Here is a 227,532-nt window from a genome sequence, read left to right on the forward strand (position 1 = left end):
GTCTTTAGCTACCGTGGACACCATTATAACGCTGGCTTTGTCCTCGATATAGCTGGCAGTATGTCAGCGGGAAGTACGTTATTGGCAATTATCACTCACCTTTCTACACTACCTGCTTTCCAGCAGTGGCTGGTAATCATCATGCATCTTAACTGTATTTCTGCTACAACCACTAGTGTTAATCTAATCTGGGAAATATAAGGAGGCTGACAAAATGCGACAGTTACAAAAAGACACATAAATAAAAGACATGCAAAAATGATGAAAGAAAGCATCAAAGATGTCATCTGTGCGCATATGAGGATATCATTAATCATGGATATTGCATAGCTTATTTTTACATATCGGAAATCATTTATGATGAAAGGTTTCATTAAAAGCGTGGTAGCACAATAAAGTATATGTCGTTTGTAAAACTCTGAAAAACAAAACAGCACGAAGAAAATATGGAAGAAAACCCAGAAAACACAAACAAGGAAACTGAGGATCAAAAGATTAAATATGATGAAACTCACAAATAAAGAAGCTAAAGACTAATTACTTAAGAGATTATAAGAGAACAATAAATAAGAAAGCAAATATGACATTTTTATGAATTAATTGGAAGTTAATTGGATTTTGTTAATTACAGATGCGACTATGTAGGTACGGAGTCGCTTGCCTTGATACGCTTAACCGGCACAGATTCATATACTTTCTATTTAGGATAAAGAAAGATTAATCAAGTTGCAAGTTAATAATTTATTTACGTGTGTTTTGCTGGTGTCTTTTGTTATTGTCATAGAGTGCTTACTCTATAGGGGATGAATAATAGAAGTATTTGTAAGGAATTTATCTTCGATCCCAAAGCTGTCATTAGCGATAGAATGTTGTATGCGCAAGTGCTTCGGTGTATTCAAATTTGAAACAACAGTTTGTTAGTTTGTGTATTATATATCGTGCAAAGCAATTAAATCTTAATAATTTATAAAATTGTAATGCTGATAGTTTCACATCACCATAGCTAACATACTTCCAAAGCTCCCAGACGTAAAAGTAAGGAATCCTATGAGGTTATTGTCAAGCGGATTAACTGAATCAGATGAAGGAACATATAGGCAAATTTTGACTTAGGAAATCAACGAATCCCGTCCCAGAGGACGGCGAGGTGCAAAAATAAGAGGTAGCATCGAGATCAACAAGTAAGAGAGTAAATAGGCTTTTGAGAAAATTAAACATATGGGTAAGAGCCGTGGGAATCTTTATATATATATATATATATATATATATATATATATATATATATATATATATATATATATATATATATATATATATATATAGAGAGAGAGAGAGAGAGAGAGAGAGAGAGAGAGAGAGAGACTAGAATGATATAGAGACATACACGTTTTACATTTGACATATCATCCTAAGTTCATAATAATAATGCAACATGATTTTCGTTTATAGCTAGAGGTTTAACATTCAATAGCTTATGTTGTCTCAAACTTTAAAAACATCAATGAATTTTTTAATATCTATGATTACGAATCTGTGGTCATAAAATAAGTGCTAGAAAAGAGTGAGAAGCAAGACGCTTGGTAACAATCAACAAACAATTTATTTCTTTAGAATACAAAGTAAAAATGTAAACAGAACATACGCTACTGCGAAATAAGTCCCAAATAATCATGTAACTACTAACAACGGTCCTAATGATTCTGAATAAACTTTAGCTGTATTCCAAACATTTTCCTACGCTAAGTGTTGATATGCCAGTAGTGACCGGTAGTCCCTAATGTACTAATGTAACAATGGCCTGAATTGTAATGATGTGCCAACAGCCTTTTGTTGAATCACAGTAGTATAATTCAAGGTTTCCTTGTTTGAATTCACTGTAATTCCCAGTTAATGTCTCTGCCCAAGAATATTATTGAGCACTTTGTGTTTCCAGTGAATAAATAATTTGAATAAAATCCAGCACAAATCCCATACTGGACAAAACAAACGATTCTGCCTTAAGATCTTATAGCACGAACGAATAAGTTCTAGATAAGCAAAGTTCATGTTTCCGTAAAGTTCATGCACCCAACCCCATCTAGTCATTAGATAAGTGTAAAACTTAACCTATGCAGGGAAAAGGTGAATTACAGGTCAAAGTGGCTTTCGTTTGCAGTAAAGGTATGGTACTAATAGAGATGCATACACTCATCTAGATTGATGTCTCTAGCATGAACAGAGCCTGAGAAATCAACCTAAAATCTAAGCAAAGTCTCTGAAGCATAAAATATGGGTCACAGTGAACTATCTTCATTATGAGGGTGTAGTATTACTCATCAAAATGCAACCCCTCATCAAGTTTATTTATTCTATGTATAATAGTATGTATACAGTGTGAAAAAAAATTATTTGGTCATAAGTTAAACATAAATATTTAACCTAATATGTAAATTGTGAAACTTACTTTTATTCATAAAGGCAAAATACTAAAAGAGAAGCATCCAATTATCTAGTTTGGTGATTTTGCATAAAGAAAGCTTGAGTAATAAACTTATTCCACAAAATTTAACCAAATTCACTGAAGCATGAAATAGGGGCCTATGTGACCCATTTTTGTGACAACAGGTAGTACTTATTAAAATGTTTCCCCTCACCAAGTGTCATGATTCTAGGTATAAAGGTATGTTTATAGAGTTATGAAAAAAAGCTTGCATGACATGAACTAAATACCAAAACTTATCTTCAGCCAGGAAAATGTGAAATGCAGGTCACCATGGCCTATTTTTTTATTAACGTGGTACTAACTGGTGCACATAATCAACTAGTTTGATGACAATATTTAACCGAAGTCATTGAGATTAAATATATGGGTCACGGTGGCATACTTATTATGAGATTGTAGTACTTGTCAAGATGCAACTCCCCTCAAAGTTTCATGCTTCTGGGTATAATTGTGTATACAGGGTGCGACAAATGTAACCTAAATTCATCATCTTAACCAAGAACTATTGTTGTGTGCATGTTAATAGTGTTCCCCTTAGCCCAGTTCCCAGACAGTCGGTGCTATGAAATCTACTCCAAACTGTTACCTAGGACCTATGCCAGTAGCTTCTGGAGGGTCGGTGGTTCTTTCCGGGGATTTCCCGGGTTCTTCCTCCACTATTAATACTGGCCGTCATGCATAGCCTATCGTGTGCTGAAAAATGGCGTTAAACCCTACTACAACAACAACAACAACCTAGGACCTAGAAAGTTTTTGTTGTTGCCATGGGGTTTAACGCTATTTTTCAGCACAATATAGACTATGCATGGCGGCCATTATAACTGGTGGAGGAAGAACCATCGACCCACGAGAAGCTACAGTTAAAGTATCGTGTTTTACGAAAAATGTAATTTTCACGGTTGACTTGAATCATTTTCACGCTGTGTCCGTAACATCTCTGCTAGCCAAGGTTCGGATATGACAACCCTGTAGATAGGGTTAACATATCAGAACCTCGTCTAGCGAAGATGAGTCCGTCTCGGACAGGACATAGTGGTCGACGTGGATTGTCTGCGTCGTAGCTTATAGTGGACGGATTAAGTTTGACTGCCTCAGTTAAAAGTCACAGCAATATAATGACCTAATCGTTGACGTCCACTACATCGAGTGGAACCTACCTGTCAGCTCAGATGCAGTACGGAGTGCAAAACGCTCTTTTTTAGTTGTACACAATGCCGTTTAATATTCAAAGGCTCGCCCACTAAAACACAATCATATAACTTTTTTTTCTTTCTGCGAGTGATTAACAATTTCGAGTAAAGAACGATACAAATATTTAAAAAAATACAAAGTTCAATTAATGTGATTTTATTATGAGAGAGAGATTCTGCTTTAAAAAAAAAGGAAAAAGAAATCACATGTTAGTATCAGCGGGTTTCATTCTGCCACTTTTAAATTGTTTGCTTAACATGTGTCCATGCAATGAAGTGTACACAGTGCTCTCCGGTATGCTACTTCTAGTCAGCTTGCTTAGTACTTGGGACCCAAATATAAAAGTCCGTGTGACTCATTTTCTGAGGAACAACACCTTCGTTTAGTTTTACCACTTACTTACTCTTTTTACACAGGCTCTACGAAACACGTGATTCCGCATTCTATAAAAAACAGCTTAATAAATATACTTAGGATTGCTGTTTTGATCATCTGATGAACTGACATGTATTATTACAAAATGGATAGGTGAAAGTGATGAAAAGGTGTGCACACTTAAATATTTTCTGTAGGAGATGAACTTGTATGTATTATTTTAAGTTAATGCAAATACAATTTTGCAGATAACGCAATAATGCAGATACAATTTTGCAGATAACGCAATGATGCAGATACAACTTTTGTACATCACATTATTTCACTCTTCATGACAATTACTGCAGTGGCAGTTAATTTCTCAATGATAACCATCATATTAGCATCATCTTGTGCAATTAAACAGAAATGCCTGCGATTATGCAAACTTAGTTGTGAAACTGATATCTGCATTAGCTACAACTGTATTTACCGTACAATAAATATCCTCCAGTTTTGAACGTGTTTTTTTTAAAAGATTTATCTAAATGGATTTTCTTCTTGTTCATACCTCTTTTTCCTCCTTGTTTAACTTCTACTCTGTTAAGCCTAAGCTGAAACACATTAGATTTATCAATAATACATTGTATATCACCCGAAATTGCTAAGCCACGTTTTTGCCAATTCTATATCTAATTGCACTGAATATTATTAATGTGGCTTCTCATTTTTCACGGCTTTAAACAGGTATCCATTGTAGAACTTCATTTACTCCAGACTGGCTGTGGAAGAGGTTTTAGGGATAGGATATAGTTTTAAACACACTTTTGCGATTTTCATAAATGAAATAGCAAAGTCTAGACGTGCATCAGGGTCGTTACACTGTTTTCTAAATTCAGGTTGAACGCTAGAAACCAGTTGTTCACGATACTACGAGAATTTAACATCAAATGCATTTCTCGGACCGAATTTGTTTTTCACCAATATCAGATTAGTTCTAAGGTGTGCGGTGTTGCGATATTTTCATTCAACAGTTAATGTACATTTTGAAACATCAAAGCGCGGCATTGAACTGTAACTGGTACATGCACGATCTGTCCTCACTGACTGTTGTTGACTCGAAACAGAAAGCTGCAGAAGTCGTGAAGAACCTCAAAATAAAGATGTCACTTCCCAGCTAGTGGATAGTGATGCGTGTAGATACAAAAAATCAGGAAAGGATTTTTTTAAAAAATGGTTTATAAAAAAATCAGGAAAGAAGTTTCTTAAAATTGAAATCACTTCGTACATGACATGAATGGCTACTGGTCGAGCACAACAGTCAATACAACGTACACAATTCGGTGTATTTAAAAGAAAGTGTTGTACTCTCTCATAAACAATGTTATTTTCAAAGTAAAAATACCAAAAAAAACCTTCTGTAGCATAGCTCGTGTATGTTTTTATTTTTTTATATACGATGCCACGTTATTCTTGGAGAACAAACGTAAGAACAATTACGATACGTACGTCATAATATTAATGACAATGATGTGTTTTTGATTGTACATGTCCAGTATAAATATTATGGCGTTCGTTTGTGTGTGTGATTTGGATTTTTAAAGTAGTTTTAACGATGTTTCAGTCATATCGCTACGATGCTGCAGTGTGGTCGTTTTTAGTCTCTTTTTAAGTTTCATAATGCTGCTTTTAATAATTTCTTTAAAGCGGGTCTTGGAAATAGTATGGAGATAAAACAGAAACTGTGACAAATACCACAAGAAATGATATCACTGTATTGTTTGTACAAGTAAATGTATGAAATTAACCCCTGCCAGGGTCGGAATTACGGTATAAAGGTTTCTCCCATGTTTGTTTAGTGTGTCGACTTGCAGAGTGAATAGAACAGGACACCCACGAATACTGCAATAAAATCCGCGATGGAGTTGCAGTAGACTGAGTCGATTTCCACTAGCCTTGGGGGGGGGGGAAAGAGAGAGAGAGAGAGAGAGAGAGAGAGAGAGAGAGAGAATCCACCAAATTGTCTGGACTTCCACTATTCAAAGTGATCAGTGTATTGTACTGTTCTAGCAAGCTTTCTCACATAGGCAAAGCCCGAGACTCAAACCCATGCAGACCTAGGTGAGATGGTAGTGATTTGGTACAGTGAGCGCTTTCGACCACTCGGCCAAGACCTAGAAAGGATGATTGGTTAAGATCCATTATGTATTAACATTTAATTGCTGTATGGTGCCAATTAAAAGTATACTTCTAGGTAACAATCAAGAATTGCACATAAAATTTTATGAAAAAAAGCCCTTCTAAATAAACGTAATCATACAGTACTGCAAAACACATGTAAATATAAAAGGTAAAGATGTTCAAATTCTCCTAGATGTATATAAAAGATAAAATAAAGATAAAAAAAATAAAAGTATCTTCAAAATATAGGGTCAAAATTTTTATAAAAATGGTACTCCGCAAGATTTTTCTCTGGTGGTGCATTTCAAATTATTTTGAAAGGAGTTCACATTAAAAAAAAAAAACGTTTCATACGGTGGAAGCCAATACACTTAATATGAATGTGTTTCACTGTCAGCGGACACTAAATAGGTATGCACAATTATCAAGGTTCAACCTTAAGGTGGCATGCATCATTCAGGCATGCATATCCTATATGCGATCTGCAAAATATCACAACTCAGTGATTTGTGCTACATAAGTGATTCCATATTTCGATGATGGTTGTTGTTGCTATGGCGTTAACACAATTTTTTTCTTCTTCAGCAAATGATAGGCTAGACATGGAGGCCAGTATATTTGGTGGAGGAAGAACTCAGGAAAACCCTGGAAAGAACCACTGACACACGGGAAGCTACTGGCAAATTTTCTCACATACCCACACTGGCCGAGCCCAAGACTCGAACCAAAGCGGACAGAGGTGAGATGTCGGTGATCTGTATAGATGAGTGCCTTAGACCACTCGGGCACCTTGCTCGCCACCCAATGAAGTTATAAAGTTTGACGAGTTTTTCATTCCACATATTTTGTCAAGTATATACACAACATGCCAAATTAAATATGTTAGGTCAGAATATGGAATTGAAATGGGTGACTACAGGACAGATTTAGCAGCCTTAACTGCCTTTTTTTTTTACCTTTAATACCAATGCAAGTAGGTCAGCACAGAACGTTTTCATAAGGTTTTCATGATGAAATAGGAATTTGAAAAGATGATAAAGTTGTTTTTTGAGACCTTTTAATGTTGTTCAAAGATCTGAGTATATGTAATTCATGCAGTGATTAAGATGCAATGAGACTATATGTATATACTCGCTTATAAGACGAGTCCAACTGCAAACTGCACAAACCCAGATCTGCCATTACATAATGCGCCAGTAGACCAGTAGACCTGGGTCTGTGCAGTTTGTATGGAGTAATCAGTAGAACAAACAACAAAGATCCAGATCTGCATGAACAATATGCTATGGCAGATCAGGGTCTGTGCTGTTTTTGCAGTTTGACTCGACGTATAAGCGAGTACAGACAGTATGTACAGTAAATGCTTTTATATATTAAGATGCAGACACCTACACCAATCTTAGGACAATAGATCTACTTTGGACAGGTGAGCTAAAATTAGATTCATATACTGCCCAGTAAGGAAATGCATTTAATAAAAATAAGGAGTTTGTGTTGTGAGCATTTATTTATTTATATTTTTAACATGGCATTGCGATGATCAGCTAGTCTGACATTCATCTAGTAATGGATTTACATCCACAGTGGTACCTATCAATTATATATATTTGCACCATTTATTAAAATCTTACCTAAATAATCAACCAAATTCATCAATGTATTGGTATCAACATGGGTCAACATGTTGTCAGACAAGAATGTAGATGAACGCCTTGACTCTATACAACCTCTAAGGTTTTAGTGATAAATCTTCACTGTTCTCATAGCATCATTTGTAAATTATGAATGTATTGGTAACTTAGTTAAGCAGGTTTTATTTCTCATAGAGATGACCAAAACTGCCAATTAACCCTTTGAGCACATGAATGAAACAACGCAAATTAGCATTTAAATTGTAAATTGCATTAGTTCAGCAACGTCAAGATTACTTCCAGTAATGTCTATGCAGAGATTAAAGATTTTTTAAAATTATAAACAATGAAGTCTTTCCCCTCCTCCATTACGGAAAGGATAACATGACATGTTTGACATGATGGGCTGATGATCTAAGATGAGTTATGTCCCTTGACAATAGTATTAGTTTAATTTGTCTTGGAGAAAATCAATCTATCATTCAACAAACAGTAATTAAGAATCCATACATTGAAAATGCTAATTTAGTCTTTTTTATTTACTAACAGTGTAAATCACCATGCTACAATCTTGTTTGTTGCTCAAATTGAATTTGCTAAAATTTTAATGTTCATAGAAATGAACAATAGCATAAGAACAAAAAAAAATGTACAGGACATATGAACCATAAAAATATCTTAGAAATTTTATGGATTAATGTTTCCGATTTACTAAATCTGAAACCTCTTGAAACAACTTGCTTTTTGCAAGCATAAGGTGCACTCAAACAAATAACTGTGAAATTTAGTTATCTATTTACACATTATCACAAAGTACTTTTCAGTTTCCCTGACCTACAATTACTAGAAGACTGGATGAACTATTACTAACATAGTTGTTCCTATTCTGCCTACTATAATAAAATATAAAAGTATAGGTTCACAACCTTTATTCTATTTATTGTTCTTTTGTTTAATCACTATTATTTACTTAGTTTACAAACATGCTGAACCAGGAGAAAAGAATATTCATTGAACGCTAGTACTAAGCCCCAAACCATAAGAAATTGTACTGGCCTACAAAGTCAGATCCTCTCGATTGTAAACTCATATACAGGAATAAGGAATATAAATTTCAGGTCATCATACGGAGGAAATAACACATTTACAGCATATGTTAATTGAAGAATGTTAAAATTTAATACGTAATGAACTGTACGACCTTTCCTTTGAACTTGTTTTTTGATAAGACTTCATTAAGTGAGTGGGTTTAAAATCATTAATTTAAACAATTTTGAAGAATTTTAAAAAAAACCCAGTGCAGTGGACCCTCACTACAACAATACTGATTATAAACTTCTTGGATAAAACCAACAGACTTCTGCCCCTACGATGAACATTGGAACTACTAATCAGAAATGTGCTGCAATTAATGATTCATATAAATCTAGAGCCATCTGTTAAAGTGAAAGACCACTATCTCCTCAATTATTGGGGTCAAATTAAGACTTTGCCAAATGTAAACAGAGTACCCAGTTTAATTAATACTAGATATACATAAATGTATGTCTCATAATTCCCAGTACCCATCGAGAATTTCATTAATAATAAATCTGACCAGACATAAAACAGTATGGATACTGCATTAATGGCCTATTGTTTTATTGCGACTAATGTTTAATGTTTTCTTACGACCGAGTGCTCTGACCAGCCAAAACAAGGATATACACAGGGCTGAGAAGCTTAAAAATATCAAACTGATAAATTCTTACATACATATTCTCATTAGTGATATGTGTAAGAAATAAACCTTTTTAATTATCAACCCACTCAGTGTACAAAACCAGGAGAGTGAAACCAATGCTTTCCATGGCTCATTTTCATACACTAGAACAACAGTAAAAACATGTCTGATTTTAGACAGCTTCTATGGACGGCAGTCAATTTTTTGAAGAATGAAATATAAAGGAAAAATACCAAATGAGGTTGATAATATGCCGGCTTGAACCCCTTTCCCATTAAACCCAATGAATTGATGATATACTGACTGAAACGCTGCCCCATTAAGCGTAATTCTGGAGGTGAAATTAATGCAACAAAGAGTAATTCACAATACTTAAAGACTTAGTTGGATTTTGTTTACTTGGATTTTGAAAACTTGAAAATCATTTCTAAAAATCAATATAGATTATGAATTTTCTGTTGCTCCCTAGGAATTAACAGAAGTTATGGACTAATATTTCAAATTAAAATATAGAACTAAAGACAATGGAAGGCATTTGCAAGGGCAATTATATTCTGTTGGCCATGGATTACCTCCTCGATTCAAAGCAACAATATCTGAATGGGGTGTGACATATTAATATGTCTAAACTTCATATTTACAATTTTCTTGAAAACTTGCCAGATGGGAGGGTATGAAATTCATTTCTAATTCTTCACTGGCATATAACTATGGTAGATTTTATGGTGGTACATTGTATATTCCACTTTTAGGTCGATACATTTGTAGATTTTTGAACAGTGAAAGAGATCAAGAGCAATATTTGATCTCTTCCTCACGAGTCTACACATCAATCAAAACATACTAAACTCACCTGACAAAAAATCTGACAATAATCTTTATTTTAAAATTAGAAAATTCCTCTGTAACTGTACCAGAAATATATCAGATGAGAAATAAACAATAATATACAGATAAGTGTATAAAAATTTGAGTTAATGAAAAATATATATGACAATTCATGATTTCTATGGTGGATTCTGTTATTTACAATATATTATGGACCAATTTCAATGATGCATTAAAGATGTCAGCCTCCATTAAGCATAAAAGTTGCACTATCAGCTGTTTTCTCAAACCTCTCTCATTTCACAATTGCCGAGTCAGCTGTTTTGTTCCTATGAAACATCCACTTATGCTAATTTACATCAAACAACTTTGGACAGAAAGCATAAAAAAGCAACATGTTGCCCCCAATAATCTGTAACATTGTCACTTTTCACCTCTTAGCATATTGTAAGCATAGGTATATCAAGCGAAAACTATTCCATGAAAATTTGCAACGAAAACAGATAACCTAGCCTACACAAATACTAAAGAAAAAGTACATGGCAAAAGTATATGTATTCAGACTGTGTGTCATTATTCTGAAAAGAGAGAGGCCTTTCTAACTTTAAATATATACCTTTTGATAATCTGTTAACTCATCCAATTAGCTGACAGTGTATGAGCAACAGTTCTCAGTTCAACAGGTCAAACATGACACCTTATCTACTTTGATTTTACTGTTCATTAATAAAATATTATAATATGAAAAACAAACCAGTAAAACCTATCCACTGAGGACGCTCCAAGCAGTATAAATGTGTCCATGATACTGAGGTTCAAAATAATCACAAATACATGTATAACAGAATAAATCAATAAGTGTCCTTGATAAATAAGTATCCTTTATTAGCTGGTACCCAAAAAACAAGTTTCAATGCAAGTCGAACTGCTCTAATTTTTTTTTTTCTGAATAAAAAAAGACTATTAATTACCTGAGACTGACATCTACTCTGTGTCATCACCATACCAAATGATGCTCTGAACTTGTATTAAGGAATATAGTCGAAATTGGGATAGGCGACAGCTATTTTTAAAACTTGCACTCCCTTTTTTGAAATAAATGTTATCATCTGACTAAGTAAGACAACCATAAAAAAAATGTTTTTTTTTTGTCCTTCAGTTTCAAACTTTACAACAATAACTGTAAGACTATATAACTTATACTGGGAAATTTTCACACAGTCACAACCTGAAGAGTTTTGCTATTCGGTAACAAATCATCAAAATTACTTACGAAAATGGAATTAAATTTTTTGAAGATCGAAAATTGTGAAAATTTACCATGCCAATTTTTCTAAAATTGAGAAATTGTTCACAGCATGAAAATTTCTCATGTAGTCCTGCTACAGCCTTACTGTACAAGATGAGCTTCTATTATGGACCATGTAAAAGACCTATACAATACTATCTTGTGTCTATAACACAATCTACATCCTCTGGAAATTCTAGAAACACATTATATAAAACAAAATCAACATTATGAAGATATGTACCTAGCAGCTACAATTAACAAGTAACACTTAGTATGCAGAGGAAAACAATGGAAAATGGAATAATGATCACAACCTTTCACTTTCAAATATCAACAACCAACAGCATTCCATTTACAGCACAAAAGCTTTGCATTGTTCTATTACCTTGCAAGTAAATGCCCAGCCTGGTTTTCATAATGGTTGTAAATAAGGAACTGCCACAGCAGTCATTTTTAACTTTAGGGCTTTTGTAACTTGCCCTGTTAATGTGATTACAACTTTTATAACCTGCCCCATTAATGTGATTACAGCTTGTACCTGTAAGCTCTGGATATTTAGCAAAGTGTATCTGTATATGACCTGACACTTTTCCTCAGTGATGGATCTACCGTCATCCTGTTTTTGGCTTCAAAGACTTAAAGACCAAGCTGGACCAACCAGAATAAAGGTAACTTTACCTTTAGCCATTTTTCTTAGCTCAACATATCATGATATTGTAGTAACGGAATTTCACATTGTGGTGATACATTTGGAGTTTTAAGTGCTGCTGGATGTGGAATAATTTTCATACAACACTTGAACTCAAGACCAGCAACAAGACATCTTGATTAGAGTATAATTTTACAAGCATGTGATGAAAGTCACTTGCATATATATTAAGCACATATTTGTTCAAAGTTTCCATTTATGGGAGTACATCTTGAATTGTTAGTTCTCAATCACCTCCTTAATGACATGACAGTGACATGACAATAAAAGTGATGGTCTTCACAGTGACATGTCAAGACAAATGTTGAGTCTTTGCCATGTCAATACAAGTGCTGACTCTACAGTGACATGTCAGTAAAATGACAGTGACATGTCACAAGGAAATGTCAATACAAATGCCAAGTCTTCACAATGTTAATATAAGTACTAAAATAACTGTTTTTGTCACATGTTTTTCTACATTATGGTAGATGCCTGTATAAGATTTGAACATTTACACAACTTAATTTTTCATCAACAAATGTACTCCAATATTAATTGGATGTTAATGTAGAAACAAATTTTGTTAATTAAAGGACATCTCATATGAACACATAACAAAAGTACTTGTAAATCTATCTGAAACAGTCTACTTCTGCATACAAATAAGCTCCAGGACTTATTGAATATAATCATGCAATAAAACATTCTCAGAAGTCTCACTGTCCATTCTGAAGCTGAGATTCTATGGCTCGTTGTGCTTTAGATGCTCTGGTCCGACCTTGAGGTGTTGTCTCACCAGCTTCAGCAGCGAAATACTTCATTTTATCACGAAACGACATTCGATCTGATCCCATGTTCTTTCCTTGATTGGCCATTTTGGCTTCTATCCGAGCACGTGGGTCACGATAAACTTCCTGGGCTCCTATGACACTTGGCGTATTTTCCGCTGTTTTATACTGCACATCATTCATGTTGTTCTTTATCGGTGATTGAGGAATGCTATTGTTATTAGCTAAGGAATTGTTTCCAGGCTGGTCAAAGTTTCTATGTAACCCTACCCCCCCTGGTTGTGAAGAACTATAAGGGGGATAGGTTGGGCTTCGTGGTTCGCTTTCTCTAGTTTGTACTTCTGTATTAAAAGACACTGATTTCTTTGTAGGAATATTTTCAAGGCTGCCTCGACCACTTGTTGCACTATTCAGACTTCTAAATTTTGAGTCTGTCTGAGCTTCAGGTCTTATATTTGATGTTGAAATTGACCGCTGGTTAGCAACACTGTAAGATGACCCCCTCTCAGGTGGAGGAGGTGCATATGAGTTCAAAGCTGACGTGTTTGGCATGTATCGTGAGTCGAGCATGGATACTGGCGCTGGTTGTGGTGGTAGATTTGCATATTGGTAATTATACTGACTATTCTGATTTTGGGCAGCCATGGCTTCCAATCGTTTTCTTTCTTCATTGACCCGAATTTCTCTCTGCTGTTCCCGGCGTTCTCTCTCCTGTCGTTCGAGCTGCTGTCTGGCATATTCTTCTTCTTGACGCCGTATCTCTTCACGAGCTTTGGCTTCTTCTGCTTCCTTTTGTGCTTGGATCTCCTCTAAACGCTTTTTTTCCTGCAAGAAAGTGAAACAATTGTTTACAAAATTTACAAAGAGTGAAGTCAACAGTATCGATGATGATGCAATTTCTACAAGCTAAGTATACAAAAGGCTCAGAGTCCCCTCTTGTGGGGCCACTATAGTAAGTATGACAGGCCAGTGAAGAACCATTATTTCATCCTCCACTAAAGTAAAATTCACACAGGTCATGTAGGGACATTTACCAGCTATCTGAACTATTGGTATAATTTCATACACATACATTTAAATGGCAATAATTTGCTTTACTTGTTCTTTTTCAAAATATTCCCAGAAACATGATTATTTAATACATACAACAAAATCAATAGTAAAGTAAGTCAACACTTTTATACAAGGCCGACTAAGAGACATGATCCAGTATAAACCAGACTGAATATCATGCAAAAATATCACAATGAAAGCACCACATTTTTTAAAATATTAATTCCCTGATTAGAACCAGATGCTCAGTTTTCTTCATCCAACTTAGTTCCAGTCTTTCACTGTAAATGTCCAAATGAGGAATACTTTTCATCAGTGATGTGTGATGTGATTTGGATTTTTAATGTAGCTTTAACAAATTTTCAGTCATACTGCTACAATGTCTGCAGTGTGGCAGTTTATAGTGATGCCTAGCACTGGGACATCATGCCGCAGACATGTGGCATAATGTCCCACCCAGTTACATTATCCTGACACCAGGCCGACCAGTCCTAACACTAACCTCTTAATGCCGAACGCCAAGCGAGGCAGCTGTTAGTACCATTTCTGTCTTTGGTATGACTTGGCCGGGGATCAAACCCACGACCTCCCGCATCCGAGGTGGATGCTCTAACCACTAGGCCACCGGAGCGGTCTTTTTCATCAGTAAGTTTTGTGATGACAACTAAGAACTCAACAACCAGGAATGAACAGACTTGGGTAACTTCTTTAGTATAAAAGTTATGAAGAACAATTGTTATTTTACTTAAAATCAGTAAACTTGTTTACGTTGACATACATGTTTAAAAGGTAAATTTTTACACTGCAGTGACAGACTGCTAATACAGATTCCATTTACTGGAAAGTGCCTGCAATGATACAACAATTTCTTATATTTCCATCATTATTCTTTAAAGTGATCAATTTATCTGAACTCCTGATGAATCTAAAGAAAGAAGTACCTAAATTAGGAGTATCACCATAGAAATATTCATATTTTCATGTGATACAATAGAAAAAGTTATGAAAAATGTTCTAGTGACAGTCCTGATACAGTGTATGAATAGCACTCATATCTCAATCATATTTTGTTTTTTGATGAAAGAATTCATAAACCTTTTATCTTTTGTTACAATCTGAGTTCTGCAGCCAGCTATGATATCCATTCCAAAGCCATTGATATGAAGTTTGCAAAATATGGTCTGCCATTTCCTCCCATTATATGTACAAAAAATCTGTACAACGGATTGCTAGTATGCCAAAAGACCTTAGGATGATATTCTCACTTTATTAATTTCTGCATAGCACATGTGTATGTACAGTTGTTTGTGTCTCTGTTTTCATGTGTGTGTACGTGTTGATCACACATGTGTACAGTTTGTAAATTACTGTATAATTGTTGAATTATTTTTATCTATTAGCATTCCTTAATTGGCTAGCAGAATGAAGGGAGAAGAGTAGTAAAGAATCAGAATTAATTTTTTTAACTAAATTTTAACAACTGTATTTTAATTCTGATTATGTCTTGCAAAAAGATGAACTTGGGTGAATTTACCAATATGGACCAGTAGCTTTAAATAATTCAGAACATAAATCTAATATTGGCAATTATATGTTAAAAAATGTTTCTTTCAAAGGAGGTCATCTCTGTTCCAAGCCTTTATTTTTCATTCATGGGAGGAATTAAGGTAACCATGTAAAATTGGAACCTTTAAACATAACGTGTGTGACCAATGAACCTTCCCATGATGTGTAAGTGGGATAGATCAATTTTCTCTTGAACGGTATTAAATATTTATCAGGGACAAATCTTTTATACCTGAAAAAGAGATATGGATAAAAGTTCTCATGCCTCTGTCTATGACACCTACCATTTCTTTTCTCTTCTGCATTTCCTCCATTTTCCTCTGGTTCAATTTCTCCTCCTCTTGCATCAGTAACCGCTTGTTCTCCTCAAATTGCTGGCGTTGCTTTTCTCGTGCCTCCTGATAAGACACACAAAGTATTTTAATACTTGGAATACGCTTGAAATTTACACACAAAAGTCTCTGACTGACTAGGAACATATTTACAGTACCTAAGTACTTTACCTCGGTCCAAGACGCACCTCAAGTGTCATGAATTATAACTGAAGCAAGCATATAACTCTGTACTGACATCATTTTGGCTTAATCAATGAGTTTAACTAAAGCCAAAAGGTCAGTTTAGTCTGGCTGAGATGCTGAAGAAGAGGATCTTTTCCATTATTTCACCCTTTCAAATTCATTAATTATGGTGATGCAGGCAAGGAGTGTGTATGGATACCAATTTCCGTGGTTTATTTCTAAAAAGTCAGGGGAAGTAGTCCTAATGTTGACAATGAAGGATCAATGCCTTATAGAAAGACACCTTATACTGAAGTAATCATACAGTATTCTTCTCTATATAATGATGTCAATAGGAGCCATAGTAGAGCACCTTATCATTAAGTATTGCCTTATTATAATGCCTTTAACGGGGCAGCAGAGCATCTTATAATGAACTAAATCAAAGACTATTCCTTCAATATAATGCTGTGAATAGGTCACAGTAGAGCACATTTAATAAAGTACATAATATGATACTCCCTCATTAGAATGATTTAAATGGAAGCAGAGCAATTTATAAGTACATCACACAGTGCTCCTCATTATGATTTAAATGGAAGCAGAGCAATTTATAATGAAGTACATCACACAGTACTCCCTCATTATAATGCTGTCATTGGGATCAAAAGTAGACTGCCTTAAAGAATGAAAGATGTTGAAGCACACAATACTTTATTCCCTCATTTCGATGCCATCAATAGCAGCCATGGAGTATGCAGCCATACTGTGAGACTGCATTATAATGAAAAACATGATACATTTGATTTTACTACTATAATACGAAATGAGATCTGTGACAATAACAGTCATATAACAGGAATCATGTTATAATGAGGGTGCTTATAATGAGAATGCCTTTTAACAAGAATCATGTTATAAGGAGGAGGCTTATAATGAGAATGCCTTTTAACAAGAATCATGTTATAAGGAGGAGGCTTATAATGAGAACGTATTATAACAGGAATCATGTTATAAGGAGGAGGCTTAAAATGAGAATGAATTATAACAGGAATTATATTATACCGAAGGACTTTATACAAAGGATCTCAAATGAGTAGTGATTCAATACTGATTTATTGCTGGACAATATTCAGATAGTTTTATATATTTAATATTAAACCATTACCCATTTGAGATTCTGTTTTAAATACATAGTTTTTACTGTAATGGAAATAGATGGAAAGAACAAATAAATTCATTCATTCTGACTCTGATGATGTACCTTTTATTTGTTATATGTAAAAAATAGTCCCAAACTCTTGTCAATTTTTTGGGCTGTTTTATAACCAATCAAATTTAAAAGCAGATTTTCTCTTACAAATTAGAATTAAATGAGCAACTGTCCTTCAGAATAAATGGAACAACTGACTCAGAGATCATTGTTGTTCAAACCAGAATGTGCATGGAAGTTCCAAGTGATGTCACAGTATGTGATTCATTTAGGTTAGATGATCAGTGTAACAATGTTGACACCTAAGGTATGTCACTTTCAGTACTGGAACTTGTTGGATATTCATGTGAAAGGATGATTACTTGATGAATAAATTCCATATTTACTGTAATATATTTGTGGCTGGATATAAGTATTAGTTGATTTGGAACAGGAGATAGTCATCATTGCATCACATAAGTAACATTTGATCATCTGAGCTATTTTACCGTGTAAAAATACTGTGGTTTGATAGGCCTAACTATTTGTCAGTTGGGAGACCGGTTATTGTCTACATTCTTCTATGAAATGAGGTGAGTTTATTTGCTCCTAGAAGTTACCATTTAAACCACTCTTACATACAGGGCAGATTCCATGTACATTACCACCCACCTCTCCCCTGACGCATGCTATCAACTGACCAATACCCTTAGTTTTATTTGTTGTTGTTTTGGGGGTTTTAATGCCATTTTTCAGTGCATGGTAGTCAATACATTGCGTAATGATCCCCAGTGGGGTAAATCTGCCATATTAAGAAAGACGTGACCTTTATTCCCCCAATTCTCTTTGGTAAGTCAATTCAAAAAATGGCCACCAAAATGTTGCTAGTATTAGTAAAAATAAAAAGGTGAGGTCAAGAAAATTTTCCCACAATTGCAGCCAATCAGTAATGAGAACAGAGCACATGAATTTCATGGTCTTATTTGGACCAATCATAGTCACATAAAGTGATATGTTAACATGTTATAAACTGATCCCCCTCTTGAATGGCCACCCTGACCAGCAGCCACCCAATATGTACGGCCAGAATTCCTTGGCTGCAACAAGTTTATTTTGTTCGAAAATCACTGTTACTATAGTAAAACCATACAGGTCTTGTGTGTGCATTTACCCATTTTATATTAAATATTAATTGTTTTTCTAATTTTTCTAATCCAAAGTCCATTCAATCCTGATTACTGAATGCTCTGCATCTTAACTGTCCCCAAGAACCATCCAGATGAACATTATTGATCGTTATGGATTTTTATGATGGTGGCCATGTACTACAGCCTGTCATATCAAAGATACGTGAGCCCAGTGCTCTATGAATTCGAGTGGATACCAGAGACCAGTGCTCTATGAATCTTGAGTGGATACCAGAGACCAGTGCTCTATGAATCTGAGTGGATACCAGAGACCAGTGCACTATGAATCTGAGTGGATACCAGTGCTCTATGAATATGAGTAGATACCAGAGACCAGTGCTCATTGAATTTGAATAGATACCAGAGACCAGTGCTCTATGAATTTGAGTAGATACCAGAGACCAGTGCTCTATGAATTTGAGTAGATACCAGAGACCAGTGCTCTATGAATTTGAGTGGATACCAGAGATTGTGTTCTCAGGAAAGGTGAATCAAATTAATATTAGCAAATATTACAAAGTAGACTGAACTGTATAATTTCCTTGCTGTATTATCGGAATGAGAAATTGTGGACTGTAATTTATCCACACCTCTAACTACTCAATATTGAGCATTTGCCTCATCAAAATGGTGGAGATAAAGTTACCCTTTGTTTTCTCAGATACTCTTCATTCTCTTTCTGCTGTCTTTCTTGGCGTTTCTGTAACCTTGCCTTCTGCTCCTCCCTTTCTTTTTCAAACATCTCAATTCTTCTTTCCAACCTGAAATAATTAGATGGTAAATTGCAACTTCTGTGTCAATCTGATGCTTATGAAGAAATGACACAAGATCTTGTCCATCTATGTATACCTCAGTAAAATACAAAATGCAACACTCATTGCAATGATGATCGATGACTATTATATTTTGCACCTGTATAACTTCTACACAGATGTGATGAGCACAGCTCTAGATTTACTGTCACACAACACACCAGAAGATCTAGGTAGAAGCTTTTTTTTTCCACTAATAATTTCAAGTAAAACAGTATACAGCTTACTTTACAGGTCAATATGCAATGACAGACAGGGTCTGTGCTGTTTTGCACATGGTTTCATGTCATACATTTACTGATATAGTATGTCATGTGTATGCAGGTACAGTATGTCATACATATTCAAGGACTGTATATCCTACATGTTCAGATACAGTATGTCATACATGTGCATGTACAGTATGTCATATATGTGCAGGTGGAGTATGTCATACATATACAAGGACTGTATATCCTACATGTTCAGATACAGTATATCATACATGTGCAGGTGGAGTATGTCATATATATGCAGGTGGAGTATGTCATAGTTGTACATGTACAGTGTCATACATGTGCAGGTACTGTATGTCATACATTTACAGATACAGTATGTCATACATGTACAGGTACAATATATTACAAACAGGGCACAATGAACAGTATATCGGAATAGTTATCCCTTTACCTCATGTAATTGCCTTTGAACACCTCTACTCCATTCTCATGGAAGTGCCTTTTGACACCTCTACACCATTCTCATGGAAGCGCCTTTCAACGCTGCCATAAACATCAGCCATTTTCAGTGGGTTTTCGCAGTGCCACCTTTGGGGAAAAAACCCTGTTAGATACTACATTCATTGGTGTGAATGACCATTCTGTCAGACTGTGTGGTTTCTGTTCAAGATCTGGTCATAATCTGCTATTTAAAGTAACTGGGTCATACTCTCCACTCTCCAAAATGGAGGCCACAGATTTCGTTCAGTACTTTCTCGAGTTTTCATGATTAGAATCACAACCATGAAAGATTCAATAACTTAGGTAAAGGCTCTGATATTGATGTAGGCAGCAATTAGTTTTTATAAATTATCAAATTCAGATGATTCTGTGACATAGATGCAACGAACTTGTAAATTTCGAGTATGAGAAATGGAGCTATGGTTGGTCAAGTGGTTTCACTGTCTTGATGATTAATGAGTTCTCTCAAGATTTTAAAACACATAAAAAATTCTTCCTTGAAAAATAATTATACAGCCATAACGATCACATTTTACTCTTAAATCTTTCTATACAATAATAGATGTGTACCAGAAATGTAAAATGGTCAAAACTGATGTTAAACTTAACATATACTACACTGCTTAACAGTTAACAGGCAGGCCTATGTGTATGGAGTCAAACAGGTAACAGGAGTTCTATTTATAGAGCACTGCACTGGGTAACTTTGGTACGTGTATATGAACTGGCTAAAATATTATACACTCTATGAGGTAAATCGACAAATGGATGTGCATACCAAGTTAACATACTAGTAATTGTAAGGCATATGAAGGTGTTTCAACAGGCAGCTTCTCAAATAAAGGAATTTTTAATGTAATCTTGTCATAAGCCTTCAACATAATGCTGTGTCTCACCTGTAGTTATATACTATTATGCATGTTACATGACTTTCATAAATTCTTTGACACAATTTTACAATGTCATTGCCATATTTTGTTGCTATAGGAAAAGCAACCGAGGTCTTGCTATCTGCTAGTGAAGGAATGAGAAAACCACCAAATTAAGATGTCCTGTCAAATATTGGAAATGGTATGAATCAGGATGTGATCTTGGATTTGCTTAAATATATTTGCAATAATAAAAATTCCAGGAACTGATTTTGTATGGAAAAGTAATCAACAGATGATCCATATTTGATCACGTTCAGATTTAAATTTATGGAGACACAGTGGAACTTCATATAATAAATTGATGGGAATACAGTGGATGTTCATATAATACATTTATAGGAACATGGTGGAAGTTCATTCAATAAATTATGGCACATTTATAGGGACAAAGTGGAAGATGTTCAATAAATTTATGGGGATATTGCGGAAGTTCATACAAGAAATTCATGGATACATAATGGAAGTTTCTACAATATAAACTTTATGGAGACATAGTGAAAGTCCATACAATAAATTTATGGGGACATAGTTAAGTTCATATCTGGTTTAAATCAGATACCAAGTGCCTGGTAATCAACAGTCTACTGTATCCTTTAATTAAATGTAGACATTATTGAGAACAGGTACAAATGTGTGTGGGTGGGTTGGGGGAGGAGCAGTTTACAGTCACCCAACCTATAAGCAAGTATATACATGACTTATTCATAAAGGCTAGGCAGGCTGGGCTCATTATAAAGGTCATATGATCATAATAAACTAGTTTTAATTAGTTTCACTGTAAAATGTATGTGTAACCTGTTTGTCCTTTCTTTCTCCCGTTCAAGTTCCTGATAGAGATGTTTTTCCTCCAATTCGTTCATTCGGAGTCGTGCCTTCACCAGGTCCTCTTGAAGGCTCTGCAGACTCCTGTCTCTGCTCTGAAATGGCAAGGAATAAAAATGCACCAAACAACAAAATATAAACTTGTTAAAAACTTCAATGTTTTAAAATGATTATAAAGAGTAAAGATTCATTTTGAACGTCATTTCAGTTGCTGACTGAAGGATTAAAACTTCTCTATTTTTCATCACTTTTTGTGAATCCTTTTGAAACATGAAATAAAAAGTGAGCAGGCATTTCTGGATGAAAGTGGCAAATTTCAACTTCTGGTGGCAGCAGCATTTTAAGAAAGTATAGTTGTTCTTATTTTTTGTGTGCTATAGAACACCAGTCATGTTGTGTGTGTGTGTGTGTGATTTGGATTTTTACGTAGCTTAAACAATTTTTCAGTCACATCACTACGATGTCTGCAGTGTGGCAGTTTTTACAACGTCTGGCACTGGGGCATCATGCCACAGACATGTTATCATCATGTCCCACCCAGTCACATTATCCTGACACCAGGCCAACCAGTCCTAACACTAACCTCTGAATGCTGAATGTCTAGCGAGGCAGCTGTTAGTACCATTTTTGTAAATCTTTGGTATAATTCGGCTAGGGTTCAAACCTGCAACCTTCTGCACCGGAGGCAGATCGTCTAACCACTAGGCCACCGGAGCAGTCCCAGTTATGTTGGTATTTTATGATTTTCACAACAGCATTCTGTATTTGGACATAACTCTTACAAGTATTTCTTTTGGTGACTTTAATGCATAAACCATAAACCAGTATTGTAGATATCCCTAATTCTGTATTGATTCTACTCTGATAACAATTTGCAATTTGAAATTTATAAGTCAGGCCATACCATCATATTGCACTCATCTTATGATACACTGTGATATAACATCTAACTGGTCACACAGCGGTATCAGAGAGTCTCAATTTAACATTCACCTGATCTTTATGAAACTTCTTTAACTGTACAAAGACTCCTTTTTTTTCAATCAAACTCATCTTTCATTAGCTACAAAGTAAAAACACCTTAATCTAAACACTTTAATACCTTAATTGTAACAGTGCAAAATTTTGTAGAACAGTTTTTGTAGTATAATTTCACAGTGCATTCTGTTGGGGTCAGCGTGGCATGTAAACATTAAGTTTGATGTATGGATTAGACTTGCCATAAACTGCGAGAGACGGAATCTGTTCTGAATGGGGCATGAATTGGATTTTTATTTGGACTCACTTGGTTAACAGATATGAACAATACTATGTTAATGCAAGGTCAATAGTAGTAAAATGACAAGAGCTGAGACGAACCTGACAATTTTTAAGACATCTGGGGGCATTTGAAACAGGTGTCATAAAATGGTATTTTCCAGAAAAGTTATCAATAAAGGCAGCCTAGAAAGGATTATTCTGACAAGTATGGGAGTGAAAAATAATTCTGGCAGTTAAAGTATTATTCCTGTTTGGCTAAGCTAAATGATGGGGTGTGTGTTCCCAGATGGAATTCAGGAACTTACAATAATCCCCTTGCAAAATTAGGCAGTCCAAGTGTTTCTGCCAAAGGGGAAAATTTTAAGGGTTCTGAGATCAGTAGAGAGTATTCTTCTCATTAAATAAATCATCCAATGGACAGGGAGTGTATGGATATTTGTGAGACCTGAAACCAGAGAAGGGCAGAGGGAACTCTTTGAAGATAAGCAAGCAAGGGCTCAGAGAGACAAAGGAAAACCTGAAGAGCTAGTGTGTGTGTGTATATATATATATATATATATATATATATATATATATATATATATATATATATATATATATATATATATATAGAAAGAGAGAGAGAGAGAGATGGAAACACCAATCTATCATGAGCAGTGATTTGGAAAAGACCAGAAACACCAGGTGATCGTGTTATGCCGGCAATCTGAGTTCTATAAGTCACTCAATCATAAGATTAAATCTGTTCTATCAGTATAACATAACGGCTAATTGAATTTTGCTGAAAATTTCATTCAAACGTGTTGTTCGTTTCATTTAAGTAATTGATTAAATTGTTTTACATATGGGGGCTCATTTTCTTATCTATATCTCTGTTAATCCATCCTTTAATTTCATATTTTATTTATTGTTTACTCGATCCAGGCAATAACACTGTGGTTGATCACTTCCTAGACAACAATAACCAAAAACCATAAAAGGTGGGGAATATCACATATCTTTACCACCTCCTGACATTAATCTAACAACTTTTACACCTTACTCTAAAAACTTTAACACCTTAATCCATAAACTTTTACACTGATCTTAATCTAGGGTGTGGTCAGATGGATGGATCTACAAACACATACAAATGTGCTAACTAATGGCAATGCCGAGCTTTTCTATCAATGGGATAATAATTATCAATGTGTCTGATTTTCATAAATCCACCCAATATCAAATCCCGCGATATTTCCATTAATGGTCATTATGGAAATTTCATATATACCCACTTATATTGGGTGTCCAACACCAAACAGCACAGAACAGAATCTGCCATAAAAGAATGAACCAATGGCAATTACCACGATCTAACTGAACATTCTGTAGAAATACATATGGGTATGAACTTCACACAACTGGCAGGCTTTATATATAAAAATGCATGGGACTATCTTTCTAGACATTTTCAAGAAATTTCCTAATACACAGGTATCTCATGATAACTGTTCAGTGGAACCATGAAAATGTTTGTCATTATAACCAAGGTCATCTTTTAAGGAGGCATATTCAGTACCAAAACTACATATATTACCAAAATTGGGATCAATTACCATCCCTGTGTTGTATGAGGGACTGTGCTATATTGCGCCATATAACAAGCGAACATGCCATTCTGAGGTGCTTTATTGTGAAGGACATTTGTATTAATAACAGATAAACATTTTAATCTGCCTTTTGTATCCATAAAGGAATTTATTTTTACTAAACTATACTCTTCTGATATGAGGGTTCAATGATCCGAGAAATTCACAGCGATTTCTCAAGAGATCAGAAACCTTCTCTTGTAAAAAAGAATTTTTAAAATTTAACAAAATAAAATAAAAATTAGTTTGAAAATAATTAATTTTTGCACTTACAATAAATCTATCATCATCTGAGTCCTCATCTTCATCATCTTTTGCAGAAACTTCCTGGACTCGTTTTTGGAACTCCTGCTCTATTTTTAGCTTCCTCAGTCTCTCCTGTTCCTGTGGCGTTAAATATGGCTTTGATTCCAGATCCGAAATTTCACTCTGCCGCATCCTCGCTATGGTGTCTTCCTGATCTTTCTGTGCTTTTTCCTTAGCATCCCGATCCCAAGGCGACACAACCACTTCTCGCTGGTCTTTTATAGCTTTGTGAAGGGATGGCCTGTCTATTGGTTTCTGTGGCTGAGGCTGTTGTTGTGGCTGGACACGAGGATCATAAGTCTCGTACAAATTCTGTTGATTATGGCCTGTTGAGAGTTGCTTCTGTGTTTCAAATGATCTGTTGGCAGATCGTGGATATTCAATATTTTGATAATCATGGCTGGGGTTGAGAGGGATCTGTGTTTGTGGTGGTTGTATGGATGGTTGCCTTAAGGAGTCATGATAATTGGGGGGATATGTGTTTCTGTCGGCATAATCTGCATGGTTGTTGGGTATGGAATGTGGGGATATTTGGTTAGGGAACTTATTATAGGGGTCATATCCCTGGGGTGGGAGATTGCTATAACTATGATCAGGCTGGTGCATACTGTAGTCTGGATCCATCTGCTGCATCATTCGATTTTGTTCATTTCTTATCTGCTGTTCTAGTCTGTAGTCCATAACAGGAGGTGGGGGCAAGGGAGGTAACTCTTCATCATGAAGATCTTCCATCTTAGGTGGGGGAGGTAATTCAGGAGGAACCTCAGATGGTGGGGGAGGTATGCCTGGACCCTGGAATTGGTTGTACTTTTCATGCCCTGGTGAAAATTTTCCACGGGCAGCCATTCTAGGATCCTGGAACCCAGTATTTTGGTAGTGGCTCTGTTGAGGTGGGGCCTGTTGGGGTGGAGCCTGCTGATGTGGTGAAAATCCCTGGGATGCAGGTGCCTGCACTAAACGCTCCTGGGCAATCCGTACATCATAGAAATGAGGCTGAGTCTGCCGATGGTCAACTTCTGTTCTCGGAATTTCAGCTGGCTGAATTACTGGCTGATTGGGTTTGGGTTTAGGAGCGAGATAAGGGCGGGGCTTCTCCTCACTTGGTGGACGCCTTAATTGATGGAATGGAGGTGTCGAACTCTGTTGACGAGGAACAGTGTTTTCATAGAAATTAAGTTGCCTTTCCTGATTATTAATGTCCAGTTTCTGAATTTCTCCCTGATTGGCATAATTCGGTTGAGGTCGTATATTACTGTAGTTTGGCCCATTTCTGTTCTCGAAACTTCTATCCAAGCCAGGAGCTTGTTGGCCAGGGAATCCACCCTGTCCAAATCTATCTTGCCAGTCTGAATTGATTTCTGCAGATTTTGGTCTGGAACCTAATGAATCTGGTCGATCTTGTTGCCCAAAGTAGGCTGACTGAGGTCGTTCATCACGGAAATTTCCAGAAGTACGAGACATTTGTGGAATCCTATCAGTAGGCTGCAGTTGTTGTTGGGCAGGTTTAGGAACCTGAACAGATGGAGTGAACTGAGGTGGCATGGTTTGACCTGTGGTGGGTTGACTACGATTATCCCTTAAAGGTTCTGGCTGTCTAAACCGTGGATCTACACTTGGATGATTCTCATAGTCATGTGACTTATCAATCATGTCACGTTTGTCCATTGTCTGTGGCACCTGGTTGTAATAATCATGGTTGGGATTTCCTTGCTGCTGAAGAGCCCCAACTGACATGGCAGGGCGCATTTGCTGAAAACCTTCTACTGGACCATCGTAAGATATGTCCATTCTCAGATTTGGAATTGATTTCGCTTTGTCAAGTTCATGATTTTCCCTACGGTTGCCTTGCTGTGGTCTGTTAGAAATTGGTTGATTCTGCATCCCTGATGGTTCACGCAAGTTGCCATTAGGTGGAGCTCTAAAACCTTGTGCCATATGAGGAGCTATAAAAGAAATCAAAAACTGAAATTAAACTACTTAGTAGTTTTATATATGCATGGTACTAGAAGTCTTATGTATGGGTGGTACTAAAACTCCTATGTATGCATGGTACTAGAAGTCCTATGTATGCATGGCACTAGAAGTCCTATGTATGCATGGCACTAGAAGTCCTATGTATGCATGGTACTAGAAGTCTTATGTATGGGTGGTACTAGAAGTTATATGTATACATGGTACTAGAAGTCCTATGTATGCATGGCACTAGAAGTCCTATGTATGCATGGTACTATAAGTCTTATGTATGGGTGGTACTAGAAGTCTTATGTATGGGTGGTACTAGAAGTCCTATGTATGCATGGCACTAGAAGTCATTTGTATGCAAGGTACTAGAATTCCTATGTATGCATGGCACTAGAAGTCCTATGTATGCATGGTACTATGCATGGCACTAGAAGTCCTATGTATGCATGGCACTAGAAGTCCTATGTATGCATGGTACTAGAAGTCCTATGTATGCATGGTACTAGAAGTCCTATATATGCATGGTACTAGAAGTCCTATGTATGCATGGCACTAAAAGTCCTATGTATGCATGGTACCATATGGGATATAATTTACTTTGTATCTTGTTTGTTCTAGCAAACTGATTTAACCATTCAGACACGAAATATAATTCAGATCATGAGCTTCCAAGAAATGTAATCACAGTAAGTTTTATATATTTCATATAAGATTAAAAATATTAACAGAAAATTTAATGACAAATTCACAATAAGAAGGCTGGAATCAAGGGAACTAGAATGCTTATGTCTTCAAAGTTTGAAGTGATTTTAATCTACACAAGATCAAATTAATACAATTCCAGATATATTGATAAAGGTGATCCCTATTATTATTGTACATAAACTCTTTCAAATATTCTAAACAATATTTTTCTAAATTTTTCTTCCTTTTTTTTTACGTCACATCTGTTGTTTCATTTTACCATCAGTGGAACAATGTACAAGAGCGATTACCATCAGGTCTAATAATCTACCTAAACACGAGGTTACCTATCTTGACATAAAGCTGACATGTAGAAATTTATGGTGTTCCTAATTTTAATAAGACCGTTAAGTTTGCTACTACTTTTAGAATACAAACTATCTTGATAATAAAGAGCAATACCTCCAAGTTAAAAATACAAGAAGTTTGAAATTCACTAGAATAAGGATGGTCAAACTTGTCCATAGCAGCCACATATGGAAAATGGTTAAAACTGCCTTTACACACAGGTAACCTCTGTACTGAAGTTCATGTTTAAAAATAGGTTTTTGAACAAATACCATGCAGAGAAGATCATCGTTATTATTATTATCATTGTTATTATTATTAAGTATCACTGTTATTTTAGGTGCACTATCTTACATAATCATAAATGCATATATATATATATATATATATATATATATATATATATATATATATATATATATATATATATATATATGTGGTCTAAGGTTGACATTGCCCGGGGTGGGAGTGGGAGACAAGCGCCCCAATCCTCCAAAATGCCCCATACGGCCTGCGTCTCCTACTGCCTCTGTCAACTAAAATCCAGCTCCTGGCCTTCGCGAGTGGCTTAGATTTGAAGCCCGGCAGACCATGTTTTCTACTAACAGGAGAAGGGGTGAAGGCGGCCCACTGGCGCCTTAAAACCAGTTGCTTCGGGTAGATGGGACTCATAAACCTTGGATGGTAGCTCATCTAGGAGAAGGAAAACTCCGATTCCAAACCTCTGCTGCCTTGTGGCTATACCCACTCATGGGAAAGGCTAAGGGAGTAAACCCCGACAGAAAATCCGGAGATGGAGTCCCTAAGGCGGTATGACATTGACTTCAACGTCATTCCGGCAACTCCTGCGACGCCGTTGGTGCCAAGCTGTATCGGCATTCGTCGTTCCCTTGGGCACACCAGCTGCGTGGAGAGGGAGGATCTGCTGCATGGGCAACAGCTGATTCTCCATACCACCCTGCCCAGGCTTCATAGCTCCACTGGAGAGGACACTCCAGCGTCGTCGTACGGCGTCGGCACAACACGAGAAGTAGCAGTTTACCGGTTCTAAGTCAAAGCTCGATTGGCGTAGAGCTTGGCGCCAGGGGTTACTTCTGACGGTGGGAGAGATCATCAGGTCTCACTGGACAGCTACCGCCCGCCTCAAGCTGGGCAGCCCCCAGTCAGTAAGGTGCTGCCCGCCATGGCCTGCCTGCTTCACTGGGTGCGTGGAGCTTAGAGAACCATCTCGACAAGTGGGCCACAAAACTCTGCACCAGGAAAGACTAAAAGAAGAAATAAACAGACTCCAACTCTTCGTTTTGCAACCTGGAACATCAGGACCATGTGTCCTGGATTGACCACTGACCTACAGCAGATCGACGATGCACGGAAGACTGCCGTCATTGACAGAGAACTCTCCCGACTGAACATCGACATTGCCTGCCTCCAGGAGACCCGACTGGCTGACAGCGGCACCATCAGGGAAGCCAATTACACATTCTTTTGGCAGGGGAAGCCCTTGGATGAACCTAGGCAGCATGGTGTAGGCTTTGCCGTCAAGAACACGCTAATCGCCTTCATTGAACCTCCATCATCAGGTACTGAGAGAATCCTTGCCCTCCGGCTGTCAACATCCTTAGGCCCGGTCAACATCTTCAGTGTGTACGCCCCAACCCTCTACTCCACCTACGAGGAGAAAGACAAGTTTTATGAGGCTCTGGATCAGGCAATATCCAGTATCCCCAACAATGAAAGCCTTTACTTACTAGGAGACTTCAATGCTAGAGTGGGAGCTGACCATGAGGCCTGGTCCACCTGTCTCGGTTTTTACGGAAGGGGCAAGATCAACGAGAATGGTCAGCGACTGCTGGAGATGTGCTGCTCCCACAGCCTATGTGTGACAAACACTTTCTTCAAATGCAAGGAGATCCACCAGGTGTCGTGGAGACACCCACGTTCACGCCACTGGCACCAGCTAGACCTCGTCATCACCAGGCGTGCAGAACTGGCCAGTGTCCTCCTTACCCGCAGCTACCACAGTGCCGATTGTGACACAGACCATTCCCTGGTGGCCAGCAAGGTGCGAATATTACCCAAGAAGCTGCACCACGCCAAGAAGAAGGGTCACCCACGTATCAACACCTACTGTGCAAGCAACCCAGAGAAAACACAGCAGTTCATCAGCAAACTGAAGGAAGCCCTCACCAAAGTGACACCTGATGACACCATTGATTCCATGTGGTCCCATATCCGTGACTCTGTGTACAAATCAGCCATCACAGCTTACGGGAAGAGGGAGCGAAAGAATGTCGACTGGTATGAGGCAAACTGGGAGGAGATGGAGCCCGTGACTGAGGCAAAGAGGAAAGCCCTTCTGGCATACAAGGCTGCACCTAGCCCCAGAACACTACAAGCCCTCAGGATTGCAAGGAATAACGCCCAGAAGACCGCCCGCCGCTGTGCCAACACCTACTGGCTGAACCTTTGCAACAGTATACAGACAGCTGCTGACACCGGGGATACAAGAGGAATGTATGAGGGTATCAAAAAAGCGACAGGCCCCCCCCAGCTACAAGACCGCCCCCCTCAAGTCCAAGACGGGCGAAGTCATCACAGACCAGGGGAAACAACTGCAGCGATGGGTTGAGCACTATCTTGAGCTATATGCAACCCAAAACAATGTCACTGGAACTGCCCTGGACGCCATTCCAGACCTGCCTGTCATGGAGGAGCTAGACACACAGCCCACCCTGGAAGAGCTCGGAAAAGCCATCGATTGCCTTGCCTGTGGGAAGGCTCCTGGAAGTGACGGCATTCCGCCTGAAGTCCTCAAGAGCGGAAAACCAGCACTGCTCCAGCCCCTACACACACTCCTCTGCCTTTGCTGGGAACAGGGATACATCCCACAGGACATGCGTGATGCCAACATCGTCACTTTGTACAAAAACAAAGGAGACCGTAGCGACTGCAACAACTATCGGGGCATCTCCCTCCTCAGCATCGTCGGAAAGGCCTTCGCCCGTGTTGCCTTGGCACGCTTGCAGATCCTAGCCTCCCGCGTCTACCCAGAATCCCAGTGTGGATTTCGAGCCGGCAGGTCAACTGTAGACATGATCTTCTCACTACGTCAGCTGCAGGAGAAGTGTCGCGAGCAGCGGATGCCCCTCTACATTGCCTTCATAGACCTGACGAAGGCGTTTGACATGGTTAGTCGGAGTGGACTCTTCAGACTCCTGCAGAAGATCGGCTGCCCCCCACGTCTGCTTGCTGTCATTATGTCGTTCCACGAGAACATGCACAGCACAGTGTGCTTCAATGGCGCAACATCTGAAGCATTCCCAGTCGTTAGCGGAGTCAAACAAGGCTGTGTCCTTGCACCGACGCTCTTTGCCATCTTCTTCTCCATGCTTCTCCAGTACGCATTCAAGGACTGCAGCGAGGGAGTGTACATCCATACCAGGGCTGACGGCAAGCTGTTCAACATCGCCCGTCTCCGTGCTAAGACTAAAGTCACAGAGGTACTCATCCGTGAATTGCTCTTTGCCGACGATGCAGCCTTGACATCACACACGGAAGATGGACTCCAGCAGCTGGTATGCTGCCTCTCCCATGCATGTAAGGAATTTGGACTGACCATCAGTTTGAAGAAAACAAATGTCATGGCACAGGACACAGACTCCCCTCCCTCTGTCTCCATCGATGGGTACAATTTGGAAGTTGTCGAGAACTTCACATACCTCGGGTCTAACATCTCCAGCTCACTCTCCATTGATTCTGAGGTGGGCGGCAGGATTGCCAAGGCAGCAGCAGTGATGGCCAGACTTAACCAGAGGGTCTGGAACAACCCCAACCTCACAGAGAAGACCAAACTGCGTGTCTACCAAGCATGCGTGCTCAGCTCACTTCTCTACAGCAGCGAAACATGGACCACCTATGCAAGACACGAGAGGAAACTCAACAGCTTCCACCTGAGATGTCTGCGGCGCATTCTGCACATCCAGTGGCAGGACAAAGTACCCAACACAGAGGTTCTAGAACGCGCCAACATGAACAGCATGTTCTCCATACTCAGCGAGAGGCGCCTTCGCTGGCTCGGCCATGTCAAGAGAATGGACCCAGGTCGCATTCCCAAAGACCTGTTATATGGGGAGTTAGCAGAAGGTGCACGACCAACTGGACGACCACATCTGCGCTACAAAGATGTTTGCAAGAAGGATATGAAGACAGCAAACATCAATGTCAATGACTGGGAGAGCTGTGCAAACAACCGTTCCAGCTGGCGTCTAGCTGTCAGGCAGGGAGTTCAAAATGCAGAGGAAAAGAGAAGAATAAAGCAAGCTGAAAAGAGAGCTAAAAAGAAGGATAAGCAAAAGCGTACTTTGGAGCTATGCCATCGTCTCTCGTAGACGGACGGATGCCAAGATATATATATATATATATATATATATATATATATATATATATATATATATATATATATATATATATATATAAAGTCGTCCCCTCTCGTACAGCCCCCCCTCACCAGTGGCCACCTCCTTTACAAGACCAGTTTTCTCTGCAATGACGAGTTTGCATACACAAGTAAACCTTGTGGGCTGCCACTCACCTGATGTAGCATGCACCCAGCACTGTAGGCCAAACATATCAAATTCACCCCTTACAAGTGGCCACATTTATCTAACGTGTGTTCAAACCAATATTTAATTCATACGGTAAGGTAAATAATCTGATTATCTTTTCTGATGTCTGTTTCCAGATGTTAGGTTTACATCAATGAGAAAAAGTGTTGTCTAAGTACATTATAAGATGTACAACTACAGTTAATATTATATCATTATTTACCAAGGCCAACAGGAAAAGAGCTTAATAAGCTCTATAATATTGTGATGGGCTTCACACAGCTCCTCTTTGATGATTATGACTGGAGCCAATTCGGAAAATCATAACATGGTCAACATAGGCAAAATTTAATTTCTGTGAATGCACACAGAATGAGACATGAACCATGCACAAAACTACCAAGCAAAGACTGAAAAATCATGTAGGTATCACTTTTTATAAACAAGGCATTTTGTCTACTCAGCAAATGTTTCATCTGCATGGTTAAATTGCAATACAATTAACAACATATGAATAAATCATCACCAAACTTGAACATATCAGGTAAACAGAATACTTTTGTTTCAGAAGAAAAAATAAAAGTTATTCATCTCAACAGCAATGGGGAGAGTTCAACAGTTCTATGTGAAAAATTTGATGTTGGAAAGACTGAAATAAACAACATCAAAGTAGATAAGGAGACTATTCTGAAGAAGTGGGAAAATGTAGTAAATGGAAAGAGAATGATTCTGCCCCAGGATTTAAATCATGTTTTTGAATGGGTTTGTAATGTGCATGCCAACAATACCCTACTCATATTTCATGCCTTTAGAAACAAGGGCCATTAATGTGTTCACTTGAAATAAGTCTACTGTTAACCCTTTACCTCATGCAAGCGCCTTTGGACGCCTCTACTCCATTCACATGGAAGCGCCTTTTGACACCTCTACTCCATTCGCATGGAAGCACCTTTTGACACCTGCTGTAAACATCAGCCATTTTAAGCAGGTTTTCGTATCGCCACCTTTGGGGAAATTCCCCTATTAGATACTACATTCAATGCTGCGAATGAAAATTACGTCAGATCATGTGGTCACTGTTTATGTTCTGGTCGAAATCTGCTATTTAAAGTAACTGGGTTGTATTCTCCACTCTCCAAAATGGAGGTTGCGGATTTCATTCAGTACTTACGAAGTTTTCATGATTAGAATCACAACTATGAAAACTTGAATAACTTAGGTAAAGGTTACTTACGAAGTCTTCATGATTAGAATCACAACTATGAAAACTTAAATAACTTTGGTAAAGGCTCTGATATTGATGTAGGCAGTAATTAGTTTCTATAAATTATCAAATTCAGATGACTTAGTGATGTAGACGTGGAAAAAAACTTGTAAATTTCGAGTATGAGAAATGGCAGCTACGGTTGGTCATGTGGCTTCACTGACTTGATGGTGAACAAATTCTCTAAGATTTTAAAGCACATAAAAAATTCTCCCATGAAAAATAATTACACAACTATAACGATCGGACTTTACTCTTAAATTTTTCCATACATAATAGATGTGTACCAAAAAAGTAAAATGGTTAAAATTGCTGTTAAACGTAACATACACTACATTGCTTAACAGTTAACAGGCAGGCCTATGTGTATGGAGTCGAAGAGGTAACAGGTGTTCTATTTATAGCACACTGCACTGGGTAACTTTGCTCTGAGGTAAAGGGTTAAGAGAAGAAGAACCTTTAATAATTAATGTTACTTTTAAATGAAGATATTAAATGCTTTTAATTTACATGTAGTTTTATTACTACATATACATACATATATTTCTCACAAATATAGCCCCCCCACCCCCACTGTCACTCCTCTTTAAAGGCCCCTTTCTGGTACAGAAGGAGTGGCTGTATACCAGGGGGGAACACTGTACGTAGTTTTCTCATGAGTGGCTGTATACAAGGGGGAAACACTGTAATAGTTTTCTCATGAGTGGCTGTATACGAGGAGGAACACTGTATGTAGTTTTCTCATAAATCTATGTTACACACATGATCACTGTATCCTGCTCCCTTAATCCATCCTCTAAATGAAATCAACACAGACTTAAAATAATCAGATTTTAGTTGGATTTATGCATCATAACAAAATGCTAATTTAACTACTGACCGACAGCTTACATATCACTCAAAAACATGATTTTACTCTTTTTTGTTCGCAAACTTTAATAAATCAGGCAAAGAAACAACTGTTCATGCTTCAAAAACAGTCCTGGATTGAATAGTTGCTAAATTTGCCAAGATTAAATAAATGAAATAGTTGGCTTATGTGTGAAGCCTGTCACAAAAAGGAAATCAAACGAAATTGTATACGGCTATTCATTGTGACTGATGAACATAAATTTTCCCTTCCTTTACAGATATTAAATACAGAATGACCCTTGAAACTTATAAAAAGGGATGTAAGTTGCACGACTTCTCAAAAATGAACTATGTTCTCAAAATTTGCCATAATATCTGTCGTGTGCTTATTAATCCATTGAATCTGAGTTTGCCCAACTCCCATTTCTGCTGCAACTAAGTGAATTACTTTGACCCTCTCCTGTAAGGATAAATACCAACTTACCTTTGAATCCAACATAATGACACTTTTGAGCTACAATGAATATGACTGGAGCATGGTGAGTACAAGCAAGGTGTGAAATATTCACACATTTCTTTATCTAAACAATATCTTGCTAAACAAACAAAAGTTTTAATTTGGATACTTTAAGCGGTCACTGCTGATATGCTCCAGTCACTGATTAAGGCACAGAAAAACCACTGCTTATTAGGAAACACCTGGCCACTGCCCGCAGAAGGCAGGTAATTGTTACACACAGGACATTTATATAGGGAATCTGCCAAAGAGAAACTAATTACAGGTGATTGTTAGGAAGAATGTACAGGTGATTGTTAGGAAGAACCACTGACCAATGGGAATCATGGGAATCTGCTGGCACAACCACATTTGACTGAGACTGAGACTCGAACCCATGTGGCCAGATATGAGATGTTAGTGAAATGTACAGGTGAGGACCTTAGAAAACTGGTACCCAATGAAAAATAAGTAATTCATAGAATTAAAAAAAAATCTATTGTGTGAGTTCATGTACATACTCAAACTACATTTAATCAATCAAATTATAAGTTACTTTTATAATTAAACAGTGCACATGTACATAAAAGACTTACCTTTAAAAACGAATACAGTACATAAAAAATATCATTAAAGAGTGTACATGTTCAGAGCATGTTAATTAAAAGAACAACTGGTAATACAATTTCAAAGGGACTCTTTGCTTGATGAAAACTATTTTGATAGTGTTGTATCTGGATTAGAAAAGGTCCAACAGCCAGGCCAAATACTAGTATTCAAAACTCTAAAACTATTATTTACTACAAAACTGATAAATTAGTCTCCCAATGACTACTAGAATTCCACAGAATGATGCCTTGCTCTCCACTGAGGCATATTCTAAGCAGCAAGCAAAGTCAATGAAGCATGAAAAATTTCAATGGACCTCTATCTGAATATACCCATCCAGTTTGAGGACTATACATGTTGCTGTGTCAAACACGCCAAGCAAACACTTAACCCCTGTCAACAACATAAAAAAGTGATACCTCACCTGTCAACAACATAAAAAAGTGATACCTCAGCTTCAAGGCAAGTAAAAATTTTGCCATTATAAAACTGACACTAACTTCATATAAAAGTGTATTATGAACAGTAACAATCTGAGTTGTAATATTTCTTATATTTACTTTCGTGCCAATAATACAAAAATGATGGAGTCTGCCCTCTTTTTTCAGCTAATGAACTGCATTATTTCAGAATTCTGACTTGCTAATTTGTGAAAGAAACAATATATTGCTGGTTTTATTTTTCCCAAAATGATTGGATTAATTGGGCAGAATAATGTTTCTTTGTTCCTCTAGATCAATTTTCATGAATGTTTCAAACAAGTAAAATTTTTCATGTGATATTCTGAAATTGGTATCAAACCTTTTTCAGCACTGCTGATTTCCCCCAAAACAAAACTTGTACGGTGAATCATTCAATAACATTAAATATTCATTACAGTGAAACCTCTCAAGACCAAACTCACTCAGGAAAAAATTAAAATTTTTAGTTTTGATTTTTTTCTTTCTTTCAATCAAGTTCTCTATATTCCCTTAAGAATGGGACATAATCCCATATAGCACGAACCTTTCAACAGTTCTGGCAAGCAGTGAGCAACCTGAATCTACCCCCTTTTTCTACCCCTATTGTTAGTTGTCTCTGCAGAATTGTACTAGCACTACATTCCAATGCAGACACTGAAAGGACATTTTTTTATTCGGAAGAAAACTGTGGTTAATTCCAGAGGATAATGATAATAATCCCCCCAAGTGATGAAATCAACAATGATGAGAACTGCCAAATATTAATCCAGGCAATGATCTATCTAACAATGCCTGTGCTGCACATAACAACTGTATGAAGGCAACAAGTTCCTGTGAAAGGACAGATGTGATGAAATGATTTGCATGTTTTAATAAAAACCAAGGAAAATTTGTTCAGTAGTAATTTTTTGTACATTTGCATTTTAAAACTTGAATCAATCAAAATCTTGAAAATTCTGAACTAAAATTCCCTGACAAAATTTTGCAAATCTCCTCTTTGTTTTGTTACATGCATGAGGTATGGTAATGGACACACTATTATTGTTGGAATTAATATTTATCCATATTATATAAGCCAATAAAAAGCAATATCACCCATAACACAGCACACTTTATCTGATCAGCCATGCAATGAGGTACCATACATTTCATCTGCCTGCTTCCTCTGATGTATTAAAATACAATACAGTTCCTTACAATAATGAAAGAATTACTTTATCACTACGATCATCAAACAGACAGGTACCAATGATTTGCAAGGATACAAGGATAGAAGTGTTCAAATCACTGCAGGAAAAGCAACAACCACTTAACTCAGAAGATAAAAATTTTGTACCCAATTTTATTTAGAAACTATGTGAGGGTTGAGTCATTATTTCATTATGTAGTCAAATATTTAGTAAAAATATGGCCAACTGATATTAGATAGAACAGTAGTAGGCAATTTGGTGTTGAGAAAGATATTATGCTTACATTTTCATTATCGAGGAGATCCATAGTGGTTCAACTTTTATTAAATTAAAAAGAAAAATTCTTTTTACTATGAGGAAATACTCTGCTGATATTTTTCATGTAACAATTCCCTCCCTCCTCCCTCTCTCATCCCATCGCAAGATTGCAATGTAAGCTGAATCAATTTATCTCTGTAACAATAGTTTTGCTGATTTGTTAAATAGTTTAGCTAATGTAATCACTTCATTTCTCTTCAAGCAAACTTCAAAACTTCAATTTTGGCACACAGACAAACTTACATGCACTTGTGAAATTAGATGTACTTTTAATCCTTCTCAATGCTTCTGAATTCTCTTTGAAATCAAGAACCTCTTGTGCTTTTCTGGTTTTCATTTGATCTTCTTCATAAATTAATTCATACAGGGTTTTCACTTTGGGTTTCACTGGACGGTTGAGAATCTTGGGTGAAATTTGTTCACCCTCACTCACAAAGACATCGTCATCCCCATCTGGTGTACTCCATGTAGATTGCCTCCCCTGCTGAGGATTCTGGCCATTGCTATAACTCTGTGGGAGTAATTTGTTAAGGGGTAGACTGGTTGGTGGGATGGGTAGAGTGGTTGGTCTCCCTTTTCCGTCTGACATCTCTGATACTGTTCCAGAAAATCTATGCTGTACCACATTGTCCTTGGAAATTCTCTCATTTGATTGTAAAAATGGTTTGGATTGTGACCCTGCAAGCGAAACGCTGTGCAAGTACTGTTCAGTTTTAGTTTTGGAAGCACTAAGAGATTTGTATCTCTGTTCAGAGTAAGGTGTACTTTGGCTAAAATAGCTTTGATGTTTCACCCAATCTGGACTTGTATTTTGTTTTGGAACATAAGCAGTTCCTGATGTACTAATGGATACTGGCTTCCTTTGTTGTTTCTTCAGGGAACCACTTCTATACAGAGAACCTGAGGCTGACTGTCTAATATATTTGATTGCTTGATCTGAATGTGTCCCTTTATTTTCAGTAAAACCATAACCCACTGACTGATTTTGACTAAATGCAAAATTCTGACCACTGTAAGTTAAATTTCTCTGTTCATCCTTGCTTGAGTTACCGTTCATACTGGGCACAATATTCTCTTCATCTTTCGAAGCCCTAGATCCTTGTGTAAACCCATCTACATGATCACCGCTAGCATTCACTTCATAACTATCACTCCTCTTACCTTTCAGTCTGTCATCCTCTTTAATTAAATCAATAAGGGAAGTATCTTTATTTGAATCACTAAAATAGCCAGAAGAAAGACTACGATTTCTTGTCCAACCAAAGTATTCTCCCATGGGTGTGAGTTTTCCCGCCATGACACGGTAATCCCTCAATTCAGTGTCCCGTATTAACCAGTGTAACTCTTTTCGTGTGAGATTATACTCCAGGTTGTTTAACTGAGATACACTCTTTGCTCGGCGTCGCTTGTAAGGTAGAAACCTTACTTTACATTCAGATTTCTCCAACTGTGATCGCCAGTTTCGTAACTCTGCCTCAACTATAAGTCTGTGAACTGTGTCATCAAGGAAACCAGTGTCTTTTGAGCTCCAATCAATACGAGTTTTGAAATCTGTAGGAATAATCATAAATAAATAAAATACATAAACATATATTTATGTCCCTATAACTAAAAATTAACTGCAAATAAAAGGAAAATTAAAGACTTTTAGAGCTGACCCAAAAGGTTTCACAAAAATCAGCCAAGAAAATGAGAAGGCTCAATTCCTCGGCTGATATGGTAAAATCTTTGGTCTATAATTTCTAAAAGCTTCACATTGGACTGGCATTTAGATCCAAGCAAAAGCAATATCCAACAAAAATAAATTAGGGTACAACTTTTAAATGAGACATTACTGATAATCACAAAAATATATTTAGCATCGGGTAATGCAACTTCCTTTCTGGTCTTTTCTTAGTTTGAAATGTCAGGTGAAGAAATGCAGATTCATGAAAGATTCTGATGCCATGAATTAAAAAATTTTTCTTTCATTTTCCGGGGACCAGTTTTCATGGATTTTGTGGGTGTAAGATACATGCCATGTATACTTGCTCATAAGTCCAACTACAAACAGCACAGACCCAGATCTGATGGTACATTATACAATGACAGATCAGGGTCTGTGTTACTTGCATCTGGACTCAGCTTCTGAGTAATCCCTTAAAAAGCTATTACAACTGATACCCTGAAAATTTGTCGATTCAAAGCATTAAAATGAGAACCAGTCAATATGTATTGTTGGTGTGGCACTAAGCATGGATATAAATGCCATTGATGGAGACATAATGCAGTTGGTTTAAAATAAATAACACCCTGGGATGCGTCTAAGTACACTACATACTGTTCAATGCAGGAGAAGAGCGACTATCTGGGCCCCTAAGGGACTGTTTTGATTTATCAAGGCCTGGATGATCTCTGGGGAGGCTACGAACATCTTGCTTCTGCATTGGCATGTTGGGTCTAAGGCGGTCATTATCCAGATTTCCCCCTGTGTATGGTGGAGGGCCCTCTTCATTTGGCCGCTGTTTGTTAGGAGTTGTAGGTTGAATTCCAGGGCTGCCAGCCTTCTGATTAGCAGCTGTAATGAAGAGAAAAGAAAAACGAATGGAGTGTTAGAAAACTGAAATGATGTATGGAGAGTAAGGCCAATTACAATATTTGTTTCTAATTTCATACCCTCTAATTTTTTGTATGCATTTTAAGAAAATACTGTTGCAGAATGATATCTTTAACCTGCTATGATGGGGAGTAATTCAGTTCAATACCAAAGTCACTACAGCAGAAAAACAGGTCAATGTGACTATTTTTATTTCATAAAGTTATTTCTAAAAATGATACCCTGATTACATTTCATGACCGCAAGCAAATGTATCATAAGAAATGGAGTTAAAAAAACAAGAACCTGACATAATTGGTGGAACATAAATAGATCACTTTGACCTGCTTTTGCCAAGGATGTGTATTATCAATCAGTGGAATATAAAAAGGTCACTTTGACCTGCTTTTACCAATGATGTGTATTATCCCTTAACCATCAAGCTGCATGACTGTAGATACAATAGAGTTTAAAAAATAAACAAGTAAATACAAAAACATAACGTAATTACCAGCTGCGATATATAGGCCACTATGACGTGTAGTATCATTACTGCACATGTTATTGTCTGAGGAATGAAATGCAGTGCAAAAACGAAGTTGTTGCCTCTGCCAATAATGCCATTGTTACTCTGATTCCCATGTCTCATCTATCCTTTTCAGGCAAGACAAAAATTACAAAATATGTACTTTAATCTTTCATAAAGCAAATTTTCATTGTATAAAATTTTTTCAAAGTTCTTCTCTTCTTTAGAATAAGCAGAAAATTATAAATAATATTTTTTAATATGTATTTGTACTTTTCAAACAAAACTGGATAGATTTTGATGGAATTTCCAACACTTTATTTGGTTATATCATGCTAAGGAATTGAGAGTCAAGTGACTTTTCAAAATAATAACCAGACAGCTGACCTGGGATGGTCTGGGTAGGTATCAAATCTGTGACCCTATGTTTAGGAGTCTGACATTTTACCAACTGAGCTACCATAATTCCCAATTAAGACAAAATGTTTAGAACCAAACATAAGACAAAAATTACAGACCATATATGAAATTATGCTGATACAAATTTCAAATCATTGTTGTGAAACAAATAACCTTCACCCCACAGTCAAAAGGTTGAGCAAGCATGTTGCAGAATGAAATGTCCAGGCTTCATAATGATTCATTTAAGGAAAACAAAGCAGCCGTATAATGATTCAATCAAAGGATGAAGATAATGCATCAAGAGGTTTAGGAAATAAATGCAAATAAAAAAACTTGGAAAACCTCAATGCAAATTTTACATGACTGAGAGCCAGACCTCAAGATTAATGGGTCCAGTCAAGGTTAATTGGTCAAGTCAAGATTAATGGGTCAAGTCAGAATGAACTAATTTAGGTTCATACAGAGTCTACAAAAATAAAAATTAAATTCATCAAGGTGTTTAGGAATTATATGCACACAAAAAATACATCAACCAAAACCTTTATGCAAATTTCTCTGATCTTAATTTCAAGATGAAATGGACCAGCCATCATGTCACAGAATGAACTGTCTTAGCTTCATAGTGATTCATCATAAATATGGGAAACTCTATTTGGGGGTCTAAGAAATATGAACAAATGAAAAAGCTGTTACAAGAACTTTTTTTAAGACTGTGAACTTGACCCCTGGGTAAAAAGTAAAAGCCCACATTCTGTAGAATGAACTATCTCAGCTTCATAATGATTCATCCCAAGTAGGATGAGAATGAATCAAGGAGTTTTTGGAAATTTACGCAAATGAAACAACTTAAAACCGTAGCAAAATGTTGACTATGCCACTGCCGTCAGAAAAGTGACTGCTATGCCTCATTTACCACTAATGCGGGTTCAAGTAAATGGTGAACTGCTGACAAATACATCCCATACTCTGATGTAAAATCAAGACAGAATAACAGAATAACAATATCAATGGTAAAATCGTAGCATTTTGACATCCTTATTGCATTACGTGACAGCAGATCCGGGGCTGTGCAGACTAGTTGGATCTGACTTACAAGCAAGTACATATTTGCAAGGGACAGTGTTCTAATGTGCTTGTCTTTACCTATCACTACAATCTTTGTCCATGTGGGTTCGAGTCTGGAGTGGTTCTTATTGGGGTTTTCTTACTGCATAACCTCTAGTGCTATAGTGTGCTAAAAGATGGTATTAAACCCACAAACACAGCAACACCACATCTGCACTGCTGGGAATATTAATTTCTTGAAAATATACTTTAAATCAGGAATTTTACATTAGGAAAATGAAGTCTTCTCTACTTTTGAAGTTTACTATACTGACATTTGCACTTTCCTCTGATTCACCCATTGTGCAAATCTGGAGAAATCAGAAAATGACAAGAGACATAACTTGAATGTTTCAGCTAGATCATTATTCAAGAAGACATAGTAAGAGCTTGATTGGTATTGCCACAGCTACACTTGTTAATCTAATACAGCCTTTAATTCTTGTGTTTGGAAGGTTAACTTGTCATGGACTGGTACTACATGCACAGAGGGTCATCCTTTCAAAGACCAGTAAGATCCAGTTATAGCCAGATGTATTTAAGTGTTTTTTTTTGTGGGTTTAACAACATTTTTTCAGCATATGATAGGATTTATATGGCAGCCAATATATTTGGTGGAGACTTCCACCCACTGCCAACCCACAGGAAGCTATTGGCAAGGTTTCTCACATACTCATTATGGCCAAGCCAAGACTCAAACCCAGGTGGACATAGGCGAGATGGGTGAGTGATTTCTAAATGAGAGTGAATTAGACTACTCAGATGCCAGGGTCCCCAGATGTATTTAAGACTAATAATACAAGAATGCAATGGTACATACAAGCATGTGCACACCTGCTGATTGGTTTATGACCTAAAGGTATGACTGGTGAGCACTGACCAAGAAAAATGGCTAGGGACATGTGTGCATGATTGGTGAGGGTTGACCAAGGAGAGATGATAGGCCAAAGTAGATGTCTCTCTGTTCTATTAGAGAGACAAATGGACAAGCATAAAAATGAACTCTATGCATGACTGGTGATGGGTGGCTGTGCATAGTGGCTAGATCATTAACAGTCAGGTGACTGACAGAAAGACAAACATGCACCTTGACAGACACAATACAAACCTCTTGGCATGACTGGTGAGGGTTGGCTGAGAAGGGTGGCCAGGCCGTGGTATATGGCTCCCTGTTTGGCAACCTTCAGTGTAACTGTTTGACCAGTCTTCGTCATCAGCTCAGCAGCTCTGAAATCACACATGGAGAAATAAATTAACAAATAATCATTAAAATAAAATCGTATCAAAGAATTATTTTAATTTTAAAAAAGCCCATACATGAATTTTAAAACATTTATGCAAGCCTAATGTCATTTGGGGTAGTACTATGCGAGATAAAAAGCCTGGCTGAGGAGGACTAACACATATGATGTTTAAAGTAAATCCTTTATATACCACTCAAGGATTCTCACATGTGATAAAAAAATACAAATTCCCTGAATTTTCTCTGAGCACACATTTCATATCAAACATAAAGACATAACTTTTATCCTCTGTTGAACATAAAGAACAAAGGATTTTACCCGCATCATTAAAGCTGACCACAGCCATACTTACAGCCACCCTCATACCACCTTTTACTTAACTATTTTTTTTAAACAAAAGTCCACAGTAGTGCCCATATTTGATCCCCTAGCTGCCATTTAGGACCAATTAGACAATGGGATTAATTTGTGTATAAAATTTCAAGGCAATCCTCCAAGTAATGTAGAAGGAATAGCAATAAGAAATTTGTGCTGTTGGACAACAGATGATGGATGTGGGAACAACAAATAGTCCATCCCATAAACTTTTTTGAACCAAGAAAAATTACTTGAAAATGGTTTTTAAAATCCAAATAGCTACCTGTCAGCCAACCTGTCTCTAAGCACATGTACCATAATTTTCTAATTCAGTCCAGGTGAACTAGCACCTGAACTATGCTACATATTTGCTTATAAGTTGGGTCATACTGCAAAGAACAAAGATCCTGATCTGCCATAACATAATGCACCTTCAGATCAGGGTTTATGTTGTTTGTTCAAGTGATTACTCCTAACAAACTGCACAGACCCAGATCTGCCAGTGCATTATACAATGGCAGATCTGGGTCTGTGCAGTTTGCAGTTGGACTTTACATAATAAGCAGCTATATACAGTACACAAAACAATATCCCAACCAGTACCTTAACATACTTCCATTTCATTCTGAGAAAGTCCCCATATAAATCACAAACTCTGACAAAGCCAACTCACCTAAACTGAATTTAAATATCACTTCAAGACAGAGGTTTAATGGGTGTGTGTGTGTATGTGTGTGTGATTTGGATTTTAACGTAGCTTTAACAATTTTCCACTCATATCGCTATGATGTCTGCAGTGTGGCAGTTTATAGTGATATCTAGCACTGGGGCATCATGCCGCAGACATGTAGCATGATGTCCCACCCAGTCACATCCTGACACCAGGCTGACCAGTCCTAACACTAACCTCTTAATGCCAAGTACCAAGTGAGGCAGCTGTTAGTACCAATTTTGTAAGTCTTTGGTATGATTCAGCCGGGGATCAAACCCATGATCTCCCACATCCGAGGCAGACGCTCTAACCACTAGGCCACCAGAGCAGTCGGGGGAGTAAGGGGGAGTACTCTATATGATAACCCTTATATAGTAAAGATAAGGACAGACAAAAACCATTATTACTTCCCTATGGTAGAGTCATAAATGTAGAAGATTCTCAAAGTACTGATTTCACATTTTTCTGGGATAAAACCAAGGAGACTGCTTAACTGTGATAATTTGTCCAATGCATTGAACAATATCATCAGCTTTAATTGCATAATGTCACCATGGAAACAATGCATCATGTGAGAACAGAGATACGAGACAGGCAACTTAAATTTGCATTTGATCCCCTACACTCACTGTACCATATATACACATACTCATTAAGTCAGGTCCAATTGCAAACTGCAGAGAGCTTGATTTGTCATCACATAGTACACCATCAGGTCTGGGTCTATGCCATTTTCAAGGAGTAATCAGTAAAACAAACAATGCAGACCCTGATATGCTGACATTTGTCATGGCAGATCAGGGTCTATGTTGTTTGCAGTTGGACCTGACTTGTTTCTGAGTACATAATGTACCTAAAAAATAGAGACTGAAAATGCCAAATGATTTTGACCAATGCAAGAAATCATTTGGTGCAATCAAGGTCAATTTTTCCCCCTTTTCTATTCTCAAATGATGCTTTGTTTTCATGGTAGCATTTTGCAAAAGAAAACCCCAACAAAACAATGAAATTTGTCAATTAGGTGCCAATATACTGTTTGGAAGCAAAGATGGCAGCAGTCCATTCTTATCTTTATTATGTATGGAGTATGTATGTATGGAGTATGTTCTCATATTAAGTTTCTGTATGAGTACTATACTACCTGAGCCTTCTACATTACCCGAGAACACCTGTTCAAGCTGTGAGATAAATATCATATATTTCTTCCCACAACACAAGTGGACATGGGAGGGAGAAAATCTGAGGGTTCTAGCACTTACTTTTCTTGTGTGAGTCCCACCAGGCTTTTACCATCTACCTCAAGCAGTTGGTCTCCAGCCTGCAAACGCCCATCCTGAAACCAGACATTGTATAGATGTGGTTATTTCTACCTTGCAGTTTATCTCCACATTTGATAACATTTCATTAACTATCAAGTGTTCTTCCATTAATCTACCTTTGGAAAAATCAAAAGACTGAAATTAACATCCATTCTACTACCGGTACTACATTTATTTCTTACTTCAAGTTGCTTTAAATTTAATTTTGGGGGGAAAAATATCTACCAGCACTTCACTAACTACTTCTAACAGATTTGGCTTTTTCAGAACATGTCCAACTAAATCTACTTCCATCAAACTGAACAATGTCCAAAATAAACCAATCACTCTGATGCAATCAGAACTGACAGAGTTCAAGTGCCAATATTTTCTTCAAATAACTTTCATCAAAACAATGTGCATGGGAAGAAAAAAAAACAACAAAGCTGAAATGCTAAGAATTGCCCATGATATGTGTGCAAACAGTTTTATAAGATTGCAAGTAATTATGTTTACTTTTCTGAAGTTAAAATTGTACAGAAGCCAAAGACTTTTTAAAATCTCCAAATGAATTGCTAATGGACAATTTCTGTTTGCTGTTAGGTAGTCCAAATGCAAACCGTACAGATCCAGAGCTGCAGGTGCACAGTACACTGCAGCTCTGACTCTATGCAGTTTGTTATGAATATTTAACAGAGCAAACATACACACTGATCTGCTGGCATATTAATGTGAAAGCAGATCAGGGTCTATGTTGTTTGTAATGGAACTCAACCTGTAAGCAAGTACATAGAGGAACGATATGTGTATTATAAAACCAAATTATACAGTGTGTAACATGCAAAAATATTATTAGTTTAGATGAAAGAAAAAAATTCAGAAAGAAATTATGTCTGTAAAGCTTTCAATATACCATGCTATAAATTCCTCTGTCATAAAGACAGGACAATAATTGAACAACAGATACAAAATAACAATGTTTTAACAAAACAGTATTTACACTGTGAACAATTCTAATAATGTACCAAGACTATATAATGAACCATGCTAAGAATGTATACAGACTGTATACAATGAAAAAAGCTAATAATATACCAACCAGACTATATCTTATTAACTATTCTAATAATGTAACCAGACTTTATCTGATGAACCATTCTAATAATGTAGCCAGACTGTGTCTGACTTGTAAATGTCAAAATGGTGGTAGGCAATGGCCTGCATCTCTAGCTTACCCATGATCTATATTCCAAATCCAAAAAGTGTAGGATATAATGACATTGAAATAAAAGGAAAGTAAAAACATTTGAACACCAATGTTAATTTTGGGTGTGGATGGATGTACATACAGGCAAATGAACTGATATACAGACAGGCACACAGACACATATGGATTCTGAATATCAATGTTGATAACTGTAACATCACCATCAGAAAGGGATGAATATACATCTCTATTTTCTGATGCTAGTGTGACAATCAAGGATCTACATCAAGTAAAATGAACCTATAGTCATTTATTCAATAGCTCATAGTCCAAAAGACCATATACATGAACTATAAATTTTTAAAAACCATAACAAGGCAAAATTTATCAAATTTAGCACAAAAAGACAAAGTATGAAAATAGTCATTTAACAGTAATGCGACAAAAACACCTCAACTTCTTACTTCATTTGTGGAAATTACAGGTAACAAATTTATTGTGATTCACAAAATGGTAACACAAATTATTGTTCCTGAAGACCAGTGGCTACCATACATTAAATTCATCTTCCAAGTGACTATTATACATTGAATTTATGTTGCTAAATGACTACGATATATTGAATTCATGTTGCTAAGTGGCTAGCATATATTGAATTCATGGCACCATGTGACTACTGTATAATGAATTCATGTTGCCATGTGGCTACTGTATACTGATTTCATATTGCCAAGTAGCTACCATATACAGATTTCATGTTGTCAAGTGGCTACCATATACTGAATTCATGTTGCCAAGTGGCTAACACAGATTGAATTCATATTACCAAGTAGCAACCATATACTGAATTCATGGTGCTAAATGACTACCATATATTTAATTCATGTTGCCAAGTGGCTAACATATATTGAATTCATGAAACTAAGTGGCTACCATATAATGAAATCATGGTGCCAAGTGGCTACCACACACTGAATTCATATTACCAAGTAGCAACCATATACTGAATTCATGGTGCTAAATGACTACCATATACATGTATTTAATTCATGGTGCAAAGTGGCTACCATATACTGAATTCATTTTGCCAATGTGAGCTCTACTACACAATATCCTTTATTTTTGTTAAGATTTTCTTCAAAATACTAAAAATATTTCACAGAAAAGGAAAAAAAGGAAATCTTAGCTAACTGTTAAATATTTATGTATGTTTCTTAGATTATCCCATTCTTTTTCAGTTGGCCCACTAGGCTACTGATATAAAAATTCTTTTTACTTTTAGCCCCATAGCCTACTATCTGATATGTACTAACATGCAATGGCACCTCAGCATAATGGCTATAAAGCATAAATTAAAGACAAAGTTCTAAAAATGTGACAATGAAGAATTGTGCAAGAACTTGAAGATAAACCCTTCAAAATAAATGTAATCATGCAGTACACATCAAAATACTTCTGTCTCACAGGGAAGAAGTAAATACACCCAAAAAGAATGTGCTCCATTGTCAGTGCATTCTGGTGGAGGTTCACTTTTCACAAGGAACATGTACGAGCCCCTTTCTGATAAAAAATCTGCCAGGCCTTGCATAAAGAATCTAAATTTTAAATACTTGAATGACATGCCTTATAATATGACAGGATATTTTCAACCAAGACAGAATGAACTTCAAAAACTTCAAAAACCAAGAGACCTCTAGATACAGAAGATTTACTTACAAGAGCTGCTGCCCCTCCTGGCACTACAGACTTGATGTAGATTCCACGTTCTCTCTGCCCGTCACCCTTGAAACAAACAGCATATATGTTTAGATTGCAGGAACAAAATAGTTTTTTTTCTGTATATCGACATGCAAGGTAGCAATATTGTATTTACACAAGTATATAAAAGCAACTCTGAACTGTGATGAATAATGACCCAGGTAAGCTGCTGTGTTACGTTCTGCCAATCAATCAATTTTCTATTTGCATGTTGTTGTACATTATATTTCAGTAAATACTATATACAGCGCTACCTCACTATAAGACCATTCGTTAAAACATTTCCTGTTGAAGGTCAATATTGTCAAGAATTCCATTTCATTAAGTGGTAGTAAAATTACATGTATTGTGTACTTCATTATAAGGTGGTCTACTATAAGGCAGTATAATGTGTGGCCAACATGGAGAGTGTTAAAATGAGGGTGTACATTTGTTTTAGATGGGGAATAAGTATGCTGCTTTGGACTGTACTACCCAAAACAACTTCATCTTCATACCTTCAGAACAAATACAAAATTTTATTAAAACATATCATCATCTGATCGTTAAAAATATTACATTCAAATTAAAAATATTTTCAAGTGACATTTGGGGTGGGGAATAATTATGAAAATATTTACTAGAAGAATGACTCAAGTTTATCATGCCAAAATTGCATACCACTACAGATCTGAAGGAAATAAAATTTTCACAGAACTAGGAATGCACACCTGTGACACCTCTCTGACTGAGGAAAAACCTCACAGAATCCTGAACCATCACACTCTCTATCCATGAGATCAGACTTACAGATCTCATACTGTCTATCATTGAGATCAGAATAACAGATTTGTTATGTTCAGGGCTTTTCCTTGTGGTATTTTTAACCAAAGAATTATACCTGGCATATTAAAAAAAACATATTAGAGTTAAAACATGAAGCTGGAATATAAAAATGTAACACGTGAATCATGACTGTATGTGCATACTCCATTGCAATCTGCAGTTTACTCATATAGGGTAAAAGTGAACCCACAGGAAACTTTGTTTGCATTTTGCAGTGAAGCACAGTGGATGACTTAACCAAAAAAACACATCAGATCTCACATAATTTAGTCAAGTCTCACAGAATAGTTTCTCTAATCTCACAGACTGGTAGTGAGAGTATTACAGGTAATGAAATGTGTCCATACAGGGACTCACACTACCTGTATGATACAACTCAGTGAAAAATTAAGCTGACCTAGAATTTCATAAGGTAAAGCCTCAAACCAAACATGATTGTAAACTATTAAAGTTATATTTCATGACTGATGTGACAGGATGGTTTGACATGGTTAAACACTATATGACAGGAGAAATAGACATGGTTAAACACTATATGATATTAAAGGATGGATTGACATCATGGTTAAACACTAAATGATATAACAAGAAAGACAGACGTGGTTAAACACTATATGATGTGACAAGATAGACAGACATCGTTAAACACTATATATATGAAGTGACAGGATGGATAGACATGGTTAAACACCATATATGATATGACAGGAAGGAGAGACATTGTTAAACACTATATGATGTAACAGGATAGACAGACATCGTTAAACACTATATGATGTGACAGGATGGATAGATATGATGTGTAAACGTAATGAAAAATGTACCAAGGACAAATCAGTTTGCATTTATTTGATATCAGGGATGTCTGTTTTGTATTACAAAACATTGTAACTGTTAAAAACTATTGCTCAGAATATACTGTGAATTGTCAGCTAAACAAAAGGCATAATGTAAAGAGTCCCCATTTAAAAATCATTCATCCCCCATTGCAAACAGTTCCCATTTAAAAATCACTTATCACCTATTGTCAACAGTCCCCATTTAAAAATCACTCATCACCTATTGTCAAAAGTCTCCATTTAAAAATCACTCATTGCCTATTGTCAATAGTCCCCATTTAAAAATCACTCATCACCTACTGTCAATAGTCCCCATTTAAAAATCACTCACCACCTACTGTCAATAGTCCCCATTTAAAAATCACTCATCATCTATTATCAATAGTCCCCATTTAGAAATCACTCATCACCTATTGTCAACAGTCCCCTTTTAAAAATCACTCATCACCTATTGTCAATAGTCCCCATTTAAAAATCACTCGTCACCTACTGTCAACAGTCCCCTTTTAAAAATCACTCATCACCTATTGTCAATAGTCCCCATTTAAAAATCACTCATCACCTACTGTCAATAGTCCCCATTTAAAAATCACTCATCACCTACTGTCAATAGTCCCCATTTAAAAATCACTCATCACCTACTGTCAATAGTCCCCATTTAAAAATCACTCATCACCTATTGTCAATAGTCCCCATTTAAAAATCATTAATCACCTATTGTCAATAGTCCCCATTTAAAAATCACTCATCACCTACTGTCAATAGTCCCATTTAAAAATCACTCATCACCTACTGTTAATAGTCCCCATTTAAAAATCACTCATCACCTATTGTCAATAGTCCCCATTTAAAAATCACTCATCACCTACTGTCAAGAGTCCCCATTTAAAAATCACTCATCACCTATTGTCAATAGTCCCCATTTAAAAATTACTCATCACCTACTGTCAATAGTCCCCATTTAAAAATTACTCATCGCCTACTGTCAATAGTCCCCATTTAAAAATCACTCATCACCTACTGTCAATAGTCCCCATTTAAAAATCACTCATCACCCACGGCAAGATTGAACATTTTACTTCTCTAGCTTCACAACCATGTTAAGCACTTAGTTTACTACATTTTAAACAACTTAAGAACAAAGACAATCCAATCGATTTCTTTCTAACCATAAAATGTACCAGGGTAAACATAGCAACCAAGTCTAGCATGCATTCCATGTATAAACCCATGTGTGTGTCAACACTACATGAACTTATTCAGCCATTCTCCACACAACCATCAAATGACAAAATACAATAAAACTTGCCACAAGGACTATCCATGAAGGAATTCTGTCATAAGGGATACATTTGGAAATCAAAATGAAAGTTCTTACACAAAGGACTTCTGACTGATGTGGATATAGAAAACAGAATAAAATCCAAACTGAAAGTTTCCATTACATGCTTTCATATAAAGAACTTGTGTTCACCTAAGGCAACATCTATGATCACTTCTCTTTTACCTGCCATAATTTCTAAACACGAGGGGTGGGGGTCACATTCCTGCCATATTTCTAGACAGTGGGGGTGCTAGGTGGATGGGTGGGGAGGGGCTGCTCGTGATCTGTCATATACAGTGAAACCTCTCAAAACCCAAAATCTGGTACCAAATTAAATAATGGTTCAAGGGTTTTCAGTTTACTGCAATAACATGTTAGGTAAAACTACTTTTGTTTCAAGGTGTGTGTGTGTGTGTGTGTGTGTGTGCATGTGATTTGGATTTTAAAAGTAGCCTTAACAATTTTTCAGTCATTGCTACAATGTCTGCAGTGTGGCAGTTTATAGTGATGTCTAGCAATAGGGCATAATGCCACAGACATGTAGCATCATGTCCCATCCAGTCATATTATCATGATACCAGGCTGACCAGTCCTGACACTAACGTATTAATGCCAAGCGTGTAGCGAGGCAGCAGTTAGTACCTTTTTTTATAAGTGTTTGGTATGACTTGGCCAGGGTTCGAACATGTGTCCTCCTGCATCCGAGGCAGACCTTCTAACCACTAGGCCACCAAAGTAGTTTTGTTTCAACTATATACTACTATATATATATATATATATATATATATATATATATATATATATATATATATATATATATACTAACTTATAAGTTGAATCAGCATAGACACTGATCCGCAATTGCATAATGCATGGGCAGATGGGGGTTATATGTTGTTTGTTCTACTTATTACTCCACGGGCATATCTGTGTCTGTAAAGTTTCAATTTGGACTCGACTAATAAGTGAGTACATACCATAAGTGTGGTTTAGTGAAGTTTCGCCTTAAATGATGTAGCTGTAACTATAATACACTATAATGTCTGGCTGTTATATGTGAATACAGGCAATCAACTATGATGAAAATATTAACATACATAATAAATTCCAACACCTTGTATAGGGGACCTGGACAGAATATCAGAAACAAACTTGCCTTGCATCTGTTTCAATCTAGGTTTATTCCCTTAGTCGCTGCATGTGCAATATTTCATCTACATTTCAGATTTTCTGCCATCATATACACAAATATGAGCTGTTAAAAGTAAATTACCCACGTCATTTGTGAAAGGGTGTTGTAAAATTGACACAGAATGAATAAAATTGAAAAGCCTTGCCCTCCAAAAGGGCATGTAGAGTTCTGCACTAATAAAAAGGATTAATGTACGATGAGAATTCAAATCCGCAAGCACTATTCATGCTTTGAAGCCGATTGAAATGTTAATCACAATCATTCTGAACTTCAGTCCATGAGGCCAGATAATGAATATACAAAAAAGAAGGATCCAAGTGCAGACCCAGATCTACCATCGTATCATATACCAGCAGATCTGAGGGTATGTCTTGATGGTGGCTGGACCTGACCTAATACATATTTGCTTGTAAGTTGAATCTAGCTGCAATGTGCACAGAATAAGCTCTGCCGGTACATAATGCACCAGCAGATCTGGGTCTGTGCAGTTTGTTAGAAGTAGTCACTAGAACAAACAACACAGACACTGATCTGTAGGCACACTATGCTATGGCAGATGAAGATCTTTGCTGTTTGAAGTCTAACTCAACTTATAAGTGAGTACAGATGGTGTATGTGGGTATATACAGATCCTTTCCAGTTAAACAATGTAACCTAAATACTTACACGAAACTACTTCAAGCTATAAAGTAGTGTATCACCTTTATGACTCGGCATGGAGTGCATGGGTAATTACATTAACCTACTTGATTGAATTTGATTTAAATTAAGTGTAGAACATAAAACTGTCATATAATGCCATCTGCCTACATCCCAACTTTTCCATGTAATTGCTAATCCTTTTGCTATTTTTCTCTCTGTAAACAGGATGGGTCATTTTGGCTCATCCATTGGTCCACAGCGGCATATTGCATTTCAATCTTTTACTTTCCAGTCAAAAATCAACGATACTTTTGCAGTACTGCAACCATTATAATGCTAGTCACCAATGTAACATTTCAGAATCCTGTTGAATTATGCACAAAAGCAACTTCCATTGAAAATCTCGACATCTTGTAATATTACATTGCCCCTCATGCCACTCCCATATGCATATGTACTGTAAAAAGTCTGGTCACAAAATATTTTTAAAAAGTCACTGTGATTGCAATTTTTTTATGTTTTGCCTCTGTCCTCCCTCTCATGTAGCCAGGGTGAGGCCTGAAAACATACACCCTTAGTGACATGTGGTGAGAAAAATATAATCACAATTTACTACAAGCATACCATGTTCTCCTTTACTTTTGTCATTTTGTATTGTTAGAGTCTGCAAGTGCAACACCTACTGATACAACTGTATCCATGTGCAAATCCTATTGATACAACTGTATCATGTGAAAATCCTATTGATACAATTGTATCCATGTGCAAATCCTATTGATACAACTGTATCCATGTGCAAATCCTATTGATACAACTGTATCATGTGAAAATCCTATTGATACAATTGTATCCATGTGCAAATCCTATTGATACAACTGTATCCATGTGCAAATCCTATTGATACAACTGTATCCATGTGCAAATTTTATTCATACAACTGTATCCATGTGCAAATCCTATTGATACAACTGTATCCATGTGCAAATCCTATTGATACAACTGTATCCATGTGTAAATTTTATTCATACAACTGTATCCATGTGCAAATCCTATTGATACAAATGTATCCATGTGCAAATCCTATTGATACAACTGTATCCATGTGCAAATTTTATTCATACAACTGTATACATGTGCAAATTCTATTGATACAACTGTATCCATGTGCAAATCCTATTGATACAACTGTATCCATGTGCAAATTCTATTCATACAACTGTCTGCATCATCACAACTTCAACTGATACCAGACTTTGCTTTTGCAATTTCTAATGATATGCAACACAAACTGTTGCTATTGCAACTTAGCATCATATAACACTTTTTTATGACAGGTATGTGTGCGTGGTTTGGATTTTTTAATGAAGCTTTAACAATTTTTCAGTCATATCACTACAATGTCTGCAGTGTGGCAGTTTATAGTGATGTCTAGCACTGGGGCTCACGCCACAGACATTTAGCATCATGTCTCACCCTGTCACATTATCCTGACACCAGGCTGACCAGTCCTAACACTAACCTCTTATGCTGAGTGCCAAGCAAGGCAGCTGTTAGTACCATTTTTATAAGTCTTTGGTATGACTCAGCCGGAGATCGAACCCAAGACCCTCCCACATCCAAGGCGGAAGCTCTAACCACTAGGCCATCGGATCAGTTTTATGACTAGGTAATACATGTCATTACACAGTAAGCAGTATACAGTTTGAACAAATCTGTCATAAAGAAAGTAAATCTGAGTAGAAAACTCGGTAACATTCAGTATATACAGTATATGTATGTATATATATATATATAGTATATGTATGAATTCTCTTTGTAGTAAAACTAAAGACTTTATTCTCTTTTGTTTCCACTCTTCTTTCACCGATTACAAAATGAAGAAAAAAAAAACAGGGCAGTACTATTATAACAGAGTTTCTTGCAGATGTATAATCCACAAACCATTACCTACTTCTCATGTACATGCACTGAATAGAAGTTATTATGTACAGGTGTAAGCATAAATACAAATTACCTGTCTGCAAAGTAATACAGAAAGTAGAGGTTTCTCTTTTTGAATGTTTCAAGATTGTATTTAACTTAACAACTATAGAAATACACAACAGAGTAAGAATGTGTCCTGTATGTAATAAAAAAGTGTGTCTTATTTAAGACTGTGAAGAAAATGCAGGAATAAACTGATTGCAATTCCTCAAACTTTTTATAACTTAACTTCATTGTCAGCAGGTAACATCAAAGTCAGACCAAATTCAATTACTCTCAATAAAACCAGAAAAAAATAAAAGATTTTATCGACTTGTATGTAGCATCGTCAATCTTAAAAAGATTGGTTTTAATTCCTCTGTAGTTTACTGAGGGCCTTAAACAGAAAGTCTACATACCGACTGCCAAATTTGTTGTACCATGATGTAAAATCTACCAATAATTTGCCAATGGAAACTTTGGCAATATGTCCAAAAGGCAGCAACCATACTGACTCAAACACAATTTTTTTTAGTAATTATTCATTAGAGAAAAGAACAAAGTCAATGGCAACATGCGTGTTGGAATGAACTTTTCAGTGGGAGAATTTTGTCGTAGGCACATTAAATCCTGTACAAGTGAATGGGGCGAAAAGTTAATGTGGCCTATATCATACCAGTTTCCCTGGTTTCAAGGACCCTACCAAGGAATGGCAATAATAATAATAAGTTGAAACAACTGTTGTGGTTGTACAAGAGATAATATATTACTTAATAACAGGTTGGCTTATATCCCAAGTTTCTTTTATCCACACCTGTAAAGCCTTAACAACAGGTTGGCATGTACCCTCAAGTTTCTTTGATCCACACCTTTAAAACCCTAATTACAGGTTGACATATACCTCAAGTTTCTTTTATCCATGCCTATAAAGCATAACAAAAGGTTGACATATATTCTAAGTTTCTTTCACCTACACCTTAAAGCCTTGATAACAGGTTGGCATATACTTCAGGTTTCTTTGATCCACACCTGTAAAGCCTTAACAACAGGTTGGCATATATTCCAAGTTTCTTTCCCCTACACCTTAAAGCCTTGATAACAGGTTGGCATATACTTCAGGTTTCTTCGATCCACACCTGTAAAGCCTTAACAACAGGTTGGCATATATTCCAAGTTTCTTTGATCCACACCTGTAAAGCCTAACCAAACATCTTGAAACATGTTATTCTGACACCTAGCACACTAAAGATTAAAAAATTTCAACATTCTGTCCAGCAAATACATTATGCAATGGCAGAACAGGGTCTATATTGTTTGCAGTTTGAAGTGATTCCAAATGGTAACATTGTGGTATCAATCAATCTCAAAAACTGTGCTTGTGGTTCTTCCCAGGGTTTTCCTGAGTTCCAACTGCACCAAACAAACTGTCCACCATGCATAGCCTATCATGTGCTGAAAAATGGCATTAAACCCATTATGACAACATGATCAAATTTGCTTTCTTTTTATATTAGAAGAAATAATAAAACTCCAAGGTGAGGCTCTGAACATCAACAAATTTGTTCAAGTATGAATGAAGAAGCGACAAAAATTGGCATCATTCGTATTTATTATGATCATCTTTAACTTTATGAAATTTCTCTAATACTTTTTAAAGCGCACAGTGGAATATAGGTTGAATATGGTTTGCAAAGTCTGTACCATATGTACTCATGTATAAGTCAAATTCAGCTGCAAACTGCATAGATCCAGATCTCCCACGATGCACAAGTTTATAGATTAGGATTAATAAGTACAACAGACAAGACAGACTCTGATATGCTGGTGTATTATGTGAATGTACATCAGGGTCTATGTTGTTTGCATTTGGAGTCAATTTATAAACAAGTTCATGTGATAAATACTGGCAACATAAGCTGTTTGCCAGATGCACCCTTGTGCTTGTCATAAGTGGTGCATAATCTGAGGCAGGAGTTATAGTCGCACAGTGGTTAGTATGAAAGACTTGCAATCAAACAGGTAAAGGTTTAAATTTAACCTTCGGACCAGCCTGGATCAGCTACCATGGTGTTGCCTTGGGCATGGCATTAGCTGCCATTAGGCACTCAACAGCCTACTTTTGTTGCTGTGCCATAAAATGCTTGTCTTGTTCGGCCATGAAACACCATGGCAACCAATCAAACGCATGCCTGTAGGCAATGTTTCTTATGGTCTATATAATCAAGTTGATGCTAATGGGAATACAACTTATAAAAATTTAGTTTTTCTTGAAAACTTCATAATAATTGTATGCTTATTAAAATTTAATTACTTGACAATACTTACTATTAATAACTTCTTGTCAGGTGTTGTACATCAGGCTAGCCTGTATGATTGTATTCCAGTAATTGATTTATCAAATGAAATTCTATTTAAGAAAAAGCAAATATTTACATAAATATTAAAAGAATCCTGAGACTCAAATGTATTTTTGTACACCTAGTTAATGAACTTATTTCAAAATAAGCTAAATTCTCCAAATGTAATTTTTTTTACTTCAATTAAAGATTAAACTAAAGTGCCAATGAAAACATTAAATGTCATACATGAATGAACGAAATTCCAGGGTAAAATACCAACTGCCTTTGTCTCCATTTATACTGTACATGAATTATTCTGTGGGTATCAATTTTTGTGGTTTTGAACACACACCCCTGACTTCATCAGTACTTGATGAATTGGGGAAGTGGTCAAATTGTTTCCATAAAGGGGTCATTGTTTATTAGGTCATTACATTCATGGATTGTGAATTGTGTAATACTGTTTCTATAATGGCAGCATTGTTTGTTAAATTAAATTCATTAAATTCATGGCCTGCAATGACCATAAAACCAACAAAAACTTTTACACTGCAAAAAATAATTAATGCACAGTATGTCAAAATAATTCAATAAAAATTACATATTAAATGACTAAATAAAAAACTGAAACTACAGTAAACTCATTTTAAAGGTTTTCTACTAATCATCACAAACTGATCTATTTTTAGCAAATAAATATTTTAACTTGCTAATATGTAAAGATCCGGACTAAATTAAAGCTACACTCAATATACAGTTATTCAATGTAGAGTAGCATTAACTACATGTAACTTCAAAATATAAAAACTCTTAAGAAAAAACTGTCATTTACATTTTAACCAAAGATACACGTGTACATATATCTGCATTGTATATCACTGGGAAAAAATACAACTTCCTACACAGTGTTAAAATATGGATTATTGAAACTGATACATAATTTATAATTTTCTTTACATACAACTGACCTTGTTATGCATAAGACATTTTCTCCTGAATGCAGTTCTAATCACAACTTCATCTCTGGTTATCATTTTGCAGTTTATCAAATATCACCTATATTGGCCAGGTTTGAAAAAGCCTTGCCTACACCTAAATTTTATTCCTAGCCTTTGATAAGATCTCCATGAATTTGAATCCCCCAGCTTTCTTTTTAAATGGCTCTATTCAACACAGCAAATTCCCATAATATCCCTCATGTAGCCTGCACCTATGGAAATTGGTAGCGTTATTTATCGACAAACAATAAAAGCGGATGTGTAATGATAGCGTCACCCTTCAGTCAAACAGGAAACTGTGACTGTTTAAATAAGCTTTGAAATCTTGACACCACCAATAACTGGGTTTATTTGGAATATTGATAGGAAATAAGCTCTTTCGTCCTTGATTAAATAACACTTTCAAAGACTTGGCGTGTCATATAAAAAAAAAGACAGTGTGATACACTTATTGCAAAACAGAGTGACAATTTTTTGTCCACAACTGAATTTGCACTTTCCTTTTCAGAGTAAAATGAAGTATAAAAGACAACCTGATGGAAAATGTTTTCTGATGTACATTAACAAGTATTTCACCTTTTATGTCATATTAACGTTAGCTATTAAATGAATACTATCTTCTCTATTGAAATATATGAATATGCACTTCAGGCATATAAAAAGAACAAGCAGATAAATAATATAGGTGATTATTCAATGTGTTATGTGTGTGTGTGTGTGTGTGTGTGTGTGTGTGTGAATGTGTGAGTGTATGTGTGTGCAATCTTCTAATTAAACATCTTTTTCACACACGCTATGCTATCGGATACAACTAGAGCTCTATATCATTGATAAGTAGAAATTTAAAATCAATTTCCATTAAATACATGCCTGTCTTAACAATAAATGTCTTGTAAGCAGTCAAGAAAATTTTAACATCATGGGATTTAAGAAGTACTGTATGTATTCGCTTATAAGTTGGGTCCAACTGCAAGCAGCAAAGACCCCAATCAACCATTGCATAATGTGCTTGCCGATCATGGTCTATGCAATTTGAAGTTGGACCCAACCTGAAAGTGAGCATATATGGTATGACAAGTTCGTATGTTTGGAAATTCAACAATACTCTTATAATTCCAAATAAAAAGCAACAATTTTTCAGTCATATCGCTACAATGTCTGCAATGTGCCAGTTTATAGTGATGTCTAGCACTGAGGCATCATGCTGCAGACATGTAGCATGATGATTCACCCAGTCACATTATCCTCACACCAAGCCGACCAGTCCTAACACTAACCTCTTAATGCTGAATGCCAAGCAAGGCAGCTGTTAGTACCATTTTTGTAAGTCTCTGGTATGACTCGGCCGGGGATCAAACCCATGACCTCCCGCATCCGAGGCAGATGCTCTAACCCCTAGACCACCAGAGCAGTTCAACAATTAAAAATAAATTATTTTTTCACATGTAAATCTGTATGTCATCAAACAACGCAACTGCCTGAATTTGGTCTAAACTGTTCACTCTGCACACAACTTCACATGAACAGTGTATAGTATATTCAGATGGTGCATAATACAGTGACATGTCTACCATATATAATTGCTTACAAGATGAGTCCAACTGCAAACTGCACAGACCCAAATCTGCTGGCACATCACGTGTCAGCAGATCTGGGTCTCTGCAGTTTGTTAGGAGTAATCAGCAGAACAAACAAAACAGACCCTGATCTGCAGGTGCATTTTGCTATGGCAGATCAGGATCTTTGTTGTGTGCAGTTTGACTAGACTTATAAGTGAGTACATATGGTAGCTCTTGGCAGTGGGTATTAAAATGAAAATCATATTGTAACACACTGCAATACTCCATAAAATAGTGTGATATTATTGTGATATACCGATTTAAGAAGAAGCAATACACTGCTCTTATTTTGATGAAAACTGAGCAACTGCAATCACTAATAAAACAATTCAAAGTGATTGGTAACAAGAAACAAAAGATCACATAATGGCTGATTTGCTCTCTGGTACTTGGCTTTTGGCAAGTCTGACTTAATCTGATTTGCATCATTTCCCATCAGAAAATAACGTAATGCTAGCATAATATAGTCTGCAATCATCTTATTAATCTTTCTATCTGTTTTGTTCTTGCATTCATAATGCCAACCAAACTGAAGAATTTTTTGCTAGGTCATAAACACACAGGGCTTGAAGATATGTTCTTTAGTGTTGTTAAAATAGGATACTCAGTGATGCACCTAGGATCCCATGGTCAGGGAAATTGTGTCCCCCCACTCCAAAATTTGGGAGACACAGAATTTTAAAGAAATGAAGAATAATATTAGATAGTACTTAAAGCACCTGTAGTGGTGGGAAAAAAAGACGATTTTAATCGACAATTTTGCCACCTTAACTTTGGTCATTTTTACTAAACTATCCTATTTTCTTTGGTGACATGTATTACCGTTATGAATTTTTAATCAATTGCTCAAGCAATACTAGTGGCATAACAATATATCAATATATTGGTACATATCAGTACAATAACATATCACAATTCATATCAGTACAATTTTTTTTCCATATTTTAAACTTGACTGTCCCTTAATTAGACTTGTTATGGAACTATTCTGTTTACTGGTAATCTTCTTGCTATTCTAAAATAACACTAAAACCAGCTGACCACAGTAACGGCTGATGGTCAATCACAGTTTAACAAGCCTCAACCAGATTTATAACACTCAATAAGCAAACAAACAGCACAGTTTAAATAGACTTAAACACATGAAGGTGAAATGAATAAGTCATTAGCAGTATGAAATAGATGCTTTGGTATTATGAACTAGTCTGCATAGACTATTACTAATCTCACCATATGCGTGCATCAACATGCATCATCCATAAATGCTGGTTATTTCTTATCTTTAAGCCACAAACTCTCATCTTTTACCAAGCCATACACACAACCCTTATCATTTTCCCCGCAAAATAAGGAAAAACACAGCTGATGCAACATGTTATTTATTATTTTTACAATTACAATAAAAACTTGTAGCCTATCTTGGCAGATAATGTTAACAGTTTGTGGCAATAAACATTAATAAATATTTCAGTGCAATTTCAGCTATCAATACTCATCTGTACTGATTCGGAATACGTATTCACATGAAATGTGTCGCTCTACCAAATGTTTTATTCCTGATCTAGCTCTCATTCTGGACATTGTTTTAGTTGACATAGACATGGACAGACATGCACTAAGAAAAATAATAGTTTGTTCAATTTTCCCTTGATGAAAATTTGGACCTGGGGTAGACAGGAGCCAAGGTTCCGAAGAATGGGACAAAGAAAACGGGTAAATCCGTGATCCCATACTCAAGGTGCAACACTGATATATGTAAACCAAGACATACTCAGGACAATGTGGTCATACTTAACCATGATTAACAAAATTTGTATTGCCTTGTAGTTTAAAGCCAAGGTCAATCAGTGATCAATATCCACAAAGTGCTTATTCAATAACACTGAATCAATGTGCGTTTTGGTGATATGATTCACCATTATAACATTTCCATTACCTTCATAATTAAAATGAATCTGATGGAAAGTGTGTTAAGCAGAAAAATGTTGTTACTATTAATTTTGACCAAAATAATAAAGTTTCATTTAAAAACATTTTTTAGCTGTCATGTCAATATCATGTAACAAAGATGTAATAAAAATTCAATTTTTCTATTGCTAGGTTCATATCACGATATACTGATATTTTATAATACAGGAACCACTACTGACTTTATGCTGTGAGCAGTTCAGTCTATTAACTACAGTCAATACAGATTTAAATCGATATGTGAATGGTATCATATCCATTCAATCCTAAACACCAAGTACAACAAGTACCACAATTCAGCAATGACCTGTGGCTCCTAATATCCATTAGTATTGGAATAAATGTTCATGGAGTATTGACATTTTTAACAGGTCTTAAAACAAATGATTGGAAAAAAATTACAAGTATTATCTTACAGTATTACATTCAGCGATTTATTACTTATCAAACCAAAAGAATCAAATGGCCACAGTGGGACAATATGAATTAAATTTGGTCAGGCAATACTTTCTGGAATTTCTTTTTGAAGAAAGATTATTTTCAGCTAACATGCATTTGGCATATTTTCACTAGTCATTTTTCTGATATGTTAACAATATGTAATGTATATCAGGATCTTCCATTAGATTTCAAGTTGGAAGGGGAGTTGCCAAAGTAATTGGTGGAGCTGTGTGACCCCACCCCACCCTAACAAGGATACAGGTCATTTTTTTAAAAGTAGTCTGGAGTAAAGTTCAAGTAGCCAAGTAAATCACCTGCCCCCCTCCCCCATAAGGAAAGCCCTGGTATATACTTGCCAATAAGTCAAACTGCAAAAAACCAAGATCCTGATTTGCTGTAGCTCATAATTAGATATACGTCATTTGCTTTGATATCCATGCCATCAGATTAGTCTAGTTCTGATTACTCCTAACAAGCTGCACAGACCCAGATCTGCTGGTGCATTAGGCACCAGAAGATCTGGGTCTATGCAGTTTACGGATGGACTCGTCTTATAAGCAAGTATATATGGTAGATCTATGCAGATATGGCTAATATAATGTAACCCTGGCTTGTGATGGAGAATTTTCAACACTATGTAAAAATCTATTTTGGGTTAATCTGAAACACCTGAACACTACCATACTGGGACTTTCTTTAGCAGCAGGTGACATGTTCATAAATAATGCCAGTTCACAAACTTGATTATTGCTGCTTTTCAATAATGGGATAGATATGCTTACCTATCAATTCTAATCCAAGCTAATAAAGTTTCATCACTTATAAAGATGAACAATTTTAAACAGATGTTTAAATTTTCAAATTCACAAACCTACAATGAGATAAAATATACTGCAACCAAACAAAGGCACAGTAGAATAAACCTTTAAAATTGTATTACAATATATCATACAATGCATTTGCTTTGTCTGTACTGCCTAAACTACTATCAATAGAGTTTCATAAAAATCAACACATTCCTATTTCTATTATTTAACATGCTATTGAATTTGTTTACACTTCGGAAATGAACAAGGAAAAATGTAAACTATAATTGTCTGGCCTGCTGATCTACTGATATATATATATTTTAGAGTGAGTACATTTACAAGTGATCAATATATCCCTCTCACACAGCTTTTATCACCATTTCAGCTTCTGCCATGATTAATTAATCCCCCTCCCCTTTCTGTGTTGAAGTTTACTGTATTACCTCAATTACAAATCAGATCCCACTGACTAGACCCAGATCTACCATCACATAATGCACTGGCAGATTTGAATAAATGCATCTGTTATGAATAATCTATGGAACAAACACAGACCCGGATCTGTCAGTGTATTATGCACTGGAAGATCAGGGTCTATGTTGTTTGCAGCTAGACTTGACTCGTAAGTGAATGTAGATGGCAACCATAAGACTATTCTCTATAGGTGTTAATGAACAATGACTTGCAAACTTATCAAATACCATCGTCATTCATTTTGGCGCCAGAAGTACTTTGATATGTATCTTCCCAATCCCAGTTTTAATTTTCTAATAGACCATTGTTTCACAGAAGTACATTTGTATTGAGGTATATATACATTTTATATCACAGTATATAAAATATATCACAATGGTCGTTACAATCTTGTAAAATATCTTACCACAATAATTAATTAAAGCATTTATTCATAAATTCCTAAGTTATCAATTAATCACATTGTATGAAATGCTAGAAATTAGTATCAACCTCTTGTAAGCTAGAAATTTTTGTGATCTGTATCAAAGGTATGGATGTATGCCTAATTACTTGAAAATTAATACCAGTGATTGATCTTGAAAAATTCCATAGTGCAAAATGTTTCTTCATCAGGGGCTATTCTAAGAACTGAAGATTACTGGATGAAATTCCCTCTTCATTTGAAAAAAGAGTGAGTTTTCTGAATACAAAGGAATTTAATGAACACATAGTAATAGTATGACTTGAAAATATGATGCATCATTTTCACACATTGAGTTTTGTCATGATTGTGCACATTCAAGAATGGACCTTGCTGCATAACTCTAAAAAGAAATATCGCAGACTGATTTTTAAAAATAATAACTCAGTATTCATATGTATTCTCTAAATATTTTATACCTGAAACTCAAGCTTAAAACCAAATATCAGATCATACCATTTGGACTGGTTTGGTTTTGTGGGGTTTAATGCCATTTTTCAGAATATGATAAGCTTTACGTGGCAGCCAGTTTATACGGTGAAAAAAGCATCCTGTCCTGGAAGAACCAGTGACCCATGGGTTGCTTCTGGCACATACCCTAATTGGTCGAGAAGAGACTTAAACTCACGTGGACAGGTGATATGTGTGAGTGATATGTAACGGTGAGTGCCTTAGACCACTTAACTACTTGGAGTAAGTCTGCTTTAGTGAAAGTCTTCTGCAAAGAGGACCCGACTAAGAAACTCTAAGAAAGTTCTGTAATTCTAATTTTATCATCTAATTACAATCACAGATTTTCAAATTGTCAGATTTTTTGTTTGAGCTGGAGTTTTGTGCTAAAAATGTATGGCCAGGTCTAAATTTCACTAACAGAACATAATGTCGGACTTAAATTCAAGTTTTGATTCAAGCAACCTGATTGGCTGGAATTTAAGACTGGCTTAAAACTGACCAATCAAATGTCTTAAGAGTTAAAACTTAATATTTAGGTTGGTGAAATTGAGTTCAAGACATATATTTTATGCTTCATGGAAGATTTTTGATGGTAAAATTAATTTTACTTCATGTATTACAGCCTAACTGACAATTATATATCAATTGACCAAGTTTATCTTGTACATACAATCTACCTAATCCGCTGTAAAATGCAATAACAAAATGAAAACTTGAATAAATAAAAAGGATGAATAAGTCCAAGAAGAACATAAACCCCTTATAACAACATAAATTTCTCCTAAGAGAAGGATGAAGTTGTGGCTTGTTTCTGAGAACCGGGTGATAAAATTTGGTAGTAGAAATCTGGTTTTCCACCTCAACAAATTTCCCATGATGTCATCAGACATGGTGTCTGCAACCTCAAGTAGGACTGTCCTTGTATTTGCACTATCCTTCACATTTAACTTCATCTGTCAGAAGAAAATCCACCCATTTTAAAAAGAACACCTATGTTGCTGGTACAAAGGTCAAGATGTGGGAGTTGTCTAGCTGGAAGAAATGTACTTCCCTAGGAATGCTAAACAACTATTTTGTTTATGAAAGATTTGGCTGAAACCTCTCAAGGTGTTCTTCACATAAACAGTTTATACTGTTAGCTTCTAACAAGAATTAACAGCCCTACATGAAAGTTCTTCATACCATATTTCTCTGATAATAAGCCCTGGGTGCTCACCTTACAATGCTTCAAAGGAGGCATGGTACATAAGGTAATAGTCCAGATCAAGAGTAAAAACTTGCACTTTACATAATGTTTTGAAAAAAATCAGACATACAACACCTTAAGTTCACTATCCACAAAATCAACACTTCTATGCAACCTCTGCAACTGCAGGGTGGGTGGGTGGGAGGAGAGATTTCTAGCTATGCTACCACTTCAAAGTGTTGTAGAAAAAAGTACTCTTATGAAACTTCCTTAACGACCTCATTCTGCTAAGATAAAATTTCCTGTCCATCAGAATGCAAATATAATGCAAAAATTCAAAATTTCCAGGTGTTTTATCTGAAACGTGCACCAATGTGAAACTTCAATAATTACCTGGTACTGCTAAAATACATGCAAATTTAATACATGAATCGATTACAGTTCAGAGGTAGGTGCAACAGAGAGAGAGAGAGAGAGAGAGAGAGAGAGAGAGAGAGAGAGAAAGAGAGAGAGAGAGAGAGGAGAGAGAGAGAGAGAGAGAGGAAGAGAGGGAGGGAGAGTGAGAGAGAGAGAAATTAAGAGAGAGAGAAAGAGAGATTATGTGTGCGTGTGCAAACAAAACAAGTCTGAAACCTACATGTGTGTTCTAAACAAAACAAGTTTGAAACCTAGCCATTCTAACTTGTCAGTTTTCTTATTCCTGTTGAGCTATTAATACACAACTGAGATTAGATCTTATCAACACTTCTACTTGCAGACCTTATTAATTATAAGTTGATGGTTTTGCTCTACAGTTGAATCAATTAATCATTAGATTTTACTCTGGTACATATGCAGGGTGCAGGCAAATAAATTTTCTCCCAGTGACTTTAAGCCTTCAATGAAACCACATAAATTTGAGGATTCTGAAGTAGATGCAGATATATGTACACACCTATTTTTTTAGGGTAGTATCATTTTGTTAGCAGCTAATTAGCATCTATGAAAGTTTTACATAAAAATTAGGAGTATAAATTGCAAATAAATAACAATCATCTTACTAATTACACATGCACACAAATATATAGATATATATATATATATATATATATATATATATATATATATATATATATATATATATATATATATATACATGTATATATATATATACACACACACACACACACACACACACAGAAATATCAAAATCTTTTGTGAAGTTTCAATCTGAAATGAAATTATTTCCAGATTAAGAACTGACTGTAATGCATGGCATTGTTTTTAAATGAAATATTTTAAATATTACAAATCCAACTTAAAAGATATCAACCACTTTCCATGGTCACACTTTATGCTAAGGATTTTGCTGAGAAACGATGTTGAAGTGTGAAAGACCAAAATCAAAAGCTGTGCATCCACAATTTCTCCTGCATACACTGCTGTCTACAACTTGATTTAGTTTGATTTTTTTTTCCAGCAACAGATGTAGAATTAAATTGAAGTAGCAAATTTGAATTTTTACTAGACCAATTTATCTCCACTGTATTTCTGAAGAACCAAAATCTGATTAACATTAGATTTTTAAAGGTAACGGTGCTCTTGCAGTTTCTTTTTAGACTGCAATGTAATTACTAATATCACCACCTTTCCAATAATTGCCTCATGGAGCTTTCACACAATGCTTTCACTGGCAAAGGAAATTTGCAAAACTTACGTGAAACAAGAATTTTCACCAATTTTCACTATTTAGCTTTAATCCAGAAGAACTTGTTTGAATGTCAAACAGAATTCCATAATGAATATATGCACTAAAAAGACATCCTGTATTCATGACAACACAGCCACTTAATGGCTTTCAAATCCTACAAACACCTCTTTGAATGAAAAAGTAACAACATTCCTGGCATTACACCTTCTTATCTGTGATATTTTGTGCATCATGAAAACACAGGCTTGTTATTCCAATTTAGGATGATGAAAGATAAGAGACATTTCAATGAATCTTCCTTTCAGTGGAGAAATAAATCAATGCCAGGGCTTGAAAAATTTCACTTGGCTTCAAATCCTGAGAAGTATGAGAGAGGGAATGGGTAAGTGGCTCTTTCCTCAACGGTAAGACATTCAAGTCATGTTAGCCTTGTCCATTTTTGTATGAACAGCAATCACAAAACTTTTAAACGTCTGAACTCTTTCCTTCCTTGTAACATCCTGTACTTAACAATAGATGCAATACTTAGTTCCGGAATGAAAATCAAAGCAAATGACACATATCTAATTATGAGCTACAGTAACAATGCACAACATTTATCTCTGGCAATCAATTTGGATTTAATTCCAACAAATTCAGCCCCGTATGATTTCCAGCCAGAAAATGTTTTCTGAGAATCAAGACATTTGTAAAATATCAATGAAAATTCATTTCTGAATTCTTCTCGTTGAAAAATCCCTACCTAAGAACTGCCCCACAAAAATTCCTAGCTTATCCTCACAAATGAATAAAGGATCAACAAAAAAATATCTGTATTAACTTTACCAACACTGACGTTGTGGGTGACAGTAATGTACTACTGTTAGTTAGTCTCCAAGTGGTAGTCTGTGGTATAGTTGAAATTGCATGCTTCCTCAAAGATTACACTAACTGTAATTGCCTAACACCTGGATGGAAAAGAGTGGGCGCATTGGGTCACGTTATAGATTATTTGTGAACAGACTGTGAGCAGAGCAATTTGTACCTGAATTGATTTGTGGTCAATCTGCCAAACTGCTGGGTAGAACTGAAGATCCAGGTGACAATCAGTCGTGTAATTACAGTAATTACTCTACAGGCAATGTGTAATAAATATAAATTCAAACTATATGCTATTCACCATACTGTCCACATCAGGTCGATTCCAGCAGTTGTGTTTTTACATCCGACAATGACAGCTTTATCCAAACAGAAATGCACTTTAATTCATCCACATGATCCTGACGTAACTGCCTATATGGTAATTCTCTCTGAGTTCTAAACACCATGCACATAAAATGGAAATTTTAGTATTCCATGTACCTATTTCAAGCAAGATGAGGCCTTTATGATTTAATTAATTAATCAATTTTTAAAGATCTTTGATAACGAAAGAACATTTGATATACCGATCACGTATTCAAAACATTTCAGCTGAAAAATGTAATGATGATAACAGATCTATTAAGTAAATGTAGATGTAAATGTAATGATGAAAACAGATCTATAAGTAAATGTAGATGTAAATGTAATGATGAAAACAGATCTATATGATCTTAGTGAACACTTCTCACAAAATGTTTCCAAAATAATTCAAGGAATTTGTTTTCAATCCATTATTTGGTTCCACAAGAGGAATCACAAAACACCAAAACATTTGCAAGATTTTAACATCACGAGAACTGTACAATCACATATTTAAGAGCCATCAGTCACTGTCTACATTATATCTGACACTGATGACGTAATGACAGAATTATTAATTTCAAAGATAAATCATAGATCAATTCAGAGTGCAGGAATGAAAAAATCTGACCACGTACTTTCAAATAACATTACAAAATTCCCAGCAATGTGAAAATGGCAACTAGTCAAATGTGCCTGTCTAAATAGACTACTGAATTTCCCTGCTTAACACGGATAATTCGATAATTCGATGCAAAGCAAACACTGAAAAATCTTTATCTTCCTTGACCAAGTCCAGTATTGAATGTGAAACAAAAAAGGCCCCTGAAATGTATATTTCCAAAGTGCAAACAATTTGTCTTGTGCTTACTGCTCTGTGGCAGTTTCAGATAAACTGACTTTGAAGCCCAATCTATCCAGATAAATTGAGTAAATTAAAACCTCTTTCACCTCACCTGGCACTCTCAACTGTGTAGTACTGACCCATATATGCGTGTGACTAATATTAAACACAAGGTTAAAAAAAAAGTGGCCCACAAAACAATTACCAGTAGTTATCTTATCAACCAAGGCAAGGCCTTAGTAAAACAAAACATAAAAAAAGAGGCCCAACTGGATCTGTGATTGCTCACCCGCCTTACTGACATTGGAGAGCATGGCTAAGAGTCTCAAAAACTCTCTCTCATCAAAACAGAATAATGTTCTTGACATTTCAAGATGTAAACAAATAAGGCAAGTTACTAGTCATTAACACCTCAGGAGTGATGTTATAAATACGTTATGGGAAGATTTCATTGGTTACTGGCACACACTATATGATCACTTGTTCCCAGCTAGCATGGAAGAAACACACTGGTCACATGAGCAGTCCAGACTACAATGTACATCTGCCCTCACTATAACCCACCCCTTATATAACGCTAGCCCTTTTGTAACACAAGTATAGTCATGGATACCATTTAAATAATTCAATTTTGTTTTACTTTTGCTACTTACATCACATAAATTAAGTTCTCAGCTAAAAAGAACCATTTATGATGAAGTTTCATATAATTTTTGTCCTTTAATTCACTTACATAACCATTCAGCCACATTGCAAAATACCTCAGGATAAAGTGACTTCACTTATAAAGCAGGTCACTTTTTATGGCTCTCATCAATAGTGTAAAGAAAATGCAATGTATCAAATTATTAAAATTAGGATGATTAGCATAAAATCTTGTCATTAATAGGGATGGGATCAGTAAGGAAATCAAGGAATCAATAAGGATGGGATCAGTATGGAAATCTAGGAATCAATAGGGATGGGATCACTATGGAAATCAAGGAATCAATAGGGATGGGATCAGTATGGAAATCTAGGAATCAATAGGGATGAGATCAAAATGGAAATAAAGGAATCAATAGGGATGGGATCACTATGGAAATCTAGGAATCAATAGGGATGGGATTACTATGGAAATCAAGGAATCAACAGGGATGGGATCACTATGGAAATCAAGGAATCAATAGGGATGGGATCAGTATGGAAATCAAGGAATCAATAGGGATGGGATCAAAATGGAAATAAAGGAATCAATAGGGGTGAGATCACTATGGAAATCTAGGAATCAATAGGGATGGGATCACTATGGAAATCAAGGAATCAATAGGGATGGGATCACTATGGAAATCAAGGAATCAACAGGGATGTGATCACTATGGAAATCTATGAATCAATAGGGATGGGATCACTATGGAAATCTAGGAATCAATAGGGATGGGATCACTATGGAAATCTAGGAATCGATTATCAGAAGTTTAAGATCGATACTATTGTAAAGATCATGCCTCTCATATTCTTCATTTCTCCTGCCCCACTGTCTCAGTATGATTTTGGCATTACCATATACACTTACTTTATGAGTAACTGCAAATTGCACAGACCGAGATCTGCCTTCGCAAATGCCAGCAGATCTGGGTCTGTGCAGTTTGTTAAGAGTAACCAGTAGAACAAACAACGTATACCCTGACCTGCAGCCACATTTTTCTATGGCAGATCAGGATCTTTATTGTTTGCAATTTGACTTGACTTATAAGTGAGTACATATGGTAGTTTTCATAACATAAAGAATATAACTATGCTAGAATTAGCATAATACCAAAGTATACCATAAAATTCAAAGATATCCTTTTTTAAAAAAATAGAATGTCACATGTTAATGCCATAGGAATGAGAGCCAATATTTACTTGGATGCCTTTCTTGCTAACATTACATCTGTGGATATTGGTTCTACCATACAGAGAGATCACGTCTAAAACAAATTTTATGTAGAATGTATATTTTTTAAAAACTTTACACAATATGTTTCATCAATATTATGTTATCATTTCCTTCCTTGAAGAACAGATCTGGAATTAAATCTATGACAAATGTTTATGATTTGAAATTCAGGGGTTGGGGTTAGTTGGTTGGGTGGCCAAAAAGTGTAACTTCTGATAAACGATCTGCTGACTTTAGGATCAATCTTTCACATTTACTTCTTTGATAAATTTTTTTATCATGCTACCTACTAGTAATATTTCATACCTTTGTCATTACACCCCTACATCACATGATTTGCAGCAAAGCCATAATATGGCCTTAGATTTATCTTCTCAGATAAACTTCCCTCATTTTCTTTCAAGCTATGGTGTGTTAATGCTTCTAGATGCTAATGAGAAGTAACACAAGAAGAGAGCTATTGTATTTGATGCATTTATCCTTGTATAAACTACAATTTTCAACATGTCAATTAATTTCTGTACAGTGCTGGTTTTATTTAGACATGCAATATTATCCTATATAGCTGAATCACTGTTACAAAGAACTACTGTTGCAATTTTGGAAGCAAATTATCTTTTCATTGCAGGCTAATATACCTTCAAAGCAAGTCATTACCAACTGGCCTAATACAAATGTGTTTTAGATGATATGCAATACAAGTCGTCATAAAAAAAAATTCCTTTCAACATTTGCCACAAATAGCTTAAGGTGCACACGAAGTGTATTGACCATTTTCTGATATGTGATTGGTTGCTACCTACCTAAAGTCCAGTAAATCATGTGCTTTTCTAGGTGTTGGGCGCCAAACCTTGAATAATTTGCAAAACTAGGGTTAACACTACTACAAGTTCTACAAACTGGCTTTGTCAATTCCACTTGTACCTGTAGAGATGAGTGTAATTTACACTTGGTAAGTGTAGTATAGCAAGTGCCAAAATAAAATATAAGTATGTCACTGAACTACACTTAACTACACTCTATACCATCAAACAAGTGCAAAACTGTCATACTGCACTCTATACCATCAAACAAGTGCAAAACTGTCATACTACACTCTATACCATCAAACAAGTGCCAAACTGTCATACTAAACTCTATACCATCAAACAAGTCCAAAACTGTCAATCTACAATGTATACTGAAGTTACAATATATGTACTTTCATCACAGTGTTTCCCTTTACGCACATTTGTGCATCAGGGACGCACGCTGGAGAAAATTGACACACACATTTTGTTGCTGTGCGTTTTTTTGACGCAAAGGATTTTCATAATGTGGTTAGGATTTATTTAATACCCAATGCATTGGACGATGGATGGCATCGTATATACTTCGAGAATAGGCATTGACTGGTTCCCCGCTTTGTTTGTTCCTTGCCTTGCACTCCTCTATTTGTATAGCAGAGTGCAACGCAGGGAACATTCGAATCAATGAACCAGACTAGCATAGGCAATGTTATGATGGAGTACCTTCCCCATATCTTGCGAGTTCTCACGCAATTTCCATCGAGCTCAGCAAGCCGTCATCTAGATGTTTAATCTCAATGCTTGTTGCACTAGAAAGTGATCTACAGATTAAAACGACGTGCACTAAAAATAATTAGCGAAGAAAGTGAAAGAAGCAGAACACAAAAGAGTAACTGTGGATCTAACTTTAATTAACAATGGAGAAAATAATGCCCTTGATTGGAATACGGTATTCATACATTAGAATTACCATGTGACTTATGACTGCGTGATTGCAAAGATTGCAAAAGTGAATAATCCTTTCTTGACAGGGTTTTAGAATTTTAAAAAATCTGCCCTCATTCGCCACAAGATATATGGAGAACACATTATAACCCAAGACATTCTTTCACAACAAAGAAATCAGTAAACTTGCAGAGACAAATGCGTTATTTGGATTACAAAGTCAGCGGGCCATTGCAGATTTTGTTGGTTTTCAACTTTGCTGCAATAGAAGATAGATCTTAAAGTTCAAGTGTAACTTATTAGAAAGATGAATCATTATCCTCCTTGATATTTGGATAAATATGTTATGGACGAAGTACAATGAAACCGATGATAGTACACATTTTATGAAAGGCAGTAGTTTGACTGCCATTTTGTTAAAAAGATTTATTTGGCTTTTTGTATTGGCTTGTATGTACTGTGTTGGGCTATAATATTGCTTCATATTGATTATAAGGAGACTGTTAAAAGTACGACTTTAAAAGAAAAGTGAACTAATAAAATTATTTTTGAATGGACAATGCATTTGTTTGTTAATTGTGCATGTTGATTTATTTGTATGTTTAGAGAGAGAATGTTGTGCAAGTTGCAATATCCTATTTCAAGCTGAAAAAGTACGAGTCATATGAAAATTTGTCAGTACATTTTTTATTTGACCCCCAGTTCTGACACCAGGGTTTTCTTTTAAACCCTTAATTTTACACCCCTGGGGGATACACTGCTTTCATCTCCAAGGAACAGAAATCTGACAAATGCAAACCTGCCACCTCTAATAAAACCTGTTCAGGAAGGCAGCCATTTTTTTCTCTCTGTAAACTATACCAGCTTTCAGTATGATCTCATGCAATATCATGAAGCACTAACAATGAATTGGAAAACATGCACATGAGAGTTTCAGAAATGTGATCTATGCTGCAAAGGCAACATTATGTCCAACTAAAATTTTCGTCAAGGACACTTAGACCATACTGTGCTCAGTTTCAGAAACTGCATAAATTTTCCAAACCCCAGGGAGTTTAATGACTTCTTGTTAGATCTGTAAAGATGATGAAATCCTTTTTTTAAAATAATTTTACATGGGGGAGGGGTAGAAGAGACAGTCTCGACATGATCAACACTCAGAATCAACAACTGATGCCTTTCCTTATTTTCTTCCAGTAATCTGATTATTCCTTCTGTCCTTATTCTTTAAGCTTTTAAGAAGCTGCTGAAGCTGTCCCTTTAGATGTCAGCCATTTTTATGTAAGACAATATTTCTAGATAATAAGCAAAAGCTTGATTATGCTGGTGTTGTTCATGAAAATCATGGGAAGGCTGAGTATCTGGCCCTCCTGTGAAGCAACATGTAAGTTATATCCTCAAGTCGAGTCAAACTGCAAACAAAGATCCTGATCTGCCATAGCATAATGCACCTGCAGATCAGGGTATATGCTGCTTGTTCTACAAATTAGTCATAACCAACTGCACAGACCCAGATCTGTCAGCACATTATGGGTCTGTATAGTTTGCAGTTGGGCTCAACTTGCGAGTATATACAGTATTCTGGTTCAATGACTGATTCCAATGAATCTAATATGAAAACTCTGACTTGGACCAACCCCCACAGGCCAATATCCATAATTGACTGCAATAATTATATTTTCGTATTGTATTTTGCTAATATACCTCAGATGCCTAATTATGGGGTAATTTCATTCACACTTATAATGAGGTCTGCAAAAGGAGATGCTTTCAAGAGATGGATGCATGTTATTGTCTTACCTACCTAAACTATGAACATTTGACAAGGAGATCTGCTTACATTTCTATGAAGGTGAATGTGAAAATGTAGACATCATTCTCATAATATGAACTGGAGATTAAGGCATTTTTACATCATAGGGAAAAACAAGACAAGTACATGGATGCATGAACAGGAATTAAAGCAGTGGGGGCTTCATAAAAAATCAAAAAATCAAACACAACAAATAAACCCAGCAAGATATCACACAACATTGAGGCTCTTATGTCGACTAGTAGAGGAAACAAAAATGTTACTGAACTAATTATTTGTTTAGAATGTCATTCAAATGAGCTGTACGCATTATAACTTTAACACTTAGTGGCAAGCCAGTCTGACCTCTACATAATATAAACACAATCATGGCAAACATGGTGGGGTATGCTGCAGTTGAATTGATCCTACCCCAAATTGCTACCACTATTGTTTTCAAGCCTGGAGAGTTCAATAAGAATTCCAATAGTTAGATCTGTGAGCTGATTGTTTAAGCAAATAGCTGACATGATCCCAATCTACCCCATTTTTTTTGTAAAGCACTCAAATACATCAGACAAAAACCCCAATGCATAATGACACTACAGCGTCTTGAACCACATTAGTGTGGATCAATTTGTGCCCAGGTGGGGTGGGGTGTGAGAGTGGCAAAAGAAGAAAGGTGGGAGAAGAATCTAAGTATTTAGGGTCCAGGCAACAAAGTAGATTACTTTATTCTGACTCAGGGAAATGGCCAACTGGGGGATTCAGAAAAACCGATACTTCAAATCTCATTCGAAAAATAATACAACATGCCTTGGTGACTGGAAACTTGCTATGTATTATGTGAAAAGGCAAGACAACAATACGCTACGTAATGAAATCGGTGCAGCAATGTACAATTTTGAAGGAAGAAAAAATCCCCTCCTATATTCCTACTGGGTATTCTTTTGACATTAAACATGTATCAAAAGAAAAACTGTATATCATAAATAGTCACACATAATTAAATATAAAGGAATTGATCATACCTTCACTTTTTAAAATCCAGCTATATGCTTTCAAACACACTTGTTCAAATTAATGGCAGGAAATGATGAGTCACAATTCTTCTAATGTTAATGACTATTTATGTATATGAGTTATATGACACAGGTGAAATTTCTGGTTACCACAATTTGTGTACAGTATATGACCCAATGAATGGTTCACCTGACATGTTTCCAGTAATTAAACATTCTAAAATATGCATACACACAGTCTATACTTTCAAATCAATTGTTCTCTAAGGCCTTGTAAAACAAAGGTCTATTGACTTCGCTCTTGATGACACAACTTCTAGACAACTCAAATGGGCAGATATAATCTTATTGTACACTTTGAGAATAAGAATTTATCAGTAACTTTCCTTCCATCTTTTACAGTGAACTTAAGGAACAAAGATGTATGAATATACCTGCTTAGAAATCGAGACCCTGGACAAACAACACAGACCCTGATTTGCCATTGCATAATGTACTTAAAGATAATTGTGTAAAGTGTTTGCTCTATAGAGTAATCCTAAAAGAATTCATGGACCCAGATCTGCTTGTGCATCATGCCATGGCAGATCTGAGCCTGTGAAATTTGCAGATGGACTCAACTTACAAGCAAGTTCATACAAAATTACCTCATAGACACACTGATATACATGTATATATATGGTAATTTGTTACATCATCTTAATTATGAATAAATATTAACTGAGGTTTCTTCCCACATGAAGGATGAGTAATACACACCCACACAGCTTTGTTGGAATTTGAAATAGGTATTTCCACTGAAGACAAAACTTCTAACTTGACTTTGAAAGGAAACTTTATTGATCAATTTTCAATAGACCTACAGATACTAAATCCATATAAATTTGAGGAAGAAGACTGCAGAGTACAAATTTGGTGATTTAACTAAGAAAATTATGTCCCCAATATGTTTACTTGATCATGATAACTTTATAATGTAAACTTGATTCAAAACCATGTTAAAAGTCCAGAGTGAAAAAATCTTGTACAGCTAAGAAGATGAGCTAGTTTCCATCAAACTCTGAAAATACACAATTACTTTCTACCCTGAACTAACAATAAGCAATCGCCACTCTAATGTAAAGTATTGTTCATGGTCTAACTTCTGTACATATAAAATGGTTGTGGGACAAATTTGACAACGGCAAAAATGTAAAAACTTCACATTAGCAACTACATAAAAAAAACATTCATATTTTGACTACGCTCTGCTGTCTATTCTACTGAGTCAAAATACAATTAATTGTAATCATCTAAATTATTTCTGCATTTTGGTTTGTTTCATTACTGATTACTCTGTTGAAATGCAACAAAATGGGCATTATCAAATCACAAATTATTAAGCAAAGATCAACTCTCTGATAAATTTTCCTGATTTGCAGTTACTTGCAAAGAAGTCAATATCTTGAAAACTGAAGTAGATCCTACTTTTAGGAACTTTTCAACTAAGTTTATTAAGACACTATCTAAATACATACTCTTTAATTTAATAAGATGTCACCAATTGTAGTTTAATCTATGGTCTACTTTGTTTGCTTTATTTGCAAACATATAACCAGTCCATTGTCCCACAATGCATTAGCAGATCAGTAAAATGTGCCCCTATTATTATAATTCCTAACCCTATATGTAGGAGTGGTAATGAGAGAATGGCGTATGTGAAGTTATTATATTCCAAATATGAAGTGAATCAGATATAAGGTTGCTAAAATAGAAATGGTGACAAAATCTAAAACAGAATGCATGCAAATTGTAATTTCTGGCCTGATGGTTTCAGGGGCAGAACCCTGGGGCATATGAATTGCACTAAGAGACGGGAAATATGAGATGATCTTATGTTTAAAAACTTAAACAAACTGGGTCATGAAAATCTGTATAAAAAACTTTAAACTAAAACTTTAACTAACCATCAACCCACCTCAAAAACATAACCAAATCCACACTTATACTTGGACAACCCAAATCCCATCTCAGGGATATTGTAAAAAAAATTCTTCTTACCTTAGCTGCAACAATACTGAGCCCCATTGAGCCCTTGACCTTGTTAAATGCCACTGTAACAATCTCAGGTTCCTTTGGCAAAGATGGCTGTGGTCTGGGCTCTGGTGTTGGCCTCTCTTTACGTAGAGTCTGCAAAAAATATTGAATCTTTATGAAAGTTTGTGCGAATGTATAAAACATGACCTACAGATTTTGTGATGAAATAAATATTGGTAGTACCTGGCATGAAAAATGAACTCCACACATGAAAGCATCCAGTTCTCTTCCAATAGCTGTTGATTTTGTACATGAAGATAAATGCTCATTTTTGTCTTATCTGTACCAACAAAATAACCTCATTTACCAGGGTTACAAAAATGGATTCAGGTTAGCTAGTATTTTGCAAGGTACTATTCAGATAATGCAAGGTACAAAAAAATATAAGTTCATTGCTTTTCATATTTTCAGTTCAAATAGCATTTTACTGAATCATGCGAATATCTAAAATGGCCTGAATTTTGTTAGTTACTAATAGAAAATTGTTAGCTGAAACAAATTAACTTGATATTCATTTGTTAGTGATATTCTGTATTTGAATTTCAATTTTATTCAATATGCTAGTGGATATTGAAAATAGCGATATTTTTACTGCTGAAAATATAACTATCAAACTGATGCTGGAACTGAAAAAGTTCATTCTCAGCCCTGCATACATAACACTTTCTGGCACCAAGAGTATTAGTGTTAACAATATTCAGATTCTGTATTCCAGACTTTGAAAGTAATCCATGGTAGTCCCTCATTATAATGCTGTCTAATGTAGACATGACATCCAGATGACCTTGTAATTATGGGTCTCATAGTATGGGGTCATGTACCCTGTAACACACATCATAGTTCTGTACACTGCCAAAACATAGTGTTTTGGAAAATCTGACTAATTTAAAAGACCTCTTTTCTAAGCAAATTAAAGGAACAACGATAAGTATCCAAAGAAATATAAGTCCTTATAGAATACCCTGTGCTGATGTGACCATCAATTTTGGAGAAGTAGAAATAGTGACCATACAGTATGTGATTTGAACATCATTTTCATTTCATCTTACTAGACATAATATGAAGTCTTCAGGTGAAAATCCACTATGTCTTTCCATTAGAGACAAAATGATAAAAGAAAGTTTGTTGAAGATCTGCTGTGTCAGCCATATCTGAAGTCAGATAGCCACCATTTTAATTCAGGAACTAACAGATATCAGTCTCCCTGTAAATTAACTATGTTGATATTCCAGAGGAGTAGGAATGGCAAGATTTTTTTATTAAGATGGCTGCCATGCCAGCCAAATTGAATGCCAGATTTTGCACCATTTTCATTTAGGACAAACTAAACAGCCTAAAAAGTCCTTCAGTAAAACACCATGATGATATGACCATCCATTATGGAGGAGTAGAGATTCTGGAGATGGTTACTGTGTTGGCCTTACTGGATGTCTGAAGAACATACTTTTAATTTAGGAACAACCAGCCCTCGGGATGAATGTGTGTCAAGTTTCAGGCAATCCTCCAAGTAGTAAATGAGGAGTAGTGAATAAACTTGTTGCTAATGGACAGATGGATGTAGGACCATCCCATAACTTTTTCTGGTTTACGACTAGTAGCGCTAAAATGGAGCAGTTCTAAATTTGTCCCTCAATAAAAATTAACAATAAATCTTCATGTACAAAATATGGCTGAATATGAGGTGTAATAATAACTTTCCTTTATCACATTGCTTATATACTGACTTTCACACATGGCTTATATATAGACTTTCCCACATTGCTTATATATAGGCTTTCCCACTGACTGAAGGATGATTTCCTGTCTGAATTATGCGCAAGAAGTTTCGGGCAAATCAATATATCTTTCAAGGTTATTACCATTGCCAATCAAATGTCACTGGAACTGATATAACATCTGTGTGAAGAACCTTTCTCTATTCTCATCAACACTGTCCAAAATATAGATTTTGTCAATTAACTTCACAAGTTTAAAAAAAATTCCAGTTAAATGTGGAAATCAGAGAAGGGATGAGCAGCTGCCATCTCTTACTATTAATACAGAAATAAGACATTCTCCTGGACATAACTATTAATTACTTAACATCAGAAATCATCTGGATTCCTCAAGTAGGAATCTAAATTCTCATGGCCTTCAAAGCATCCCTGCTATTCCAGAGTGAAGAAAGAAGCAACTGCCAGAGTCAACTTCAGTCTTTTGGTAATTGATACAAACTAACCTGCAACTTTAACGGTCCATTAATTACTAGCTAAGCTGGGAGCAAGTAACTCCCTTCTGTTAGTCTTTGATAAGGAAACAACTCATCCATTAAAGACAGTTAATATATTTCATTGATTGCAAAACGCCATCCATTCATACTGCATGCTACAGCAAAGAATATTTAATAACAGATGTAATTCGCTATTAATATGGTAGAAAATATCAATAATGATATCAATGCATATCAAACTATAATTATGCCACCTTGCTCTGGTTTCAATGGAATAAAGTAATAAATCACCTATCCATCAACATTTTTAACTAAAATTCATGTACTAGGGTATTTTTTAAATTAATTTTATCATACTATCATAGATTTCTATTAAAGGTTGGCCTTTCCTGGCAGTAGCTCATAATCGTCAGATCATTAGCAAGGTTTCCATGACATAAAATGACCTAATAACTCACCATGGATGGGACACCAGTCCAACACAGGTTAACAATAATTGAAACCCTTAGTGTTGTACCTGAAGCAAACCAAAGGGACATTATCCAACCCCAAATAGCATACAACCCCCAATATTTCATAAATCCCTGCATCTAGATCAAACACTACAAATAAAACTTGTGACTATTTCAGTCAAGATGAAATCCCCTCAGTTGATTAGTGACCTTGACAAACATGTATGCAATTGTGGCCAGAGCATATTCTATGACACATGATTGCAGGATTCATGTTAATATAAAATGATGCCAAAATATCCACCAAATTGGCCAAAACTGTGCATCATATTTGCAGGTCATACCATCATTTCTTTGTTAAATCTCTTACATTTTCACCTTTTTTTCAATATAAGGAAAGATTTTCCTCTAAATTTGCAGTTACAGAATAGGCCCTGTCAGAGAGTCTGTACATGTACTACTTTACTTGTAGAAAGGCCTGAACATTATCTGATTGCAATTAACCCTGTATCAGATTCTAACATCATGGAAAGAAGAAAGTGGCTAGGTTAAGTGCATTATGGGTACAAAACAATGGTCAAGACTGGATCACACCAATAACTTTCTGATCTTTAATCAGCATCAACAATAAAGGGGTAATGCTGTCTTGTAATAAACTGACATTGCTTCCCATAATTCTACCATCACTTTATCAAATTCATGTGAAGTAAGAAATAAGGTCTATTCTAGAACTTAAAATTAGGGGGCAATTTCACTCACATTTGAAAACAAGAGTACTGGGAATGGCACATGATACACACACCCCCATGTATAATACATGTAGCCCTCTATGCAGATAACTGACCTTGACCTTTGACCTTTTTAAAAATATTTGTTGCTTTCAGATTTTTCAACACATATTTTGTGTGAGTGATCTAAATTACCCAACACATTTAAGGATGTGAAGGATATCACAAAATATAACCTTGAAAGAACTGGTTATTTTATTAATTATTTGATTAGGGAAATTAGAAAACTGCAACAAATTAAGATGTCTTCTAAGTCTTTGTGAATTCCCTTTATTACCAACAGAAGACAAATGTGCTCTTAAAGCAATAAAGAGAAAATGTGTACTGTGTCAAGTACACATTCATAATAGTGTATTCACCCTTCTCTGAAATATAACACTGCATGTAGTGCATGGAATAATTTCATGGGTGGAGTTGCAAATGAATAAATATCCAGTTACATGTTCAAGGTACATTTGCGCCCTGCTTTAAGTAATGTTAAAACTTAAATGTATTTGCATCTTTCAAGTTAAATTCATTCTAATTAACCTATTCCACTACCTCCCTTCAATAGAGACATGCGTCACATCAAGCAAGTCACTGTATCACACCATCCAACCCACCCCAACCACTCCCAAAATCATTCTGCCCCTTGTCTCAGACACCTCTGTTAAACGTATTTAACTATTCTGTCATGTAGCTGACCATTAAAGCAATGTTGCAGGGTAAGTGTCCAACTATGTGGTTCCAAAATGTACCAGACAACCTGAATAAGTAGTACCTATAAGACTTAAGGTCTAGTGTACCATTAAGATAGTAATCCTAATTAACCATGACAAACTCATGTGGAATTATCAGGAACTTATCACACACCAACAAGTGGCATCTGCATTCACAAGTTGCACAACCTGACCAAGTCCCAATGTTATCTTAATTATTTTCAACTTCAGTATGAATCACAGCATGGATTCACTGATTTATACAGCATGAACAGTATTGTTTTCAGAAACTTTATGATAAAATACTCAGCCTATCTGAAGCAAAGGGTCAGTCCATGCTGCATAAATCACTATCAAATCACAAGGAAATCATTGTTAAATTATGCATTTTAGTTCCTTTAAAAATATATGAAACATCTTAACTTTAAATGAATAAATGCAAGGATGGAAAGTCAGCAATCTTTCAGCCCTTGCAAAATAAACATGAGGTGCTTCAGACAAAAACAAGTTTAAACCGGTTTTAAAGAAAGTCTCTTGACGGATTTTAGGATACCGTATAGACTCACTTTTAAATCAAGTCCAACTCCAAACAACACAGACCATAATCTGCTGTTGCATAATGCACTGGCAGATCAAGGTCTATGATGTTTGTTCTATTTACTACTTCTACCAAACTGCAAAGATCATGATCTGTCAGCACACTGCAGCAGGTAATGGCAGATCTGGGCCTTTGCAGCTTGAATTTGTAATGGACTTGTAAGCAAGTACACACAGTAACTGATAAATTTTGCAAATATCAATGCCAGTAATTCAAACAGTTTTTACATGAACTATGAACCTGGGACAGAAAAACCTCTACAAAGATGACTGATTATCAAGGGTGACTCATTACCAAGGGTGATTTGTTATCAAGAACCATACTGATTTGCAAGGTATATATTGAGCTTTTTTTTAAATTAAAAGTATTTTCTTTTTGTGAAACCTGAATTGTCATGTATCCAAACCCATTAAGTTCCTTATATCTAACAGTAGTTATTCAAGTGTAAACCCATCATTAAAATTAAACGGCAATTTTTTTTATCCTTCTAGATGAATGCAAGTCGTGAGTAGACTGTGAAATTAATCAAGTCAGATGAGACGAAACAGTAGAAAGCCATGACTATTTATTAACAAAAGACACCTGATGAACTTGACAGGTAATCTGTGGAACACCATGCTTCACATGCATCCTGTGAGAAATATAACACCATTATTTATGACTTGCATAAACATAAACAAAAAAAACCTCAAAAACTGAACCCTAAATGTTGGTTATGACAACACTGTCACAGCCAATACTGGAAAAGTGGAACTTGGGTCTCATTATCTTCTGCAATAGCTATACATATCACTTGTCATCTGCTTAATGCAAGCTCAACAAGAGTCAATGGAAATGGATGACCTTCATTAGGGTCAAAAGACCGGATTCTGCATCATGAGGTAGTACCCTTTCTTGCAGAGCCTGTAATGTCATTAGAGTCTGTGTCAGGGCCAAGAGGCTGGCATCAGAGAAAAGAATAAGGATGGAGCTTTAAAACAATGCCACGTAATGTGATATATTGTGCACAGTAAAAAAATACCTGTACAAAAATGCAATTTTGTGGCCCAATTTTTACTTTTCACTACTGTATAAATTAGTTTCCATGACAACAAGTTTTGTCTGGATTTTAGACTGCCTCTCATTAGGATCTAAATCAGACTGGACCAAACTTACACAGACAGACAGACCTATAAAAATCTTGGGTTAATATAGGGATTTGGAGCACAAAGATACGTGAAGGCAAAACTCTTGCACCAAATCAGCAACAACAAAAAAATACAAAAACTGAAGTTCAAATTTCACTCATGTGCAAGCCTAATAAACAAATACAAAACAACTTCTCTGATGTATCCAAGAAACTGTCTATATGAAAATCTCTGATGTATCCAAGAAACTGTTTATATAAAAATCTTTGATGTATCTGAGAAACTATCTATATGAAAATCTCTGATGTATCCAAGAAACTGTCTATATGAAAATCTCTGATGTATCTAAGAAACTGTCTATATGAAAATCTCTGATGTATCCAAGAAACTGTTTATATGAAAATCTCTGATGTATCTAAGAAATTGTCTATATGAAAATCTCTGATGTATCTAAGAAAATGTCCATATGAAAATCTCTCATGTATCCTAGAAACTGTCTATATGAAATTCTCTGATGTATCCAAGAAACTGTCTATATGAAAATCTCTTATGTATCCAAGAAACTGTCTATATGAAAATCTCCGATGCATCCAAGAAACTGTCTATATGAAAATCTCTGATGCATCCAAGAAACTGTCTATATGAAAATCTCTGATGCATCCAAGAAACTGTCTATATGAAAATCTCTGATGCATCCAAGAAACTGTCTATATGAAAATCTCTGATGCATCCAAGAAACTGTCTATATGAAAATCTCTGATGCATCCAAGAAACTGTCTATATGAAAATCTCTTATGTATCCAAGAAACTGTCTATATGAAAATCTCTTATGTATCCAAGAAACTGTCTATATGAAAATCTCTGATGCATCCAAGAAACTGTCTATATGAAAATCTCTGATGCATCCAAGAAACTGTCTATATGAAAATCTCTGATGCATCCAAGAAACTGTCTATATGAAAATCTCTGATGTATCTAAGAAATTGTCTATATGAAAATCTCTGATGTATCCAAGAAACTGTCTATATGAAAATCCCTGATGTATGTAAGAAACTATACGAAAATCCCTGATGTATCTAAGAAACTGACTAAATGAAAATTTCGGATTTAGATTTGCTTGGATTCATTTGGAAATATACAATTTCTTTTACACCTATTTAAAGTGATAATAACACTAGCTCCCAGCCTTGATGAGTGTCCAGTGTCTTCTGCAAGATCTATTATGACCATTCAGAATGGACCAAATATCAGCTTTGCGTAAAAAGTAACCTCTCTGATAGGTGTAAACTGAGTCCTTGTATTTATCTAATTTCATTTTTTTCCTTCAAAATTTGACGGTGTATCCTGTGATTACTGCAAAACACTAAACTTTGTTAAGAGATGGCATCTCAATCATCAAAATATTAGGCATGCCTTTGATTTATTGCAATGACTAGTGGTTGAAGATAAAGCAGACTCAAACAAAAGAGGAACTGGGTTGCATTGGATTTAGTTAGCATCTCTGTACTTTGATGGGTGATGGACACATCAAAGGCTGATATTGATTGCTAACTGCATTGAGCAAGGGGCAGCTGGTCATGTGTTTGGTTCAAATATGGAATGATGGCATTATCTGAAATGATGGGATTTCAGATGAATTTTACCACTCTTAAGCCACTGTGTTATAACCATGGTTGTTACAATGTAATTGATGCTGCAACTTTATGAAAAATGTTTTATGGAAGAGGTCATACACATGTACTTTAATAACCAATTAGCTTAGTGTTGTTGGCTGTCAGATCCCTCTGATGCTGAGTGTAAGTAATTGATCTTGACAGGTCTTATGTTAATTATTCATACAGGTGGTGGACCTGTTTAATCACTGAAGTAACTGCCATTTGTTGTCAGCATAGTTGGTTTTTGTTGTTATATTCTTTGTTTTTGGTATTTGATGAAGTTAAACCATGAAATTAGAGAGATACAAAATATGTAAGCTTAGATAGGAAAATCCCCAAATTAAATACTCACAAATATGTCCTTATTTTATACAAAACCACAAAAGTTGAGACCCTTGAAAATAAATGATACGATAGCACATAAAATTAAATTGTCTTGTGTAACTTGAATATGTTTAAAGAATTCATTTGCTTTAAACTGAATTGTCCACATAAAATATGCAGTTTACTAGAACTCTTCTCTCTGAACCATTCACTTGCCTCACACAACTGCAAGGTTTCCATCCAGAAGCCATATAAAACTGACATGCATTGAGATTTAACTTGTCTTTTACAACTGCATATGAAGGCTTGTGAAACCTTTAGTCAATGTTTATGTTGAAGCTGATACCAGTGAATTTGTGGTAAAATACAGTAAATTCATTTTTTTTGGTGAGGTATAAATACCTGCCAATGTCATGAAAAAAACAACTGAACCCCTGCACTTCTCCATGAACTGTCATTTTCTCTTTTTCAAAACAAAGAAAATTGAGATGCACAAATATAAATGAATTTTTTCAGTACAGCTATCATATTTAGCCATGCACTATACAAACCATCCTGTTACTCCAGACTATAACAGTACTGTAAATGGCACATTATAAGGCTGACCCACACTGAATAGACTTAAAGTTCTGTAAATGGCACATTATAAAAAAATAAGAGTACTGTGAATGGCACAGTAGACAGTGATAAGAGTACTGAAAAATGACAAGTTATATAAAGTAATGAGTACTGTCAATGGCACATTATAGTGATAAGAATACTGTAAATGGCACATTAGACTAATAAGAGTACTGTCACTGGCATAATATACATTGATAAGAAATACTGTAAATAGCATTATAGACTAATAAGAGTACTGTCAATGGTCCATTATAGTGTTATGAGTACTGTCAATGGTACATTATAGAATAATAAGAGTACTGTCAATACCACATTATAGAGTGGTAAGATTAGTGTCAATGGCACATTAAAGAATAATAAGAGTACTGCCAATGGCACATTATAGTGATAAGAGTAGTGTCAAAGGCACATTATAGAATAATAAGAGTAGCACATTATAGAGTGATAAGAGTACCATAAATGGCAAGTTATACAAAGTAATAAAAGTACTGTCAATCGCACATTATAAAGTGATAAGAGAACTGCAAATGGCACATCACAGAACAATATGATTACTGTAAACAGATTATAGGCATGATGCATGTTTAATAGACTTAATTAGAGTACTGTAAATGCCACACTATATATTGATAAGAGTACTGTCAATGGTACACTGTAGAGTGAAAAGAGTACTGTCAATGGTACATTGTAGAGCAATAAAAGTACTGTCAAGGGCACATTGTAATGAGCACAGTTAACGGCACATTGTAGAGTAATTAGTATTTTTAATGGCACATTGTAGAGTGATATGAGTACTGTCAATGGCAGACTAGAGTGATAAGTGTACTGTCAATGGCACATTATAGAGTAATAAGAGTACTGTAAATGGCACATTATAGAGTGATAAGAGTACTGTAAATGGCACATTATAGAGTGATAAGAGTACTGTAAATGGCACATTATAAGTCTGACCTATGTTAACAGTTGTCGACGTAGATAGCTGAAATTGTTTAGCACAAACCATTTCTCTTCTTTCAGTCAGTGATCTTTTACCTTTTGACCTAAAATCAATAGGTTTCTTTCTTCCCAAGTGCAAGCCATCCACAAACCTTGATCCAGGTATGTGATGTAGATGCAACTTTTGTGGATCTAATAAACACTTCATTTAGCTGGGGGGGGGGGGTAGAGGCATTCAAAAGTGCTTACATCAGGTCAAGAGTTAAGGTTATCTTGTTTTTTTAATATTTTTTTAAGGATTTAAGGTCTTTAAGGTTATCTTGGTGTTGAGAATTCAAAGAGCTTAAAGAGTAGTTATCTATCATAAATATACTGAATGCTTCAACAATGCCAACAGCAACACAGTTCTAATAGTAAAGCCTAAAATACATTATCACTTTCCCTTAATTGTGCATTTTTGCTGCTGCTTTGAAAGTTTGTAAAGATGAACAGGAAGTTCTGATAGGTGTCCTCTAAGGGACCAAGTAATCAGTGAGAGATGGGCAATTTGAGTGAAAAGGGTATAATAGAATTGTTAGCATTCTACTGGGTCTGAAACACGTCATAATGACTGGCAGTGTACTGTATTTGAGCCACAAAGATTCTGCTGTACATGATCCTACTCACCTCATTAATAATAGATCCCTCCTCCTCAGCCATATAGACTGTCCACACCCCAGGTGCCTGTGGTTGTGGAGTCATTCGGCACAGTCCTGCAGTCAGAGAAAAAATAAAAGGAAGGTAAGGACTGTTGTGAATACTGGTGGGAAAATGAATTATTATTAGAGTTAAAACACTTGCTACAATTATTAGAGAGAAGACATGCTGTGTACATCCTACAATGAATTATCTACTTTATCACAGTAAAGTAAGTGTTATCCAAATCCTGGCTACTACTCAATGTATTTAAATCAAAACAGATATTTCAGTCCCTGCAATATTTATGGATTAAGATTGACTCAGTTTGCTCTAAACCAATACCTATTTCACACTTATATTCAGTATCAGGAAACACTCCATAAGAAGACACTCCATTTTTCTGTCCTATAAAATAGTCAATTTGCAGACTGATACAGATTTATATATGATGCTGTTTCCTGTGAGTATCTAAGCTGATTTGTATATTTTCGCTGATATAGAAGATTATATTACAATTTCGAGATAACCAGTCTAGATTAAATAACAGTTACACTCACACTGATTGGTTAAGAAGGTTTATACATATGTGAAATGAGGAAATATCAACACAGGCAGCCATGGGTGATACAGAAGCATAAACAGATTGTCACCCATGGTTTGTGACAGTGGCCATACAAGGGTTACAGTATGTCCCCACCACATTCATAGTGGGGCACGTTAAAACTCCAGTGACTTGATCCTTAACAGTATGAAACAACAGCATATAAAATATACGTCAAAAATACACTTCTTGTTTACCTGCTCTTGCTGCTGGCTCAATAAATTCCCCAAGTCCATTTGGAATACCTCTGATAGTATCACAGGAATAGCCATCTTCAGGTAGCAAAAATGGAAGCTGTAAATCTGGATCTTCTTGAAGCTGTACCTCACGACCCTCTCCCCGAATGAGATCATCGGCCATGTTTTGTGCCACAGAAACAATACGATCAACAAGGTTCATGGGAATAGGAGGTTCACCCTGTTCTGGAATGTATGACTGCAGAAGTTCCCTCAATTGTAACGAGTTTAGCTTGAAACATGTGGAGCTAATGTTGGCGATGTCATCAGGGTTACCCTTTGGTGCCTCAAGAAGATGGGCAGCCTGGTTAAAGTAAATACTTGCCTTGTATTTATTTGTTAAGTGTAGCAAGAGTATAACAAAAATTTCAAGGTAAAACTATATTATCTAAAAGATTGGTTCAGACAATGCAGTGGTGGAATTATAGTTATGAAAGTAAGCAGTTAGGCCAATAATGACAAGCTTTTCCTAGTTAATTTATTTATCATAACAATCAGCATAAGAAAGGCCACATCATCAGCTAGAGTATTTAGAAAGAGAAAGATCAAATGAGACAATGAAGTAAATAAGCTGAGATAGAGGTGTTACAGAGCATCATTATGTGAGAAAGAGAGAGAGACAGGGAACAGGGTGAAAAATAAAGACAGAAACTTGATGATTTTAATTGTTTTCACATTACTTACCATACAAACAATAAAACCATATTTCTCCCACAATAAGTTTGTATGGGGGTCAATTTTTAAATGTAACGAAAAGCTGAAGACAGGCTTATTATATTACACAAGGCTTTCATAAAGGATTATCATTAGATTAATCTGGCTGAAAAACTATGAACATTAAACTTTATTATATCATAGCATCATACTAGAAAAAGGTGGCTATATTCTGTCAAACTGATCTTAATGCAAAGCAGACAGAAATACAAAAACATTTTCCCACAAAATATATTAGAAATAACTGAATTTTTCTATCAGTTTTAAAAATGGAAGTAAAACCAGCATTTTTCAATTTAAGTTGTAATATGCAGTGAGACTTCTTATCAGCTCAATTATCTGGAATTGTTGTTGTTGTAGATTTAACGCCATTTTTCAGCACAAGACAGGCTATACATGGTGGCCAGTATTTAATGGGAGAGGAAGAACCTGGGAAGATCCCAAGAAAGAACCACCGACCCACGAGAAGCTACCGGCAAGCTTTCTAACATATCCACATTGGCCGAGCCTGAGACTCAAACCCACAAAGAGATGAGATGGCAGTGATCCGTGACAGAGAGTGCTTCAGACCACTTGGCCACTCGGAGCCCCTATCTGGAATTAACAAAACACTCTATGGCTTTCCAATACCATTGTGTTATTTAACAAATTTTCTATAATTATTACTTAAATAGTATAGCTTCATCTGTTTAAACTTGTAAAGTACACTACTGTGTCGGAATGGAATAGGAATATTTTAAATCAACATGATGTGATGATTTAGTGCATAATCAAGGTTCATCACGAAAATACTAGGAAGTATATTTTCACATTTCCAATACACCCACCAAGAAATTTACTTGATAAGGCAAGAATGTGTTAATGAGTTAATGTTTTTAACCCTTTACTGCAAATCAGTGTGGAAGATGAGCTACCTAAATATGCACATGATTTATCCATTCATTCAATAATAAGGCATTCCTTTTGAGTTCATTCTTGTACAATAATTGTTTCGTGTTGATAAAATATTTACTATGGATAATACTGAATGGGTATTGAGTATGCTTTATTTTAACATGCTGGGGATGAACGGTTTGGTTGCCAACGGAGACCAATATCAAATTAATTATCTCTTCACTAATTCACTTATTAAAGAAAAATTAGAGTTTTAGCATCGTTTTATTCTAATCTGAATTTTCTATGCTAGATTAAGTTGTTGCATTTTCAGATTCATGTCAACTATCCTACCCACTCATTATCGATGCTGAATTCAACTTAAACTGACCTATGTACATCCATTTTCTTGTGAAATTCAACAAATGACAAATTATATTTACTGAAAAATGATGTCATATAAAATCAAGTTTAAAGTATTGAAACACTGCTAAATAAGACCTCAGTTTTACACTGATAAACATGCACTATCGATTAGCACTTGAACTGAATTTGCTGTGCCATCTAATGATTTTCCCTTGTTTCTAATAGATGTATATTCAAGGACTTCATTTATATTGTTTATGCATTAAAATTAGGAAGTAAATCTTTCTGAAGTATCAAAAGTCCATCTGTTTTGAAACCATTTACTCTTGGTCCTATAAACTGCTGAAAACCATGATATAAACTTGGGCAGTGAATGCATGCCAACAAGGTATTTTTAGCACATAATCTCGTTCCAAACACTTAAGTCTCCTTTAATCTTCCTCTGCTTAAGTGAAACACTGATAATTAATTGAACCGGTTCAAAGAATGACATATTTCTGTTTTTATTATCAAAAATCTTTCAACTGTAAAATCAAAATTTTCAAACAACTAGATGGCACAATCAAACGATACATGGCATGTTACTAATGCTGATGCTGTTACACTGAATGGACAAGTGTAGACTGAACTGTGCAGTTGCTTTAATCCTGCCATTAGTTACTGATTAACTTCATACTTAATAGCTTTCATTCTCTCATATGAATAAGTGACAGTTATGGGCGTAATGGTTTAATCTTTTTTCTTAACCATTCTTGTCAAGGTGACAAAAAGTGTAATTGTACAGTAAAGGACTTAAAGTATCAAGGTAAGAAAACCTGATGCAATTAGTTACTGAAATGCACAAATTCTGAAAAACCTAATACTAAAAACATAGTTATATAGCACCATTTTCATCTAGGACAATGTAGACCATAGGATGAATGTGTGTGTGAAGTTGCATGGCAATCTTCTAAGTAGTTTAGGAGAAGCAATAACAAACTTGTGCTAACATATGGATGCAACATTTGTACAAAAATCTGCCTACCTGTATGATTCTACAGAGATGGCAATCTGCAGCCAATTCCAAGCCTTGCTTCTCTGCCCAAGCCTCTATGCGACCCAGACGTCTCTTGAGCCGAATTCCCCATGCTCTTGTACAAAGCTGGAGTCTTTTCTCAATTATCAGTGTATTAAAAAGCCACATATTAACAAAATGGAATAGCTGCGAAAAAAGCTGGATTGTAAGGGCTGCATTGACACGGCATCTTCGAAGCAAATTCATGGCAGATGACAATGTGTCAAGAACATCTGACAATGCAGGCTTGTTTCGGTTGTATCTAACCCGCGATTCATCTGAAATTAGAAAAAGAGTTTAAATAAATTGTAAACTGTTATCCTTTTATGATTTCTCTACATATTATATACAATTTATTTCAAACTGCAGATTTGTCATAGAGATAAATAAAGTATTTCTATTATAATTCAAAGAAATATGACATGCAAGCTATTGGAATATCAAAAAGGTAAAAGATGGTAAAACTGAATTCAAAGCTGGCTTATATTTGAAGCATAAAACATACACTGGACATCTTATGTTAATGGTAGTCTTGATGGTGTATCCAACGTCTTTTCAAATTTAAGGGTACATACTGACTGAGCAAGCTGAAATAGTTACAAATCTATCTACAAAGCTTCCAAAAGTACATATGTCTGTCTGTATATATTTAGGCAAGTATGTAGTTTCAATACATGTTAGCCCAACAATGGCCATAAAGTGCCGATTAAAAGTTAAGTTCCAGAAAAGCAAATTAACTTGGAGAAATAAACATAAAAATGGTGCCCTATAATAAAGATATAAAACATAGTGAAGCCTTGTGAAGAGACAGCTCTTCTGCAGGTCATACTGCATTTTTCATTTTCAAACTATTCACTCTGCTGTCACATATTTTTCCTGCAGATCAGAGTTGATACCATTTGCATGATACTGAACACAGAACAAACAGCAATAACACAGTGTGCTATGTAGGGTATGTACTTAATATGCATTTTGTTGTCAGTTCGGAGGATGATTATGTCTCGAAATGTACTAAGTCAATATAGCCAAAAGAATCGACAGTGTAATTGGTTCTTGTATATGGATACTTTAACTTGTGCATCTTTCAAACATGGAACATTCAATTACATCATGGAAACTTGTACAATCAATGGCACATGATACATCATGGAAACTTGTACAATCAATGGCACATGATACTTATCACTGATAAATGTGGGAATTGTTTCCAAAGTTTTCCTAGCCACGAGGTCTTCAAAAATAATGAAATTTTCTAGCCCATTTGCAAATTCACTTGCCTTGAGTTAGCAGGCTACTGGTAATTTTCAGCCCTGCAGTGCAATGGAAAATCATATCTACAGTGATCACATACATGCCATACAAGGAAGTAAATGAAGTACCTTCTTCATCAACACTATCACTCTCATCAAGGAATGCAGGCATTGTGCGCTGAAGGTCATACTGCAGACAGCGGACAAGATGGTGAAAGGCCATTTGGACTCCTTCTGCCAGGATCTCCTGGGATTCTTGACTAAATGGGTGGATGTCATGATCCTGCTTCAGGAAATGAAGAATCTCTGATGCATTTGCCATCCAGAAAGCTAGGCTTGCAGGATTGTCACGATTATCCTACAATGCAAACCACATGTCAATGATGAATGCCTGTAGTATGTATATGTTTAGCATTGTTCTACAGAACCTCAGCATAATAGAGGCTGTACTGTACCAAGTAAAGATAAAGTGTGAAAAATGTAAAATGAATTGGACAAAAAATTTAGAAAGATAAATCCTGTCAAATAAATGTAAACACGTACAATGAAGCTGAAAAATTCATGATAAATGGTCATGGAATCATTGTTGAAAATACAAATATTATATTTCATTAGTGCTGCAACAAGATGAGACAAAAGCCTACCTGTATGGTCTGATTGGCCATGTCAGCTATTTTGTTGACAAGAGAGGTCAGTTTATGGGCCCTGTCTGTTGGACTGATGTCTGGCTGATACATGTTTGACAAACAAAATCGTACAGCCATGTAGAGAGTGTATGTTGGTGACAATTTGAACTGAGTGGCAGAGGGATTAGCTTCTAAAATTATGGCTCGTAAGAACTCATTTTCTTCTGAAATGAAATAAAAGCATACAATAATGAGCAATGTGAAAAAACTTCCACATCTGTAATTATTTACTGAATTATCAATCCTTAAATGGAACAAATTTCCAGATATTTTTTAACATTTTCACATGCAAAATAATGTAGCTCTAAAATGGTGAGAAATATTCCAAATCATGCAAAATTCTCAGTTATGTGTAAATACTGTAGAACCATACTGGTTGCAAGAAGCCTGAATGGATGGACAGATGGACAAACAGACTGACGGAGACATGGAAGATTGAAAGGGGTGACTCTTTTAGGGTTACTGCAACTTAATGCAGGACCCTAAAATTAATTATTCAAACACTGTCAAAAAAAGTCTTTTCTTTCATTTTAGTACAATGAAAACGTGAGGCAATAAAATTAGCAGAAATTCACAAAGACTAACAAAGAACAGAAAAGGTGAAAAACTAGATTTTCTTGGCATAAGCTAGATTTATCTCCCCTGATACAATGTATTACCCCAAATTTTTTCCTCAATTTATTTTCTGAATGCATTTTAGAGTATGACAACAAATGTAATCATGACATTTTAAAATATTTTTCCATTATTAATTAGTGCTGCACTACACTAGTGTAACTTCAATTTACTGAAAAGATTCTGATCCCCTAAAACAGAAATCTTATTTCTGAAATCCATATAAAGTATTAAAACGTACTGTCAGCTCTGAACTCTAGAGCTGCTGGCAAAAGTTCTTCATAGTTTTTGGTAACATCTCCTCGGCCCACATCTCCTCGAACAATATCTCTTGGCGAACTGCAATAAATGGTAATATAATCTGAAAGATGTTCAGCATTTCAATACAAGGTCAAAAGTTGCATTAGGTCTGTAGAGTTCTATGACAAGGGTAGTTCATTTCACTCAACCTGAGCAGGCTTAGGGGAAACACTTCAATGTGTAGTCAAATTTAACAACATATCTTTGGCATATGCTGTGATAAAATCAGTTCCATAGTTTCATTCACTTCACTACGAGGGTTCGAGTCCAAGGCTCGGCTAGTGTGGGTACGTGGGAAAGCCTGCCAGTAACTTCTCATGGGTCGGTGGTTCTTCCCTGTTTTTTTCCAGGGTTCTTCCTCCACCAGTCATACTGGCCACCATGCATAGCTTATCTTGTGCTGAAAAATGGCGTTAAACCCTAGAACAACAACATCATTCACTTCACAGAAAACAATATTAGATAAGTATCTTTCATTTTTGTTAACATGATTGAATTCTATGATATTTTTGCTCCCCACAGAATTATGTTAATGATTAACCGAAAGCAAAATCATGATAATACTTTCTCCTATATTATGTGTCCAGCCATTTGTTTAAATTGGTTTGCCTACCAGCTGAGTTAATTTGACCTGTTTAATGCAAACGAATGCATCCACATAAAAAAAGAAAGACTTGATCGAACTCTTTGAAGCATGTAACACACCTTTTCTGGCTACTGTCTTGAACACTGGGTCTACTATCCTGTCGTTGTGGGTGGGGCCCTCCATTTACGGTCTCCACATGGCCATCCATGTTAAAATTCGTCTCTGGAGCTCGACCAGGAGCACTGTAGGGCATCACAACAGAACTGTCCATATGGTCCACTTTCTTCTGCTTCTACATGGGAAAATTTGAAATAATCATCTGAATGATTTCAATTTAAACTGGTAAAGCAAAAGCGTTTGCTGTCATGTATGCAGTGTTACTACTTTTTGCACTTTATTTTTGTAGTAAATTTTTTATTTGCAATCTGACAGAAGATTTTGCTTAGGACAACTACTACTAACTTCTCACAAAGGTAAAACAACATGCCTATTTGAACAAATTTACAAGAAAGATTCACAAAGCATGCCTAATACCTGTGTCATCAATGAGCAATATTGTTTTCTTCTGCATTATATTACTCCTCATTGGAGTGCATGTGAGAACATTAATACATGTGAGAACATTATCAGTACATGTGAGGATAGTATCAAAAAAAAAAATCAGTTAAGCTTCATTTGTTAGAATTTTAAGTGCTGATTTGTGTTTACTGTAAGACGCTATTAATGAAACAAATACTGGTTTGAGAAATCATACAAAACAGCTTTTCTTCTAATTGCAATTCATAATTTTTTTAAAATGTATATTTAATGTTATTAATAAGAATACAGTTATATGTTACAGAGTACAAAACATATTTGGACAGAATTTGGTACCTAATTTAATATGTTGGTTAGGATGACATTTACTTAAGATATTAAACCTTTCATATTAAAAATAGTATAAAACATGTATTACTGCCCTCATATTGAAAAAGAGTTATAATTATATACTGTGGGTATTAATTTTCACAGTGTAAGAAAGACTGTGTCATGGGTAATTATATTTGTGGATTTGGGAAGGGTTCTATTGCCCCAACAGTAAATGTCCTACTGTCCCAAAAGAAGACATTTTGAGAAGAGTCCAACTGAGGAATATTTGGGAAGGATCCAACTGTCGCAACCAAGGAATATTTGGGAAGAGTCCAACTGTCCCAATAGAGGAATATTTCAGAAAGGATCCAACTGTCTCAACTGATAAATATTTGGGAGGGTACTATTGTCCCAGTGGAGGTATTTTGATTCTTTTTTACACAGCTTTAACAAATGAGCTCAGTAATAAAAAAAATTAATCAGGCAGAAATTTCAAATATAAAACAAACTGTCACCAAATGTCAAAGTTGCAGGAATTGTTTGTTTTTAAACACATGGATGATTTCTAAAATGACACTTAAAACATCTAACAATGTAGAACTTTTTCCATGTATGGCATGTATTTCTCTTTCTACATTTATTATGGCTTCAAATGTCACAAATTCCTCTGATGTTCATCTTAGAAAGATTGGTCATTTTCATCACAAAGTATGGCTGTATTTGTATCACAATCAAGAGGTTAAATAATGAGGCAAGAAACTTGTATCTTTGGAGAAAAATTTACTTCAAATCAGTTAAAGTAAAAAGACAATATAACAATTTGAACAATATTTTCATGCATCTAACAATTTTCTAAATCCAATTATATTTTATTAAAACAAGCAACTTAATTAATTTTGAAACTGCTGCATCTGAGACACCATTAATAACACTATATACGGTTGCATACAAGTTGGATCCAACAACTGCAAGCTACACAGATCCAGATATCTGCTGTCACAGTAATGCTTCTTCCGATCTGAGTCTATGCAGTTTCTTTTGACTAATCAGATGAACAAATAGAAACCTTGATCTGTCAGCACATTACATGAAAGCAGTTCAGTGTCTATGATGTTTACAGGTGAATCTACTCACTAGTAAGTATATACTGTATGTTTACAAATGAATAATGTGCAAACAGCTTGAACTCTAACCTTTTGTCACATGGAAAATAACAGTGCATAGTTCATTCGAACCATTTCAGTGGTCTCCTTCTTGAGACCCTTTCCTAATGAAAAACCACTTTGCCAAAAGCAAGATATTTTGTCACACACACACCTCTTACCAGAGACCAATCCTTGCATCAGGCCATCTTTTCACTGCATAATGGGTGGTCTCACAAGTGGGGACCAAATTATTTACAGCAAAACGGTGTGCCGAATCTGAGCGGTCAGAGCAGTATGTGGTGGCATATCCACATTTACACTATTCACAAATGATTAATGCCCACTGACCAATTATCATAATGTACCAGGTATTGCGAATGTCTGTGCATGTCCAATCTGCAAACATTTTCGGGGGGGTGTCTGAGAGTCTGTTACAAGCAAATTGTCAGTGATTGCTTCTTTGCACAGTCTCTCTGGAATCTAGGCAACTAAATTATAAAATCTCCAAATCCAACTTTAAAAATATTAATCAACACCAATATCACACCTAGGAGGCTGGTCATGTCTGTCCATGTCAACTACACACAGATATGATGTAATCTCTAACAGAAATGTGAAATCAAATCAAGGGAACTAAATGCAAACAAAACAATTGACTACTAAGCCAGGCAGGTTTGTCTCCCTTAACCCCCTCCACAACATGCTCATTGTGAACTACAATCATGTGATTCAAATTTGCAGGGATGTATGCTTGTCTGGTATTTAGAAATCATGTAAAATTTGTTTATTTTGTCGCCATTTTCATCCTGGTGATTAAAACTACTTACCAAGCTCAAAAGTAATTTCCAAACAACTTTGAAGTTAATTGTTAATTATGGTAACGGGTACAGTTACATTTTTTGAGCAGAAAATTAAGTCATTATGAGACGGACTATATGTTTCCAAACTCTATGAAGTAAAGAAACTGAGTCAAGATTCAAACAAACCAGGTTTATTCCCAATTTTTTCTCCTGGTGAAAAAAAAAAAAACAACTCCTTCCATTATGTACATTGATTAATCTGTGATCTACCTTTTGAAAAAAATCACAATAACTGGTAGAAGGCTGTACACAATGTTGGTTACATTAAAAATCATTATAAACTGGCTTACCTCTTCAAAGGCTGGATCAATAAAGCGGAATGAATTCATTTTGCCAAATCTAACGATCATACTGTGCTGTAAGAGTGTTGTCTCAAATATTCTCTGGTTATTAACGTAAACCTCTGACTCTCGGCTTGTTGGCGTTACTGTGACAATACCACCAGTGTGGGCAATCACACAATGCCGTGGCTGTATATTGGGTCCATGCAACTGTAACAAAAGGCAAATAAAACTGAATAGTGTATTAAAACTAAAAAATGTAAACATGTACAAAAAAAATTAAACAAAAGTCCCTCAAAGGGACTGGTTGTTGTTGTTGTTTTAGGGTTTAACGCCATTTTTCAGCACACGATAGGCTATACATGGTGGCCATACATGGTGGAGGAAGAACCCAGGAAAACCCCAGAAAGAACCAAATTGGATGTCAGCTTGGCACCATTTTCATTTACAACAAAGTTGTCATCATTAAAAGTCTTTTGATGAAAACCACATTTCATAATGATCATACATTCATGAAGAACAGTGACAAGAAGATATTAAAGAAAGTCATCATGTTGGCCATATTGGATCTTTCCAAGATTTTCAAGATGGCTGCCATATTGGACAGCAGATCGGCACCTTTTTCATTAAGGATCATCTAGACATCATAAGAAGTCATTCAACAAAAACTCTGTGATAAGACCATCCATTCGGAGGAGCTGCAATAACAATATTATCAAGATGGACACTTGATGACCATCCTGGATGTCTGAGCAGCACTATTTTCATTTAGGACCAACTATAGCACTTGCACACTTTCCCATTAGTCTGTAACCCCTCTTTTGAGTTAAAAAACATACAACATTTTAAAGATATCAAATGTGCACAAAACTCAGTCATTTCATTCATCAATTTTTATAATTTCTAGCCTGATTGTTGCTATGGGATTCCAAGTTTCTTTAGTAATATGGTCCCCATATTTGCATGGGTGGATCTGTTTTCTAGCAACAATGTGATGTAGTTCACCAACTATAATAATCTCAATAATTCTGTGTATTTTGGAGTTACATCTCTTTGAACTCATGTGTACAAGAGTTTCTCCTTTTTATTTCTTAATTTGTTTTAGAAGTAATAAAATAATCACAAATATTTGATGCAGATGACAATTTTGACTGAAATAGACTATTCTAGAAACCAGAAAAGGACACTCAGCAGTGTGAAACACGAATAAACTGATGAATGAAAGGACCAAGTTTTCTGCATTTTTTTATACCCCTGATTCTTTTCATTTTTAAAATCGGCAAGGGGGGGTTTACAAACAAACATAACAGAATCCGAATACCTTTGACCATGGGGTGAATGTGTGTGTAATGTTTCAAGAAGACAATCCTGCAATTACTCTAGGAGGAGCAGCAATAACAAACTTGTGCTAATGGATGGACAGACATATCTAGTGGTGCTAAAATTGTTAACAGGACAAAAGTTAGAATATGAGGAAAGGATGGTGAAATATCAGCCAGTAATGAACATATCTGATGGCACACTGTTGAAAAATAAGGATGGGTCAAAGGTTTTTATCAAGGGGGGGGGGGTCTGGGTTCGATATAAAACAGAAAATTTTAATCATGCACAACACATCTGCATTACGACTTATTTGAGCACTCCGATACAGCTTGGTCAGTCTGAGTGCTAAGTACATGTGAATCTTAAAAGTGTCCATCAGAGTGCAAAGTTAGAATACATGACAAGTGACCACCCTAGTCTAGTCCAAGTTATTTCCACAACAAAATTTACATTCATGTGGGGCTCACATATGCCATCAGATCTGTTTACAGAAAACTTGAACTGTATTAGGTTAACCAGTCTAAACATGCATTTCCATTGTTCATATCCAGTATATTTGTTTCTTATTTAGAAAATATTTTAAACACAAATTCAGAATTTAAAAAGTGATAATTCTGAGTTTTACCATTCTCTATTCCATCAGAGAAATTTGGGAAACTTTGGGACAAGCATAAGCAATTATTAAACAAATTTAAGGAATATCCAAGGATAAAACTAACTTTTCTCAAAATTCAAGGAGTTGTCAAGATCAAACAGACCATAGTTACACAAAAGAGAAGCAACAACAGTGGTGAACGTCATATTCTGAATTCTGGCAGCATAAATTATTGGGATTCCTATTAAAATTTCTTTCCTAATGGCTATTCCATTTAAATCTACACAGGGAAGGGAAAGTAGTTTTATTTTGGGATCTCAAGCTTTCTTTTGTTTAGATGTTATTTTATTTCTTTTCCATTGGTGGCATCCTAAATAAAATGTGATGTTTCACACCCCTCAAAGATGATTTAATTGTAATAGTCCTGAGCAATTAAAAAGCAAATAAGGTCAGAATATTCATAATCAGTCACAAGATTTTAACTACAAGAATATTAGTAATATTTAATGTAAACGTTTCTTTCTGACAACAATGGGGACTATCTGGACAATGTTCTTTTAGACTCGCTCATCCTAACTTTAATATTTTTTAAAATACTTTTTAAGACAATTTTATCTTGAAAACTTATTACCACTCCAGTGCCAGGATGGTCAACAGCAAGTATAAAATATTCTTTGAATGCATCATTTATATTAACAAGAAGCTGGACATGACCTGCATTACAAGCCTGCTTGAGAGATGTCTAGTAAATTCGTATTGTATCAAGCTGTATCCACAAACCAGGTAACATTGTGAGATATTTACCTCTGAAATTAATTTTGTACAAATGACATCCATCTTGAATGTGTTGTGTCAGAAAGTATTCTTTGTATGAGAAAGGCTCTATGCTGTCAAAATGCTTTAGCCATTGTTTGCAATAAAAGTATGCTTAAACCAACCTGGTAACATGACTCAGTGTCCAAATGTACTTGAGAAAATGACCAGATAAAAATCAGCAAGATTTGGGTTAATCTAGGGTGTGGATGGATGTAAAGGCAGACAGACAAACATACAGATGAACATGCATACAAAAGTGATTATTACTCGAGGCTCCTGCCAAGGCAGACATGACCATAAAGTTATATATTTTCGGGACAACCAATTATCTGAACACTGACTGTATCACTTTCTGAACAGCATTACATGTATTATTACATAGCTTGGATCAATACAAAATTCACTGGTTTATAAAACATATACACCTAAACAAAGGTCAATACTGTTTTACCAAAGCTGATTTCACCATTGTTGCCAGAAATTTTATTCTGTTCTGCCGTTCACAGATGAAATAAATTGTTATGTCCTGCTGAATCTGGATAATTGTCATTTTAATTTACATTTCCATTTTTCGCCTACCTGAAGATACTGGCCACTTGTTGACATGGACATTGTCTTCTCACTTCCAACCTCTGTCACATCTAGGTGAAGACGATGAACTTTTCCTTTTGGATTCTCTGTCCCATCTGTAACGAACATAAAATACAACAACAGCTTCTATCAAACTTTTGGAATTCAAAGACTTAGCTTACTTTTTTATACAAATTAACAAAGCTGTCAACTCTCATTTTCATTGATCAAATTGTGGAATATTATTGGTACAATTTAAACTATGGGAGCCAAAATTATGAAGTAATAATAAAAATTTCTCAAACATGACCTAATTTATAGACGTTCTAAATAGTCATCATAAGCTAGTACATTGTACACATAATGCAGAACACTGAATTAATACAGGAAGTCCCTATTTTCATGGGGTATCACTTTTCATGGTTTTTGGGCTTTAACAAAGTTAAAGACGCAACAAACAATAATATGTATGGAAATATCACATATCATGCATCACTCCTTGAATATAAATACCAAGATAAATGTCCTTTTAAAAACAACCATGAAAATATATACAGTCAAACCCACTTATCTCAACCTTCATTATCTCAACAACCTGTGTATCACACGAGCATTTCGGTCCGGTCCCAAAAACATCTTTCTCTGTTATGCTACTTTTTCCCGCTTATCTTGACCTTGTTAAGTCAATAACCCTGTAATGCTGGGCATAAGTTTTGGTCCGATGTAGCTTGTGGACCTGCTTATTTCGATGGCATGCAACTTTCAATGTCAATCTTGGACAAATTTTACAATAAAAGATCCGCAAAAACGATCAATTTTCACACAAAAGTTTGGTCAGTTATGTTTCGCTAACAGTCACAAGTCAGCACTAACAAAAGAAATTACTTTAAACTCTGAATTTTCTCATTTGGTGCCTAGGAAGAACTGGAACATATCAAAATCAGTGGTGCAGTCCACGTAAAATTTGATCCAGTGGCGAACATCATCAAATGAGTTAAAATGTCCCTGTGGCACAGTTTTAGCCTCTTCAACATTCACCTCCACAAGTCCACAATCCTATTGACAAAATAAGCTTTCGTTATCCTGGTTGTCTCCACTGCAAGATTAAATGTCTTAATTCACTTGCATATACAGACAAGACTAAACTCACTTTTAAATCTGATTTCTCTGGAAAGTGACACTTGATGAACCTTATTTGCACTGTAGCTAGATTATACAAATGAACATCTATTTAATCTAGGCTGTACTGCAACAGATTACAGAAAATAACAGCAAGTTTAAAAGACATGCTGCTGCTAATCTTTTCTGTGATTTTTTTTCCGTGTATCGATAAGCAATGGTCGACAATAAGCTGGTCTTCTGTATAATCAGTGTGTTTACTGAGATAAAGTCACTGATCTGCTGGGGTCACTTTAATGCTAAAGGCAAATTAGACAATCATGTGTACTTAAGCCAAATACATTAGTTGACCAATGACAATTATGGCTTATTAGAGACATGGGTAATTTCAGGTATTCAACAGCCTGTTAGAAATACATTATTCTACCTTGTCTGAATAAAACAGTAGCCAATTAGAGCTACACCATGACTGTAAAAACACATTCTGGCAATGTCCGAGTCAAGTAGTCTTTTTTCAAATTAAAAAATCTTAATAATAAATACAAATTTACAGCACACGTGTGCATCTCAATTGCTAATTTGAAAAAAAAAGCAAAAACACAATGATCATTTATTTTAGTCATTACCATGTATTAGGTGAAGCAGGATGTTTATTAACTTTTTTAAAGATTCGATTCTGTCTTCAGTCTGTAAAATTTGACTATAGTGACACATTACAGAGTATTAATTTCCATTAAATAATATCTGTGGTTAGATTAATGGCAGCTCTAGGTAATGCATATCATATTTTTTCCCATCACCAAAGACACAAGCAAATCCACTTCACTTACATGGTGGTGGTCAGGTTCAGATCATATTTTATTATTTCTTCCAGGGTTAAGGTTATGTTTTTTTCCTGAGGAATACTGAAACTATGACACGTTCATTGCAAAATACACACTGACTGTGGTATTAAAAGAGAAAACAGTGTACATATTGTACCTTTATTTCTGAGAGCACACATGAGTAATTTATTAGCAACAGTGTTCTTTCTGACAGTCTGTTATGTACAGCTGGAGTTCTGTCTAAAAAGGTATGAAATCACAACACTTGTTACTAAGGTAAAACTGTATACAAATAAAACAATAATTTTAAAATGACCTTTTTTGTTGGCAATGTTCGGTTTTTATGAAACCCGATATCTGGTTATGTCGATGACTTTTTGACATCCCTGATGTAACTGAGATAATTAGGTTTGACTTTATTAGCAATGATAAATGAATTCACAGCATCCAGAGAGTCAATTATATTATTTCGCATTCACTTTTTATAAGATTAATTAAGGCAAAAAAAAAACGAGACAGGTGTTAACAGAATCTGGATACCTTCTCCAAAACATCAACTAAAGATCAAAGTGACCTAGTTGGCAGCAATGGCTGTATAGTCAACATGCAGATGCGCCAACTCATCAAGTCATTGACTCTACCATAAGCTATGCCTTTAAACTAAATTTATTTTAAGTTACCTAAATTCTGTGAAGACAAAAACCTGTGTTACACTGACCTACTTGGAAGCAATGTTTGTATAGTTAATATGCAGATGCATTCTCATCAAGTTATTGGCTCAACTATGAACTGTGCCTTTAAAGCCTGAAATTTGAGTTACAGTGACCTAGTTGGAGATGTTATGTCGCTATACTTGTTTTTAAAAGCATGCCTTCATTAAGCTTTATGAAAATAACATCACCAGTAAAAGAATTTCAGTGAAGGTCAACTAAGAAAGTCTTACCTCAGTTTCACACCATAAGTACATATCAAAATCTATATACCCTCACCTGCCTCAGTGCATCAATCTGCAATGGCTAACATTATTTAAAGAAACTTATTGTATACAATGATAGCAATAAGAAAACAGATCTGAATCATCTATCTAATCTACTCCAGTCAAAATCATTACCTGGATTAAATTCTACAAGGAATGGTAGTTTGTTTGGGGGTGTGGAGGGTTGATCCTGTGTGTATCTCAGATCATCATGGGATACCGCTCGCTGTCTCTTGTACTTGGGCTTGATCATATCTGCATTCCTTCTCTTAAGTTGAAATATTAATACACCTGAAACAAGGGAAATCAAGAATCGCAATGATTCTACTGCTACTTCTCAAGCTGAATTCTTATTGGTATACTGGTTATCTGTCATACTGATTCTCCAAAATGGTAAACATGTATCCACGACTATGAGACAAGTGTGATAATTTGTGACGAAAACACAAATGCCACTGCTAACGCACATCCTAACAAATAAGAGGTAAAGTGACCATAGAAAATTAATTACTATACACTGTAACAAAAGTTTCACTGAATAAAGAGTCTTGCCTACAACTCTGGCTGTGATGTACCCTACCTATGCATGACTTTAAAAACTTAAGACATGTTTTTAGTGTTGATAATATCATCACCACAATGTCACTATGCACTAACCAAAGTCAGACAAACTTGTAATCCCAAGAAGACTCCAACTTACCCCTGCTGGGTGGATGCTTCATAGCAATGGCAAGGGGACAGTCCTCATCTTTCAGCACTGTCTCTTCCCCTATGGGGCCTCCATGATACTCTCTTTCCCCTGGAGGTACCAGTACCTAAAAAGAGTAAGAGTTATCTCCTCTGTATCACAATCAGAAAAGGCATGTCAGAATGTTTGGCAAATTGCAGGCTTAAAACTGCATGAAGTTTGGCAAGGGAACTCAATATCCTGAACTGCTTCTGTATAGAGTTTAGCAAGTGAACTAGATTTCCTGAAATGCTATTGCATAAAATTTGTTGAGGGATCTAGATTTCATAAACAGCTATGATTAATGGCTTCACTCTCATGTGGAAAACAATTTTCTTCAAATTCTACAACAGCAAAAATGTACTGTGACTGAAAGATAAAAATTACTCTATTAGGGTTTGATATTTTGGCCAACATACTTGAAAAAAATGGCATACCAACTACACAGATAATAGCTCAATTATGTAAAATACATGCTCAGAAACTGTGTATAAAAGAAAAGAACAATCTAATACAAATCTATTTCTTCCTATTAATTGAAACAATAAAGTGGATTACAAGTGGTTTGAGTGTGTTCTCAAGTACTTTTTAAAAAGCCACTTGTGCAGGGAACAATTACTTTTAAATGTAACAATTTGATTCCTGTTCTAAGTTGATTTTTGCTTTGTTATAAATGCAGTGTGCAAGTTGGAGGTATTAACTCAATCCCAATTCTAAAGAATCCATTTCTATGAGAACTAAACTTCAGCAAATTCAGTAAAATCTGTCAACATTTTATTCACATCATTGGCAAACATCTGTTAATACATATTACCAATGTTGAATCTTTTACTAAAACTAAACTACTGTATATACAATGGCATGAGTAAAGTCCAACTGTAAACTGCATACACCCAGATTTGCCACCGTATAATACACCAACAGTGCAGTTTGGTGGACTAATCGGTAGAACAAACACAGTCGTGATCTACCAGCGCATTAGGCGATGGCTAATCAGAGTCAATAATGTTTGCAGCTGGAGTAACACTAAATGCATGCATATATGGTATGTTATGATCATGTTAAACTACATGTATATGCAAGTATGTATGGTATGTTATAATCATGACACCCTATATGCATGTATATATGGTATGTTATAATCATGACACCCTATATGCATGTATATATGGTATGTTATGCTCATATTACATTTATGAAACTGATACAATTACAATGATGTACAGTTTTCTGATAAACCTTGACTTTTTTAATTTTCAGTGAATAGTGCCTCTGCAATATTTAAACACTATTCTTCCGATTTTGTTTCACATGTAATTCATCATAAACAGAGAAATGAAAAATTATGTTACTCATATTACTGAGCTGGTTGAGCATCGGACATGTAATCCATACAAGTGAGTGGAACTAATTTCATGGGTTGAATTACCAACATGTAGTCTTTGTTAGGGGTAATTATCATACCTGGTTTTAACATTCAAGTCTTTAACCTCCAGCAGGTCTAGGGATGAAGAATATGGGTTCTCCTGTACGTTTCAAATTCCACTAAAGGAGGGAAGTGTGGTGGCTCAGCGGTTTGCATTTCCAACTCACAACAGAAAGAGTGTGGGTTTCAAATCCTATCATTGGATTAGCAAGGATAAGCTACCATGGTATATCCTTCGGCAAGGCATTTTACTTCATCTGCCTCAGCACTAATAACCTATCTGTGTTGCTGTGCCATAAAACACCCAAATCCAACCACAACATAAAACTCTTAGAATTATGAATGGCTTACCTGCACCAAACAAAAATCATCCGGCTCAGCATCGGTCATGTCGTACTTTTCCATCGCCTCCTTGATGACATGCTTCACGGTGTCCGTTGAAGACAGGAGAAGAGTCTTATAAGGAACATCTGGTCGCAATGTCTCTCCATATATCTTAAGGGTGCCTCCTGAAAGTCAAGACAGAAAAGATTAATTCTGTAATAAATACCTAATTTGGTCTTGCAGAGTACAACTAACGAGCAAACCGCAAAAGCTGTTGTCTTGGGGTTTTTCATTGCAGTGTATTGCCATTTACAATGAAACCTGTTGTAGTGGACTTCTCCTAAAGACCAGTATTTATATACACCTGTATTAGTGGGCATGGGTTTTAAGTGGGCATCTACTCATAATGACCAGTATTTATATACACCTCTACATAATTCACACTTATTTAATTTTATAGTATTACACCTGAAACTCGCAACTCATTTCAGATGACCACTTGAACACTATTATAAATATTTTAGTGTAGTACCTGATATCATCCTAGTCATGGATATCGCAAATGTGATCAAAGATACCAAGGCAACCATGCGAAAGGAGTAGTTGGTGAATGCAAAGCTTTGTTTATATACAGGTAAACCACTGTCTTCCTGGCAATGGATGGTCAGGCACCTCTTTTAATCTGGACAAAATTATGAAAGGGCACTTGAAATTCCGACGCCAAATTAATTTACTGGGCATGCACTCACTTGGATTGTTTACATTGCAGTTGCTGTTGGTGATACTTGTATTTTGTGTGATTCTTAGCTTATTTTACTTACATATAACCCCAGCTATGGCTTCTAAGAAAGATGCAAGTGTCAGTGGTGGTATCAAGCATAAACACCAGTCATTATTGATACAAGATAAAGTAGAACTGTTGAAAAAACTGGACCGTTGTGTTTCTGTGCAAAAGCTGTGTGACGCACACGGTATTGGTTCATCAACTAATTACGATAAAAAGAAGTAGAGGGACAAAAAACTGAAATTCTATTCAGACACTGATTGCAAAAAGTTAATGAACATTAGAAAAACTATGAAAGATGGTAAGAGTACTGAGCATGACCAAGTGATGATGGAATGGTTTTGACGACGTCAGAGTGACAGTGGACTTGTAGGGCAGGATAGTAATGGACCAGGCTCAGCTGTTTCATAAAGAACTTAAAGAGTAGAACACGAGTGTGACTATAGTGAAGGATGGCTTCAACGGTTCAAGAAGCGTCATAGAATTTCCATGTATAAAGTGTGTGGAGGAAAATGGTCTGCAGACCACGACGGAACTGCCGAGTATGTGTGAACAAATTTCAGAAGCTTTTAGTTGATGAGCAAATCAGTCCTGAGCAGGTATATAATGCAGATGAAACTGCATTATAGTAGCGATGCATGACCTCAGTTGGTCCGGCAAAACTTTTAATCCGGCAAGGCTTTTGACACCAAGGGTGCCAGAAAATTTGTGGTTACCTGTACGCATCGGCTTGTTATAGAGAAGTGAGTTCCAAAGTTCATAGTTCAAATTTTCTCAAGAATTATAATGCAGTTTCACACAAAAATTGCAATGAAATCATGGTATCTATATTATACCAATCAACAATTTTTACAAATCAAGTTCTGAACTTTGACAGTTTTTGACCAAATAAATGACTACTTTTGAAAAGAAAGCAATCTTGCTTTTATGTGCAAAAGGCAATGACCTTAAACACACTGTTTTCAGATACATAAGGCATACGTGTACCAACATGTGCTGAAATCTCTACAAATAATGTTTCTCACAATCTCTCATGGGCTGTTTATCTTGAAATTATAAGTAATTTATACCAAAAATCTAACTTTCATTAGAAAAAGCTGTTTATTGACAATTATTCCCAACCCGATACAAAATCCATGCAAATAGCTTGCCCCAATAGTCATCTCTCATGACAGGTATCAAATCTATTCCATTTCCTTAGCTTGTATGGCATGGCTGAGAGAAAGATCCCTTTGATATGATTTTGGTTTGGTACTGTACAGCAAAGCAACAGAAGTGGGTTATTTCATGCCAAGGCCACTGGAGTAATGTGCCTTGCTAAAGGACACACCATGGTAGCTGATGATGCCATCATTTTCTTAGTCTAGTATATGGAAGAGTCCGGACTGATTTGATGGTAGGACTCTAACCTCTTGATATGGGTACAACTGATTAACATGTTAAATATAGTAGTACTTTTCTCTGAAAAACATAAAAATTACAGTAATTTTAATTAAAGAAAAGGAACCAACCTTTCTCAAAATCCCCACATTATAAAAAATCCCAGATCTCTCCCAGTAATCTCTAAGCAACCTAATAGGAATTGCTTAATGGCCTGCAGTGACCTGTAATAATCTTCTCAGTTTAAATCCCAAGCAAAGTATTCAATGTTTGTCAATCAATCTAATTAAATGGAATATAGCTGATTAATAACCTGATTGCTGAGTCATCCCTGACAATCTGACAATCATAATAATCTACTTAGTATATTGTACATAATTGGCCACACTACTGTTAGATACAAATGTAGTGACATTTTCATGTAACTCTGTGGACACTTAGGCATGCCAATATATGTTAAATGGTACATTTATTTCTCAGGCCATTTAAAGTTGATAATGACCAACCAGTAGTTGACCTGGCACAGAATGTGCCAATCTGGAATTGACTGTTAAACCAGGACACTATAATATCGAGATACCCTATTTCTGTTAAAAGCCTGCTTGATAATATTGGGGCATGTCATGACACTTGACAGACACCACTGCGTTGCATTAAGCAGTAATTTAATCTGTATGACAAACATCCAGTTTTTGAATCAGTTATCATACTGAGATATTTTAAAAGAGTCATGAATGGCCAATGAAGGGTCTCTACCCTAGGCAGTGGAGTCCTGTCTCCTCTTGACAGGAACTTTCCAACCATGCTAATTTCTGTCACATTCGAGTAGGTCATGGTTGACAATAAGGCTACAACTGTTTACCAAATAGAAATGGTGATGTTTAAAAAAATTTTACAAATTGGATTAAAAACCTTTCTCCTTATCTAAACATATGACTATTATTTAGCCTATTATAATATGCATGCCTTACCTTGCTCAGCTGACCTTTGTTGCTTATTATGACAGGATTCAGTACGTAAGATATGTTTTTCTTTTATAAATATGTCTGATAATTGAGGTAAAATAATCCCACAATCACTGTGATATTATTTCCCACTGATATGGACATGTACATGATGAAATAAATTGATAATGCAACTGGATATACTGTGTGAATATGTGCAGGTGATGCTTTTGTATAATCTGTAACAACTATGGAACTGTAGAGTGGTTTGAAATTGTGAAATGCTGTTTCTTTAAACCAAAACTTCTAACTAACTGAAGGTTCTGGTAATAAATATGTGTTTCAATGGTACATTATCAATAAATCAACACATTGCATAATGTTGTGTGATGTGTGCTAGAATCGATTTTTTATACCTTTTGCAAAATACATACTTTTAAAAAAGAACTGATAAAAATCAAACAACACCATCCTCTTAATATGAGATATGGAAATGTACATTTTTTAATCTTAATGGAAAGTTTGTGTATTCCTAACAGTGACATGCATTTTCATTTATATGTCTACCAAGTGTGGAAACATTTACATACAGCGAACTAAACAAAGCCATTTATAGGATGCAACTTTAGTTTGCACTGGAGATTTGTGGTCTCACTGACCTAGACTTCTGGTCAACCTAATTTACAGGAATCAATATCTTCTTATCAAACTGACCATGACTGTTAAGCTTGACCTTAAAAACCCTGAATCAATACCTTTCTTTATTACTAAGTAATGCACAAACCGTGGACAGGGAACTTGCTCAAACACATGATTCAACAAGAACTATTTTAAGAAATGAATCCCCATACCTTGAACAGAATCAAAGCTTTACTTAAATGGGGTTCTACAAAATGACCACATGGATTTGACCCAGGGTAGGAGTTGTAAAATCTTTAAGGTTAGTGTGATGATGTAATGTTCCAAGCCTGAGAATGGACTGGTTAAGAAATTATAGTTAAAGACAGTATCTTTAAGTTAACCAAGAACTTTACACTATGACCCCACCCAAGGAAAAGCCAGGGGCATGAGTGGTACTAAGAGAAAGGAAGTATATGGTAATACCATCTACACTTTCAACTCCAACTGCAAGCAACATAAAGTGCCAGGAGATCCGGGTCTATGTTGTTTGTTTTAATTATTACTCCCAACAAACTATTTAAACACAAATCTGATGGTGCATTTCATGTTAACAGATCAGAGTCTGTGCAGTTTGCAGTTGGACTCAGCTTATAAGCAAGTACATATGGTTTGTTCCAAATATTAACTAGGTCGGAGTTTTACGGAAATGTTAATGATGAAAACAACTTTAAGCAAAACGTATCGCAATAACTGTTTTGAATCCATGGCCCAATCCTGGAGCAGAAGTGGTACTGAACGAATTCTTGGTCCAATCCTGGGACAGAAGTGGTACTGTAGAATTCATGGTCCAACCATGGGCAAAAGTGGTACTGAAAAAGTCTAAGGCCTAATCATGAGGCAGACATAGCACCGAAAGAATCCATGACCCAATTAAGGAGCTGAAGCAGAAGGAGTCTTGTTATATAAAATTCCAAAGACTTTATGTGAATTTGGAAAGGTGTTACAGAGCTACAAGAAGAAACAGCCTTAGTAAATGCGGGCCAGATTTTGATCATTTTGGCAGGGCCCCACTGGATTTACATGTGGGGCCCCTGTTAGCATGGCATTTGTAAACAAACTTTTAAACAAGTTTTTTTTATCATACTGAACTTAAAATTTTCTTCCACTGCTTTAAAATTACTCTCTATATAGATATATCTTTAAAAATACTAATGTGCAGGGCCACTCTGAGCGCAGAGCCTGGCCCTATTGGGCCAAAACAGTCCAATAGGCCTAAGGCTGGCCCTGGTTACAAGTACTGGAAAAACTGTAACCAAAACTATCCGTCCACCCATCCCACAACCGCACTATAGGCCCTTAGCATGTGAACCTCCACCCTGACACACATGGACCATCCAAATGCTAGATGCCCCCTTCTCATATGCATAAAAAGAGGTCAAATACACAAAATGAGGTAAATATGGTATAAAACTTAAGTGCACTGATAATGTGACACTAATGATTTTCATCTCTGGCCAGTTGATATCACAATCTAAGTCCCCTATTTCAGTCAAAATAAAGCAAGTCTGTAAAAGTGGCTGATACAGTGATGCTGACCTATATATCCTAGAATTATTACCTACAAGTTCTGTTTTCATATAAATGGAAATAAACTTCATTCCATTCAAGTGACCAATGATACACATATTATTATAAAATGTGGATGAAAAATTTGCATGCATTTATCAGAATATAAATAAAATACAAATTGATCATCATCAGCAATCCACTGACTGCACAATTATCTTGCCATTTGCATGGGAATAAGGTGTATCTAACCCAAAGACTGTATAACTATCTTGCCATTTGCATGTGAAATAGGTGCACCTAGCCATGGATGAAACTGACTCAGACTTTCAGTCAAATAAAGCAGCCAAAGATCAGGGTGTACACATTGTTTGCTTGCAATCTTTTGTAGAAGGAACACTGATGACCATGATCTGTCAGTGTATAATATTAAGGCAGATTATGGTCTACATTTGCAATCTTTTGTAGAATGACCACTAAAGACCATGATCTGTTAGTGTATAATATTAAGGCAGAGTATGGTCTACATTTGCAATCTTTTGTAGAATGACCACTTGAGACTATGTTCTATCAGTGTATAATATTATGGCAGAGGCTCACCAGATAATATGCACTTTTGAGAGAGTGACGTAAGGTGAAGTAGTTTGCATTCAAAACATGCACAATGGAGAGAATGTTGGCCTACCTCTATGCTACATTAATGTAATGTGGATGATATTTCTTTTGGATATTGTACTTTTGGAAATTTTACATGATTTAAGCACGCTGCTAACTAAAATGACTGCTCCCTTGTGTTAAAAAATCAGCCTGAATTAGTCTAAAGTACATTATACATAGCTGCTATTAAAATAGGGAAAATGAATTTTGCCAGACTAGACAATACCAGCTTCTGAAAGTGCAATGAATGAATTACCAAATATATAAAATGTAAAAAAAGTTATTGGCTCTTTTTTATACAATTTACCTCTGAAGTTCAGGAAGTGAAAAGGACCAAGTTGAGCTAGCACTTTTTTGAAAGGTGCACATCTGAAGTAAGGCCAAGCTGTATACTCTATAACCCAAATTACACCCAGCAATCATACACCAAAATAAAGGGAATTAAAGGTTCTTTGCATTATACCTAATATATACAAGGTCTTTTTTAAATAGCCAGTATAACCAGTGAGGAAAGCCGGGGAAATTCTTTTTCTTTAAAATCCTAACCCTATGCAAAATGCGAAACTGTATAGCGCCACCAGATTAGGGTTTACACTGTCAGCATTTGAATACACCCAAAGACATATACATATGGCAGCAGAAATCGGTGTTTAGATTTTAGCATTTTTCTTGTTTTTTGTCAACATTCTTCTTGTCTAGGCCAATATTTTGCTTGTTTAGGTCTACATAAGTTATTGTTTAGGTCAACACTTTTGCAAATACAGTATATATATATATATATATATATATATATATATATATATATATATATATATATACATCTGATATAATAGTCTGCCTCTCACCATCCTTAAACAGACAGTGATGAGCTACAGCAGTGGCAAGAGAAATCAAAGATGATTTCCACCACTCCCAGCAACCATCCACACTGCTTGAATGAACTGCTAGTATATTCCACAACAATATTTATTGCAATCAGCCTTACTTCAACAGAATATCCAATAATATAGAAAGTTTTCAGACATCAGTCTCAAATTTTTCTGGTAATGAAGGTTCAACAACAACAACAAAAAAAAAACTCCATCCCCAGGAATCCCCATTTATTGGCAGGTGGATAAAAGACAGCACATTTTTATTATCCTCCTGAACCACAAACAATTGAACATAAATATTTCTGAATTTTTAAGTTTTACAGCTGTCAGTGTAATTGCAGGATAAACTTCATGATAGGTGCTTCAAAATCTGCCAATTGGTAACCTATGGTAATTAGCTGTCCATATGGTTAACTATGGTACCATATCTACTCACTTATAAGATGAGTGTACAAACTCCACAGACTGGCACATCTGGGTCTGCACAGTTTGTTAGGAGTAATCAGTACAACCATCCACATAGACCCTGATATGCAGGTGTTATATGCTAGGCAGATCAGGATCTATGTTGTTGGCAGTTGGGCTCAACTTACAGGCAAGTAAATATGGTAACTGGCTGTCCCAATGGTAAACCATGGTAATTGGCTGCTCTCAAGTGCATTGTGATAATGTTCTCCTGGAGGCCAGATAATGGAATGTCTGCCTATTGTCTTTGCTCTTTGTCCATGTCCTGAATTAGCTGAACAGGTTGCATACCATGAGTTTTTTCTTGTAAATATACTGCAATAAAACCTCAGTGTGAAATACTTTAAGAAACCATAAAACTTTACCTCTGGTTGCAATTCAGCACATTCTTGAGTCACACTGCTTGATCTGGAAAGGGTTCCAGTCTGTCTAAGGTGAAACCCTTTAGCTCCACATGCACTTTTATATTAATAATATATCAAGTATACCCAACTTATGATACATGTATGCATCAAAACTCATTTTTAATGAATTAAATTTTTAAAGATAGATTTGTTTCCCCACTTTTGAACATAAACAGAATTCATTCAAATATGCCTTATTTTTTCCTTACAACAGCAACTACACTGTGTTAAAACATGTACACTGTAAATTTTTATCATGAGGCCTCTAATATCAGCACACACTAAAAGAGTTCAGCCAGTATTTAAATGTATAATACAGATAAGGAGACTTCAGTGATTTCAAGTTTTAAGCATATTTAATGGAGTGGCCTTAAGCAAGAAAAGCCCAAACACAACACCTAATTCTGGGGACCCCTTATAAAAAATGTTTTTGGATGGGAATTTTGGCCTCCCCGACCCCCATCCCTACAGTCTTCAGGTTGCTTGGGTGCCTGGTACAGTACTGATGATATACATGAGTTTAAACCCAAGGCATCAGACTCCTAATCCAATGGTCACAGGTTCAATACCCACATTGGCTGAATTTGGACTGGATGCTTCATTATGGTTTTGGGGAAATGTAAATCTCATGCACAATATAGCCTATAGGATACTAAAAATGCTTTTAAATCAACCAACTCCATAAATATCTGCAACATCATTCACAGTTTGTGGTGAAGTTTCAGAATAATATGATTGTAACATCGCCCTCTTAGTAAGAGGGGTGGTTGTTGTTGTTGTTGTGGGGTTTAACGCCATTTTTCAGCACACGATAGGCTATACATGGCGGCCAGTATTAATGGTGGAGGAAGAACCCAGGAAAACCTCGGAAAGAACCACCGACCCACGAGAAGCTACTGGCAAGCTTTCTCACATATCCACATTAGCCGAATCCGAGACTCGAACCCACGCAGACAGAGGTGAGATGGCAGTGATCCGTAACGAAGAGCGCTTTAGACCACTCGGCCACTCGGGGCCCCGTAAGAGGGGTGGTTAACTGGATTTGGCTGGCATTATCTAGAGGATGACCTCCCTCAATTTTAGAACCCAGTGGGAGTGGATCGATAGAATATCAAAAGAGAACTGATCAAGAGTATTGGGAAGAAATAATGCAATACGAGCCCCCTTAGACAAGAAAAATAACAAAATTTATTCAATAACAATTAATGGTGACAACTCCAATTCAATCTAAGTTATGTCAACAGAATTTAATAGCAGTGTCTAATTCGGATTTATTTCATCATAATAACAAGTGGTGAAAAGAGTGCAATGTCTATGACTGATTGCATCACCTTCCTCTTGTGACCTGTGTATCATGTCTTCCTATTCTCTGGTCTTCCTATTCTGAACGCTTCATCTCTTCCTGGACATTCTAGTCCTTTATTCTGAATATACGTCATCTATTTAAAGACTTCCGACTTCTGTCTTCGGACTGTCTTGTCTCTCCCAGAAAACTGTTTCCTTAAAGGACAAAATTACCCCTAAATCTCTATATGGATCACTTTCAATGCATACATAAAATTCCCTCACTTATATTACTCAGAAGCATAACTATGTTACTCAGAAGCATAACTAGCTATCCAAACACTGCATAAATTCGGACCTAATTTGATAGATTATCACTCATGCTTCACAGCGACCAACATAAATTAACATGTGAGCGGTTTATCTAACATTACCGTATCTCTTTACCTACGCTACCATATGCTCGATCACTACTGCATAAAATTCACAAAATTCTAGCCCACAGCAATCCTTAACTTACAAGATTATTTAAACATTACAAAATCAGATAATCATTAACTCACAATAATCGGTATTGTCCTAACAGACAACAGAAATTATTTCAAATAACCCTATGAAGTCCAAGACCTACAAAAATTTGGATTACATGCAACCCGTCAATTCTATCAATGAACTAGTAACTGCAAAATGAAAGAGATAAATTGCATAACAACTCTAGCATCCACAGATTTCCATGAAACTGAATAAACGATACATAATATGGATCCTAGCCATATCAAACACATTTTGCATACAACAAGCAATAAAAAATAGAAAATTACATGAAAACTGAAAATTGCATACCTTAATGCTGTTCTCTTTTGGAAATAGTGCGTCCAAGCACTAAAACCTGTCTTCTCTTACAAGTCAGCTTACTGGTCCTCTTTTCTTGTTTAATGAGGAAAGCACTATTCATTTTAGGTTTCTCAGAGCCCAGGAAATTTCGGACTAAAGAATTTCGACCAAGGTCGTCACTTTAAATTCACATTACTGCCAAAGTGTACGCCTTAATTTACTCTGACCAATCGTACACAGCGGTTACTAGATTTTCCAAAGATAATCATTTTTTTCATCAAATTTTGGACAGCCTAGAATCTCCGACCTATGTTGCAATCAACTTCCCTTTGAAAATGACTATCTGACATGGGTTCATATCAAACTTTTATGGCTGGTAGCTCAAATGTTTACTTTCTCAGGACAGCGCTGCAATGCCTCAGTCAAATCTCAACGAGTCGTAGATGATGGCCTTTCAAGTTTAACACTGATATGGGGGAAGGGAAAGAATAAAGGTCAAAATGACCCTTCACAAAGACTTTTCTGGCTTAAATGTGATAACATTTTAATGTTCATTGCATTCAACTTTAAGTTTCAATACTATTCAAAATTCGACACTTTACAAAGACTGATGATTGATCAGTTGTGACCTAGCCACAAAATGACGCATGGATTTTCATTTGGTGCAGTGGGGTAGGGGGGTAAAGAGGGTGATTAGTAAATAAAATATTAACTTATCTCCCTTGAAGACATCAAGGTTTACACTACTTTATACATGTACAAAGAATTTATTAAAACGAAAAAATAACGCATTAATTTGTTGGTCAATGTCACACAATTTGACACAGAAAGTTTCAAAAATGTACATAAACATTGTCATTATATTTAAAATGAGTTAATGCATAAGAAAAAAGGAGAGCGCATTTAGTGAGCGATTTTAATATGCTCAGGTCTGCTAGCTTTCAGTTACAGTGATATCTGATTTCATTCAAATGAACCAGTATACATACAGGACTTTTTCAATGCATTAGTTCTTGGTGTGGGAAGGTTTCAGACTGAACATCTAGAGCACACATGGGTAGTATTGCTGTGTTGGACAAGCATTATCACTCAAGCAAGAATCTGCTAAATTATGAGGCGTTTTCTAAACTAAAATATACCTTAAATATGAAATTTGTTTGCCTACACATGAAATTCTCTCTCATTTTCTTCTCCCGTCACTTCTTGTGGTCTTGAGGAAGAAGAATAAGCCTGATGTTGTAAGTGGCGATTAATGGAGACAATTATACACAGAGACGTCTCCTGTAATGATGTTCCAGCTTAGACATAGTTTTGGACTATTGAAAAGAGTGCATGTTAAATTAAAAAGAAAATTTTGCTTTGTATTTGAAGGATTTAAGGGGTGGGGGAGGAAAAGCTCTATTTCTCTTTTGGGTTATGAAAATTACTTGGCACTATATGGCCAGAATAAAACGTGCATGCATGCACATACACACATATATCAAGAATGCTGAAATTTTAATGGTTCGTGCTGGACATTTGTCCCTGAAAATGATGTGCCAGCTATATATTTGACCTAGTGGTTAGAGCATCCGCCTCGGATGCAGGAGGTCATGGGTTCAATCCCTGACTGAGTCATACCAAAGACTTACAAAATGGTACTAATATCTGCCTCGCTTGGTGCTCAGCATTAAGAGGTTAGTGTTAGGACTGGTTGGCCTGGTGTCAGATTAATGTGACTGGGTGGGACATCATGCAATGAGTCTGTGGCATGATGCCCCATTGCAAGACATCACTATGAACTGTTATGCTGCAGACATCATAGCGATATGACTGAAAAATTGTTAAAGGTAAGTTAAAAAGTCCAAATCACACACACACACACACACAGAGTTTACAAATTTAATACAAAAGCATTTAAAGGAGAATGTTGTAGCTAGCCATTTTAACACAAAGTCCACATGGGGTAATAGATTGATTCAATTTCTATTACTAACCCTGGAGCAATCATTCAGTTAAAGGGTTTTTATAAGTCCAGGAGATAAGCTTTGACACCTCTTTTGTCCTGTGATTTTGGGGCTATAAAGTCTTAAACAATCTGGAAAACATCTTGACCAAACAAGCTTAGTTCCTCCACTGACTGTCCTAAAAAGAAACTGTAAACATGACCTAGCCAAGAGTTCAAGAAAGCAACATCATAACTGACAGCCCAACAAAAATTAGACCTAGTGTACTTTATTACAGTGTTTGTTTTGGCAGCTAAATGGATAAACAAATCAGACAAATTTGAGAACTCTTATGACCAATGTCCCATTGGTTACAGTATGTACCAGTCAGAATCTCTGATCTACCAGTCATGTCTAGCAAAGATCATGTTTTCAGTATAGCTGACAGACATGCACATGTTGAAAGAAAGCTAGATTAAAGACCGAAACATGTCATCCAACAGCAACCCTGATTTGGTGCATAGTTAAAATTTAACTATTTTAGCTACGTGTTCTATTTTAAATTTGATTACATGATGATTGTTATTTTCTGTGCAATATAATGAAATAAAACTAAATTTCTTGACAGGAAAACAGAGGTAATGCAATAAAAGGATATCATATTTTAGAAAAGTCCTTGGCTTCGGTTTTATATTACATGCTGATGAAATTATGTCTCTTCATATTTTCAATACATAATTAGTTACATCAAGAGGAGTCAGACAGCTAAAATGTATAATATATGCATTTGTGATAATCTACCATATATACTTGCTTATAAGTCGAGTCAAACTGCACAGACCCAGATCTGCAATCACATAATGCACTAACAGACAGGGATCTGTGCAGTTTATTAGGAGTAATTAGTAAACAAACAATATAGACCCTGATTTGCAGGTGCATTATGCTATGGTAGATCAGGGTCTTTGTTGGTTGCAGTGTGACTCAACTGATAAGTGATTATATACGGGACTTTATGCAAAAGTGTACATCAGTAACAGCAGGCTATACCCTATGTATAAATGATTCCCTTATTCATGGGTGCAGGTTAGATACCCACCCAGGTCAGCCCAGGTTGCTGCTTTGATGTGTCCTTGGGAAAGGCACTTTGGTCCAATTCCTTATCATGATAATAACCAATGGTCGTAAGCGTCTTGTCACAAACCAACCAACCAAGAACGATTCCAATATCAGTACCTTTTTTCTTTGGGGTCAAATTCTGGCGAGTTTATTCTAGGTTGTATCATATTAGCCTCAAGACACAAAGTCGTGGATAATGTGCATCTGTGTATCAAGTTTATGAACCATGATCCACTTCAGCATTGCTAACTTTGGGTACAAGTCTCGGGCTCTGCCAGTGTGGGTATGTGAGAAAGCTTGCCAATAGCTTCTCATGGGTTTTGGATCATCCTGGGGTTTTCCAGATTCCTCCTCAACCCATTTTACTGACCACCATGTACAGCCTATCATGTGCTGACAAACAGCACTAAACCCATAACAACACATGAAAGCCTGATGCAGCACTGAAAATGTTCCCATAAAAGCTGCATGTCAGAGCTGCCACATGTGAGCATCAATGCTGACACCAAGGAAATATCAAATGCTAACTCCTGATCAATAGAGCTCCACCACTAACAAAATCAAGTAAGATATTAAGATATAAATAACAGTTTCAGCAAAATTACATCAAGATTAATATTGACAAACAAGGACAATTTTATTAGAAATCTCCAAGGCTTTGTCTTCAGTGATAAGTCATTTTGCAAGCCCCACTATAGTCCAGAAAACTGCAAATTATTGTTGGGCAAGTGAAAATTTTATTTTAACCTAGAAGAAAGGAACAAAAGATGTGAATTTAGGACTACTGGTATTTACCCTGCAGCATTCTTGCAAAGTCGAAAGAACAAAACTGGAATTGTTGTCCCTTAAATAAGACACTAACATCTTGTGTAAAAGATGTAGCTGAAACCTCTATTTGAACGAAAACCCAAGCAATAAAAAATGTTATCTTCTTCAATATTCTGTAATTAATGCCTCTAAAATAAGAATGTTCTGAACTCATTTAACAATATTTGCACATATATGCCTGTGTGATAGATATCACATTACAAACTTCTGTCATAATTCAATATTTGAGTGTCATGAGAACCTCTCTATGATCTCCAGTCAATACCCTGTTGAACTTTAATTTAAATCAGAAACTGACAGTTATGAAAGGCCATACATTGAATGTGTTATGTGTTTAGGCTCTAATAAACAGTAACAAAGAAAAAGTGAAAAAACAAGCTTTGCAAAATTTAACAAGTAATTTATTTTCCTGGAAAAACAATGTAAAAATGAGGAAAAGAACTTACGGTTATAAGAATCAAATCCCAAAATTATCCAAGAATAATCCTAGAATTATAAATTATTAGTCCAAGTAATAAAATGTTCTAATGAATTTGACTTCAAGTCCCGATGAAAATCCAAAATGAAAGGCAATGACGTATGCTGTAGCCTTTGTAGTATAGATGTGTCTGCAGTTCTTTGTTGAACCACAGAAAATATTCTGGTATTGAATTACAAACAAAATTCAAATAAATGTCTTTGTCCAAGAATTCTGTATGAGCACTCAAACATTTCCAGGTAAAAGAATTAATAATTCCATAAAACGAAACTTTCAACTCAACTGGTCACATCAAACGCCTTTCAGTGTCGAAGGTAAAATGCCCTACTAACTAAATTCTCTATAGCAAAAGGTTATACAGTAAGTAAGATGCAAAATAGATACCTGTATGAGGGTCACGTGATCACTTTCCAGAACATGGTAGAAACTATTTACATGTCTAAGGTCATGTATTCCAGTACAGCCTTGATCTCACTTTATGTATCCCACAATAAAAATAAATTAAAAAAAGAAGTTGTTTACTCAACTGTTACTAATTTTGAATCAAGGTCAGGAACTAGGTCAGCATTAGGTGTTTATGACTAAATGGTTAGATCAAGCTAATTTCTGGAAAATATCAAATTCCAGCAAACAAAATTATATTACTTTAACATGTAATGAAATTTAAAAAAAATAAAACTTACAGACAATTCAATTAAATCAAATATAAATTAAATCAAATATACATAACAAAGATAATGGGAAATGTTGATCACTGTAACCAACTTTACAACCGATTCAGCGGAGCTCAAGATAAGTGGCAAACAGAAGTGTCTTGTCTGGTCTGAGAAATCTTGGTCCATGCCAAACATTAAAACAGGATCTTCACACAGAGACACATTCTCTGGACAATATTAACAATATAAACGTTGACATGCTTGATATCATTAACAATATAAACACTGACATGTTTGACGTCATTACTGGTGTAAACAATGACATGATTAATGATGCAAACAATGACAACACTTTATCTTCAAGAAAGAGATTCATGTATATCTAATCAATACAAGTTACAACTAGAAATGTGTTCATGGTACTCTGATGCCCCACCACAGTGCCTGAAATGACCTAAATGCAAAACCAATAAAGCAATAAATCAGATGTGTCTTCCACTAATCTGCTGATCTTAAAGTTTCAGTTGACAAAATCCAGAAATGCTCACAATGAGTTACATCACCAAGGCAACCAAAACTTTTAAATAAGTAAATGAGCAAAAGTTGCATCTGATTGATTGCTGTACATCTGTTGTTTTCAATTATGAAATTCAAAATGGCCACAGTAAGAAGGGTTGTGTTAATTCACATGGAATTAGAAGTTGTCAAAACATCAGATTTTTTGGGAAATATTGCCAAAAGGACCCTTCAACTCACCACAACTCAAAACAGCCACAAGAAATAGTAAGTGTCTAAAATGTATACCAATGTGTTACTATATATGAGCCAACTGTAGTTGCAATGATGGTGTTTTGTTGAGTGATATGTTATGGATTAAGCCAAGATGTCCCCTCAAGTGAAGCAGTACAAGCCACCAAGTAAGAGCAACCAAATTTGGTAGTAGATTGCCAAGCTGGATAAGCCAGAATTAAGCAGCTCAAAAGGTTATGTCTAGTTCTTTCATTGACCAGAACAGGGAACTCCAAGGCCTGTTAAGAAAGCACAGAGATCATGTTCGTGATTATCTTTGAATAATATAGATTGTTAATAAAGATGACTGTTTTCTCATTACTTTGTCTCTGTTCATTTCTGTCAATCCTGATGATGTGTCGACTCCAACCATGATCTGTCTGCAACCCAAACCATAACCCAGTCAATGACTCAGATCATGACCAGTCAACAAATCAAACATGAACAGTAAATGACACAGAACACGATCCGGTCAGTGACTTAGAATGCAGCCCAGCTGGCTAATCATGGCATAATACAGTTGATGAAAGAAGTGACACTATCAGAGATCTAGAGAACATAATATAACTGATAACCAGTCGGTCAGCTGAAGCCAGGCATATGACAAATCCCGCTGGGGCCGAGATGTCATATTCTCGAGTGCCAGACCTCCGACAGACACTGAGTGGGTTTACATTCCAACATAAATACCTATCCTGAACAACCCAAAAAGCTGAGACCAGGTAGTGCAACCAAGTGACTTCTTTTATGATTATTTTTGAAGAAAAGAACAGTACTGCACAAAATCATACAAATGATCGTTTCTGTAGAACTTGACAAAGAAGTTTTTTAAATCCCCTGAATGAGCCTGCAGACCATAACATATGATGGAATGAAATTCCAGATTGGCTCCAGAAAAAGCAAAACTTTTCTTATAAAACTCGAAATTTGGTTGCAGTATATTTTTCTGGAGATGAATTTCAGTTCATAAATATGTACATTTTCCCCAAACTTATAATTGCTTTTAAGAATCAGAAGCCAACTCATGTAAGGTTTCCCCTTTTCATGTTGAGTTCACTGATGACACCCATGGTTTTAGAACGACTTGTTAATGGTTTATCTAAATCAGCATCAAGAATAACTCTAGCCGCTTTTTAAAAAAAATTTCCATAACCTTTTTTGATTTTCTGTATCACTATTACCTCAGACAGAATAACAATATTCTAGGTGTGGCATGATACAGGCATTGCAGAATATCTTTCTCTGTTCTTGTGGGAGGTAAGATTTTATTCTGTTCAAGAAGATAACACAGTGAGTTTGCTTACTGAATGATCTTACCAACATGTATTTCTTGGCTCAAGATACATGTACAAACATTGTCTATTTTAAGGCTGTTCTATGGCTTTTATTTTTAGCATTACTTGAAAATTTTCTTAGCTTATGCTTTGACTTGACTGCCTATGATCATGGCTTTTGATTTGGCTGCACTTCTATGTTTGTACTACATTGCTTTTAAAATTGCTGTTACACATCAGTGGCTGTACTATTATGAACCTGGGTGTATTAGCTGAGCCTATATAAGATTCATCATGCAACTGTATACAAATATAAACAAAAGCAACTGTATACAAATATAAACAAATGCAACTGTATATAAACAAATGCAACTGTATACAAATATAAACAAATTTAACTACAACTGTTTTCTCAATTTCTTACAATTATCATTTATCCTTCCACAAAATGCTCAGAGCAAATTTCATGAAACTTTACATCTATGCTGCCCATTAGCTGATCATCTGTTACACCTATTACTCTAGCCATCTGGAAATGGGTGTTTTTACTGGCTTCCCTGCTGGGTCTCTGTGAGGGATTAAAAGTCAAATGTAGAAACTATTTCATTTAAAAAAATGACATTTTCAAATATTTTTGATCCCAGGACTATTTTGGTCAGACATAAGTCCTGAATAAGTTGCTTTAGACAAGAGTCCCCTGAAGGGACTGATGTTACTGGACATCACGTCTTATGGAGACTTTCTGTTTAAGCACAGTTATGATAACATGATTTTTAGGAACAGTAATTATTTTCATGAAATCTCCTTGCTGAGATGACCATCCATTCAAGAGGAGTTATGCAGTGATAACAAGATTTTAAAGATGGCTACTGTGGTGGCCAAAGTGGACGTTTGATCAGCACTATTTTCACTTCCAATCAACCATTCATCCTAAGAAGTCATTTAGTAAATCTCCATGTTGGTATGGCCATCTATTCAAGAGAAGTAGTAATAACAAGATTTTCAAGATGCCCTATGTGGTGGTCATATTGGAAGTCTGAGCTGCACTATTTTCACTTAGGACCAGCTAGACCATGGGATGAATCAAGCTAGGAGTAATTATGACAACCTTGTTCTAATGGACAGAAGACACACCATTCCATAAGCTCTTCTGGTCAATGACCAGTGGAGCTAAAAATGACTTGCCCTGACTTAAAAATGACTTGCCCTGACTTAAAAATCATTTGCTAAATAATACCATACATTTTTAGTACTATTCTGACACCCCTGCCTCCTACGACTGATAATCCATCTGAAGATTACAGGACCTTCAAGTTTATATGTGAATCAATAATTTATCATAGAGTAGCTTGTGTATCATGACAAATATCATTATGTGGCACAGGTATATCAATTCACCTCACTAATGACCCAATTTATTCCAGCCTGCTGCTGGATACAGAATGTTTTCACTTCACCTTATAATTGGCTAAATAAGACTGACAATTGTACTACCTAAATTTCAAGCTATTATATTACAAAGCTTCATGTTTAACTTTCATATACCAAAATTATGTAGAAAAATCATACACAGATTCTCTGCATTTCTCTGAAATTAAACAAAACCAATGACAAACAGGTAAAGTTGATATACACATAGTTTGTGGTTATTACTGCAAAAGACACCCTACAGTAACTTCAGGCATTCTGACATATTTTTGTTTACAGAAAATTTAGAAAATAAATCAGCTAAGGGTTGAGATTATATCTAATCAGTTTTTTCATATTAAATTGCATAGTGTTGCCCTAGTCTATAGACAATGCTTTGTCACTGATTGGAATTGAACTATCTTCCAAACCAGGTACTTGAATAGGAACGAAGATAAAGGGATAATAGACAGAACTGTAAGAACAATTTATCTACATCAAAAGTAAATCCTGTACATTGAACCAGGTAAATTCATGTATCACTGGGGTAGATCGAAAAATATTATTTAGTATCATCTGATGGAGAGGAAGTGTGAACAATTAGGTGAGGGAGCTGTGGGACTTAACACCCTCCCAAGTTCCTGCATTTTAGGCAATTCCATGGCATGTAGAACCATTCAAGTGTGAAGAAAACTTACTCAAGAATATGTTCCAATTGTTTTTCGGGGTGGGGTGGGTCAGTTTCACCCCACCCCACCCAATCCCACTCGGTTCTATACATGTACCAATTAAGAATACTGATTTATTCAAATTATGAGACAGATCAGAATATGATTGCATTAAAATTTGTACAGCAGAACCTGTCTTGAAAGACCACCATTCTAACCAAAACAATCATGATCTCTCAGACAGGTGGTCTCTCATGACAAGGGGCCCCAAGTGGCCGAGTGGTCTAAAGCACTCACCATTACAGATTACTGCCATCTCACCTCTGTCTGCATGGGTTTGAGTCTCGGGTTTGGCTTATGTGGGTATGTGAGAAAGCTTGCCAGTAATTTCTCGTGGGTCAGTGGTTCTTTCAGGGATTTCCCCGGGTTCTTCCTCCACCATTAATACTGGCCACCATGCTGAAAAATGGCGTTAAACCCCACAACAACAACAACAACTCTCATGACAAGTCACAACACTACACAATCACTAAATACCAATATGTGGAGTGACCCCGAGTGGCCGAGTGGTCTAAAGCGCTCTCCATCACGAATCACTGCCATCTCACCTCTGTCTGTGTGGGTTCAAGTCTAGGATTCGGCCAATGTGGGTATGTGAGAAAGCTTGCCAGTAACTTCCCGTGGGTCAGTGGTTCTTCCAGGGTTCATCCTCCACCATTAATACTGGCCGCCATGCATAGCTTATCGTGTGCTGAAAAATGGTGTTAAACCCCACAACAACAACAACAACAACCAATATGTGGAATCTGGTCTAACTTTTGGTATTTGATAGCAGTGTTCTTTCAAGGCCGGTTTTAATGTATAGATAAGTTACCTTGAGTAAGTGGATCTAACTTGCCTATAACAATTCAGGAAGTAAAATGGTAACAGTTCTGATCTGCATTGAGAAAAAAAATGACACCAAAACTGTCATCACTTACTCACAGGTACACATATCAGCCAGTGAACAGACTTGGGGTTGATAACCTAAACAAAGGAAGTAGTTCCTTAACCCCTTCAACCACTAACCTTTAATCCATTAACCACATGCATTTAACCCTTTGATTATATGCATTCAAGCATTTAACAATATGCATTCAAGCATTTAACCATATGCATTCAAGCATTTAACCATATGCATTCAAGCATTTAACCATATGCATTCAAGCATTTAACTATATGCACTCAAGCATTTAACCATATGCACTCAAGCATTTAACCATATGCATTCAAGCATTTAACCATATGCATTCAAGCACTTAACCATATGCTTGCCTCCTTGTTCCAGTGGAAATGTACCATACCCACTTGAATTATTTGCTCAAAGAATTTTGATGCTGGCCATGAAGAAGTCTCGTGATCAATGAAGCAGTTGTGACTAAGATGTTAACATTATGGACTTGCAACCAAAAGAGTGCAGGTTAAAATCCTGACAAGACCATTCTGGGTCAGCTGTAATTGTGTGTCTCTATGAGGCATAACACTTTTCATGTTTTTAAACCAAAATGACTTTAATGGCCTAAAATTTACTGGACAAACAGCAGTGTAATAATGTAGTACAAAAGAAATATCCTAGTTTATGCAGCAGGCTTACATACCATGTGTAATGGCCTGATTAGAACAGTCTGACCTGATGCTAAGTCATCTGAGGACATGTGTTTGCTTTGAGACTGGACACAAGTGACCAGAGACAAAAAGAAATGATTCTAAACCATGATAATAACATGAGACTTTAAAAGACCAACTGACACCAACAAAACAATTAGCTTGGATCACAGATCCATGTCATTCCATCCTTACTATACAAGTCATCCAATGCATTAAACCATGTGGTGCAATCAGTCTTGTGTGAAAGGCACTTTGTCTTCATTATGATCATGAGGTTCAATAAAAAAATAAGTCAAGATGTCAAGGAAAATGTTTCTAAAAAAAAAAAAAAAAACAAGATACTCCATTTTTGTAAAACCAGCCTTCGTTTTAGCTGTAAAAAAAATCAGTTCATTTACTCTAGACAAGAGTTCATCGAAAACACTGATGCTCTAATGGATGAATCAAATTTCCAGAAATTCAAGACAAGTACTGAAACCTCCACTGATATTCTTGACTGATAACATTTTCACATTTACTACTGTGTCAGCCATATTGGACACAGATGTTAAAAACGTTAAAATTAAAATAAAAAACGTAAAAAAACACATTTTTTCTCAATAAATAAAAAACAAAGAAAAAACGTTCCAATAGTTTTTAGGCAACACAAAAATCAATATTTTACTTATTTACATGCTACATACCAGTTTTAAAGTTTCAGTGCTACAAATGTATACATGCCTGGCCTACACTACCAGATATCAGCACTATGTTGTAGCATGTTTACGTAAAGTATCGTAGGCTAGCATCATAGATTCATTATTGATCGATATTTGTTATCTAGAGTATGACAGAAGACCGCCTGTATGGCCGATGATTAAAAAAAATGGAAGTACCAAATATAAAAAACGTAAAAAAACGCGTTTTTCGAGGTAAAATAAAAAACGAAAAAAAGTTTTTATCATCTATGATATTGGATATAAAATCATCACCATTTTCATTTAGAATAAACTGGACACCATTTGAAGACTTTTGGTGAAAATCTCATGTTAGTATTATCTCCATTCAGGTGAATTAGTGACAAGTTTATCAATATGTTAATTGTGGCAGCTATATTTGACATCGGATCAGAATCATTTTCATTTGGGACTAGCTATGATTATCATAATTAGTCTTTTAGTGGAAACTCCATGTTGATATGACTTTCTTTTTAGAAGCACCAATATCAAAATTTTCCACCTGGTGGCCACACTGGATATCAGATCAACACCATTTTCATTTAGTACCAACCTGATATTATAAGATATCTTTTGGAGAAACCCACTCCTGGATTGACTTTCCAGCTAGGAGGAGTAGTGATGGGATTTTTAAGATGACTACTGTGGTGGCCAAATTGGATATCAGATTGGCACAAATTTCATCAAAAACCAATGAGCCACCAAAAGAAGTCTTGATGTGAAAACTCCATCTGATATGACTTTCCACTGACAAGGAAGGAGTAAAAATAACAAGATTTTGAGCAAGCTGCTGTGGAGATCATATTGAATGTCATAGCAGGACCATTAACATCCAATCAGACATCATTAGTGAAAACTCCAGGTTGATATGACCATCCATTCTAAAGCAACTGGTTATACTGGCTCTACAAGAAGTACAATTTTTGTTTACACTCAACTGGACATTGAGATAAATATTTGTGCAAAGTTTGAAATCATTCCTCCAGGTAGTTTAGGTGGAGTAGCTTAAAATAACTACTAATGTGCAAACATATTATTGAAAGAGGGACAATCAACAACAGATCATCCCAGAGGCTTTCCTGATCTAAGACCAGTAGAGCTAAAAACTTCAGCAATGAAAGACACGTGAACACCATTGTGACTGCCATATTAGGCTTCTATCAAGGTGGCTTGACAAAAACAAAATGAAAGCTCTTACAAAACTTCAACCAATCAACAATTTTGGATAATTATTGTGAATAGAGGTATTTCATATGGAGTGTGGTATAACATGATACCATATTGTTATAATGATTTAAGTTAAAAATGTATAAAAGAAAGGACACTCATGGGTTCAACATGATTTTATTCTTACTGGAAAGGTTGTTGTTGTTGTTCTTGTTGTATAGTTTAACACCATTTTCAGCACAAGATAGGTTATATATAGCGGCCAGTATAAATGGTGGAGGAAGAACCAGGGAAAACCACAGGAAAATACACCAGCCCATGAGAAGCTACTGGCAAGCTTTCTCACATACACACATTAGCCAAGCAGAAGACTTGAACAGATGCAGACACAGGTGAGATGGCAACGAACCGTAACAGTGAGTGCTTTAGACCATTTGGCCACTCAGGGCCACCGGAAAGGTGTTTGGAGCCAATCATTTACTCACAGATTAACATAACAACCAAATCAAAGATTAATATAACAACCAAATCTGAAATCCTGAACTAAAGCCAAGATGGTTTAAAATTGAAGAAAAGGTTTACTGAATACCAGAGACACCTAGAAATAGGAATATATGTGTGTATGCATGCATGCATGCAAGCATGTCACTGTCTGTGTGTTAGTGTGTGTGAGTGAGTGAGAGAGAGAGAGAGAGAGAGAGAGAGAGTGGATTTTTATTGTAGCTTTTAAAAAAATTCAGTCATATTGCTATCAGGTGTCTGCAGTGTGGCAGTTTATAGTGATGCTGTTTTATAATGGGTCATACATGATAGTCAATGTCCCAGAACAGCCTAAAGCCTAAATCCTGTACCTGCTAAAACTTAAGTCTGAGAATGAGACCTTTAAATGAGGCTGACCTTCTTAAGCATGTATTTATACATGTAATTAATGTATTTATACATGTAATTAATGTATTTAAATAACTGATGTCTTTACGTATACTGTGAGTCATGACATGTAAGAAATGCTGCTTTGTGAAACCTTCTTGTGATCTTAACCTGGTGAAGTTATTACCTGACACTGTGGTTTTCCTGTTAATGCTGTTGTATGGATGATAATAAGACAATAGTTTCCCCTGTTGTATGGCTAATTACATGACCCTGTGGTTTCCTCTGTAAATGCCTGTTGTATGGCTGATTTTAATTTATTGTGGCATATAAAATTAAAGCATGGGACCTTGAAATCAAATGCACTTACACCATGCAACATATTTATTCTGTACCAGTGCTTTTGTTTTAACTGAAATTAATACCATACACACCAATGAAAAATATAACATTATATACACCCATGTATGATACCATGGTTGGTTGGCATCCGTTAGTCTCAAGAGAGGATGGAAGTGCGCCTATGAGATATGTCTGGGTTGGTAGTTGTGCAGCTATGTAGTCCAACACAGGAGTGGCAGGGGATACTATACATACCAATGAACAATACAATAATACCATATAAACATGTTGTACAATATAAAAATATCATATTCACAAGTACAACACCATATATACCCATGCAGAATATACCATATATACACCTATGTGCGACACCATCTAAAGTACAATTATATATATCATGTACAATATATATGTCACCATATATACCCATGTACAATAAGCATGACAATTTTGTGAACATCATACCTTATTCAGTTTCATACCTGCACATGACTTAACAAATGCAAACACCCACCCAACCATTTCTGGATAAAGCAAGTGAAAATTCACCAAATTATTTTATGATAAATGCACACTGCTTAACCTGACATGAATCATGAGAGAAAAGTTAGATATAAATTAGCCTAGAATGTCCTGCTTTACTTGCAATTTACAACTATGGATGCATGTATTGATGTCTCATTACCAGTTAACCTGTTCTCCAGTCTTCAAAAAAAAATTCACTTTCTTACAGTCATCTGAAGTTTAACCTGTGCAGCTTAAAACTAGAACAACACTGGCTTGTCATCACAATTTCTACATTTTTCACACCATATTTCAACACTTCTCACTCCACTCCACTCCACTCCCCCAGTATGAACCAACAAATTAAGGACAATGACCAAGGGCTCAAGCTACAACAATTCATCATATATACCATATACACTCTATTATGAATCCAACTGCAAACTGCACAGACCCAGATCTGTTGCCACATAAGACACCAGCAGCTCTGGTCTGTGTAGTTTGTTAGGAGTATTCAGTAGAAAAAACAACACAGACTCTGATTTGCAGGTGCATTATGCTATAGCAGATAAGGATGTTTGTTTTGCAGTTTGACTCGACTTATAAGTGAATATATATGGTATATGATTGTTTTCTTTTGTGTGTGCTATGGCTTTATAAATGAAGTTTGAACAGAAAATATTTTTAAAAGGTCAATGTAATTGAGTTTTGTATATTTGACCTTTGACCCCCAACTTCCCATGGACCCCATACACACAAGACAATAATGACACCCTGCCCAGATCATAAATGACCTGCATAAGGGAAGACTACAAGGCTTCAATAATTTCTTGATGGATGTGATATGGTAGCAATGATAGATGGAGGGACAGACAAACAGAGGTCATGATAATATTTTCAGTGCTTTATGGATAGTGTGGGGATAATTAGTTGGGTTTTTTTTGCAACCACAACAGTCTGCCTTGAATAAGAATGAACCAAAATCTGCCCATACTTGGAGGACACACACCTGGTCCAGAACATGTACCTTCACAACTCTATCATATGTGTAGCTCTTTAACAGAATGCTGTTACATTTACTCCTCTTTATCAGGTGTTGTTGGATGATATGTGGGTATGTCACATATATGTCATGGGGCCTTTAATATAATAACCTGCTCTAGTTGGGAAAAGTGACCCAATCAATCTTGGCCATGTACCAACCAAACTAGGCCTGTATCTGTCCGAAATAAAAGGCAAGCATTAGTATTTACAACAAACTGGTAACCAATATGTAAGCACAGAAATGATACTGTTTTATTACATTTTTTTTATAAATTTGTACAGAATAACTGGAATTTTTCACACTAAAATAACTTAAATCTTCATACAAATGATTCTGGCATGAGGTCACTAGAAAGGTTTAAATTTTTTCCGAGCATCTAATGGCACTACAAATTCGCTATTTTTTGCTGTAGTGCCATACAAATGTATTACACACACATCTGTGATAACAATATGGAACTATTTTGGGCTCAACACAGAACTCTATGGCACTCTGCTGGATAAATCAATGTATGTATTTGTTGGTCCAAAAACGTGACCTGGCCACTGTCCTATCTCCAACAACAGCCTGGCATCATCAGAAAATAGTTAAGCTTTTGTTATAAAGGCAAGATCTCAATGTAACAGAATGAAAATAATTAACTTTTTATCAATTCTTGTCTGTACACAGGATACACCCATTGTAATGCTAATTGATTTTGTCCTGATTACCACATATGCAGTGCTATCAAACAGGGCCAATACAAATGTGCTCTTCTGGCAAGATTCAAGTCTTCTTTGATAACACAGAAATAATGGTGCTATCAGAAACACCAAAATAATGGTTTATCAGAAACACCAAAATAATGGTGAATCAAAAACACCAAAATAATGGTGTACACAAGCAGAGATGATAAAAATGTACTCCAGAAACATGTTAAAACCTCTTCCATCTAAATGTCACATGGCATATGATTTTGTACCTCACTGCATACACAAACAAAATTACTTTCAAACAAGTTTACAAGAAAATTCAAAACACACCAAAAAAGTTGAATTGTTTAATGTAACAAACATATCTGGGGCATAAACATTCTAAACTGAACTGAACTGGAGCATATTTGGCTGGAAAAGTAATGGATGTTTTTGCACATTGGATCCCTTTGTTGTCTGCACTGTAATTTTTTTGTATCAAGTCCTCAAATAACTCATTAAATATTAACACGTTGGACATCTATTTACCGCAAATAACTCATTAAATATTAACACGTTGGACATCTATTTACTCCAAATGAACTGCACTAAGGAACTTTCCACTCTGGATCCGCTCTCTTTTAACTTTACTGTTGACTCATAATATACCAGGATTTAAGAAAGTTATTCCCATTTTTTTCTCAATTACTTTTTATTCCTTCAACTTAACAATTCAATGATTAAATGATAATCATTTATCTACATAAATTAGTCCCTTCTGTCATTATCTGAACCTTGAAATAAATTAAATCTTTGTTGCTTTAGGTGTACAATCAACCTTGAAAATACATTCCACTAGCGGCCATCAAAGACTCTACACTCAAAGTAGGCAGTCTAATATAACCCTTTAAATATTGCAAGATATGTTGTTTAAAATGGATATTAACTGCCATCTAACAGGGTTTTATATTGTCTTTAGTGACTTTGACCACTGCAAGCACCAACACCTGGTGTGAATTTATGCTAAAGACAAGTAGTAGCATATATTTTTTTAATTTTTCCTGACAAGAAAGCATGCTGGGAGGGTACACAGCAGTCAACATTTGTGGGATATAGAAAAAAGAATTGTGGGAAACCCATGATTCCATGCTATGTGTGCAACACCACAATGAATTTTACATATCACAAACTTCTAAATTTGGCAACAAAAACTTTAATTATAAAACATACGTAATCATTTGGAAATTCATCTAGAAATGCTTATTTTTAATTGATTTACTTGGTACTGTACTGAACACACCATTAATTCAAACAATATGCATGCCTGATTCAGCTAATTAATGGCACTGTCAGCCAAACATTTTTAAAATAAATTTACTGAAGCTACAGTTCATCATAATAATGTGAGTTCTCCACTTCAGAAGTACATCCTCTCTCTCCCAATACTATCATGCTGAATACAGTACATACAATATCCGTTATGTGGTAAAAACTTGATGACAAGTTCCAGTAAAATCATAATCATCTTGATGACTTGAATCACTTCCTTCCCCACGGCATGCTAAGACCGTGACACATGCTCATGGTAAGAAATAGTTTATTTTACAGCGTTTTCACAAAAATGACAGCCATGCATTTTTTTTAGGCATGGTGGAACAGTACACAGAATATGGAATAATAAATAAGATGATATTGTGTATCAATACGACTTCATAGCTGTGACCTATATTTGCCATTTTTAAACTGTATCACTTTATTCTCTATTTAAAAATAAAACAACACAAATTCACACAAGGTAACAAATGCCGTGTATGCTGCTTTAACTCAAGTCCAAATAGAAACAACACAGACCATGATCTGCCATTGAAAATGGGGGCTACAAGAATGTAGAGTATATGCTAACGTATCAGGGGCAAATTTAGAGGGGTTTCAAATAGACCAAGCACCCTTAAACAAATCTTGCAACATACCATATCAGAGAACCCAGTGGACTACTCTATAATTTTTTTTCTACACTTTTGTTTTAAACATACCAACAAGGGTCTGTAACTGATCCTCTAAAAGCTGAAAAGAATTTTCAGGAATTTATGACAAGACCATTTTTTCCTTTTAACACATTAACCCCTAGCAATGACTTTACGGGGCAGGAGGTAGAAGCCTACTGCCGAGCTCTGTAGTGTCATGGTCATGCATGATACACTAAAGTGGGTGGTATTATAGAAAGGTAGACAGATGCAGCTCTACAATGATACCAAATAATCTGGAATATCTAGTTGCACTACAAAATACAGATCGAAAAACCTCATTTTTTGGACCCGACATTTTTTTACGCAAAATTTGCCCGTGGTCAGAATCCCATTTTGTGTCCGGATTTTAGAGTTTTTGGTCTCAGATCTAAGGCAAACTGGTATGAACTGCAAACAGACAGATGAACCTTTGTAAAAAGTAAGTAGGATAAGATGGACATTTGGAATAAAGAGTGGTCTCCATACAAAAATAATGGCTCCGTTTAACAAAAAAAAAAGAAGAAAAAAGGAAGTCTAACTTTTACCCTTCTGCTCATGCGCGAGTCAAATAGCCAATGAAAAATGATGTTTCTAACACAACTTGGCAGTATGTTATTGAAAGATGACCGGGGATTTGTTGTTTTCGAGTCTATTCAGAAATAGCTTTCAAAATGTGTTTCCTACTCGATTTTCAGGCAAAAATGGCAAAAAGTACCAGGGAAACACATTTTGAAAGCTATTTGAAAGGCCACTGGGTTCTCTGATATGGTATGTTGCAAGATTTGTTTAAGGGTGCTTGGTCTATTTGAACCCCTCTAAACAGTCCATTTTGATGATGTCATAAAATTTGAATATTCCTTGCATATTTAATCACTTGTGCATCGACATTGTACATAAATTACAAATTTTGCAATTCCCAGACAAAATGTAAAAAAAAAAAAAATTCTTGTTAACACATTAACCCCTAGCGACGACTTTACGGGGCAGGAGGTAGTAGCCTACGGCCGAGCTCTGTAGCGTCCTGGTCATGCATGATACACTAATGTGGGTGGTATTATAGAAAGGTAGACAGATGTAGCTCTACAATGATACCAAATAATCTGGAATATCTAGTTGCACTACAAAATACAGATCAAAAAACCTCATTTTTTGGACCCGACTTTTTTTTACACAAAATTCGCCCATGGTCGGAATCCCATTTTGTGTCTGGATTTTAGACTTTTTGGTCTCAGATCTAAGGCAAACCAGTATGAACTGCAAACAGACAGATGAGCCTTTGCAAAAAGTAGGATAAGATGGGCATTTGGAATAAATAGTGATCTCCATACAAAAATAATGGCTCCGTTTAACAAAAAAAATAAATTAAAAAAAATAAAAAAAAGAAGTCCAACTTTTACCCTTCTGCTCATGCGCGAGTCAAATAGCCAACGAAAAATGATGTTTCTAACACAACTAGGCAGTATGTTATTGAAAGATGACCGGGGATTTGGTGTTTTCGAGTCTATTCAGAAATAGCTTTCAAAATGTGTTTCCTACTCGATTTTCAGACAAAAATGGCAAAAAGCTCCAGGGGTTAATGTGTTAACAGTCGAGCGAAGAAACTATCTTTCATATTCTTCAGCAACAACATTTTTAAATTAGCTGCTGTGGTGGGAATATTAAATGTCACATTGGCACAATATTCATTTAGGAAAGTGCAGACTACATTGGAAATCTTGGTGAAAACCTAGTGTCATTATGATCATCCACTTAGAGGGAGTAATGTCAACATTTTTAATAGTCACCATGACAATCATGTTGGAAGTAGGACTGGTACAAATTTCCATTTAGTACTTGGTTAAAGAAAGTATGACTGATACAAACATATTCATTCAATACCAGCCAGACATCATAAGAAGTTTTGAGGTGACAAAATAATATCAATAAGACTTTCTGTTCAAGTATAGTTGTGATAACAAGACTTTTAAGATGGTGGACATATTAGAAGTTAAATCAGCACCATCTGTATTTAAGATCAGCTGGTCAGTGAAAACCCCATGATGATATGACCATACATACTGGATGTCCAAGCAGCACCATTTTCATTTCTGACCAACCAGACTAAGGGATGAATGTGTGTGTCAAATTTCAAGGCAATCCTCCACTTATCCAGAGCAAGAAAGCATCCTTTTCAGTTGAATTCTCGAAGTAGTTTAGTAGCGAAACAAACTTGTTCCAACAGCCAGCCTGCTTAAGACAACAGGCCATCCCATAAGCTCTTCTGGTATGACCAGGACCGCTAAAAATAAAGCCTTTAGCGAAAATAATACAATTGTTAGTATCACATAAGAAGGTAATACAAATAATCTCAAAGCTGACCATTTTGTATTCAAGTTCTTTCCTTTCATTGGGATTCTGACATTAAACTGATACGGGGGAAGGGAGGTGTGTCCTGGCAGTACAATGGACTACCTTTGATTCTGAATTCTGTTGAACCCTGCAGTTCTGTAACATGGGGAGTAAGTCATCCTCTCATATAGGGCTACCAGTTATTGAGTGGCACCTATCAAGAAGGCCACACCATAATGACAGGTATCTGTCGAGACTGGCCATACCATAATGAAAAAAAAAAATTACAACCTTGAGCCCACTAGACTCTGATTCTATAGGATGAATTTTCTGATCCAACATGAATGTATAATGAGGTTTATTTTTTCACATTCCTGAATGGAAAATGAGGTCAAAGTAATAAAACATGTATAATGAATACTGATGCAACTATAAAACAGCCAAAAAAACTTTGAAAATTTCTTCACTTTAAGATATAGTGCAAAAAGTTAGGTTTAGACAGAAGAATTTATTATTGTAAACTTTAAATGATGTTGAAACATCATTCAAAGAACAGTGACAGAGACTATCATGGTAATGGCGATGCACAGAATCTGAAATGACTCTGAAGATGGCTTGTGCAATGATCAATAAAGGAAGACGACCACTCTAAACAAAAAAATTGAATGAGACTGACAAAAAATATTGATACTGTCATCAAATCAATGTGATCATAAATTTATTTCATAAATAAGAATGGGAATGGGAATTTTAAAAACAATAGTCACAACCATGACTCAAACAAGGAACAGAAAAAAGACTTCTAATGCTCCAGACAAAAATGAAGAAGAGAGTTTGAGGTTAGAGTGAGGGAGAAACGAAGTATAAATATAATTTTCATTTTAAAAAAATATCATTATTGAAATTAAATGCCAAAAATGTTTTACTACAAACAGGAAGAAATGTTTGCATGATCTAATATCACAATGCTTTATTCATATAAAGACTGCACTGCTACATACTAATTTCATACTGTATAAATATAGTACTTTTGAGAAAGTACATTCCTGACATACCAGTAAAGAATGGAGATAATTCCAGCAATAACATTTCATACTATTTAATAAAGAAAAAAGCTGTATTAGGTTTCCTTTAATCCTACAACTACAAAAATAATAATAATAATAATATTAATAGAGGGTCACTCATTTAGTCAAGGACTATTTTGCCCTGAGACCATAAAAAGCATAAGATGTGTGAAGTTGTGATTTGGATTTTTAACATAGCTTAAACAATTTTTCAGTCATATCGCTACGATGTCTGCAATGTGGCAGTTTATAGTGATGTCTAGCACTGGGGCATCATGCCGCAGCTATGTAGCATCATGTCCCACCCAGTCACATTATCATGACACCAGGCCAACCAGTCCTAACGCTAACCTCTTAATGCTGAGCGCTAAGCGAGGAAGCTCTTAGTACCATATTTGTAAGTCTTTGGTATGACTTGGCCGGGGATCGAACCCACAACCTCCCGGATCCGAAAAGCATAAGGCACATGCATGTTCATCATGCAAAAGATAGTAGTAGTAACTGTCTGGCTATTCATATAGCATTTCAGGTCTTATCTTTTGGAATAAAACAATAAAGGTCAGTGGTATCTACTCAAATTAAGTGTCTTGTCAAGTCTTCTGCACCATAATACATGTACAAGGAAGTAAGGCACTCCATGATTATGTAATCAGCCAAGTTGGTAATTACATTCATCATTGCAACTTCAAATTCAGCAAATTACAGGTGACAGATAAAAGATTATTTTGTACCCACAACCCCTCTCCCCTGAACATGCTGCATACCGGGCCCTAAAGAATGTTCACTATGCATTGAATCACAGACAACATGCATCAAGATAGTGAAGTTTATTTCATACTAGACATAACGATACCACTGGATGGATACATACAGATCTAGAAATCTTGGAATGTATATATAAAATGCATACATCATTACTGATCTGCATCTGCATTACTCAACAGTGGGTAGACTTCAAATGGAATTTGCATTTGGTAAAGGGATTTTTGTTTTGTGTGCTTACATTCTTAATTTAAATTTGAGAGAAATTGGCATCATTCAACAATATATATCATTATTAAAAATCAAATATAAATCGACAACATATTAGCAATCATTATATTTAATGTTAAGATAAATGTTCTATAAAATTTCCCACATTTCTGATAAAATAACCATGACGATAATTTCATAATCCTATGAATTTGTACTTATTTCAGGCCTGACCTAAAATGGACAATCTACCTGTATTTTATTTCAGACCAGAGAATAACCATCACAGTCAATGACAAAGAGATATAAATCTCAAAGTACATTACAGAAGGACTAAGAGTAAAATAAGAGTACAATATATTCTATTTCATCTATCAATTTCCATATGCAAATTATGTATGGATGGTCACAATTTTTAAATTTAGGCATTTTAGAACTTTTGTATTATGACCCAATTTAGAAGTTGTTTAAATTACTTTAAGGAAAAGCAATAAGTGTACACATCCTTTAATGATCACTTTTGCTTAGGTATACCAATAAACTATTTACAGTGACATGTAGTCAAGGTTACATCATTGACATACATCCTCATAAATGTGCAAATGTAGAGAGAGGGTAATAAACTGAGTTTCATGCAGCGACTTTAATGACTTTATATAATTTCAAAACACAGTTACTAATGGGATGAAACAATAACTTATACAGGAAGTTATATCCTCCATTACTATTTCATTTTATAATGTGTCAGTATATGTTGTTACTTATATTTGTTACCATGAGAAGGAGAACTTTCATGAAGATACTATGCCTTTATATATATATATATATATATATATATATATATATATATATATATATATATATATATATGGCTATAGTAGTGGGCCTCATGGAGGATATGATATACTGATGGGTTGAGTTACACTCTTTAAATAAAGGCATTATTATTATTATTATTATTATTATATTTATTATTATTATTATTATTATTATTATTATTATTATTATTAAATAATTGTTATGCCAAATATTCATCACGGATAACTTTCCAGATGAAATCGAACTGCAAAATATAGAAATATACCTACTTATCAGTAGAGATATTTCCCCCAAATTCAGCATAAACAAAATCATTTTGGCTACATTTCCTCACTCCAAATATCTGTTCAGAAAATTTTAAAGTGTGCTCTCTCGGCAGCATTTACTATGATAAATCCCCATATATGTTATCTTAATTCAAACTGGGTCAACTAGAACATCAAATAGTTTACAAACCACTTGAAACAGGTATTTCTGCACAGAGAAAATAGTTTTACAGGTCTGTCCAGCAAGAGTTTGTTGTACTAAATCACATGTACCACCCAAGATAAAAACAACACCAAGAAAAACAAATTTATTGACTATTTCTCATTCCAAACCCTTTTGAATAAATGTATTGCTATCTGGAATTCATCGACCCAATCAAAATGCCATAATTTTTGTCTTGTCTGTGTTTGCTTTTAGGTGCCATTGGTCACAATGGTTACCCTTTATAAACCCTTTTTACATTTCAGAGGACAATGCTGTATCATTTGCAAAAAGAATCAAGAACATGTTCAATGTAATTAAATTTATCCCTGTGAAAATTCCTTTTCTAAATCATTGATAAACACTCACCCCAACATATTCCAGTTACACACATAAATTCCTCAAAGTATTATTGTATCAAGCACAATATTTAACATTTTCACACATAGAATGTTTAAATGACATGCAAATTCCTCCAGTGTATGGGCCAGATAAATAATTTTGTACAATCACATCCAATGATATAAGTAAGTAGATAAAATTAGGTCACATGGCCGGATTCAGCACAAGGCCATAGGTTGTACATGCCTGATGCACAATATTAAAAATGTGTTTTCTAATCTCCAATTTCAGCACTTTGTTCTAAAGTATGTTTTCTAATCTCCAATTTCAACAACTTTGTACTATAGTATGTTTTCTAATCTCCAATTTGGCACTTTGCACTATAGTATATCTCCAATTTCAGCACTTTGTACTATAGTATGTTTCCTAATCTCCATTCTCAGTACTTTGTACTAAAGTATATCTGTTACAATACACATTTTTGTTTTATAAAATCCAAAACTGAACCAATCAAAAGTGCAATACAGTATTTTACCTGAATTCAGACAATGAATAATTAGGAATACATATATTAATTCTGTTTTACCAATTATCAGGAAAATAAAATAACATACATGTATTAAAAATAAAATAACTAATTTTAAGAAATATGACTACAATATGTCATTAACATAAATAAAAATTCATTTATCAGTTTAGTTAGATTTTAATCTCTACATGCTCTACATCTCTCTTCTGTAATATCAACAGATAAATTTAAAAAAAGCCCCTTCAAGAAGCTTGTTGGATTAATGATAAATGATTAAGGATAAATTGGAACAAAAAAATGAGGGTACAATTCAGAGTAAATACTGCTTATATGCATGGAGAGGGCAATCTTTGGGCTAAATATGTGGTTCTATTCACTTTTTCATTTGCCAGTTTGAGCCCCAACAATGACGTGTTGACTTGAAACCAGACTACTGAATCTGCACACGTAACCAGGTCAATCAGTTAACCTCGGCACACATGTGAATGAATACTCATGTGATGATGAAAATCAGAGTTGTTCCGGATTGTATGCACTATGCTCAGAGCAGAAAGTCATGTAATGAAAGATATCAGTCACATGATAAAGATATCCCTTATCACTGTTCTACACTAAAATACATGAGATTAATCATCTCATGTTTTATCATACTGTCCCCTTCGTAATACAGCACACCTGTCTAAGACCATTTTTTCAGTGTAGAAGGGGTGACATCAAAAGACTGTATTACATGAGTGCACCATCTGTACTTACAACAGGAGTTCAACTGCAAACTGCACAGACCCAGATCTGCCATTGCAAAATACACCAGCAGATATGTATGTGTAGTTCGTTTAAGTAATCATTAGAACAAACAATACAGACACTGACCCGCAGACACATTATGCTATGGCAGATCATGATCACTGCTGTTTGCAGTTTGACTCGACTTATAAGCTAGTATATCGGATATTTATCTAGTACAAGGGTCGACAACTTTTTTTCCAGATTAATTACAAAATGAATGAGTGCATGCCACCAGTAAGACAGTGACTGTTAAAATCGAGATTTTCAGCTGCCCTTCTTATGCCACACAAAACCTCTTGACGTGCCACCTTGTAACCCTGTGCCATAGGTCGCCAACCCCTGATCTAGTATATACCCTATGGCTGCCTATGGGCAAAGATGCCATGGTTGGTCAGTTGACAGAGCATCATTTTCATAATCCAACAATCAGGGGTTTGGTACCCACACAGGCTAACCAGGGTTGACTAGCTTGTTGTATCATTGGGAAACGGATCTTAGCTCACATTTCATCAATATGATAAAGCAAATAATGTGCTAAAACCAACCAACTCACCAACCAGCCTTAAATGACAACATTTAAGGACGTCATCGCTAGCCAAAGTTCCAATATGTTAATCAATTCTTATGTTACGTTTTTAGGCTTGAATAAACAGCAACACAAGAAAGAGTGAAAACAACAAGCTTTAAAAAATTTAACAAATAATTTATTTCCCTGGAAAAAATACTGTATAAATGAAGAGAAAAAAAAGAAAATGCGGTTTTAAGAATCAAATCCAAAAATAATCCAAGAATAATCCACGAATAAAATTTTAGAAGCCCTAATAATAACATGTTCAAATGATTTCAAGTTCGAGTCCCGATGAAGAATCCAAGATGGAAGGTGATGATATATGCTGTATCCTGTCCTATGTTGTTGTCTACAGTTCCTTGTAGAAACACAATAAATAATCCTCTGGGTTAGGAAATCCAAATAGAAATTTTAAGAAATGTCTTTGTTGAAGAATTCTGTATGAGCACAAAAATATTTCCTGAGAAACAAATTAATCTTTGAGAATCCAAATAATCTGAAGAAAAATTAAGATATAACTCAAAAACTGGCTACAACAGAAGGAAACAATTTGACATCAAGCATTTTTAAGCACAGACTGTGAGATCTCTCCAAACAACACTATTAAAACTAAGTAATGCGCAATTTTGGAAATGCCTAATTGCAAAATAGAGGATCACGTGATCATGTTTACATATAAAAAAACCACGTAGCCCCAGTATGACCTTGATAAAAACCAATCATTTTACTCCAAGAAAAAAAACGTTTACTTCACTAAAACTACTATTATTATTCCCACAATAAAAATAAATTAAAAATAACTTGTTCATGTGGCTGTTACTAATTCTGAATTAAGGTCGGGAACCAGGTCAGCCTTGTGATTACTAAAATGAACAGTCAAGGTCAAACTATTTTCTGGAAAAGTATCGAGTTCTTAGTAAATAGAACTATATTATTTGGACATATAATGAAATTAAATTTTTTTTAAAAAAAACTTACGAACAATTAAATCAGATATAAATTAAATCAAATATACATAACACTATCATAAGTTAACATAACGGAACTTTGGCGAGTGAAGATGCCACTGTGATGACATTACTGACCGGATTATTTAAGTGTACATATGCAAATTTGGATTGGTTTGGTTTTGTGTTTTTTCAGCACAGAAACACAAGCACATGTAGATTATTTAGTATGGAATCAGCTCGAGAGTAAAATGTAACATCCAAGGACAAACCATGCTAGCCCACACAAGCTGATCCTATGGTAAGATACACAGCCACACTGTTCAGTCTTGAATCCCACACACTAACCACTGAACAACCATGGCATCAAATAAAATATGATAAACAATTATTTCAGAAACATGTATTCTAAAATCGATAAGCTTTTTATCAAAAATTGTGATTGTTGTCTTTTTTCCATACCAAAAATATTACAGTACTTGAACCCTCTGTCTGCATGAGTAAGAGTCTAGGATTCGGCCAATGTGGGTATGTGAGAAAGCTTGCCAGTAGCTTCTCATGGGTCGGTGGTTCTTCCCAGGGTTTTCCCAGGTTCTTCCTCCACCATTAATACTGGCCACCATGCATAGCCTATCATGTGCTGAAAAATGGCGTTAAACCCCATAACAACAACAGTACTTGAACCTCAACCTGGCCAAGATCTATAACAACACTGTAAATTTGGAAAACTACAAAGATTTTATCATTTTTAGTAATGAATCAGCGTGTGTGTGTGTGTGTGTGTGTGTGTTACCATAAGGAACCAAGCTTTTACAACAATTTTAGTTGTTTTATATTGAAAATGCAGACATTCTCATCTCCTTTCACTTCCAAAATAAGTGCCAAGATATGTAATTTTTATAGCTAATCTGCTGTTGTACTCTGTCTGAGGCAAAATGGGTCTGGTTAAATTGGGACTTGCATGATCTACTGCAATAAAAACAACTCAATCATCTTGATCTGGAGTATGTTCACCCATTATCTACAAATTTGTTTGATTGTAACCTCTGCCTATTGTCTTCAAGTGTTGTGGAATCTAAGATTATCTGAGTGGCCAATCTAAAACTGATATGTTCCTAGGAAGGTCAGAGGTACCGTATATGTGTACCTAGGAATGTCAGAGGTACCATATATATGTACCTAGGAAGGTCAGAAGTATCATATGTACACATATAAAACACCAAATGTCTTTGCCTAGTGATGGGACAATATACACAGATGCCCCACACTAAGATGATGTAATTAACACAGTACTGAGTGAAATAGGGATTGTAACTCAAATGCACTTTTTCAGAAAAAGGTGAAAATTAAACTTGGTATAGATCTTTATAATGTAAAACCAAATTTGGATGGCATACAAACAGCCCTTCTAAAGCAGTGGTGTCCAACTTTTCTGCATATGGGGCCACAATGCATTTTTTTCTCTCACAGTTACTCTATGGTCATATAATAAGTAATAGAAAGAGGGAAAGCCAACAAGTTTTGTAAAACATAAAAACTTACAGTATCATGAATTAAATCCTAAATAATCCTAAACAGATCTAAAGAAGTTCAAAAGAATTGAATGTTGCGAATGAATTCTAGATCCTTGAATGTACTGGTCTGCCAACAGCCCCATGTATCACAATGGCACTGTCCATAACTCCTTTGAATAAATTCACAATAGTCCCTGAATCCTTGAATATTTTAGTTCAATGAGCACTGTGTAGTTCCAATTTTAATCCAAACAAATGTCTCCTCTCAGATTATATCTAAACATAACATTAAATACTTCTGCAGACAAGTATTATGGTAACACAAGAATATATGAAACAAGAATCATAAATAGGAAGGAAACAATTGCTCAGTTTTCTCCTCAAGGAGACTTTTATCAGTATATGTCACACTATAACTCCATGTGACACACCCTACTACTCAATCCAACATTTCAAAATACCTACTCACATGACCTGCAATGACGTACTCAACTACCTGACTTTAACTAGCCAATGACAAATAACCCCAAGCTCATGAACAGGTTTATTATTAGAAACTTGACAATACCTATTTATAGATCCTATGTAGGTTGCCTACATGCCAAAAGTGAAATTACACAATGTAGATACAGTCAGGTACAAAAAGTTACACAAAAAATAGATATACATAACATGGAAAGACAAGGTATTAGAATTTAAAAGGTACAAGGTAAAGCACAAGTTATGAAAGGCTGGCAGGCCAGATAAAAAAACTTTTGGTGGGCCATATGTTGGACAACACTAGTCCAACACCAGTAAGCAGAAACAAAATTTTCAATGGATGGAAAATGATGGCTTGTGATAGGGCAGATAGACATGGCAATACTGTATGCCCACTCCATAGCTAATGTGAGGGTATACAAATATGAGGCTTCATAAAATTTTCTATATTGTTTAAAATGAAAATGAGCACTAAAAGATAAATAATACAGCAATTCATATTAATCAGCTATAATTTAATTACCATATATTCAAAGACATGAAAGTGTACTGTATAAGTATAGTGCATTTGTGTAACCTTATTGTGTTTGGAGTGGTTTGGTGTTCATGGCACAGTAACACAAGTATGTTCTTCTGTGCTGAGACAAGTGCCAACAACACACCAAGGTTGCCAATCTGAGCTGATCAGACAGTAGGATTTGAACCCACACCCTTTAGGTTGTGGCTGTAGCAAACTAACCATTGAGCCACCATGACTCATATTTTGAGGTATAACTTTACCCAAAATGTCTTGATAAGGACCACTGCATTTGAAGAGGATGAACCAGTATGAAAACTTGCAACTTTAAAAGTTATATTTTAGATAGTTAAATCTGTCACAATAAGGAATAAAGCCAGATTTATTGGTCTAAGGTAAAACTTGTTCAATTATAAGATTTTAAGGTAAAGTTTTAGTCCAAATAAAAACTTTGTCCAACTACAGTACTCCTTTGTCATCTGTACAAACTGTTATTAGTCGTTTATAACTCAGGTCCAACTGCAAACTGAAAAGAACCAGATCTGCCATCTCATACATGCAGGAAAACCTGTGTCTATGCAGTTTGTGACGAGTAATCAGTAAAATAAACAACACAGACTGATATGCTGGCTAATTATACAACAGCTTATCAGAGCCTATGTTGTTTGCAGTTGGACCCAACTTATAAGCCAAGACAAACCTCCAAGCATTTTGCTGTATATTCCAAACATCCTACAAACACCCACCCACCACACTGTACTTACATCAGGCTTTGACAAAGGTAATAATGCCAATCAGTCACATTTATGATTTGTATTCCTATTATGACTACCCATATAGCAGGTCTGATAATCTCCTCAACCAGTCCTTCCCAAGGGATAGCCCCAAGAGGAAAATAGCCTCAAAGTTTTGTGAACTTCCATCCAGTGCTTTAGGAGATAAGGAGACATACAAATGAACATTCTGGATGGACTGACGGAAGGACAAGCATATGGAGGGTATCACAACATCCTCCACTAAGAAATTCAGACAATAATCAACTCTTTAGAAAAAATATTCAGTTACCTGGACCTCAATTAATTTGCCAAATGACCAACAGGGAATGTCCATGTCAACTACCGTAATTGTGTAACCATAGTGTAGTAATGCTACTGCATATACATTTCTGATAACTTCTATTGCTATAGCGATGCTGTCATAATGCTACAACAGCTGAAGTCATGCTGTCTTATTGCTACAATAGCTGAAGTGATGCTGTCTTAATGCTACAATAGCTGAAGTGATGCTGTCTTAATACTACAACAGCTCACAAATGCATTGCAATCTAAAACAATGTCCTGCAAATGACTAGTCACTCAACTCATTAACCCCTGGCGACTCGTTTATGTGTCAGGAAGTAGTGGCCTACTTCCAAGCTCTGAAGCGTCAAAGTCATTTAAGATACACTATAGTGGGTGGTATTACAGAAAGGTAGACTTATGTAGCTCTTCAATGATAACAAATAATCTCGGCGTCCTAGTTGCCCTACAAAATACAAAGGGAAAAACGTAATTTTTTGGACCCGATTTTTTCCACTGAAAATTCAGAATCCGATTTTGTGTCTGGATGTTAAACTTTCTGGCCTCAGATCGAAGGCAGACCAGTCTGAACTGCACACAGTCAGCTGAACCTTTGCAAACAGTTGAATAAGATGGGCATCTGGAATAAAGAGTGGTCTGGATACAATAATGAAAGGTCCAATAAGCAAAAGAACAAACAAAACAGAACTCCAACTTTTACCTTCTGCTCATGTGCGTGCAAAGTAGCCAATGAAAAACGATGTTTCTAACACAGCTAGGCATTAGGTAATGGGAAATCATTTGGAAGTCGATGTATTAGGATATAATCAGAAATAGCCCCCAAAATGTGTTTCCTACTCGCATTTCAGGCGAAAACAACAAAAACCTCCAGGGGTTAATGAGTTAATTTACACCATCCTAGAAATTGGTGGATATCTAGCTTTTTACTCAAGTACATGCTCAGAAATGGTATTCAAGTAATCTGCATAAATGACTTTCCCAAGACATGCACCAAGTTGCCAAATGAATGTATAATTTTGTTTCCATTTTTGGTGAGTTGTTATTATCAATACATACCTTGTCCATTCTGTTTTGAAAACTGGGCCCATTTTTTCTCTATTTTCTGTTGCCTCCTTCTACGCATTACAGCCTCAGGGTTGGAGATACTCCGAGTAAAGCTGGTATCAGGAACTTCATTATAAAGTTTTTCAGCTACACTTTGAACATTTTCCTTATTTTCTTTGTTCAGCTTCCTTTCTTTCTCTTGCTTTCTCTTCTCCTTCTTCTCGCGCTTGGAAAGTTTTCTCTTGAAATTTTGAGGCTCAGCTTCCACATGCTGGCCCTTGAATGAAAGAATGATTCTGACATGATGTTACAGCAAACGGTATGATAATAATGCATACTACTGCACTATTAGCTGTAAAAGCTGTATCATGTTGAGTGTATATGTGATCTAAGCAAATCTAATGAGACACCAATCACTGCTGATGTCACATACAAAAGATGATACAACTTTCATGATCAACATGAGACACAAACCATTGAGTATGATCTAATGATGTCATATTTGAGAGATAATACAGCTTTAATGATCAATAAATGAAACACAAAGTGTTGAGTGTGATCTGTTCATGACACATAAGAGATAATATTGCCTTCATGATCAACATATGAGACAAAATTAACCACTGAGTATGATCTAATGATGTCATATATGAGAGATAATACAGCTTTAATGATGAATAAATAAAACACAAAGCGCTGAGTGTGATCTGTTCATGACACATAAAGACAATACTGCCTTCATGATCAACTTGAGACACAAACCATTGAGTATGATCTAATGATGTCATATATGAGAGATAATACAGCTTTAATGATCAATAAATAAAACACAAAGCGCTGAGTGTGATCTGTTCATGACACATAAGAGACAATACTGCCTTCATGATCAACATGAGACACAAACCATTGAGTATGATCTAATTATGTCATATATGAGAGATAATACAGCTTTAATGATCAATAAATGAAACACAAAGCACTGAGTGTTACAGATCTGTTCATGACACATAAGAGATAATACTGCCTTCATGATCAACATATGAGACACAATTAACCATTGAGTATGATCTACAGATGTCATATATGAGAGATAACACAGCTTTAATGATCAATAAATGAAACACAAAGCACTGTTACAGATCTGTTATGACACATAAGAGATAATACTGCCTTCATGACTGATTATACTTAGATGAGCATGATTTTCATCTTGGATCAGCTAGATATAGCATGAAGTCTTTCAGTGAAAACCACATGTTGATAGGAGACTCCATTCAAAAGGAGTAGGATCAACAATATTTTCTGGATGGCCACTGTCACAACTACACTGGATATCTAAGAAGTAACATTTTCATTTAGTACCATCTAGACCAATAGTTTCATGTTAATCCTTTAAGTTGTTTAGGAAGAGTAGTGATAACAAACTTACGTTAACAGATGGACATAGACGATGGATGACGGACTAAGGACCATCCAGTGAGTTCTTCTAGTCTATGACCAGTAGAGCTAATTAAACTATATGTGGTTAATTGTGATAATTAGAACATCACTAGGAATTTCTTGCAAGTGTTGATTTTGGTGGAAAGAATATACATGTACACATATGAATACAATAACAAATTAGAATCTATATAAAAAGCTGGACATCAAATATACATACATCTCTTTTAAGAAGAAATCGCCCCTCTCGAACATCTTTGCCCCAACTCAACTGGACATAAAGTGGTCTCTCATCGTCAAACAGCTTTCGCTCCTCTGTCAAAAGAAATTATGCTATTGAGTCAACAAAATGAACTTGTTACGGTCAATGTACTCCACTTTTGTAGAATCATACTGTGGAACTCAAAATGAACAAACAGTACTGTGGTGTTATGAACTTGGGAGAGATTGGACAAAAAATGACATGGTTGTAACAAATGTCTCATTAAATTATGAGAAAGAAATGTTTGTATACAATTTTAATAATAGCAAATTCCTTAGAAAGAAAAGTCAAACACTTTTAACTGCAACAATTTATGACCTGATATAAGGTATCTGATCATCAACTAAATAGTTTCCATTCCTCTATCACAGTGGTACGCAACCCCTGGCCCATGGGCTGGATCCTGCCTGCAAATGTGTTCTGTCCAGCCCTCAGGGAAAATTAAAACAACACAGAAATCTGGCCTGTAAACAGTAATTATATGAAAGAAATTAGTGTTTGTGGCCCTTGAGTGGTCTTAGAAAATGCAATCTGGCCCTTGGCTGTTAAAGGTTGTGTACCCCTGCTTTATCAAGAGAAATTATGCAAAAATTAGCAATGAAAATGAATAGTAACCTTTATTTGTAAAATCCAAAGAAGACCCGAGATAAACTGGTCATGCAACTCACGAACATACCATTGTCTTTGATAAGGAGTCTATGATCTTCAACCTTTGCAAATGTGAGGAAATTTTTTAATCCTCACCTATTATTTCATGGGCAATGTGTACTTACTCCAATACATTTCTGTGCCATGTATAGTTAATTTGTATTATTTGTTGGCTTTTCTCAGTGATTATATATTATGTATACTTGTCTTTTGAACATGGCCTTGTCCAAATTCAAGTTCATGGTTATCATGACCAGTGACATTTATTTATTTTGTAAACAACATAATACATAGCTAATATTTATATGTATGTATAGATTAAATATTAGGATCATTATCAAGAGGGAGTAAACATGTTTATCTTAATCTGAGTCTCAGACACTGGAATTCCCCATGGATAAAGCTGGTGTACCTGATGTTTGCCATGTTCTTTATTATAATTTTAGCAATAGACTTTATCTTGTTGATAACTTAGAATGTTCTAACATGAACTTTTGACCCTTATCCTAATTCTATTTTTGTGTCTTTGCTTTTTATATAATGTTGCTTACTTGAGAGATTACTCATTCTTGCCCTAATATCTTGAAGTAGAATCAGTCTTAAGAATGTTGTGTTCAGTTTTACATTTAGGTGGGATTATTTATTCAAATTATTATTCACTAAAAAATACAAAGTGCTCGTCAATAATATTCTTGGATAGAACCATTAATTTTGAATTACAAGCATAGTGAATTCAGACAAGGACATTTGTGGACAATATTATTGTAACACATCAATTATTGTTAGTACATCATCGCCACAAGCCACACAACTGGCACATTAGCATATCTGAGACTACAGGCACATGAACAAATTCAATATTGGTATTTAATTAGAATAACACTGGAATTCATTTGGAACTTCATACATTTTGACATGTGATAGAAATATTAGGACTATTTGGGATTTAATTCACAACACTGTAAGTTCTTTTAAATTTTACTTTGTGTTCTAAGGAAATAAATTATTTGTTGAATTTTACAAATATCATTGGTTTTCATTCTTTTCTATTACTTAGTTAAAGACCATAGAGTTGTGACATGTGTAATTACCCATATTCAACCGACAGCAGCACAAGCAAATAAACACAAATACTTGTACATTTTAAAGTGACTATGGATTGCTTGGAGATAAGTAAAAATTTCAACTTGTACAAGATTTAATATTCCACCATTTCTAGAGCTAGCATCCTTTATTACATTAATCATTTTATCAAATCTTCTTCAACATAAACATATTAAAATATGATCTTAACTGCATCATAAAACAAGCAAAACAAATTACATTTTTAAATAATTTTCAAGGGCAGGACTGATACACATAGTCATAATATCTAGGAGAAAGAGGGGGAAGGGCACCAAGTCAGACATCAAAATACAATCACAACATAGATCCTTAAAATTTCTTTGATACTGTAAATTTCTGCAGTTTGCCAAATATCATATACAATATCTATTTTATAAAACTGAATTTTTTCAAAATAAAATAAACAATGGAAAAATGACAGGTTGTGTTGTAGCGGGTTTAACACCATTTGTCTGCACATGGTAGGCTATACATGGCAGCCAATATTTGGTGGAGGGTGAAAATAGGACAATCCAGGGAAGAACCACCAAACCATGGAGGCTACTTGGCAAGCTTTCTCACACACCCATGCTGGCCATTCCTGAGACTCAGACCCACATGGACTGAGGTGAGACATCAGTGATCTATAAAGGCAAGCACTACAGACCACATGGCTACACAGGGCTTCCAAAAATTATGTGAAAAGCAAAAAAATGCATATAAATGCTTCTTATGCCTGAAACAGATGCACTGAATTTGAAAAAAGATATCCGAAAATTAAATATACAAGAGCATGTAAGCCGAATTGGACACAAGTTTAAAAATTTAACTTTAAATATACAAAAGTGTTTGTTTCCGTCCTGCTATATATTAAATTTAGGTCACAAATGAATATAGATTGAATGTGTCATGTATGGCATTGTTTTCTGTACAAATGGGTTAATTACCAAAGACACCCGAGTTGCTCACAGGCAGTTAAGCCATGCAGCATGTGAGAGTGTTTACACAATAATCTCCATTATATCTATGTGTAAACATGCTGACAAGGCTAGAACAAATCAAAGCTTATCAGGAATTACAAGCAAAGCAATCTCTGGTATGTTAAGTTATTAACAAGACACCTTCTTTTTTAATGTTGTATAATGTACTCATTTGTAATCTTCTGTCCATGTATTTATAGCAGTAGTACAGGATACATTCTAGGTTGCAACCTTGCTCCAATTTGTTGTCTATGGAGTAATTAAGTTCCCTCAATTGCACCCAAGGGGCCCATAAAAAAGGCAAAAGAAAATAAAGATAAAACATCATTACAGTTTTAAGCTGAATAGAGTATATCTAAAAGTGCACTCATTGCCAAAGAAACATAAGACAATCAATTTAATTGGCTGACAGAAATGTCTCACTGGTTTTGATTAGCTAAAAATGGGAACCATCACAACAGGCTCATGACAGGAGTGGCATAAAAGAAAATCATGTTGTTTGGGTCATGTATTTATCAATTTTTTAAATATATATACACACATACACTTTTCCATCATTATATACATCGAATCAGTTGTTAGTGACTCGGACCATATCACAGTTTGCTACATTATCCATGTCAACTAATATAACCTTGACCTGAACAGTGGATGGTGCTATTTTAGGAAATTGTTAACTACCATGCCAAGGTCCGACTCAACAATAACTGAAAATGTATTGCAGAATTATAAATCCACATCAGCGCCTGTGATTATTATATACATTTGAATTTGTTGAATCAACAAGGGCATTTGCGACTCCTGTTTTTTATTGAATGACACCACTTTTTGACTTAGCCAAGCCCATTTGGTTCCGAATTTTCCATTTCTGAAATGAATAACAGCAGAATATTAATTATCTAGTTGAAGAGCTTTGTTGTCTAAAGACACGTCAACTTGTAAAAATGTATATTGTATTGAAGGCCTGACAGAAGATTGGTTTGTTGACCAAATGAGTTCCTGTTATTATTACAGCATTATTATTATTATTATTATTATTTATCCTGAACTTATTACAAGACACTTTCACCAATTCATACAGTGAAAAGAGGCACAGCTGGTTCAGTGGTAAGCATACCCGATTCCTGACCAAAAGAGTGCAGGTGAATCCTACCATCAGTTTTTCTCATGTCAGCTTCCAATGTGTGTTATTGGTAAGTTACTTTATCCAAATTCCCCTATCCCTATATAACTGACCTGTGTTACTGTACCTTAAACCTCTCCACCAAATAAAACTGTAAAATAACGATGAGCTATGACCTATCACAGACCCAGATATTTCAATGTATTTTGCATTATTAGGTTCAAGGCCACAGTGTTTATTTATCAACTTAGACTTAATGGCTTATTGAGCCTAGGTTTGCCCTTGACACAAGTGCAAACCATCCACAAAGTCTGGCAAATACAGACTCTGGATAACAGAAGCTATTGTGCACAAAGATTTTTCTGCTTTTTGCCAGTGACCTTGACCTTAATGTTGCAAGGTCTAAATTGATAGTTCTTCCTTATTCCAATTGCAAGAAATGCAAAGTTTTGTAACTGTTGATGGTGAAAAACTCTAGTTATTGCACGGAAACCATTTTTCTCTTTCCCTCTGTTACTCTGACCACTGACCTCCAAAATCAACAGTCTCTTCAATACCACAAGTGCAAATAAAGTTTGATAGCTGCAGACAGAGAAATTACTGTGCAGAAACCAATCTTTTTCTTTAGGTCACATTAACCTTTCTCTTTGACCTTAATATAATTATCAGCAAACACATGAATAGGACAAAATCAACATGCCCTTTTAAAAAGTGAAGGCATAACAAGTATTTTTGAAGCCTTTACATGAAGGACCCAACATAGAGTCCTCATCCCTCCACCCCAAATCTATGGAACTCTACCATATAGCAATGACTAGTCAGCATTTTCAGGACTCAGCTGTAAGAAAGTACCACTAGAGCACCCTACTCACAACAAATTCAAAGTATCCTCTATAGTGATATATAACCCCCCATGCTCATCTTAAATGCCTGTGGGGGAATAACATGTCAGCAGTAATTGGGAAATTATCTCTACACAACATACAACAGGCTATACACTAACAAAATGGAGATAAAATATCTTGTTTACAAAACACTTTCAAGCCAGCTGACACCTCTGCCATCAACATGAAGGTCATTTTCTCTATGGCCTGACCACATAAATATCCATTTGTGTCAAGGATAGTTGATAGGTAACTTCCACACTATCATAGTGGCTTTTACACCTATAAGTTGTGCTCCACCTCGTTTGAGCCAGAATGTCAGATAAATAAAAAAAACAATATGAGGCAGAGAACAAGCTTGTTGGTTAAAGTGGCTCTGGACCTGATTATGTAAAAAAATTTTTTTACAAGAATTAAGCAACTACATCAGTTGTAATAAAATAAACAAAAGATCATTATACTTTTCAAATTAAATTTGTGAGTACCTGTATTTTCATTACTTCATGATGAAAGTTTAAAAGTTCAACTTTTTATTCCCAAGATATAGAACTGCAATAAATATCTTTGAAGTGTTCCATTTAGACCACTTCTAAAAACAACTTAAACTGGGGCAAATTTCTACATCAATGCAAACTTTTTTTTCTTCACCTAACTTCATAGAAATGAAATAAATTGATTTTAGTGATTTATGGTCATCATGTTAAGATACATGGCTGATACAGAAATTATGTCACAACTCACCAGTAGCTGCCCCCATATTCTACAACCTGGTGAATCTTAAAAAACCCTATTAATTTGACATCACTGAAAATGCCTTTGTCCCATACAATTTATCACTAATTCTTAATTGTTTATACTGCACACATGAACTGAGCACAAGCCTCCTCCCCACACAAAGGTTTGCAAAGATGAATTTGGTATACTTTGGGTCTGCTTTTAAAATGAAACTATTTACAAGTCATTAGAACTAGATGAGAACTATGTGGGATAACTGGCTGGTAAAGTTCTTATCCCAGCAAAACAATTATTTAATGGAGCATCAAAAGCAATTACTGAGCTTAACACTGAGTTGAATCAGTATACTTAACCCAGAGTTAAAACAATTGATGTACTTAAACCCCTAGTCAAAACAATTACTGTACTTAATCAATTCAAAACAAGAATGTAACTTCAAATGCTCCTTTATTTTCATTTCAATTAAAATGTAATTATTATCAAACAAACTATATGTATATAACCAATTTTCTTCAGCTTTCTGACTGTCCCAAGAAAAGCAGACCCATGGGTCAAATTAGGGTCTTTTTGTGTTTTCTGAGAGCTTTGCCTGTTTACTGTTGTTGATGATGTTGTTGTTGTAGGGCATAACGCCATTTTTCAGCACACGATCGGCTGGCTATACATGGCGGCCAGTATTAATGGGGGAGGAAGAACCTGGGAAAACTCCAGAAAGAACCATCGACCCACGAGAAGCTACTGGCAAGCTTTCTCACATACCCACATAGGCTGATCCGAGACTCGAACCCATGCAGACAGAGGTGAGATGGCAGTGATCCGTAATGGAGAGTGCTTTAGACCACTCTGCCACTTGGGGCCCCCCATTTACTGTAATTTATTACTTGTTTACTACATCACCACATTTATCAACATTTACATTAAGTCCCTTTAAATTAAGTCAGTAAATCCACACCATTAGTTTTTAGTTTATACTAACTGCATCACTGACTTCTGAAATTTCCTTTGCTCAAGAGACCATTTTAAAACTCTTTACTCAGAATAACTTATGAAGTGGAACCTAACAACCATACTCTAAATCTCCAGTGTTTGGTAGTTAGTGTACAGCAAAGTTTCAATATTTTTTTTTCCAAAGTCGTACAAAGCCTTAAGCCACAAACTAAAATGGGCAATTACACTAAAATAATTAAAGAAGCAAAATTATTTGTTGATAAGTGCATCTTCAAATGATGACCGTAATATTTATGTTTCTTCGCAATCCATAAAAAATGGAGGACTAGCTGAACTAGCAAGACTGTTTCATACATTGCATTAGCTTACAAGACAAAACTGACAATTACTCCACCAACTGCCAAACTAACTGTGCAAACGAGATCACTAATTGTGCTAACGAGATTGTGTGATACAAAGTGAGCAGTTAACTGTACAAAAATTGAGGGAGCAAGGTGATTTGTCAGTAACACTTCTTCACATCATTACCATGATAATTACCAAGTTTCATGGTAATCCTTCTAAAACTGCAGGACTATTTGTGTTAACGACATTATATCATACACTGCCACAAGACAAAAAGGTCAATAATTCTAACACAGATTGGAGGAACATGATGATTTGTCAATATTAACATCTTCAGATAAAGACAATAATGTTTACCAAGTTTCATGGCAATCCATCAAAACCTGCAGGACTGGTCAGTGAGACATAAAGAATACCATATACCTCGACCTCTTGAGTCCCAGATGGACAGTGACATATAAAAAATACCATATACCTCGACCTCTCGAGTTCCAGATGGACAGTGACATACAAAAAATACCATATACCTCGACCTCTTGAGTCCCAGATGGACAGTGACATACAAAAAATACCATATACCTCGACCTCTCGAGTTCCAGATGGACAGTGACATACAAAAAATACCATATACCTCGACCTCTCGAGTTCCAGATGGACAGTGACATACAAAAAATACCATATACCTCGACCTCTTGAGTTCCAGATGGACAGTGACATACAAAAAATACCATATACCTCGACCTCTTGAGTTCCAGATGGACAGTGAGACATAAAGAATACCATATACCTCGACCTCTTGTCATGCATGAGCATAAAAACTATGTAAAGTTTTATGCCAGGCATGTTTTGTGAACCATCAGGTTGGTTAACATGAAAATAAAGCTAATTTTTACAGAAAAACCTAAAACAAATGTGTGTAATTTGGATTTTTAACACAGTTTTAAAAAATGTTTACTCATAGCACTATGAAGTCTGCATTGTGGAAGTTTATAGTGATGTCTAGCACTTGGACATCACGCCGCAGACATGTAGCATGATGTTCCACCCAGTCACATTATCCTGATACTAGGCCGACCAGTCCTAACATTAGCCCTTTAATGTTGAGTGCTTAGCAAGGCAGCTGTCAGTACCATTTTTATAAATCTTTGGTATGACTCAGTCAGGGTTTGAACCCGTGGCCTCCCGTATCCGAGGCGGATGCTCTAACCGCCTAAAACATCCTTAGAAAAAAGCATCTTATTAACAACTGTTCCCAACACAATTATAAAATAAGAATTAAACCATTAAACAGCCCTTGCCCAATCTTCTCACTACTGATGTCAAGCTGAGATCGTAACATATTTTTAAATTTTCTGAGGTCCCTAGGTAACATTTGCCCTTGTTCAAAACTGTGGCCTGTGTTGCTTTTTTTTTTTCCCACTTAAGTACATGGACATGATTTTTGACAATTTTAGTACAATATGCAAATTGCTATTTATTTAAGCCATTAAAATGCACTCATCCTAAAAGATTTCTTTCTTACCCAGACAATCCATCTTATGGGAATTTCTCAAAATGCATATAAAATGATATGACAGACATAAATTGTGAGGTCAGATGGAAGCCACACTGAAAAAGGACAAATCAGACATGTCCACTGTGACTCCTTTTATAACAGATATTTTATTGCAACAACAATATTCTTCATAATCACTGTATCAGGAGAATATTCAATTTGACAGAATGGAAAAGTTATTTAATTTAAACTACTGTCAATGTTCACTAATGGTACAGGTATTTACATTATACACTGAGACTGAAATAACAACATTTGTGTATCATAGCTCTTTATCTTATCCTAAAATATGCACAACCATGTGTAAAGGCCATCTTGTAATACATTATTAGCATGCTGACTTTGGAACAAGGTTGTAAGCATGACATGGTTTGAATAGCTCACAGATCTGTCAATGTGGTCTCCAAAAATAACTGCTTTAAATGTTTAGTTTACTTGTGTCACAAAGACTTTTTTTAAAAATCGGGCAAAAGGCAGACAATAAATGTTTATTTTAAATGTGCCTCACCTTTTGCTGTGCCTTTTTAAGTTACCTGTATGTATAAGGTATGCATATGATATACATTACCAGTTCTGACAATGCATTCTCACTGGATGTGTGTGTATACATATGCAGCAATGAAGGTTCCATGTTTCAAAATTTGAATTTTTTCTCAAATGCACATGCACACGGGCCATGGTTGTTCAGTGGTTAGTGTGAAAGACACTCAATGAAAAAAGTTGGGTTTGAATCCTACTATTAGATGACCAAGGCATGTCTAATATGGTGTGTGTTGGGCAAGACACTTTCCTCCGTTTGCCTCAGTACTCAATAACAAATTTGTCTTGCTGTGCCATAGAACACAAAGCTAATCAAATGTACTTTGTATACTGACTTACAAGTTAAGTCAGGGGCCTTTAAAATTATGAAGTTAGAAAATGTTGGAATATCCTGGAAAATAAGAGTCCTATGGATACATACAATAAAGACAAGGCTGGTAAAAAAAATTCCTGGTGGGTGTGGTTGCAGAATGCAAATTCACCATATTCTGGATGCCCCTCAAAATATTTTTTCAAATCCTATCTTGCTAATAAAAAAATGAGTGTTAATCATCTGTATCACATGATTGCATGTATTGCAATGGCAGGGTTCAAAAGGAATCCTGAAGAATTCACTGTAGAAATAGCACAAATAATTCAGTGTGACTATGTTCCCCAGTTCAAGGACACATATGCAGAGATATAGGTGCTGAGTATTTCAATTCAAATGTTTAATAATATTTTGTAAATAATGCAATCTTTCTTAATTTACAAATCTAAAATTTCATTACTCAAAAACGGTTCTCATCTTCATCAGCAAGATTAAAAATTCCTTATAAACACTGTATGAAACCAGTATTATCACCCTTTACTATTTACATACATACAAGTTCACAACAAAATACATCAAACAAATAAAAGAGTTTACATTTTACTTCAGTAAAATGTACAGATTTGTAAATAAAGAAAGACCATTGTTTATAATATTTGTTATACAACACTTCAGACTGAACAACTTACTGCCGTAACATTGCAACATACATGTACACACACAAAGTACGCACAAAGTTGATACTGGAGATGGGGCCAATAAAATCTTTTTCATGTTATTCCAAATGTGATTTCTTATGGATTGTTTGAATACAATGTAAATACAGTTTAGAACATGTAGAAACAAGTGTCACCTTGTAATGGCACTTTTAACACATTATTTACACATTATTGGCTCTAACTAGTTGAGGAAACGGGAGCTAAGCGTCTTTCCCAAGGACACACCAAGGCAGTCCACCTAGTCTGGCCTTGGTATGAAATCCACAATCCTTGGATTACGAATCCAATGCATTACCAACTGATATCCCATGGTTCCAAGAAGAGATGAGACACAATGCTATCCAAATGCAGCAAGTATACATGCACCTTTTGGACATCTTTTTGGTAAGAATGTAGATGTCATTTCACTTACAGATAAAACAACACAGCATGTTAAATGTTAAGGTGATTAATTTTGCAGCACGAGTGATTTATACTGAATGGAGACATATGACTATAATTTTGCAAAATATTTAACTCTGAAATGTATGGTTTTTGGAACTAAAGAACTGGGATGTCTAAATGTAATTACTTTAAGATACAGCAAACTGGGATGTCTAAATGTAATTACTTTAAGATACAGCAAACTAGGATGTCTAAATGTAATTACTTTAAGATACAGCAAACTGGGATGTCTAAATGTAATTACTTTAAGATACAGCAAACTGGGATGTCTAACTGTAATTACTTTAAGATACAGCAAACTGGGATGTCTAAATGTAATTACTTTAAGATATGGCTCTTCCTCATTATAACAGGGGATAGAGAGAATGATGAAAAATCTGTGTTCATGTAAATTAAATATTTTCACTTTATGATAACATTACTGTTTGTCACATAATAATGTTCAGAAAAGAAATAAAGACATAATACTTAGTTTCCTTTTTTATTTCAATCCATAAATAAATGACCAATTCAATTAAAAAATTTTCATTTTAAGGATGGGGTCCGTAGTGGCACTGCATTATATCCAGAATCGCATTACAGGAAAGCGTGTTATAATGAGGGTTAGCTATTTATTTTAGCAACCTCCAGACATACAGAAAATTATTTTGGCTCATGATACAGCCAAAGAAGGATTTAACAATAACAAGATTTTCAAAATGTGTTTCCTATTGCAATGGATTTCACATCAGAGTAGGTAGGTAGGCTTTTAATATTATATATATTATAATGATTAGTATATATAATGTACTAAGTGATTTAAGTATTGAGGAAAACTGGCTCAATTAGATACACATATCAATTTTGGGAATTGTTTTTCTTCCCTAGGGGTAAAAAAATGCAATGGTCAGCAACAAAAAAACAGGGATGGTCAGCAGACTGGAAGCACAGATATCTTTTGGGGGGTCTGATACGATCATCCATTTAACAGTAGTGATAACAAGATTTTCAAGATAGCTACTGTGGTGGCCGTATTCTTCTACATCAAAGGGGCATCATTTTCATTTAAGACCAACCATGGGAAGAAAGGTGTCATGTTTCAAGCAATCTGCCATGTAGTTTATGAGGACCAGCAATAAAAAAAAAACTTGTGCTAAGAGACAGACAGACAAACAAAAGACCATCACATAAACTGTCCTGGTATATGACCAGAAGAATTAAAAAATCATTAATGATCTATATACCTGAAATAAAAAACTCTTCAAATTGGACAAAAACCTGGACATTATCTCTGGTATAGAATTGCCCAGCAATTTTCTTTTACTTCAACTTTTTTCTCCCAAAAGCAATAAAAACAGAATATTGTCATCAGTTCCTGGCCGTCTCAAAACTTGGTCAAAGTTGCAAAGTCACGGTTCAATCAAACAAGTAAAGGAACCTATCTACAAAGCATTCTTAAGAATGTGGGAAAATCAGATACCAAACATTTTTAAGTAATTGTGAAATAAATTACTTGAAATACTTTAGAGCCAAGTACAAAAACATGGCTAACTAAAGTTTGTGGAAACTATTATTTAATTTACACATATACACAGTAATAATTGCTACATTATAATTGCAGTAACAAAATCCCTGAGGTATTGACCCACCACTATCATTAACTGCAGTAATGAGGCAAGTAATGTCAATGACTTCAATAATCAAATTAGGCCGCATCATTCCATTACAGATACTTATAAAAGGAATTCAAGCCCCATCCCCCACCAAGGCCCCCAAAATATGATTGTTTCTGATAACCTGACTGACCCAAAAAAATTTAGTGCCAACCATATGTCGGTTTTAAGAAACAAAATGTTGAAGGGTGTATGTATTTTGGTTTCATTCCATTAATTTCCAGTCCAGAAAAGGCCTAACACCTACCCTATTTTGTTTTCACAGTGTAAGCAGAAACTCATTTTTGTTTGTCCACAGTAACAGGCAAATGTCCTCCTGTTAATTTAAGATCAATAACTACAACATACTGATGATACTATGCATGTATATGATGACCCTATATGCAAATAGGTTGAGGTCAATGTAGTACTGTAACAGTAGAAACCTAAAACTCTGAAGTGCTCCTGGCTACAATTTTAGACTAAAATTAAAATTAGTTTTCAAAAGTTTTATGAGGTCACATACATGTAAAACTGTTATATCAGCACTGAGAACTGCGCAAGTTTTTGTACGCTTGATGTCTGAGTTACAAATTTATATGTAACATGAATTTGGGTAAATTTGGTATGACAGTTGGTTACTTGTTCTACAATGCATGTGACCTGAAACGAACTCTTGTCTGCACCAATTTCACCATCCTACCGAATCTGCTTCCAATCCTCCTGCCCAAATGGACAGGTCTCTTAATCCCAAATGTCATACAAATTGGTATAAAGTACACTAATACTCTACGTATCACTGGAATCTTTTTATATTCCCCACCCCCTCTTGACAATCACAGATGCATTCACTAAATTTCAATCATTATTGCTATACCATATTTCGGTACATAATGTGGTACATTGATATGGACCCCCCCACAACTACCGTGTTATAGTGTGATTACCTTATTTTCACTGAATTTTAAAGGTAGATAAACATTATAATTTTCCAATCAAACGTTGCCCTGAAAACAACTGACGAGTACAGAAAAGTACTGATGTTGATGATTATCTAATGTACTTTAAAAGGTTCTATTCAAAGTAGTGATCTATTCTAGATCTGAATGCTATTCAAAGTAGTGATCTATTCTAGCTCTGAATGCTATTCAAAGTAGTGATCTATTCTAGCTCTGAATGCTATTCAAAGTAGTGATCTATTCTAGATCTGAATGCTATTCAAAGTAGTGATCTATTCTAGATCTGAATGCTATTCAAAGTAGTGATCTATTCTAGCTCTGAATGCTATTCAAAGTAGTGATCTATTCTAGATCTGAATGCTATTCAAAGTAGTGATCTATTCCAGATCTGAATTCTATTCAAAGAAATGATATATTCTAGATCTGAATTCTATTCAAAGTAGTGATCTATTCTAGATCTGAATTCTATTCAAAGAAATGATATATTCCAGATCTGAATTCTATTCAAAGTAGTGATCTATTCCAGACCTGAATTCTATTCAAAGTAGTGATCTATTCCATACTTAAATTCTATTCAAAGTAGTGACCTATTCAAGATCTGAATTCTATTCAAAGTAGTGATCTATTCCAGATCTGAATTCTATTCAAAGTAGTGATCAATGTTAGACCTAAATTCTATTCAAAGTAGTGATCTATTCCATATCCATCTTCTATTCATATTTAGTCTTTACCCATTATTAACTAGTATTTGTTTTTTTATAATCTTTCTTTGTCATAACAGTCTTTTCAAGCAAATAAAAGTTCAATAATTTGCTTAATTAAGCATTTCTGTAGTATTCTCTTTTTAAAAAATTTGATCCTTTATTTTATACAACCTTGAAAATACACTACATTAGTGAATGTCAGCAATGTCCAGGCTAAATCTCCAGATAAAAAGAGTGTACTTTTTCTTTTTACTGAAATGTATTACAATCAATGAATTATATTTGCCAATGATAACGAGATCAGCCATAGTGCCAACGTAAACCATCTTTTCAAACTGAATCCCTGTAGAAAAATAATCATGGATTCATGTGACGAGTCCTAATTAAAGTTGTCCATAGGATACTGTTCATTTTGTTGTTAAGTTTTGTTTTTAATACTGCAGTAACACAATAACTAGTGCCTGTCTTAGAGAAATATGGAAATATGGACTATGATTCCCGCACTCTCAGAAATATATAAATTAACAAAAGAACTTCCTACTTTTTCATGGTGCTATAAAAATAACACAAATTTTGACATAAAAATCAGGCAACAAATACAAAACAACAGACGCTCTACATATTTTAAAAGGATTCAACTAAGCTGCGATTTCATTTTTAACAGCTCATGTTTGGAAACTCAATGATACAGTTGTGCTGTGGCGGGTCTCTATTTAGAACTTGAATTTTCATTGGTATCTACACAACCATTATTGTGATTAGGTGCTATTAAATGTTCACACACATACATATTCTAGAACTGAACATTTACTGTATATAATCATTTATAAATTGAAGCAAAGTGTAAACAACAAAGTTACTAATCTGCCATAGCATAATGTGTCTGCAGATCAGGGTCTGTGGTGTTGGTTCTACTGATTACTTCTAATAAACTAAACAGATCCTGATCTGCCCATTTATTATGCGATAGCGGATCTGGGTCTGTGCAGTATGCAGTCGGACTTGACTTATAAGTGAGTGTAGCCAATAAGAAATGATCCACTCCATTTGAGAAGAAAAAAAGGAGCAGACCTAAATGTAGGAGGGATTCAATGAAGCTTCAAAATAAAATGTTATGTGATTCTGCATTACTGGTTCTGTTTCAGTACAATTTTGAAACATCAGTTTTCAATCCTGATATTGTACACCCTAGAACAGACCCTGGCTATTATTTAAATTGTACACCCTAGAATAGACCGTGGCTATCATTTAAACTGTACACCCTAGAATAGACCCTTGCTATCGTCTAAACTGTACACCCTAGAATAGACCCTTGTTATCATTTAAATTGTACACCCTATAATAGATCCTTGCTATCATTTAAATTGTACACCCTAGAATAGACCCCGGCTATCATTTAAATTGTACATCCTAGAATAGACCCCGGCTATCATTTACACTGTACACCCTATAATAGACCCCGGCTATCATTTACATTGTACACCCTAGAATAGACCCTGGCTATCATTTAAATTGTACACCCTATAATAGACCCTGGCTATCATTTAAATTGTACACCCTAGAATAGACCCTGACTATCATTTAAATTGTACACCCTATAACAGACCCTTGCAATCATTAAATTGTACACCCTAGAATAGACCCTGGCTATTATTTAAATTGTACACCCTATAATAGACCCTTGCTATCATTTACAGGTCAGGTTTATGGCCTACTGACATGTCATGCATTCCTACATGTATATTCTATCCGAGGTAATGCCTGCATTACATAGTGAAAATTCCAATTCCTGACCAATGCTATGAAGTGAAGTAACTGTACCAATGATTGCGAAGTCATAACTGGATCAGAACAATGATTTACATACTATTTGGCTTGTTGCCAATCTCTTGATTGCTGTGGGCACTTGTCAAAGCCAAGACATAACAGTGCAAACAAATATTGCCTTTGCAATCAAAAAGTTGTGACACTGGTAGAATGGTCTGCAAAGCTCTGGATAAAGACTGAATACATTTTACTGTATGTAGTACTACTACTATTACTACTACTACTATTATGACTACTTATGGTACTACTAATAATAATATAGACTTAAGTTAGAGAAGTCTGTAACAGAATTAACCTACCATGACTCTTCTAGCAGTTATATACAGTATATAAATCATGGTGTGATAAATTTGGCTTGACACTAAATAATTAGGCGATTCTAAAAATCACATGATCAAGCCTGGAACATATGCACTGGCATTTGCAAACACATAAACATTTATAAAATATAACCTATCATCCTGTATTGAGAAATTCAACTGTGAAAATAATGCAAAAGTACAGAAAATCAGGCGGTATTTATATTACATTAGCTGCTCAACTGTCCTTTTGATACACTGATTACAAAAAGAAGAAATCCTACGAGTCTGCCTTATGTCATTGGGAATGTCGTTCCATACCAGTGGATTAGTATCCAAGACCTTAAATCTGAAGTACCATCAGCATCTCTTTGGTTAAAGATAATGTTTAGGTAGAAGGGAATGGCTAAATACTGATGTATGTCATCTGCACAATCTTTATTCATTGATTCTGAAATAGTCCATTGTATACTAACAAAGCATCATATTAAGAACATTGTCTCTTTCCCTGGTGTCTTGATGCTGTGATTATGTAAGGCATGGTTCACAGTAAAACGACTGACTTTACAACATATCTGGCGATTCCTCCATTATTTATGGACATCACATCTTAACCTGCTAAACCAAATGCCATCTGCATTCTTCCACATCATCAATATACTAACCTCCATTAACATGGACTTCATACAGGCTGTATAAAAATAATAACCTCCACTAACATGAACTTCATACAGGCTGTATATTAATATATACTAACCTCCACTAACATGAACTTCATACAGACTGTATATTAATATACTAACCTCCATTAACATGAACTTCATACAGGCTGTATTTACTTTCTGTTAGCATGCGCATGTCGGGCCGGAATTTCTCCATAAGAATCTCAACCACATCACGTGTGGTAGCCGAGCTTGCCACACGGATACATTTTGTGACTACATTCTTGTCCTGGTCTTGGAAGTAAAACCTAACAACTCCATGAAATTCACCAGCCTAAAATGGAAAACAAAAACAAACTTAAATGTTAAATTCTGATACTGTGAAAAAAAATTTTGTATATCTGCTGCACCTTTTGTGAGAGTGTTGGTGTGGGTGGGAAGAGGCAGTTTCTCAGGTAACCACATTGTTAAGAATGTCACATTTGTGGCGACACTATATCTATGCCCATGTCTCATAATGTTTAATATCAGCTCCATACAGTTCAAGCAGTACAATAAATTATATATTCACCATTATCATAAACCTTGTTTTGAAAGATTAGTACGCATTCTTTAGGCAAAATATAACCCATGAATATAAGCAGTGTCCATATCTTGATCCCTGGCATCAGAATTTGATTCAAATTTATGTTGGATCTGGTCCTAAGGCATATGGGTTTTAACATTCAGTTAAGTCAAACCAAGGAGAATACAATATCTTTTTCTAAGCAGCATTTCATTACGATCGTAAATATTTTTCCTGTAAGATCCCACTGCTTTTTTTTCTTCTATTTCTATCTATATCTTCATCTACATCAGTGATTCATGGGTTCAGTAACAGCCTCAGCAAACGAGGGGCCTGATTTGAATCATTTAGGTGGGGCCCCCTGGGTTAATGTGTGGGTCCCCCTGTGAGCACAGCATTTGAAAATAAACTTTTAAGCAAGTTTCATGTGACCATATTGAACTTAATTTCCTTCCATCACTTGAAAATTACTTTCTCTCTTTAGATATATATTTCAAATTTACTGATGTGTGGGACCCCTGTGAACCCAGACCCTATTGAGCCGAATTGGTCTAATCAGCTAAGTTAAGGCTGGCCCCACATGGGTTGTGTCCAAAAACTGAGTCACATACTATTTTGAGTGGGTCATACTGAGATCAACCATAATTATCTGAAATTTCTTACATAAGTGTTTTTTTTTAAAAGTATTTGTTGGGTCATGAGGCTAAAACCAAAAACCTAATCGGGGTTGCCAGCCAGAAAGGTTAAGAACCATATATATACATGGTTAAATATCTCTAGTTTCAACTCAAGTGAGACAGTGTACTAGACATTTGGTTGGTAAAAAACCAGTCTGATTAAAATCATATCTCAGTCTACTGTCCTATGTAAAGATCTGACTGAGACTGCTTAGGGTGTGTCTCTTTAATTAACCAAAAGATATGCAGTTTTTAGAAATTTGGAAGAAAATACAATCGTTTGACTTACATTGATGCTCATCAGCCATACTGCTCAGTCTCCCAAATGTGAGATACAAGACTTAATCTGAGTGGCTGATAAAATTAGTGATGATTGTAATTACATTGGTCACCAGACCATGATCCCAAAGCAGCCACTATCAGATCTTCAGTACAACCATGGAGATCTGATTTTAATCAGACAGGTAAAAAATGGAACCACAGGTATTTAAAAAAATGAGCCCCAGACCCTGGAAAAAATCTTTAGCCCCTGACATGACATAACAAACACAAGCTGTATCTTACGAATCTTGTTACACACAATGGGTGGTTTCCCATAATAGTCTTACTATACTTGGCTGCAAATAAAATTTCGTCAAATGCTGGACAGTGGGTACATGCAAATGAAAGGAGATAATTGCCTTTCTTTAATGAAAAGTTTTTCTACACCATGCTCCTCCCAGAGCCTTTCAGAATATATCACTGCCTGAAGACTGATTTGACCCCTAGGGGTAATTTAAACCTTAGTACATCATAATATTACACACCAAATTAATTATTATCAATTGAAATCTAATTAAAACTGAGGAATGAGCGATCAGACTATGTAGGGCAGTTCATTCTGATATTTTAATGTCACAAGCCCAGGTGTGTTCCATCTATGTATTACAAATTCCTGACATTTTCCCCATAAAATCTACACTGAAAGCATTATAGAAAAAGATAAAAAAAGAAAATGTGATATGACTTGAGTGTGATGCAGTTATCAAAACAAAACTCTTTTTCAAGATTTAATCCTTAACATAATAGTTACTGCTTTGAAAATACAATGTAGGAGGCGGTAGAGGTCATTATAAATATCTGCACAGTTCAATACCTCATTAGTGTGACATCCTTCTTGTCTCTGTCTCCTAAGGCCAAGAAAATCAAAGCATGCCAAAATCCTCATGGTCTCAAGTAGTAATAACCAATATATGAATCCAATGCTCAAAACTGTTGAACAGTGAGGATATGCCAAACTAGAGGTTCATAATTGATGACAGTGAGAAGTAATTACTTCCTTACACAACAACTACAACTGTAATAACTGATGAGAAACTGATGAAACAAGAAAAACACATGTTGTTACTGATATGATTGTGGAAATAGTTTCTAACTTCATAGTTCCTACCTTTTTTTATCAGCAATCTGCACATAGATCATACATGTTTACAACTCAATACATGATACGATTTCCCAAATAATTACTGATGAGATGAATTATTGGTATTAACCAAAAATCTGGCATACCACGTATTTGTGTATTTTCTGTGTTGCAGATTAAAAAATGATACAATGTGTAGGGATTCAAATATATTTTGTCAACTATGACATGAACAAGATAATTCTGTTGAATTCTTCAAGAATGACCCAATTTTAGAGACAGACAAATGAATTAATAAGTAACAAGAATGTCTACCAATAATATAGGAAACATTCTTGCAAAGAATAGTGAGTCAATAAATAGTGGAAAATTTTCAAAACTGACAAATATTTCTGTGTCCAATTTCAGAGTTTATATTTACACTTCTTTTGAGCTTTTCAAGATTACAGATAACACAACATAACACCTGAATTAGGCAAACCATTCCAATAATCCATATATTCGAGTAAGTAATGCCCTAGTTACTGTATACACTCGTGTATAAGACAAATCCAACTGCAAACTGCACAGTCTGATCTGCCATCGCATAATGTGCTGGCAGAACCAGGTCTGTGCAGACTTTGATTTGCAGTTGCATTTTGTGACAGCAGATCAGGATTCTTGTTGTTTGCAGTTAGACTCAACTTATAAGTATATAAGGTACCAATGTTTGTTTTATTGCATTCAAGAATTGTTATTTTAAAACAACATGACTCCGCTAGGCTTTGAACCTACGACTTCCTGCATACAAGGTGAATGATCTAACCACTTAGGCCACTGAAGCAGTTCATTTGGAACATTCCTAATAATAACTCTCCATACAACAAAATGCAACACTTAATAAGACACTAAAAATAACTAGACTGGGAATTCCAGGGGCTACAAGAATATGAATGGGTGCCAGTCAGATCTACTTATTACAAGCATATCCCAATTTTAATTTATTTGAAGAAGAAAAAAATCAGGATAATATACCAATGTGGATTTTAATCAATTTGAAGAAAACTATTAAATATTTAAATAGAAAAAAAACCTGAATTTTAATAAATTTGAAAAAAAACTGGTGAGATTAAATAGTAATGTGAATCAAAGCTCAGAATCTATATTTTTTAAAAAAATATATTAGTAGTCTGCTTTTTTATAACTCATTGTTAGCATTAAGCAAATCCCATTTGTATTTGCTTAATAAATCAGGTCCAATGGGAAACTGCATAGACCCAGATGAACCACTGCAAAATGCACCAGTCGATCTGGCTCAATGCAGGTTATTAGCAGTAACAAACACAGATAATGGTCTGCTGTATCATGTGACTCAGATCAGTATTTGTGTTGTATGCAGCTGTACCTGACTTGTAAGCAACCATATGCAGACCATGCATCAAGACATGAATTATACAATGGCAATTCTTGGTACTATTCCTTTCATTCACTTTGAAATCTTTGATTGTTTGCGATTTATTGTGACTGTTCTTTTCATCAACATTTAATTTTTATTTCCAGACTGCTTGTGATAATTTGGGTCAGGCAAGAGTATAATTTCATCATAAACAGGTACTATATAATATACATGAGGTAAAAGCAGTCGACTTCCTGCCTGTTCCTACCTTTACACTGTCATACCTATCATGCCTGTGCTGAATGGCTGTGTATACCTGGTGAGGTATATTACAACACCTATAGGTATCACCTGACTAACTACAACCAGCCCGCACTAAACCCACCAAAACACATGTACTGTATGTACACTGCACTGAGTGTTGATGTTTATATAGCCAGAAGCAAATGTCACTTATTCATGGAAGTGGAAAAAGGTCTGTACTCTGATAACACTATGGAGATTATAGGTGGTTTGTGGATAAACCGATGAACAGTATGCCTTCACTCTGTACGCTTTAAATTTAGTTTCTTTTTCAACTTCGGAGCATGGTATATTTAGCTCAGTTGGCAGAGCACTTAACTTGAAATCCATGGGTTGCATGTTCAGTAACCACCTTGGCCAGTTCAGTTTGCTGCCTGGGTGTGTCTACTGGAAAGAATCTTAGCTTCCATTTTTTTCAGTTCCCATTCCTTTCACATGATATAGCCCACAATAAAACAACAAAACAATTTGTATCGACCTCATGGTTATGAGTTTCCTCTGACCCTTCCCACCCCATGTTTGATATCTGGACATTTAAGTTTAGGTGAGGTGAACCAAAAATTCAGAGATGCAACGCAAAATGATTCTTTAACAAGAAAACATATTAGGACTCCTTCCCAAATAAGTAAATTGAGGAATGAAAAAATGTCACTTTTTGCAGCAGTACAAAAATGTCACACCTGTGAAAAACAAGAGGCACAAGTGATCATCTGCTTTGCTAACATCTAAAAGCCAAAAAAAGAACAGTTGGCCCAAAAATTGGTTGTTGTTGTTGTTGTTGTGGGGTTTAACGCCATTTTTCAGCACGATAGGTTATACATGGCGGCCAGTATTAATGGTGGAGGAAGAACCCGGAAAACCCCGGAAAGAACCACCGACCCACGAGAAGCTACTGGCAAGCTTTCTCACATGCCCACATTGGCTGAATCTTAGACTCGAACCGCCGCAGACAGAGGTGAGATGGCAGTGATCCGTAACGAAGAGCGCTTTAGACCACTCAGCCACTCGGAGCCCCCCAAAAATTGGTGATTGTTAGAATGATCTTATTACCAATTTCTTCCAATGCTGTTGAGTATGTTCAATGAAAACAATTGTTTCTTGGTTTCTCTTTCTCTGTCTAGCTTTTCTTTATAAAATTGAGACACAGTGGTAAAGATTTTGTCTGCCATCAGCAGCATTAGTACAAGTTTTCACCAATAAAACTCGTTTGGTAATTACTTCCTCCAAAATCTTTAAACATTCTAAAGTCAGCAAGCACAAGACAAAACAGGTGTGAAATCTTGTCTACTAGACAGATCAAAACCCTATAACTGAATGAGTGACCCAGGGCCTGTATTTACTTGCTTATAAGGCAAGTCCAACTGCAAACTTCACAGACCCAGATCTGTCACTGCATTATGTCATCAGATTTATGTCTGTACAGTTTGTATGGAGTAATCAGTAGAACAGACTGACCCTGATCTGCTGGCACATTATGCTACACAGACTAGGACCATTGTTGTTCACAGTCTGACTTGACTTATAAGCAATTATGGTATGCATCAGTTCCCCATGTCATGTTTCTCAACTACACTTCATTGCAGTATGTCAGCACATTGAAGGTTTTGAACAAATTATGTTAACTCTGTGCCAAAAAAAGCAAAATAACATTTATTATCCAAAACTTATTTCGAGGCATGATGCCATCTGACTTGATTTGAAATACATGTCATGTACCATATATACTCTCTCATAAGACAAGTCCAACTGCAAAATGCACACTCAGATCTGCCATTGCATAATGTGCCAGCAAATGTGGGTCTCTCCAGTTAGAAGTAATCAGTAGAACAAACAGCATAGACCCTGATCTACAGGTGCATCATGCTACAGCGAATCAGGATATTTGCTCTTTGCTGCTTGACTCCTCTTATAATTGAGTATATACAGTATTTTTTAAGTAGCAAGTGTGCTGCTGTCAATTAATAATTTGTTGGGTTTTTTTTTTTAAGTTGAATGGAATGAAATACTGTTCTTGTGTGAAAATGTATTATGTTTTGAAATAAAAATGATTTGCATATGGGATAATGTTCATGCAAGAACAGCTGCATATCTGCAAACAAAACTGACACATTTTCAGGTACATTTAATAATCAGGTAGGTATATGAGCCATTTCTGGGTCACAGCTGGTTATATCTCAATTGACTTTTAACATCAAATTTCACAAAAATCTGGTTGCCACATTAATTTTTGGAAAATCATGGCAAGTACAATCAGAGGTTCTGAATCCTTCTACCAGTCTTCATTCCTGAAAAGGAAATGGCAGGGCCCTATGATTGTAACCTGAGGTCCAAAATTAGAGTCATTAAAAAAAAACCAAGACAAACATTACAATTTCTTTGTCTGCAAACATAACCATGTCAACTGTTCTGGTAATTGTTGTTTTTTTAGTTGACAAAGAAATTGTAACAAACCATGCTCCAGTCTGATCCCACTAATGTTACGTTTATACCATAATCACTACATGTGCAACATACAGACCAATAATAAAACAAAAACACTACAATTAATAGTTTCTCTTGTTCACAAGGTCAGTATAGGCATGTGTTCATCCAAACCCTCAAACTTTACAAGATTTCTGCATCTTCAAAACTCTCAAAAACTAAGAATGCACTTTAAATAATTTTAAATTTTTTTTACTCAAGACACCTTTTGCACTTTATCTAATGTTTCCTCTTATTCATGCATCAAAGACCGCCAAATTTTTAATCTGACCCCCAGTTCTATGTGTGTTTTCTATTCAATATGAACCCCACTTCTGACACCAAGGAAATGTTCTTACCCTCTTACACACCTAGAAGGAAACGATATTTCATTGATGTTCTTGTTTCAACTCATCCTAAATGACAAACCATTTTCCTAGCTCATTCTTATATTGTCTGTAATGCCATATACCACACAAACACAAAACTGCCATTTTCTCTTTCTTAAAACAAAACTTACACGAAATGTAAATTGCCACAGGTACAGAAAATTGATTTTTTAAAATCACCTTAGAACAAATCTTAACCAACTGAAATATTGGTAGGTGTAGCTAAATGTAGATGAGGCATACAAGGGAAAGCAACAAGAACCTGTCAAGAAAAGTGATTAAAGCAGTCAGTAAAGAGAAATAACACTATGCAGTGATTAAAGATTCTTTTCAGACATATGCCCAGGTTAACAAGCTTAAAAACAACAATCCATTTGGGAGGAGTAGAGATAATAATTTCGAGAGACCACTTTCCATTCAGAAGGAATAAAACCATTTTAAGACCAACTAGACATCATAAGAAGTCATTTTGTGTAGATATGAACATCCATTCAACAGGAGTAGTGAGAACAAGATTTTCAAAATGGACACTGTATGGAGGGCATATGTCTATATGACTTTCTTTTCAGGCAGACTGGTGATATTTTTACAATGGCTGCCATGGCTTCCTGAATTCTATTAGAACAGTGCATAAAAGATACAAACACACACAGATAAAAGGTTTTACCCTTACATAACAACATGGATAGTGCTATGTAATACATTACAGTCTGTACTGACAAACATGCATGTCTGGAAAGAGACATGATCTGTCTGGCCAACACTATGCTAATGTAACACAAATGATGCCTAAATGATCCATGAGCAAATTCACTAAGGGAGAGCCAATATTATCTGTAATAGAATGCATGATGCAATTAGAAAACACCCAAGGACCACTGGTCACTAGATTCTCCTATCCTACTGTCCTGAACAATGGCCTACCTGGAACAAGAATAATTAGATACAGCTGAAAATGGAGTTTTACTACAGACTGTTGATGGCAATGTCAGGTTGTTTTACTGACATTGTTCTCTTGTTCTGAAAAGCCTTCCCCATGATTCAATGAGTCATGTTGATGGTCAGTGAGTCATGTTGATGGTCGTTGGTCTGTTTATTTGTATTGGGTAACATGAACTTTTTTGTACTGTGGTATATTTGTACATATCCCAATATGTACCAAGTATAATAGAATAATATTATCGTAAAAGAATTTGTGACAAATACAAAAATTATATAAATACATGTATTTAATATTAAAAAAATTACCTTTTTTGTTGGGAAAAATGAAAAGCACACTTTTAATGTCATTAAATGCACAACAAGATTACTCAATAATTTCCATACATCTATTGATGATGGAAACTAACAATGTAACGTTATGATGGAAATAAAGAGACGTACCTGCACTTTTTACATATATGCATACCTATCAAGAACCACAATGCCGTTCTCAGTGGACAGGTGTCTTTAACATAAAGTTTGAAGGAACTAAGTAAGACAAGCGTTCTACATCAAAGTACCCTGCCTGAATCTGTGTTGAGGACTCCACCCATAAAGTCCATATCTTGCTTGCAAAAACATATATATTGTTGTTGATGATGATGTCATCATTTCTGACTGAATAAGAGTGGTTAAACAACTGCCCAAGCAACCCTGCAACTACATAGGGTGCATAAGAAAGGTCGGCAATGAACAGGGCCCAAACTTTACATCAAACAAATCTTGGGTGGGGGTTCCCAGAATGCAATTTTGCAGGGAAGGGAATGATGGACCAGAATTTTTGGAGGTAGACTCACAATATGAGTTCCAATTACATATTTCTGCTTGATCACATGAAAAGCCATTGGCAGCCGTTTGATGTAAGACTTGAAAATGCACTAATCCAACTGGAAATGGCAAATGAACATTTTCTGCAGTCCAAGTGCATTTGGAATCAAGTGCTAATTCAAAATCATGACTAGTGTTCTACTTAGCAAAAAGTGATATTTCCGTCTAGAATTTCCTGCTATGTCACTGTAGGAAAGTGACAATCTACCGTAGTGCATCACCATGCATCTAGCCCCATATATGCTTTAACAAATAAACTTGCTGTGATCTGAATTGGGGGGAGGTACGTATTCTATCCATCGTATCATTTGAAACAAAAAAATTCTAAGAGATAAAAGATTTTTTAAAAATGTGGTTAAAAAAGAAAATCTCGGGAACACTGTGCTCATCATTTGGAGATGTTCAAAAAAGTCAAATTTCACATGAAAATACATGTAGATTATATTAAACTTTTGACCTTTAAGGCTATATAAAAATAAATCAAGTCCAGTGGAGTAAACATCCTCTGTGAATCTATTTCAGCAAAAATATAATTTGTGGTATCCAGTGTGCTTTCATGCCAAAAAAAGCTTATGGGACTTGAGATGAAATGAATAACTGATCAGACTTAAACAAAACAACACAAAAATGTTTCGAGTCAACAGACCATCCCTATTTCTCATTGCTGACCCTAGACCCCCACCCCCACACAAAAAAATCACATTAAATATATATATTTAAAAGATTTTTTTAAAAATAACCTGCCTACCCTAATTTTAAAATTAGTGCAATAGGAAGTACACATTTTGTTCTTGGTCTTATCATTTCCTTCCGAAAGTACAAGGTGAATTCAATGCAACAATGTTAACCAAAGATGTTACAGTGTTGTAAAAGTAGGTAACAATGTTAACCAAAGATGTTACAGTGTTGTAAAAGTAGGTAACCATGTTAAAATGTACAAAAGTTTTAAGCCTGCTGATTGTAGCTATCTTATAACCAGGCAAATGCAGGAACAACTTAAGAATGATTGGTTATTGTGTTTTATTAAGAAATAAAGAAGCAAAAGTTGAAAAAAGGAGGGGGGATGAAGTAAAACCTCAATCTAATGCTCAGGGGGGCAACCAACTTGATGGAGGACATAAAGCATAGCCCCCCTTAAGCTGAAATGATCATAATGTATTGACCCATGTTAAAATGTTTTTCCATTGTGAAAATTGTTTGAAAATATTTCTTTTTATATTTTAGTTTTTTAAAATAAAATTCATATTAACAATTTCTTGCACACATTTTTCCTTTTAATCTTATTCTTTAAGTTCCATCATCTTAATTATGAAAAATTTCTTCTGCAGAATCAACAGGTTCATTTACATAAATACTGAACCACTGCAATATGTTCACAGTTATTGAACGAATAGCATCTCTTTATTACTAGGTTGTTACAAAGTCTCACTAAATGTTTAATACTTGTCACAGTGCATGTTGTTTGTTTTGTTGCATTTAATGATTCTTTGAACATTATTTGTCTGTATCATGCCAAGGAAATGGAAGCAAAGTTCCTTTCCTTATGACCGAATCAGCTGAACTAGCTGGCTCTGGTGAATATCAAACACATGAGCCTTGAATTACGGGTCCCATACTCTACTGAGATACGACGATTCCGTCATGTATGTTCAATTTATTTTGCATTTTATTTTTGTCATATGTATTTATCAGCTGTATTTAAGTCAAAGTGGAAGCAAAAATCATTTATATCTTTATCCTCATTGATATTGTTTGCATACTGTATGATACTGTTTGCATACTGTATGATGCTGTTTGCATACTGTATGATGCTGTTTGCATACTAGTTGATACTGTTTGCATACTGTATCATTAAGCATCATCCAATGCTGCAGAATGATGTCCAGTGGGACTTAATATTACAAACCATTTTTAAGTAACCAAAAAAAAAAGAAATAACAAGTGTGATCATTCCTTGTTTTGTTATTAGAATGTGAAACCACTCCTGACGGCAATCAACTGGACATGAAAAGAAAGAGACTGTATATTTATGATTCTCTTTCAAACAGAATAAACTTAAAATTCAGAAAAGTGCTTAAAATAAAGAAGAATAAAAACACAAATTCTAGGTTTAAAGTAGTCTATTTGGAATGGAAGAAGATCCTTACTTAAATTAGATGGATCGTTACTGATACAACACTGTGAAGAATTATAAGTTTTTAAAATGAACCTTTTTGAAATTCTGGAATCACCATCATCTGTTCAAAAGTCTGCCTTGTGCTACATTTACAATCATGTACTGTGTAGAAGTATCAATTACTACATATCTAAAAGAAAATATGAACAAGTTTAATTCTGAGCAAATCTGCATGGCAACAGTGCTTAGAATAATTATTTAAATAATAACTAAAGCAACTGGCATGACTAGTTATGCAAATTCTCAGGCCTTTTACTGCTTATTCCACCACCACCATCAATATTCACCCCTGCCCCCAGAAAGTGACACAGAGGTCATCATGCAAAATACACCCAATACTTGATCCAATTCCTGTTAGGACTGCATAAAGTGTGTTCAGAAAATATTTGAAAATGTCATGATTCAAATGTTTGTTCAGTGGGCCCTCTTTTGTGGATTCATTATGGTGGGTGCCATGAATGACATCCATATTTTAGATGGTCACAGAAAGTCAAAACATCTACAAAGTTTCATGAATCACATGGACAGCTAAATGAACAGAAATAGGGTACGACAACATATCCTGCTAAATCCAGTGGTTTCAAGATGAACAAAAATAGAGTGGAGTGTGAGGTGGTGTAGCAGTAGGTATCCTGGACATAAAAGATGAAACCTTCAAGAAAAACACTGATTCATTTATTTCTGAAGTACCAACAAATCAAAGATATATTCTAGAGGGGAATGGATATTCAAACATGAGGAATTCAAATGCTGGTATGTAAGGCCTCATTTAAATTGCACAGCAGGCTGATAATTTGAAGTTTTTAAATATAAGAAACAGGTAAAGTATTATGATGTAGTGTTTTTCAAAATTACCTCATTTGTATTTACACTAATGTAAAAAGTACTTTTGTAATACATGAAGCAAGAGTACAAATACCTACTCTGTCAGATATCTGATGTGGACATCAGAGATTAAAATGCAGTCAAACCTGCCAGTCCTTAGTGAACCAAGCAGTCAACCTGCTCACCTCTGTCAATGAACAAAATCATTTTGAGATAAGCTTTCAATTAACAAGAACAACACCCAGCTGCAAGCTAATTACTGTCAATGAAATAATGTAGTGTTGCCAATTTATACCAATGAAACTTAAGAAAACAAAATCCAAAATGCAGGCCATTTACAGTATCATGAATGACACTCCTTATCCACTCTACCCAATATGTCTGAAATAGACATCAAGGTTAAAATTCAGTCAAAATGCCAGTTTTATAGTGAACCAAGCAGTCAACCTGCTCAAGGCTGTCAGTGAACCAAACCATTTTGGGATAAGCTGTCAACTAACAATAACAACAACCAGCTGCAGGCTGTTACTAAAGGTGAAGAGTTGCCAACTTATGCCATTGAGTCTTAAGAAAACAAAATCCAATATGCATGCAGTGTGCAGAGATGTCCTTACTATAAACAGGGCTGTAGAGAGCAATCACTCACGGGCCCTTGGGTAGGAAACACCTGGGCCTCTCCTAGTCCTAGTTCTTGTTCAAACAATTTTTCTTTTATAAAATTAAAAAGCTTTGTTTGGCTGGGGGGTGGGGGCTTGGGCCAGGGCCCCAGGGATACATCCCCCAGTTGCCCCCCTCTTGTCGACCTGACCATAAATGGCACTGTTTTTCTTTTCTGAGAAGTACTTGTACAAAGAAAACATATTTAAAAAAAAAACAACATTAAATCCATCATAACACTTAAAACTACATCTTTTTTAATAACGGATCACAAAAAACATAACGTAAATGTTGACAATTGTGGTAATGTAGTAAACAAGTAATAAATTACAGTAAAAATTGGGGGCCCCAAGTGGCTGAGTGGTCTAAAGCACTCTCCATTACAGATCACTGCCATCTCACCTCTGTGTGAGTTCGAGTTTCGGAATCAGCCAATGTGGTTATGTGAGAAAGCTTGCCAGCTAAGCTTCTCGTGGGTCGGTGGTTCTTTCCGAGGTTTTCCAGGGTTCTTCCTCCACCATTAATACTGGCCACCATGTATAGCCGATCGTGTGCTGAAAAATGGCGTTAAACCCCACAACAACAACATATCATACACAAAGTGCCCCAATTAATTCTCCTCATGATCAACTTCCATGTATCACAATACATGTCCTACATCAGATAAATTTAAGGGTACAATATGCAGATTTACCTGTATATTAAACTTTAATCGAAACAATCATCTGCCAAAATTGCTCCTCTTTAGAACACTGTTCACTGAAGCCATAAAATAACCCCTATTACGTGGCAGAACCTTATAACAAGAAATTTAACACCAAGAGTTTGTCATAACAGTGCCGAAAACACAGAAATAGGATATTTAATGCTTTCTTAACAGTGTATAAAATACATAAGTACGGTATTTAAAGCAGTGATATCAAATTATAAATGGTTCTCATCAATTTAGAATTAAAATTAGAATGAAATGATTCATACAGCAAGAATAAAACTAAATTTAAACAATTACAGAACTCTATATAGGGATTCATCAAACTGGATATTTAACTTGCTGGATTAGAACTGTGTGGGTTGTTTTAATTCAATGACAAATTTTACAAACACTACAAAACTACTATTCCAGACTGTGTCTTGATCATCCGAATGCTAATGATACCCTTCTGACTGCATCACATATCTTAGTTGGTGATCCAGACTAATTCAAGGTACGTTTCATTATATGGTTCTGTTTGAATAAGTGTTTTCACAGTGATTAAGTGCTATGATCTTAAACATGAACAAATATTCCAAATATGTATGGATAGCTATGTACCTATTAATCCATTGCGCCATCATAAAACATGGACTGTACTTGCCAATAAAACATGGACTGTACTTGCCACTGAGAAATAAATGCTAACAACTGTGGACTAAATGCTTAAAATTAAATTGTTTTGAATAATGTGAATGAATGTTAAAAGTTACATACATGTTATTAGTCAGCTGTGCCAATATGTTTATTATGTTAAGATTTGTTGTTTAATACTATATCCACATTTTAACAGAGACAGCAATATGGTGAAGGACTTATACACAAGCTGACTTAAAAACGCACTTCATGCACCAGTGTGCATCAGTACTTTAAAACATGTAATTGTGTGAATAAAAATGCAGGTGATTTCCATACCTACATGTTAGTAGATTTAACTAATGACATGCTCTACAAAATCATTTAAAGTGTGTGTGATTTTGATTTTTAATGTAGCTCTAACAAATTTTTCAGTCATATCACAATGATGTCTGCAGTGTGGCAGTTTATAGTGATGTCTTGGCACTGAGGTATCATGTCCCACTCAGTCACATTATCCTGACACCAAGCTGACCAGTCCTAATAATAACCTCTAAAATGGGGATCTGTCTGGCGCCCCCACCCCCCATGATAAATGCTGAGTGCCATTTTTATATGGATTTGGTAGGACAAGAACCCGCGACCTCCTGCATCCAAGGCTAACACTCTAACCACTGAGGCCGCTGCAGCAGTCCTTTAACTTGTAGGAGACTGAATCAGATGGACATAATAATTAGCATTACACAGTGTTTTGACAGACATGAAGGTTACTGAATATATTTACCAGTGGTTTCATTCAGCTTTGCAGGGGGGTGGAGCCTGAGATTTTATTGAAAAAACATGTCAGAATACTGTAGCTTGAATACAATATTTTTGCAATAATTTAAAGAATAGAAGAACATGCTACATCTATTCCATTAGCCAGACAAAAAATTATCTTCAGAGGAAAAGAAAAAGATATAAACTACCACCTCGAAAATGAAATGCTTGGTCTAACAGAAAACTTGTACCAAATAAACACTGGACCGTTTACCAAAGGACAGTAGTGGGGCCCTGAGTGGCCGAGTGGTCTAAAGCGCTCTCTGTTATGGGTTATGGATCACTGCCATCTCACCTCTGCCTGCGTGGGTTCGAGTCTCGGATTCAGCCAATGTCGGTATGTGATAAAGCTTGCCAGTAGCTTCTCGTGGGTCAGTGGTTCTTTCCAGGGTTTTCCCGGGTTCTTCCTCCACCATTAATACTGGCCGCCATGTATAGCCTATCGTGTGCTGAAAAATGGCGTTAAACACAACAACAACAAAGGACAGTAGCAATTTAATTTGGTGGTCCATAACCAGAATGAACAAATAAGCAGTCAATTCAGAAAAGAATTGCCGAACAAAACAAAAAAAAAAGTGAATGTCTGGAAAGCGTTTGGTTATTTTGGTTTTGTGTGGTTTAATGCCATTTTTCAGCACAGGACAGCCAGTATATTTGGTAAAGGAAGAACCCGGGTCAAAACAACAAACCATAGGAAGCTACTAGCAAGCTTTCTCACATACGCACTTTGGCTGAACCAAGACTCAAACTCCGACAAAGGTGGGCTCTGTGAGTGATACGTAAAGGTGAGTGTGTTAGACCACTTGGCCACCCTGGGTCACTGGACATAAGATCAACAAAAGAGGGTTTTGACTTGCTGAGTCCATATTAATTAGCTTTAATCCACCCAAAATCCTGACTCAATACATGGACAATCCAACGACACTGAATTTATCTCTGCACAATTCCATAAATAACAAAATGTGGATGCAAACAACTTGCTGGTGCACCATATAGAAAGTACAGCTGTTTATGAAATACAGCATTTGAGTCTCTTCTCATCAACAATGATCTTTTTAACGCTATGAAATAAGTGAATCCATAAATAAAAAAATTCATGTCCCATAAACATCTTTTATAAGTCAGGTCAAACTGCAAACAACAAAGATCCTCATCTGCCATAGCACAATGTTTCTGCAGATCAGGGTCTGTGCTGTTTGTTCAACTGATTACTCCTAACGAACTGCTCAGACCCAAATCTATGGTAGCACAATGCAAATTGACAGCAACAGATTTTTTTAATACAGTAGCAAAATGACAATATAAGCACTTACTCATATGGATTTTTTTAATATGGTACCAAAATGACTACATATACATAACTTAGTCATACAGACTTTAGGATAAAGTAGCAAAATGACTATATAAAGTCAACACTTACTCATACTGAGTGTAGGATATAGTAGCAAAATGACTATAAAGTCATCATCTTTGAATGGAAATTAAACTGAATTGTGCATATATTTCAATGATGCAAGTCCTAGAGATGCTTTTCCATCAATATTTTCATTATATGTAGCAAAGGCTCATCTTCATCATTGTTGTAAAGGAACTTGATTTAAAATTCCTGGAGACTACCAACAGATCAACAATTTCTGTGATGCAACATCCATAATTTTGTTATCTGTCCTCTCAAGTAAAAAGGTGTCGGAAATGATTTTCGGATTAGTAAATTTCAATATTTATATAACTGGGAGTTCTTTCTTTCAAAAGTTTCTGATGGAAATTTCACCAGCCTAACAAATCATGAAACAGGCAGTACATTTTGTTAACTGATACTCTGTATTTCAAATCCTGTAAGTCTGAGTGTACTTTCTCACCACCAAGCAAGCCTTGTGATGGAACTATCTTTAGCATCTTGTACAAACATTGATGAAGACCTTCAGGTGATCCATAAACAAGTATCTACTTGTCATTTATATTGCCTATTGGAGTCAGAAAGCTGTACTGTGCAAGATCTGTTGAGGAAGTCATGGTAAAAAAAAATAACTGGGAGCATGGGGTGGGATAGAACTCAGACTGCCAGGAGGCTTCAAAATTCAGACAAAAGATCAATCCAGCCTATCAGAATGCTTAATTATTATGACAAAGATCAATCCAGCCTATCAGAATGCCTTATTATTATGACAAAAGATCAATCACAATATGCCTAACACAGATTTTCTGACAAAATATTGAAATTGATCAAAACCTGTACATCACTACAATGTGCTGCCAAAATAATGCCTATCAGCTGTAACAATGTAACAGAATATTGCACAAAATTAATGACTGAAACAGATACAGCCATTAAGAAGGTGGACCTATTTAGTATCATGTTTCACCCATGTGGAGGCTGAACGCCGCAAAAAAATAATTCAATATACTGAAATACTACCAAAATGTATAAACCCTATTTTATTTTGTCCTTTACATAAATGCATATATACATATTCATATATTACATACATAAACGCAAATGGTAGATGAATTTTTACAGAAGAAAAACTGATTAACCAAACAGACCTAGTGAAATTCTAGTCGCCTTTGGTAAAAATTATGTTGTATGGTTCCAGTAATGGTGTGAAAACACTAAGGTAGGAAGGTTGGCATCAATCTGGGGATTTTATTTCCCTTCATTTTTAAATCCAGCTAGTGTCAGTTCAATTTAAAGTTGCTGGTTCGGATGTGAAGAATGGGGTACAGTTGGTACAGATTTCTGTATTTTTTATGTCAATGTATTAAGAAGTTCTAGGGTTCAGACCTTCAATCATGGATAATGGTTGGCTTATTGAATCACACATAATTCTTTCTTTGACCCAACAAAACATCTGATTGTCAAAATAAAAAGCAATAATACTCGTTGATCCAAATTCTGGAGCTCATACAAATCGTGTGAATAGATCTTCCCAGCAGCTTCCCATAGGTTGGTGGTTCAAACTCCACCAGTCAAATGACCGCCATGTTTAGCCTATAGTGTACTAAATACTGATGTTAAACCCACAACAAACAAAACAATTATGTACAATTAAGTGCAGACCATAAATGAACACTTCCAGAAAAATTAACCACTTAAAATATTCAGAAGGGTCTGTCAACTTACAGGAAATATAATTCATTTACTCAGCATAAGAACACACCAATGTTTCATTATAGGATACATATCCAAACTGCCATCTGCATTCATCTCAGGCTTTGCCTATTTCATATTACTACTACATTTTACAGACTTTGTTTCACCAAGAGTTGACACCTGTTAGTGTGATGTGCGATGTGATGTGATTTTGGATTTTTAACGTAGCTTTAAAAAATTTCAGTCATATCACTACGATGTCTGCAGTGTGGCAGTTTATAGTGGTGTCTAGCACTGGGGCACCATGCTGCAGACATGATGTAGCATGATGGCCCACCCAGTCACATTATCCTGACACCAGGCCGACCAGTCCTAACACTAACCTCTTAATGCTGAAAGCACAGAGAGGCAGCTGTTAGTACCCTTTTTGTAAGTCTTTGGTATGACTCGGCCGGGGATCAAACCCACAACCTCCAGCATCCAAGGCAGATGCCCTAACCATTAGGCCACATGAGCAGTGTACACCTGTTAGTGTAATATGATAGTGTAGAATACAGTAACAAAAGAGAGCTATTGCTCTTACATGAAATTATTACCTTTTTTCACCTAACATACAATAGTTATGCTTTTTTTTCTCTCTCTCTTTATCTTCCTTTTTGTGGGTACCCAAGTACCTGCCTACTGACAGCTGATAATAACCCAGGTAATAAAATGATTAAATGGGCACCCATTTAATCATTTAGTTCATATGTAAAAGAAACACAGGTTCAGATCCACAATTTCATCTGGAGACACCAGAAACGAGTGGTACACAGAATAATGCATATAGTTCGAGGCTACTGTGCATTTTTACATGACACAATGATGACCTGCCAAGAAATCTGAACATTGTCTGATATGCTAGGCAGGAGAGGATTGTGCAGCAATTAAAATAATTTACTTTTTAAAATTAAACTGGTTAAGACATTGAAAGTGTGGGCATATGCTAAGTGACTGAATTAAAATAGTGTTCAATGCAATCTGTGTGAAATAACAGCATCTGCTAAAGATGGTAACATGAGTACTGTGCAACACCATTTCTTCTGAACTTATCACATAGATGTGGACAGCAACAGTAGCAATGGCAACACCATACCATCTTTTTGGGGCCAAACAAAGCCAAAATTAGCATCATCAACTTACAACGAAGCAGTTCAGGTTTGTACACAATTAATACAATTTTCTTTTAATTGGGTACCAAGTTAGCCAATCACTGGATCAACAGGTATCAGGTAGATGTTTACAACAATTCTGAAAGCCATATGATAGAAGCACTCTCTTACCAATCTGCAGAATATATTTTTGGCATACATAAAATCTAACTCACTATCCCAGCTTTAAAGAATGCAAGCCTGTTTACCAACATTACCGCTGGATGTGGCCATTACTGCACCTACTTAATATGCAAGTGCAACATGCTGAATGAGAGGACTGTATTCATTTCAGCTTCTTGCACTTGCATATTAAATAGGCACCTAGCTATGGGTTATCAGACTTTATAACATGGAAAACAACAGAAAGAGCCAGTCAATAACAGACAACATAAATCTTTTACTTTGCCCAAGAATACACAAAAGCTATATAAAAGCTTCAGCAACAAACGCACCAATAATCAACTGAAAAGTTTTCTTCCTTGCTCTGGATAATTCTAGATCTTTTGTAATTTCCCAGGACATAAATATCTGGAGAATTCGATTTTTTTCTGACAATATCACACACTGCCTCCATCAGCAGCTAATGTGGCCTAGTGGTTAGAGCATCCGCCTCGGATGCGGGAGGTCTTGGGTTCGATCCCCGGCCGAGTCATACCAAAGACTTACAAAAATGGTACTAACATCTGCCTCGCTTGGCGCTCTGCATGAAGAGGTTAGTGTTAGGACTGGTTGGCCTGGTGTCAGGATAATGTGACTGGGTGGGACATCATGCTACATGCCTGCTGCATGATGCCCTAGTGCTAGACATCACTATAAACTGTCACACGGCAGACATCGTAGCGATATGACTGAAAAATTGTTAAAGCTACGTTAAAAATCCAAATCACACACGCTAATGTTGATCACCCTCCTTGTACCACAAGGAAAATGGTCGCTAAAGAAGACGTTCTTAAAATATTTATACTCCGACCATGTCAAATTACTAATAATCACCACTGATCAGCTCCGAAAACTAAAGGACAACTGTTCCTTGTATCGGTACCTCTACGTACAAAATTAATAATTACAAAATGATGAGTAACGAAAGATGTGGGTACACATATATTGTGGATATAACGGGAGGTAACTACAGTAGTCTTACAGGCAGGAAAATAATTTTTGGTAAGATAAGAAAATCGGCATACCTCAAACGCGTTAGTACAAGTGAAGCCGGCATTGTCAACTAGTACATAAAATATTCTAATCTAATTGTTATATTTAAGAAGGAAATTTCTTAAAATTACACATGGTGAAAACTTGTTTACATTTTAGCCCCTGGGTCAAAGGATCGGCCATCTTGAAATTGTTGACGGTTTGTCACCTGTAACCATTTACCTACGAAATTACAGGTATGCCTACCTTCCAAAACGTGTCGTAACAACAATGACTAATTTAAACTTTTCTATGTTAAATAAAGACTTTCTACAGTCATTATAACTGCGTTTGAATTATTATTACCTCATTTGGGGCACTCAATTCAAACAAGTCATAGTGATCTTGATTCCACTGTTGGATCAACTGCGCCAACTTATTCCGGTCTTGTATTCTCTCGGTTTCCGTCATTTTTTTTTTTTTTATAAATCCATTGGCACAAGATTCTCAGAAAAAGAGAAACTTAAATCCGAAAGGTTTCCAGTCATTGATCGTATATTCTTAAATAATAATCCTCTCCACTTAGAATGATGATAACCTGTTTCCGTATTCACTCACAACTCAAACTCGTCTCTTATTGAAAGCGTTATTTGCGCATGCGTGTGGCGTAAATGATATATGCAAATTACTTAGGTGCCCGCACCTTGTCAAGATGGGGGACATCCTAACGTTGGCACGCCCCTAAATGATGAAATTCATTATACTATATTTGTAAATAGTGTTAACATTCTTTATTATAGCCTTTGTAATAAAGATAATTAGACTATTGTTTAATCTCTTTGTTTTGGATTCGTAAAAAAGGCAGAAAATTAAAAGCAATATGCATAATGATAAGCGATGTTGAACTGCACCCTTTATCGTTTTGGACAGGTACGTGCCGTATATAACCGTATGAGACGATGAGTGGTAACTTAATTACTATGGTGCGACCTGAATGATTAGATGTAGAATTGTGGAGATTTGATTTGAATCAGATTGTGGTGATACAAACATGTGCAGGATAATCTATGGTGCGCCAACGAAGACAAACGTTTCACGTATGGAAAGATTGTGGATTCTTTATTATATTTCACACGCAGTGCCTGTTTAAAGCGTTCCATTGCCCTAAGCACCGAAAATAGTATGGTGTCCCTCAACCCTTCCTACAAAATGTGAAACTTAAGAAAAATATTAAAAGCTAAACAGGTGGGAAAATATCAGTGCTGCCATCACTCCAAAACGAAATACACGTACATATAGAGATCGAAATGGTCATATATAATTCATTCAATTTTATCATGCACAATTAATTTGAATTTTTCTGGTGCCCTAAACACGTGCTTAGTGTGCTTAAATGGGTAAATCAACACTGTTCATACGTGAGGAAAATAAAGTCACGCATTTTCGGCCCTCCGTTGCATGTACGCGTGTCTTCTCTTAACATAACCGTTTCTACATTGTTTTGCACATGCTCGTTTTATTTACTTATTCGTTTATTTCCAATTGCATGAGTGTTTATTTTTGTTCCATTGCCACATATGCCTTGTGAAGTGCATTTTCAGATTTAAACAAAAAATGATAGTCTTACGATTTAGCTATACTCTCGAGTGAAATTTTACAGATGAAATTAAGCCATTTCCTTTGGAATAATTTCTCAACAGGAAAAAAAAAAAAGACATTGGTGATGCTAATTAATCTTAGTATGGAAACTTTTGGATGTCTTTAACTTACATACCAGTTAAAGACATTACTGTGCGTCCACGTGATTTACCTTGGTACGACAGAAGGGTACTAAAATTCACCATATAAGGCGTAGAGCAACCCAAATAAATCGCGTTAACGACGAACATGGACTAGAAATCGGAAATGTTTATAAAGCTAAGGAATAAATTGAATAAGCTTAAAATGAAGGAAAACAATTGCTAATAAGACTGAAACTTTAAACTTTAATCATTACTCTTTCACATTTTAAACAATACTAGAAAATTGTTCGATTTTTCATTGCAGGGATAAATTTTTATTCGGTTTGTCTTCAGCTTGTTGAAGAAGAAAGTGGTTTAAACAAATTGGGGATATTGAACAAAAAAACAAAAACAAAAAAAAAACAAAAAAAAAAAACAACACAACCTGAATGAATATTTTGCACCAGTCCCTATCGTTGATTATACTCTTCCAAATTTTATTACACTGATCAAGCTTTAAACATGTGCATATTAGAAAACAAGATGTATATGGTGTCGTCATGCCAGTCTCTTCACAATGTTATAGGGACGTATCTTATTAGTCCGAATTTATAACATAGAGAATGTGGTTGGCACCTTTTAAAAGAGCGTAGAAAAGTCCACAGAAGTGTTACATCAAATAAAACGAATAATCATACTATGACGGTACAAAACATTGTAAAACAATCCGTCTGTAAAGAAATTTCAAAATGCTTTATTTTGTGGCCAGCGTTACACGTAAACATGAGATTGACGTATGGGTTTGCGTGTCGATAAACTTGGTAGCTAGCGACAATTAATATCTTCTGTTTGGGGCATAAATTGAATTTTAGTTATGGCCCGCTTGGCTAACGGCTAGAGACAGACTAGAGTGGAATGTTAACATGAGTTCATAGCCGTAAAATGTTCAGAGTTGATATGAACCAGAGAAAAGTTTAGGAAACTGTGGTCTATTTAATGCAGATGCCATAAAATTAAATTCTCCAGATAGTTATTAATAAAGGTGGACTAGAAAGGATTATTCTGACTTCTACTGAGTGATAAGAATTCGACGGGTAAAGTAGTAATCCTGATTGGCTAAATTAAACGATAGGGGGTGGGGTTGGTGTCCCAGACGGAATTCAGAGTTTTAAAATAGCTCCCCTCGTAAAATTAATCAGTCTAAGTTTCTGTCTGATGCCAAGAAGTTCACTCCGAGGAAAAATAGCAAGTATCTTTTCTCGTTAAATAAATTGCCCTATGGGCAAGCGTCGGGAAGTTGAGGACATGAAACGAGAGAGGTTCAGCTGCATAGGGAGGCGCGAATCTCGAATAATGCATAAGGTTAATCTCAATTACATGCAATGCATATTCACTGATGGTAGGTCTGTAATTATTGTTGAATTTATTCGTTTTAAATTCATCCTTCAAATTTTCCTTGAGTTCAGAAATAATTGTGCATGTTATATGGCTGATATATCATAAAAATGTCCTACAATATTTCGTTATATGAATGAGCTCGGATTCGGTTGTTTTGTATGTAATAGAAATCATGCAGTGTAAGATTTAATGTATTTCTACTGACACACATTGTGAGGAGTAATTTATCTGTCTTATATGATTTGTATCAAAAAGATTTCATGCTTTGTAAAAGGTCTACTCAGAACTGATTTTTCCTATGTCTGGAAATCGATGTCAACGAATAGCTAATTAGTACAAGTAACGTAGTTAGGACAAGAAGTGAAGCCATTAATTCGTGCGTAATTAAGTTGAATCATTATGGTAACTGAGAATCGAGTAACTTGTGCCGACTGACCTAGTTCAGCTGGTAAATTTATAACCATAGTGGGGTGTGATGGTTTATCTGAAGAGATCTAATTATGTCACGGTCAGTTGGAATGTGGTAGCCGCTAACAAGACATTGATTTATGATAATAGGATTGTGTATCCATATTAGGTTGCATATGACCATAGTTCTGTTGCGTTCCATTGACGATATCTGACGCAAGAGGTTGGGAATATGTGTTGATCCCATGAGAAGGACAAAGCAGACACGTATTTAGGTCGAGTACTACATTCTATTTTGAACGAAAGAAAATAACTCCACAAACACCTATGTCGTACAGTGGAGAAAATAGCACAGTCTGCAACCAAGAGATTGCTGACCCGAAGAGGCGCGCAAGCGCGTGGAACAGAGAAAGAGAGAGAGAGACGCAGACCTATCACCAGCAGTGATTTGGGAAAGAAAGGAAGCACCAGGTGATGCTGTCATGTCGGCAATTTGAGTTCGATCAGTCACTCGATCATATGATGAATTTTGTTATACCAGCATAACAAAACGGCTAACTGAATTTTGCATAATTGTGAAATTCTGTATCTGAGAGAAAGTGAATAATTCACATGACATATTCGATTTCATATAGTTTATGTAATTTATTAAATTGTTGTATTTTACATTCGTAGGCTTGTGCTATTCTATATCTCTGCTCAGTCTCTGTTATTCCATCCTTAAACTTCGTATTTTATTATATTAATTACTCGATCCGGACAATAACACTGTAGTTCATTATCTAGAAAACGATAACACCAAAACCCTACGGAGTGAGTGAGATTACAAATCTTCACCACCTCCTGACACATATGACTGAACTGGTAACGAAATTATTCCTCTAACAACTGATCAAAGCGGGGCCAGAGACATTCTTTACGAAACAGCTAAAACTATGAAGTACTATTTAGTGCTAAAGCTAACAAGACGCCTTTTTTACACTCAGCTAAGAAATTATGTAACAACCTACCTCAAGATGTAAGAAACTGCAAATTCTATATATGTGTTCGAAAAACAATTAAATTCAAACAAGCATGAACCGTCATACCTCTCCATAGATGAAAGAAATGTATATCGTACATTCAACGCTGAGGAATTAACTGATCAGTACTACATTTAAACTATATCTGAATCAGTATGGTGCCAGTAAATTGAGTGGTTTAATTGTCGAGGTGCCAATCCATTGAGCAGTTGTATCATTATGGTGTCAATACATTGAGTAGCTGAATCATTATGGTACCAGTCAGTTGAGTATTATACTCATTATGGTGCCAATCCATGGAGTATTAGAATCAATATGGTGCCAATCCATGGAGTTGTTGAATCATTATGGTGCCAATCTGTTGTGTAGTTGCTCTGAATCACATGAAACAGAATATCACTATTTCTTTCAATGTTAATTATAAATTGTGGTCCGCATTGTAGGTTTTACAAATTTTCACCTATTGATTAGGTTTTTATTTTTATTTTAAATAAAATAATTTATTTTTCATTGATTTACAACTGTTTTAACCCCACCCCACCTCCAATATATTTTTCCGGGTACTTATTTTCTTAAACACTGACTGTTTACGAGATTGTTAACTTGGCAAATGTCGGTCGATGTTTTGCGCGTTCGGGCATTATACAAATAAATATCGTACTAGAATATCTTCAATTTGTTTCCTCGTTATCTTGCTTGAAATTATTAAACTTAATTTATTTGATGATTCATCCTAAAACCAACATTTACCTGTGCTAATTTTCTCCTCTATCTCTGTTAATAAACAAAGCATAACAACTCTCAAATGTTACAACAACAAAAAAATAATCCAGTTAATTTTCGACAAGCTGTCCAAATTTTTATTTAAAAAATCTATACGAATCGTCATTCTAACATTTCAAATACAATTATCTACACGCCTTTGACATTGTAATGATCTTGTACAAATAGTGAGTGAGATCATTTATTGTGATATTACGTGTCTGGTTATATTTGATTCCTGGACAAAAACTTTTACTTACTAAAATGTAGAAGATGAAATATTGAATTTGTAATATTGTGTTGTTACATATTATTTTAGTTGTCTCTCTCATTATTCCTTTACTTTCTTCTGATGGAACCTATATGTGATCTTTCTGATGGAACCTATATGTGGTCTTTCTGATGGAACCTATATGTGGTCTTCCTGATGGAACCTGTATGTGGTCTTTCTGATGGAACCTATATATGGTCTTTCTGATGGAACCTACATGTGATCTTTCTGATGGAACCTATATGTGAGCATTCTCGCCTTTACATGTCACCCACATCTCACCTCTGCCCGCGTGGATTCGAGTCTTGGCTCGACTAAATGTGTGTAGCTTCATGTAGTTAGGTGGTTCTTCCCTGGCTTTTCGTCCACCAAATATTCTCGCCGCTATATATGACCAGTCATGTACTAAAACAGTGTTAATCCCTCAACCCTCAAAAACTAAAAAAAATAAATCACACATCTCTTTCTTTCTTTTCATTCTCATTCAGCATATAGTCTTTTCTTTTTCTTTCATTCCCATGCAACGCACCTCTATATTGGGCTCTGGTATTTTTTTTTGTTTTTTTTTTTTTTCTCGCACAGGGATGAATAGTATCGGCACGTTTTATTCGAGACGCTTCGTCTCAACTTCAGGACGATTCGTCCAAAAACAAAAGCACTTCATAATTATCTAAATAAATATATCACCATAAATATTTTTTATTTAAAAAATGATGGCGAATCCCCCTAATTGTAATTGCTATACGTGTAATGCAACGAAGAGAATACTACAATTAACATCATTCAAATTAAATCTGGGTTAAATAGTTCATATAATATAAATTTAATTGGTCATTAAAATGCGCCAATCATTCACTGAAATTGTAGAAGACCCTAAATTTTTTGTGACAATTTCGGCTCTTTAATAATTATACTGTGTCCCATAGTACGTACCATCTCTGCTACTGTTAAAGTTCATGCTCTTTAGTAATTATGGTGTGACCCTTATTGGCTACCATACCTTCAAAGGTTAAAGTGTGGGCTCTATAACGACTATGATGTCCCTCAAAGTCTGCAGTACCTACAAAGGCTTTAGTTTTTGTACTCTAAGTATTATAATGTGTCCCATAGTGTCTACCATACATACTAAGGCCAAAGCTATTGTGCCATAAAGATAAATACTGTTACATCTGGTACTATACCAACTAAGATTTAAGATTTTACTCTACAAAGATCATATTGTGACCCATGCTGCCTACCACACCCATTAAGGTTAAAGATTTTGCTCTGTTAAGATTTTGCAGTGTCCCATGTTGTACCGTACCCACTGATTTTAAGAATGTCTTTAACCTTATATGCGTTGAGATGGCGTTGAAAACAAACTTTAAATCCTCTGCCACGTTGATCTTCAAATAATTTTCGCCTTTTGTGACTGCTCTTTAGTTATGTGTCACAATCCGTAGTCTATCCGTAGAGTGCAATCACCTACCCTCCACCCGTTAAAAACAAGTGGTGCAGGCTGTAAGGCATTTCAGGACTGTAGTAAATCATTAATACAACGCCACGCCTCCCCCTCCGCCAAAATATATCGCTACTCCTCCTTTATGCTCATTTTGGCTGCAAGATTGATACCATGAGATGTTTCATTTTCGAACACAGAATATGCCAATGAACAATCGAAGAAAAAAAAAAGCCAAACAAACAAAACAAACAAACAAACATGTAATGTTTAGTAATCGACGTCATAATACCGTTTTTTTTTTGTTTTTTTTTTTCACGTAGGAGTAAATACATTGTCACGTGGAGGATTAAGTAAGGTATAATCCGATCTATGAAATAAGAAACATGTAACAGACTTTCAGGACAAACTTATGTAATTCCGGAAATATGGTAAATTTTGTTACATATTAAATAACTACAGAAAAGAAGATAAAAGAGGATACAAATTTAAAAGTGTAGAAAACTTCCATATTGCTTCATAAGAGCATTGTGTTGATACAAGAGACTTGGTTTTTCAAAACTATCCTTACTTGAGGAACTCACATTAGAACCTAATGTATCATTGTATTTAAGGAAAATTCGACTAAATTTGTAACGGCGTATCATTAGGAAATGTTCAGGTCGAGTACCAAAGAGCTGTATTTGGAGAAAATTGAATGAATACACAACCCCATTCGTATTTCTCTTATGTTTCACTTTCAAGAACCTTTCAAAAATTAGAATAGAGAAATATCAGAAATTATGTATATAAGATTATGTATGTAAGATTATGCAGTGGCGTCACTAGGGTTGGTGTCACCCAGTGCGGCATTTCATGGTGTCACTCTCATAGACCTCCTTCCTGCACAAAAATTAAAACATTTTATAGACAGTCGTGTGCGGTAACTAATGGTGTCACCCCACAGACCTCCTTCCTGCACAAAAATTATAAATTTTTATAGACAGTCATTTTGGTGTCACCCCTTCTGATGGTGTCACCGGGTGTGGCCCGCACCCCAACCCGCCAGTGACGCCACCCTGATTATGGCTATACTAGTCAAAGTTTAGTGATTTTAACCACGTCTAGATTTATCAATTTTTTTTTTTATTTCATCAAGTTTGATTCCTCAAGAAAGGCCAGTTAACCCACACAAACAATTAAAGCGGTACATTCAAATACAAATTAAGAATATTTGTTTAATTCAGTCATTATTATTTATTCTTAGTCATGTGTAAGTCATGCTGATTCTTACAGATTGGCAGACATGCGCATTAATACCATCCTCTTATAAAATATGACCAGTTTACCAGTAATTACCTAGCCGAAGATAAAAATTTAAATTTAAAAATGCTGCAGTCGCTTTAATCATGGTGCAAGTACTGTAACAAAACTTATTCTGTAACAAGCTAATAGCATTAGAACATCACGAAGAGATCAGTCTTAAATATTATAAAAAGTCATGGGTCAGAAATTCACCTAATGACATGTTTGACTGGCTAATGGGAATTAATAATCCATTTATAATTTATAGCCCTAGTGGTAAATTCCAACGACGATCGGTATTTATCCACTGATTGTATAACTGTAATGGATAATGGCGCTCAAATCCTAGTTTGTACTTTCCGTTTGGTAGATTTGGTCGGTGGCCTGAAAGCAACGAAATAAAGATTGATTGATTGATCGAATCGCAAACATTACGGTTGTAAAAGAAAATACATCAGAAGGACGAAGCAACCCGGGGGGAAAAGTGCGGCACAAAACGAGCCTGATGAGAAACTATTCTAGGAGGAAATAAATTTGCGACTAAACATTCAATCTCTGTTTGAATGATGTATATCATATTGCACTGCATTTGCAACAATTTGACCTTTGCAGAACCCATTAGTACCAGGTCCAGACATCAATAAAATATAAAAAATTATGACTTATCTCAAAATATGTTAAAATATTTGCAAAATTTGTATATGTGTTTCCTTGTTAAATGCTAAAGAAGAACGTACATATGAGTAAGTACTTATATACAAGTCTCAGAACAACACAGATTCTGATCTGCCGTTGAATAACGCGCAAGATAATCAGAGTCTATGCAGTGTGTTCTGTTTGCTAATCATAACAAACTGCATGTAGAACACACGAACAAAATATGCCGTCACATGATCCGCCCACAAACCAGGCCTTGACTCACACTTAATTCTGGGAAAACGGACATTCCAGTCTCACTTCAGGTAAAACGGACAAACCAGTCTCACTTCAGGGAAAACGGATATTCCAGTCCCACTTTAGGGTAAAGGGACATTCCAGCCTCTCTTAGGGAAAACGGACATTCCAGTCTCACTTCGGGGAAAACGGATATTCCAGTCCCACTTTAGGGTAAAGGGACATTCCAACCTCTCTTAGGGAAAATGGACATTCCAATCTCACTTAGGGAAAACGGACATTCCAGTCTCACTTCAGGTAAAACGGACAAAGCAGTCTCACTTCAGGGAAAAGGGACATTCCAGTCTCACTTCAGGTAAAACGGACATTCCAGTCTCACTTCAGGTGAAACGGACAAACGAGTCTCACTTCAGGGAAAATGGATATTCCAATCCCACTTCAGGGTAAAGGGACATTCCAGCCTCACTTCGTGAAAAGGGACATTCCAGTCTCACTTAGGGAAAACTGACATTCCAGTCTCACTTCAGGTAAAACGGACAAACCAGTCCCACTTCAGGGAAAACGGATATTCCAGTCCCACTTCAGGTAAAACGGACAAACCAGTCTCACTTCAGGGAAAACGGATATTCCAGTCCCACTTCAGGGTAAAGGGACATTCCAGCCTCACTTCGGGAAAATGGACATTCCAGTCTCACTTATGGAAAACGGACATTCCAGTCTCACTTTAGGTAAAACGGACAAACCAGTCTCACTTCAGGGAAAACGGATATTCCAGTCCCACTTCAGGTAAAACGGACAAACCAGTCTCACTTCAGGGAAAACGGATATTCTAGTCTCACTTCAGGGTAAAGGGACATTCCAGTCTCACTTCAGGGAAAAGGGACATTCCAGTCTCACTTCAGGTAAAACGGACAAACCAGTCTCACTTCAGGGAAAACCGATTATCAACAAGAAAAAGAAGAAGAACAACACACAAAAGTACGGATGTGATTCCAGCAATCGTTGAAAGTCATATTAACATTTTAACGAATCCGAACTTAACTCCACGTAAAGTAAACAAATCAAGTCTGACTGAAATTTAATCAGTCAACTGTCTCTGAATGTAGTCAACATGACACTTGAGGTCAGGATAACTAACGCCAGAAAGAGAGTGGTACAGACAGACGGAGAGGCAGACATACAGATCAACCTATCTCATTTTGTCATGATGCCATTTAGGGATAGAAACAGGAATGCATCTTTAATGGAGCAAACTTTGTACAACACACACACACACACCACGTACACATTACCCGATCCTTAATTATTTTTTTTCTTAAAATTCTGCTATTCTGAAATTTCAGAACAGACATGTAATTTACTAATTTTAGGATCGTTTTTCATCTGTTCGTTTCTATTCTCTTCTTTCTCTTTACTAACTTTCTCTCATGCAGACATGAAACAGTTTTCTCTCTGCGTTTGATTTGTTGATGTAAGTCGTTATAACCCCTAACGACCAACTGATTAGCTCAAATCGTTGTGAAAATGTTCTGTAATTGCGCATATATATATATATATATATATATATATATATATATATATATATATATATATATATATATATATATATATATCAGCTATTCATTAGAGGTTACAACGACAATTCGAACGTGAACGGAAACTTTAAGGTTATACATGGAGATGACACATTTTATTTTCATTTCAATCCAGATTTATTTTTACATATCCAGTTTTAAAAAAGCTAAAAAGCGATGAAACCTATTAATTGTTTATTTTTCATTCGTCATCTCGAGTAAAAAGTCTAAATGTTAACATTTGAGGCTTCTTTTTTCGTGAAATAAAGTCATATCTGATATAATAGAGACTGAAGGTAACAATGTCGTATGTCAAATGCATACTTTCGTATTTATTGTATCTGCTTACGACTTAATTTGGGTAAAATAGCGGCGCCAAAGGTTTGAAGTTACAATTTTTGAATAGATAACAAAAAGTGTGATGAAATGGTCGAATCCAGCCGCACTTCAAGTAATTTAATTGGTATAAAATGTATGAAATGTATTTTATTTATAAAAAAAACTTGAATTGTGTACGCAATCATTTGAAGGGATATAACTCGCATTTAAAAAAAGGGATGATTTGTTCCCATACGATTTGTTTCCCTTCAATCATAACATTTAAATCTCTGTCCAGTTAATTTTCGGATTGCAAAAGAACGTATCCTTAAAGGTGGAAATGTTATTACAAAAATATGTATACCTCTATACCTTCAAGGTATTCATGTTAATACCTTGCACAAATTAGCTTTGCATTTGAACCAGCACTAACCAACCCGTCCTTTATTTGCATTCAGTTTTGACAGTGAAGAGCCATCTTGAATATTTGCCCGTAACAAGGCGGCTCAAACAATCCGTATGGGCCTTTATGTATACTTGAAAGTTACTGGTATTACAACAAATACTGGCATGCTTCAAATCGCCCCGTAACCATCTCGATTTCGCGACGTTTGCCACTTTAGCATGCATGCACAAATACGTAAACCAAGTCGGATGTTGAACTGCAATCCACGTTACTCATTTAATCTCCACTGCTTGTCTGAAAGTGAGAGACGGACACCTAAAAAGCCAACCCACTTTTAAACCTAATTCAAACTAAGTGTAAACCATAATGCAGGTGTAGTTTCTGTATCAATTTATAAACTTAAGGCTCAAGTAGACGACGTTAAACATTAGGGGGATGCCAAAATACGAAACTATCCAGTAAGTTTTCTTGAGAGTTAAACGGTTCAAAAAGGGCGCACTGAAAACGCTTAAAATAGGCCTTCGGCAGCAGCCCCATCCCATAGACACCTTGCCAGTTTCTTTAGGTTCCCCAACAGTAGTTTTAGATCCGCCACTTTACGCTCGATACATAAATTAGAGAAGCTTGAGAGCCAATAATTATCTTCAAAACACTACCGTTTTTCCTGGTTACATGTATATACAGTGAACCTTTACAACCCAGTGCTCTGTTCGTCTCAATGGATATATCTTCCCTATTCACTAATACTCGACACGATGAAGAACACACGGTATAATGTATATGGGAAAATGAGAACCAGCCTGGAAATGGGTGGACCTAAAATAGAGTATATATGGGTTTGGTTGACCAGGATTGGTTAATAATGTAAGTTATGTTTAACGAAACGGAATCTTTTGAGAGCTTATCCTAGTTGTAAGTGGGAAAAAAGACATTGATTTATTGATGGAATTTCATACCTTTAACAGTTTTGAGTTTGGAACACTCATTACTAAAATTAGCACCTGACTCTTTGGTACAGAATTAAAATCACACGTAAGTCCAGAAAATGCGGTGGCTCATATCCTTTCCTCTACACAGAAGCTGACGTTCAGGTTTCATCTATACTGATAAATACAGGTTTGATCATGAGCACTCAAAAATGTTAAGTTATTGAATTTTTAATATCATGGTGTTTGCATAGGTTTACCATGGGAACTGAATTAGTACCGTGAGTCGTGAAGGAATAAACACGCGAGAAAGCATGGCTAACAAGAACCAAGACTTGCTATCTTGTACGACTATTTAAACTGGTGCTACAACTAAGCAAGTTCGAATTAAATAGAAAACACTACAAGAAAATTAATGGCAGCGCAATGGACGCAAAGAAATGGCAAATACAAACTACGTTTCTCTTTAGATACAATAAAAATCACTGAAAGCAAACGACGCATATCCCAAACTAACAGAAAAACACCAATACTTACTCCTATCCGACTGACAGCCCAAACATTTCATTAAAAACACTACTTTAACCAGGCACTAAAAATGAGAGGGGTCTATTCTGAAAAGACGTTCGAAACACGATCTAAAGAGTTATCTCGAACTGGAACGACGAAAAACAAGTCATGTTTTAGAAAAGGCGACAATAACAAATCGGGACGACCTTTTGCAGTATAAGGCAATGAAAAGATACTGTATAATGTTCATCCTGAACTTCCAGCAGGACTGCCTTCCATTAGACAAGCTCATTGAGCAACATTAGACTACTAGTGAGTCATCCGAAACCTTAAGAATTCTTTTTGTCCTTAAGAATTAAACCAGCCATAGCATACCGCAACCAAAGTACATGACATCCTCCTCAGAGCAAAGCTAAAACCCCTCACAAACGACGCTTTGAATGGATCCGACTCCTTTGGGAATAAAGATGCAAGACATTCCAAAACATGGTCAAAACTAATGATTTCTTCAGTATAGTAACGGGCACAATCACAGTATTTACATCAGCATCAATCGGGGCTGTCTTGGAGACAAGAAAAACTAAATAAGAGGACGAATCTGCATAGATCCGACTGGCAAACCAACGAATTTAGAAGCTCTTTTGCATAAGATTTTTCTTACCCTGATAATCGTTCGAATGGCTTTGTCCTGACGGGAAAAGCCAGCAGCCAAAAATCTCGAAAGTAGAAGAGTAAAGGAAGCTGACTGGATTGGAAACCCGTTTCCATCTTCATGTTCACAGCTGACTGGATTGGAAACCCGTTTCCATCTTCATGTTCACATTTGTTTGAATGGGTTACAGTCTTAGGGTGTTTGTGTAATTCATGGTTTTTACGGGTTTGTTACTTTACCTTTAAAATTCACCATATAGCCGTTACATACATACATACATACATACATACATACATACATACATACATACATACATACATACATACATGCATGCATGCATGCATACATACATACATACCATCTCATTCTTAAATCTGTCAGCCAGTTATTTTCTTCTATGGAATATAACTGTACAATAATATTATCCAGGCCAAACAGTGGCACATGCACAACTGTGTGCACGCCACTTAAATCCAAGAAATCAATCAATCAATATCCAGGCCAAACGTTTGGGTGGTAATGATTTAGTATCGTTGTCGTATCAAGCTACGCTTCCTTTGGTTCAGTCAATTTAATAGATCACATGTTGTGAAGTTAAACGCAAAGGAATGCTCCTTCCAAACTAAAATATCCGATTTGCCGAGATGCATTCAGTTCAATATATACCTTTATAGTGATATATTAGGATTAATAGAAGATCTCTGTAATACAGTTGGTTTTGCCATCCACGTGTTCTTGGGCTGATTTTTATTCCTTAGAGAGTGCTCTACAGATAGTATGAACTTCTGAGAGAGTGATAGTTGTAAGGTGAAGCTGTTTACATTTTCAGCATGCACAATGGAGAGAATGTTAGCATACCTTTATTTTACTTCCGTGTCTTGTTGCTGAAATTTCTCTGAATATTATCATTATGGAAATTATACATGATCTAAGCACACAGCTAACCAAAATGACTTCTGAAAAGAATCAGTCTGAATTGGTCTAAAGTACACTACCTTAAGTAACAGGGTACTTTCTTGTTGGACTATTTCTCTTAAGTTCATAAAAAAGTATGACCATAATAACAGTATGGTGTACCAGGCACGTACGATGTAAATGGAATCGTGTGCCCGACAATGTAACGTTATCTTTCGCATAATGACGAAAAACAAAGTGTTGTTTAAATAGAATCATAATGTGCCCATCTCAACGAAGTAAAAAAGATAAATCCTCGAAACCATCGGTGTTACGCGACAAAAATATACTTTTGTCGATGATACCATGTCTTCTGTCCGTTTCCTATATATGTAAAGTTGATAGTGAGATTGGCGGAGACGTAGAAAGCTGTAGTTTTAAAGCAAAATAAGTGCTCTGATAAGTGGATACCAACAGCGACCTTCTTCAAATAGTGTAATATTATTTTCTACATGGACATTCATTTTCAGACACACATGGACATCTTTTTTCAGCAAGACTTTTATTTTTTTTAGTGTCTTCGCAAATAAATTGGACAATTAAAAGGGTCAGCTGAGAAAACAATTCTGCAAATTTTCATTATAAAAGTTACCAAAAAAATTAGGGGCGACACCTTATGAAGTACTGTTTTATAATTGGTCACAAATTTTTACATTTCCTCTGCTTTTATAACAAGATTAAAAAATATAATTAAGGCCGTGTTCTGTTTGTCAAAGCAGGAAAAAGAACGCGTAAAGAAGGTTAAGCTGAGTCATACCTATGCCTTTCCCAGTCTAAAGATAGAGTAAGAAAAGAAATATAGTCATATGATGCCTCAATATGAAGTCTGGTGAGCAAATTGGTGGACTCCCAAATGCTTACATGATCATTTCATTCTTAATAAAAGGCCTTTTATTGCTTTTGGCATAGGTGGAAATCGTTTCTTTTTTAACGATAATGTATTCTTCAAAAGAGAAAGCAGTTTCTATTTGCAGTTATTAGATTAATAGATAAAGCAAGTCGCTTGTAGTATAATGGGATCCTAGGGGGTCATTCAATGTGCCCGAGTGAATGTTTATTCTCTCTCTCTCTCTCTCTCTCTCTCTCTCTCTCACACACACACACACACACACACACAGAGACAGCATTCGCATATTTTAGTTACATATACACAACCAGGTCCGTAGAGAGTGATCACGGGCCCTGGGGTAAGAAATACTAGGACCTCTCCTACATTCTTGTTTAAACAAAATTTATCTTTTAATTAAAATGTGTTGTTCGGCCCCGGCCCCCCCCCCCCCCGGTCTGCCCTGTATACAACGATCATAATACTTTTGACAAAGTACTCTTGGCGCTCTTTATCACATGTTGCTCACTTTCCTAGACACTATTGCATGCAATAGTAATCTAATCTCGTGTTTACATTCACAGTTGTCTCTTATATTAACACCCATAAAAAGTAAATCGTGGTTTAAATTTTTTCTCTCGCTAAACAGAAGGTTGCAGAATGTTATAACAAGATTTTGGATTATGTACTATACAGGCGAGACACCAATCAATAAATTTTCCTGTTGGTTCATTCTTAGCACAGACCTTCAGCTTAGTATCTGATTATAAGCATGAAAGAAGAGAAAATTATTTCATCTGGATTTGTTTCATGTTTCATGCGATATATATATATATATATATATATATATATATATATATATATATATATATATATATATATATATATATATATATAAATTAAGAGTGTTTTTAATGTAAATGAGCCAAACATCTCGTTGAAAGTAGATCAAGCTTAAGTTTCTTGTTTAAAACAGTCCACGACGAGTAATATAATTGTGCAATACGCCTCAATTTATTGTCTGAGACACAAACGATAGGTAGACCTCGAGGCATTCTGTGCTACTAAAACACCGTTTATTACGGCAGCGCATGTGATATTATCTTGTCCATGGGACAAAGCAATTTTAATCCGTTAAGATATTTTTTGCTAGGTAATAGTATCTTGGGAGTAGTATAGGACGTAACCAAGGTGTCTGTGGGAATCCTGTGTTAGAAAAGGGTTCTGCATGACTCGCAAGAGAAATGAAAGAAAGAAATATTAAATCATGCACTTATCATAAATTCTTTCGATGGAAGGGAGATAAATGGACTCCTGAACGAATGGTAGAGAAATATATTCCAAGGGTTAATGTTTGGGATGAAATATGCATTGTTTCATTAGAAACGTTAAAAATATTTCTTGATTGGTTATTGACAAAATATACTGCTGTAATAATGTGTGGCGATCATGGTCAACCACCGCGTTTTGTTGAATTGTCTCCAGACAATTGGTTAAAAGATTTTTTTTAGATTATTATGAAGAAATAACTGATGATCATAGAGCGCTTGATCCAGAATTAAGAGAGTTTAAGAAATTAATCAAACTACAACCAAATAAAATTAAATGTGAAATAATGCGTGAAATACTTTCAGAAACTCATATTAACATTTTTTTTGGAATTGATGGGGTACAAATGATTTGATAGTGGCAAGGAGAAAGATAGTTCGTGATACACTTCAACAATAATTGTTTATATAAAGATTTTTTCAAATCTACCCGTACCATTGTGTTATAGACCAGCAGATACGCGACGACAAAATATCGATGTTGATATATCAGGATCGTCAGAAAAACAGAATCTTGTATTAAATGTTATTGTTTTAGTTCCTGTCAGTGTTGTTGAGAGCGCGTTAACTATGGAAGCAACTCCGTGGACGCTAGGATACGCAATGACGATTCATTCATCACAAGGATTTACCATCTCTGATACAAATGTTTGGATCTTCGATGATCGTTCCGAATGGTCAAACTTTGTTTATCTCGCAGTTTCTCGACTCAGAAGAATATCTCAGTTGCGGAGAATTGTCATAGACTTCATAGAAAATAATGATCAAATTCATGAAACCATTGCTGGCAATGGCGATGATATATTAAGAAATTTTTTATTTATAAACAGTGTGACAAAAAATGACATTGAAACAACAGCAAAATAATCAGTGTGCGAACTGTAACACAGTAATGTTGTGGTAGTATTCAAGTAATAAACCAAAATAATTTACCGTAGACAGAATTAATAGTAATTTTGGCCATACACGCGAAAAAGTGATACCGACCTGTCTTGAACGTAAACGACGTCGAGGTACTAGTTTACAAAAGTGAACGCAGTAGTAATTGTGTGTCTTCAGGAATTACTTTTAATTGTTCACGTACAAATCCACGTTGAGGAGCAGTTTAATCTAACATATAGATTGCAGGTCAACCCTTAGATCCTACCACGCTAGAAATTTCACGTGTCGTCACACTCCAAATAGGATCAGTAGCTCTTTTTGTACCCTCTTCAAGTTCACCAGGTTCATATAAATATCTTACAGTAACATTAACTAATACTGGTTGTTTTGAAAAGTAATGTCGTTGTATTGGTATGTGCTTTTTTGGTAATCGCATTAAGGGGTTTCGTGGCAGCTGTTCGAGTAATTTCATTATTTAATGCAGCTATCACACTTGGTAATCTCGCAACCCATTCGCGAGATGTCATATCTTTCTGAATTATTTCCTTTGCATATTGATATCCAAATAACATTAAATAATGATTAATGAATTGCAGTATGTCCTCGTCTGATTTTGACGTTATGTTTTTTTCATCAGAGATGATAATGCACCAAGAAACTCTTTGCCAGGATCAACCTGTATCAACTGTGGTGAAAAGGATACAAAACTACTGAAGTTATCTGCTATAAACTCAGATTATGTTTAAGTATTAACATATTCAATAAAAGTTATGAGTGTATCATGGGTTAATTTACTTCAAGATAGCAGGTCAAAAATTCGAGATAGTAACTCGAAATTTCGACTTACTCGGCACAGGATAAATAAATCCACTTGGCCCTAATGCTCCGTTGTAAAATAGCAATTATTAACTTTACTGGAATCCTCATACTTCCACTTCCTTTTGAAGGTCATTATTTATACGTCCAGAGAAGTATATACGGCAAAGTTAATGGTAATCCATGTGGATATTTACTGATGTGGTCAGCCGAAAAGCTGTGATGCAGTTGTTTTCTGACTTGTTGTTACACTTTGTTTAACTGATCCCAACCCGCGTGTAACTTCAGTCAAAAGTACCACACGGGACCAGTCCAGTCTGTCGTAACAAGACTTTCTTGATGCGGTAATTGCCAGATGGACTCGGATGACAGTTATATTTTTATTATAGTCTCTACATTTCTTTTTTAATACGGAACTTTCCATTGTGTCCAAATCCTAATACATCGTATGCTAATCTAAAATACATTCAACGATGAACTCATTTTGATGTTCTTGCCACAGGTTATCCGGCGTGTTTTTGGAGAGGCTGTACAGTAAACAAAGCACATGCAATTGGTGAAAAAATTCACTTCCGGATCAGCACCATTGCCTCATTATTCATTGTGTACTGTCCCCGACATATTTTGATATCATATTCGGTGTAATGTGAAGTACTCGATTCGTATTCCCATATCATTCTGTGGGGGAGAGCTTTGCCGTCCGGAATGATATCAAATCCAAAAACATTCAACTTATCACCAATGCCGGAGGGGATGTTGATCCCCACTGCGGAGAACTCCTGTGATAATCTAAAGTGCTTTCCCGATACATTCTCTTGTCTGAAACATAATTACCGCGTTGAGGTTTTGGTGGTACTGTTGGTGCTGGTGATTGTACTTCTGACAATCCTAACACGGTTCGGATAGATGACTTATATATATATATATATATATATATATATATATATATATATATATATATATATATATATACGGCGTAGTCCGGTGTCAATATTTCTATCGCGACTGATAATGGAGGCTCATGAATCACGATAGCGATTTAGGATTTTTTTTCCAGTAATAAATTTAACCTTACGTTGGAATTCACTACTGATCTGTTCTATTTGATAAATGCCCATAGGAATACCTCAGCCTGCCAATCTGGAGTTCCCTCAGATTTATTTTTTTATAAGAAAACACTAATGAGTTATATGCTTGCAACCCACCGAATGAGCTTGATCTAATATTTGGCCAGCTGTAATATACTCGCAATTGCGCTAATGCTGTTACTTTGGCTCGAATTGCCGTTGGAAAGTTAACATCGAATTCAGGATTGGTTGAGTTCGCTGATGTCATCGTAGTTGTTGTTGGTGTTGTATTAGCGACGATTTGTTCTAGCATTTCTTGTGACATTATTATTTACTTCCTGGTTTAAATTAGGGATCTTTGTCCTTGTCGGAGACGGTGGTGTCTACCGCTGGGTTTGGCTTCCAGTTGATTCATGGTAAACCATAATCATTTCTGCGAATTCCTGATCTGATGTTTTTCCATCATTGATCCCTAATGACATCGGTGATGATAATTGGCATGCGCGTGTATTGCCGCTGATAGTAACGTTGTATATTCGTGTAATTTATCGTCCGCACACGTGGATATTTTTTTGCGATTATGTTATTAATATCAGCAACTCTGGTTATCAATGCAACACCAAGTCCTATTACTGGTGCTGTTGTGTAGGTAATTATGTAATGATCCAGACACTACTGCATGTACTAAATAGTGCGTAATCTTTTCTGTGTCAGAGAGCTTAATGTCGATGACGGCTGGATTTTCCAAAAAAATCATTAATGATTCTAGTTGTATTTCTACGAAAATTTACAAACGCGGTCACATGATTAGCATATTCCAGATCTAAATATGGCCATGCCATCATTGATTGTCATTAACGAAATCATCATCGGGATGTTACTATTGTCGACGTATTTCTTCGTTGCAGCGTCATCATTTGATTCTGGTCCTCCAAGACCAGTAATTTTATTATAGCCATATTGAGAAAACCAGTCATTGTATCACCGGCGGATAGTAAACGATTATGGATCTCAATTCTGATCGTGTTGTTGTGGCCGTCTATGTATCTTTTAGTTGCCACATCATCGTCTGCTTTTGGTTCTCTCACACTGATAATTATATTTCTGCTCATGTTGAGATTGCCATAAATAATATCTCCAATTCGTCAACATATTTTACAAATTCTTTTGGTTGCGCCAATCCATACAAATCGAATCAAACAACTAAACGTGGATTAATCGCGTATACAACCAGAGATTAATGATACCTGTTTCAACATGGTTTGGTTGTTTTGGTAATTGATCACGCATAAAACACGTGTTTTTTAAAAATATTTAATCACTTAGCAGCATCAAGTAAATCAAAATTGGACATTGGAAGTATCAACGATGTGTCCCGGGCAGTTTTAGACCTTTCCCCTGGACTGACCTATTATGGAAGTTTTTAGTCCGTGACATGTTGCTTCTTTAATGCCATCACATCGGCAGTTCCAACAGCACGAAGTGCAGCTGCTTTTGCAACATCTGGTGCTTAAAGGGCTATCAACTGCGAGAAGTGAAAATATATCACCCGTCCTGGCAGTGTCTTTAATGGCACCCTAAGAAAGATTAAGTCGTACGCCGGTCTTTGATCGTTTGGCGTCACTGAAGTGCTTGAGTTATCGTTCAGTCAGTGATAGTTTATTTTGACTACCTGCGATCTGTTCTGATTTCAGTAATATTTTTAGTCCACGGTTCCTTTTTAATACTGATTATAAGCTTTTTAATCTGATCAGGAGTCTGAGAAACGTTAACGTGATGACAAGACATTATAATATCATGAGCCATTTAATTACATGTTTTCCACTGGGGTATAACTGACTCTCTTTCGTACACCAACACCTTCAAGAAACATTCTCTCAGTTTTGAAACAGAAACATCACGTTTTAAGCAAATCTATATTATGAATATTATTTTCCAAATAATAGTTTTGTTTGAAACTTCAGTTAATGACATTTTAATACTAAAACCCTATGATCGTACTTTGCAATGTAAGATAAGTGACATGTATTGCATATATTACACACACACACACACACACACACACACACACACACACACACACACATATATATATATATATATATATATATATATATATATATATATATATATATATATATATATATATATATATATATATATATATATAAAACAGTTATTTATTCATTTTGATGCTTATATCTGTGGAATTTTGCGACTAGCATAATTAAGCATAGTACAATGCTTTCCACGTATTATATATTTTCGAAAATGCTAGATAAAATCTACCGTCGGCAGCGTATTTTAACAAAAATGATTTAATATCAAAGTATTTAGCAACTGATGATATTTACTGAAATTCAATTTTACTAATTCCAACGACTGTGATAACTGCACTGTTAATTTTCCTAACTTTATCAGTTTTGCCATTTACAATTTTGACTCTATGTGACTTCTCTCAGATTGGATAGAGTATTATTTAGCGGATTTGAATTAATATGATAAATTACAAAACCTTTTTTCAATTAGTCCATTAAAACATTCGTAAATAAATATATGAGATTGATACGTCTTTTTAATCATGAGAATAAGATAACCAGTACTAATAATATCACTAATTTTTTGTCGTTTTAATCTGCGATTTCTAATGATTCCATCGCAAAATGCTTCATATTCCTTAAGAATTGGGTGTTTTACAAATTACATTTCTTCTACTGGTGTGATAATGAGCAGCAGAGGGGGCGAATCCGACATTTTGTCCAATCGTCATTTGGCTTAATTATTACTTTCTGCACTCAACGATCTAGTGTCGTCAGCGCCTGGTAAAAAAAAAACGACGTCGTCGTCGAGGGGATCGTCCGGACGTCATTTGGTTTAATTAATACCTTCTGCGCGCCGATCCCAGCGTCGTCAGCGTCCGGTAAGCACATCGACGACCGCGTCGATGTCATCGCCCCCCCCTGCTGCTAAGTAGTTATTTACAATGAAAATTATTTACAACTAACCGAATATTTGGTCAAGTCCGATACGATATCGTGTCCGAGGATCATGTAAATTTATCGTTATGAATCCATGTGGGGTCGACTGAGCATGACTAAAAAAGTTTCGAAAAACATTAAAGTCCATGTCACCGCCGCACCATGTCTGCCAAATATTTCGTAGCGTGTGTGTATCAACGCCGTTGAACACAGCAAGAATATTACAGTTGTCTCTAATTACTTTTGGAATCTGAGTGTATCGTTGAGTGACATATATCACGTCAGTGTTTTTATGCCTGCCTCTGGAAAATATCCTAGCTGGGTTTTTTTGATTGTCTAACATAACATCATCGTACACGACTAGATTGTTAACGTCGCCATCAATATCATCAATACCCGGTGCATCATTGATATCCGTAATAAACTCAATAACATTCTTTTTAGCGATCGCTGATGCATTCTCGTTGAAATCTTTCAACACCTCGTAGCATCGTTGATCATCTACGCTAGGAGCAACCAAATACAACTTATCCCACTTCATCCATCTCATTATTAAATTGAGTAACAATTGCGTCTTGCCGGATCCAGATGGTCCGATGATAATCATCCGGATCGAGTTTGGTAACGCTGCAACATGCTTAACTGGTTCTCTTGTTTTAGTCGCCGAAAAATCAATTATATTCATATCTCTATACATAAATTATGGATCTATATTGTGTGAAGTGTAGAGTACGTACTGGCACAAATGATATGACAACCGCTACAACAAGAAATAACAGATCGGCCCTTACTGGTAAGTGTGCACAATGCGGTACAAAGAAATTTAGATTTATTTCTATTAGACCCGGAGATGTTTTAAAAAAAAGCGAGGAGGTGATATTGCAGCCAAATTGGCAAAACTCCCCGGAACACCGTGGGCAAAGTATCCAGGAGAAAAGCACCTCCCAGGATATAGCTACTGTGGCCCCGGAACACGATTAGATATCAGACTCGATGATCAAAATCAGCCCAAACCCGGTGAGTATCCAATAAATGCTATCGATAAGGCGTGTCATGCTCATGATGTTGCTTACTACAAAAGTAGCGATCTGCAACAGCGTCATATCGCGGACGTAAAATTAATTCACGCGTTAAATGCTATTCCTGATAAATCATTCAAAGAAAAATTGGCTTCATGGTTGGTAAAATCGGCTATGAAAGGTAAATTAATGATTGGAAGCGGAGCTTCTCGCGCTGGTAATTGAAAACGCTAGCGTTTATAATAACAACATGGAATCCATCTATTATTCTCCGAGAGGATACTGGAAGGGGAAGGCCGCAATTGGTAAGCTTGCAAGCGCTGCAAAGGTAACAAAGGCCACTGCGGCTAATTGGTTATCCAAACAGGCTATATGGCAAATCTATCTACCACCGCCTAAACAAATCAACTTCTCGCGCTTTGATGTCAGCGTACCTAATGAAGTTCATCAGGCTGATATACTATTTTTGCCGCATGACAACGGTTACAAATACGCGCTAACCGTAGTTGATGTTGCGAGTCGATACAAACAAGCGGAGCCGTTAAAAACAAAGTCAGCAACTGAAGTAGCCGCTGCGTTTGAAAGAATTTATCGAAGAGGCCCTCTGCGCTGGCCAAATCTATTACAAGTTGATCCCGGTAGTGAATTTCGCGGCGCTGTTTTATCAACGCTGAAACATCATAGCGTCGCGATACGACGAGGTCATACTGCGCTACATCGTGATCAGGCAATTGTTGAACGATTCAATCGGACTCTTGCTGAACGGTTATTTGGATATCAATACGCGAAGGAATTCATCCAAGAAAAACGATCTCGTGAATGGGTTAAAAGGTTGCCGGGTGTAATTGCCGCGTTAAATAATGAGATTACCCGAGCAATCAACATGAAGCCCAGCGACGCGATTAAAGAAAAGTATATACCCGGAAGATCAAAAATAGATAGCGTTTCCAAGCCGATTCTCGGCGATGTCACTGTTAGATATCTGTATGAACCAGGAGAGCTTGAAGGCGGTAAAAAAAGAGCTACTGATCCTATCTGGAGTGTTACCACACATAACATATCAACGATAACACGATCAACTGGTAGACCACCGATCTATAGACTGGATTCAACTGCTCCTCAGCGTGGATTTACACGCGAGCAACTACAAGTGATACCTGACGATACTCAATTACCCCCGCGTGGTCTTAACTAGCGCCGTTGCGTCTATTGCACTCAAGACAGGTCAACCTCACATTGTTTTTGACATGACCGAGACTGTTATCGATCCTATCCACGGTAAATTGGCGAGTGTCTTTATCCGAATAACGCCAACTCATTATACAATTGCAACTCGCGCAGTGATTATTCTGTTGTTGTCGTAGCGAGATTATTAATTCGGCATCAATATCAAAACGCCGCTGTTTTTTTTTATCCTGTTGGCGGTAACCCGAGAGTTTTCTATCAATGACGCTTGCATCGATGGTGACTTTGTCGGTGACTCCGTCACCGGCTCCGTCAATAACAATTCTTCGAAGCTGATTTATCCTTCGTACTCTGGACACTGCAAGATAGACTAGATTCGACCATTCGATGCGATTATCAACCATCCAAACAATTGTGTCCGTGATAGTTAGTCCCTGCGAGGAATGTATTGTCGTTGCGTATCCTAGCGTCCACGGGGATTTATCAGCACGTAGCGCGTCCTCGACGACGCTGATATCAACGAGCACAATATCATTCAGCACGAGAATTTGTTTTTCTGTCCGGCCTGGAATCTCAACTTCAATATTCTGCCGCCGTGTATCCGCGGGTCTATAACATAACGGCACTGGACGCGTTGGAAACTTTTCCTTATGCAACGTAAACAACTTCCGCTGAAGTGTGTCCCTGACTATCTTTCTACTCGCTACAATCAAATCGTTTGGTCTCCATGTTTCCCAGAATTCATTTAACGGCGTTTCCGGAATCACCTCGCGAATTATTTCACACTGAATTCTATCCGGCTGTAATCTGATTAATTTTTTAACCCCGCGCAGTTGTTCATCAAGTGCTCGGTAATCAGTATCGGTTTCTTCATAATAGTCCACAAAACCCTTTAACCAATCATGTGGGCCCTCGCCGACAAATGGTGGTGGTTGACCATGGTCGCCACACATGATTACCGCTGTATTCGCGAGCAGCAACCAATCAAGAAACATTTGTAAAACATCTAACGAAACAGTACATATTTCATCCCAAATGATAACCCCAGGAATAAATTTTTCACCCATTCGATCAGGAGTCCACTCACCGCCGCTGTATCGAAAAAAGCTGTGATAAGTAACGGCGTCAACATTTCGTTGTTTTATTTCTCGCGCTAGTCTATGGGTCGGTGTAAGCACGATTATACTTGCCCGCGTTCGAAATAATTCAATTGCCCGGGTCGTCTTTCCTGACCCGCCACAGCCGCTTAAATAAACTGTTTTGTGTCTACAAATTGGATCAGAACACGGTGGTGCATTAGACCATTCTGACAATTTATCACCGCGTAGGTAATTGTTTTCAACGGTGACATCTGCTGACGGGGAATAATCGCGTCGTATTTCATTTTTAATTCTCCATGTACCCCAACTCTCGTCCGGACTAGTAAACTCGGCTACGTTTTCCTTATACTTCGCGTCTATATAAAATGAATCAACGGCTACTCTAACCGCGGTGTCGGGAAATCTATTTATCATCGAGAATAAATTGATAGCGGCGTAACCCAGCATAGACGCCCTCAAATGCGGATATGCCGGGCTGTCTCCATCGCTGTAGGAAACAACTGTACCCAACCTCGTTCCATTGGACAAGAAAGCTGTTTTGCAGTTCACGTATCTATTTTTTGCCACTGCGTCCTTGATTACGAAATCATATTCTGCGTCATCTATAATCAGCCGTGAGCAATATCGTTTGTAGTCGTGGTTTTTTCCACCTTGTGTGAACTTACCAATTATTCTTCTACCGAGATCTTTTGCCTCGCGGTTTCGTTGGTTAAATATCCTCCTGGACCATTCGATGATATATTCCTCGTCGGCATCAATGTTTTTTCTGGACTCGTCAATTATGCTATCTAGACGCTCCGGTTCTGGTAACCAGACTTCAGTCTGTGCCCGGTATGATATAATCGCGTCACTGACAATCAACGAAACTAGCATGCTACAATCAATCATATACCGTAGCAGCGCTATTGGCAGCCACTTCTTTTCAGCCATGTGTCTACCGATCCAAATATAGCAACAGCGATGGAGTCCTGCCGCGAATTCAAATGATACTATGCGAGCGAATCCGGTTAAATCAAAATCAGGCAGTGGTCCATTAATAGCAACACGAGTCATTTCATGACTGGGGTGTCCAAATCGTCTAAAGTACTCAGCGGCGGATCCATACCCGAGAAAACTCGCTGGATAACAGGCAACCATATCAACCGAGATCATAGCGTCGCGGTTGTATTCAGTGTTCCATAGTCCACCGTGATAGTATTCCAAACAACTGGATTGCACATCCGGTAGAAATTCCCTGCGCGTTGGTCTCCACGCATTTTTCCTTGCTGCAACACGAGCTACAACCGATGGAATTGTAAAACAATTTGTTAGCAGTTGTTCATCATGCTCTTCAAATTCCATGGCGGTTTTTTTCATCCTGTTGTGAAATGCTTCAGTGCGATATAATTCGCCGTTTGGTCTTACAAACTGATCAAAGGTATCCGCATCGTTTTCAGCGCTGCGAAGTAACCACACTGATACAGGGTCGTTTTTACACAAGTAGGCAATAGCATCAAATAGTTTCCTCTCCGCGAGAAAACCGTCCTTGGAGAATTGTTCTCCCAGGAATTCTTCGGGTATATACCTTACTGTTCTATCCCGTGGAAACACTGTGATCGCGGGCGTCCATGCGTGTTCGTTATGATCAATAATTTTGATTGGGGTCCCATTTGATTTGTACTTTGATTCGTATAATACTTCACCGGTTATTGTTGTAACGGTTATTGGAAATCTCAACGACGTTTCTAATCTCGCTATGTCGCTGATGGTTGCTCCACGCTCTTTTACGGTTAGTTCCCACTGGTTGATTTTGCTACGTCGTAAATCAGTCAATTTGTTTCCTCGACATGCATTTGTAAAATGCTCTATTATTCGTTCTGCTACACAATTTATTCCCGTTGACTGTTTCATCGGCGCTAGTTTTCCGATATCAGGTTTCTTATTTAACGGGTATATTCCATAAACAACTGCTGTTTCAGGATACGCTCGTTCATAGTATGGTCTGTCAATTCCGGTTAATAGCCCCGGCTTGGAGTCGCGGCTGACAATGACTGTTTTCTTGTCGCTGAGAACTGGTTCAAATTTATCACGTATGATCCAATCACCTGATTCCACCCGGACAATGAATTTTACTCTGAAGAAATACCTTTTACCGTCAAGTTGTGATATTATCGTTGCTGCGCGGTTGTCGTTCATGGTAGCATCAACAACGCCATCAATTCGAAATGTTGACCAACTATGAGATGCGCCATCACGCTTGAATTCATCGATACAATCGCGTATTTTACTCAACAGGGTTCTATCGTTTATTAATGCTTTTGGTGCGTCCTTGAGGACTCTATCGAGATTGAACTTAATATTTTTCCGGGGCTTAATTGCTGCTAATCTCTCGAACTCATCCATATAATTAAAACAAGTATTTAAATGAAAGAATATAGTATAATGAATCACTGCAAATGGTTGATGATTGGGTCGACAACCCCGTGCAATAAATCATGTAGAGGAGAATTCTGCGGGTATCATTTACAAAGCGTTCGTAATGGTTCTCTTGGCCCCCTCCCGTGCTTGGTTTGTCACGTCGGTGTAAGAGGAAAATCGCAGTTGTGTATTAATTGTGGCGGAAAGCGATACAGGGAACTAAAACGCTATTATGACAAGCGAATTAAAAACGCTGTCATTGATCCCACCGCTGACTCAGTCATCAAAACCCCCCAAGACTACGTTGAAAGATTCATAATTAAACCAAATAATAAATTAGACAAATAGTATTATTATACAAATGGACCAAGAATTTCAGCCGCATCCTGTGTTCGTCAGTTACGAGGCGTCTCGCGACGGCATTATTAGAAACCGCAAACTGAAGAAGCCAGTTGGTACCGTAAATAATCACGGGTATTTAATGTTTGGTGCCGGAAAGAAGAAATATCTCTGTCACAGAATCATCTATGAATGTTTTCACGGATTAATCGAAAATGGGCTTGTGATTGATCATATTAATAATAATAAGACTGATAATTCTCTTACAAACCTGCAAGCCATCTCTCAGAGTGAAAACACCAAAAAAGGTAAAACAGGGAAGCACGCAAAAAAAGCAAAGAGCGTCAAATCGTTTGATACAACAACGCACGAGGAAAAAACATTTCACTCCATGAATGCGGCAGGAAAATATTTTGATATTTGTATGCCCGCAGTACGATTTGTTGCAGAACGAGTATATCAAACAGCGATCTCAAAAAAGACGAGTCACAGAATTCGATTTTCATATATAACAGAAATTAGCGAGTGACAAGGTCACCAGCGCCTATGGCGCTGACAAGGCCACCATGACAGTGTGAAACGTTATTGTCTGTTCCGGAAGAAAACAAAGTATGAACACCTCGGAATTGATACACGGGGTTTTCATTTTTTTTATTTAAAAACAAGATGTTTTATAAGAATAATGAATATCGAAGACATCAATAATATATTAGCCGAGATTTCAAAATTAAAAAATCAAGGAATTGAATTATCTGATGGTCTCGACAGTGAAAAAATATTATCCGATTATGAGATTATTAACGAACAGTCGAAACGGGGGCGTTTTACCCTGGCCCGCGAGTATTTTTTTATAAAACGATTACAACATACGATCAATGAAAACTTGTACCACAATGACGCAAATGCATTCATTGGACTATTCACTGCCGTTGAAATAATACGAAAAAAACTCGGACGTGTTTATGAACGACGCCGGGAGATTTCTAGTAAGATCAAAAACATTAGAAGGATTATAGACGAAAACTCCGGCGAGAAATTAGAAATTGCTTCGCAATTGCAATAATGGTAGGTGAATCACTCACTACTCGGCTAGCCAGAGAGCGGCTAGCGGCGCTTAAAAAGTTCATACCGTTACGGGACAGGGTCCGAGAACAACTTCAAACGCGGCAGCAACTACAAACCGATTTTACTGTTGGAAGCGAACAACTCTTTGCCCCGGTAACTAAAGCGACCAAAGATGTTACGGCGGCAACTGTACCCGTCCTCGATGCGCTTGAAAAGATAGCGGCAGAGACAAAACAAACAAAAAGGTCTTTAGAAACACTCCCTGCAAAAATAGCGGCTGCTACAACACGGAGGCCACCACCACTCGCTATAACCGAACCACAAGAACCTTATGTTACAATGGCCGACGAGGAAGAACTAGGTGCTACTGCGAAAGAACCAGAAGAACAAATACCAGAAGAAGAAATACCAGAAGAAGAAATACCGGAAGAAAAAGAGGGGAATATACCCCGTATTGTACTCAAGAAGAGCACAATAGATCAAATTAGAGGCTTCAGCAACAGGGAAGAATTAATTAATTTTGCTGCCAACAATTTTGCTAAGAGCATACGAGATAAGAAGCATATCAATAGCGGTTACGAGAAAAATATAAAGTCGTTAAAGGACTGGGCAAGAATAGTGTATTTAGCGAGTAAACATAAAGATGCATTACCACATCGTGGTGATCCCGATTACGATGAATTCCACAAGGAAGTTAAGAGTATAACACCAAAAAAAGGAAAAGGATACTCTGTTGGTAAAGAATCCTACGGCGTTACCTGCCCTGGTAGTGTTCTCAGTGATATATCACGGCTAGAGGTACTAATTGGAGGAAAACGAGCCGGAAATAACTCTCCGGAAATAATCAATGAGGCCGCTGATATTTGCAAGCGTTTATTTGCAGGCGGTATTATGGACATTAATGCATATCGAACGCTCATAGACGAACTCGTGGATGATTAATTGGAAAACTGGTGTTTTTATAATAAGGATGATCATACACTACAACCACGATAAACCAGTACTCGTCTACGTGGTAAACTCGCGATTGCCTGTTTACCGCGCGTGGTACGGAGATGGTCTCGGTAGCACCATTGCGGGGTTATTTACAAGAATGGCTCCAAAAGTAGCGCCGTTAGCCAAACAATTAGGAATGAAGGCTATTGATGTTATTCGTGATAAGGGAATTAGTGCCATTGGAGATGTTGCCGGAAGGGCGTTTTCAGCCGCGCGGGACAAACTAATGTCATTGGTGAAATTCAGGAGAAAAAAACAGAAACCACCGGTAATGCCATCAACGACAGTGATGCCTGCAAATGTCAGTAAAGTAATAAATAACGCCGTGGAAGAAAAATTAGAGTCGTTGGCGACGACTTCGCCATCCGCCGATGCGGCAACCAACGCGCTCATGAACGCGATAGCGGGGAGTGGTTTAAATTCAAAGAATTTACGACGAAAAAATCGCAATTGAAAATATCAACATGATAAATAATAGAATGTTTGCGCGAACCGCTGATCCCGCGTTTGATATGGATGCCCCAGTGCGCAGGGATGATTCTGTCCGTGATTATCAATATTATTCTTATTATGCAGCGCAACCTGACCTACGATCGCGAATTGAACTTCAAGTCCAAGATACCAGTAAATATTTTCTGCCGTGTGAAGCGTTTATCGAAATTGAGGGAGAACTCGTGACAAATGCCGCCGATAATACACCATACGCAGATGACCATCGTGTTCGAGTTGGCTTCGTCAACAACGGTATCATGGCGTTATTTGAGAGCGCCAGATATCTTATTGACGGGCGAGAAATTGAATCAATAGAACGCGAGGTTGATGTTGCAACGACGATAATTGGGTTGGCGAGATACTCGGATGATTATACAAGATCGGCGGGCCCATCTATGATGTTTTCGAAGGACACCACCAATAACGCTGACCATCTTCAGTACGTTAACGTGCTGACACCACGAAATACCGCAGCTGACCAGGATGAAGCAGCTAACCCAGACCGCAGAGCAAAACCAGGTGACAATTTCACTGTTATAAAAAGCACCAACAATGATTTCAATCTAGGATTCGCAGCACGAGTAGGAATGTTGCAAGGACCACGCCGACAGTTTTCATGCGCGATTCCACTCCATCACATATTTGGATTCTGCAGAAATGTCAGAAAAGTTGTCTATGGGGCTAAGCATACAATCGCGCTGACGCGAAGGGGCGATGATAACAATGCAATATGGCATGCTGCTGGCGTCGCTGCTGGTAAAGTCATTTTAACTAAAATGGCATTGTGGATGCCGGTGCTGACTCCATCAGTTACCACGGAAGCACGATTGTTAGCATTTATGGAACAGGGAGGGAAATCGCTGTTGAGTTGGCTAGCGGTAACAACTGATGCTAAAGAGGATAACGTCGCCGATACGTTTACATGGCACCTGGCGTCAAAACAGGGTGTTTCAGCCCCGCGTCATATATTCATAGCGCTGCAGAATAGGAATCGATTGGGTAGTCAAGAACACAGCCATATGATATTTGATCAATTAGGAGTCAGGGATGTTTCGCTGAGAATAAACGGACAACAGGAACCATCCGAGGATATACAGCTTAATTACGGCGACAACCATATCGCACGTGTGTATCATCGATTGCTGTCATATATGGGTCGTGATCAAAACGTCGACACTGGTTTGCAAATATCACAACTTGATTTTAAAAACCTGTATCCGATTTATTATTTTTCGCTGGAACATCTTGATTTAACGAGACAATCCGTCGTTGATATACACTTCCGAGCTCGTATAGCCCCGGGTGGTGTTAATTATAGAGCGGTTGCTGTCATTCTCAGCGATAAATCAATGCTGCTAGAAGGCGTTGGTGGACGAATGAGAATCGTTGATGCGCCAGTGGAAAACATGTAATTGAAAGCACAAAACGCGTTTACAATAAATGTCGTATAGTGTCGTCAGTGTAGAGTTGACTGATGGTCAAGTCAAGAAATTACGATCAAAGTCGGCTAAACAATGCGGAACCACAATAACGCTGAAGCCGTCACAGATGGCGGGTGGTAATCATAAGATATCGTTGACGGCGCGTCAAATAAAACATTTCAATGATGCGATGAAGAATAAAAAAGGTGTTCAAATAGATTTTTCCGCCGCAGCAATTAAAAACATGGAAAAGACCGGTGGGATATTTCCGCTGTTAGCTGCGATTCCAGCGTTGATTGCCGCGGCCGCACCAGCAGTGGCTAAGGCGGCGGCGTTAGGAGCCGTTGGTACCGCGGCGGGGATGGCATTGAAGAAGGCAACCGGGAAAGGCTACAAAAAAAAACGACCCGTGGCCGGAAAGGGTCTAAGACTACCGGGAACCCCGTATTCATGGTACTCGGGAAAGGGTCTAAGACTACCGGGAACCGTTTAATGACTCGGGAGTCTATGACTCCTATGTCTAATTTTGATTTAATAGACGCCGCAAACGCGTTAGCGATAAAAAACTTCAGAGGTGTTTTTATGAGGGATCAATTACCGGCGGCACCAAGGAATATTGAAACAGGCATAATTAACCTCGATGGGTCCTCCGGAGCGGGAACTCATTGGGTTGCATACGCGATTGATCCGCGTGCGATCGTCTATTTTGATTCATACGGGTTAGCCCCGCCGAAAGAGTTCATGCGGTATATCCGGGCGTGTTCGGCCCGGGTTTTTTATTCCACGTTGCCAACACAGCAGTTAAGTGACCCACCGATATGTGGCCGCGAGGTATTGAACGTACTTGCGGCGATTTCATCATCGCGAAAACCACCTCATGTGGTTGTAAACGAATACACTAGTGGGGTCGTAGAAGCTCAACGGATTTTAGAGAATAACATTTACAATAATAATGATTGATATCTGGGGACGACCGGTTTCGGCGCTGAAAAAGCCCACGGAAACGGCCGCCACCGATGACATAAAAAAACTAATCGATGATGAAATCGCTGATACGTTGAATCTAACAAGTGTTGACCCAGACGAAATAGTTATATTTCAAGACCGCCAGGGTAAATTGAAATCCAGTAATGTGTCACTAAATGACGTTTTAATACGACAGCGTGATGCCGCCGAGAACGCTATCGTGTTGTATACCGGCGACGGACGACTCAAACCGGGTGAAGATATATCGATAATAAATGGAAAAATAAGTACACTTGGCGACAATTATATAACCATGTCGGATTCGTTAAAAAATTTATTATACAAATTTAACATACAAGCAATTCAGTTCGAGGGGGTACAAGTATCCGTCGCCGGTATGCAATTCATTATCAGTAGTTTTTTTGGAACCGCGATGATAGCCGAACCAAATCTTGAAACAATAAGAGATGCTATTTTGGAGTTTACGGCGATGTCAGCCAATTTATCCTCGTTACGAAAAAATGTTAACAAGATTGATAGCGCCGTTGATAAATTCTTTGGTAAAAAAAATATCAAACCGGATGAAATCACAATAACTATAAATGATATCACTGCGTATGGACAGGAAATAAAAACAATCAAAACTAATGTTGAAGAGAACAAAAAAAGCATAAACGGGAATATATATGAAATAGGAACGATCAAAACTGATGTTGAAGCGATTAAGGACAGACTACCTAGAATGACAGAGCAACTCGAAAAAATGAAAACACCTCATGGGATCATCGGCAGTGGCGTATACACGGTTCAATACGGATCATTCGATTGGACTCCTACGCGTAATGCAATAGATGTCACCGCAATTGTTAAGGGTATTTATCGATTGACATTGATTTCGGCGATGCAGTTCAATATATCATCGTCGAGTTCATCCGGGTTTAACAATACAATATCAACAATTATTGACAAGAATACAGCCGAACAGTTTATAATTAGAGCCGTTGATAGCAGTCTATTTAGAACAAACATCACATGGTATGTGGAATTTGTAGCGAATCTAAGTAATTAAAAACACTAGCTCTTTTAAAATAAAAATGACCACCAAGGAAATTGAATCAGAGGTATCACCGACGTCACATCAATATCGATTCGATACCGCAAAAGAATTTTCCGCGAACTTGAAAACGCTTTCCGAACAATACCGTGCAAAAATAAAAAAATACCGCAGAAAAATAACCACCATCGACGCGGTCGTGTACTCGGTGTCGGGTATAGTAGCTGGCGCCGGTGTTATTTTATCCACGGTGACCACGATAACCCCGATCGCTGTTCCAATCGCTGTCTCCGCAATGACAACAGTTGCTGGAGTTGCCAACGCAATCACTAGGAAGATATCATCGTGTTTTCAGAAAAAACTCAACGAGTATACAGTAAAACATCAAATAGTATCCGACGCATACTCGAAATTATCCGGGTTGATCTCGTTATCGATTGATAATTTGTTCGTATCCGATGTTGAATTCTCCACGATGGTCCAGTTGTATAGCTCCGCGATGTCAAAAATCGAGGATTTTCAACTGGAAGCCGGAACCACCTGGTTGTTGAAATTAGACACTAAAGACAACGAATAATAATAATGTCGCTGAACCCCGAAGGGTCTCAATTACTTCAGCGGATCGCGGAGAATACCACTCCGGTACAAACAAATATGATATCGATAACGTCAACAAAACCCGAATTCAGTGTGAACTTCCCATCGCCGGTTCCAGTGAAGGAAATAGCGCTGGCAAAATTGCGAGTATATCACAGTTGGCCTAATATTCGAGCAGACGCATTTAACGGACAACAACCTAATAACTCGCTGGTTTTTGCATGGACAAATAAGCCCGATGGGACCCCAGACTGGAATGAGGTTACAATACCAACTGGGTCATACCAAATAGAACAAATCAATAAAGAATTTCAACGCAGGATAAAATCGATCACAGGAAAAGAATCAAAAATCGCTATTACGGTTCATGAACCGACGTTATCGTCGACGATTGAAATAAGCACACCGGGGTATATGGTTGATATTTATAACAGTTCAATAAGAACCATACTAGGATGGCCTAAGAACCCACCCGAGGACTTACACACGAATGAGAAATCGTATCATGAAATTATTACCAGTTATCAAGATGATTTGTCTATTATAAAAAACACGTTATTACCCAGTTGGTTTATATTTCAAGACAGGAATACCATACAGTGGTATTTTCAGTATAAGGAAACTCCTGAATCGCACGTCATATTAACAGTTAATTTAAATGATATCAATAGTTTTTTTATCGAGATTAATCGTAATTACCAATTGCAACTAGAACAACTACGGAAAACAAAAACACGAAAACACGTTGAGGTGTTAAATCAACTCATATCAGACATGGAATATATCAATGAACGAGTCGTTAAAATGATATCCGATAACAGCGATGGTAGTAAACAAAAATTCCTAACCGAGTATAATATCACAGAAGCCGATTTACCCGATTTCAAGTTTCCAGGATACAACGCGCCAGAACTAAGAAAGTCTCTTGATGATTTTCTCGGTCCATCAACTAATATCCTCAAACACGATAACGGAGATGGTGGTAGGCATATCGCCCCGTACAACGTAAATATCGCATCGGTGATAGCGATTAATCTAGTGTGTGATGTTATCGAAGGGAGTTACCAGGTGGATACCAAGCAATCAAATCAAGCTCAACAGGGGTATATCCTTTATTCGTTTTCACCAACAACCCCTCCGGGATTTTTAATCATTGAGAGTCCGATTAATCCGGTCTATATGCGATGCCATGATCGGTTTTTAACGAGAATTAATTTCAGACTTACCGATCAGTCAAATAACCTAATTGATCTACAGGAGGAGGAGTTAGTGATCACTCTGTTTGTAAGATCATTGTAAATAACTACTCAGCAGCAGGGGGGGCGATGACATCGACGCGGTCGTCGATGTGCTTACCGGACGCTGACGACACTGGGGATCGGCGCGCAGAAGGTGTTAATTAAACCAAATGACGTCACCATCGTGTAGGATGGACCGTCGTCGTTTTTTTTTTACCAGGCGCTGACGACACTAGATCGTTGAGTGCAGAAAGTAATAATTAAGCAAAATGACGTTTGGACAAAATGTCGGATTCGCCCCCTCTGCTGCTTAATGAAATATTCAAATATATTTGAAAAAGAAAAATCTAATTTATTTTTCTGCTTGTTATTTACACTTTAGTAAATCATAATTTTATTACTGCAGAAGTTTTTTTTTAATTAATGATGTTGATTTTTTTTATTAACTTCTAAGATTTTTGATGAGTTTTGACTAAATGTACTAATTTGTTTCACTTATTTTATTCGATTTTGTCAAAGAAAATCAGTTGAATTTCGCTTTTTCATCCGGTCAAACCTCACGCATTTCTCTAACTGTTTTTGAAGATTTATCGATAATTTCTCATTTTTCTGTTGCATTTTCAGTCATAAATGAGAAAAAATTCATCATTTTGACAAGTCAAGGACTGTCGTTTTTGAGAGTTTATCAAGAAATCATCAAAAATAATTAGAGAATTGCGGGCCTTTTGCCCGATGAAAAATTAAATTTAGCTGATTTTCTTTGACAAAAGCAACTAAAATAGATGAAAGAACAAGTAAATTTGACTTAATTTCATAAATTTTCATTGCTATGATAATATATATTTGGAAATTTATCCATATAATTTTCAGCGTTAATAATATCAGTATTTTATTTCTTTTTATAATACCGTATAAATTCTCGATATTTTTTACCTCCACAAATTGCACATAATTGTGTTGTTCCTCACACAGCACATTGGCTATTTATACAGCGAGTTGGTCATTTGCTTCCACGTTTTACGTACTGTGCGTGAGGTGCATAATATTCATTTATACAGTTACAATTACAAAAATCCGTAGAAATAATTAGCAGCCATTTACTTTATACAAAAGTACGAATTAGATATATACTTGCTCAAGTATGGTATGAATGAATTTTCATTTGAAATTTAAAAGGATCTTTCTTACAGATTTGATCTTGATAAAAGAACCCCTGAATTGCAGAGGCGATTTTTGTCTCATCCAGCAAGTAATAATCTAATCAAAATTATTCGTGACGTAAAGGAAGAATTTCTCAACGATGGTGCAACTCATGGGTGGACAACATTCAAAACCATGCACATCACTGAAAGTGCTATTAATGCTACAATGTACGATGATCAATCTGCCAAAATTATTAATTATATCGACAATGGAACATATTATTCTGAAAGTAAAATTTATTGTATGGGTAAATACCGAGGAAGGCAATACGTGGATTATCCGCGACACACGTGACCGTGTTCTTCACAATGGAAATGTTGGTACAGTAAATAAAAATTCCAGACCAGGAATGTTGACTGGCATTGACAGACCGTATTATCAACGAGCTTATCCTGTAACTGCAGTTACTCACGCTGAATAATAAACTTAGCGTTAATGATCTTATGTCGATGAAATTCTCGTCACTGACAAATCAAGCAAAAAATAAATTGTGTTGCAGAACGAGTAAAGGAACATTTTACAAATGCGTTACGTGGAAACGGTTTAACGGATTTACGACGTAAAAGAAAATGAGTGGGCAACAACAGTTAAGGATGTTGCTAAACTGGAAAAGAAACTAAGATTCCCAATAATGGTGAATACATTAACCGGAGAGATTTTGTGTAAATCGAAATATAACAAAATGACGCTCAGATAAATATTATCAATCGTAATGCGCATGCGTGGACCTCTGCGGTGACAATATTTCCACGAGATCGAACTGTTAAACTTTATAACGGTGATATTTTTTATTTTATTGGAAATATCAGTAAAAGCGATACTGTGTCTGTATGGTTGTTTCAAAGTTCCGATGATGGAAATTACGATCAGTTTGTACGATCTAATGGGGAAATTTATAGTACAGAATCTCTCCATGAAGAAATGAACAATCCTGCGTTAAAATATACCCATGACGATATTGAACAATTACTGAGTAATTGTTTTACCGTTCCATCAGTTGCTGCTCATTTTACTCAGAAGGAACATTCATGAAAATCAACACGATTAGAATTTCTTAAAGATGTCCAGCGCAGTTGTGTTGAATATGGACATGGTGGATTATGAAATACTAAATTTCGATTATAAGGATGTTATTTCGGTTTATATGGTTGCATGGTATCCTGGAAGTTTTCTTGGAATGGGAGAATGTTCACATTATTTTGAGCGATTTGGACATCCAGCACACGAGATGACTAGAGTTGCGATAAACGGACCCTTACCAGATTTTGACCTGACTGGATTCGCTTGTATCGAGTCATTTAACTTGATATGTCTGGTTTTGCAAACACTTTTCAGAGAAAATATTAGCTTTACTGCGATATATGCTTGATGTAAATATACTATTATTGTTAATATTACGTGAAGCAATAATATCATATCGTCCATAGAAACAAATTTGGTTACTACAAGAAAATACATATTATGATGATTAAAATCCTGATGTAACTGATTTTGAGAATAAACTCGCAAAAGATCTTGGCAGAAAAATAATTGGTAAATTTACCCAAGGAGGATCATAAACGACATTGTGCAAGGTTAATTATAGATGATCTTGAACTTGATTTTATAATTGCTGATACAGTGAAGAGAAACACATTTATAAGTCGATGTAATGTTAACTTATCGGACGGAACTAAATTAGGTACAATTTTGAGTTACACTGGTGGCGAGTCACCGCAGTTTACTCATTTAGGATTTCCAATGCTTGCGTACGTTTCGATAAATTTATTATCGATTGGTGAACAGATTTCCTGAGGTCTCTGTTAGAGTCGCCGCATATTCATTTTATATCAAAATACAGGATTTGCTAAAACAACTACATATCGGCGCTGATCCAGCATGGGGCGAATGGAGAATAAAACAAGACAAGATACTTAGTTATTCCGAATCTACCGACGATGAAATTAAGGATATTTATTACAAAAATAATCAAATATCAGGATGGTCATCAGCACCATCGGTATATGATCTTGTGACCAGACATAAGACTATTTATCGCAATGGTCCTGGAGTTCTGGTAAAACAACGCGTGTGATCGAATTATTTCGTCAGAGTTCTTGAAACTCTGCTGATATGATTGTTTTAACACCTAAACATAGACTCGCCACCCTTTGTTGGAACGTTTCCGCATGGGGCCCCGAGTGGCCGAGTGGTCTAAAGCGC

At 36.0% G+C, this 227,532-nt stretch overlaps 1 protein-coding gene across 1 annotated transcript; it reads right to left on the reverse strand.

Annotated features, from left to right (window-relative positions):
* Positions 1-7,248: 7,248 nt before the first annotated feature.
* LOC149797195 (afadin-like) lies at positions 7,249-188,463 on the reverse strand. The gene is made up of 26 exons (XM_089961872.1): positions 188,190-188,463; positions 167,766-167,958; positions 151,166-151,260; positions 149,518-149,782; positions 108,150-108,307; positions 106,346-106,460; positions 105,781-105,936; positions 102,736-102,842; positions 99,432-99,632; positions 96,407-96,579; positions 95,643-95,740; positions 94,745-94,950; positions 94,230-94,458; positions 92,821-93,128; positions 89,805-90,147; positions 88,995-89,080; positions 78,885-79,013; positions 49,064-49,129; positions 46,102-46,175; positions 43,638-43,756; positions 40,243-40,479; positions 25,102-27,077; positions 21,914-22,035; positions 19,302-19,416; positions 16,064-16,177; positions 7,249-13,985 (listed from the first exon to the last, which is right to left on the reverse strand). Exons 1-26 carry the CDS (start codon positions 188,292-188,294, stop codon positions 13,089-13,091), a joined length of 6,687 nt encoding a protein of 2,228 aa, XP_089817998.1. The 5' UTR covers positions 188,295-188,463; the 3' UTR covers positions 7,249-13,088.
* Between the last annotated feature and the right edge of the window lie 39,069 nt (positions 188,464-227,532).

This window comes from Sinohyriopsis cumingii, chromosome 6, assembly GCF_028554795.1.
Source record: "Sinohyriopsis cumingii isolate HCF-2022 chromosome 6, ASM2855479v2, whole genome shotgun sequence".
Taxonomy (NCBI): domain Eukaryota; kingdom Metazoa; phylum Mollusca; class Bivalvia; order Unionida; family Unionidae; genus Sinohyriopsis; species Sinohyriopsis cumingii.

Bases quoted from the DNA above. Each gene is read 5' to 3' on its own strand.
- LOC149797195 (XM_089961872.1), bottom strand. From the start codon at position 188,294: ATGACGGAAACCGAGAGAATACAAGACCGGAATAAGTTGGCGCAGTTG. The intron at 96,580-99,431 runs GTAAGCCAGTTT...TTTCCCATGTAG, and splicing joins TTGATCCAGCCTTTGAAGAG to AAGCAGAAGAAAGTGGACCA. The intron at 27,078-40,242 runs GTATGTAGTGTA...TTTCTTTTATAG, and splicing joins CTCTTCTCCTGCATTGAACA to CTCCTCATATGGCACAAGGT.